This window comes from Gallinula chloropus (assembly GCF_964237585.1).
Source record: "Gallinula chloropus genome assembly, chromosome: 3".
NCBI lineage: Eukaryota > Metazoa > Chordata > Aves > Gruiformes > Rallidae > Gallinula > Gallinula chloropus.
Genome location: NC_140087.1, coordinates 44,719,325 through 44,936,250, shown reverse-complemented (window position 1 = coordinate 44,936,250; position 216,926 = coordinate 44,719,325). Strand labels below are relative to the sequence as shown.

Below are 216,926 nucleotides of genomic sequence, written 5' to 3'. Positions count from 1 at the left end.
GAATGCTTTGTCCTACCTCAGACTGAGCCCTCAGGTGATCAGGCACTGCATGCTTTTAATTTTACCAGCTAGGGATATTTTTAAAAATGTTCGAAGAACAAACGTGTCGGAATATTGAGTGTGACACAGAATGTCACGAATGCTTAAAGTTGCAGGTCCTTCAGCCAAAGGAGGAAGATGCGAGGGGAAGGAGCGTGTTTTGGCAGATCCAGGGTGAGAACGTCCCTGCATAAACAAAAGGCTCGGGACTGGGCATCCTATTAGGGGAGGAAAAAGGGGGTGGTGGGGGGGATGGGGATGGGGAATGAGAAGAATAAGAAAGGAGGTTAGATCTGCCCACCAGGTTGGGAGGCTGGAGGCTGGCAGGGAGGAGCGGAGCCGCAGGCGAGCGGAGCGTGTGGGGCGGTGAGGGGAGGCGGGCGGGGAGGCAGCGGGCGGGCAGGCTGGTGGGAGCTGTTTGGCCACCGGAGCCAATCGAAAGCTGGGGCTTGAGCCTCTCCTCGGGCAGTGGCTGCGCGGAGCCAGTGCCGAGCTCCCCTCCGCCGCCGGGACCGGCAAAGCCGCCTCGCTCTCTCCACGCACCGCGCTCCCCGACTTGAGCGCCTATGGGCATCTGCGACCAGCGAGGGCTTCGCACCACCGCCACCGGCAGCAGCGGCAGCAGCGGGCGACGGCCGCCACCCCTCTTCCTCACCCCTTGGGATCTATAGCTGGCGGGACGGAGCGCGCCGCAGACCCTTCCCCGCCTCCGTGCAGGTATGGGGCGGCCGGGCGGCGCCGGGCGTCCTGTTCCGGCACCGCTGCTCCCGCGGCCGGCTTGCTCCCTTCTTCCTCCTCTTCCTTCTCCTCCTCCTCCTCCCCTGCCCTCTTACACTTCTCGCCCCTTCGCGGGCAGCGGTGCGGCGCAGCGCGCAGGGCCGGCGGGCGCAGCGGCGGTGACAGCGTGGGGCCGCCCCGCAGCGCCTCCGCCCGCCCGCAGCCCCACCGGCCGCCCCGCCGCTCCGCGCTCCTCCCGGGCCCCCGCCCTGCCCGTCCCCGCGCGGGGATCCCCGGCGGCGGCCGGACGTCTCCGCGGGGAGCGCCGCGCCCGGCGCCCTGCCGCCCGCCCGTGGGTCGTTTCCAGGGGCAAATAGCTGCGATAGCGAGAGCCGGCTCCCAGCGGCGGCTGGGTCTCGGGGCTCTGCTCTGAGCGCCCTCGGAAGGTACCTGGAAGGCCAGATCCCTTTGGGCTGGAGGTGTCGCGCGTCGCGTCTCCACGCTCCCTCCCAAGGGGAAAAAAAACATCACAACACCCCCACCCCCCCCCCAAAAAAAAAAACCCGGGGGGAAAATTAATCTCGCGCTTGAAACCTGTGCCCCTTTGTACCTTTCTTTCTTTGCTTTGGGTTAATGATGGTTTGTGATTATGAAACCCCATGAGGGATCGGCTCCAAGAGTGAACAGCGTTACTTTAAGTCATGAGTTGGAAATACAGATAGATATGTATACATACACTGGGGTTCCCCCCCTAGCCTCCCCCCCCCCCCACCCCTTGCGATGAGGATTATAATAATACAAACCCATGTCTGTCTCACAAGGAACTCCTGCTTGACTTTCAGCTAAAGCTAAGGAAATATTTGCACTTTCACGGGTCTTGCAGAATTGGAGTCACAGGTCTTATAAAAAATTGCAGTGGCATTTGGCTGAACAACTCTTATTTTTAGCACGCTATTGTGAAAGTGGTTATATAACTTTTGGTGGACTTTTGAGGACAAAATTAACAGCTCATAACAAGTGAAACTGCTTTTTTGTTTCCCCCCCCCAAAAGAGGAGAAATAAAAGGAATGAAAACCCAACAAGTAGAGTCAGGTGAACTTCAGCCTGACAAACGACTGTGGCAGAGGTTCCTTAAGGAAAAGCCCCAGGTTAAGAATCCCACAGTGTTCCCAAGAATCGCGCAGCAGCAGGTGCAAGACCAAGCAATGTCTGCGCAGTGCTCTAATTAGCAAGCTGGTTATCAGGCCACTTCAAGGCTGTTTCTTGCTAAACCAAGGAGAAGTCAACATCACATCAGAGTCTTGTCTTCCCACCGGTGCCAATACAATACAGATACTGTGTTGTTCCCTTAGGGGATTAGTTTGTTGCTTGAACTCCAAGTACGCACGCCTGAAATATTTGCTTAGACTGCCTGATGCATTTTTACACAGATGCTTCGCTTGCTACACTCGGCACATAGTTCTCAGGCTGGCCTTTCCTCATCTCTTCCCAAAAGTTAAGGAGGAATAAGAATGTTCTAAGATTTTACAGAGCAGCGCTGAGAAAACTAAGTAAGGGAGAGCAATCTGCTTATTACTGAGAGTGAGACATGAGGGTTCTCTCTCAGTATTCAGGCAAGAATCTATCTCCGTGTTGCATGGTCCTCACAAATCGCCATTATCTGAGACATGCAGCCAAGTCCTAAATTACTAATGTTTGTGTGTGTTTACTGGGAAGCTGAAGAGCACGGACAGGTTTGTTAAATCTCTGTTGCAGGATGAATGAGAAACCTAGCAGGTAGAATTTTGTCTTCTCACACCTCTTGGAGCCTGCTTGTGCAGAGCTCTTGTGCACGGGGAGAGATGTGTCTGGTAGCAGCGAGGTTTGCTCACCCTTCCATTGCAGCATGATAAATAGATGAAAGAAGTGTTGGTGAAAAGCATCATTAAGACCTCTGAAAAGGATGTCACAAAAATAAATACCATTCACCCTAGACTTTCAGCAGATTGGTTTAGCTGCTTTTTGTCTTCCAAATACACTGTTCTGTCATGAAATACGACTTTCGGTGTGAAATGGAACAAGGAGATGTCTGTTTCTCTCAGGCATATTGTCTCTCAAACATGATGTCTCTCAAAAACTCAGATGTTTGTTTCTCTCCATAGTATTGGGTGAGGCTAAAAAAATAACACCTGAATGCCAGCTGAACTGTATGAATAAATCCTGTCCTTTGGAAAATGCTTGGTTTCAGTCACCGTTTGCCAGCGCTTATTGGAATTTACTGGTTTCTGATGTCTCAGTTAGGATTATTTCAGTGAGCAGTGCAAGTCACTGTGCAGATTCACTGACATGCAAAGAGCCTCTTCAGGAGCTGGCCAGTAAGGGCTTTCACTTCAGTCTCACAGATGCTCCTGGGTGTGGTCGTGCATTTCTATTAGTGTTGTGGTTCTTGTCTAGGAGTGTACTTTTGACGTCAGTCTTCCAGTTGTTCCCACTTACTGTCCATCTCCATCTACCTCATGGTGGGCCAGCTGGATAGGAATCTAAATGCGGTGTGCTTGAGTCATTGCTGGAAATTCAGTCCGCAGGACCAGACCAGACGTAGCCTGAACTAAAACCCTATAAAACACATCTAAGCCTTGATAGAAAGTCCCCCGTGTTTAGCTGTTGTGCTCTGTGTGTCGGTTCCCGTTGGGCTTCGCTCCCTGCTGACCCAGGCCTGGGCTGTTTGCAGCAGGCGGTGTGCCCCCCAAACTGCCTTTCCCAGGGCTGCAGACCCGTCCCTGATTCTCGCGCTGTTGCCTGCACGTGTGTTACCTGGAAGCTCCTGGCTCTCCCCGAGAGCACAGCTCTGCAGCCAGCTGTGGCTGCCCTCCTGGTGCATACACACCCGGAGCTCTCCTCAATGCTACAAGAAGACAGCTAAGTTTTTGTTTGGTTTATTTTTTTTAGTCTGGCGTGTGAGTGTGGACTACTTTGGGAGTGGGATCTGTGGATAAAGGGCTTTCTGCTTGCCTGGTGAATGTTAACACAGCAGTAGTGTCTAGGGAAGGGCACTTGGTGCTCCTTCACGGTTGGTTGCCTATCACTTGCTGTACCTGTGCTTAAAGGTTCCCGAGGCTGTGTTTATGTTCCTCATTGCATTTGGGACTGACCTCAAGCTTTAAAGCTGCCATTTAGAAATGCTGTGCGTATTTTCGTTGCTGCAGCGTCTTGGCTGACTACATATCCCATAATGCACCAGCTTTGGAGAAGGTGCTGGCTGTGGTGGCAGTTCCTGGATCCTGGCACTTGATGAGAAGCATCCTTTGGTCCTGGAGTCTGGTTGCTCCAGGCAGGTGGGAATGTGTGATGCCCAGGAAGATGTTTAAAAATGTCCCCCTAAAGCTTCTAACTAAAAAATGCAAATATATTTTTTGTCTGCAGTTTTCACTCTAAATCTGAAAACTTTTCAGTTCTCTCTTTTGGTGACTTGGCTGGCTTTCTCCACTTTCCTGTTTTCTTTTAATTATTTTAAAACTATTTTGTTAATTATAAACCATTATCCTTTGTATGAAATAATTTCTGATGATAAAATATATTACTGGAGCAATTAGGGATCAGATCCTTCTCAGTAACAGAAGATGGCTGTCATTGCAGCAAAAATTAGGTTTCTTATTGACACTTCAGTTTTACAGACATTTCCACAGGGAACATGATGGAAGTTGTGGGGTTGTGTGTGTATAGCATGTACTTTATGAAGCTCCTTCTTGTTCTGAATCACTGTGACTGGTCCAAGACTGCTTTTAGGTCGCAGAAAATCAGCACAATACGAACTGAAAACCAAGAAAGCTTTTCTTTCTCAGGTGACTGTATTTCTAGTGCTAGAGGTTGTCTACTCCAAACCTTCTTCCAATGTAAAGCTGCTCTATAGGATGAAGTGTACATTTTAACGTGAGTTGCATAGATGATAGATGTGTCACTTGACACTATACTGTTTCTTGTCCTCAGTGCCTTAAGTCTTTGATTACCAGTTTTGGGAGAAGACTTTTGAAGCCTGTTTCAGAAAGGGAAATAGACCATAAGAATCTGTCTTTCTCCAGGATGTTAAAAAACAGGGCAGTCTATCTTTAATGGCCTGTGTGATGCAATCACGGCAACTTCATCTGTAAAACCTGCCTTTGTCAAGAAGTCATCTCACATCATCTACTTTTCTTTTTTTCTTGGGCGCAACCATGTATCTCTGTGAGGTTTCGTATATTTTTTCCCGGGGTTACTGTCTACAAAGTATCTGTAAGAGTTCTAGTGGCATATTTTAGATTAGTCATAAAATTAAGGGGGATTTGCTGAGATCAGTTTTCCATAGGGGCTACACTGCCATACAGAATTAGTTATACTGCAAATGTATGCTTTATATATAGAAAAAGACATACTTCTGTCTTTAGTACAAGCTTCTTTATAGAAAGAATAAAGCTAAATTTATCTCTGATTCCATACAGTTTTCAAATCATTGTTTGGAAGTGAGTAAGAAAGCATTATTTGTAATGAAACTAGGAGGAAATTAAAATGGTGATACATTCAAATACAAAAAGTCTCATAAAAATTTCATTTATGCCCATTTTTTTTCTTAAGGAAGTGGTAGAAATAAAGTACATGGGGAAAGGAAAACACATTATTTACCCTCCAAATTTAATTTTGGAACCATTTTTTATTGAGTGTGATGGGCAGTGCACAAATAACAACATCAGACTCTGGATTTAACAGCAATAAATCTTAAAAATGTCCTGAATTTTTAACTTCTCTTAAAACTTGGAAGCAGCATTTGTGCAACTCCTGCGGGCCGGGTTGTTGACCTTGTCTTGTACAAACACTTGCTAGAATTGGAATACTGTTGAGCTGGTGCTGCAAGTGAACTAGCCGCCCTTCTTCACTTGCATGCCGGTTTGTTGTGGATTCCAGCCATGTCTGGTCTATCCTTTTACTCTGCTTAAGTGCTATTATGATAATGCTCAACAGCCTGATTCTACAGTAGTGCTAACAAAAAAACCTCAAACAAACAGCGCTGTAAAGATTCTTCATGACCATTTCTGGCATGAAAACAGCAGGGTTTTTTTTCCTGGTGCAAATCTCAGACCTAATCTCATTTCCACTGAGGCCAAAACACTAGTTTGGCTTAGAGATGTGCAGGATCCTGCCCATAAATCTGGCCAGTCTCCATACAGATAACATCTAGAAAGTTGTCGTTTAAAAATATGCGGGAGAGCTTGGGATAGGGGTGTAAATAGTGGGTCAGAGCTTCTATCCAAAATGAAAACATCCCAGCTCTCAGATGTCAGGCATCCTTGCTCTAGGCATGCTTTTTTGTAATGATCCATCTATCACTTGTCAGTTCCTGCTCTGTCAATGTAATTTGGAGCTCAGTGTCCCTTGCAAGGGACAAGAAGAGGTGGACATGCAGAGAAGATGGTGAATATGTGAACACGTTGGATGACTTAATGGGTATGTCCAGTAAAGTCTCCCAATAAAGACAGAGATGGCTATCGCTTGTATTTCAATGTAATTTGTTCTCTGGCTGACACCTTTCAGATTACTACACGGAATGGCTTTATACTAAGCATGTTTGTTGACTTTGGTCTATATTCGTCGTTAATTAAGCCTATGGAAACTTTGCCTGAAACTTCAGTGAGAACAGATTTTGCCCAGATATTCTTAAGAGGGAACTTCTAAGCTGAAACACATTATGAGTACCTTGGATTCTGTGTAGCTAGGGGAAGATTGTTGATCCGTCTCTTTAATTTCTTACTGAAGCTGATCCCTAAGTAAAGTCATAGCCCAGAACTTGTGACTTCTTAAGGCTATCTGAAGCTGAAGCTTCAAATGTCACATAAACTGATTATCTGAAAAATTCATAGTTTTATGCAAAAATCACCTAAAATATGTGAAAATAGCACCATTGTGTGCTATTTTTGTTATATATAATTGCCTTTTTTCTGTGGGAACCCTGAAGCAAATGAGGCAAACACACATAGCTGGAAACGGAGCCAGTTTCTGCCATCCAAAACAGTCTTACCTTCAGATTCTCCAGGTCAATGTTAGTCAACAGATCAATCTAGATTTTCTTTTTATCTCTTTTTTTTTTTTTTTAACTGTAAGACAAGTCCTACCTTTGCATACCATAAATTCCTCCCAAATGAAGTGAAGCTTTAAATATAAATTGCACCATAAAAATCCCTTTGGTTTGGGTTTAGGGCTTTTTTAAGTTGTCTGCACTTGATGTTCTTTCTTCTTGAAGGAACACCAAAAAAGCTCCTTCACAGGCTACAGTTTACGATTATCTGAATTCTATATCCAAAATGCCAGTTGCTTTATCCTCCAACTCAGGTAGACTGCCTCCAACTAGAAATTGCTGTTCTTCTCTTTATAAAAATATCTGGGTTTTGGGTTGGAGTTTTTTTCAGTTTAAAATCTAATATTTTATAAAACTTGTTTCTTTGGAAACAAGTTTATTGTGCTATTCCAAGTTGAGCCTAGTCCTTTTCTGGACATCTCTAAGGTTTCTTTAAAAGAAGGATATGATATTACAGGAAGAATGTTCCTCTTGTTTGCCAGAGCACTGTACTATGTTTACTATAATAGGATTAAAGGAAATTTGAAAGTCAACGCTAGCTCAGTGGGAAACTGATAAACACACGTTGTACTTGCAGGAATACTCTGCCCAGTAGTATTAGGAAATTTATCACTATTTATTTAGCAGTTCAGACTTTATCCGACAAACAGATTTGTTGTCCATTTAAAACTATGCCAGACGTTGAAAGACTTAACAATATGGTTGTGATTTGCTGAACCTGAGCTATTATCCTGGCATAGCCATCTCATGTGGCTTAAGGTTGGGACTCTCGTACCATAGACTCTCAAAATAAGGAGTCTGTAGCTTATGGATCCTGTTGCTTTCCAAAGTCTGTGGTTTGATTCCTGGCACTTCTGGTTAGGTCAGCTATTATAGCCACAGTCATAAACAGTGATTTTCAGAATCTGAGCAAGCTAGACAAGGGTGTAGTTCCTTGGAAAATTTATTCTGGAAGAGGCAAGCCCAACAATATCTCTGGATCCATATCTGGTATTGGCAGCCTCTACTGTTGAGGAGCAATAGCAGTCCTGTCTCGTATTTACTAATGTTTGTTTATTTGTGCCTTGGCCAATGTTTCAACTAGAGAGTGAAAGAAAAGGCCACAGGAAAGACTTTCCATTCCTAAATACATGTTAAGAGGTCATTTTTACGAGGACACATATGCTGCTTGCACATCTGTAAATCAGAAAAAAAGTAATTTTGCTACAAAATGCATACAATACTTTTTTTTTTTTTTAATATCAAGAGGAGAGGGGAAAGCATAATCACAGTGCAATACATAAGCTACTATCACCAATGTTTCGTCACCTTCAAAATGGCAGGTATCTTGTAAAAGTGGGAAGATACTCATTGTGTACTTCTGAACACCAGAAAGGGCTGGTGGACTATTCCCATCACGTGCTGGGAATTAGTAGGAACTGCAGGATGGAGTCATGGTTGTGGAAGCTACTGCTGCATATGGTAATACAATTATTTGATAACAAGGCAGTTAGATAAATTAGTTTATTTCTAAGCTGCTGTCAGCTTTGAAATATCTTAGAAAAATGCCTAAAAGGCAAGGATCAATTTTTTGTATTAAATTTATGGATTTTTATGTTATCCATGAAATCACCCCAAAATACCCATTACCCACATATACCATCCTGTTCAATATCGGGTTTGAATATGAGCTGCTAGTCTTTTTTGAGGTACTCAAATGTGAAGAAATCTTTTTCATCCTGTTCAACACACTTGTACTGAGGAGGAATAATCTCAGTTCTCCTGCGTTCCTCCCACACACACAATAATCTTTAAAGGTCTGTGGAATCAGTTGAAATGACCTTCCCAAGCCAGCCAAGTTATGCTTTCATTCTGGGCATGCCTCTCTCTTGTAGCCATGGCCCTGGTACAGTCCTGTGAGCTGTGGAGTCTCTGAGACTGCCAACAACAATGAGGATTCTTGCTTTGGTTTTAGCTGGTTCATTCAGACGGTAGAACTGCAAATGCATAGGTGAGAAGTCCATACCAAGGTTTTTCCTGTCTCAAGGGAGACTGCTGTGCATCTAATTGCTGGCAGGCCAAGCTTCAGGTCATGGGGAGGCTGAGTTCTTCTGGGCAACTTCACCTGCAAATTGAAGAAATCTCCCTCTTACTTTATCATTAATTAAAGCAAAATGTTGCCTATTTGAACTCTTCTGCTTAGCTTCATCCACGTAGATAGGCTACAAGGAGAGTGCTTGCAGTTTGCTCCATTATATACAAATTGTAACTCAAGGCTGCGGCAAGTTGCCAGTTCATCTCCCCACTTGGACGCCAGCTTCATTTACTCATATAAATAACTGTATAGCAGTCAAACGTGATTGACTTAAGCTGTTACTTTTTCTGAGTGTGTAAAGTACAGGGAGCTTGAGGTGCTCATGCAGTGCTGCTTGGGGTTTTTTTCTTTTTCCCCCACGCTGAAATTTTAAGTGTTTTTATTGACAGGATTGAAAGATATTTTTCAGTGTATTTATCATGGTTTTACTTTTGTCTTTGCTGTTTACAGGACAACACAAAATAATTCATAAATAGATCAGTTGGGTTTTTTATGGTCATATTAGAATGTGAATGGTTGGATTTGTAGCAGCTTATTTTCTCAATAAAAGTGAACTGTAATTTAAGAGATTTTTGTTATGAAGTGCCCCAAATGAAATTTCTTTTCTTCCAGAATATATTTATTTTCCCTTTAAAATGCTAACCGGCTTATTTTACTTTGATTATGGCTGATACCTTAATTGGGGCATCAAATACACTATAGTATTCAACTCCTAGATGCATGGTACCAGCTTCTAACATAGATAGCAGTTAGTCACATAGCAACGCTGGTGTAGTTTCTTGGCTAAGTATCATGCTTCAGGCTTGCTTTTAAATAAGTACTGTCTTCTTTTTTAATGTAAACCTTTCCTAAAGCTTCTGTGATGGCCTTTTGCTTTCATGGATGGATTTCTTACTTGTGCTGAAAGGCTCATCCTGCCTTTGGCTCTGCTCCAGGCCACTAGGTTGTATCTTAATTCTGTTACAGACTTCCTTTGTGCCATCCTACATGTCTGACGTGGTACGCTCAACATCTGTGGGAAACTGTGCTGTAAACATTGACGTAAGTATCCAAAACACTGTATGTCCTCTAGCTGAGGACAGCTGAGGACTGTCTTCGTAGGTACAGAATCCATGCGTGGTGTCTTGAAAAACTCTGCTAGTACTGGGTGGCCTTTGTAGGCTACATGACATTGGAAGATCTTCCACACTTTGCAGCTGAGGCTATGGTTGCTATTTAAAGCACAGCCCAAAGACCAGCATTCCCAAATTTTCTGAACAATGACACAGTCTAAAAAGTGCGGTGGGACACTTGCACAGGTTGCCCAGAGAAGCTCTATGTGTCCCATCACTGGCAGTGTTCAAGGACAGGTTGGATGGGGCTTTGAGCAACCTGATCTTTTGAGAGATGCCCCTCCTTAAGGCAGCGGAGTTGAACTGGACAATCTGTAAAAGTCTGTTTCAGTCCAACCCATTCTGTGATTCTATGATTGTATAACACTGTCCTGGAACAGAACATTGTGGGTCATTACAAGTTACAAAAAACTGTCATTCAACACTTTTTTTTTATATTATTATTAAAGGCTAAAATACATGTATTTTAACTGCTCATTACAGTGTGATATACGTGATATGTCTCTAAGCAGATATGAACAGCGTGTAAAAGAGGTAGCCATGACCTTATGTGTAGATGCAAAAAAATAAAATCTGATGTTTTGCTGTACTGCAAAGCCTACAAGGATGTGAATTGTAATGCAGATTTGCACACTTCGGATTAAACAAACTCCTGCACAGAGGAACAGAACAGTGTACTACTTCAAGACAATGCAAAATTGCTCCTGTACTTTTAAAATAAAGGCACTGTTAGCCATGCCTCCTTTATAATGGGAATTTCTGCCCATTGTTTATCGCTCTGCTATCTTCAATATTTAACATTTCTAACCTGGGACATCCAAAGTTTTTGTTTATGATTTACACAAGGTCACCCATAGCTGTAAATTTTGTTTTTACTGCAGTAAGACAAAGAGGCAACAAGAGTTAATTGCCCTTGCACTTTTCTCTTTTGAAGCTGCATATCAGAACGCAAGTACTGTAAAGTAGGGAGGAGAGGTTTGCTTCTGAAGAACTGAATTATTACATCCACGGATTGTTCTGGAATATTTCAGTTATATTTTTTACTCTGTATGATTTTGGGGATAGTTCTGAGTTAACATCAGATTTAAATGGTAACTTTTAAAATAGCTATATAAATATTGGGGTTTTAAAATAAAACTCGTCTAATTTAATTCTGGAACTATTCCATCAGTTTTTCTGGATTGCATATGTTGTAAAAGTCAGAATTAATTTCAAATTTGAATGAAACTAGCCTAGCTGCTTTGAGATCTGGAGTTACCCTATCAAAGATATGTCCACTAAAGAGTTGACATTAACACTTCTGAACTTCATTCTTTAAGAGTCACCTTATTTATAGCAAGATAAATGCACTTTCAGCTCTAATTGCACAGAGTGGCAAAAACATTCTTTGGATAGCCTAAGTAATCTAGAATATATCTTATCTGGGAAACCTCAGACGATATTTGTTCAAGAAGTTAGGAAAATTTAAGGGATGTATACTTACAACCTGGATTTCAGAATATACAACTGCTGCTTGCACATTTTAGGAGGGCTCTTAATTCCTTTTAATTAAGTAGAATGTTTTAAACGTCATAAGCTGTGTTTTCACAGCGTTCATAGGATATGCCAAGCTAGAAATATATACCTGAGAACATGAAAAGTATATTCAAGAAAGAAAACCAAACAGATGAATGCTTTTATGTGACAAAAAAAAAAAAGAATACAAATAGTGACAGAAGCTTTTCAGTGATCTGTTAGATTTAACTACAAGTTCAATTCCAAACTGTTTATAGCTTTTGAATGAGGGTGGGGGGCGTTGGTTTTTAAGAAGTATTTTGTTGGGTTTTATTTAACCACCTTTAGGATTATTTATTTTTTTAATTCATTATAAACTGCTCATTTTAATTATTTTTAAATGGAAATTTAGCTTACTTCCTAAGAAATACTTACAAAATGCATCTTTAATGTAAGATAACTACCTGTAAGCTAACAATCTCTTAGGATATAATCCTTTCCTAAGAGTTTATATGCACAAACTCCTGTTGTTAAGGCTTTTTGTCAAGAATTCAAATGGTATCTATTCCTTCGTAGGCTTCTTTGGCTAGCATATGTGAGGGAATTCAGATCTAAGTGCTGGTAGATTTTATGTTGTGTAACCTTTGCAAGTATTCATTGCATGTTAACTCTTGACAGATAAAATTACATATTCACTATTGACTTATCTTCGAGGGATGATTTACTTTGTCACTGTTTAGTCATCTTCATGCAACGTTGAGACAGCAGTCTCTCACCAAATCATCTTGTGGCATGCAACTCTTTCCCTGATGGAAAACTGTAGTTAGAACTCTGCAGAAGGAACGTGCAGGGGAAAAGGGGGGAAAGACAAATGGTGGCGTGTTTTTGAATCTGCGTTTTTATGACAGCAGTCACTGGTGACTGTGAAGAGAAGGGTTGTATATGTTCAGCTCTTCCTTGCCTCTGTTTATTGGGCTGCTCTGCAGGATGTGCTGGGGGTGTGGAGAGAGAGAGGTTAAGCATTTAGCCATTTTTTTCTTTTACTGTTTTTGCTGATAGGATTATGTTATTTTACTCCACAAAAAAAAAAAAAAAAAAAAGAAGAAGAAAAAGAGCCACTGTGACATTGCTACTATGCCTGGGTCACCTTCTCATATCAGCTTACCCTTTACTTAAAATATGCCTGTTAGCCCAACCTTGCATATATATATGTGTGTGTATATATATATGTGCACATAAACACACACACACACATGTGTGTGTGTGTATGTATGTATTTATATATATGACTTACAAGGAAACCTTGACACACACATAAGTGCATGAAAGGAGCCTTTTGCTTTTATTCTGGATGTTTTGGCATGGCCTCTGAGTAACTTAGGAAGAATCTAAATGTATCTGGCCCCTCTAGCACTGTTTAGATATGTGGAGGGTAAAAGTAGCCTTTGCCTTCTTTCCTTCCACCTATTTTCACTATGCAGAAGACTGGCCTCTAATGAAGGTCAAACGAATGCTACAGACAACAATGCTTAGAGTGCTAGTTTGGAAACATGTTTCATGTTGGGCAATTGCCTTAAATCTGTATCTTGGAGGGCTTAGACTGTCCTTTGCTCAGCATTAGAAAGACTAAGAATTTTGCAGGGTTCTGCCTCAGTATTTGAAGCTCATTTAACCTGTCAGAGTCTGGACTTGATAAGACTTGCAGAGAAGCAGGAGAGTGATAGCTAAGGTAACCTGTTTTGTGGTAACCTGCCTAGGTGCCTAGATGGCTTCCAAACGCATTGAAGTGCTCTGTGAATGGAGCTGCAGTGTTATGGAAGCGCAAGCCCTGATTTTCCGAAGGAGCTGCTTTTGAATGTGGAACTGAGCAACCTAAGCAATTCTCTAGAGGCATCACCATAAGCACCATTGAAGAACATAAAAATGAGGTGACAAGCATCTGGAATTTCCATAGGTGAGGCAGAGACACGATTTCCTTGTGCTGTCAATAGGGAGAGTGAGGATTTGGTTTAGGGTGTAGACACATCAGTGTGCCGAGACTGGGAACTATTAAGCTTCAGGTAATACTGAAGAAATGGGTTTTTCCAAAACCCTGCCTCTCCTGAGTGGAGGCTTCCACCATGTGCTGAGGAAAAAAGCTGGAAGAAAGATTGAGAAATGCTGCAGAATGCTTCTTAATGCTCCTGGGGAGGATCGCTCTGAGGGCTGAATGCATAGGTTAAATTACACTCTGGAACTAAAGGTGATAAAATCCTCAGAGCTATAAGAAGATGTAATTAGATCCAAAGTACAGCTAGACACATTTTACCCCCCTCCCTTTCACTGTCAAACCCTTACATAGGGAATGGCCCCTGGTGCCAGTAACCAGAATGTCACAGTTCAGAGCCTGTGAGCCTTATCAGAGGCCACTGGTATTTCCCTGATACTTCTGAGGATCGCTGAACACCATTTTACTTCAAGAAGAAAAAGTCCTGCATACCGATCAATTTTACAAGTCCAAAGTTCAGTTGGGAGCTGTGCACAGAAAGCAACACAGATACTGAATTCTTCATTGATACTGTATTAGCATTGCATGAGGAGAGATTAGGATCAGCCCTTCTTTGCTTAAGTGATTTGTCTGGTGCAGCCAACTGGCAGAAGCCAGGAAACTGTACCAAACAAGACGCTTGTGTTATGAAGCCTACAATTAATGTGCGCATTGTGGGAAAGGGAGCATCAGCTTCAGAAAAATAGTCACTTGTCACCATTGCTGAAACTGAAGTTAATGACTTCAGGAGGTCTGGAATCTCTGGAGCAAACCTTAATCAGATCTTAATTTGGTACCACCCAAGAGTGTAAACCTACGGGATAAGGTAGGATTCTAATTACACTTTCAAACTTTGGTTTAGAATAAACGTCGGTCACACATTGAAAAAGTCCTTTTTTTCTTTACATTTTTCCGTTCACAAAAGTTGAATTACAGCTCTTTTTCCTTCTTTCCTCACTTCACTATTTTACCCACAATGGTCTTCCATTAAGTTTCCATTAAGTTCTTCCTAGATCCCAAAACCTAAGGCTGTGGAAAAAAAAGAAAGAGTAGGAGCAGTTTGACATGAAGTGTTGATAGTTAAATATCGTAGGCTCAAACTTCTTAGAAAGGATGTAATGGGAGACTTGAACCAGTCTTGAATGTCCCGTGTGAGCCTGCCCTGCAGCTCTGCTCAATCACAAAGCCAAGGCGCTGACACAAGCAGAAAGGCTGGGCTTAGCACTGGTCCAGACTTTTGCTGCTTGTGCATCTTTAAAAAGAGGGAAATTTTTCAACCTTATTGGTTGATATGTTTTTAGCCGTAGTTTGTAGAACCTGTTCAGATCCAGGCACTCTTGCATATCCAGACTCCTAGATTAGGACTAAGTAGGCTAGGTTCACTTAATCTAGCTACACTAGGCAGAAAACAAATGTTTGTGGTTTTTCTTTGCCCTTTTTCTTCCCCCCCTTAATAGCCAGATGACGTTCCATTAAGTAAATTTAAAATAGAATTTAAAATACGGAAAATAACTAAACCAAACACATGATACAAAGAAGAAATTGAAAATAATTTGTATTGAAATTACAAGATATTCTAAGAATGTAAATGTTATCCTGTTGTTTTAAATTACTTACTGGTAAATATCTTTGATGTGGTTTGGTTTTGTTTTGTTTGCTTTTTCATGTCACAATAATCTGTCTGTAAGCATTTGGTGATTACCTGATTACCTCAAACTGACTGAGTATTTTTAATGGCAGTACTTTTTTTGTCTACCTGAACTGTGGGAAGTACCAGTGAGTCTATCTGAAGGCAGATTCTCGCCTTGTCTAAATGACTGTATTTTAAACCTCAAGGACTCTGTCTTGATGTTCCAATGGAGCAAATTATTTGCAAATTATTTTCTCCATTGAAATAAAAATTTATTTCTTTTTTCTTGAGTCTAATGAAGTTGGTATTTGTCAGATAAACCCTCGGAAATAATTTTAAATATTTGCGGAGAATCCTTCCTCTGTACTTTTTCTCATTGGTAGAAAACAGTGAAGTATTGCCTACCGCATGAAGCTTTGCAGCTTCTTCTCATCCTCTGCTGTACTAACCTGTTTCAGGAGTCTGTCTAGTGTTAAACATCCCTTTTATTTCAATCCTATTGTAATTCCTTGGCAGAGTGATGAACTTTTCATTAGAATCTGAGCATGCGTGTGATCATTGATAGTTGGTTTGCATGGGGCCATAACGCAGCTCTGGTTTAAAAAAACATAACAGAGCAAGTGGCTTCTCTCAGAACAGCAGTACTATGAGGAATAGTATAATAATTACCAGATAACAGTAAATGGATAATAATAAGAGTAAATAACATTAAACAAATAACCAATCTTGATGATGCAAGTTGCTTGTAGGTGAATGACTCTTTCCTGGCCTTTAGGAAACCACACCATGCAATATCACCCCACCTCTTTAACATAACCAGAAATACTAGAGAACATCTAGGAAGAGGAGCAGTTCCTCACTGTTCCCCTACCTAGAAAAATGTTGAGGAGATGCCTTTGGTAAGCTACTTTTAGGGAATTAGCAACAATAAGTAAATCAGATTTCTGAATTTACCTCAGTAGGATAGAGGTAAGGGTAGAAAAGGCAGAGGAGAAACTGGCATTTGATCTGGCGTGTGTTCAGTTTCTGTTTGAGGGCAATTTCATTTGTTTATTTGCTTGTTGAGTTTTGTGGGAAAGAAAAGGTTGGACAGTGGTTGCATATGCACAAGGTATTTGCTGTGCTTGTAGGGCAAATACCACAGCTTTACAATGACAGCTATTGACAAACTGTTCCACACCTGTTAATTACAGGTGTTATGAATAGAGAGGAAGTTGGGTGTCTGCTGTGATGGGGACAATACAGATGTTTTGGCCTGTGCAAATCTCTATAGTTTCTCTCAGATCTTCAAGGATGTGGTTATTTCTGGTCTTGTTCTGCTGTCCCTGAGGCCTGTGGATGAGAAGCCACTTGGCTTCACTGTTGAGTTGCTGATTGTTGCCTTTGATTGATCCAGCACAGCAGCACTGTTGCCCTGCTTCCTGTTTAACATGTCTAGTGCTCTGTCTCTGAAGAGACTAGTAACAATATTGGTGTGCTATTGTCTATCAGTAATGCTAATTAAGAAGTTTTGACTTCTCTGGCTTGAAATAGGTCCTCAAAGATGGTTTAAGACTGTACCCTTATGTGGAAAATGGTATATGTTTGTGTTTTATGTATATTTACATATGTTTTAGGAAAGTAACTTATTTTCTACAGATTTATAAGTGACATTAATCTTCTTCAACAAATAAAGTAGGAATGTTTCCTCTAAACAACTTAGATTTTTGGAAAACCCAAGGTATTCTGCAGAATATCTTGAGTCTTGACCCCTTTTGCCAACAAAGGAGCATGAAACAAATGCTACATATTCTGCCTACAGCAAAAGAAATCAAACTGAGTTTGTAATTCTGAAAGAATCTGTATTATAAACCTGGTAATTTCACAATTAGCAGGTTGTGATGTGTTAAACATAAAGCTGGCTTTGATAGTGGTTTAGTGACACCTCCCACCCCAAAGTTAATGTACCTTAAGCTGTACTGCAGAAAGAATGATGGTGGCTTTCTATGATAGCTAGTGTGATAGCTAGAAAGATTACAAGAGAGATGACAGAATGCTAAGCAAAAAATTATTATTAAAAATATGGTTCTTTAGAGCACAATACTTGTTCTATATCATATACATTTATTTACTTAAAAGGGAGTTAAAGAGATTTAGACGAGTCATCTGGCTCATCTCCTGCTTGTTGCAATCCATTTAATCTAACAATTGCTGGCAGATGTCATGATTATTTTTTCTCTCCTTTTGTGTCACTTTCTCCTTAATAGTCCTGATGATGAGTCTGAAAACTTGGGCAAATCAATTCCAATGCTTCAGTATCTTTATTATGGTGCTTGTTCATAGAAGTGGTGTCTGCAATCTTATTTGCTGACAACATTGTGTTTGCATCCATGAAGGGATTGTTTCACTTTTTTGTGATATCCTTTCATGCTTTTGAAAGCTATTGACATAATTTCTCTGGTCTTTGCTGCTTTGTGCTAAAGATCCCTGATTTCTGCAGTCTTGCCACATGAAGTTACAGTTTCTGTGCATATAAATATTCTTGTTCTAATTCTCGGCATCCCCTCCAGAAATCTTTGTGATTTCCTGAAGTATGGTGCTCAGAACTGGCACATAACCTACTACTTTCCTTTCTGTCTTTGGGCAGCCATGTTTTTTCAAGTTCAAAAACAGAACCTTAATTTACCCCCAAAGTCCTCAGCGTACCGTCAAGAAAATGTGTCAGGCACAGATCTGATGGGTTTGGAGTTTTGAGATTTGCATACAAATTAGGCTAGCTTCTGCTTTTGGATTTTCTTTTTTTTTTATGAGGAGTCTCCTGTGGGACACGTTGGGACAGACAGGCTACTGTGAAGACAACTGTGAGAGACATTAGTGCAGGTAGGAACAATGTACAATTTGGTGGGGTTGTATGTGTATGGAAGCTGACATAACAAAAAGCTGCAGCGGGCTGTCAGTGAAGCACAGAGCCTAAGGCATCCTTCCAGATGATTAAGTATTACTTGAGGCAGTTGATTAAAGATAAGAGCTATACATTTGAGATGTCACACAGCTTTCCCTGTTTAAATGACATCTGATCCAAACCACAAACTTAGCCAACCTTGATACAATTTCCATCTCAATTTTAATTACAAGTGGGTAAGGTGTGTTCCCTGATGCTTTTGACTTGCTGGTGTGTAGAGTATGTTGCTGTGTTCTTCTAATGTCTAGTAACTCCAACAAGTTTTGGGACCTGAATACAGGAAGACAATTAAGCGCTTGCTTGACTTCTACAGTGTGAGTTTAAAGCTGTCCGCTCTTAATCAGAGTCCTAATTGCTAAAATGGTGTAAGCTTATGCCTACATGAGAGTTTAGTCCTCTTGGTTGAACATATTAAGTATATTTATACATACATGCAACTGTAGTTAACTGGACAACGTTAGCCCATGTAGTACTCAAAATCACCTGGGCTTTTGGAGAATGAAGTAACAATGGAGAAGGAGTGAAGGAGAAGGCATCATTGCCTCTGCCATCATGTAGATTATTCCTATGCAGTATAGCCAGTGGTTGTATTTGATCACTGAAAACCCCCAAACCGTGGTGGAAGAAACCTTTGAAATTACAAGGCTAGATACTCAAAAGTCAGACAGTAGGATGCAGCAGTTAGATTACATTTTCATGCTTGTTTTTCCAACTTGAATATTGAGGTTTGTGCTACAGTTGCAGAGCAACATTTCCAATACATGATTTAAAAAATCCTCTTTTTATGTACCCTATATCCATTGAGGACTTGAGATAACTACCTCTTTTGGAAATCTAATCACAAATAATGTTTAAGACACTTGCAAAAATTGGTGCCTGTTTGAATATCCTTCATCTTCCACCTTTCTCCCAGCAGCCATTGTGGAGGAGTATGTATGTCCCATAGGGTCTACCTCTGATGGGCCAGCCTCTGCCAACATCTTGTAGAGATGTTTTTAGGGCATCTGAAATGGTACTATTCAACACATTCTGTTATTATTATTTTACTTCCTCTCCCTGCTGTGGTAGAGGCCGTAGTCCTAACATCAAGGCACTTAGAGATAAGGACCATGCATCTCCCATAGGAAACAAAAGCATGCAGTTCCATCAGTCAACACCACTTTGATCAGCCACACCCTTCCAGTTACATTAGCCTCCTCCACCCCGAAACAGGTAAGTTGGGTGACAATATTCCCAGGCCTAGGTTGGAAGGAGTACCAGGGTGGGGCTTGGTGGCTGGGTGAAGGCAGCCTGCCTGTAGGCTGACTCTGGCAGGGCAGAGCAGCCCAGCGCTGGCACAGGGGCTCCAGCCACGCCACGAATCCTGCAGGCAGCTGGAACAAAAAACATCAGCTGGAAGCATTCTGACTGCATGGTTGTTAGCAATGGCACAGGGTGTTGTGCATATGGCATGTGTGTGTCAGTGTGAGTATGCATTCTTGTGTGTTTGGTGAAGGAAAGGGGAGGACCAGTGGGGACCAGGAGCAGGGGGACCGTGGCTCAAACTGCAACTTGGACTGCGTGATGGCATGAGATGATTTAAGCTTTATCTCAGACAGGTATGGGTTGCAATGAGAAATACATCCAGCTGACACTAATTGCTGTTTTGGTTACTTCTCAGAGTCAGATATAGGGTTTTCTCTGTGCCATTACTTTACCCGAAAGTGGAAGTACACTAGTCTAGAGTGAGTATATATAACTGGAATATATATTTGAACCTGCACCTCACATTATTCTTATCAGAACATAAAATAAGAGCAAAGGCATAAGTTTTAATTCTTCAGTCTGTGATTATTCCCATTTAGATTCAAAAACCTAAAAGAAATTGCCTTCTTAATGTCTTGGGAAGCATGATAAAATTCAGGGAGCTTAAATCAGGACCTCACCCTCCACATCACAAAGCCTAATCACAGAAAAATAGTTTTAGGTATGGTATTATAATTCCCTGTGGGTCCAGGAATTTTGTGTATAGTCTCTATCCAATAACCCGGGTTTAACAGAAAGCACAGGCAAGTCCTCTGTGCTTTCCACTCTCCCACTACACTTTTCTGCAGTTTTTAGGTTGGGGTTTTTCTGTGGGTTTTTTTTTTGTTTTGTTTTGTTTTTCCCAGTGTGGGGAATGTGAATAGAATTATTTCCAGTTCATGTGGGTACTGAAACTCTGAGCTTATGTTCATGAGTGGGAAAGATCTTGTTGCTGGGGTGGATATGAGAAAGATATGTAATGTGCCCCACTGGTTAAACTTTGGATGACTGGTAGTGGTTAATGCTGCTCATTTTCCCCTCAGTGATGTTGTTTGGGTGCACACAAACCACACTTGCCAAAACAGGACAATTGGGGAGCTGCTGAGTGGCTCCCATGCTTTGCCCAGCTTCTGTGTGAAGGGCAGCAGACTGCTTTGCCACCTACCCAGTCATACATCCAAGTGCCCCACTGAGGCTCCGGTGTACAAACATGTAAACAATGCTGCAGTCCAAAATGACCCTGGAGGCTTTGTAGGTGTGGGAACAGGAGCCTTGTGGATTGCTGAGGTTGATGTAAGTGTCATGTATGTCCCTGTCACCTATTTCTAAAGTGTCTCTAGATCTCGTCTCTGGTTTCTGTTAGATGTTTTGCCATGGATTTGGCAGGCAGCTTTAAACAAATAATATTTTTTCAAGGGGAGGTGGAGAACAATCACAGAGAGGACCTTGTTAAAGCCGTGGTATCTAGATGAGCTCTTTATGTCTTCTGTACAGTTGTGCTGTAAATCCACTCAGTGTCTTGCCTTCTTCGGCCTGTTTCTATTTATTCAAACGTGCCTCTCTTGCTTCCTTTGCTGTTCAAGTCTGCAGTGCCATTGGATATTCTGCTTAAACCATACAGTTCAGTGATTTAATTCTCACTCTTTTTTTTTCCTAGATAAGCTTAAGAGTCCTCCCCTTCAGCCTTATAAAAAATATGTAGATATGAAATCGCGCACTTGCTCTGATGTAGTCTTTTATGTCGTTCATACTGTAAAACAAGAGTTTGATTTTGCAGGCAGGAAGGAAGAAAAAAAAAACAAAAATGTGCCTTGTAGTTTTAATAGGCAGAGGTTTGCCAAATGGCAATTAGCATTCTTCAGTCTTTGAGCTGATTAGGAGCTTCTTGGGATCCTCTAAGAAAAATGTTCTTTTTGCCAAGTTAGCAGAGTTTCAGACAGGTGAGCTACATTTAGCTTTGTCTTTGAGGGGTGCATTTTTGGTAGTTTTTTTCCTAATTGATGCTGTATTTCTCTTTCTTTGATGCTCTGACATTACTCATATTCTTCTGCAGCCCAGGTCACTGGTCTGATCTGTATGGAGCTTCTCCACAATTTTGTGCTGGAGAAAAATTATGGAAGCTGAAATAATCACTCAAAGCAAAAGCTGTTGTTCCGAAACTAAGTAAGGGAATGGAGGAAGATAGTCTTGTTTTGCTAAGCCAAATTCTTTACTGAGCCTCCTTTCAAAATACAGGCCAAAAAAAAAAAACCCACGGGGCTGTGGTTATCCTTGACCCATTGAGGAATATCATGCTATGCAAGTTGTGGTAGCTGGCCCCAAGGGTTCAGAGTTGAAACCTTTTTTTGTTGTTTTTTTTTTTTTGCCTCTTCACACAGTGGGAATTAAACTTTTCAGGTGATAGAAACTTTTTTCCAGAGTTGCTTTTTCTCAGGAACAGAGATCATGATCTTTAGACTGGAAACACCTGAAGGTCCCAGTTCAGTTTGTGAGTAGTTTTTAGGGGGTTCCCATTACTGAGACAAAAAGATGTTTCATTTCACTCTTTGAAGTGGCTCCTTGGCTTTTGAGGGTTTAATAAATTTACATTGAAAGTATCTTAAAAATAATTTCTTAATAAATAATAACTTTATCTCCTTCAAAAAGAAGAATTTAGAATCTAATAGTTCAGCTGATCTGAAGTGAAAGCAAAGCCAATGGTCAGATTTTTTTTCCCTCCAATTTGAAGATGAGGCTTTCAGTATATCTAGTTCTCATAGTGTCAGAAGATGCCTCCCTGACCTTTCTGAGAACAGCATTCCAAAGGAGCCAAAGAGAAGAATCTTTAGATTTACTTACTGTCTACTTCTACAGAGCTTGAAAGTGTGAGTAATGGAAAAATATTTAAGCCTTAGCAGTGGTGACACAGTATGAATGGCTTATGGCCAAACACTGTAAAAAAAACAAGGTCACATTAAGTTAATAAAGAGCCTCTAGGTGCTGTTTATCTTCTGCTTGTGTTTATGGAGAGAGTCCCCAGTTACTATCAGCCAAAAATAATGCCTGAGCCACTAAGTCCCAAAGTTGGAATCCTTCCTCTCTGTGATGCTGAAAAATGATAAATGCAATTGAGGCTGCAAAGCTAGAAATGATCCAAAATTGCCTACAGAAGGGGTGTTCTGGCACTTTACAGTGAGTCTGTGAGCAGAAGAGGTTGGTGGTTGCCTTTGTACGCTTTCTCTCTTCTTCCGCCATAGGGGAAGACCTTTCCTGCCATTACTAAGAAACATGTAGACTCATTCCATTCCACAGTGCACCTATGTGATTCCCTGACACTTTTCTATCTGGTATAGTATCTTCCCACCTGATTCAGAAGGCTGAACTTTCAAATTCAAGTCAGCTCATCAATTTATCAGGCATCACTCCGTTTCCCAAGTCTTGTAGTTGACGGACAGCTCAGCTTTGAGACTCCGTTCAGCTCCACAGTTTCAATCAGTGTCAAAACTGCCAAATTCAGGTCTTGCCTTCCAAGTAGTGAGGAGGTGCTACTTTAACACTTTGCCTCTGATTTACTCGTCCAGTGGCACACTACTGAGTCTCCTTTCGGTCTGTGAAGGGAATCTGAAGGAACCAGCTTGCGCGTGTTTCTAATTACATGTTTGTTCAGCCCTCTGAGGATGTCAGGAGCTGTGAACAGTAAATGCCAAGTGATTGCCAGGAAGAAAGCTGCTGACTGCAGTGCATCGTAGACAGAAGAACCCTCCTCTGCAACTGCCACTGCCATGCCATGTGCATACCGACAATATCTGATTTTGATTATAGTCTCTCCTCTGATGATAGTGCTGTCTCGGGTTCTCCTGGAGACAAAGTCTTGGTCAAGTGAAAACATAAGCAATGGTGTAGTCAAGGACAAAGTCAGTCTCCCCCAGATTCCAGTCTATTGACTCTTCTTTCTTCCTCATTTGGAGGGAACTGAAAGGCTAACAATCCTCCTTTAAATGAGCATAACTTGCTGTATTATGTTAGTCTAGACAAAGGAAATCAAATTAATTAGCAGAAAGACTGCAAATGTGCTGTGTAGGAGGACCTGTCATTAAAGTACCTCATCCAGGCTCCTGTGGCTTGGTGTGTATTCAATATGATAGCTCTGGTCTTCCTCTCAGCAGAAGAGAAATAAAATAATACTAGGCTTCAATTAGAGACAGAACTATAATTCAGTCATGGGCAAGGAGAGGGGGAGGTGAGTAGGAAGACGGCTGCTCTGCAAAGCCTAAGTCATAAAACATAAAATCCCAGTTTATGCATGGCAACAGATCCTTCTATGATTGAATTACAGCCCTAATATTCAATAATGGGCCAAGTCTGTAAACCAGAATACAGACAGAACAAATATTTACATTCTTTGGGCAATGACGAAGGGAGAATCACTGAGCAGAGCATGAATCAAAGCCACAAGAACATAGATGTGGCACAGCCACGTGTTGCCATCAGTGTGAAGTGGGAGGGATGGAGTAAGTTTCCAGTACTTGGATGTGAAATTTCCTGTATTACAGGTCATCCCGCAGCATTTCGCTGAAGATTCATCTTCTGGTTAGGTGACACACACTGCCAATAAAAGTGAGGAAACCGGCTTGTCCATTCATTCTGGGTTCCATACGTTTTCCAGTGTATCTAGAAAGTGATAGTGAAATGTTTAGGTATTTAGCAATGTTTATGCTGACATTGCATATCTAATTACAATTTTATTTGTATTCCTGACTTTATAGCACCTCATAAGTTCTGTGCTTTTGACAGTTGTTGAGCATCAGCTGCTGTGACTTCTTTTGGTCCAGCTGACAGCTATGACAGTCATAAACACTACTGTCAATTTGGAAATATCAATGCACATGTAGAGAAATAAATGAAAATTCCTTTTGTTGTCTTACAAAATAACTTGAAAATCGGGGTCAGAATATTTTTAAACTGAAGGGCTTGCAGCAAGGCATCAATCGATGCATGCACTAGGGGAGCCAAGAAGCCATGTAACGCTGACGGTTTTGAACTCTTGTCATCTTTGTTTAAAGTCTTGCAAATGCACATGCACAGAGCATGGGAGGGTTGTGCTGCTCAGCCCTTGCAGGGTCCAATTGCGTTTCTATCGCGTACCTGGATTTTCTCATATGGGATCCTGAATGAACAGGCTTCCTTTCACAGCAAAGGCTGCAACCCAGTTAAACATTTGAAACAAAAAAAGCAATTACATGGGGATTCTGATGGACCATTAGTTAAGCCACGAAAACTAAGCAGTAGCCTGGTGTTCTTAGGGGAAAGATGAAAACATCTTGTAACTCTCAGTAAGTTTGTGAACAAAAGGGGATACAAAATATTAAAGGATCAACTCAAGGGTTGATCAGCTGTGCATGGAGTGCAGAAGTGACTGCTTACTCCCTGGCTTCTGTCTACACCTAGTTTAGGTGTTTCTTAGCTGTTGGGTCAGTTTACACCCTGAGCAGAGCATGTATTAAAAACTCAGAGGTGACCCACTGTTGTTCAAGGTGACTTGTATTGCACATGAACATTAAAGCTCATGAACTCTGATTTTCTATGGGTGATCCGTGTGCCAGTCTACCATAGGAAGTCTTCTTTACTACTCACCCCTCCTGTGGTGCCAAACAGTAATATTGTTGACAAGCGCCTCCTTCCCTGGAATGTTTTTCATGCCTTTCTGTATAGCCTAGGAGTGGACACACGCAGTGTAGTGCAACAGGAGTTCCAAAGCTGCTGTGCTGTTCAACTGGTTTGAAATTTGGTTGGTGGATTAAAAAATGTAATTGTGAGGAACTGTCAGATGTGTAATTGCATGTTGAGTATTAACCAAAGAAAAGAGGAAAAGGGATGAGAGGATTCTCCTAGGAAGGAGAAAAATGCTTTCCTGCAAAACTCATCATTCTGGTATGGAGCTTAGTTACATGTCACATAGATCTCGTTGGGTCTGAGAGGCTGAATTGACTTAATACTTATTTTATATGCTCATTAGCACAGGGCTTCTGTGGTCTATCCTCAGAACTACTGCAAGGTTCAGTCAGGAGGACTGATGCTTTTCCAGGCAAATTTAAGCAGAGAGAAACATAAATGGAAAACTCTTGAAGCAATAAATCTGTGCCATTTTTAGGACAGCTTTACGAAAATACAACCATAATGGTTCTAGCAAGTGGCATATTGGAAAACAGTGGGAAACATACCTGAAATGTTGTGTGCATGGGAATTTATATGCTATCTAATGAGAGGCTATCCTGTAGGATATTGGGATAAGAGCAACTCTTACATGAACTGTCTGTGTTTCAGCTCTATAAAGAGGATATTGGCTTAAAAAAAAATCATTATATAAATATGGGACCATAAATAGCATTTTAGATATCTTAAACAGGAACATGACTCTCTTTAACAGAATCATAATGTAGCAACTGAGGATTGTGTCTTGAATAGATAGCCTGAATGAATACACATATCTGAATCTACCAGAAAATCTGGGAAATTTAAGTGTTACATCTCTGTTGATTAATCTACTGTTTCACATACGTGATTATATGCCATCTATTGATTTTTAGAAGGTATTGCATTTTTCTGACCATTAAGAGGCACAGACAAATTCTTTTGAGCACTTTTATGATGCTTTAATGTACAGGTCAGTTTTTTCTAGAACAGATCTCATCCAAATGCTCTCTTCTGGGAATGGTGCAAGTACACATATACTGAAGGCCAGTGGTCTTCTTTATGATTGTGAAGTAGAGCCATGTGCTCTGAAAGTACTGCATCATTTGAAGCTAGAAAGCAATAAAGCTCCTAAATCAATTTCTGTTCTATCAAAACTTGGATAAACTGTTGGAAATTTTCATGCCAAGACATTCTCATATACAAAAAATACAATGTTTTTTAAAGAAAAGCTTGCCTAAGGGTAACAAATCTGGATTGATCAGCAAAAAGAAGAACATTGGTGCCATGCAGTGTGATTGAAAGACATTGGAAATGCTCCATTCTCAGTTAATTTCTGGCCTCCAGTAACTCACTTCCCCTCTGTGCTCAGTTCTGGTCCTACCATATGTTGCTCACCAAGTTAGTCTACAAACATTTTGAAGTTGTGTCGCTTAGTCAGGCACTGATCTTGGATGAAATTTCTATGTTCTGTTGTAATGCAAACAACAAAAATATAATGGAGACTACTCATTGCAAAACAGTCTTTTGTCATATTGATTCTCCAGTGAGGAAGCAATGAAATGAGCTATTGTATTTAAATGCTGAACTTTCCCCATTCTTGTGTTGACTATCTTCCTTTCCAACAGGAGGAGGGATGGTCAGAAATGAAGACATTTGCTCAAGCCACCGCTTCCCTTCTGATTTAGTTTTTCGTTTCCCAAGGGCAGAAGTCTGCTGTTTTCTCCTGAATGAGACTCTGCCAAATGGGAGTGTACCAGCAGCCTTCTGCACAGAAGAATAAAGTTAAATCTAGGCTATTATTACTTGCTGGACAAAATGCTCATGTGCAGACAGAACTGACTTGCCTGTGTGGGACTCTTTATTTCATACTGAAAAGCTGAGCAACACGGAGAAGTATCTTTTCAACCTGGTTCATTCTTGCAAAGAGACATTTTTTAGATTCATAGGAGAACAATCTTTCTGCCCTTTCCAAAAAGCTATCCTCCTTGTATCCAAGGAGCTTTCTCTTATTTATTCTTTCCACCCCTTGACAGTAGCATTCCCCCAAAACCAGGTTGGGAGAAAGAAAATCAACTTCATGGACAGCAAGCAGAAATCTGGTTTTGTTTTGTGGGTTTTCCCTCCTCCCACTCCCCTTTTTTTTTCCCCAGTGTTGCATGTGCTGCCAGTACTGATGACTACCCAGACACTTCTGAGTAGGACATCTCACTCTGCTTGGGACAGTTCACATGTGCTCACCAGGCAGACATTTGTCTGTGGTTTGCTCCAAAACCACAAGTTCCTGAAGCTGAAATTGCAATAAAATTTAGGAGTTTTAATCATAACAATGTTCCAGAAAGCCTTTGTCCAGTTACCTGTTAATATTCAATCTGAGCTCTGTGTATTCATATTCCCCTAAAAATGGCATTGCCACCTTACCAGAGCTGCTATAAGATGACTTTTACATTCCTTGCATGTTTTCTTCCTCCTTTTTATTTTACTTTTCCCTGTGTCAAACTGATACATGCTGACACAGCTGTGAAATCAAATCTTTGCTACTGATGAGTCTAGGACATTATGAGGTTGATAGTGTCATGCTTCACTATATTGCCTGGCTAATATTTAGCCTTAAAAAAACCTCCAAACAAACCAAAACCCAACTTGGAGCTGAGTTTCCTTCACTATTTTCTTCTAGTTGGGTGACTGCTGTAGTAATTGCATTTGTTATGTGTGTATGTGTCTTTTGGGAATCACTGTTATTTATCATGGATATAAGTGCTAGTGAATATATCTCAAAGAAAAGTACTAGGGCTGGCTTCGCCAATATTTTTTTTCTCCTTCCTTCTCTCCAGTCTTCAGGAACCCTAGTTCATACCTTGGATATAATAGGTAAAAGCTGATATCTCAGCTAATGAAATCTTCAGTGACTTTCCTCACAAACTCCTTGTTCTGGCATTGAAAAATGAGAAACAGGTCTCAATTCCTCCACTACTAATACTACCTAAAAATATATATATATATATAAATAAAAAAGAAGTACAAGTTTAGTGCTACGTGAGATAAGAAGGGTTCAGGCTGTAGAGAGCCTAATACCATAGATCAGTAATACAATATTTAAATCAATATACTTCCTGGCAGGATGTCAGTGCAAAGAGCAGCATTAGAGTAATGTGAATTCTTAACTCTGATGAAGTGAGCAGCTGCATTCAAACCTGTTTCAGATGCGCTTGTCTGAAGTTCTGGAAAGGAGGAATGGTTAAATGGTTATAAACATGAATTTCTGGAGGCAGTGAAGTAGGTATGAAAGAGGACAAAATCTGAAGGAAAAACCCAACATTCAAGCTGGATAATTGGAGTATGAAAGGTGAGTTTACCTTCATGTACTCCTCATAATTGCTCCTGTCTTAAAACCAGCATATATGACACATTACACATTGAAGAATGTTACAAGGGTAATTGCTTGAGTCCCAGATTCCTCTTATATTCTTGTGCATGGACCAGGAATTCTTCTAAACTCCTACCTTCTTCAGGGAAAATTAAAGATAACATTCTCATTTGTAAAAAATACATAGTGAGAGTTGGAATTAATATGAAGCAGCATCCTCTGAGTTGCTTTCAACTGGCTTTTTCTTTACATAGACTGTCCTCACCAGTGTCTTTGTTCTGCATGCTTTGGTTTTGTCAGTGATGTACTTTATTTTCCAGTGTGTTAAGTTCAATGTCTTCAGGAACTCTCGTGACAAGGAGAACTTCTAAGTTTTGGCATTATAGGGGAAATAATTTCCTCTCCTGCGGGACATGGGCAGGCATTGGTGAAACCCAACCCCATCTTCCCCTTTCAAGAACAGAACAACAGCTTGGACAGGACAGTTCCTGATGTGTCCAGTCTTCAGGCAGACCTTTCCTGTTTGCTTCATAGCTTCATGGTGCTCCCTGTGGGCTTGCTTGGGCCACTGTCGGGGAGAAGTGTTGGCACAAGGGAGAGGGAAGGGTGGATCTTCTTGGTGGGAGGGAGAGGGAAGGATGGAAAGGAGGGAGGATCTCCATCCAAGCCAGCCAGCAAGGGTACAAGGAGTATACTAAGGCTGAAAGAAATGTTTTATCCTTCCACCACCTACTGCTAGGACTGTGTTGCAATGAAATAGCTTTCTCTCAAATCAGTGTAGAAGGTTCTTAGAGGGCAAGAATGGAAAAACTTCTGCTTGTAATAGCATTAATTATTGTTTTTTTAAGCAATTATTCTCTTTGGTGTTGCGTGCAGTGTTTTTAAAAAGTGATGGTTAGTGCTCCTAGTACATGGTATCTCTTTCTTACTGCTAAAAGGTAGAGATTTTATATCTGAATATCTGAATAACACATCCTAGCTGCAGAACTAGATTTTCTGAGTGTTTTTTTTTTAAGTTTAGTGTGCCACCCCCGACTACCTCACACGCCTCCCCCCCCCCCCCCCCCCCCCGCCCCCGTTTTGTTGTTGTGGCTGGCCTCAGTCTTGGCAATTTAATAACGAAAATCTATTAATGATGGAATGATGAGGCCCATGGCTCTGCAAAAAGAAAGATACAGTTCAGTGTTCAGTTATTGCTGCCGTTGTTGAGACACAGGAGCAATAGTTTCCAAAGGATACTTAAAAGGGAGAAGTTAGCACCAAATGCCTCCTTTGCACAAAGATGCCTGATTTGTATAGTCTTTATGCAAACATTGTACCATTAGAATCATGCCTAAGCATTAATAAATTAAATAAATAACATTTTTGGCTTCCTGGTAGAGAATCTGATATTTCCTGGCTTCCCACATCTGTTGCTAAAGCCAAGTTTTAGTTCTTTGAAAAGTTATTGCCTGGCTTGTCTTCAAGGAACACTTCTTGTGTCCCATCTTGAATGCTGAGAACTGACCATGTACACCGTGTTCTTACATTAATATACATATGGCTGGTTTATACAGATTCTTTTTTGACTAGGTCTAATACAAAAGTAAGTGAGGATTAGAAAAAAATTTGGGAACAGGGATTCCCACAGTCAGCTGAATAGCTGATCCCAAAGTAGAGCTCATGTGTCTCTGAAGTTTGCAGGATGGAAAATAGAAAGGAGTCAGATGTGAATGTGTACATATAGTGCCATAAAACTGTACCTGAATTAATCTAGCCTATAATTCCTGCCTTTTCCTGGTAGTTGAAGAGGAACCATTTTCCAAGGCAAACGAATGAAAAAATTTCAAAAAGTAAAGTATCTCTGAATTTATTTACCATCTTTCCAGTCATTGGCTCTTGTGGTATAGGATAGGTTTACAGTACTAAGTCTTCTTCTACATGCATTTACAGGTTGAATCCATCCTGTGGCTAAGCTAAACAGGTAGGGTCTAAAGTTCCATGGTGAGACAGGATTTGCAGATAATTTTTTTTAAACTGTTTGTTGGCTATGGCTTTTTGTTTCTGCACCCCCACCCCCCTCCACCCCCCGGGCGTGAAGAGGAGATGATTGTGTCATACCTGTATCAGGGAGTTGGATGCTTCCAGGAATGTTGATAATGCCGAGCATGCTTTGTAGGCTTTGTGTGCTAAACCAAACAAATGGATCTAACACCTGCTGATGTCCTGAGCAGCTATCATAAAATACTCGGCGATCTTTCAATTACATCACCCTCTCTTCATCTCCACCTGCAACCCTGAAGTAGGCTGATCATCAGAACAGGAATTTTCCTAGTCAGAAACTGCATCCCGAGCTGAGACACCAGCCATGCCTTTCAAAACCAGAGGAAATGGTGGAACAGTCACTTGGCACAGATGAGCACTGCCGTTACATCTTGCCTTGTCCTTCAGACCATAGTTGGGGGACTTCTTCAGAATGATGCGCTGGAATTCTGAGGTCAAATCCAATACTCCAATTCTCAGAGAAGTGCCCTAACCACAAAACTATAGGCTATTTTGGGGGTTACACTACTGCCTGTCCTGCTCCGGAGCTGGATTGCTTTCAAGAATGTGTGAGTTATAGGGCCAGAAGGTCGGTATGCAAGAGGGAGCCTGCCTTGGTAGATATTTTATGTTACATGGTAATTGGATACAAAGAAGAAATAAAGCTAAGGGCAGACACAGTGATCCTGGGTCTTCCCCTCCTAGCTGAGTGCTCTGACCTCTCCGGATTACAGAGCTGGATCTCCCTGGCCAAGGACTTTTTACACTCCTGGGTACCCTGATAGCCCAGCTCCTGTGTGATGTGTTTGATGAGTTTACGAACTCATACTTAATGCTGATTTCCTTATCTCAGAGAGATAAAAGCTTAGCATGTGCAATGTAAATGCAGCTAGGCCTTGTTTGGTGTCTAGCCTAAGGTTAAGTTATTTTCTGCACCAGCTCACGCACTGGAAAAAAAAAGGGGTGGGAGGAACTGGAAGCAGCTGGCAAGAACTCTTGAAGAAGCTGAAAGCTGTCACATGGGAACTTCCACCAGCTCTTCTCAGGGAGCCCCAGCACAGTGGGAGTGGTGGGCCCAGGCTGGCATTTGTGCAAGTTGTAGAGGCGTTGGTCTCTGGAGGCAGTTCTCGCTTGCTCTGTCTCAGCCACATGCTGTTCACTTCTGCGACATCTAAGTAGGACAGAACTGCCCTGTTCTTGCCAGGAGCCAGATTCTTCTCCAGTACGTTTTTGTGTTTCTTCTCGCCCCGCTCTGTCTGCAGACAGACGGCATTCACTGTCTTGCTTTGCATTCAGACTGCGCTTACCAAAATATTCCGTTTCTCTGAGAATACTGAGGTTTCTCTTCTCTTTGTATGTGAGCACTGAAAAATATATGTAGCCCTTGGCATGGTGCTAGCACCAGGTGACCTTGTTTGCCCCCTCTCTTGCTTGAATAGGGGGCTTGTGTGCCAGGGCTTAGAAAGGGGTGATTTGCAGGCTAGTAAGGGGCAACCCTGTGATTAGAAATTCCACGATCTGATAGAGCGCACATTCGACCTGCTAGTGTAAAATATATTACCATTCTATTATGTAAACCTTTAAAGGTTTAGCTTTTATAAAGATTCATGACAGAAGTAGGTGGTGTGTTCATACCTGTCTGTAGAAGTACTTGCTGACATGTACTGCAGCATTTGGTTTATAACCTTACAATAGTGGCCTTGATTAATAATGCTTTATTAGTTGTAAACAGAGACTTACTGAATAAATCCTATTTACTCTGTTGAATGGCTCTCCGTGCCTGCATAAAACTATTTCAGTAATTAGAAAGCTACTATAAGATTTCTCTATATTGTAGGCTTTGAGTTGTTAGTTCTCTGTCAGCTTTCCTGAATTCCTACTTACGATTTGTACTTCGCCCCACGCTTGACACGAAAGGAAACGTTTTCAACTCACATTTTGTGATGAGAAAGGGTGGGTGTGGTAAGGCAGTGTTTCACAAAGGAAAAAGGAAGGAGCAGGGGAAAGAGCACATCTCTCCTTTTGATATGCCTCTGGACTTGTCCTCTTCCCTGCCAGGATCAGAGAAGTGAGACTGGAGAGGTGATATCCCTGCTGAAAAGGACCAAACTCCCTTCCTGAAGGATAGTAGAGTTACCACAATTGCTTTGTGGGCCTGTGTTTCAAGAGAATAGTAGAAGAGCACTCCTAAGGAGTGTTGACATAAGGTGTCTTGAGGACTCACCTCTCTCTTTTTCTAGAGGCTGCAGGCCTGTAACGCCCGGGTAATTTTTTTTCTCCCCTCCCCTTTGTATATAAAACAGAAAGCGATGGGGATCAGTTGTTTTATCTACTACTGAAATTCAGCCATGAGTGCAGAATAACATGAGAACAGTTTGAAAGGAAGCATGGAACACTATATTCAACTGAAACTAATTACCTGATTAGGTTTTGGCCTGGCTGTGTGGGTTGACATCCAATGGTCTTGGCGACAATACCTGTGAGCAAAGCCAAGTCTAGTCTTGCTTCATTTAAAGACTCTGGACAAAACTTCTGGACTTGTGTGCTGAATGCTAAGCAGTGTGAAAATAGGCCACTGATTTAAAGTACCCATGGCTACAGTGGGTGTCAGTGGGCAGCTGGCATGGTTGCAGATGAATGAGCTTATTTGGGTTTTAGAAATTCTCCTTTCCATTTAAAGGTGATTCTGTTTCAAACACACAGTCTGATGAAATTTAACCCTGTATCAGAAGATCCTCTTTTCGCAGCTATAGTATTAGCACTTTCCTTCAGCACTTCAAACTTCTCCCCTTGGAAATTTAGTCAAAAAGTCTGACACTGAGATAATGTAAACTCACTTAAGGGGATGGTATCTCACCTAGTTGGTTACAATAGTTCTTTCTTCTTATTTCCATAGGAGTTAAATACACTAGATCTGCTTTGTTAGGTGAGAAGCATTTGTCACTGTTGTTGTTTTCTCTTGCACCTTTGCTGCAAACACTTTCTTGATCTGTCGGTTCTGTTGTTTGGTAAATGACATGTTTTCCTGTTAGGACTGCAACATCTCAAGTGTCTGTAATGTCAGACATATCTATATTTACCTGTGTGGTGGCATTTTGCTGTCTTCCAACGCTCCAAAGGAAAAAAAGTTAATTTGGAAGCATTTGAAGAATTACTGAGAAGAGAGGGATGGGTCTTTCTGTTCTGTGCTATTACAAAAATACGGTCCATTAAGAACAAAGGTGAGCCCTTTTAGAAAGACTTGAAGTGTCCTTGCCTCCAAACAGGAAGCTTCTGTGCCACACTCACTTCTGGCACTGACTCAGATATCCTGGAAGCCCATTGAGATGCATTATTAAAGTGAATTGGACAAGTGGTTGATGAAAATCCAAGAGCTGGTAAGGGATGCTCTACAGAACAAGAAATCCTGATAGACAACCATAGGAAAAAAATGCTTTTGCCAACTGGCTGTCTATTTCAACTTAGCAACTGGCTTATGCTCTACCCTATTCCTTAAGATCTAAAATAAATATTGAATTCTCTCCTGTTTACAAACCTTCTTAAACCATTTGCCTAAGAGGCGTTTTGCAGTAATGAAGTCCTCAAAGTTGTGTTAAAGCATTTCCTCTTAATGCAAGAATAAATCCATCAAGTTTTCGGCCTCCCACAAAGACAACAAATGCAAGACTGTAAGTGCCATAAAAGCCCCAAGAAGCTTCAGAATCAATTTAAAATAATGAAAATCCATTTTTGGACACCTCTCTCTACTTCTGTGTGGAACAAGGCTGGGCAGGGAGTCGGGGGGGGGAGGCTGGAAAGGCAGACGCACGTTCAACTTGTGTAACCTGGTGTTCCCTTTCCCAGGTCCCCTGCCATCCCCAAATCAGCTGTCACAGCGCTGGCAGGTGCCTCCCGAGCCTTTGCTCGCCAGGAGTTTGCCCAGCTTTTTGGCCCAGGCTTGCACAGAGGAGGAGGAAGTCTTTCTGGCTGAAGCTTCTGTAAAACCACAGCTTCAGCAATCAAAGCAGCAGTGTCCCCACGGGGGCAAAGCGAGTAGTCGGAGAGCTTGGCGGGGCGGTGGGGAGCAATGTGACTTTCTGCAGGGCCCGGCCTCTTCGTGACAAGTAATCATCCTAGAGTAGAGCTAATTCCTTAAAGTGGTGGGATTACAGAGGTGGTGAGATCCCCACCTCTAAAAGCATGCGTAAAGTTCAACTCTGCTACAATTCAGTGCCTTGCAGATGTGTCTCTCCTAACAGCTACTTGTGTTGCCGTTGCAGGATGATTTGGAAATTTGCCTTGTCCCTTGTTCTGATGGCGGCGCTGGTTCGGGTAACAGACACCAGGAAAAACCGTCCCGCGGGCGCCATTCCCTCCCCGTACAAAGACAGCAGCAGCAACCACTCGGAGCGGAGGCAGCAGCTGAACAAGGAGGTGCTGGCCTCCAGCCAGGAGGCCCTGGTGGTCACCGAAAGGAAGTACCTCAAGAGCGACTGGTGCAAGACGCAGCCCCTGCGGCAGACTGTTAGTGAGGAGGGCTGCATAAGCCGCACCATCATCAACCGCTTTTGCTATGGGCAGTGCAACTCCTTCTACATACCGCGGCATGTGAAGAAGGAGGAGGAGTCCTTCCAGTCCTGTGCTTTCTGCAAGCCGCACAAGGTCACCTCTTCCACCGTGCAGCTGGAGTGCCCTGAGCTGGACCCACCTTTCCGACTCAAGAAAATTCAGAAGGTCAAGCAGTGCCGGTGCATGTCTGTGAACCTTAACTCAGGCAAACTGTGAGAGCAGGCGTGCAGCTACTGCTTGGTGTTGCCCCCATCAGATTTACTGCCGCCTCTCCCGCTGAGAAGACTCTCTGTTTCGTTGCTTTGTTTCTCCTTTCCCTTTTTTTTTTTCCCTTTTTGCATTTTGTTTTCTTTCAGGAGGCATCTCTCCAGCAAGGAAAGGCTCCTTGTCGCTTGCCTACTGGATTAAAGCGTTTTAATGGGCTGTGTTAGGCACTTCACCATAAGATTTCATTATATTTCCAATATCATCTGGCGGTTGAATCTTCTGAAGTGGAGCAGGTGCCCAGAAGTTGGGATTGATCATCTAAGTGGCCAGTTGGCTGAATCCAACATTAAATGTTTCCACTGTGTGGAGTAAAGCCCTCTGCCCTACACTCCAATCCCCTCCACGAGACGAGAACGCCTTCCCCGTGCTTTGGTCTGGAGCTTGTGGCTTCCACTTGGAAGTGCTGGGGTGCTGCCCAGGACTGGGGGATGCAGATGAGGGAGAGCAACGTGCGAAAAGCAAGTGAGACTCTCTGAATGAGGCTCATCTTAAGACAACTTTAATTGTGCAATGACAGATCGTTCCAGGCTTGTTGTCTGAACGGCAGATAAGAAGTGAGGGGGAGAGGGTGAGGCACTGGGTCGGCCACTGTGACCACAGAGCAGACTGGGGGTGGGTTCTGATGCTGTTGTGGTTAGAGAACATCGAACACGTGGTCTCTGCAGCAGTGTTTATTTTGTAACCTAGCTATAGTAAACAGCTGTTTAAAGTATTATAGACCTAGCCATGTATATTTTTCTTGTGGCAGAATATACCAGAGATTAAAATGTGTTGAGTAAGAGAGTCGGTTGCTAAGTCAGCTGCCTGGCTTTAAATGGACATGGTTTAACTAGGCTCTCAGTAGGTTTTTGTGTGCTAGATACGTGCGTGTTTCCTACTCCAAAAAGGACAACATCCATTTATGACCTTATATTTATGCCTGCTCAGACCGGGGAAGGTGGGAGGGTGGTGGGAGAGGAGCTGAGAACACTGAAGGGAACGATGTTTCACTTAAAAAGTATAAAAGCACTGTGGCACAAAGGGCAAGATTTGGTCATTGCTGGACTGAGTACAAAAGCTGCATCAGTGTCATCAGGTTTTGGGAGTGGTTTCTCTCCCATGATTGGAAACCACGTTAATGTGTAAGTGTTAAAGGACAAACCCATCAGTCAGTGCCGCTGGAATGGGTCACAGCTGTAGGAGCAGGGAGAGAGTAAGTTGTAATTGCTGCAGTGCTGGTGGTCCACTCAAGTTTTTGAGTCCTACATAATCAGTGTTAGTGAACACTTGCAGTTCATTTTAAATCGTACTATGTTGTTACTCAGTTGATGGAGTTTAGCGTGCCCTGTGTATCCCGTTTGTTCCAGTTCTGATCTGTATTAGTCCCAGCTGCATTCAAACTCTACGTCTCAAAACAAACCGGCCCCTTCCCCCAAACCAAAGCCCGTGCGTGCTCCATCGTCTGAAGCTTACAAATTAAAAATGACACGCCGACTCCCTGATGCATGTCTCACAGTTCAGCATCTGCAGCTAGTGAAGCCGGCTTGCTGTGGGAGCCCTTTCCTGCCAGCCTCTTCACACGCGGCCCCTTCAAGGGGTTAATGCGTTTCACACTCTCGCTGCGGCCAGGGGTTCAGTGCCACAGGTCTCTATTATGTGAGACAGGGCGGCCGCCCTAAGAGGCTTTCGAGACTGAGCTCCGCCAGAGCCCACCAAGCGGTTTACGGGGATAGGCACGGGCAGGATGAGGTTGGTCAGGTCTGTTAGTCCTGTTACGTGGAGGGCCGTGGCTTTGCTGCTGTGATCTTTCTATGTGTCAGGAGCGCCCGTGGAGGCTCCTCACACAGGGATTGCTTAAGAGGCAGTCACTGCCACGCTGCCAGCATCATGCCAGCCGCCGGATGGCCAACATTCAGTCCAGGCTCGAGGGTGTTGCTGGGGGAGGGGTGGGGGGGACGACAGAGGCAGCAGCTAATAACCTACTAAGACTCCAGGGATCTCAGCCTCCACTAGAAAGAAATGAACTGGGAGTCAGGCGTTGCGGACTAGGGGGAGAAGAGCACCCTAGTAACTGCGGTTAAGAAAGATGTGCAAGAATCTTTACCTTTAAGCTATGCCCCACCTGGGTTTTTCACCAGTTTGCAATATGAATATGCTGCAGCTTAAAGCTCCTTCTCGGAGCTGTGTTTATGTAAAAACTGAGTTGAGCTTGTAATGGTTAAAACTGTATTTAATTCTTGTTTTATAAATGAAAACAAAAATGAAGAAATGCTTTAAGTATAATGTAATTATTTTATAGGTCTACTATTAAATTATAGATTAAATAATAAAGCTACTCTAGGGTTATATGGCATCCAGGTGTACAGGCTCTGCTTCAACACCTTGTGTCCAACTGCTCTCTAATGGGTATATCCTCCGCCTTCCTTTTGATCCTACCATATTCAGCTTGGAAAAACTTAACTACTTCTTCCCTTGCCCCTTATTCCCCACCCTCTCCCCCCACCAAAAGTACCTGAAAGGCACGAGGGGGAAAATATAAATTGCACTAACCCTCAATTCTCAAGTAGATGCTGCATGCACAAATTCAGTTTTTCTGGTTAGCTGACAAGGAGACAACCAAAGCTCCACCACTGGCTGAACTGCTGGCATCATTTGTGGTAAGAGAAGCAGCTATTACCCTAACCTAAGTGGTTTTGCTTAAAATATACCTAGTTCCTTATGTAACGGGCATCAAACTACTCGCAGGGAAAAAAGGAAAAAAAAAATCTTAAAATATAGGTGAGCTTTAGTGGTTGCTATCAGCTCTTGATTGAATAAACTGTATGTCTCACCAAAGGTAGGGAAGTATTTGGTTGATTTTCTTTTTTCTTTTTTCCTTTTTTTTTCTCTTTCCATCCCCAGGAAAAGAGAGTTGCAAAATAATCTTGAGGGAAAACCTCAGTGAGGAAAGGGAGTTCTCACATTGAGTCTTGGTTGACAAGTTAAGCATGAGCCAGCAGTGTGCTCTCATGGCCAAGACGGCCACTGGCATCCTGGGGTGCATTAAGAAGAACACAGCCAGCAAGTCAAGAGGAATTATCCTCCCCCTCTACTCTACCCTGGTGAGGCCACACCTGGAGTCTTGTGTCTAGTTCTGGGCTCCCCAGTTGAAGAATGACAGGGAATGCAGGTGGCCAGTGACAGGACAAGGGGCAACAGGTACAAACTGGAACACAGAAGGTCCATCTCAATATGAGGAAAAACTTCTGCCCTGTGAGGGTGACAGACCACTGGGACAGGCTGCCCAGAGAGTCTGAGAGTCTTCTTCTCTGGAGACATTCAAAACCCACCTGGAAACAACCCTGTACCACCTGTTATAAATGATCCTGCTTTATCAAGGGGTTGGACAGAATGATCTCCAGAGGTCCCTTCCAACCCCTATCATTCTGTAATTCTGTGAATGAGCGTCCATGTGACCAAAAGAGATGCCTTTCATGGGTCTTGAGAGAACCAGTAGTCCCTAGACCATAAGTAGCAAGTGAGGGACTTGCAAGTGCCCCTGTCAGTCACCTGAAAAGGAGCTCAGGCAGCCACCTCCTCCAACAATCCTCTCTCATGACCACCTGCCTTTCAGCCACTCTCCTGCTTTGCAGGTAGCCCAGCACCCACCTGAACCTCTGCTGTTCGTGGCACAACCTAGACACCAGCAATCCCAGCCTCCTGCTGACCAACGACTGAAGCACTGTACAGGAGGTATATTCTGTCATCCTAAAATCTCCCTGTTGCAGAAGCAATCCAAGGGCAAGGCAAGTCTCTTGGGTAGATGAAAACAGCTTCAGGTCAGTGTGGTGGTTTAGCCCTGGCTGGAGGCCAGACGCCCACCAAAGTCAGTCTATTAATCCCCTTTGTTGGACAGAGGAGAAAATATATATTAAGAGGCTCAGGAGACAAAATAAGGACAGGGAGAGATCATTCTGTCAGCAATGACATGGGCAAAACAGACTCAATACAAAGTGAAGAAGAGAGAAACTACCTAATTTATTACACTACACTACAAAGAACAGTAAAACTGGAGCCAGGAGCGTGACCAGATCTTAAAACAAACACAACCAGATCTTAAAACACTTTCCCCCCACCACTCCCTTCTTAGCAGACTTTAATAAGAATTTTGCTCCCTTCTTCCTCCTACTCACAGTATAGGGGGGCAGGGACTAGCGAAAATGGGGTTCTTAGTAGCACCTTCCCCCCACCCCTCCCTTCTTAGCAGACTTTGCTCTAGTCATGATTTCACTCCCTTCTTCCCCCCGATCGCAGCACAGGGGGGCAGGGACTGGGAGATGGGGGCTTCAGTCAGTCCCTTGCAAGTTGGTTCCCTTCTTGGCCAGGGCAGAGGGGGGGACATTCATTCCACACCCTCCCCCTGCTGCACCATGGGGTCTCACCCACAGGAGATAGTCCTCCACGAACGTCTCCAACATGAATCCTTCCCCACAGAGCTTTATCTCTTTATCATAATGTCTTTCAGTCCCAGTCCTCCACAGGATTCTAAGCCTCCCCCAAGCAAACCTGTTCCGACACAAATATTTCTCTCTCATCTCTGTATCTCTGATTCTCCTCATGGCTGCAAGTGCTGTCAGGGGCTCGTTCCAATGTAGAGTCACGGCGTCTTCTCTATGCCTCCACCTGCTCCATCCAGTGTGGAGCCCCTCCATGGGCTGCAGGTGGGGCCTCGGCCTTTCCCATGGGTTTCTCCACGGGCTGTAGGGGCATCTTTCTCTCTGGCACCTGGGCCGCCTCCTCCCCTGCCCTGTTCCAGCCTTGGTGTCTGCACAGCTCGTTACATCTTCTCGCTCCCTTCTCCGGTTGTTTTCTCCTATATGTGTTTCTCAGAGGCGCTATGACTACCTCTAGCCGCAACTTTGGCCTTGAATTGCCCGATGTTTACACTCTTGGGGGCCGGCAGAGCATTCCAGCAGCCATTTTCTGCAGCCCCTGGTCTCTCTCTCAGCACCCAGCTACACAACACTACGACAGACCCAGTAGTAGAGTGTGGTTGTGGGACAGAGGAAGGAGGGACATGGTAAGTGTTTAGCCCTAGCACCATGGAACTGCCATGGTGGCAGGGCCCAGGTCGGGGGGAGGGGGAGTATAAAATGGAGACCCTTGGTTTCTAAGAGCTTAAATCTGAGCTCCTGCTAAGAATAAATGAGAAAACAAAGCTGACTCAACAGGGACACTTCATCTTCAGAAAGAAACCACCTTTTTATGGCAATAGCCTTACCATTGGATGCCTTTATAAGTAGGTTGAACGAATGTCAGGTACAGGTGGATCTGTCAGAAGCAAAAGAATAGCCGGGAAAACCTGTTCTGTAATGTGAATCCTGTTTGATAGGTGGGTGGCAGACCCCATTGGTGTGATCATGTTATCATCAGAAAAACCCAGCACCATCAGTTTCTGTCCATCGCAGCTTAACACTGGTGTAACTTAAGGAATTAGTATAATGGCCTTGGGACAAACCTGGCTTTGTTCATTAACCTGGAGCGTGCAACAAAATAATTGTAATGTAGTGATGTGTATTGCAATTATTTAATTGAGCGCCTCCCAATGAAATTAATAACTGCTTTCAACTCTTTAGGGCGATCACTGAAAAATTGGGCAAAAAACCAAGGTCTGTCTGTGTAAGATATCACTAATTCCATTCCCACTGCCACTGTTGGTTAATAGTTAACCAAGTTTTGGAAGTGATTTAGGATGATGAAAGGTTCTACAAGAAAAGCCAACCACTAATGTGTCACGATACGTGACAAAGTACCATGCTTCCAAAAGGCTTTTATTTGCAAGCAAGACATGAATCTTCTTAGCTCCTCACTAAAAACTAGACAGTTACTCTCAGTAAGTCACATCTGCTGCTCAGGTATGAAGGTCCTTATTTAACAGCTGCATTTAAGAAACAGCGATATTATATGTGGTGGTGGTGGTGATCAGCAAAGGCTCAGGACCTTGCTGTGAGATCTCTTTACTGCTTAATGTTGCAGTAAATGGGGGAAGAGGGAACAACGGGGTGTCAACCTCTTCAAAACACGCCCAGAACAAGCAAACTCAAAGAACATCAGTCCAGAATTCTGTCAAAAACCTGAACATGACACAAAAAAAGGGCAGCATTGAAACTGACAGTGGGAATTCACTCTGGGAGTGCTGTGGGACAACTTCAATGCTGCACATGGTGGGCTACTTTACTTTGTATGGAAGTTTGAAAACAGGCTGCAGAGAAGCTATGTAAGGCAGGGACACATTCAACCAAATAGCGTGGGCCTGAGTAAAACCAAAGAAGAGAACCTGCGTAGCAGCTTGCACCTTGACATCGTAACATGGTACCACAGCTGCAGTCAGCCTTTGAGACAATCCTTCAGAGAGAGAGAAATCTGCAAATAACATCGGGCATCCACGCTGCAGATCCAGCAAGAACTGTAGTATGTTTGTATGTGACAGGCCTGCCAGGTAGCTGGACAACACTTTAATGATGTGATGCGTATATTTATATATATATATATATGTGTGTATGTACACATTATAATATGCAGATAATACACTTTAGTGCCTGTTACACAGGCAGTGTTAGCAGGAACAGGTCGCAGACCTGCACCTAGCACACTACTGGAAGATGCACGAGCCAGGAAGTGAGTGACCCAGAGCCGTGCTGGGTCAGGGGCTCGGAAGCGCCTTGCTACCACCACCTGGGGAAAAGGTAATATGCCCACACAGCTAGGAATTACTGTCCCTCTGCTTGCCCAAAAGGCTGGGAGAGAGAAGCCCCATTTCCACTGATCCCTTCGCAAAGGGGAGCCGGGATCACAGGAGCCTGAAGGGGATGTGGGTGCTTAGGGATCAAACGCTTCCTAGCAAACCGCAGCGGAGCTTGACAGTGAAGAGAGAGCAGGCAGTTATTTCATTATTATTCCTTTTATTTTCATATAAATTAACATTCTAAAAAAATTGAAATAGAAACACTAAATACAGTATTGCACATAGTGATCTTTGTTAGATGATCTATTATTTCATTTAGTATAGTAATATACATACTGTAGGTACTGAAGGGAACAGGAAGGCTACAAATGAAAACATGCTACTGTATCCTTGCACTTAGGAGCAAAGTTAAGAGGAAAAGACTATTGTTTACATAAATACAAACATGGGTTTGAATCAGTGCCATTAAAATAGCTTTATTTTTTAAAGTTTTTTCCCACTAGTTAGCTGTAACAGCAAATAATCTCTTCTTTTAACTTCCCCAAATAGTAATGTTACTCCCATCAACACAAAATTTTAGAACTCCATTCTTGGTAATTTATATCCCTGCCAGAAATTATTACGAGCACAGATTTTCACATAGGTTTGTCAGTAGCAGGAGACACGCTTTTCACATAGTGAAAAAAACCCCATCTTTTCTAGTGCTTGGTATATGTGAAGAATAACAGATTCCTGAGGTCATATTTCGCACTCCCTTTGATGACACCCTGCAGGGTATATTAGCCTCTGGACAGCTAGGAACGGCTCTTGATCTGCTAGATTAGATGGGGAATACACCCAACCCAGCAGGTTAGAGCTCATTTGCCTTAGCCCAGCGTCCTTCAGGCTCCAAAGCTGTGAGCGCACGCGTCCAATGCACTTGCACGTGTTGCCTGCTTGCAGGAGAAGCGCGCTTTGAAAGAGAAACGCTATCAATCAGGCCGATTGGTCTAGGGCTCTAAGTCAGACTGGAGGAAGGGGTTGTTATTGGTTGAGCAGATCAAAACTGATACAGTAGGTTCTGGATTGCGAATAAGAATTAAGCATGTGGTCTAAAATGGAAGCCCTAAGTTGTAGATTTCAATCATTAATCTCCTAGTCACGGACACAGAGACTGGAGGAAAAGTCTGCAGTTCTGGTAAGTGTGGAATTGATGTCAATTAGTTGGTGGTCTATGTTCTGTCACTAGAATTTGCTACCGTTTCCCTAAATGTCAGTCCCCATGTGCATCTTTTAATGGCTCTCTAAAGGAGTTTTAAATTAACTGTAAAGCTAATTCCAAAAGGGAAGTCACGTACATGCGGCCAATAGCCTTCTGGACTTGAGTGATCAGCAGTTAAAACTATACTATACCTTCTAAACTTCATGTAAAAGTATTAGCTGCTTTATATATTAACAAACTATAACAGCCAAATCTCTCTCATACTCTCTATCATACTTCTGTGCTTTTCTGTATTTTCCTGCTTTTCACATATTCTTTTTTTTTTCCTTTTTCATTTTATTTTAAATGCTGGATTTCTGACCCCCGTACCACCTGGCATTCACTGTCTGGCAAAAGATGAAGTAAAAGTATGCTGCCTTATCGATTTTAAAGATAGTTACAGTAAACATCTTGTTCCACAAATATTTAGTCATGGAGGGCAACTAAACAAGTTGGGAAAGCATTGGTTATACTGTATAAACAGCACTTAACGATTCAAAATACAAACTACAAATGCCAACATGAAACGGATACGAACGATTCACTAGGAGTAACATTTCTTTCCCTAATCTAAGCGCAGTGCCATGAAGTATTTGTGTTAGACAGATGTTGCCAGTAGGGATGGAAATGTTTCACTGTATGTCTCAAGTAGCGCTCTGATGAAATTCAACTCAATGCAATTTTCAGCATGTTCAGGCCGGATGCAGATGCCGCGTTTGACGCGTGCTGACTTGGCCTATTAGCAACACACTGCACACTTTATGAGGTACCGGCTTCGAGTGGCAAGGGAGATACAGAGTACAGGGAAGGTGTTTCAAGTCCATACCTAGTCTATTGCTGGGCACTCCACTGAAGTGATTACATTCGTGAATGAATGCACACTAAAACATCAGTTGGTGGAAAACTCTTGAGAACAAAAAGCAAATTCAGAAAGGTCAAGAAAGCAAATGATCAGGATGATGTAAGTTTACTTCCCCCTCGCTCCCCACCCACAGGCATGTTGAGTTTTGGTAACCAGGTAACAATGGCTTTGACTTTTCTTCTCTCATATTTTCATACTTATCTTTGCTTTCTGAAAAATAAAAAAATGAAAAGGTAGAAAATTGAGTATACATGAAACCATGCTACACAAATATGAAAAGCACAGAAATACTTAGGGCTAACGTTCAATTACACTTACTACAGAGCTGACTTCACAAATAAATTTCCTTCGAAGCTAGAAAGCTAGAAATTAAGTAGAGTGCAGCTATACACTGCCTGTGAAATATTTTTGTTTACTTTCCCTTTCCCCGCTATTATATTTGCAGTCACACCGTACGTCCCAGCTTCAGTGCAAATGATACAGGAATAATGAAACCTATAATTATATTTTTTTTTAAAAAAATACATTCTTTCAGTGTCTTCACATGCAGCACAATATAGGTGAGAGAAAAATCCAAATCAATGTTAGTTTTGGGTTGTTTTTTCCTCCAATAACTTCTTGATTTGGTTTCAAATGAAATTGATGAAATAAAATCTAATTTATCATTCTTAACCTTAGCTGTTACTTCATTTACTTTTCCTGTGGCAGTAACCACAGTCAACTGTCTCTAAACATTCCAAGTAAGAAACAATAAATACAATTTTACATCTTCCCGTGTCAGACTGTTACTTAGAATACAGTAAATAACCACCTGCTTCATTTCAAGGATGTGTCACAGTAATGTAGCTGTGATGACACAGCACAGAAGAATTAAAGCATGCCTGGCAGGGATGGACAGGAACATGGACATGTGAAAAAATAATCTTCTGTTATTATATTTTACAAATATAATTGATGGCAGTTGCTACAGGTACAATTTTAATGTGAGGTGCCAGATTAGTTTTTCACTAGAGGCATATTAATTTCCTGTAAAATCAGTTGTGCTCCTAGCAGTGCTTAGGCAATCACAGTGGAAAAGTTTCACTGGATCACTGAAGTTACTTTTCTACTATCATCAGAGTTATTTATCTGTATCCAGAAGAACAGTCAGAACACAGGATGGTCTTTTTCTAGGGTTGCTATTCCAAAGAACTACGGATCGATTGAACAGAAGCCGTTAGCATTTCATACAGGGATCCAACTTGAGAAATGGTTCCTATCACATTTCTTATATTTTCTAACTTTGTAAAATTGAGTGAACACAGACTGAATAAGCCTGAAGACTGGAAATTGCCTTTCTTCCCTCTAGGTGCATCCCACACCAAGACTGGGATGCAGACAGATGGACAGGGCAGGGCAACAATACGCTGCTCTTGCTTGGGCTTGTGCTATTTTATGAAGTAACTTTTGCAGGCAGCATTCAAGCTTGTTAACCTAACACCTTTTATGAAAATATGAAACATGAAAAGAGCAACAAAAATGTAAAAGAACAACACACCTACATAATGCAAAGACAAAAATGTAGAATGAGGAATGGGAACAATTTACTTACAATTCCAGAGTCATGTTTTGGTCTTATATTGTATAGTGACTTCCCCTTTTTCTGCCTGCAGACTTCCTCTGCTTCTTTAACTCTGAAGAAAGACATAAATTATAAATATTCCTCTAGACCAGAACAATTTCCAAACACAATGCAGTACATAACTTACAAATTTAGGCCTAAGGACACGAGTGGATAACTTTATTGCCCATATTTTCATTAGCATGCTCTGCAAAATAGCACTTGCACTCTGTGTCTGCTGCCATACCATCAGACTCTGTGACTTACAAGGACAGGGATAATCAATTCTCGTTACAAAAGCAATCTTATTGTAATTGAAAATTCAAATACACCAAGATTTAAAATACACTAGGTGACATTCTAGAGCATTCATACCAAACGCTGCTAATGAAAGCTTCACTTCTTTTTAGGTCTACTTAAAAATCATTCCCAACCTCAGTACTTCAAACAAAGGTTATTCCCTTTCACCTGATTTATTTGTATTTAAAATGGCAAAACAGTTTAACTGGAACTTCTAGTCTTCACTCCCTAGTTTAAAATGAAAATGGAAAATTACAGAATGATTATTTACAACTGAGGTGGTGCACATCACTAAACAAATCCACCTCTGTCCAAAACTGATGGCGAGCAGCAAGGCTTACACGACCACTGGAGATGAAACCACTTGGACGGCTTGCATATAAAAAGAGGAGGCAGTTCTAGAAGTGAGGAGCTTTTAGTGGTTCCTGACTTGGTAATTAGTACTAAATGAGGGCCTTGTGAAACATCACCAAATGCCACATTTTTGATGAGATAAATTCCTTTTTTAATTCCTTTTTGTCACGTAGATAGGGAAGAAACAGTGAAAGGCAGACGGCTGTACTCCAACATGGAGCCTGCCAGAACCCATCTGGTGGGTTCAATGGCACACTCTAAAATGTTTCTTTACCTCTTCTACTCATTTAGTAGATCAACCTTACACACACACGGTTATTGAAAAGATAATACAGATATAAGTTGAGCTCTCTGAGCTTCAAAGACTTACACAGCGCTTTTTATATGATGGCATGGAACGGTGTGAGACATGTAATTTATTTTTTTTTATGAGAGATGAGAATATTATTTATAAATAAGAAAGTAAAATATAAAAATGTAAATCCTATGTTGGCTTGCTCTTACCAACAACACAGACATTAGATGGTGCTTACTCTGGCTTTTCATCATTACCCAACAGCAAAAAAAAAGAAACAACAGTAAAATGATATTGAAGAAATGATATATCCTTGGCTAGTTCCTTGCGGTTCATCTCCAGACCACTTGCATGTCTGCTATTTCACTGAGGCTACACAGGGCAATGTGAGAATCAGACTTTGCGTTACTATTATTTTAAAATATTTTTGTGTGTGTGGTAGGGGCCAGGTTTTGAAAGTATGACTCCAGCTGGGTCTGCTAAGCACATTAAAAAAAGCCGCCTTCGCATTCATCTCTTCTTTATCCAACTTCCCCAGACACACCTCATTCGTTTCATAAGTTTCAAATTTAGACTTTCAAAAATTAATTTAAACGTCAGTTCTTTTCCAGCACTTTGAACATGCTGCTCTCTTCATGTGATGGCCTTATAGTTTTTTAATGTAGGAAGACCTTTACGTGCACAGGTGGGGAGAAAAATGGTTTTGAAACCTATTATTTTCAAGCTGTAACACTTTCTATCTTGCTGCAAATCAGATAGATTGCTGCAGCATAACATAGAACAAAAATGTCAAACAGCCAAGTATTTCACCTTTAGAACATATTTAAATACATTCAGTAAAAGTGGTAGCCAAAATACGGTGATAGCTTTAAATAGAATCTTACGGGAATGATACAGAATGCGGTAAAACCTGAAGACATTTTCTTTCTCTTAAACTACAACCTTTTCTTCTGCTTCATGTCTACTTGCATTTGAAGAAGGAAAAGTATCTGTGACATTGATCCTCCCGTGGTCTTTTCCCAACAGTCAGACACATTCCAGCCCATCAAAAGCCGCTCTTACAAAGTTGGATATAAAATAGCACGTCTATCATATAATTTCCTCTCCTTCAAACACAACTACAGCTGGCTCCCTTCACTGGTAGACATCATTTAAATAAGAAAATGAAATGCTACTTGGAAGTAAATTAGTATCAAATCCCAGGGACTGCACAAGTACAATTGAGGTTATCAAAATGACTGTTTTATAGCAGCAAAGTAATATATGCAGGTATTCAGGCTACTCATCATGCAAATGTCAGCATATGTAACATACAAAAATATTTACCAAACCAGTTCACACAGATCCAGATGTTATTCTCAGGAAATGTCAGGGAATCTTTAGTTCCAGTCTTTGTCCCATCTAAATATCTCCCTTCCCGGATAGATTACCCACTGCTTGCCTAACATACCAGGTCATAAGACAGCACAGCTCTCTGTGGGTCTCACATTCGTTCCAACCAAAATTCCTCATTCAGAACGGAACTGTTGATAGCGCAGTGAATGAGGCGTATTTTCTAAAAGGCAGGTCCCATTAAGCATCGCTGTCAGGGTAATTCTCTAAACGTTCTGCTTCTGTTAGAGGAATAGCTATTTGGATAGAGGCTTTCTCCTCTTGAAACAGCAAAACGCTAATCTCAGGGCCACTGTGAGAGGTAAGAAGTCAGAATTTCTGTGTCCCTTAGATTGCGCTTGAAAAAATGATCCACGACCTCCAGACTGACAAACCTTAAGCCTGTGCTACCCATTTTTCTAGGATTATGTAAGAGGTTCTGGTCTCACTGGTATGGTTACGGTCCTCAAGTTTTTGGGAGCTTTTGTGAAATTCCTTGGAGTTTGAGCCTATTTATTCATACCGACGGGAATGCAGAAGATGAGAAGCATTACTCCCTAATGCACTTAAGACAAAGCTGAGAGCTAGCAGCCGCTCAGTTCCAGTTCCAACCATATCACTGACTCACTGTGTGGGTTTGGGACAGCTCGCTGTCTCTTGGCCCCCATCCTGCTCTCTGCGCAGGAAGATTCAAATGGTTGGACAGAGCCTCACTGAAGGAAATATGACCTATACGTACTCTTCTTCGGCAAGAAACATCCTTAGAATTGTGAAGATAGCGCATCAAAGGCATTGGTGTGCTATCTCCATTGTTAGGAGGCTTAGTTTATGACCATGTTAAAACTGGAAGCACAGAGAACTGTATAAATCTACAGCTATATCTGAAGTCAGCAGACTGGTGAAATATAGAGATGGAGGCAATCATAAGCCTTCCACAGTGCTAAATCATAAACCAGTGGAACTGGTATCAATTTCTATCATGTCTGAGTGTATTTTCTGAAGACTGATCATTTCACTAAATTAGGACTTTTAAATATAAAATTAAAATAACATGATCCTTCCGGAAGAACAAAAGGATATGTTTTGATAAGAACATTAGTAACATTTAAAGTGCACGATCTAGAAAAGCAGATAAAAGGTTACCTTTGAAGTAAGGGCAAAAGTCTTAATTCATTTGGGAAATAACTGTTAATTGGCACTGGCAAATTTTTGTCAACTTCTTAGGTTTTCTCCACTAGTCCTGAATGATTCTTCATCTTCCCATCTATGAAATTTAAAATATCTGGGCAAAGACACCTTGCTTCTCTCAACTCATGCCTGGTTCTAGTCATACTTCTCAGAGCAAAAAATTCCTGCAAAGCTGCTTCTTTGCCAGGCTTTTCTTGCAGTAATTTGCACTGTCTTTAGTGAGGCCCTGATTGGTGTGGAGGTGCAAGACAATAACCTAACATCAAAAGTTGCATGACCTCGAGTGTTTATATCAGGAAGACCATGTTAACTAGTCAACTATGGTGAGTTGTTAGAGGTTCATAAAGAAATAAATGAATCTAATTCAATACTAGTAGGAGGGAAGAGGATATTTGGGGAAAACAACATAAGAGCTATGAATCTGTGATCCTCCCAACAGCCACAAAAAGGGAAGCAATTGCAGACAATAACATATCTCCAGGCTGCAGGCCAAAGCGACACTGCTGCTTTGCTCATGCAGAGCACAAAAAGCTCGAAAGACCATGAAACAGTTAAAAAGACATTCTTAGGTAAGGAGTGCGGATTCAATTCTCGGGCTCTTTGTGGAGAGATAGGCTGCAACCAGGGAAGGCTCTGGAAAAAGAGTCTGAGGAAGGTGGGTGTTCCCCACTTCCTGAGAATGATGACCCCTTGGCCAAGGCAGGCACTTTTATAGATTGATTCATTGTTCTGAAGATCTGTTTTTACTTAATTATTTAGTTCTACACACCTAACACTTTCTGTTAGAGAGGTTGCTTGCTCCCTTTATAGAGCCATTGCATTTAGGTGCAACCAACAACACAGAAGCAGGATAGATGCTCAAGGCATGACATGAGAGTGGGTAAAATGGAGGTGACAAGGGACATGGTGTGCTCTTAAAGAAGCCAGGTGGAATAGATTGCACATGTGCTAAGTGTGATGGGAGTAATTTGCAAGTTTAAAGTATGTTAAGGTTCTTTGCTAGACTGATGCTCAAGCTACCTCAATTCGTCCTTTTCAACTGCTTCTCAAACTCGCTTTCTTTCAGTTAACTGACTGTGGTTCATTTGCTATCAACTCCTGTCCCATCTCATTTCAATTCTGGGTTAAAAGTCGGCATATCAGTTTGATAGGAAAGGTAACATCAACTACATCAACATTAGCAATTTTTGCCCGTCACTTCTTTTACCAAACAATTTCCTGACATTGTCTTAATGAGAACATAATCCTACAAAAGCTAGACTTCTCAGTCTGGTAATCTGAGAGTTGCTTATTCTTACTGTAGTAATCTAAAGAGCAGAAGTACTAACAGCAGTGGCCAAGGCAGATTCTATAAATATATAACAGGAGTGTTCATAACAAATTTGTACAAATATATCTCCTTAAATAGTCAACTCAGAGAAAGAATTGCTGGCAATATTTCAGAAGGGATATACTTCTAAAAAGCTCCATCAATAAGAAAACATGTAGGGAATGTACAATTGTGGGAAATCCATAGATCAGTTAAAAAACGTATCTACAAGTGAATGAGCAGTCACAAAATTCCAAGAATTAAGATCTCCAAATCTACAACTTAATAAGATTCAGAGAGTCTAATAACTGCCACCTGTAACAAAGGAAAGAATTTCTTATTTCCATCATAATAAAAACTCTCCTCCAGTCCTTTCACCTCCTTCTACCTCATATTTATTGTAAGACAAATATAAACAAACTATGACTAAGTTTAAAGACAGTCCCTGTGATGAATAAGCAAGTTACACTTTGGCACACACACAGGAAAAATAAACCAGACATCCCTACAAACCTAAAAGACAGAGTATCTTTATCTACCTTCTAGACCAAAAGCCAGCCTGGCCACAATCTTATCAAGGTTTAGAGACTTTCTGTCATCATTCAATCCACTGAGGCGGGGGGAGCCACTCTCCTGCCACTAAACATTAATAATTTTGTCTAAAGTATCTGTGGCAGACAGATTCATTTCCTACTGGCTCCATCTAGGCTTGGTAGCCTTACACTTCAGTAGTGAGCAGTACGACATGACAAATGTAGGCACAGTGAGAAGGCTGGAAGGTTATGTGCCTTAGATAGTAGAGCTGCTCACAAAAACTTCCATGATAAACCAAGGCAGACATTACTTTTACGGTTTGAGAGTACAATTCATAAAACCCAAACTATTTTTCTGCAGATATTCTGTATTTTTTTAGTATAAAATAAAGCAGAGACTGATATTCTTTAACTCTTTCTTCTCATATAAATTAAAAAGAGTGTTGCCAAAATATCTTATATAAATTCATCTGGGTTGTAGATAACTTATTTGTAATAATAATAGCACCTTTACAACTAAGAGGGACTTAAAAAAAATCCCTCAGCAAAAATATCAAGTGCCAGATGTCTTTAAGACTTCAAGGGCAGAAAAATTTAAAACCCTTTCTTTGAAAACTCTTCCAGAGCAATGTGTCTATATTTTATTCTTTGACCCAGTTACTAAAATACTGAAATGATTTTCTGCTAAGGAGTTTCTCTTCAGTGAAAAAACAGAAAGGAAAATTACAATTCCCAACATAAAAGTAGAGTAAAAAATGTAGAGCTTTTACTTTCACGCCAACAGGGTTGAGGTGATGACATAGATATGATTCAGTAACTGACTGCAAAGACTTTATACAGATAAGAAGCACATTGTAATGTACCTGGTCCCATCAAACTGACTGATGAAACCTAACCTCTGCCTACCAACAAAGAGATTATGTTTTAGGCTCTCTTGACGTCCCTGCCAGCTCCTTGCATGGTTACTTTAAGGACCATAGGCCCGACAATGGCTGGCTGAAAGATGCAGTGATTAATCATGCTTTGGTTCAGAGGACCAAGGACAAATAGATTAAAACATTTTAATCTGGCAGTTTAACACAGAGACTAACCTGTAGCAGGACCCTGAATAAGATCCTGCCTATCTCAACAGTGTAGAGTAGACTTTGGGGAATAAATTCTAGATTTTCTTCAGCATGCATCATGTCAAATGGGCCTAAAATAAGGCTTCAAGGCCAACTGAAATGAAAATGAGACCTTCCCATTTACACAGTCTTACTGTAATCCACAACCCACTTCAGAATGTGTGGAAAGAATTTCAATTCAGAAGTCTTCCATTTCACTCAGATCTGGTAATCATATTCTTAGTGAGCTAGGGATTCTGCTCTTATCTGTGCACAGATGTGGATAAATACAAAAAAGGTCATCATCTTGAAACATGTTTTTAAAAAAGGTATTTTTAACATTAAGGAAAAATAAATTTCACCTCGAAGATGTAATGATGTAACTGTTAAGGATGGCTATAATACTAATAAAATAAGAACATGCATATATCCACTTAAGATACCTTTCCTGACTTCTGTGATCAAACGCTTTTATTTGGTTGCTTGTCAAAGTGGCCAATATTTCAGTCTATACCTGACTTCCTTCAGGCAAGATGGAAGCCACTTTCCTACAGACTCTACACACGAAATCAAGATTGCTCTAAGAGAAGATAGTCATCACCTTCCATTATTTTTCTTGGAATTGAAGCCATGTTGCTCGCAAAGTTGGCTGCATTCTGGGCTATTTGGTTAGGAAATTCATCAGGAGATGATAAGGGAAGGGGACAAGACTGGAGGTGAGGTAAAACTGCTAGCATAATCAACAAGCAAACGAAAGGAAACCGGTGAGTGAATGGAAATGTGAAACTATGTTTTTGCTGTAAAGCAAAACAGATTTTAAGATTTTAAGCAGCAGATGGGGTAAAAGGAGGAAAAAAAGCAATGTGTAATAAAAGAACAAGAAATAACTTGATGAAGTCTAAGTGAAGAAGGACGCTGTCTTAAAGAGGATATGGAGAGATACCCTGGCCAGAGGAGCTGCTACATTGGGCACATTGGGGCCACTATGCTGGATAACTGGTAGGAGGTACAAGGTTGGCAAAGCTGAGAATTGAGTGATCAGAACAGATTTCTGGAAAGACAAGAATAAAAAAGTAGTAGTAGTCAGCTGGAGAGCCACAGAATTAGGGAACTCCTGTGCAGGAGAAGGGAAAATAAGAAGCCTCCAACTTCACTGCATTAGATGAAAATAATCATATCAAAAGGCGCCCATTCATACTTACCTAATGACTCAAAATAACTGCAGTCACAGTGAGGCTCTTCCCAAAAATGTGAAAAAAGCCCCTGATACTAGACTATTCCCTGTACTCGTGCCATAAAACATGCACACAGCCATGCATTTACACTTAACGAATGTTGTCATCATTATGCTAAATCCATGCACTAGTCTGGAAAACTCTCAGTTACCAATGAATCAGACATCATCAGTAGCTCAGGATCAGTCTGGGTTAGAGTAGATTTTAAGTCTTTGTGAGCATCTCAAACTTTTGGGTACTCATTTTAACAGGGAACGCTGCTCAATTGTAAAACATTACAATATTTTATTGCACCCCAAGTGTCAGTGCAATCACTTTGCCCAGGCATCAAAACATTTCACAAGTATAGAAAGCGCAGCACACCTTGTCAGTAATTCTGTTTAAAAATTTTAGTGGTGGAATTTTGCTATATGCAAATAACTATTGAGTATGTTGGTCCGGTTTTTATCATTCATTTATCATTTTTTTTTCCAAGAAGTGATGAACAGGAGAGGGTTAAAAACCCTGAAAGATTACTATAGGATTAGAATCATGGTATCCCATCTATACCTTAAATTTTTACACCCAATCTCATTTTACAGCCAGGAAAACAGGCTGCAAACTTCATTAGGAGATGATATTTGGTATCTATCTCCTTTTAAGCATGACATGCATACCAGGATGCAACATAATGTGCTGGCAATACCAACACTGTAAATAAAGGAAAGACTTGTGAAAAGCCCCTGTTGTTTATGTGGGGGTATTCTGGAAACTGGCCTCATACAAGTCACAAAAATTAGGGAAGATCACAGATTTGGAACTAGTTTTTACTATAGCCTTCACTTTGTTCAAGTTTGCTATTTGTATGCAGCAACTGACTTAGAGTTGCAAATGGAAGTATTTGTTCCTGCCTTACAAAACACAGTATTACTTAAAAATGTTAAAATATGGTATTTTATAGCAATTTCCACCAAAGATCCAGATTAAGAATCTTATCTCCAAATGTTTTTATTTTTCACAAAGTTTTCCCTCAAAAGCAATGCTAAAATGAAAGTTACTGCTCTCTTCTCCTAACCAAAAAAATGATGGCTTTCACTGAAAAAAAGGACTAATAGCTGAAAGTGCACAAGAAAGAAAAAAAAAAGTACTGAAATGTTGAGCAACCTCTCTCAGCTGGACAGCAAATTGCCTGTTTGTGAAGCACTGCCTCAAAGGACTGTCCATAGCTTCTGAATCTTTGGTGTGTTTGGGCGCCTTTTAAGTAGATTTTCCAGTGCCTGTAACAGTGTTTTCTGATCAGAAAGCTATTTTATTCAAGCTAAAATTTTGAAATACTCTCAAAAAATGAGGATCATTTTAATTACTCAATTGAAAGTCACGTAGGCTGCATTCTGTTTTGAAATGTCATTATGAGTCGTAAACCCAAGCATACCAGCATGCAACTCAGTTGAGTAGAGAGCAATAAAGACTTTGCAATTAAAGTTCCCAGGCCAGAAAGCGTATCTACCCATAACTGCTAATACAACACTTGGAGCTTTCAGTTGGCATTGCAACAAACAGTTGGCATGCCAAGCAAAACGTGACTCCGCTAAACATACTCCACCTTTTCATAATTTCCCTCTCATGTTGCCACTCCACACACATCTTTCTTCTCTTTCCTTCCATCCTCACGTTTCTTTGCAAGTGCATATTCCCATGTCCTCCGATTTCTCACTCTCAAGTCTGACTCACTGGTTCCTATTATAAGCGTTAACAAAATATCCCTTAAATTACTCTGAGAGGACATTGCTCGTGCTATGGGATTTAATGCCCTCCTCCGCAAGCAGAAGTGGCAGCTTACCAATATGCTCCTCACTGTGCAATGTACAGATATCCAATGCCAGACTTTAAATTGCTCAACAGCAAGTTTTAAATCATCCTGCCGAGGAGTCTGTAGGGAGACATACCAGTCTTTCTGCAGAGGGAGATCAATGAGCTGTGGAGACATGCTGGCCAGGAATCTCCCTTTCATCTAGATATACACAGTGTGACACACCAGGTGCCAGCTTAACTGCTATTCTTACGGGAATGGCCAACTCTTACATTTGAGAGACGACCGCATTTTTTATTTTTTTTTTTTATAGATTATTTTTAATGTGTCAAAGATTTATCATGGGAGTTCAAGGGTTGAATAAAGTCAGCCAAAGAAATTCTCAAGCTTTGTGTGATGCAAGATATCAGGGACTTACAGAATTTTACCATCATGTTGATCCTGCTTATGAACTCTCCTCTGCTGGCATCCCTGACACAGGCAGTCTCTGCGCAGCGACGCTCCTTTTCATAAAAGCAAGGGCCAGGCTGAGCTTTTAAGCAATATGCACCCTTATGTAGACTCTTAGAGGGCACCTACCTCTGTATTTTTCTCTCTTTCTCCCCTGCTATTCCTCCACTCTGCAGTCTAGAAATGCAACCTTCTTTCCCCTTTTTAGGTAAATCTTTGCAAGGTTGCGCAGGCCCTCTCTAAGAACAAGCAATCTGAAGAAACAGAAACATGTCCGGGGCTGGAGTGGACAAAGAAGCGTCAGTACCTCAATTGTAATCAGAGAATCTGAAGGTGTAACTGTGGCCCTACAAATATGTCTGCTTTGTTATCAGCCTGTTTCTAGTAAGATCTGAACTGGCATCTAATGATATTGGCATTAACCCTTGCCAGCAATGGAACTTTTTAACATAAAAGTTCTTAAAGGACTGACTGCTTTCTGTTACTGTAATGAGCCAGGGTGTATTTCATTTCTGTAAAGAAGAGGGGAAATTGTAGTCCTAAAGATGGATCATTGGTGTCCACACCAATATGAGATTTTATGATAAATAATTGCATTTTTAGCTACCAATGATTCACAAATTCCATATTTGATTGCCATACTCAGCAGTTGCTTAATTTTTTTTTTTTTTTTTACATTGTTCATATCTTTTCAAGACTTCCCTCTGTGGAGTTATATTAGGTGTTGCCTCATGAGCTCATTTATCTTTTCATTCCTAGAACATGTTATATTTTCCTGGTTTCTAGGAAAGTGGTAGGATCTGGTCAGCAGTTCTGTAGACCTTTGCTGGATATCAAGAAAAATCACAACACTTTTTGCCCTCACAGAAGTGCTAGACTGCAATAGTGCACTGCACTTAGCTGTACCTCACAAACATATAGAAACTGGTGTGTGTGTGGGGGGAAATGAATCATAGAATCACAGACTGGTTTGCATTGGAAGGGAGCTCAAAGATCATCTAGTTCCAATAGCCTTGCCATGAGCAGGGACACCCTCCATGAGACCAGGTTGCTCAGAGAGTAAAGAGTTAATATATTTTTGTCAGTTTGTATGACACACCTGCTCTCACTACAGGAGAAAAATGGCACTTGAAGACTGATATTATGATACCCTAAGGTTTTCCCAAGAAGGTGATACTTTTGCATAGCTGTGACTGTAGCTGTGCATTACCTGACAATGTGTATTCAGAGAGCAACAGAGTAGGCAGCACGTGAAATACATGTACGATAATGAGGAGGATGAACAGGAAGCTTGCAAGGTACAAAATCATATTATTTTTTTCAAACAATATTGAAAAAGTGTTAGGGAAAATAAGTCAGCTCTTCTTGGCTTTCTTGCTGCTCACATGTAAAGGGCAGGCTATACTGACAGACACCTTTCAAGAGTTTTCAAAGTACAAATGCAAAGCATAGACTACCAGTGACACATTACATAAACACTGCAAGAGCAATGATAACAACAACATTTAAAAGCTCAAAACGTGCCCTGATAAGTTTGGTTGTGGTTTTCTTTTTTTTTTTTTAAGTTTCTTAATCAGAAAGAATTAAATTACTTTGAAAATTTTCCCTTAAAAGGATACCTCTTTAGCATAGACATAGCATCAGAGATTTCAACCTTTACAAAATATTTTTGAGAACTTGATAAATTACCCAGATAACAATTTCTGTTGGAATGCTCCAGTTAGTGTTGACTGCAGTGGGACTAAAAAAACCTGTTCAAAAAACCTTTTGGCAGACCTATGCTTTCACTGTACTTTTCAGGTGCATTTTTCTTTTTATTGCTACTGTATTTAACAGTTTGTCATGCATAATTTTCTCTACAGCTGGAATTTTCCAGTTCTGTTTTATTTCAAGTGAGAAAACTGAGTGAAAGCAGTAGAAAACTTCAGAAAAATTAATTTGTTTTTAACTTTGCACCATTTTTCTTTTTTTTTTTCCCTTCTCATCTTCTTGTAAAGAAATATGAAGTCTGACACTTCAGTGTTTATCTTATGCATATAAATGCCTGGCAAACCAATATACATGTTAAAATGCTGAGTGAAAAGTGTTTAAAATAAGAACTGGCTGACTGCTTTCTTTGAAACATACACTTTTAATCTATCGGTAACAAAAAGTAGTACCACCTTAGGAAATACCATCTATGAAAAGCCTTTGGGTAAATTATTGTAAAACAGTGTGACTCATATTTGTGGAGACTAAATAAGGAACAGCCTCTATTAACAAGTAATTCCTTTCCCCATACAGTCCATATGGAAACTAGGATATAAAATATTCTAGAAACATTGCCCTCAGCATAAAAGTTTATGAAACTAAACATACAGTGAAGGGAGAAGAGGCAAAAAAACCCCACCCCAAACCAACCAAGGGGTGAGAAAGATGATCAAACTGAAAAAAGGAATTAAGTTACACATATTATAAATAATTATAATAATTCAAGTATGCTTCATGAGGCAGCAACCTGGTAAATAATTGAAAGGTAACAATTGCAATACTTGATTTTGCCACCAATGAATAAATACAGAATAGTACTTTGAAGATCAATGTTCTAACCTGCTCTTCAACTTTAGCACCAGAAACACTTTCAAGAACAACAACTAAAGAGGAAAATCTAGTTTCTTGAAATAGCAATGTTTATTTCAGTCGCAAAACAAGGATTTCAGACTCCTGTCACATATGGCTCTCTGGATCTAGACTGAGATTTTTGAAAACCATTATGCTGTCCATTTTTACACCTTTGGGCAACACACTTCCATCAGTATTTTTCTCCTTTGACCTTTCAATACCAAGACACCTTTATATCATAGCATCTCATCTTTCACTAAGACAAGTTGAAATGTAAAATCAAGAAAAAAGCCTAAAGGACAACTTCAGATATCAAATCAAACTATGATCAGAGCCAAAATATTTTCTGCATAAAATATTTGATAAGACAGTTATTTTTACCAAAAAAGAGTCATAATTTTGTGGAAAATTATTTGTCTTAGTTGGAAAATTGTTACCCTTACTACCAATTTGGGGAAAAAAAATAAAGTCCTAAAAGGCAATGAAGAGAGCTTGACTTTGCCAGACCTAGAATAGCACCATGCCGAAGTTGGTTCTGAGAGGCAAACAAAACCCAAGACATCAAAGCTTTTCAAAGTCTAAATCCTGTCTCAGCTGAACAAACAGAATCTATAAAGAGGAAAATTTAAACTTGATGGGACATGTCAAAATCAAAATTCAAAACAAAAATCTACCTATGATTTTCAGGACAGTTCACTTTCAGTCTTAATCTCAGTGACCTTGTGGACTGGAGTTATACAGCTCTGTCTGTGCCCCTGCAAAAGTCTCCTACATCCCATCAGCTCTCAGTCTAGGTTTGGATTTCTTTGCTGTTCTTCCTAGGACTCTCCCAGTTTCCTTTTCCACTGCAGGCCCCTTCTCACTATCCTTTCCCTTCCCTGTCACATCCTGTGCCTAGAGCCATTTTGTGGCTTGTATATGTTCAGTTCCTTCCTAGGCCAAATCCACACTTGCTCTAGAAGTGGCTGGCAGCCACTTTTTTGTCTCTGCTGCTTCAACACATCCTCTTAGCATACTCATACATTGAGCTGAGAAAGAATTAAATGATTGTATTGCAATCCCATTCTTTTCTTAAGCTTTAGATGTATAAGAAAAATAGGAGGAAGAGGTTTTGTGCTTATTCAGTTAATGTCTCCCAAAGAAAAATATTTTGCAGCGAGACCCCTCTGGAGAGTTTTTCTTTTTATTTTCTTTTTAGAAAAATAGCCTAGTATTTTGGAAAGGAAAGGATATTTTTCTCAAATTGTGTTCTCTAAAAAATACAAGACTAAATTAACCTGTATTAAAAGTTGGCAGCTAAATCCTGACTAACTGAAAGATAGTATTTAACCATCAACTCAATTCCAAAGAGATATACTTAATTACATAAAATTAAGTCAGACAGTCAGTAGAATGAAATAGATCCCCAGAGAACTGCGGTACTGTACTAACATTTGCACCACACTCTTGCAATAGGAACAGAATCCAGTTTTCCTAACCATGACACTGCTCCAGAATGTATTCACTTACATTAAATGTATATGGTATACATGACATTGAGCTTATAGATGCCTAGGGAAAGTTTTCAATGATGACTTAAGTCAATAATCTGGTGTGTGTGACAATTGCACAGGGTGAGTACTCTTGAAAGAGGCCTGTTGTTGTCGTTACCTAAATGTGGACTGATATCAATCAATTGGTGAATATAAAGCTTCAATCCTGCTAATGTTAAGGCTCATAAGTAGCTTCATTATCTCTATCCTTAGGTCACTCAAGGTGCTAACAGATGCAGAATTATATAACAGTGTTTGCAGTTTTCATGTTTGTGTTTAATTTGTCCTTATAGAGCATTTACTACTTTTTAAGCAACTGATTAATTCTTGGCATAATTTATATAAACAAAGGGTGACCACAATGCAATATCTGTATGTAGGTGAAAGCTAACTTCATAGCTCATGGACCAGACAGAACAAGTAATTATTCAAAACTACTGTCTTGTATCTTTCTGCCATATATATCACATGTTCTCATGTCCATGGTCTGTGATTTGCAAGATGGGTCAGTCTGACACTTTTCTCTGGTCAATTGACTTTTTTCTTCTGTCTTCCTGCTTCTCTTCCTTTTTCCCCAACTTCACTAGACAAATATTTACAGTATCTCATGTCTTGATGCCTTTATTCGTTATCACTAAATTTGCTAATAGGAAATCTTTAATCAACTTTCAGACCTGAAACAAGTCTCCTATTTCTTTGATTCACAATGGTATAGTAGTTACATGCTTTGCCAAAAATGTCATTCAGGTAATGAACCTGAAAAACTGATATTAATGATCCATTCAAAAATTACAAAAATTAGGAGAAAATAAAAAGCTGTTAAATAAATAAAAAGGACTGAGACATCTCAAAATGATGTTCAATAGGTTGTGTGCTAATGAAGTGAGGCTGACTGGTTTCTGTGCAATTGCTCCCAATAACATTCTCTGAGAAAAGCCCTTGAACAAACAAACAAATGTACCTTTCTTGAAGAATAAGTTTGTTTTCCTTCTTCCAGAAGTCTTTGAAGTCAGAACTGAATTCATGCCAAATACTGAAGAAAGAATGTGGGGACACCTCTTTCTCTCCCATTTTTGATTTCATACAGAAATAGGCTGCAGTTTCCAAAAAGCTGTCAAAGAAAGCAAAACCAGCAAATGTTTCAGTACCCAATGATGCAGATTTATTTCCTCCTCCTTGCCCCCCTCCCCCCCCCTCCGTTACTTAACACTTTCATGGTATTTCACTATTCTTGGTAGCAGAACCAAAAGAATACAAAACCATAACAGTTCTGAGCGCTCCGTATAGACATAGATACACAGTATATTTTGATTCTTCAGCAAACATGAGATCTGGAATTTATCACAGATTCTATTTTTGACCAAAGCATTTCCATTCCAAAAGCTAAAATGAACACACTGTCCAGAGCCTGCAAATCTAGACATCCGCACTTGCCTATGTATTGCTTTTCTGTTCTGTTTAAAACTATTTGCGAAACACAGAGTCAAAGCTTCTGAAGAACTGTAAACAACATTTTAAAAGTTCTGTTAGATCTATACTACAACACAATAGGGTAGATGGCTTAGGTTGAAACCTACACAGAAATGTCAAAACTCAAACCTTCTGAGTACAAAACAAGAAATAATGCAACAGAAAACTGAGCCAGGAGCAACTGTGCTAGAAAACAGGTGCTCACCATGACTCTACAAGAATGGTCCAACAACCCCTGTTGAGCACAGCTAAAAGCAAAGTAGCATATTAAACACAAAAGTTACACCTCACATAAGAACTTCCCTTGAAATTCAAAGGTCACATTCCCAACAGTGAGTGAGGACTGTGACTGCAAGTAAATGAAACAAATTTCTGTTTTTGAATTCTATTTTATTTCAAATTTTAAAATATGTAGGAATGCTATGGGAAACTACAGCACTACAGTAGAATTCTTTCAAAAATTAATTGCTTGATTAACTATTACTCTTTTTTTTTTTTTTTGGACTTATGTTTTGCAAATGCTGGAACTTTTAAGAATAATTTTCTCCTCTTAAGCTCAACACATAATCACAGAATGTTAGCAGTTAGAAGGGAGCTCAAAAGATCATCTGGTCCAGCCTCCTACAAGAGCAGAATCACCTAGATTAGGTCACAAAGGAACGCATCCAGGTGGGTTTTGAATGTCTCCAGAGAAAGCCTCTTTGGGCAGTGTTGTCCCAGTGCTCTGTCACCCTCACAGTGAAAAAATTTTTCCTTATGTTCACATGGAACCTCCTGTGCTCCAGCTTGTACCCATTGCCCTTTGTCCTATCATTGGACATTGCTGAGAAGAACCTGGCTCCATCCTCCTGACTCTCACCCTTTATGTATTTGTAGACATGAATGAGGTCACACCTCAGTCTCCTCCAGGCTAGAGAGACATAGCTCCCTCAGTTTCTCCTCATAAGGGAGATGTTCCACTCCTTTAATTATCTTAGTGGCCCTGTGCTGGAGTCCTTCAAGTAGTTCCCTGTCCTTCTTGAACTGAGGGGTCCAGACCTGGACACAATATTCCAGGTTTGGCCTCACCAGTGCAGAGCAGAGGAGAACATCTCAAATTACTAACCAGAACCCCTTCTAATGCACCCCAGGATGTCATAGTCCTTGGCCACCAGGGCACATTGCTGACTCATGGTCATCCTGTTGTCCACCAAGACCTCAGGTCCCTTTCCCCTATGCGGCTCTCCAACAGGTAGTTCCCAACCTGTACTGATACATGAGATTGTTGAGTCTTGCATCTGGGGGAGAACAGTTGCCCTTGTTGTATTTCATTAAATTTCTCCCTGTCCAACTCTCCAGACTGTCTAGGTCTCGCTGGATGGCAGCACAGCCCTCTGGTGTATCAGCCACTCCTCCCAGTTTTGTGTGGTCAGCAAACTTGTTCCTTCAGCCAGTTTGAAGCCTCTAGAGAACTGCTTATTTTATGAAAAAAAAGTCTGGAAAGCTGTCTCTTGAAATGTAATTGTAGATGCTTTGATGACTGATCTATTACTACTCATCGACTCCTATGATAATTTGCTATAAAACACACATCACAGTTTTAATCAATTAAGAGAAAAAATGAAATTCTAGTTAAATGGATGCAGCTGGCATTTTAGCCACAGAAGTTGTATCTTCATTCATGGATTACTGTAACTGCAGATTGGATACTTTCACAGTTGCTATAATTTAAATTATTTAATAGTGATCATTTACAAGGATTCAACCATTCAGAATGGTCAATCTCTGAAAGTGCCTGCAAAACTATTTGCCCTAATTCTCAAAACTCAATAGTCCATTTGTTTTCCCCAACATGAAAAATAAATATGACCATAAATTATCCTGTTTAGAAAATAACCCCCCTACAGCTTAAACATTTACCATCAGTTTACCACTTAAAATCTACACATTTTTTCTTTTAATTTGAAATTCAATTTTCTACCCACTGAAGAAAAAAAAACCTGCTGAGCAACAAAGATGCAGCAGAGAAAAATAAAAAAGACAAAACCATCCTCACTTTTTAACCCATGGCACTGATACTCAAATGCACCTAACGTGAGTGTATGCTCTCTCCTTTAGCCTATCACAGCTCTCTGTTCTCCAAGTCAGCTCTTGGTTAAAAAACAGAAAGTCTTTTTTTGTGGCTGGGTTTTACTGCATTTTTTCAAATGATTTATACATGAGTGATAATACTGATTAAAAAAAAAAGGAAGAAAAAAAGAAATTAAAAATCCATTTTATTTACCTATTTACTTTTTCCTTAGAGTTCTATAGTGGGAAAATATTTATTACCTATCCTGTGGTCACACAGGATCACTCAAAAAAAATCCTTGACATTTGACAGTCAGCTGCACTATATTTTAAACTTGTAACATTCTTTCATGTATATTCAACTTTTGCAAGACTGCAATCATATCAGGTAGATCTTTTGGTTTTCCTCCAAGCCCCTTCTCCCAGACATACAGCTCTGGAGCCAGCCAGTGCGAGTATCATATAAAAGGCTCATTTGATTTTTCAGATTAAGCAATGGCAAAATTTTTGAAAGAACATAAGGAATACCAGACGAGAGGATACGGAGGCATCAGCTGGGTCGATGGCTTATTTTTAAGGAAGCTCTGAATGAAGGCCAATAAATGATTTACAGAACATAGAAAGATCAGAAGTTCAAATAAGAAGCCTTGTTCTGAGATGTATCTTTAAACCATTCTGCAAATGACAATAATGTAAAGAGAATTTGACAGTGAATGGCCATCCTAAGTAATGCTTTTAAATTTGAAGTAACAAGCCATAATTACCTCACAGGAAAACTTTCCAAGAAACAGGAAGCCAAGACTAAAGGAAATTCATACTGTGCAGGAGAGTGTTCAAAAAACCCCTGTTAAAAGCACTAACAGTTACTGGAGATGCAACAGCTTCCATTACTCTTTAATGACTCCAACTTTCCTCTGAGAGCAGAAGAAGATAGCCAAAGTCTTTTTTCCTCTGGTGACTGAAAGTCTCCCCGAGGACCACTTGTATAACCAGCACAACCTTACATGTGGGTACAGATGTGTCTAACAGTTATAACTTCATTTCTAGGTTTATAGAGAGAAACAAAACAGTCAGCCAGGTTTCTTGCCTCCCTGGCAGTTACTTTAGGAGGTAAGGGAAATAAGCTGTATGTGAAATGTCAAACAGCAGCAACGTAGCAAGTTGTCACTATTATTGTGTCACGCCTTTCTAATGCCTGTTAACAATGGACATGACATCAGCTGCAAAGCAGTAAGACTTCAGGACACAAATCTCCATGAATCAAATATTTTTTTCTAAATAAGCAGATCAAACAGTCAAGACAGTTACTAAATTTTTTTTCAACCAGTTATTTAGCAGTTAAGTCTCTTAGAGTTCATTTAGAAGACATATGGAAACCTGCTTGCTATACATTTGATTCTGTCATTTTTTGTAGTATAGAACTAAGTGGCATAATTCACCCATGAAAGACAAACCAAATGAAATGAATCCAAATGTATCAAATAGTAAAACATGCACATCAATAAATCCTCTATGTTACCATGCTCTTTAAATATCTGATTAGGAAACATTTACATATGCCAAGCTAGACATATCTTACAGCTGACTCCAGGAGGGGACACACATTTTAAATACAAAGAGAAATTTGGACAGCATTGCCATAACCCCAAAACCAGATATCATCCCTTCAGGCCTCAGCCAGGCAGCAAATACCTTTTCTCTGGTGCTTTTCAGCGGGGCAGCCCATTCAAATTTTCCTGTTGATCCTTCAGTCAATTTTGAAACAAAACATCTGCAAATACCATTGATACTATTCCTGACTGTACATGCAGACACATCGACATTTTGATTCAAATAAGGGACAAGAATTCATAGTGCTTTTTTCCTACACCCAAATAATTTCTGCATTATACAACATTGGGAAACTCATCTGACCTCTCTAGATTTCATTTCACCTATCTGCAAAACAAAACGTTTATTACCAAACAGTACAATATGTAAAGCTTGTTTAGTGTCCATTTGTCAAGTGAAAAGGTTCTTAGTTTAATCGCACTCTTAACAAGTGTCTTAAAAGAATGTGCAATAGAGAAGAGATAGCGGTCATGGAAGAGAGAAGGACGGGCATGTGAGTTATTTTCAGGGACTAAAATATGTAAAGGAGGTCACTGGCTTTGCTTCAAAGAGGTTGACTTTTCAAGCATGATTAAAAATCAGGCAGTGACGTTCACACCACTACTTTACTCTGACATGGCAACAGCCAGATCATTTAAACAGATTTCAGGCTGGGTTTCACATCCTTCATGCTGGCCCTGAAGAACAATTAAATAACTTTAAATCTCTCAAAACGATGGAAGAGTTGCTCATCCCTGACAAGTAAGTAAGGAAATAAGATCAAGAAAGATGGTTAATTCCTCCTTTCATCTTCTAATTTCCTTGTTCTAGTGTTTGTGTAATTCAGAAAAACCACCGCAGACTGAGATGACTGAACTTACTCCTTACTCAAATATGGAAAGTTGATGAATGAATCACTGGACTTTTCTGTGTGCTCCCTTGTGTACAACTATGAGACTACGTAAATGAAATTTGTATTTGGAGAGAAGGAAGGAATGGATGCGCTAAAAGCCAAACCAAATTTAATCATATGAGACAGAAAAGAAGCTATTCACATTGCAAGTGGCTCACTGACAGCATTTCTAGCTAATAGATTTGATCCATCAGGAATATTTTAATAGCAGCTATGGATTATACAATTTTTTCTATTCTGTTCTGAAGCCAGTTAGCAAGCAGTTGCAAACAATGATTCAGATTCGGTTTTGCTGTGTGCAAAGCATTGGCCAGTTTATAAACACGCACGACATACAATTGCACACATACATGCATGTATGTGAATGTACACACTAAGTCGAGCAAAAAGAGGGGGAAAAGAGATTGAGTAACTGGCAACTGGTTTTGCTCAACCGTTAAAGAGGCCCCAACAGCAGAGACAAATCAACAATTCTAAGCAACGAACAGAAGGAGTTTCATCTCAGCATCATTCTCGCTTGGCCAAAAAAATAGCAAAATAAGTATAGGCACTTATATGCCCTAGCTGACCTTTCTGAGAAATGCTGAACCCACGTACAAACACAGTATGTGCCTGGTTTTCCCTTACAGCAAACTACATCACCTGCAAGAGTAAAGATTTGCTTCAAAGTAGATTTAAAGGCAGAAAAAAAAAGTATCTACAATTCTGCAAGAGAGATTCCGTACTGATAATGGATTTTATGTTTGGTTGAAGTCAAATCTGGATATTCTTGACTAATTGGATTTAGCTATATAAACTGCTAAGCAACATTTACATGCATTTGAGATTACGAACTTAAAGTCTGATAGTTTTGTGAAGCAATTTTGCTTCAGAAGCACTTCTGGGTCAGGCAGGAGCCGCTAATGTACCTCTTAGTTTGAGTAAAGTCACAAGTAAAATTTAGAACTAAGCTTAATGTACTAAGAGGTAGAACAGGAAGAAAAGACTGTATGTGCCTCTTGTTACTTTAGATCTGACGTGAGTTACATTTAAAGCCGAACTGAGTCGACAGGCATATAAGACTGTAAAGAGCGTTGATCCTGTACTGATTGCATAGGGAAGATGAGTACAGTATACAGGTAACAGTACTTGCCTCCAGGAAAAGCTAATCAATCATATGAACTGTCATATTCATCCTTGTTTTGTTTTATAAAAAGGAAAAGGTTTTGTATGTGTTCTCTTTGTGTTTTCAACATTGAAAGCATTAATGAGAGTTAGTCTTAAGACAGAATACCAAGCAGTTCAACAAGCCATACAGAATTACATTAAATGAAACAGAACCAGCATCCTGGCTATTGAGATAGCAAAAGGCTGTGAGAAAACGTAATATGTGCAGCATCCTAAGCAGCCTCTCATTTTCTACTGACATATTTTGTTGAAAGTCCTCTCTTTTCTATGACTTTACATCACTTCCTTCATTTTTTTTAAAGTATCATTGCCTCTCCTCAGTGCTGTCCTTTGTCCCGCATAAAATTAAAAATGAGAAACATAGGTACATTCAAAATATCTAGCACTCAAATGTTGGTAAGAAATTTCTTGGAGTCATTCCCAACCCTTTTTTGAAGGAAGAAAAGTATCTTTCTCGTATTAAAAAGAAAGTTAAGATAATATGCCAATTTAAGTCAGCTGTAAGAATCATTAATCTCTTCTTTCATTTGCCAATTTATATTGTGTAACTGTGGGTTTTGTAACATTGTTCCTTAGAAAACAAAGGTCTCCAGAGACTTCTTCCTTTCCTCTAAAAAAACCCCTGCCAAACATTTGCAATTTTTTGAATCCTAAAGTCATCTCCCTCTTCTCTAGTCTCTTGCCTCCCATAAATTCATATTAAACAAAAACGTGTTTTATTACTCCAACTACATAAAAATTAATAGCTTCAATAACAACATCTCTTTACCTTTGAGGTACCTTTTTTCCCCCCAGCAAACATCCAACAAAAGCATACAATATGAAGGACGGGATATTATTTTTTGACAGGCCAGTCTGCCTTGCTCATGAGAACTTTGATCCACATCAATATCAGAAATGCACAGCTTTAGTATTCATCAGAAATGATCAATATTATCAGTTATACACATTGATTAGTAACATAAATGCACGATTTACATATTCGGCTGTACACTGAAGGCAGCAGACCCTGTCACTGCATACACTGCAGCACAGACTGTTAAATTCAATAGGTATTAAGAAAATAACCTTGAACTTAGAACAAGCATTTTAGGAAAACTAAAATTCTTAGAGACTGATGAGCTCATGCAGTTAGCAGTTAATATTCTTCATGTATCAGATTGCCATTTTGACCTCAGTTCAAACTGTTATTCCAGGCCTTTACATTTACATCATTCAATGGGATGGTATTTTTTCAGTCCTTCAGGAACAAAGTCCCTCATTAACAGATGTTGCAAAGTAGCCAATCAACATGGACATAGCTAATGTAAATCATAATTTTGTTGGAAGGTGAACTTGAGCACTGAAATTTTCATAATCTTTTTATTTAAAAAGTTAACTTGATCAGGTCCAGGTTAAGATATATGGGTTGGACATGAAAAAATTTGCAAGATAACATCTTGTTGCTTATATCTCCTGGAAACATTAGGTTCTTAGGAATCACAGTTAGTGCTACATCTTAAAAGTAATCTTCAAGATTTCCCTCTCTAGTTTTGTTATTTATTTATTTATTATTTATTCATTTTTATTCCTATTTTTATTCTCATTCTTCTCCAAAACATTAGGCTACAACCTGGGTCCTCTATATGTTTGGGTCTTGTGCACTGTTATCCTTGCTAAACATTCACAGTAAAGAGGAGCAATGAATCTCAGTTTTACTGCTTCATGTATGGTCAAGGTTAGAGTTATCTAAGAAAATAAGTAATTTGCCTTAAACCTAGAGTGGATTATTTAGATAATCTGGGTAGAAACCACACAGATGCTTTATCAGATTTCATGTACATATAATATCAACCTACGCTCTAAGAATAAAATGCATCATAGATTAAATTTTATACAAATGCATTTACAAGAACACACTAAAAATAACAAGGGACATGAATCTACAGTTCTGATTGGAAGCCTTGTCACATGCTGTTTTCTGTGTTGGTGCTCAAATCACACTTGGGTTTTGGTTTCTATTCTTTGAAATAGAATAAAAATGCTTTTAAATACTTCAGTATTATTGAACCTCCTAGCATTTTAAATGTTTTGCAATGTATTTTCATCTTAACCCTTTGGGGTTGCTCTGAAAAACCTTCTTAATTCAATGTACAAGAGCTCTCTCCTTAATTTGCATGAACACAAGTTTCACAGATGTCACCAAAAAGCTGTCATAACTATGAATGGAAGAAATTTAGCCTCTGAAGAGGACAGAAATCTTAATGGGGACTTTCATATTCTTATGTGTCAATTACATCAAAATCCCATGAAAGTAAATTGAAAGACAAAGATTTAGAATGGCAGATTGAAGAGGTTATTTAAGATTGAAGTCATTTAAGATTGAGGTCATTTAAGATTGAACTCCTCAATTATCCCAATATATTCTCTTAATAGTAGCAACAGCATCTTTGTTTAGATGAGTAGAGAAAATCGGGTAGCATTTTCTATAAGGATCAAGATTAAATCAAAAGGTGTCAGACATTGGAATTTATTGAAACATTCTAATAACCATATCACTCTGGATATGCAAATCATCAATATTCACACATCCAAGCAATGCTAAATAAACCATACACCTTTGGCCAAAGAACACTCTCTCCTGTCTGGAGCTGTTCCCATCCCTTCCAAGGATTACATGAAGGCTTCATGGTGTTTCTGGTATGGGATGACTATTGCCCTAGTTGTTTCCTTATGGGTAGAGAAGGAACTTTTACCTCCTTCTCAGACTGATTAAGGTCAATCTTTCAGGCAGCAGCTGAGAAAAGAAGTGGGTGCAAGCTATCTTAAGAGAAGCATTCATTTAAGACATGACACAGAACGGATCTGGTTGTTTCTGCATCTAGGTTAAGGAAAACAATGAGACAGAAAGCCTGAGGAACAAACTGATGAAGGGTAAAAGTGCAACATCTTTTTTCCTAGTCACACTAAATATGAGTGAGGTTTCAACATTAGGCTGAAGCAAGCTCTACACTGTGGAGGGGCTGATGGTAGCCTTCCATCAACTGGAAATTATTACAGGAGGAGTGAGCTGTATTGTACAAGTTGTTACTAGATAGTTCCTAGATGAGTTAATGCAATTGTGACCAAATTAAACCACATCCCTGACGTTCTGCTCTTCTATTTGCTTATACATGACAACAGCAATATAATATAATAATCCTTAAAGTAAATCTTGAAGTATAGCAAGGAGAAAAGAGGCATGAATAACCACGCAGCTGCTGAAGTCACAGTCACTGCAAATGCAAACACAATATTGTGAAGGGCTTAGGAGACGATTTAACTAAACTGCTTATGTGACAATATGATAAAGATCTACTGAACATAATCAGAAGCTGATGTACAATGGAGAGGCACTGGAGTGACTCACATGTGCACACATTCACACAAGCATTTTATTTTGTGTAAGAGCTCAAGAGGAATTTTTGAGCGAAACTCAGTGAAATCACCTGCTGGGCATAAACTCAGAGGTGAAAGCAACATGACAAATGTCAAGATTTTAATTGCTGGGCTTTTTTCATTAATTTTATTATCTCCATGGTTCTTCTCTTAGGTTTTCATAGTTTTGTGTTTTTATTTAAATCCTGAATTTAAAGCTAGGGCATTAGTTTTGATAAGATCAGACACCAGCTATTTTAACTATTATTGCTATCAGGGTGTTAGCTGTATGGTCATCAGTGCTTCTCTTCACTGTGTAACTGTATTTGCACCTGAAACTAATATCCTTTGTCTTTTAATATTAGTTAGACCCCCTATATAAACTGTAGTATAAATTGCATAAAGATGAGTTTACTCTGCAGAAGATTAGATCTCTGAACTGTACCCCTACCAGTTAAACGTCATGTTACTGTTTGTTCGTAGTTACATTATGCATATTGTGCTTAAATCCTAATTAATTTAAACCTTTTTTTTTTTTTTAAATAAGCCAGAAGCCCAACATCTTTAAAAGAAAAGATAATGCTCCTGCCGACAAAAATTAATCATGCAAGTGGATAAGAACTTGCAGTCATTTGGCAAATATTTTCAGAAACGGACAAAGACCTCATCTTTCAGGGTAAGATCAATTATGGTATTTCAGAAGAGACTTTCTGACATAACTAAACTGCCGGCTAAGTTTCCATTACTGCATATTTACAGGCCCTGATATTTTGTCAGAGACAGGATACTAAACTAGAATGATCCAATCTGTTTAACAGTCTGTAAGCTGCTTCTATACACATTCCCTTTGCTCACCGAGTATTTACTTTTTGCTGATGCAACTAATGTATACCTCCAGTCTGAAATGTATTACCAGGAGCAATTCGTCTGCATGCTGGGAGCCACACAGCAAGAAGAGAGACCTAACATAAAGGAACCAAGAAAGGATGTATGGCCAAAGAGTAGTGAAAGATGGAGGCCAACAGCATATTCTTGCCTTTCAGTTAAAAGTATTATGCCGGGGCTTTTTTTTTAACTACATACCTGTCTCCATTGTGTGCTTTTCACCACTTTATTTCAATCATTAACTCAATTTTCACTTTAACTTTACAGTTCACTTTTGAAAACCATCCAAACTATTGTGTGAAGGGTAAGCAAGGTGGGAGGAACATTTACTGTTTTAAAGGATTACCAGACTTAGGTGATACATTTCTAGGTGTTGCTTTTCAGCAGTGCCATTGTACCATACTGTCTGCTATTTCTTTTAGTGTCATCAACTTGTCAGCTCATAAGCAGGTGTAATGCTTTGTTCCTTCCCATGTCTTATGTTCAGCAAATCCAATGGAAGTCTGCTAGTGTTGTGTCAGGAGTACTATTTTTTTCCCCCCAAAGAATTAAAGGTAAACATTTCTCTTCAAAATTAATGTCATTTGTTGCTACAGCAAAGAAAGCCACAACACATTGCTAAACGGATTATTAAAAGTCCTGAAAACAGAGGAGGTGCCTGGGAGGCTGCACTCAGGAAGCACTTAAAAGCTAAAAATCACTGGAATGTGCAAGTAATGGGAGCAAATTATAAAATAAACCAAATAAAACTATCTTGACATGGGAAGACGAGTGTTCCATACCCAGCCACGCACATCCTAAATTCCCCAGTTGATACTTATGTCAGAAGGCAGAAAGTCCTCTGTTTGACTTTTTATAAAATAAACATATATTCTCATAATGCCCTGAGATTTACTAAAGAACAATTAAATTCTCAGAGCAGCAATTCTGTCTATGCAGCCTCATTAGACATCACAGCAGGATGTTTCAGTTTCACCCCAAATCAAGCCACCATTATATGGGACTGCTTTGTCCTAGTGACCTATGTTATCACTTCAAGCAGGGTTATACTATGTGAAATATTAGAAATAAAAGGATCTGCAGTGTTCGTAAAAGATTATCAGCATAGGCTGCCTTGCCTCTTACATGAGCGCAGTATCAGTAAACAAACTGAGCCATTTTCAGTGCTACTGCACCGAATTCAGAAACTGATGCTTCATTGTTTGAGAGATAGCAAGAAGAATTCAAGATCATCTGACCATGCCTCAGGTCTAAAATAAACATCTCCAGTTCAATTTGTGAACGATTCCTGAGATGTTATTCCAAGAAGAGACAAATCATTGCAGGTAGAGGGGAAGACAAAGGGAAATAGCATCTTAACTATTGTAGTACAAGAGAGATCAGTGTTACAGTCTGGATTTATTTTCTTCTAAAAAAAAAAAAAAATTAAAAAAAAAATCACAAGATGGAAGCCTTCCAAGGAGATTAGAACACAATACTGGCTAAGGTACTATAAGAAATCAACAAAGCTACATGCTATCCCTTCATATCTGTTCAGCTGAATAGAGGTAGTGAGGCAGAGAATTAGGAGCTTTGACTTCACTGAATGCTGTTTCTGGTAATTTCAGTCAAGCTGTTTAGCTGCTCCTTCTTCAGGAATGAAGTGCCAGAGGAGGAGTAACTAGCTCATTTCTGATTGTAAACTTGCAAGATTATATTGCCACTTTTGCTATTGCCTTTTATTCTGGTGTGCTAAACAAGATATCAGCTATCATATCATTTTTTTACAGTAACTTTGATGCAATCCTGGTTCCCATTTGCTGTGGGTAACGTGATCAAACTCTATTTCCCCCTGAAATGGTATTAAGCTCACCTGGAAACAATAGTGTTTATTTTGTATCTCCCCACTTAAAGAAAACCATATCTTGGAAGACTAGAAATATTTATAACTAAGTAAAAGAAAGCACAGAAAACAGAACATATTTTGTGCTTGGTGGAAATGTGCTGTACTTCCCAATTTTAATTACAAATCAGTTTAAATGTAATTTACAGCCTTGTGAATTGAGCATATAGTTATGCTTTTGGGAATGAGGACATAATCTGAAATATTAAAATATTAATAATAGAAAAGCCAAATCATGGACTCTGAAAACATAGAAACATCTCTTTCTCTCCACCTCCTCTCCCTCGTCTTTTACTTCTTTGCCCTTCCCCCAAAACAGTGGTTTTCACTTTAACTTGTCAAGTGTTTCACAGTTTCTCAAGTATTTAGCAATGAGGATCTAATTGGAAAGTGCCAGGTTCTTTTTTATTACACTTTATCAATATTGTTAAGGGAATGATGTAATTGTTTGGGGTTTGGTGAAGACATTCCATGTCACTTCAGTGTTAATACCAGGCTGGAGCCTTCCTTGTCTGCCTGCATAAGCTAGATAAACACAGACCTGTGTGCTTTCTTCTCATCTCAGGATACTTACTCAGAGAGATCTTGGAACATATGCCTATTGCAAGCTAAACATTTCACTTTTCATTTTATCCATGTGCCAGAAATCCATTCCTTGGATAAACACTTTACATACTGACACTCTTAAAGTCACTAAACACGATAAATAAAGAGAGAATACATCATTTCAAAACCGATTAAACATTTTCTCACTTGTGACAAATGAACAGCTATACACTGTATGGAGTCCCTGGAGCAGACATTCCATTTTCTTTGTCTTTATTTTGTGTGGAAGATTAACTTTCCATTTCAGCTCATCTATTGCTGCATTTTTCCCAAATCATTCTTCATTTTAGAAGCATTTTTGTTGTTATTGCTGCAAGAGCTTTTCTTGTAAACTTTCATATTTTTATGGAGGTACCAGCTTTAGTATTTGTGCCCAAATTAAAATAAAATTAAAATTTAATAATAAATAAAATTAAAATAAAGTAAAAATTAAAATAAATTGTAGATTTTACTGAAAGCTAAAGAAATGCTATTGTGGAAAAGATCTGAACTTACACACAGGCTGAAATTACATACTTAGACCCACTTCAAAAAGGAAAACCCAAGCACATTAATCACATTAATTTTGCTCCATCTAATCCATCACTTTTCCTTGTACTACTTGCTTGTCTAGTCATCCTATGCATTGCCGTTCTACCTATGATTAACCAAATGTAACTAATCTTTTATTTAGCTTTTTAAGCTCTCATCTTTTTACCCACCCCCCAATCAGAAAAGATCCCAAGCATTTTATTTCTAAGCCAATTAACAATCTTAGTCAAATAAACACACATAACACTAAAACTATACCATGAACCTGTCTTCAATATTTTAAAAGGTACCACTAATCTGATGAAGAATTTAAGCAGAAAGGTGGAATGAAGAAAGGAAGAGAATTGCAACCTAGATAGTAGTAAAAAAAAAAAAATTAAAAATTGCCCTAACCTTCTCCTAGCTTAATTCCTCATGCGTTCTACAAAAGGTTTTGCAAGTGACGTTATCCTTGTGAGGCATTCACAGTAAAGAGGAACAGTAACGGTGAATTTTCTTCTTGGACAAACTACTGTGTATAAGGAGCTGCTTGCTGCACTCAACCATAGAGACAGAAAAAAGAATTAGGACAAGTTTGTAAGAGCAGACCAAGCTGAATGAGAATCCAGAGACCATTTTGGTTTCTTCCCCTATACTGGGGATGCTAGGTATAGCAATAGCAAGTGTTTGATGTGATGATTCCAGTAGAGTCAGGGAGGAAAAAAATAAGTAAGAATGCAGAGTGAAGTAGACAACAGAAGACAGTGAAAAGCCACAAGATTTCTGAACACATTGTAGGTCCTCCTATGTCCTTATGTCAGCTTTGGACATCTAGCCTAATCTATTTTCCACAGGAGAAGTTGTTTCCTTAAAAGAGCAGTCAGATATAGCAAAAACCCTCTTATTCTAACAGAAGTTTCTCCTTTCCAAGTTTTATTGTGAAGGGGATTTTTAAGGATAAGAATTATGTAACTCTGCAGTTAAACAAGCCTAAGAAACATCAGGAATGCCTTTCATACACATCAGCAAGAGGTATGACACTAAGCCAAAGCAATATATCCTTTGTTTCATTTTTTCCATCACGATCCCACATCACTGATGCGCCACCACCACTCAAGGACCTTGCTCGTAAGAAGGGAAGAGGAACATCCAGCCTTCCTTTTCCAGTACTTCTTTAGTACACACGGCCCAAAGGAGTAGACAAATTGTGGTGCTGCACCAGGAAAGTGGTCAGCTGCACTGGCATTGCAGGAGGTAGCCATCATGGCCAGAAAATGGCTAATGAACCATAGTAAGAACTAGAACTTTTTATAGTAGTATCTTTCACTGAAATGCTATTGAGAGATTTGCCAGGTCTGGAAATATATAATGAATAAATTCATTAGCCTATATTCAGTGGCAGTTGTAGTTAGTACACAAAGATGCTATTTTTAGTGAAAAGAAAACAAACACCAACTGTCAGTTTCACTCAATCTGGACTATAAATGGTGTGTGACATATTTTGGTGTTATGCTGGGACAGATAAAAATCTGTCCTATTTAAACAGTGCTTCTGGAGAACATTGCCAAAAAATCAGAAGAAACCACAAATTGTGCAATGCAGTGATGTTCCCAATTTTGAAAACTCTCTCAACTGCACACATCTCTAATGAAATTTAATGAGGTATTTTGCTTTTTGCCACAAAAAACTATTTGAAGATGTATTAAAATTTTGCAAAGGAAGTCACATTTAATTATACGTATCATTAGTATATTAAAAAAACAGATTTCCATTCTTTATTTTCAAACGGAGTTTTTATAAGCACAGGAAGTGGTACCTAATAAATAATAGTTGTTTGGGGGATGCTACATCCATCAAAATTGCTATAATTCTGGCGTGGTATGAGCAGCTTTCAGTCAAAATGGTATATCCTGAATTAATTTTTACATAAGGTACATGCTTATTTCTTTAAAGATATGCAGCGTGTCCATACACTTTCAACTTTTTTTTTTCCTACATGTCAAATTAAAATTGACCATAAAGAAGTATCACTTAGTTTTCTGAGTGCATTTCTTTCATTATTCAAAAGGATGATAATGCTGGCTACCAATATAACAATTTCTACCAAAAAATATTTTTCAAAGAAAGCTTTTACTGCATAATTCTTTCTTACCTTTTGTGTGTTTCTGTCAGTGACTTTTCTTCATTTTCTTGGTCTATTTTAGCTGTAAAAAGGCAATTAGAGAATCAGCCACAAGGTGAAATATAAACATGTTGTTTTATTATTTATTGTAAATATATCATGTGTAAAATCTATAGAAGCCACCTAAGGATATACTCATGTAAATCAACTCTGAAAGAAGGAAAATAAATCCCCAAAACACACAAAATTATATGAATGTTGATATCCCTTTTAAAAAAGCACCAACAAGGAAAGCCCACAAAAAACACCCCACCAAACAAAACAAACACAGCCAACAAAAAACCCCTCAAAGCAAGTTTTGAAAATTAAAAAAAAAAATCTTGCTGTAATAAAAACATGAAAGCAACTAAAAAACAGATCTTAAAGAATGATTCTGAAAACTTAAGAAATAGGGGAACTTGTCTGCCAAGAGGTGGAAAAGCTGAAGACCAGGAAGGATTCAGCCTTAGAGCTTTTCTAAAAGTTGTTTGAGAGTTACAAATAAAAGCTTTCTTCCCTCTCCCAGGACACACCATCTCTCTGTACGTACATCAGTTAACGAAGTACCAGAGCCATTGCGGGTCTGTAGTCAAACAGTGACTGGTTTTACATGAAGAAAATTATCATTTGGTGATTATGCAAAGAAAATTAGATATCTGAAACTGTCATCACACCTTGGTCAAAAAATGATCCGTTTTCTATGTATTCTCTCATGTTTTATTTTGTACCTATTTCACTTAACTCAGGTATTCTGTTACAGAAAACCTAGAAGAATATGTGCATTAGGCATCACCAAAGCACAAAGCAATAGTACAAACGGCTCTGTGCATGTGTTTCTAGGTGAGATAGATACTTACTACTACATACGTAGTTATTCAGGTAGCACAACTTAAAGCCCATTTAAGACCTGCCCACTTTAGCCAAAAGCTTTTTCATTTGGAATTTGATTCCCCTTTTCAGTCTGCTGGAGTACTGGTCTGCTAATTTGCAGGGAGAATCTTAACAATTCTCAAAAGTCAGTAGGTTTTGGCACATGAAGATGCTCTGAACTGTACTGGAAATAAGTGTCAATGGTACAGAATTCAGAGAAATCTAAAAAAATAACAATAACCACCTTTAAGCTACTTTTAATTTATCTTTCCCTACACAGTTCTACAAAAATAATTCATCAAAATTATTTTTCTACAGTGTAGACACAGCACCTTTGAAAAAGGAAATCTTCATTTTAAACTTGGCAAAAATGAGAAAGGCAATGGAATTATTAGGGATCAAGGGTAACCACTCTTTTTCTGTTACAATATTTCAATTAACAGCACTTTACATACAATAACACTAAAATAGATGCATGAAACTTGTAGCAAAGATACACAAATGGAGTTTCCCCATTATTTTACAATCAGAACAAGGATCAGAGCTATGTGTCATGCTGCAAATGTTTTTTATTAGTACTAATGTAGTCTACTGAATAGAGCAAGCAGTGCTTGGACATTTGCAGCAGTAAACACTGTATTTAGTAATTATTACTTGAAGACTCAAGCTCCATCATTGTTCTGCTGAAAGTGAAAAAAATCCCATAAAACCACAAAACTTGAGGGAGCGCTGGGTAAATGTTCTCAAGGAAATTCAAGAGCATGTGAAGCCTGCTTGATTACAGGTTTCAATACTGACTTGAAAGGCAGCCCAGATTCTTCAAAAGGTCTATGAGGGCTCACAACCCTTTTGAGTGAACCTGGGCCCAGTGTTGAGTGAATCTGGGCTGACTTACAGTTTTTCTTGAAAGCCTTGCCTTGCTTTGGATATGAAACCAGGTGAAACCTGGCAGCTTTGACAGAATATCATTAATTTATTATTTTATCTTCATACTTCAATTCTGAAATTCAAGGTATGACTTGTAAAACCATATGGTGCAAGAGACATGAAACCACACAAACTAGTATTTAATTCCTCATCAACACTTACCAAGTATCTGTGGATATAACTGCTAAAATAAATAATTCTATTATTATTTGGAGTCCTCTCAGTTACCGCTTAGAAATGGAAACTAGCATGTTCCAGCCCAGGACAGTCTTTTAGTAGATATATCACATTCATAGGATATAACTTTTTTATAATTTCCAGGATTGATGTAATATACTACCATCTGAGCTGCCTAGTAGTGTTCTTTTTCTTCCTTATTTCAACTGCTCTACACATGCTCACAATTATTTACCCACCAACAAATCATACTAGACTTATCAAAGTATGTCAGAATGTCCCCATTCTGGCGCAAGTTTTGTTTCTATTAAAAAGGAGTTACTATGGTCCAGAGAGGAAGGAAAGAACCCCACAACTTCAGGTATCTGTACTTTTATTCTTTTCATAGGGAAATGAAAAGAATCTTGAAAATCCGTGAATGATGCAGGTGTATGCAATAGGATTTTTAAAAAAAAGTATTAACTACCTGTGTGTAATGCAGTTACTATACCCACAGAGACAGATTTCATCCTGCATCAGTGTCTTGCAAAGGAGGACTTTTCTCTTAACCAGAATTCCCTTGTAGTCTGTTCCAAATACACGATGGGACTTCTAAACCTTTTGCATGTTACTAAAATGATATTATTGAAGTGTAAAGCTGACTTGCAATCCATTTACTTTCTCACTTTTCTAAACAAAATTAGTTAAAGAACAGCACAAAACCAATTCTTCTTCCACAAGATTACAGATGGCACCAGTGAAAGAGAAGAAAATATGGTACGTACACTCAGGGATCCGTCCCTGACCAAAGAAAATATTCACATGACTGATATTGCATGAGTATACAGTAAAGACCTGAAAGCTGTGGGCAATGGTTAGCCCATGGCTTGACATGCATCGATATTTAAACAGCAAGGAAAGAAAACCTCCTGTGATCAAAATCACAAAGGTCCTAACATCACTTAGATACAATGGAATAAACATCAGATGTTGAAGCAGCTGGAGATTGCTGCTGGCCATTAATATGATCACCTGATACCAGCATTTATTGGTATGTTGCTCTGTAGTAATTTCCCCATTGGTAAACTACTTTCAAATATTTTTTCCTGTTTAAGTAGAGGAGGAAAAAAAAATTCATTCATCACAAATTCAGTTGGTCTGTCTCAGAGTGCCTTAGACTTTATAATTACATTCAATTTAATGCACCTTTACTGTCACTTCTTCTGCCAAAACAGTTCATCACAAATGTAAAGAGAGTGCCTGGAAAGCACCAGCTGGGCATCCTTCTTTCTTGGAAGCCCATAGCAAGTAAGTCCTAAGCACCAGCTGAGAGGTGTCTCTCTTGAAAGAACAGACTTGGGAGCAAAGTGTATTTCTTTCTACAAAACAGATCTCCTCCAACAGGTGAAGTAAAAAGGCAATGATGACACGCTCCACAGTGAACCTACTATAGCAATGGCTGACATAGGAAAATCATTGACTTCCAGGGATACTGTGGCAGCTAAGCACATCTGACCACTCCATTCTGCCATTAAAATTTCTCTCTATCTCTATCCTCAAGAAGCAAGATTACTTCTGAAAGTCTTACTGATTTTCTTTTAAAACAGTCAAAGAAACCTTGTAGTCATCCAGTAGCCACATCTGCTTTCATAAATATTCAGAATCTGTCAGCTCACCATAGCAGCGACTGCTTGCAGGCTTTTCTGATAGACACAGGAGTTCCCACTCTTGGGCCAGTTATCATTTGCAAATGAAAATATTCCATATTTTACTGATTCATCATCTTTTCTCCATCCCGCTGCTAAGAGCAGTTTTCTTGTTCCTTGACACTAACTTACTAAACCACCTCCAAATACACTGTTCCAAATCTATTGAAGACTATATCATACCAGGAAATAATAGCTCCTATATTTCATATAGTGCAGCAATAAGTAGATGTAAAAGTTTTATATCTCTGCCTGCACACACTCAATATATTGTAGGGCTTTATAAGCAGCTCTCATAATCCTGAAGGCATATATATTCTGTAAAATCTGCTTAAAAGGATATAGTTTTAAAATAACCTCAGCTCATATTGAAAAACTTTGCGATATCAAAAAAAGAACATTTCAGAATGAAAGTGACTTCATGGAGCAAAGCTGCCTTATCTACTATTTACAGCATATAGTGAATTAGTTATCTTTTCACTTTTTCTTTTGAAAGTGTCTTTAATGCTTTCCTTTTGGATGATGTTCCACTGCTTGCCTGCTTTTTCCATCAAGATACCTTCACTTTATTTAAAGATGGCCTCCCTTTAGAGCAACCATTGTCCACTTCCTAAATACTTTATAAATTTGGCCAAAATTCAAGTACATTGCTTTCTTCCTATGTCATTCCTTACCAAGCATGGGGACTGTGCTATATCCAAGATTCTTCTATCACTTCTTTTAAAAATAGGGTATATGTATTTCTTCAAAACTTACTTACATCAGACGCTCTATTTTATTACTTTTTCTATTTGCTTAAATTTACTGATTGATGTTTTATAATTGGAGCATAAAGCTTGATTTCATGCAATTCAAGACGAGCTTTCCAACAAGGCTTCACAAAACAGTCTAATTAATCCACAGATTGTCAGCATTCCAGAATGATACATGCCATTGTGCTGTGTGCTTGCTCTTTCAATTCTTTTAGTCCTGCAAAGATTACATATAAAATCCTGCAAAGGCACATGTGTGGATAGCTGTTTATGAAAATCTGAAGCATCTCACAAAATCAAATGTGAGACATACACAGGCATTCTAGCAAATAAGGGTCTTGCAGAGTAGTGTAATTCATGTTCTTGCAAATAGTACTCTTTTCCTTCAAGAAACCTAGAAGATTAAATTAAATTGAGTTCAATGGTAAGAACATAAAACCCATTTCTTGACCACAAATTGTCCCCTCTGGCCTCAATGGCAAGTGACATTTTGGACCTATAATGCTAAAATCTCTGCAGGAAACAGACTACTCTGTGAACTAAGAACACTGCCAAGTATTTTCTTATTTTCAGTCCAATAAACTTTCTATATTAGTCTCCCCCAAATTTAACCATTATAACTTCTGCATTAAATCTGATTATTTTTTAGAAGTTATTTATATTAATACAACTGTTTTCTGTACAGACAGATATTGCATGTAACATCTGTTGTCTCTGTTGTTAGTTTCTGTAATTTCTTCCAGAGGATTTAAAAAACTTAAGAAATATTTCACCTAAGATTAACTGGGAGGTAAGAGACTTACAATAAGTCTTTAACAGAGATTATTCTGCCCCTGTACTATACACATATTATTGAAAAGCAGTGATATGTTTAGAAATCCATTTTACTAAAAAAAAAAACCCAAAAAAACACCCCAACCTATTTTTAACACTTTTAGAAACCCTTGTGACAGATTTACCAAGATCTTTGAAGAGGACATATTTTTTTCTACAGTGGTGCTGACTGAATAGTAGCTGGAACTCTGAAAATACACCAAGTAGCTCCTCTGACAGAGAAAACTCCAAAAAAACCTCAACCAAAACCAACAACACAAAACTAAAAACAAAATTGAGGGATAGGCTTTATAAAGTCTGTAACAAATACATGTGCTATACACTTTTTAAGTGTGTAACAAATGAAGCAATTGCTGAATATCAGGAGGTTCCTCTGTCACTCCTGACCCAGTTTGACCTGAGGTGTCTGACAGAGACCATGAATACACCTTCTGTAGATACCTCATGTGTGTGACTAGGATGGGAAGAAAGTGAAGGTAGAGAGAGAAAAATACTGGATGAGCAATCACCACAAGCAAGGGCATGTAGTTACACTGGTATTAGAATCTAAGGTTCAAGTTCACAAGTCCTCTGACAGAGCTCCTAAGAGAATTCCTTCGCTCTCCTTGATAGTACACATACTTTTAAACACCCCCAGAAAACACCAAAATACTACTCACAGCTATTTTATTTGGCAATTGGCATGCTATTCAACACTGTGTTTTGAAATACCTTGAAATACCAAAACAGAGTATCAAAGATCCCAGGATTAGTAGAAAGGTCTTGAGAAAAGCCTCTTTCTTCCCCTCTTCAGACTTCTGAATGTGTTTTGCCTCAATTTTTATGTTTTGTTGTTTTGTTCTCTTTGCACATTTTATTTATATAAGACTAATGTGATTGGGCACGAGATGCACCGAGGAGCAAGTAGCCATTTTACATGGAAACTACCAAAAAAAAAAAAAAAAGTGGGCTTTGGGGAAAATCATGTAAGTTAGATGATCATTAATTTTCAAATGATGACAGGATCTTGTACATAGTTAAAAAAAAAGGCATTAAAACTTAAGCTCAAAATTGAATATACAATACCAGGAATTTCAGGAGAAAAACGGACTCAAAGCAAGTAAGAGTGTCCTTTATGTGCAAAAGTACTAGTTAAGCATAGTCACAAAACAAGTTGACCTTTTGGTTCTGATTTAGAAATTATTCCAAGTAGACCTTGTAGGTCTACTCATTCAGAAACCCTCTCAGAGCTTTTGTTCCACCAGAAAGTTTTGTTGTTGCCTTTTGGTATGATCTTGACCCAGTGATTACTGTGTGTAGTCAGTGTCTGGCCCCAAACCCTGTTGCAATTTAAGCTATTTCTGCTGAACCAGTTTCAAAGGGATATGAGTAAGAAGATGCACGAAACTGCCATCCCTTCTGATCTCCTGATCTCTCTTAAGGGAATATCACATCTTCTCAGGTAATTGAATACAGGAATGCATCTGAGTAATCTCAGATGGAAGGCAACAAGAATCCTTTCATCTGCATGTCTATGTCCTAAATCTTTTTGGTTTTTTCCTCTCTTTTTATTTAAAGTGTTAACTAGTATTTGTTTATAATTAGCTATGAATGGGCTTTCCAGTATCTTTCAAGTGGAGCCAGTTTTAGTTTTGTGTTATGGTTTTTTGGGTTATTTTGACAGACACAATGCCTTTTCAATGAGTCATTAGAGTTACGTTGCTATAGTTTTGAGAGTTCCTATTTGCACTGAAAAATATCCAAGTACGTTTGGATAGTTCATTAGCAGGTATGTTCATGCTAAGAAAGCTTTGCAAGAGAAGAAAGCACAATTTCCTAGCAAGAGTCTTGCATCCTTCTGTATTTCCTATGATAAATTCATGAAAGGTTTCAAGCATGAATACCATTTTTCTAATGTTTTCACACATACATTAGAAAAAAAGTCACTTTAATACCTCTTTCAAACCCCAGTTTCTTGAAGAAAACTGTGGGTGGATCATCTAATATTCTGGACAATTTTCCTAATTATGCTGTTCCGTTTTTTTTCAACATCTATGATAAGTTAAACATATAAACATTTGTATTGATTCCAACCAAGTTCACAGTGATTCTACACACTCACACAACAGGATCTATGCAACTATGTGCTAGGTCCATAGATTATAACCAAGATCTGTGTAACAAAAGCTTAAACTCACAGTGAATACATGAGCCTTGAAAGTTGATATTTCTTGAAAGTTAAAAAAAAAACAACAAAAAAACCCCACTTAACAGAGTTAATAAAAGGAGACTGACTTTTCAAAGTAAGGACTATATTAATAGCAATGACAACAATACTTCAGCACATGTCTTATCTATCCCTTTTACTGCTGTGTTTCACAATGCAACGTTTCCATGTTTTGTTATTTGGGTCCTTTTTTAATCCATTTTAGGCAGCAGTCTGGTAAGAAAATAGATTATTTGCCACCCTTTCAAAGATGACATCTGCTGTCAGTGCAACAGAAGGCAAAGTGGGACACAGATCCAGCATTTATAAATAAAGATCACTCCATCATACTTACATGCATTCAGTGACTACTCACTATAATGTCGTCATATGTGACATTTAAAGAAGTAAATTATATTGTATGTCATGTGCAGCTTTGAGCTCCACACTCCATGTTCCCTGATAAAATCCTGCACCTCTGAAAGATCTCAGGTCAGAACTAGGCATTAAAATGATGTGCAGTTAGCTAGCATCCCTCGGACTAAATATATGGTATTACAGTAAAGATACTGCAAGAGATTTCAGGCCTGATTTAAAAGGAAGGCTGCTCAGCTGTGAGCCTGGACTCTGTGGTGCTGAAGAACATTTCAGGCTCCAGTGACATATGTTGGGGTTGATGACTTGTATCATGCTATTGTGACACTCACACATTGATTTTTTTCCCTAGTGATGCCTTAAATACGTTTTTTCACTCTAACACACCTGTGCTGTCTGCAATCATTGAATTGGTGCCTACAAAAATGATTAAATGAGGTCCTGTGCCAAAGGCACAAACAGCTGCCAGCCCTGGTCAAAAGGTTTAGCCTTAACTTTGAGGCAAGGTGAGGGTAATTCACTGAAGCCTCTTTAGTGCTGCAAATACAACACAATCTGAATTAGGATTATTGTGCAATAATGCACACCAATGGAGGTGCTGACATCTGAGGTAGGGACAAGTTTATACAATACTGACGTTAAACTATTTATTAGCATTAAGATGTCAGTGTGAGATTAAAAAAATACATTCAGCACTCAAAGAACAAGTTTTAAAAGCTCTTTCAATAATCCAACAAAAAGAATACTAACATAGAAATGTAAACATTCATGGAATTAATTTAAGTCCTGAATCTTTTGTTCTAGTGACTTTATATCGCTTTCCATATCACTCCAACATTTTCTTCTAAAATTAAAAAAAATATATCTTAGTAATAAACAGATTTTCATAACAGCATTTAAAGTCAATGTCTTCATATAAATCTACCAATATCCAATCCCTTAAATTTCTGTGTATTTTTTAAAAGAAGGAAACTCAAAACATTTATCAACTATATTCCTAATGTTTTAGATATTCCTATGTTTTAGTCATATTTTCTAAAGGTATTTTTAGAAAAATTGTGAAATAGTACTATGTTCTCCCATATATTAATCAAATTATAAAAGCAACATTTTTAAATAATGGAATCTGCAAAATCAATCATTCTGGGTAAGAAAATGCCAGAATTAAGATTACCCTAGCAGCATTCATTTCACAATCTCTACAGTACTTCTGGAGCCAGGAACTGAACCCAGTCATCCAAGATTCAGTCTGATGCTTTAGTCTCATTCACAATTCATCATTTGATGATGCACAGCCTTTTGCTGCTTGACCTAAAAGAACAAGTCACGGCCAGCTATCTGGTTGCAGCTACAGCGATAAATACAACACACTTTGTGATTTATACATCCATTTACTAAGGTTTTGGAAACTGGATTCTTGAATGCTCTTCCTGGCAAAAGAGGGAGATGGTTACAGACAGCTCACCCAAGAGGACAATTTTCGTATCTTTATTCTGCAAGATCGTGAAGACGTGGCTAGAATTTGGGTCCACAGAAGAGCAAAATGAAACCTGAGGATGGCATTCACTAACAAGAGCAGAACTGCAGAATTTTGCAAGACAAGACTAGAAGAAACCAAAGGCTGGATGGTTACCTCGTCTTCCCAAATTTACAAGCATACTGGAATTATTCCCAATGTTTCTAGATGAACTAGCTAAACTTCAGAAAATTTTGGTTTGACTTCTACAAACTATATATTCTAGTGCTTAAATGTCCTACATCATATGTTTTTTCTAAAGTCTAAAGCAAATAATATTGGTTTGACTTCTGAATATGACATCAGATGACTCGCTCAGATTTGAAGTCTGCCACATTTGCACAATTCATAGAATCTCAGTGGAAAAACTGGGATTGCAACACTTCACCTCTTTCCAGTTCTCAAACCAGACTTACTTTTCCAAGGGAAAGATGGTTGCTGCCTCCTATAAGTCTCCTGCCTTATCAGGCTGACAAGAATGCACAGCCTAGCTGGGGTCCTGACAGCTAACAACCCAAAAACTGCTTTTCACTACAAAGTTAACCACAGTTAAAACATGGGGACTGGGACTCATTCATGGTTCATGCACATATAATTCTTTCAGCATGAGCTAGCTATCCTATCAAGTAGTACAAGGTTAAAGGATTACTAAATGCTAATGAAATTCCTTTACAAATTGCATAATGATTAGCACCCTCACTATTTCCCTACCATCCTGCGAGACAGACATTTGATTCCTGGAAAAGACCATTGTTTTACTAAATTTCATGCTTATATTACTCAAATAATGGAAAACCCTTTAAAATTATTAGAAATCTGTAAGAAACTAAGCAATAGCTTTTAAAAGTCTTGTGTTTTCTGACAATTTTTCTCCAATCTCCTTTTCTGAAGCAGATATTTTTTTTCCCCTCTTTCTTTTCTATGGAGCTATGGAGAATTTTAGGAAAAAAGAGTAACATTTATGATAACAAAACCACCACATTATATGCTTTGTGATTGATGATTTTCAGCACGTGGACAGAAAACATGGGAGAGCAGAGAAGATTGCCTTGGGAGATTTTGAGCCACAAAGACCCACAGAAATCAAAAGAATAGGACAAAGCATGCTTGCAAATATCCACTAAACCACTGCAGAGAGGACAGTACAGGTCATTTGATCTTCTGTTAAATAGAATTATCATTTTAAGAATAACCCTAACCCTGAAGTCTATCAGACAGGTATCTATTCACTGACTTGCGTATTTTAGTGAATATGCTGATTATTTAGCCTACTGACTAGGCTGGCAAGGCAAAAAAAAGCGTTAATCATACATATAACAGTAGCATTTTCATCTAAAATGTTACTACTCCGAACCCGTTCTTGCCTCTTCCGCTTCCTTATTTTCCAAATTAAATAATATTTACAAGTAAGCTATTAATATACACCTTTTTTTTTTCTTTCCCTCTCTGGTGAATCTAATAACAGTGTTAACATTAAAAAATATTTTTTTATTAATAGATCAATAGTAACAATCAGCTCATCTAGTTACAGTAACTTAATTCAAGGTTATATAACTGTGCCAGACAGTAACTATTCTTATAAAGCAGTCCCTTTCTAGCCCCTTGCCAAGGATATTTAACTTGATGTCCAAGTTTTCTTGCCTATGGGAAAACCATTTTCCATTTTAGCTGCTAGCAAGTATAAAGTGAATATGCTGTAAATAACTAGCTATTTGAACTTTTGGGTCCCATTATGCACACAAGTTATCTACTCTGAAAAGGCATCATATAAACATGCCAAATTATTCAACCCTATGAAAAATGTTTTTCATCTGAATTATAAGTTAAAACTTTTTCTGACTTTAGAGAAACTGGAACTTGAAAAGATAAAAACTTAAAGCTTGATTTTTCTTTGCCCAGAGCATATGTTATATAAACACAAATCCCCAAAAGGTGCCAAGAATTGTCCCTCTGTTTTTCTAAATGATCATGTGTGCAGTCTAGCTGAAAAGACTCATCGATTATGTCTACATAAACAACAAAAGCCCTTAGAAAAAATATCTAGATCAAAAGCCTGTCAAACACTGAACAGGAAAGAGAAATCCTGCTTTAAACATGGCCTCTTTCAAGTCTGAATTCAATCCCATGAAGTAAAAACAAAGGATTTCATAATGAAAGGTATTTAAAATTACTTTATTTTTGGAACTTAACCAGGGATTCTTTTTTTCCTATATGTTAAACTTTGTCTTTCTTACTTTGGAATGGGATTCTGCAAAATATGCCTTACAGTTTTAAATAAATGTAGAAATTGTTTAGTCGCAGCCCACTGTGTTCACAATATGCGTTTCCAACTATTTTCATTAAAATGTGACACTGATATTTTTACTGACATTATGTTTTTCTTTTTGTTAACCACCCAACAATATACAGTTAATATGGGAACACAGCAAAGTTCAGAATGGATGGGATGCATTGCTGTTATTTTTTTTTCTCCCTTTTTCCTCACTCGCCTAAAATACAGACACAATCAAGAAAGAAAAATCATAAATCCTTGCAAAAACATATGTAATAACGGTCTGCAAGTCCTAGTCAGAAATCATAAAATAAGCTAAAGCAGAGAGTCAGATACTTCTAAAAGTATGGTTTCTAAAATAAATGAAAGAAATGTAACAGATAAACATCTGATGAAATATAATCCTCATGTTTGATTTCTTACTCAGTTATTAAGGTTAATATGCAAACATATGGCATGATTTACAGTATACCATTAGTGATTTCTTTCAGACCAACTTGTGATTTGATTGTCTCCTATTTATACATACAAATAATAGTACAATCCTAATGTAAAATGCTTTCTCTATGTTTAGTCATACCATTAATGTAACATTTATATTTCGTGTACATAATCAGAACCCAGTTTTAAAGCAGTTCATATCTACTATTGCTGTGGACAACATCCTGTCTGCCAGGTTTGGCTAATAGACATTTGTCTTAGAAAAGATGAGTTCACATTTGATGGCTCAAAATGGTGGGTTTGCTGAATTTATTCACTGTAATTGACAGCCTACAATATATGTACCTAACCCCTTATAATATTCAGATAGATTATCATCTTGGATGCTTTAACCAAGATGACATAAACATATATATCTGACTGGCCTCTCGAACATAACACACCTTCAGTTAGTAACGATTTCTATGTATAATAGCTCATTAATCCAGCTTTAGGCTAACAAATTACTAACAGCTCCACTGAATCAGCAGTAGAAAATGACCTTTCACATAATTTACCTGTTCAGTAGATAACAGGCCTGTCTTCTATTATAAAATGTAATACAAAAGCAGAAGGAGCAGCAAAGTGGTCAAGAAACAATACTACAGTGCTGTACTCATCAGGCCATTGTCACTCTGATGCACTGAATTCTACCTTGTATCAAAATGTGAACTGGTCAACACAGAACACTCGTCTGGTGTAGTATTTCAAGTGATGGTCTGATATATCACTAATCAAAAACTAAAGTTACCTCCTACCTGCTATAGTCTTGCAATAGAATGTCTAGCAAAGCCTTGAATGCAGAGACTATTCATTTTTAAAGTGTTTTCTTATTTAGAGCTCAGGATGGCAGCTCATCATGGATATTTCTAATATATTTTCTCTTGCAGTGTTTTCCACTAATCATATCCAAGTATTTCATATGGATTTGCCTTATATCTGGAAAACCTTTAGCTACTTTTTGCTATGCTTACTCCATGTTTTTGGCGCATATAAAAGAATTATCTCTTTGGAAAGAAGTTAATGAAACAGATCCAGCTTCAATAATTTTTCAAGGAACAAAGGTTGTAAAATTGTTTTCTACTGGAATGTTGAACTTATCAGATCATCACGCACTCAAGCCAATAGCATTTGTCTTTGCTGTCATGCAAAGAGAGTGAGTCACCTACAGTACAACAGAATCATTTTGCAAATCTTTTAGAACTGTGTGGCATCTGATTAAACTAATCCACATCTTTCTATGACGCCAAAATAAACAGTCCCTTTCCCACAATGTATAAACATTGTTCCCATAACTTTCCTTTGAAATGTCATGAAAAGGTTAAGTGACGTTTCATTATTTACCTTGACTAATGAATTGTTCCATGCTGTCTTTGAAAGGCTGGAGGTGCTCTTCTAGTGATAGCTGATAAACTTTTGCTGCTTCTGTCTCGCATACTGAAATTGAAGTAACAGATTAGTTTAGGGTGACGTATCATAGTATGGATCTGCATACTATAATAAAAGACACACAAATTAATGCATAGGCAGTGAAATTACTGGAATATGCAGCTCAAACACACTGCTTCAAGTACAAACACTATAATAACATATTGAGGAGCAGTTAAGCTCCCAGTTAAATCTTTATGATAAAAAAAATACAGATAACTTGTGACCAGCATGTTAATTTTTGTTTCTATTTATATAAAATAACAAAAGTAATCAATTGTTTTGAAGAAGACAAATTTAAGGGCTGAAATTACAAACTTAGATCATAGGCGACAGTGCTTGAATCAAAACCAAGTTTAGATGCAAAACCTGCACCACAGAGTAGGAAGAACCATAGTTCAGTGAGTAATAACAGATGAGGGCTTGATACCTGCTAAAACCACAGATGTAGCGAAGTGACTTGCATTGTTCAAAAGTCACAGTGCAAAGTTATTTAAGTGAAAGTATCTAAGAGCATATTTATCATGGTTTGAACTCTGTGAGAGACCTTGGAGAAGGACAGCTTGGTTCTTATCGCACTATAGACCAGAGCAGAGAAGCTGGAGTCTGAAGCATCCCTGAGACAGTTTATTTATTAGTTAGGTGGTACTGTCATGCTTCCACAAACTATCCAAGCTAATTTAGTTTGGGGTAACACAAGATTTGACACTACTACTTCAGAAGGTTAAGCTCTGATTTCTATCATAGGGTAAATTTCTTTACGCTGTGAGAAGTTCCCATCATACAGCGGAAATGAATCCTGCATGATTTGGCCTCAAATTTTCCAGTAAATGTGCACAAATTAAAGAAAAACAAAAAAGATAAAAAGAAGAGCATTTTTTTCAGGTTTATTCTCCAGAGTTTCTTTCAGCAAAAACAGGTTTACTACTGTGATAAGAATTGTAGCCTGCTTTTGAAAACCAAAACCAATAGATAGTAGTGTTTCATGTATCACTATTTTATACTCTAAAATGTGATTCTGTAATGTTTGAAAGAGTGTGGGTTGGGGGTGTGGGACAGGGGGAGTAGTCAGTTGTCATCTTGTTCTTACTTCAGCAAGCATGAATTCATGATCTGCAAATAATATAAGTCTCTAGTTTACAGCAAGAAATTAATTTCATACCTAAAAGAGCATACTAGAGCACTTAAAGATAACTTAAAGATCCAAAGGTTCATTAATTTTGGCAAATGCTGGCCAGCCAACCCACAGCACATCTGTACCTAGTCACCCAAGCCAGAGCACCAAGAAAGTAAATAGATGTCACATCACTCCTTGTATTCTGTAAGCTGTGTAAATTGATTAACCTTTACTATACTACTCACCTGATCTGCTATATCTGAGGAAAAATCTTTGGAGAATGTGGCTTTAGATCTCATAGATGTTGGTTAATCATCTCTTTTCATAGTTATGAATTTACCAAAGACAGTTGGAGATACTAGTTTTTAAAATGCACATATACAGAAAAGTACACTGACTCAAATAATTGGTATCTCCAGGCAACTGGAGTAGAGCTAGTGTGATAGCAAGAGGTGTTTGTTGGTTTGGTTTTTTTTAAATGTCTTTTTAAGCTTAGCATAAATAGAAATAAGTACCTGGCGACATTTAGGGTAAAAAATTACATTAATATGTTTAACTAACAACTTAGCTCTGCTTATGTCGCAATATTAAAAAAAAAAAAAAATCACCCTAACCCCCCCCCCCCCCCAAAATAAAAAAACTCCAAAAATATATTTATATGAACAACCACATAAAACATTGTCATACATCAAGTCAAATCAAGGGCTGGAAGGTTTTCCATTGGCAAGTGATGTCAGGTGGTATGGAAAACAGCCTGAGCTAACTCAGCTCACCTCTCCTGACTGCTTGGGGAGGGTAACTCTGGCCTGACTGGAACCCGGACTAAGAGAGATTAATGCTGTATATTAAATGTTTCTAAGGTTGGAGAAACTTTCAGAATGGAACAGAATCTGCTCCTTTGATAAATAGGTGTTCAGTGTTGGTCAACACACAGATTGTAAATACAAAATGATCTAAGTTTCCTGTCTGGTGCTCATGTGTTTGCTGTGTCTAAAGATTGTGAAAAAATATCAAGGTGTGTTGATAACCTCAGCAAAGAAAACTTTTAAATTGCATATAAAACAGTATGAAGAGAATCATGTTCCAAAAGTTTCAAATTATCTTGCAGATTCTTAAACAGATATTAATCTACACATCTGAAATAGGGGAGGGGTCCAAATGACCATGAATTTTCTTACAGCATATGACAGACAAAAATAACATAGAAGCTAAGTACTATTCTACAGAGGAACACCTTCTGACAGCCGTATAGAATGTCCATTCCTTTTCTCCTATTCAGAAATAAGTGGCAGACCTGAAAGGGGCTATAGAACCTACCACAATGTTTAATATCACCAAATTCCATGTATCTTTTTACAGAATGCAGACAGCATAGTTTTCACAGAACTACAATATTATACTCACTTGAACTAATGTCTGCAGCTCATGATGAACGCCTGATCTCTCAGCTGGTTTGAGAGAAGTAAAGATCTTATGAAGATATAGACCTACCAAAAATCTTAGCCTATGCCCACATCAATAGCCTGAAGCACTCCCTTTTCAAAGTCCCTAAAGAAATGAAGGGATAGAATATCCTCTATATTAAACTTGCTGTGGAAAAGAAAAATATGTAATATGGTCAGAATGAAACGTCTGTTTAACTATTCAGATACTGGAAAGTATTCCATGGTTCATTTGTTTGTGCATGCATCTGGGGTGGGGGGAACAGAGTGCAGTTAATGATAGCTTTGTTTCTCCAGTTTTTGGTGGAGTTCTTTTTTGTCTGGTTCCTCTGCCCTCCCCACTCCTGTTAAAAGACTAAAATCAGTGATGTTCCAAAGAATAACAGTCTCATTCCATTTCTGACACTATTTCTGAATTGCAAACAATATCCAAGTCACTGAAAAACCAAAAGAAAGCACTGGAAAAAAAAATCCTTTTCTTCTTGCTTTATAGAAAGTAAGATATCATATGTAGTATCTCATTTTTAAAAACAGGACAAATGGTGTCATTATTACCACACTAGTATCTGTATTATGATGCTTAAAACAAACTAGTTCACTGGATGCTTTCTTCATTAAAGAAATAGCAGGCCTGTAAGCTCTTCCTAAATCTCTCGTTTCTCCAGAGCACAAAGACAGAAATCAAGGTCTCACTGTACAACATTTTGGATATAGTACTCATTTGTCATGTTCTGTAACTTGTCACCACAGTATAAAACCACATCATTTGGATGAAGCATTGTTATTCCTCACTGTAACTGAAGAAATTCAAGCGTTGATCATAGGAAAGGAACACAAATACTAAAGACAGTCACCAGTACTGCTGCCCAAGTGATGGAATAAGATACTGAATAACTGTTTGTGTCAGAAGTGTGTTTAATAATGTCTGAGCAATGCAGATGTGAAACATGCGAAAAATAAAGTATTGAGAATACTAGGTCTTTTATATTTGATTTTTTTTGACTCAGCTTCATACTTTAATACATTCCTCTCCACGAAACAGCTATGTGAACATTCCAAATATCAAAAGGAACAGGTTGGAAAGGGGATCTGCTGTAAAAGTTTTGTCTTAGACAAAAAAAAATGCCTCTTTTGTGCTAACAGACTCAAAACTTACATTGTTATCCCAGTTCTTACAGGGTGAGTTGTCAAATCTTCGTACATGTGTATGCAACTAAAAAACTTTGAAAAAGCTGGTGTATTCCTAAAGTCAGATTGCTTTAAGCAGATTTTAATTTTTCTTGTAATGAAAGAATTGAAAAGTCTTTAAGACACCACAAATGAGTCATGCAAGCAGTCACAAAAGCCAAGCAGTACATAGAAACTTATCTCAAAACCTGGACTTGCCCAAGCAGGAATAAATAAAAAAAACCCTCAAATTTATTTACAGCAGAGTTTTTGGTCTCCCTGTAGTACTGAATACCTAGTTCTCATGCACTAATCTTATACTTTCCAAAGATCTCAAATCCTAAACAGCTGTTGGTGTGGGCAGACACCTCTTCTCCAACCCTCTAAATCAGTATTAGCATAAAAACAGTATCTCAAGCAATGGAAAAGGCCATCTAGTTCCCTCTCCTCTCTAACATCATATACCACAGACAACTGTATGTGACTTTCCATAGAAGTAATACAAATGGATTCCTGTAGGAGGATCTAAATTTTTGGGCAGTTCAAACTGGTAGCCTTTTGCTCATGCATACACAAATCTCTCAAATGCTCCAGATCTGGAAAATGATGGGAACAATCTGCATTCGAAATCAGATTAGTTTTTTAAAAATTGCAATTCCAGCTGAATCCACTATCTCAAGAATCTCATCTCATTCTCTATTTCCATGTTAAAATACAATTAATTGCCATTTTCCAAGATATTGTGTTAGCATGTCCACACTTTTTTATTTTTATTTTAGGTCAAAATACTAAAAAGGTATAAAGTTTCACAACGGCCAATATTGGTATCTATACAGAAAGGGAAATGAAGTACATTAACAATTTCAGTGAGTGACTCAACCTAAAAAGCACCCAGTCTCAATAAAAAAAAAAAAAAATAGTTGCTTTCCTTTTTTAAAAAGGAGAAAAAATGTCTTCAACATTCAGAATTTATTTTTAATGCATGTTTCCCAACTAGCTCTGTTAGATACTAAATTTTAGCCCTTGGAAGCACAATTCTCTTAGATGAAAAAAATAACTTTTTAACAAAAAGTGTGAGAAGATGTTCAGCTGCTCCTCAGGCTTGCTTTACTGTCTTTGGTCAGAATAATAATGGGCAGCATGATTTTTCTTTCAACACCCTCAAAATGTTAAAAACATCCTAAGAAAACAAAAAACTCATCAAAAAAACCCAACCCAAAACCAGTAAGAAAAGCAGAACCATGAATTATCTTGGATAAGTAATTAACAGGTCCATTAGGCTGTTCTGGTTAACCACTTCTGAAACCACATACTTATCTACAGAAGTCCTATATAATTTAAGTGGATTTTTCAAGACTGTTTAAGCTACTTGAGAGTACAAGCTGCAATGAGATTCTTAGCTCTTTGAGGAAGTATTGAAATGCTGTCTTTCATTTACAGAGGTTCTGAGTGCTCAGATTCACACAGGAGATGTGCCTGTCGCCTGCATGCCTGAAAAGTATATAACAGCATAAGCACTGCTTTCACAACTTCCTCAGCCCTTTCTGGTTTCCTTACAGCTGCAACCTGACTTTAAAAGAAAGCTTAGACTTTACCAAAAGGAAACAATACTGGCCTCATCAAAAGACAAACTCTGATGAACTCGGCCACAAGTACAGAAAGAGTTCTTAATTTTCTTCTATTTATTTTTTTGGAATTGTAAAGACTTAAGACTTAAGAACTGCTGAGTCTTCAAGGGCTTCCATAGACAGCTCCTTGTTTGGAGTTTTAAGGACAGTAAAATATGACTCACAGATTGACTGAAAGCCTGGCTTTAGTTTACATCTGGTTTAGGTTTAGGAGTCTGCATGCTGCATAGCTGCAGCAATTAACCCCTTCAGTGACAGCTGAACAAACAGCTAGAATTTGTGGATGCACAGCTGCTAATGAGTAGGCAAAAGTAAAGATTTAATTTGGTTAAAACAGTAGCTGTTTCTGTAAAGGTAGACTGTACAGATAACTTACAGGATTGACCAAATTGGCTAATGGTGCTAATACTATTTTCTTAATAATTACCTTGAAAGATTTGGCATTTTATTATAAAACACTAAAGGCATCTTTTCATTAGAATATGGATCTATGGATCATTTAAGAACTATGTCCAATTTGTAAAAAATCTTCACTCCCATTTATATCAAAACTATTGACAGAGAATAACAGAAGCACAGACACTTCAAAGTATCTTAGAAGAGAAGTGTTTTGATAAAGCAAGTATTTCAAACTCTACAAGAATACAATTTTTCCCCACTTCAGTTCTCTCTCCTCTAGCTCTCTGTCTTCTCTTGAAACAAGTTGGAATACCAGAGAAGAAGCACGTTAAAAAATATTAGGGGTTTTTGGTTTGTTTTTTTAAAAAACCTCTTAAGACGGATTTCATAAACTTTATGAACTTCATAAACTTTAGTCATCTAAAAGACAGATCGCGAGACTGGACTCAAGACCTTTCCTTAGCAATCAGTTTTAGGAGAAGACAATCAGTTCTGGGAGAGCGATCCCTTCCTTTTCTGTCATCTGTAGTGGGAATCTAAATGGCTTAGGCTGCTTAACTTTGTTAATTGAAGATGAAATTAATACCATTCCTGTTCTTTATCAAGAAATGACATTGAAACGTTATGTAAGTCTTAGCCCCATAATCATAACTCTAATGGAAACAGAGCATCTTGTCAATATGAAAAGATATGAGGATGTGTGTGAGAGGGAGGTGCAGTGACATGCAAAGAGAGGGGTGCATTTTTTAATTTTAGTTTGCAAAAGTTACCATTACCTATGAAAGAGCTAACAGCAAACGCAATCTTATTTTGCAATCTTATCCAGGCACCCCAGACAGCATTGGCTGTGAAGAGGAAAATTCCACCTCAAACTACAGCTTAACTGCATGCTCAGGGTTGGGGCCGCTTTCTAGGTGTTAAGGGAAACCATTACTGAGGCAAGAGGAATGATTTGTCAAAAGCCAAACTGTTACGAGATAACTAGGTGAGAAAGAAATCATAAGGAGTTGAAGCATAACATGCCTACTAGTACCCCATCTCAGTCGCACATCGACACCGCTGAAATTCAGCTTTTAAAAGTCTTTATATTGCACAATACGGTACTGCCAATGCTCTGATTTACACAGCAGATATTAAACCCCAAAGTACATACCAGCTCTACAACTAGCAGATCCAAGCCGAATAGGTAATTTTAGGTGACCATAAAAAGCAGAGAAAAAAGTAGGGAACATGTATTTTTCCAAGTTACTGTGAGCCTTTTCTTGGAACATAATTTCAAAAACACAAAGTGTTCTGCAAATGCTTAACACTTTATAAACATCCTCAGTCACATGTATTCCAAATCAGAGAGATGTACTGGGCCACACAGCCCAGCTTCTTATCAACCTAGACTTTCCATCGAGCTGTAAACATTCACAGTAGCAAAAGAAAGCATCACTACAAAAATTATATTCAATTATCATAATTATTGCTAGTAATCAGTTTTCAAAGATATTAGATATGACAAGATTGCAACATATAAACAAGTACTGACTTCAACTTGATTTTATAGCAGTCTGCTTTATATGGTATTATTCATCTCTTCAAAATTCTACGAGTCAGATTTATTTTCTGCCTGACATTGTTTCTAATTCCCTTTTAGCTGAGCCACAGTGAAAGTTTTGCAATACATGACAACTGATTAATTAGTTTTTGATTTGCAAGAATAAACTTACTATTGTAAAGCTAAAATGTTAATCTGTAGCCAGAGAACAGCTTCTAAACAGTTTTAACTTGCCATAAGTGCTTCATAAATACTGTAACTCTCACTGCCATTTTACTGTCCTAGTTCTTTCCTAAACTAAATACACGTCTTGAAGAATTTCTTGGGCCACAAATCCAACATTTTCCTAAACCATAATTGCACCTCCAGAGAGAGTGTCAGGGAATAGAGGATTAAAGCATTAATTAATTAAGTGCAGGTTTTCCACAACTTTCTGCCCTACCTCTAGCATTCTGAAGTGTCTTGAAAAATATACTGATAATAGTACATATACAACACAAGTCCTAATCAGTGAGAGTCACGCACTGCTCTTGTGACCCTGGATGCCCAATTTTCTTTACATGGTGAGTTGATTTAAGTCATGTGGCAAGTGCTAAAGTTTCTTCTGTGGAATGACACAGGAACAGAAGTCACTGCTTGGCATGACTGCATCAAGGAACGTTGCTGACAGCCAGGAGAGATCAAAAGCAGATCAAGTTGCTTAACAAACTATATGTCACTGAAGTCAAAAAGGCTAAATTGAGAATCCTGGAGAGCTGTGAAATCTGGGAGCAACAGATGGAGCCAAACTCACTTAGTTTGTTAGTAAAAGGATCTACCTGTTCTCTGGTCTTCTGTCTTAAGGAAAAATAAAAATCTAGTATGTAAACTTTATCCCTGGTGTCTATATATTATTTTAAAAAACAAACCAAAACCGAATCACTTCAAAGTTTGATATTACATGGTTAGTAGACCTTCCAATATAATCTTAGGGAAGAGGTTTCTTTTTTGTTTGCTTGAGATTTTTTTTTTTTTTTTTTTTTGGTGGGAGGTTTGGGTTTTTTTAATTGTAAATTTCTCTTTTACTAATCTTAGATCAGGCACACAGCATGCTTTCTGAAAGTCTTTTGGACTTGTATTTTTAATGTAAGCTCTTAGAAGATATTTTCATTTCTAACATTTACAAACTGTGAAGCATGCAGTTCATAAAAACTTTAAAATGGAGAAGAGCTTCCACAGTTACACGGGAAGAAAGTACACAAGTTTGAACAGCATGAATACTTCTTTTTAAGCAATCAGCGTAAGTCCTTTAATATAAACATAAGTCTAAGCTCAGAACTGTGAAAAAGCATGACAACGAAATTATTTTACAGAGCCATAAAGATTATTTATATCTGCATGTCTTTTTGAATGCTACTGACATATTTAGATGGATAAACACAGCATTGCTAGAATGAACTGCTGTTGTTATGGCTACAAAACATTATTAATTTAAAAAAAAAAAAAATAACCTTCCTCTACTTGGTATTTTTGTTGTTGCTTTTTAAGGGTCCCCATAATTTTATGAAAGGGTCCCCATAATTTTATGAAAGGGTCCCCATAATTTTATGAAAGGGTCCCCATAATTTTATGAAAGGGTCCTTCTGTGATAAAGTTTACCTTTGAATAATCATCATGGAAAGTTTCATAAGACAGAAGTAAAATATCTTTAGAAGCTTTCATTCCTGGTTGAACCAATAATGCCTTCCCCCATTGTACTAAGTGCGATCTCACTGGACATGGTATTTGAAACACCAACAGAATACCCATAAACTGGTGATACCACCTGCATCAATAATTACATGCAATTTTACTTTTTCAGGGATAAAGAACAAAGCAAACCCTCTGCACCTCCCCATAAATTTAAAATCCTCTCATGAAATCTTCTGTTTAATTACTGATAAAATAGGTACAAGATTACAGCCAGCATTTCAATGTAAAACTGGTCTTCATTCATGCACACCTTTTTCTATGGCTTTAAAACCATTGATAATTAGTATTTCCCAAGAATACTCATGCTCACTTATTCTCACTGACTTCAAGATGAGAGAATCACATTTATGACTCTGTCAGAATTTTATCAGCATTTTACAGCCTTCTTCCTGCTCAGGCATTTAAGAAGGCACTTGCTAGACCTAGTAACTCCAGATGCACATTAGATTCCAGATGCACATCAGGAAATCTGGTTGTGCACTTAAACTACATGCAGAGAAAACCAAGTTTGAAGTAATATTACCCATTCAGTTAAAACCTCTATTCTATTTTAAAAAGACTGGGATTAAAAGTGGGTATTCTGCCTCACTGAAAGCATTACAATGGATAAGCTATTGAAATACGTAGAATTTTTAGAGACTGCTCTTTCACAGTCATAATTTTTTTTGAACACAAATTATTTCCAATTTAGAGTAAGACCTCTCTTTGGAAAAAAGAGCCAATGCAAAGCATTTTGCATTACTCAGAGCTGATAAAGTCATGAATGAGACTGAAGACTGCTATTGAAAGCTTCATATCCAGGGGAGGATGCAGAAGCAGGGGGAGGGGGTCGCCCAAAAATTTGTAGCAAAGACAAGAAGGAAGATGGTGCCTGCAGTTATTCTTCAGTTTCATTAACTGTAGTACAGACTGACAACAGTGACTCCAGTCTAAGGGGTGAACTGGAAGCACAGAAAGAATTCGACTGCATTCTGATGGCAAAGCAAAGCATCTAATTTCTATTTTTACAGAACCCCTGCTTTGATCACTGCATAGTGTGGATTTATTCCATAAAAGATTTATGCCTATGTGCAAATTTCAACTTTGACTTAAAAATATTTAATCTTTTGTCTGCGTAAAAACATTTTTGGTAAACTTTGGAGGAATAACTGCCCCATCCCAGATAAACATGCACCTAAATTCAAACACCTTTTTTTCAGTTAAACCTAAGCAGCTTTATTCTCTATGTGAAAGCTTGGAGATAAATCCTCAGATAATCTGAAAGTTGTGAGAAGTATGGGAATAAATTTTCTGGGATTTTTATCCCCTATTTCGGTCAGGGCACCAAACGGATGGTGCTGCCACTTGATACTCGGTATCACATTGATTGACAACCTTGAATCAACTTTAAATATTACCTCTAGATGTTTAAAATACACTTTAAAACATCCAAACAGAAAGCTTTATAGGGGCAAGAAAGGAAAGTCAGGTATCATTTGACAACCATGCTCTGTTTTTGTTTTAATAAAGAACCTTTCATTCTAGGTTGCTCAGGTGGTTTACCAAACTGTTTCTTGGTCTCTGGATGCACAGTACTTAAAATCAGCAAGGCAACAGAAATATAAAGATCATTCCACTGCTTGATTTGACTCTTCCTCTCATAGATGTAGTGTAATGGTAGAAACTCTGTAGTCCAGAGACTTTTAGCAAAAATATTGAAGATCATGGATATTATCCATCATTCCTACAAAGTGTATTCTTGCTTAACTTCAACTTGGTATTTAGTTCCTAAAATTTATTAAATGATACATGTTCTTTATTAAACTTTAGCAAATACATCTTATTTTAAGCTTGCTGAATTCATTTAAAGATATCATTCCACGAGGATTAGAAACAAGTACTTCCTTTGCGTATTATTTTTAGTGAAGTCAGATTATTTCAACTGTCTTAACAACTTCAATATCGTCTAGATACTATTTGGACCTTGATTATCAAACTTTTTTTTGTCATGGACAGGTTCCAGCATTCTGCATTTTTTATGGTGAAAGGCTTGTTGAAATTAGTTTTAAAACACACAAACAAAAAACCCCAACAGAATCTTAAATTATCTTTGTTGCTTTGGTTTTGAAACAAGAGATTTAACTGAACTCATTTGAGGTTGCTTATTTAAATAGTATTTTCCAGGTTATCTATCAATAATGAATCATTGCTTAAATGGTCGTGAAAAAGAAAATTAAGGAAACAAAATATCAAGGAGTCAAAAATACAATACTATTTTTGTAATGTCATCTAATTTCTCAAAATTATACAAGCAATAACAGCAGGGATATGTTGCTAACATATAGTTAGCACTTAAACTAAGAGGTTCAGTACCTCGCAAATCTTTCTTTGTTTTTCGGAGATCTTTTTGAAAGTCTTCAAACTTCATTTGTGAAGCCTGGAAGAGATCTTGTGGGTCTGGAAGAGGAAAGATGCATTGTTCTTTTCCAGCATCCTGACAAAAACACAAGTGAACCGTTACATAGTGCTTGTTAGTTTTTTACATACTAAAACATATAGCTGAAAGTACAAATAATATTTGTGGACATTTCCTCATGTCATCCAGCAGAAGAGCAAATTTAGAAGAGCGAATCTAACAATGCTTTTTTTTTATTATTATTATTATTTAAAAGATGAAAATTCTCACTCACCTCATCAAAATTACGCAAATAGTATGAGACAATGTAAGATAGAAGACTTCTGCTGTTGTCCTGTATGGAAGAGAATAAATATTGCTGTTACTTAAATTCACTACAAAAAATATTATAAATGTAATGCAAGAAAATTAATTTCAGTGTCAAGTACATAAAATACTTTGCTTTTAGTCCTTTCACTAAAAAAAAAATCAAAAAATAACAAAAAAGCAAATGCAAAACCCCAAACCACCACAAAAACAAACCAGATACCACCCTGAAACTGAAACACTATTTAATAATTGAAGAAAATAATAGCGAGATCTGTAACAACATTCATTTAAGACAGTCATTTTTGCAGTTTACCTGATTGTAAACTGAACTGTTAGATTTTGTAATTGTTTCTGGGTTGATGTATGCAACCCATTTGGCAACATTAAAGTATTTTTTTATTAATCTATAACTGTAACCAAAGTAAAGTTAAAGGGAGGGGGGAGGGGACACGGACAGACACTTTCTCATTGTTTCTCCTCTGCAATTTCATTAACAAAACTTCAGCAGAAAATCTTGGATTTGAAGAGGATTTTTGACAGGATTGTATTTCAGATAGTTTCAGGAAACTATTTTGTAAGAACTTTTCCGACTGATCGGTAGCAAGTTAACTGAAGTTGTATCTTACAATTGCAAGGTTAATTAGATGTCATATTTTCAACAAATTACTTAAAGACTTGGGTCACCAAACCAAATTTAGTGTGCCTAACTATAATGAGGCAAGTTCTAAAACTGGTGATGTATCTAGAGTCAATCAGAAGATTGTGCTCAAATAAGCTGTCCTAAACACATTGTACTCAGGCTCCATTCACAACATCACTCCCCTGGCTTACCAAAAAATATAACAGAATGAAGTTCCTCCATCCCTTTAAAGGCAAATGGCTGACACGGTCTCCCCACTCAGAGTAAACAAGTGTCTGCTCACATTACCTAACCCAGCAGCTAAACCACATATGGTTAGCAAGTGACCAAGCAAGGAAACAAACTTCTTTTTTTCCCCACTTTCAGAATAACAGATCTTGACAATGACTCATTAGTCTGATGTAGGGGCCAATTTTAAATCTCAAGAATTATTGCTATAACCTTTCTTATACCACTGTCCCCATTCAAATGTGTCTTTTCATCATAGCTACTGAGACTCAAAGATAATTGTTTCCCTGTAAACAACCCCAGACTGAATAACCAAAACCAAAAAAGTGCTGGGAACACAGAAGCTGCAGCTTCGCACTGTGCAAGAAACAAGATTACTTATTTTCCTTAGTCAGATGACTATACCAGAGAAATCTTAAATCAACAAACACTTGCCATGATAATTCTTGGGCAGTTCTACGTTCAATTTGAAAAGCATACTCTCTGTAACCATACTGTATATATAAAGGATGAGTCTGGGGTTGTGCCAAATGCTCAGGATGCCTACTCACTCATTTTCAGGAGTGATTTGCTTTTTTTCCCCCTCACAAACATTTTAAATCATCATTGAATCACAGTAAACTTGTCTTTTACAACTGCTTCAGCTACTGTAACAAACCTTTCCAGTGTATGGATCATAGTATTTCTTCTGAATACTGAAAATTTAGAATTATGCAGTGTAAGAAAAATCAAACACATATCATATGAGGAACTAAGACAACACATTTTTATTTGTACAATAAGGAAAAGAGACGGTTCATTTTTATATTTCTACATAAATACATTCAACTGTAGAAGTGTGATCATCTAAGTATAGTAACAAAACAATTCCCTTTGATATGCCTTCATAACTTTCACACAATTTACTTAGAAACAAAGTAATTTTCTAAGAATTTAACATTACCAGGTCCACAGTAAGTCTAGAATCAACTTACACTGCTCTTGACATCTTTCAGTTTTGGCAGGATATCTAGTCCAAATCCATCAGCCTGTCCTCGCGTCCTGTTTCCACCATTCATGTAATTTCCAAAGGCAAGTACTAAACCCAGGACCTGCATAACTCCTGACCCATTTTTCAATGTCTATGAAACAGATAGAAACAATTCTCTGGTCAAACTTGTTCTAACAGCTAGTGTTAACAGTATTATTCACAATTTTATTGATACAGTGTTTAGAAACCATACTTACTCAAATATAGGAAATTAACAACCTTCTACTGCAACATGTAGAAATGAAATAATATTAGTATGTCATTTGTTGTGAATGGAGAATGTTTTCTCCAAAATGAACACTTAGAAAAAGATAATTGGCAATCTATACGGTATTATCGGAGACATCCCATTAAGAAAAAAAATATTGACTTCTTAACTGATGCTGATATGGTAAATACTTAATTTTGGAGAGAATTCATAGAGTCACAGAATCATAGAAGAGTTTGATTTGGAAAGGACCTTAGAGATCATCTTATTCCAATCTCCTGCCACAGGCAAGAATCCTGCAATAAGTTCAGAAAAACCCCACATAGAACAATTAAAACGCTTAATAATTGTTTTTAATCTATTAAATTGAAAAATAATTAAATATTTCAAATACTTTTCAGTTGTAAAAGCACGGATGAAACCTCCATTTTAAAGCTGTGTATTTGTTTTTCATAGGACCACAAAATTCCAGTGATCTCTTCTAGCTAGAAACAACACTGCTATCTCTAACTACTTTTGGATATTGGAGATATTACTGAGATGAATGTTTCCAAAATCCAAGCAAACAGAAGGTGGGCTGAACTGGCATTCATTTTGAAACCAGAGATATGGTCATTATGAAGAGGGAAGATTTTGCTTTAACAGAAGGAGAAGGTACACTATTTTCCAAATGTACACTTGATGGCAAAAACATGATATAGTTCAGTACCAAAAGCTAATCTTAAAATTCGCTTTGATGTTGAAGTACAATCATAAAACATTCTATTCTGCTATCCTTCAGATTTAACGAGTACTTAAAGTAAATAAAGAGAAAACTTTTGAAATCTGAGTACAACTTAACAAGATTAAATATCAGAAATTTAGCTCTAGCTTTTCACAGGGCTCAACCTACCTCACACAGTTTCTGTAGCAATTCAAGTTTGCGACGGATTGAACAAATGCTTTCTGAAAACGTGGACTGGAATAGGATGCAAAATACACGTTCTGAAAAGTTGGGAATTAGTGAGAGTTCATAGAGGAACCTGTAGAAATTATTACAGAAAATTATATGGGTCACAGTCAGTACAGCTTTGGGTTGTTTGGTTTTTTTTTTTATAACATCTCTAGATAAACAGTTTACTATAGCAGGGAAATTTTTCTGAAGCTAACAGAACTACTCTTTCATAAGTATGTTCTTACTGTTCCGGCTTATCCAAAGACTTGGCATTTTCTTTTTCCTTGGATGCCTTGCTATGTTTTTCTATCTTTTCTAGTTCATCTGATTGGGCTCTCTGGAATAAAAGAAGGAAAGCAATTTAAAGGCATTCATTAATAACCTAGACAAAAAAAAAACACAGAAAAAAATGCACTTTTAAAAAATCACATTCGTAGATTTCACTTTTCCTTCTAGCATCTGCTTATGATAAAACTATTTGATCCATAGAGTGATTTTACATATAAATACATCTGATGGAAACAAAACAACATCTTTCAAATAATATTATTGACTACTAATAATCTGTGAAAGATTTATTCATTCAATCATGCACTGAGACAATTTTCATCTCCACTCCCTTTTTTTTTTTTTGGCTGTTTATAAAGTCTTTGGATCAAAGAATTCTTTTCTTGAGTTGTACTTCTCTTTCCAAATCTGTTGGGTTACATTTTAATGCAATCTGATCTTTAAATATATATTTAAGTAATGTCTTTTTTTTAAACTAAATGAAAATAGGTTTGTATTGTTTACTACAATTTAAATTTTATTTGGTATTTGGAAAACACTGTGGAACAACAAAAAATAGTTAGTTTATAACGGAACTATCATACATACCATAATACATGAGAACTAATGCATAATACTTTGCAGTAAAATGTTTTTCATTTTTGTCTTAATAAGCCAAAACAATTACATGTAAACTGCCTAGTCTCTTGGAGAACCCTGTGGTACATTGTGTGGTCAAAAGAAACAGAGCTTCACTGCTTTCTGTGTTGCATGATATAGAGAAATTATTTTTTCCAGTTGCAGTAGTGGAAAATGGAATGGCATGGAAAGGAATAGAAATGGAATGGAAATTTCTGCTCCTGATGCTTCTTTTAACATCCATGGTGGTTTTCGAAATAGATTCATAACACGAATCTGTGCAAGAGTGAAAGCAAGAAGTAAATATATCTACCTTTATTCCTTTAAGAAAACACTACACACATTTTATTTTTAATTTACTCTACAACAGAACTTCAAGACAACAGTGGGAAATTAAAATCTAACTACTTAAAGACAAAACAAAACATAGGCTGCATCTGCATGCTTTCATATGATTAGCAGAAGAGGTATGGAGCTCTCTCAAATCACACTATGACAGCTCTATCAGCAATGTGAAACCAGAAAGTCAGGTTTGGACAGTTCTTTGAGGCTGTTGAACATCTAAAGTGAAAAGGGAGAATACACTGATGTGAAACAGGAAGATGAAGAGAATTAAGAGCCACTCAAAGCAAAAGGAGTTCAGAGTTTGTCTGATTACTTCAAGAAGTCTGCCAATGACTCTAAGGCCATGTGTCTTGAATACTACACATCCTAATATTTAGCCAGCATTTCTGTGGATCTTCTTGAAGGATAATCTTCTCTAATGTAGTCTGATCATCTTCTAACCCCCCAAATAATTTTTTTTCTTGACTCTAAGAAATTATTTTGGTGGAAATAACAGTGTTAATAGAATAGTTGGGGTTTGAAGGAACCTCTGGAGATCATCTAGTCTAGTCCACTGGCACTAAGCAGAGGAAGCTAGAGCAGGTTACTCAGAATTACCTCCAGCCAGGTTTTGAATGTCTCCAAGGATGGACATCTCATGACCTCTCTAGGCAACCTGTTCCAGTGTTTGGACACTCTTGCAGTAAAAAAAAAAAAAACAACCCCCCCCCCCCCCCAAAAAAAAAACCAAAAAAACCCCCCCAAAAAAAACCCACAACGAAAAAACCTGAAAAAACTTGTTTCTGTTTTTAAATGGAATTTCCAGTATATCAACATAAAGAGGCCCACTATCTCTTGTCCTCACACTGCCATCACTAAGTCTAGCTCTGTGTTCTCTACTTGCCCTCCCTGACCAGGTACATACTGATAAAATCACCCCAAGCTGTCTTCTTCTTCAGGCTGAATAACCCCAACACTCTCAGCCTCTCCCTGTATGGTACTTTCTCTACGTCTTTAACCATCCTTGTGGCCCTTCAATAGAGTCGCTCAAATATATTCATGTTTCTTGCACTGGGGAGACCAGAACTGGAAACAGCAGCCTAGATGTGGTCTCACCAGTGCTGAGAAGAAAAGAATCACTTTCATCAACTTCTTGATCCTTCTTTGATCTATCTCTGAATGCTATATCATGCCTTTCTCAGCTAACAAAGGCTAAGCTGAGACTAACTTATCAGGTTTAAATTTTAGTATACTGACAGTGGCCCAACCATAATACCCACTTTCTTGAATTCCCTACTCCATTTATCACTTCAATGTGATAAAAAAAAACCCTGGGATTTATCCTCCAAAAGGTACTTTTCTATGTTAAGTTTCTGTCCAGGCAGGTTTAGGACCCACAAATAGAATTACTATAGCAAATTTTCCTCTAGTTTCATTCTGAGGAGAAGGAAATTTTCAAGATCTTAAGATCAGACAATTATATCAATTTTTAATCTTAGACAACTCATCCAGATGTTGGGTGAGGTCTAGGAAAGATGCAACTAATTATGGAAGTTTCCACTTAAATATTGCAGGTGCTACTGTGGAGAAAGACTTGCTTTTGGTTTTGTGCTAGGGAGCAGGAGCAATGTGAGATTTCTTCACATCATCTAGAACACTATCGCCCAATGGAGAGTTAAAAGAAGAAGAAAGCTTTCTTTTCAAATCAGTAAAAACTCTAGGCAATGGATGAAATCTATAGAATTTTAGAAATTAGATGGATGTCAGGAGAGGTAGTGTTGTTCCAGTGATGATGATGTCAGAGCCACAGAGGTCTAGTAAAGGCAATAAAAAGCCTTTATAGGAAAATCTATTTTATTTATTCAATTTACACTAGTAAATTTTAAGTTAGTTTTTTAATAAAAATAAACTTTGAACTAACAGTTTTTAAATTAAATTCTATTATTTCTGAGCAATCTCTAAAATATGTTCTCTTTTGTCAAACTGAAATGAAATAATATGATTTTTTTCTATAATAAAGAGGAGAAAATATTTTAGCATAGAGAATAAAGCAAAATGGTTATTTGCAAATTCTTTAGAATGAATAGCAAGAGTATTCTCTCCTCTGGTGTTCTACACATACTGAAATATTAGAGTGCTTATCATAGCAATCTATTGTACAGGTGCATGTTCAAGCTGTTAATATTTCTCCATCAAGTCTCACAGGCAATGATTAGGTAGACTCACCATTAATATTTAAGCTATTCTAATATTTTAAATTATGAGAGAAAAAGAATACAGCTGGCAGGTATTATCAGAGAATATTTCTCAGAATTTTTGCCAGTTAATTTTACAGTTAATGTTTACCTACTTCTAATTTGCAGATGGAGAATTAAAAAAAAAAATTTATATTACCCTCCAACATTTGTGTTGAGAGAACACATTCAATAGACACTGGTCATAAAAGTAATTAATCAAATTGCGTTAGCACCTCTTTGAATGTCACTGCTATTTATTTCCTTGAATTTCAGCTGTTAAACAGCATCATAAATTGAACAGAATACTGTAATATACTAAAATTTTCTACTAATTGTAACTAACATCAGACAACATTAAACTGACAGACATTACTGAGTAAAGTGCACAGCTTTAGTTTAATGAGTGTAAATCTATGAACTTTGGGAAGACCAAATATATGGTAAGGACCATTTTTTCATTTCACAGCATAAATCTTACATTTCCCAGTTAGTTTCTCATTTTTGGGTTTTTTTCCTGGTAGCAAGGCCTTAGCTATGAGTTTAGAACAATTTAATTGTTTGTAATATGTTTTTAATTATGGGGTGATTTTTTCTTTGTCAACTTGATTTTCCGAGTTAATGTTACATATCTAAAAAGCATCAAGTAATTTGCCTAAAAATATGGTCAAAAGTAACTGAAACAACAAAGATATACAGATACTCAGTTAATTGCAACCATCATATTCCTTCAAAGCTGGATCATGTATCAGAAGTCAGGTACAACCTATACTCTTTACAGAAAAACGTTAGGGCATCACATTGTAACTGCCAGTTTTTTAAAAATAACACAAGAAATTATTGAGAAGGTTCTAATCTTAGTGACAGAGCAGAGGAATGAATTTCAGACTTGCAGATGGCATTTTGAGGTTTTTGAAAGCATTGACTTAAGTCTTTTAAAGATAGAGACAGGGCGGACAATTTATGAGAAGTCAAATTAAGGAAGTATAAATCTTTTTGTGATGTAAAGAGATTTGAAAAGGGAAAATCCATAGATCAAAGATGATTCATTGATACAACTTTTAATCCATTTTTATACACTTATTTTCACAATATATTGAAGACATCAGGAGGAGCAGGCTAATCTTGTATCAAACAGCAATATTTTAGCTGTAACTTGGCTAAGAGGCTATCTGCTTTCAAAGTAAAATCTAAGTACTCTTCATCACAACCTACCACATACAGCAAATTGACAGCTCCACAAAATTCTATCTATTTTCTTCAATTAAAGCTGCCACTAGAAAGAATTGCTATTAGAGGGTTTGTAGAAGTCCATTAAAGTAAGTTTTCCAACCTATTAAGACTCCCCTATTGGATTTGTCTAGATCTTAATGCATAACTCATTACCAACTCATATTTAAACAACGGTTTATAAAGCAAACTACACAACCACCTGTAAGAACTATGTGACTGTACCACACAGTGCTGCAGTAACAGAGTCCTTCCCACTTGATGCAATACTACTTAATAGTATTAAATAAATTACCACGGTCTTGTACTTCAGTGGGGTGTGGGTTTCTTCGTTTATAAAAAGTCACCAAGATGTATACAGTAAATTTGTGGTTTAACAAGACTTTAATTCCTCAGTAAACAGGAATTGAGCCCTCAGGACTGTGGCTTTTGAAATTAGGGTGTGTTTAGGTTTGGAGATTGCCCAAATTTCATTCACATTTAAGAAAGGAAAGCACCATGCCAGACATATGCAATCAGAAAAAAATGATTACATTCTGAGGGAAGACTGTAAAACAAATGCTCCCATATGTTTCATAGAGATCAAACAGAAAGGCTGAGAACTTCACAGTGGTATTTAAATATCCAGCAAAAAAATCCCAATCCAATAAATAAACCCTAAGAACTAAAAATTAAGTTAATGGCTACAAAGTAGCCAAATGAAGCAAAGTTATCCCCCACAACAGAAGATGAGGCTGAGAAACAAGGGAGGAGTCAAACATGCCAGGCTCTCCGGGGCTATTCACTGTTTACATTGTTTTTATTGAATAATATCATTATGCTTAATGAAGATATCAATGGAAACAAATGCAAGGTCTGATGCATTTTGATGAAAGTTAACTTAGAAAATAAAATGCAATTTAAAAAATGCCTCTTTCAAGACAGCTTTATCAAAAAGAGGATCCAGAATTACAATTCAGGTCCCCACACAAAGCTCTCATCGAATAAATGGTTTTGTTTGTTTTCTTTGTTTGTTGTTGTTGTTTGGGGTTTTCTTCTCTGTCTTGTACCCAAGCAAATAAGGTGATCAAGTTGGGATAATGGGTCTTCTATTCAAAGCAAAGAAAGAAATCATAGTCATTCCAACTTTTTGATTTTTGCCCAAGACTAAAATAACTTCCCTCAATTGGGACAATATTTCCTGGACATTTACTGTAATCAGTGAAGGTAAAGGTAAAAGGCTTTTGGTTATTTCAATGAACTGCAAATTTGTCAGTAATCCATTATCCCAGAGCTCTGAACTATTACTAGAAATTAATTTTCTTTAAATATTAAAAAAATATTACACAATATAAAAAAGAGGGTAGTATGCAAAAACTGGACATGAAGACTGTATCTATTCTGTACTTCCCACAAAACAATCTCTCCCAGTCACGGATATGTAACATCCAAAATTACTTCAAATGTTAGTGAATGTATGGAATGGGATATGTCTGTGCTATGTAAGGAAGCAGATTTAAAATAATGCAAAATAAAAAAACAGAGACCAAACCAGAAATGTTGTGGCATAAGGATGAGAAGTGTTTAAAGTAAAGATCTGAGGGCAGTTAGAATAGGTTTCCCATTTGACCATTATCTTCTTGAGCAGTGTTGAACGAGTTAATTCTTCTAGGATGACGTAAGAGTAGGTAGTGCTTCCTAGTTCTTGTCAGATTTTTGTTTTCTGTTTTGTAAAGTTTTGTATTTTTTCTACAAGGTGGACAAGAGCTTATCTCTTCAGGCCCCAAAGTGGATCATTTATGAGAAATTTCATAAATCTACAAATTGCTCTAAATTAGGCCATAAAAAGAGCCTAAAAGCCAAAAATCTGAAAGGTATAAGAGTAGTTCATGTGTTATCAAAATTATAATGTGAGGGAAATAAATCCAGTACAATAGCACACGTTTTAGAACATGCCTGAGTATATTCTGAATCCCTGATTTTGCATACCTAGTGGTCAAACACTCTCTGATGATTAGGTACCAGACATTTATGAATCCCCATGCAAGTTATACTGCTTTTTATTACATTAACTTTGAATAATCTTTTCCTTTCAAAGACTTAAAATTATTTTTGAGGAATCCCTGAAACAAATAAACAAATAAATAAAAATGATGATGATAATAACAAGTTCCATAAAGGCAATGACTACTATTATCTAAGCTTTTTTTTTTTTTTTTTATGGAACAGCATCGTTATAGTAGTGAAGTTACAAAGTAAAGCCAAAAATCTGGAGTGCCAAGTCTGATAGCTTTTGACCGAAAACTGCTCCACTAAAGAAGGAAAAGAGTAAATTCGATTTCTGTTTAGTCATTTAAAAGTTGATTATGTTACTTATATAAAAATTATGCGTTATATAAAACACACAGTGGCAAGTAACACAATTTAAATGCTTATTATTTTCATTGCTTTGAGCAAAATGAAGTCACTTCTAAATAAGAGACATTCTGCAAGCTTTTATTACTTCTATATTCTCATATTATTACTTATATATTCAGTAATATTCTGCAAGATGAATAATACTGATGCAAACCAAAGAGAGCTTCTCGTGGGCCTACAGTATTCCTAAATTATATGGACTTCCTCTGTTTACTCACATTCTCATACAGGGCTTGAAGGGTCTCTAGGTCAACCACAGAGTTGTCCAAGTTCACAACAGCTATAAAGATAGCAAAAGAAAAAAGAATTAGTTGTCAGGATGATAATCCAGCTGTGAAAGAAAGACTGAGCACAATACCCAGCGATAGTTTTTATGACCTACTGGCCATACAGCTTAAGGGTTTTAACTTTATTAAAGCGGTGAGTAGCGCTATTCCTAACACTGTGGGCAAGAAACCCAGCAGAGCCAGGTGTCAAGCATTAAAGAATTCATCTCCCTTCCCCCAAACACACAAACACGATCCCACGAGCACAACCATAGCCAGAGATCAGAGATAAGCTTTACATCAGACTTTCATGGTCCGACAGAAAGCATTATAAAAATTTGTAAATCTGCACCACAGCCACACACACACTCACACAACAAAGCTCATTTCTCTCACTGGTCGGCTGCAGTCTTAAACTGATTAATCCATAAGTCAGCCAGTTAACTTCAAGACACCTGACAAGGGTCAAGTCTTCTATGCACTAAGCCGACAGGTTTAGTACAGAGACAAAATACACCCTTCCTGTTCCCAACCAATTCTGGCGCCACACACACTGTATTTTTTTTCAGCATCAAAAAGCCGGTTCAACACAGCAGAGGATTTCAACCTACCTAACCTGGAGAAAAAAATAAAAATAAAATTAAAAAAAAATCATTAAGAGCAGCATACTTTTAGGAACAGAACCTTTCTATTAGGAACATTTTGTGAGGCATAGGAAAAATTTCTTCAAGCTAGTGAAATACTTTTCTCATTTAGTACAAAGAATTATTTTACAGATAGTACTTTTAGTCTTCCTCTCAGGTATTTTCTGTGAGCACACTGACCATTCACTTAAAAGCCAGATAAATCCAGTTTTCCTCATTCAGATTTTAAATCTTGAAAGAAATGTAACATGTTGTACTATAGTGTACATGATGGCAATGAAATGTTTTTATCAGAGTATCCCTGTCCTTTCCCCATTTTGCCTTCATTATTTGTACTCTTTTTTGTAACGGGCTCCGGGAGTGTGTGTGTGCGCTTGTACAATAAGTAGAATAATCTCCTGGGCAACATTAAACCAGAAATTGCAACATTGATCAGAGATAGAAACCCAGCACTAGGTTAACTTTATGTCCTATAAATCCATGTCCCTAACTGTCAGGGAGAAATTCTGTGTATACACCTACAGACTACAGATAATATAATTCAAGGTCATTTGTTTCCGATTGCTCTAAAGCATTTAGAGATACCACTCTGAGTCTGGGACTCATCATGATTCCTGTTTCCAGGCCTGAGACATAGTTTTAGTTACAGTATAAGAAAATTATAAACAAAGAAGTGTTGATCTTGATTAAACTAAGCAGGCTACACTGTAATCAGGGCATGAAGCTAAATTATAGGACTGAAACAAAAATAATTAGGAAATTATTTAATTTTCAGAAATAGATTAGGTTGGGTTTTTTTTTTTCCCCATTTTTTTCCTTAGCAGAAAGCAAGAGAATCTGAAAGATAAGGGTAATGTAACAGTTAACAGTTCAGGAAGCAACATGATTTCTGTTTTGGAGGAGGGGGCACATGCAAAAATCTGCTACTAATTATTTGGGATATTTTAAAACTCTTCTTTTTTTCCTCTGAGTATAATAATTGTTGCAACAGAGACTTAAAGATGTCCTCTCAACAAGGTACCACACTATATGTTGTATTTGATAATCCCTGTTGCTCAATAGGACCATCTGCACGCTTAAAAATATGCCAGATTTGCCTTGTAGAACAGGAGACTAAAATTAACATGCAAATAGAAAGTGGGTCCAGAATGGTTTGAGAGCTTTACTTTAAGAAAACACATGTCAGAGCCTATACACAAACAGCTTTATTAAAACCAGGATATATTATGAAACTCGGTTTGTATTACCCCTACATTTCATCATTCTTACGCTTACGCAATGTTTTCATATATGAACACACTCACAACCCTTCAACTATTTATTTTGAATTGTGGCTGTCTTCTCCCATCTCCCCCCCACCCCCCCGCCGCCTCCCCTTCCTTCCAGAGACTGTCTACTCCTGCACTAAGAAATATGACATAAGTTCCTGCTCTGACTTTTGCTCAATGTTAAGATCACCCACGGATTACTCAGGGAGCAATAGAACACTTTTGTTTGAATGCTTGCAGGAGATAAGAGAACGCCTGGCAAACACAATGGTGCCAGGTCTGTGTACTTTCAACAAAACAGGTATGCAGAAGAGTGTACATACTCCAGGGACCTGCTTAAAACAAATCAGTAGGAGACAAGGACTTGGAGAAATTAGATCCTAGTATATATGTTTCAAATCCCCCCCCCCCTCCCAACACAAATATTTCTATGCATTTCATCTCAAGATGTGTATGTTCATAAATGGCACACTAATGTCCAACTAGGACTTTTCAATGTTTGCTCAGGTTTGCTCCCCTCAGTCTAAGGAAACAGGAGATGAACAGCTGTTCCTTTGTGGTATTGTGGCACTGTCATGCAAAACATCATCTTTGGTAAAATAGATCACAACTGTTGCATATTTATTTCCATTATCTAGACAATTGGAACAGATAAAACTGGTGATGCTTCCTTATACAGCTAAGCTTAGTAGCTAAACACACCCCCTCCTTGCAACCAACATGACTACACAAATATCTAACCAAAGGATTCCACACAAGGTAGCAAAATAACTATGAGAAATCACCATTCCCTTGTCTCACCTACTATGACATGATCTTGCCAGCACATCACCCAGCCTGATACATTCATAAGACATCAGTGAACACTATCTGTTGCTTTTTGTTCTAATAGAAACATCTTTTAGTCACACCAGATTTAGGCATCTAGTTTTTGCCTTCAAAATGTCTTAGTTCTATTTTCTTGCATTCCTATTGCCAGTGCTGCCAAAACAAACAGCAAGCCAGAACCAGTTTCACACCCTAATACAGTAAAATTACTTGTTGTGTATGTGTATATATATAATTGTATGCACATTCACACACATATGATTAAAACAAATTTGAATCAAGTGTGCCCAGATACATACACAAATATGCCTTTTTTTTTTTTTTTTTTAAAGGGAAGCACTGGTCAACAGATGTTTACAGAAAATCGTCCCAGTAAAAAGAAAGGTTGAAGAGCAATCACAAAGGGTTGCTTAACACTATAAAGGAGAGAGGAAGTGAAAGAAATTGCTAAGGATTGGTAACCAAAATGAAGGCTTCAGGAATTTCTTCTCAGTCTTAAAACTTTCCTGATATTCTCATTTCCTTTGTCACAGTCCACATGGAAACTTAAACTTTGGGAGAGAAATTGTATTTTTTTCAATGCAATGCAGAATATAAAAATTTTAGAAGAATGGAATTGTCCATTTCATCCTGTATTTCTACAACACAAATCGAATCAAAAATTAAATTACACTATCTCTCAATAACAAAGCCAACTTAGATACTAGTTTCAAACTGGAAAGACAAAATATATGCAGAGACACAAAGGCTATTATTAGTAACATCTATTAATTTTTAAGTTTGGCTAGGCATGTTAGAAGATTCTTCACCTGAAAGGAGGATAATACTGCTGCTAAAAAAAGTGAGATTACTGTAAAGCACAATTATATTCAGAGGCATACTTGAACTCAGAACAGACAGACCCTTCATCCATACATATAAAAGCCAATTTGGAATACAGACACAATTAAAAAAAACGCAAAAAAATAAAACAATGAATAATCACCACCCACATGTTTTCAGGGAAACACAGTATGTATCCAAGCCACCAATGAGATCAAAGTTTTTACCAACAAATATAGTCCTGAAGAAGAAAAGCATGAGAAAACACTAGCAGGAAGTTGGAGAATGCAGAGCCTCAAAAAGACTACAAAAAGAAGTAGCTGTATTTTTTTTATTGTAAGAGAGATCACCGCTGTTTGTTATTTATGTATCTAAGAGCATGTGAACTGCCTGCTAACCACTAAACCGAAACTGATAGGCAATACAGACACAGCAAAACTACGCTTGCCTCAGGCTATGAATTTAAATCCACCATTAGTACCACTTAATAAAATGTTACAGACAACTTTTTACAGCTACCCAGTGCCTGGAAACTCTATTCTGTTTGCATGCCCAAAACTCTGGAATTTCCTTTTAAAACTAAAAGGCCAAAATTCAAGATTTCCCACTGAGTAGAATTCCGTGAAGAAGAAAAAGAATTATCAACCTGATCCTTTGGATCCAACTTTTATGTTCTAAACCACAATCTTGCTTATAGATGACTCTCAGAAGACATTCAGTCTAAATTTTGGTCTTATGTCTTCTCTTTTTTCAGGATAGGTTTCAAATCACACTCCATTTCTCTGGCTTTTCCTCAGTTTTTTTTGTCCTGGGCTCCACCTAAAAGTGTTGAGACTTCCTAAAAGAACTGCTCTGACCCCAAAACCTGTCTGAGCAATTTCCATATTCTGCTCAACTCATAGTAAGTTGCAGTTTAACTTCTCAGAAAGAAGCAGTAGCTGACAGAAAACCACCTCAAACTTGCAAAAGGAATTTTGAACCAATCCTGCTATGCTCAGGTCCATATCCCAGGGAGACAAAAAAACAAACAAACAAAAAAAAACCCAAACAAACAAACAAACAAAAATACCCTCTCAAACCACCCACCCAAGTTCTTCCTGCAGATATCCACCACAATTTACTTCTCCATGACTCAAAATACCAAGCAGTATCAATCACTCCAAGAGGACACTGGGTTTTTTTTTCGTTCTGCATGTATTTGCCTCTTCGGTTTCACATCTTCTCTTTTTCTTCAGAAGAGCACCAAAAGACTCTGCAAGACATCTCTTCTGTCACATGGCATCAACAGACAGTCACTGAAGTGACTTACAAAGACAGACTGATTCTTCACTGAGTGAAGGACTTCCAACTTGTACAGCAGATAATCACAGTACTCTTATTACATAGATCTGTGTGGAGCACAGATTTGGGGGTTTTACAGCTGTTCTGCCCACTATGTGACTCACATGGAAGATTAACCAATAGTGAGAGGTCATAGCTTCCATGGTATTTTTTCCTAACTTCCATCCCCAGATAACTCTGCTCCATGTTAAAAATTAAACCACCTATACTCCAGTAATATTAGTCTAAACTGAAAAGTGAAAGAAACAGAAAATGCATAAACCAGTCTTATAACAAAAAACAGACTCTCTTGTTATTAAGAAACTGTAGCTATATTATATGGAAACCATAAGCTGTGTGTAAATACTACATAATTTTGAGACAGAACTATAGCAGTAAAAGAAATTCAATCTTCTAAAATGTCTTTGGAAGAAAATGCAAGAACACCACACAGGCAAATACAAACAAACCTGTAAAAAAAGCACCTCAGTTCAGAAAATTTCATCAGGTGCCTTGGAATGACTGACAGCTGAACTGCTAAATTCAGAAGTATAGGGAAAAACACCTGCCTCAACATTCTCATCAACAAAAGATGGAAGAGATACTTAGAAGATCAGAGTGCAGTGTCTTCCTTTGCTGCTGTAAAAATTATGGTATGGTGAAATATCATGAACTTGCAAAGTAAACCCTGATTTAACTTTATATTTTTAAAATCAGCTGCAAAATTTGCAGTCTTTTATTGCAGTCTTTTGTTGGTTACATAGTAAACCCACAACTTAAACAGCCATCCATTGCTTTCTCCTTACCTACATAGGCATATTGGTATCATTCATTTAACAGGCCTACCGTACAAGGTCACATTTTTGTCTGATACTTCCAAGAACTTGACAACTACTGCTATTCTTTTGGGATTCTTCCTTCTCACAAATATTAGAAATGTGTAATGTAGAAAGTTAAATAACTGTTACTTTTACATAAATATTGAAAATACAGTGGAAAACCAAGCCTCTCTGTGCATATGGGAACTGCAGCAAAACACACAAGAATCGTGGCTGTATAATATTTAAAGATTCTAAGCAAATAAGTACAACAAAATAATTTTTAAACAGAATTAATTGGACTTGCATGGTTTGCAGAAAAGAACCCCAACCTGTTGATAACGGGTAGGTAGAGGATATCTGCACTGAGTTAGCATAAATGGAAACAATTCTGTATTATTACCTACCTGCTTGCCCTTAGTGCTTTTGTGATATGTTTATCTATTAGCAAATACTCTAACCTTCTCAGGATGAAAACTTCAAGTGCAGAAAGCACAATGGAGATTGTATCTTCAACACAAGCACACACACCACGGATCAGAGGCAAGAAACAGCACTTAGAACTACTTGCACACAGTTTTACCGTGCCAGTAATTCACCCTGATCTACAGCTTGTTTAAGAAGCCGGAACAGTACACAAAATTTCTGAGCCGAAGCCATGGATTAAGTTTAGCTGTTTTTTTGGATTGTTTTTAAAGGATTAAAAATTATTAAATCCTAGAATTATGCATACATTTTCCTGAAGGTAAGCAGCAGGACTTAATTAAGGATATACATTTGCAAAATTTTAAGTAACAGAAGTGGAAGACTTTATCAGAAAGAATGAATCTTGAATATTGCTTTTTCCTACTCATTCTTCTCTTATAAACATAACTCAATTTTCAGACATTTGTCCTTAGCATTTGTATTCACTATTGTTGTGTGCTTAACACATAGTGATACAATTGTATCAACAGAGTTTTTTACATACGTATAAATATATGTACACATATACAACAAAATATATAACTAGATTTTATATATATAGCTATGCACAGTTAATATAAACAGTTACATTACATACCTTTCAAACAATTGCCTACTATGTTAAGGACAGCAGTTACTGATTATGTGAAGTCTAGCTTCATACACCTATAGAGTTTGTTTATAAAAAGTGTGCAAGTTCAGTTCTTAGAGAACAAATATATTTTGTTTGACTCAGTATGTCGCCTTCTTGTCTAGGCAGGAAAAAAAATGGAGACCAATGCTGTAATCCTTTCAGAATAAAATGTTTAAATACAAACATGATTGCCATTGTAGACTGTTTAATTTAGAGAGATTGTATTTCAGTTCTGGTTTTGAGAGGTTTGCTGATTTGACTATAGAGAGGACTTCAATGCTTATCTTAATTGTTTAGATAAGATTTGTTTGAATTTGGCAGGTGAAAAAAACATGGGTGTGGGATATCGGAAGGTTGAGAAAAGACTGGCATTTTAACAGATTATGCTTATTTTAAACTATAGTGCATAGAAGAGCAAACAGTCTCAATGAACCTGCCAGTGGTTGGTCTTTGGGGAGTGAATTTGAAGTGCAAGATTGACTGGCAGGATTCAAGATTTCCAATAAACTGGAAAGGATTACCATGATAACTCCCCAAAAGCTACTTAGAATTTAGCATACTACAGAAATGCAATGACATAAGGCACATTTAAATAATTAAAAAATAATTGTGCCTTATGTTGCTGTTATCTATGCAAAATTTCTGTCCCCCTTAAATGTATTTTTAAAAGCGTTTCAAGAACAAGATTTTAATATTAAATTATTCATTGGCATCCAGATATATTTTACATAGAAGAAATTCTGCTACAGAAAATAAAGCTATAGTTATAAAAAAATCCAATGTTATAAGTTTTAACTTCAGTATCAGGTTGTACTAAATTTTTTCACTTCCTGGTTTAGGTAGCATAGAATGCCACAGGCATTCCGAATTGAGGTTCTCAAAAGGAAACTTGCCATACCTATCAATTATACCACTTCTGGTGGGGAGACAGCAAGAAAAGGATATCGGAGGAATACATATTTGGAATGTTTAAATGACAGTATGTACTTCTAGTGTGTTAGAAATTGCACAAACACATCAGCTGCAAGGCACATATGCAGTAGATCTGACATTGTGTATCAATCTGTCTGCAGAGAGATATGATTTATAGCTTTCTATTCATGAGTCAAGTGAAATAAAATTTGGGTTTCCCATGTGTGTTTGGCTTCTTTTAAACCCACATAAGTTCTAACACTTTTCAATCTTTATTTCCATGACATGTCCGTGAGTTCCACAGACTAATTGCAGTACCAGTGGTGCTGTACAGTCAAAGGATGTATACAAGTCAAAGGTAGCATCTCTTGCTTAGTACAGCTGGAAGAAGTTAGCAAGACTTGTTTGGAATACAAACGAAAACCATCAGTCTTCAAAATAATTGAGACTTTTAATTTTGCATGGATTTTTTTTTTTGGAATTCAAATTTACTGGCTTGTGGTTTAATTCCACCTTACCTATTTTCACAAGAGTAGCTCAAAGCAAACAAAGCCATGGCTAACTCTGAGTAGCCCAGTCCATAAGCAAAGAGGCAAGCTTTTTTATTCCATGCTTTCAAGAGCCCATTCCAAATGAGAAACAAAATGTAGGAGGAGGATGAAGAGATCGAGCTTTATTTGGAATCATCTAGTAGTTCACTGGCAAAGATGAAACCTAGGTTGTTTCTTTTCATTACCAACACCAAAAAGAAAGATATTAAAAATAATTTTTAATCCTCAGTGAAGTCCATGTGCCAATGCTAATGGGAGGGCTGTTCTTCCCTGAGCAGACTCAAAATCAACTAAAGAACATTCTTTGATATTGCAACCAATGACTAATGCAAGACTCCTTGTCTTTCAATGACTCAAAGTCAAAACAATCTTTGGACTAGAGATAGAGCTGATGGAGTATCGGACACCAACAAAGGAAATGGCATAAAAAACCTCAAGAACCTGTCTTTTTGCTGAACTGCTTCATCTATTTAGCTTGTACAGAATTTAGTTAAGAAGCAACCTGATTTCAGTTCTTACACATACCTACCTGCATGAGAAGACACCTGAAAGTAGATGACTGTAACGTAGCAGATCAAAAGTAGGAAAGAATGAAGGACGTCTGTAAGTCAGTTACAGACAAATTCACAGAAAGGATATTTTAAGTGTTAGAAGTGAGGTAAATTGACCTTTTGAACAAATTTTCATGGGATATATTGACTTCTCCGTCACCTAAAGTGAAATCCTAGACTCACCAAAGTCAATGGCAAAACTATCAGTGAGTTCAAAGAAAGCAAAAGGTTGAAGGGTCAGAATTTCCGCTGGAACTCAAGATCATTTATACTGCTAAAATGTTCGTATTTATACAGACGAATGGCTTGAGGCAGAAATTGGCAGGCCACATTACATGACTTACCTTATTTAGCAGCCGGACTAAATGCTCAGAATGCTCTAAAAATCTAGAATTGAGCCACATATTTGCCCTTTGCTAGGTCTCTATGAAGTTCTCTACTAGTCTCCTCTAACATCAACAAGCCTAAATCATTTTACACAGATTACATGGAACATTGCTACCCTTTTGATGATTTACAACAGAAAGTACTGGTAGACATGTGCAATCATTCACAAACAAGCTTTCCTTGCTACTGGTTCAAACTAGCCAGTTGTGTATGATGATACCAGTATCCACATAGAGCTCATTAGAAAACACTACATGGAAGCTTACAGGGATTCAGAAATTAAACAAAGCAAGTCCCCATTTATCAATAATTACTGTATAGTCACTTGCTGCATTCCTAAGTCAAAATACAATTAATTTTTTTTACTCAAGAATTACAAGATATTTGAGATGCTCCCTGTTAAATGCAGATTTCCCTTTTCCTCTCTTAGATGGAAGTATCTCACTGAGAAAATTACATACTCTCGATTAATTCTCCAAATAAAAATTTTAATTTTGGCAGAGTGGAGAGCAGTTTAGATGTCGCCTGGTATTCTACATGCCTACCCAGTCTGAAGTCTGGATAAACACCAGGGAATTCAAACTAATGCACGTTAAGGCTTTCGCCAAATATTCCAAAGTGACAATATTAAAGAGCTACAGATGCTAAGAAAATGAGGTAATGATCTTGTGATATTTAGTCCACGTTCTAAGTGTGGTGGGATTATGAAAATAATGCAAAAAGATTTTTGGCTAGGTAGATGACAGATGACACAGCTTTACTAATTCAAATCACAACATTGTGATAACTAAGGGCAGAGGGATGCATGTTTATAGTTTAAGGTCCATCTTTTTTCACGCTCCAAAGTGTTTCTCAAAAGCTGGTATTAATAACTCAGGGAAACACGGGCTGGGATTGCAACAAAACCAAATGCCTGGATATGTGGTAAACCATAACATACACATTCTGAGGAAAAAAAATATATTCAAGTATTATTTGGAATCACCCATGCATATTTATTTCAGTATCACAACTGGGCTTGGCCTACTGAGGACTTCAAGATTACAACAGGCACACCACATTGCTTCAGTTCAGCGGCACTGAGCTATAATTTGTATCCAAGTAGCTAAAGCAATCGCAGCTTCACTAAAAACAAACCCGCTGCAATGAAATAGAATCTAACACGTTGCTTGAGGATGTTTCCTGTGGAAATAACCTTGATGTTTTGATCTTTCATTTGACTAGGGATGATGACAGAACAAGGAGAAAAGTAAGAGAAACACGGGTACCTCAGAAAGCAATGTGTACAGGCACACCAACACAATGCCTCCAGCGTGGGAAACCATGGGTTCTCAGACTAAATGTTTTGCAAATTTTTCAAGAGATAAAGATTTTCTGACATCTAACCCTAATTTCCCCTGTGCTGTTTCTTACACTGCCTACGACAGATGATGGAAGGATACAGCAAGGAAATACCTCTCCCACCTTTGAATCATCCTCGCTCTACCTTACACTCCAAACTATTTTATAGGAGAGGATATTTACTGCATGGGAAGTATGACGAGAAGTAGCGCCTCAGTCAAAGCTGAAAAGCAGAGCGAAGCCACAACTAAGGTGAGGCACCTCGCCCGACACAGCCAGCGCGGTGGGGCGGGCAGCTGGCTCCGCTCTGCCGCCAGCCGGGCCGGCGTCTCCCGGGATGGGGGCGCGGAGCTCCCCGCTGGCGCCGCCGGCAGCGCGAACCTCTGTTGCCACCTGCTGCTGAAAACGGGGACCCGGGGCCGGCCGGGGACGCGGGCGGCTCGGGCTGGGAAAGCCCCGGGCCTGCCCGGGGGAGCGCCGGCCTCCAGCCGCACGGGGCGATGCGTCCGGCGCCGGAGCGAAGGCGGCCGCGGAGGCCTGTCTGGCGGGGAGGTGTGCGACAGAGCCCGGCGCAGGGCTGGCAGGGCTGCAGGAGAGGGAAGCGGTGTGGCGCGGAGGAAGGGAGCCCAGGCATAAACCGAGGGGGATGAGTCAGAGAAACGCTCCTGATAAGCAGAGCTGGCTGGAGAAAGTCCAGGCTGTTGTATATGATGTGTTTCCATAAAGTCCCCAGGCATCTAATGTTGGCAATGGTCAAATTTATATTCACTGATGGATTTAATGGCTGTCCCAAATGTACCAGGATGATAATCAGTGCGACACCAGTGATACAAGTTTGTATGTGGTGCCACAAACGGTTACTGCGGAAGAGCAGCAATGAGCACTGACAGAAGCACGAGTTGGTTAAGATAAAGCAATCAGTTGTAACAGATCTACCACATTCCCCTGTGAGGGACTTCGTGCCTAAATGAAGAAACACAGCTCATACTCTCAGCGCTCAATCATTCAACAAGCATCTTAATGACCGCTTCTAAATGGTAAAAGCCGTTAAGATAATATGGAACATAGAAAACAACAGCAGAAGGTTTAATCTGTTAAAAGTATTATTGAGACATCATGCAGAGTCTAAATTTTAGGATATTGCAAGTATTACTCCAAGCAACTAGGCAGAAACACCAAAATAGGAGAAGCGACACTTGATTCCTTCTGAAAAGAATGCAAAACAGCTTGAGACACTGTAACAGCCTTAAACGCAATCTATCCATAGGACAGGGAGGAAAAAAAACCCAAACCACTATAAAATTAGACTTTACAAAAAGGAATTACATGAAAACAAGAAGCCAATTAAAAGGATAAAAAAAACCTTGGAGGTCACAAGGAAGCTTACAGACACTACATTAGATGTCTGGAAAACAAAGAAGTCACCAACTAAAAATCCAAAAGCATCCTTTTTTTTTCCCTAGACACATCTCAAATATTCCTACTCAAAACCACATATAAGATTAAGCATGAGAGCACAGGGAACACCTGTAAATAAAAGATACTCTTCAAAGAGTAAAAATCAGCCTAAAAAACCAGAAAAACAAAAAGTCTCTTAAATTCCATGCAAACTGGACATGAACAAAAATGTCTAAACCCAAACTTTCCAACTGCATCAAGCTAGTAATAAAATTCCTTTCAAACACATCAGATGTATGAAGCCTGACAGGAAATAGTCGTGCATGCAGATAATCTGGCTATAAAAAGAGCACAAAAGGAAGAAAATCAGAAAAGGTTAAACAAAGTATTTGTGTTAGGATTCACAGCCATAGAAAAGGTCAAGGAGGTTCTCAGACAAGATCTATACTTCTGTAGTGATACATTTTGGGCAACGTCTCGAATTAAACAAGCTTCAGAAAATAGAAATGCAAGTTTTAAAGAGGATTCCCAAAATGGTGCTGGGAACTACAAACCCATCCTTCTGACTTCTGTGCCTGGAAAACATCCACATATTGTATGGAAGAGGAGCTTTTTTTAGGAACATACAGATAAAACAACGTAATGAGAAAAAAAGGTAGCACATCATTTTATACTAGACACTGGTAAACAACAAATTAAATAGCACTGCTTTAATGGAGACAAAAAGTGCACAGGTAAGCGGGAACAGACTGGATTTGCAAAACGCACCTCGCAATCCTTGCCTAAGGCTTCAGAAAAAAATCTGCTGTTGTGGGATAAAAGAAAAAGGTCTACTCTGATTAAAAAACCCAAAAAAACTCTTCAAAGAAACAGGAAATCAGTGATTACTCTTCAAAGTATGAAGTTGCTGAGGTGATAATGTTGGCATATAATCTAAGACAGCCACTTTAAAGCTGACAATGAACACATGGCAAAAGGATCTCTCAAATATTCAGTGTCAATACCTACAAAAGTAGATGGGGAAAAAATAAACCCAAACTGTAAAAACACCATGATGAATATAAAATTAGCAACTGCTGCCCCAAAAAAGACACTTGGATCTTTTTTTTTTTTTCATAGTTCTCTGGGAACACAATATCAATAATTATCAACATTTAAAGAGCAAAACAGAATGTCAGTAGCAATACAGAACAGTCATACAATCGTAGAACACTTTGGGTTAGAAAAGACCTCTGAAATGGAAGATGATGCGATACCATGCCACGGGCATATGGTGCGCCTAAGTCTTGAAGAACGAATCCTGAGCTGGTCATCTTATTTGCAAACAGACCAAAGAACTATTGAACATAGACTGGTGATAAGGAAAATCAGAAGAATAGGCGTGAATGAAAGTTGTCCCAAACTAACGTTTTCAATTTGAGAAAGAGGACTACTGCAAAAAGATATTGTAGAGATCAACAAAAATTACGTAATGAACAGTCAAGTGCCACACTTCTTTTTTTTCTCTGGTTATCCACACAGGAGATCAGGTACTAAAGTAGATAGATTGCTATTTGATCAAATATAGCATGCAGTTTTACAGTTTTAACTATTCCTCAAAAGAGGAATGATAAGAAAAATACAGTAAATAAAGTTACACTGAATGTAAAAAAAAAAAAAAAAAGAATTCACATTGCAAGTTTTACTAAATCCTCCTTTTAACTACCTTGTATTTAAATTAGATTCTAATGGCTACATACCTGTAAGTAGAGTTTTGCATGCGAAGTTTCTGCATGTGCAAACATATTTAATTCTCACACACATGAACAAATCACAAATGGATTGTTGTGGCAAGAAACCTTTTCTTCTGAACATTTTCACTTAATGAGAAAAATGTGTGACTTACCAGAAGTTCTCAATTTATATGCCTTTCTTAATTTTCTTAATGCTAAAATCTCTGTATTTCAGCAATTGATAGAAGTATGACTACTGGAAAAATTTTCACCTATGGAAAGGGGACCAGGTGCTCTTTTTCTCCCTCTCCATCAATTTTTTGCATGGTACAAAGGCTAACAGCATACATTTTATTGCTTTTATGCTTAAAACCATGTCATCTTTCCTCTTATGAATGACCACATCATATACAAATGAGAAATAACAGTGCTGCTTTTTTACTTTTGTGAGAACAGAACTGTCTTGAAACTTTTCTCTCAACGTTTCAAAGTTAATCAGACTTCCAAGAAAAAAAAATAAACTGTTTCAACTGAAACAACAGACAAACAATGCTGTTACAGTTTCTTACAAAACTTTTCTATTAAATTACATTCATATGTTCTTAAAAACAACAAAAATCTTTAATTATCCAAACTATCCAATGTGGCAGTAATTAGTCTCTGTTGATTCAAATATTGTGAAAAAACTCAATATGATTTTCCTCATTCAAAAAATGAGGAAAAGGAACTTTTAAAAGAATTATTTTATGTTATAGAAAACTGGTATAATTCTATATATTTTTTTCTATTGTAAATTCCAAAATTATTTGTCAGCTTCTTTCTTGGTGATATGAACTGTCCTTCATTATCTTGACAAGTTGCATGCATAGTTAAAGAAAATGATAATACAACTGAGGATGTATTTTTTTCCTTAACAACTGCTGCTTTTGCTTTATTGGCCTCTAGTCACTGGGAATTAAGCTTCAGAAAATCTTATGGGATAGAAAGCAGACTTGAGGCATTCCTTCAATGCTCAGGACTGGTTTACAGGTCCTTCACCCACAGCTCAGGGTTTTTTTGCCACATCCATTAGAAACCCCTCCTATCTCCAAGGTCTTTTGTTGTCCTTCCTCACTAGCTGCCTCTGGTAGGAGTGCCCAGACAGATGAGCCCCCCAGCATTGTTTTTAGCTGCTCTGTAGAGAACAGTGTGGGGAAACTTAGCAGCATCAAAGCAGCAGAAACTTCTGCAGCAATACATGTGTGGCACTCATAAAAGACAGACTAGAGTTAAATTAAAGTCACTTATTGTGTATTCCATTGTTTTCCTTACCAATAATTTCACAATAGGAGCTTGTAAAGTAATTATAAGTAAATAAAATGTGTAAGCTTACAATCTAACAGCAGGCATAACACAATGAATATGGTGGAATAAAGCTAAGAAGAAATAGAGGAATAAGAGTATTATGGCATGAGCTTTCAAGGTGGTGCTGGTTCACAGGACAGAAAAATGCTGAACCAACTAACCTCTCCGTGGTGGGATCTCATAAGCATCTAAACACACGTTAGAAAGTCTATCAGAGGGGAAGCTTAAGCCATAATATTTTAAGAGCTTTAGGTGTCTGAATGGACAATATAGGTTAGAGGAGGACAAAATGTTAAAAGAATTTAAATTGTTGATTAATAAGCCAGAAATGGCAGGTAAAGTTTCAGACTTTGCAATTAATCTGCACTGACTGCAGTCACTTTCTGGATCATTCACCTCAAAGTACTACAGATTTGCTACTTGACAGAAAAAAAAAATTATCTGTCTTCATACACCCAGGATTTTTTAATAACTTAAACGTACAACAATAACAATTTGGGGCAACTGGTTTACCTTTTAGTATAATAATGTTCAAAGAACTTGATCTGATTGTGTGCTAGTTTGTCCTCATAACTTGTTTAAATAGTAGAATGTCTACTGTTTAATACCCATTCTTGATAAATATTTTGGTATTCTGATTTTCAAATGATTATGCTTATACACAAATGTTGTTGTTAGGATAAATAATACTCAGATCACTGCTGGATCCATAAGACAAACTAATTATGAGTCTTATTTTCCAGTTGTTGAGTCATTCTTTTCTGATTGCTTTCCAATTGGAGCATCTCTTGAACCTATGACCACTGATACTCCATAATACTTCAATGCATGAAGAATTCCTGCACAGAATGTTTAAACAATGCTGTGTAAGTGACATTTTATCATCCTCCTCCACTGAAATTATTCAGTTAACCTTTGACAAAATCTCTCGTAGCTCATAATTTCTAAGTGTCAGTGTGAGCAGTGAAGTAGGAAAACAAAACCAAGCTTTCTCCATGCTCCTTTGCCCAAATAGCCACAAACTAAAGAATAAACATTTATTTTGCCCACTAACATTTAAAGTACATTCACTTCCTGCACATCTGTCTTGAATTCAGGGCAGAAGATATGTCTGTTGTTCAAAGCTGTTCTGTTAGCAAAGCAAGCTCTGCCAGAAATACAACTTTCAGTAAAATAATCTTAATTCCAGATTTAAAGGTTGACCTTTACCAACTGTCAGGTGAATCTGCCTGCTCTTTCCATAAGATTTTTCCTATTACATTCTTTTATATAACCACCTTTCATAGTATCCTGACCAACAATCAGTTGAGGGCTGTAATGAAGAGAGCCTTGGTCTTCTAAAGTTGTTGGGGTATTTTTAAATAGTTATTTTTATTTGGCCTTTCCCCTAGTTATCGAAGTGCAACGGCTCCATCAAATTCTATCAATTACCCAGGTCTCAGGAGGGAAGGGGGAAGAATGACATATTAAATCAGGATATGAGAAAGTTGGTCCAAAATTCAAAGACAGAAGCTGCAAACTACTTCCAACAGAGTCAGTCAGGGCAACCACCAGGCACTATGCAAAGCCTTACAGAAATACAGCTGGAGTACTGCAGCCATGCCAGCAGTAACACAGTGCCTGAAATGGTAAACTTTGCTAAGAGAAACTTACTGAATAGGAAAAGATCACAGACAGCTTCAAACGACTGAGAATTGCTGATGTTGTTTTTGCCAGACTTCTTCTTTCAACACTTACAAGGCATGCTCAGAGCAAGATGATTTTGGTGAACAAAAGATTAACTCCCATGTTGGAGCTAAATACTAGATATAAATCTGTGTAGTAAATGTACTCTTTATCTGCATGAAATATAAAATTTGCTTCTCTTCTGGCCAACACCTTCAGTTTATTTCTTTCCTTCTAATTTTACCCAGGCACTGAAGGGTTTTTTCCTCTTCTTACTGCACTTGCTAACAGCCATAAAAGCTTAAACACCGGAGATGATACACTGTATCTTTATAAGCAAGGGGATTAGGGAATGCACTGAAAGCCATGTTCTCTGCCACATAGTTACAATTTTCACCAGTTGTTACATGTCATTCCACAACAGACAATTAAAAGGTGAGATCCTAGCTAAGAGACATGGTCCCCAAAGGCAGACACAGGCTTAACATGCAATTATATGTTAACATAGAGGATGTTTCCTTAAAGAGCACTACATGCAGTTTGCTGGTATCTTGCTGGATCTCAAATTAAGCACATGCTGCACCTCTGAAATGTTGAGAAAAAAACCCCAGAAGACTATTTTTAAAACAAAAGTCTTTTCTCTAGGAAAAAAAATCTGAGCTGTAAAGGAGAAATATGTAAGTTGTCCTTGTTTGGCATTTCTCAAGCTTTGGCTGTATCATGCAGCCAAACGCAGCTATATTTCCAGTGGGAACATAATACTGGATAAAGGATATTTGTGGTATAGCAGAAATAAAAATCAAGCAAAATGCCTGGATAAAGTGTTTTGCATGGTTGATAGATGATTGTAAAAAATAGGCGTCAGTAAAACCTTGTGTGAAACCAGAGAAACCATGAGAAGATGACTCAGTTTTGTACTAACATAGAAAAATGGCACCACGACTAGAGACCAACATTTCTTGCAGTTCTAGCCTAGACTGCATAAAATAGCTGGGAGTTCTGTTAGCAATTAGAATACACTAAAAAAATCCCCATAACAAGAAAAACTTACCCTACTTTAAAGCACTACTAGAAAGACATACTGGAGTTCAGTACAAATGTGCTCTGCTTATTACAACTACTCCTTCCACACTGTAAGGATATTTTAAAAGCAGACAGAGTTTGGGAATGTGCCTTGCTAAATCTCTTTCAAAGTTGGGAGCAGACAAACGGAATCCTACAAACAGACACTTAACAAGGATGTCTCCATAATCAAAGCAAGCTATTTAGCATGTATGACAATATTCTGAGATCTTCCATTAAATGCCATCTGATCACACACGCAGGAAAAAGTAGCTAAGTCGCCAAGACTAGTTAACAAAATATCATAAATGATTCAGATGTTCAACTTTCCAAAACAATCTTTCATCAAGGATTTTTGTTGTAGACAATGTTCCACCATTGTTTTGCATCTTAAAGAGCAAACAAAAATACAGCAAAGAAAGCCCAACAAACCAAAAGAAATTTAACAAGGCATTAAATACATTTGCCCAAGTTTCAAGTTATTCATCTTAAACACAATATGAACTAAAACTTGAAATCCCAAATTTATTAGGTGAATTAATACCCAGCGCAACTGTTTTCTCTTCTATTCCTGTAATACTAAAGCTTGTCTAAACCATTAGAAAAATAAAACACAATAGCATGCAAACCAAGAAATGGACTGCATACCACACTGCATTGAAAGTTTCTCTTCCTTTTGGGTGCTTTTCTATGGCCAGAAAACAAAACAAAACAAAACAATTCTTCTAAAATTTGCATAAACACCGCATCCCACAGGTATTCTTTATATGTAATACAGGGAATATTTACAAGAAAACATATAAAGAAAGTTGCCTACTACCACAAATTGTCAGAAAGTCTGAGTGTTGGAAGTTTCAAATTTATGTAAAAACAGTCTGTGTTGTACAGAGTGAGATATGGGTAAATGTACATGTCACTGTACATTAAACTCAAGGCCACCACTAAAAAACTGGCCAGGGGACAAAGAACACTGATCATGGGTGGTTTGGGGTTTTTTTTTGCTGTAGATATGGTCATACATCTTATATTGTAATGCATAAATATGCAAGCATATCAGCTGCCTGATTTGCTAATGCAGGCAATCTAACATTATTTTAGGTTTTGATAGTACCTTCTTGTTGGTATATTCAAATTGCAGCAGATAAGGGGTTTATATATATTTTACTTTTATAGCTTTCTGGTGTAACAAGCAAGTAAAAATAGTGTATACATAAAGGTGAAGCTAAATACTTGGGCTTCGTATTTTAGAATTTCTGACTGACCTAACCAGGAAGCCTGTGCAAGAACTAAACACAGAGTGATGGATGCCAAACTTTTTTTTGGTGAGATTTTCCTTGTCCCCATCATGCAAATTTCTTTCCCGATCCTCACTTTTCCTCCATACTATTTTATATTCTTTAAAGCACCACAAAAAAAAAAAAAAAAAAAAAGCCCAAGAAAAAACCCACAAAATGCAAACATTTTGAATACCAGGATCTTCCAACCATTCCCCAAATTCCCCCATCAGATGAAAGTTCTCCCATGTTTGTTCAATCACTTCTGAACAGCAAGGGGATAACAGCACTACTAAATTCCCTTTTGCAAAGGCTTTTGGTTTTAGAAAACAGCTATTGAAAGCGGAATATACAAAATCCGTACACAGCTCTCAGATGATCATGTGTGCTTAATATTGTAATAGGATAAAGGTTAAGCATAATATTGTTTGACCCCTTCAACTACTGACATTCATGCCATGTTATTGTTAGTGTTGCATGTTAAGCAAGCAAATTTTCAATGAACTTGTGTTGGCTTTACCACAGACACAGATGTTAGGCGGACTCCTTTGTTCATAAGGTTCTCATTATTAACTGAAACCAAGTTGAATATTTGACTGAAGGAAAGGACCATATCATTGTTTTCAGATTTTGCTCTATGACTTAACTGAACTACATCTGCCAGCTTTGGAAATACCAAGTACTTCTTGGCGCCAGTACTGGCGCCTTGCTCTATGACTACCATCTTAAGTGCTTCAGCTTGAGGAAGTCTAGTAACCATCAAAACAGTTTAATAAAAACTTAAAACTGTGATTAAGAGTTACTCACTAGCTGACAGAACGCTCTGAAATTTGTTCTATTTATGAATAATTTTACAAAATAAGCAAATCATAGTAAACTGAATGCACGGCTGTAAATATGTAGCCTAGAAAGTTCACAAGATGTTTTTGTGATTTATGAAGTCTGTGTTATACTTGAAACCACATTTATTTAATAGATAGGCTGGCACTTCACAGGATAATTCAATCTGCTTCAAATCTGGTCAAAGCCTTTGGGAAACATAAGGGATGCTCTGAATATAAATGCAATTCCACTTTTCACCTTTTTGCACTACTGTCTCTTAGCATAAATGTGAAAAGTATTGCACTCCCCCAAAAGAACTCGCTTTATAAAAAAATGCTGTTGAAGATGAAAGAACTCCAGAGTTTGTGCTAACCCAAATATAGGAACTATTTTATATAGCAAATTAATTAAATGTTATAATTAATTTTTCTGGACATGTCCTGAAGCTATCCGAATTAAAATAAACATCACATCACACTTTCTTCCTCTGAAAGATCAGCATCAAAATGCTTATACTTTATATCACAGATAACTGACGCCAAAAGCTATAGATCGCAATTTCAGGTTTTTTTCTATACAGGACAAAATAATACGTTAGTAGAAGGGGGATAATAAACAAGCTATTTTCAGATAAAGAGAGTGTAAAAAAAGACATCTTATTAATTTATTTCACATACCAAAAGATAGAAATAATTACCATTTCTAGATTATTAATTTTGTAATCTGAGCTAGAATCAACAATACTTATTTCTCTTACCGTGCTGGATGTCCTTCATGTCCAAATGTAGGCTAGACATTAATATCCCAACAGCTTGAGATCTTTTGTTACTTAACAACTTGACAACCTGTGAAAAGAAATTCAACTATTAGTATTAATTTGCAGTAAAATGTCAAGATATTTTGCACAAATAAAATACTCAAAAATTAATACCTTGTAGTATATATACAGACATCTAAAAATGAATAATTTTATTGAAGTTTGCTTCCACTGCATAAATCCATCACAAGTTAAGTACCTATGTCACCTAGCTGAATCATAATCCTAAAAGAACCACTATAAAAGTTCCCCCAGACTTCCTACTTCATTAGGATGCACACTTTCAACTTCTCACTGATGTTACTAAGTGTATGAAACAGGCTGTCATATAAAAAAAATTCCAACTGTGTCTATCTTGGAATCGCTTTGGTTTCCAAAACCACACAATGATTTCCATCTTTGATGTAAGCTAAAACTGTGAGAATTTGTATTTTATTTGAATGTTTGACGTAGTAGACGCCAATATGAATTTTATTTAAAATGAAAAATAACCACGTACATATTGGGATTTTCTTTGATCACTTTTAGAGAAAAAGGTCTCAAAGCTTTTTTGTTTTTAAAATATACAAAAAATAAAAATCAAGCCATCAAAACCACTTGCTTGAGGGTGTCCAAATTAGCCAATAAAATACAATTTTGTACATATTTGCTTTGCAAGCATAAAAGCAAGAAGTAATTCACAGATTGTCTTCCACAAGGCTCTAAGCTGTTTGAATTCAACTTGCCGTAAATTTTATATCATTGGTATGAGAAGCAAGCAAAGCTAGGAAAGGACCCTTATCGGTAAAGGGACATGAATCTAGATGAAATACTTTTCAATGCAGGGCTACAGCCATTACATAGATGAAAGAGGTTAATATTTAATCTATTCAGGTGGGCGAGCTTTACACCATACTAAACACAATGAAGAAAACCTTTGCAAATCACTTGGGGGAAAGAAGAAAAGCCAGATAATTGGAACTGTAAGTTCAAGTTCTTTTTACTATTCAGTCAGGAAGCATATATGTATTTTTTTAAGTTACACAGTTCCTATCTTAGCACCAAGGTGCTGTATCACCTATGGCCCCACCAGCAAAATTATTTAGAAACTGATTCACAGAAATAAGATTATAAAAACTAGAATTAATTAGCCAGAGTAAAGAACGTCATGATCCGATTCATGTCTTGAAAAAACCATAAAAGTGCCCACAAGACATTTGCCCTGCAGCCAACTTCGATTCACTGTAGTTCTCAGACACAGGTTTCTATGTTGACATTTGAGGAGTAGCTGAAGAGAAATACTAAAAGCCAGAGACCGAGAACTCTGCCACTGGGACTGCTTGGAAAAGGAAAACTGAGAAACTCGTGGCACTTGCAGTATAATTTTTTCTGAGGATGTGGCTGGCCAGCCAATTAATTTCTTCTTTATTCCACCACCCCCCGCCCCAAAACCTTCATAACCATCCATTATGAAGGTGTTTCACTCTCCTCTCCTCTTGGATCCCTAACTAGTTACAGTGAAGTAAAAATACAGCATTCTACTAGTTAATTAAAACAGTAACTAATGTTAAAATTTCAGCTGGAAATTTTAACATTAGAAGCCAACTATGCCATAACTATTGTTCACAAGGTTGAAGACCTAAATTCAAGTCATAGGTATTGACATAATCTGTGAGAAATTAGCAATAAATTCTTATGCAATTCTATAATCCATGTAATAGATTATTAGAAATTTAAAATTAAAGTCAAATGGAGTGAAATAGGATATGATAGACAGGTTTTCTTGAAAGGGAAAAGTAATGTAGTTCAGAAAAATACAACTAGGATATCCCACACTATCCTTCTAATAAACTTTAATCACGCTAAATGTTTTTTGAATGCAACATAAATCTCATTTAAGCCTGGAACTGAGTTAAATCTGGCATAAATAATATGAAATTCTCTTATTGTAAAAAGAAGCTATTATCTATTTACTTTTTTGCAGCACGAAAGGTTTACAGAAACAAACCAATGTGTGGGTCAATTCTTTCCAACAACTGCGTTACAACATACAACTCTAACAACCAAACAAGCATCTTGCATTCTATCAGAAAAAGGAAGAAAACCAAAACAAAAAAACAACCAGATACAAAATTTTAAAAACCAAAAAACCCAGAAGCTCTTTAACTGGTATTCCAGTTAACTGGAAAACCATATTTCCAGAAAAGGCAGAGGAACACAAAGAAACAAAGTGATATGTTACATAACAACAATTCAAAAACTTCTCCTTAGAGTCATTCCCTCCAACAACACAGACAAGGCTGAATTCAGCATCGAAGATGCTGGGGGAGCTGTTGATCCCAGCCTTCACCATTGTTACTTTTGCTCAGGTCTGAAACATCTCTGAATAACAAAATGACTTTAAGCTTGCTGCTGTCATCAACGCACAGCTGGAGTCTCTTGTTGCCTTTATTTTGAAAAAGAGAACTATCCCAAAGCTGACCAAAAAAAAAAAAAGAAGTTAAATAAAAATTAACGCAAACCCAATCCAAAAATCCTGTAAGAAAATAATAGCAGTCACACAAAGTGGCAAGAGCTCATCTGGAATATGCACATACATTTCTTGTCACATTCTGGAAAACAAAGTAGAAATGGAACTGATGCTGGATACTACGTTGGCCAGGCATAAAACAAAAGAAACACAAAAGAAGAAAACAGGGTAAAACAAATATTCAGGTGTGAACCTAACTAGAACCAAGGGAGGGACCCCAACTGGACCCTTCCAGAGAAAACAGAGCTACAGTGTTCTCTCTTGGAAACTCAAAGAGAAAGTATGAGTTGGAGTCTGTTCTCAGGACTCTCCCACTTCTAATGGTGTCAGCACCCATATGCTACTTTATTTGCTTCAAAGTGTGAACACTCTGTTTCTACCACCCATCAGCAATCTAAAGCTCAGAGACCTACCAAGCTCAGATCTACAAATACCGCAAGGGGACCCAAACTAGAGGAAAAGAACCAAATAAATTAACTATGTCATTATGATGCAGACTAAAACATAATTTTCTTACGGGGCAACCTTCTAGGGCCAGACTTAATGGCCTAGTAAATCCCTCCACGCCCTGTGCTCTAAAAGAAATCTGGCCCAAAAGATAGCAGGAAAAAAGGAACTGCTTTTTCTGAAAGCGACTGGAAAGACAAGAAAATAATCTTTCACTGAGTGACACATTTTGTCAGTCATCAGATGGAGGAGGAGTGTGGGGGTTGAGGAAGCAGTGTCCCAATGAAGAAAAGGTTGGCTTTGCTGCTAAAACTCAGATTCACAAATTTTAGGGGTTGGAGATCATAGAGTCCAGACCCCTGCCAAAGCAGGTTCCCTAGGCCAGGTCACACAGGTAGGCATCCAGACAGGTCTTGAACATCTCCGGAGATGGAGACTCCACAACCCCCCCGGGCAGCCTATTCCAGTGCTCACTGTGAAAATTCTGCACCTCAATGACATCGAAAGAGTACTGAAGGGCACAACTGTCAGGTGAATAGGTGCAGAACCAGCAGCAGACAAAATATTTTCATGTAGTAGCCACCAGGCTTGTCTGGCTTTATTTAAAATGTAAGCTTTATGTCGACTTTTATACTAACCTTTATTACCCATTTCATTCCCATTTCAGTCAATTGCATGCATACTATAGTTTCCTCCAACAGAATGGCTGTAACAATACAACACTAATTCAGAAAGTATGAATATTAGCATAAGTGCCTAAAGCAATTCCCACATTTAAAAATAAAACAGTAAAATAAATCAGCTGCACAGTCTAGGCCTACAGGCTACAGACAAGTGACGCCATTTAAAGGCGGAACAACAAAAGGTTGATAAATCCAATCTCTACAAGATCTAAAGCCTCAGACACAATACACAGCTCCTTTTTAGGTTGGATTCTGGAACTCTGCTTTTAACAAATTAAAAAAAAATAAAATAAAAGGGAGCTAGAGATGTTATCTGCAGCCTGAAGTCTAGGACAAACTTTCTAATTGTTGAGTGGTCCTCATTGTTAAGCAGTAAACAAACTACGTGCCAAATTTGTTTCTGCTTAACACAAGCAAAAAACAGTCAAAGAGGTATTTAGTGTAAGGTAATGCAAGGTATGTGTTTGATGAGAACCCCAATACAAAAAAAAAAAAAGAAAGAAAGAAGATTCCCATTCCTCTGAATAATATTTAGTTAATGCATGAAATTTTGCAATGACTCTTGTTCTCTGCTTCTGATTTTGACTGCCAGCATTAAGCAAAATTATCCCAAAGCTCCCACTGATTAAGAAAAACTACTATACGTTAGTAAGAGTCACATGCAGGAAACTCTACTGTACAAAGGCCTGTTTGCAGAGAAGATGTAGAATCCTGGAAGTTTAAAACAAGATGTTATGAGGCAGGATAAGGGCAGTGATGCAGTCAATGTGCTGTGACAATAGATCTTTCCTGTGGGTTCAACTCTATTCCAAATGTAAAATCACAATCACAGAAATAGATCCATCATACCTTTCACATATATAGCCTGGATTTCTTATACATATCATAGAATGATGTTATGGTCTTATGAGTGGGGGGTTTTGTGTGGTGGTTTTGGGTTGGGTTTTTTTAAAGGCAAATCTAGAAGTGACATCTGGCTAGTGGTAGCAATTGGGCGGGTGGGGGAATAGGGACTACTTCAAGTAGCAAAGTCATCTTGGTAGAAGAGGAGATCAGACATTTATGTTTTATACCCACAAAAAAGAAACAAACCCCCAAAACCAACACCCAGTCCTGGATATCTAGGAGCATATCTTTGCCAACAGCACATAACTATTAAAGTGACCTCAACTTTTACCATAAAACATCAATCATAAAATGTAATTTTGATCATCTCTCCATCTACTACTCTAATTAAACCTAGAATCCCATCTGTAAACTGGTTACTTTACCAACTGAAGATTCTTGTAATCTAAGGCTTCAAAACTCTCTTTTTTCATGTATTTCTAGATGCAAGCTGCTGACGTGTTATGCATATTAGCTCACTCAAGCAGCCATGTCTACCAGTTTATAAATGCCATAACTTTATGTTTGAGGGTAAAGATTAAACATAATATTTACTTTTCATTAATTTTATCTATTATTCTACTGTGCTTTCATAAATAAAGCTTTTGACAACAGATGAGAAATAGTTCATGCCCTTTTATGCTGCTTTATCGCTAAAACAGTGGTGTTTAAAATGAATAATAAAACTATTCCTGCAGAAGTAACTTTTTACTAAGATTGCTGCCTCAGTTAATATTCCTCACTTCTAACATGAGATATAATTACACTTTTTAGATTCAGATATACAGTAGTAATTTGGATAAGCATTATATTCCTCAAGAGGTGACTGACCAACAGAGAAACACAATGAAGCCATAATCAGACACTACAGAGCTCCTCTGGTTAAGAGATGAACATAAACTTTTTTGCCCATACAGAGTCTGTAAGTAGCAACAGCATCTAAAACAGGCCAGTACAGCAGCACTTTTTTCAGTGCTAGTGTGGACACGTACAAAACAGAGAAACCTGCAGAGCTCTCAGGCTACAAGATGAGTTTGTAAAATTTTCAGATACCAAGCCCATATGTTTGTTTTTAAACTTGCAAATCTATGATCTGAAGAAAAGAAAGCAGGAAGGAAACAAGAAATGAGAAATGCATGCACCAACCTGGGAAGCCTGAACAGGTAGAAATATATATAGATGCAATCAGGTAAAGTTGTGTTTGCAAAAATGAGAACCTTGTAGACACAAGAAAAATAATATACCAAGAAAACATGCAATAAGCCATGTAAAGCAGAGAATGAGAGGTAAAAGCAGATCACATTCATACAGCATTGTAATGGTTTCAGACGGGACAGTTAATTTTCTTTCTACTAGTTGGTACAGTTCTGTGATCTGGCTTTTGGATGAGAATACTGTTGATAACACATTTTTAGTTGTTGCTTAGTAGTTGTAATGCTTACACTAAGGACATTTCAGCTTCTCACACCCTGCCAGGAGCACAAGCAGCTGGGAGAGCCCAGCAAGGACAGCTGGCCCAGACTGGCCAGACAGATTTTCCCTACCATGTAGCATCATGCCCTGGGTGTAACTGGGGAGGCTGCCAGAAGGTGGGCTTGCTGCTCAAAACCAGACTGGGTACAGGGTTGGTTTTTTTCACAGGTGGCAAACAATTCAATTTAAGCAAATGATATCACTATTTTTATTCTTCTGTTCATATTCTCTTCCTTTTTTATCATATTAAGCTCTCTATCTCAACCCATGAGGGTGGTTTTTTTCTCCATTCTCCTCCTCATCCCCTTGGGAGAAGGGGAGGTAAACAAGTGGTTGTGTGGTGCTTAGTTACTGGCTGGGGTTAAACCACAATTAGCATCTCATGAAAGAAATTACTCTCACAAGACAAAAAAGTGAGACTTATTTATTAATTTAAGTAACCTTTGTGACATTACTATTTGCTTGTATGAATAAAAATGATACATCAGTCAAGTCCTCTAAAATCCCCATCTGCGGGGGCAGCAGCACCCCAACTGTATCTATGGAGAGTACATAAAATCACAACTCACAGTTGCACCACTGACACAGGTAGTAAGTAGATCACTAAGTGGGGATACAGAAAGCCCCATAAGACAGTGCCTCCGCTGTAATAAACTCTCCTTCTCAGAAAATTATTTATCCTTTTATGTCATTCCTTGTTAATGAATAAACATGAATAATCTTTTATCTGTTAACTCAATATAGCATTTACCTTATTTACCAATTTATACTTATTTTATGTGGCATTTTATTTCTAGGGGTATTCTATTACCATAGCTCTTTATGTTTAACTTAAAAATTCAAAAATGCTGAAATCATTAACTTAACAGTTTTATCGATACATCTTGTTTGCATCTAAGGCTTTTGAAACAGAATGAAACTTTAGTAACCTATTATTTATATTCTGGGGTGGAAAGGGGAGATTAGAATCTTAATGTCAATAGATTAATAGTGGATTTTCCATATAAGAATATCTTTAACATTTTTATTTCGTTTACATGAGAGATTATAAACACATGGTCTGCTCTTGAAAAGTTCATTGCAATTGCATGTATACTATTTTCCAAAAATACAGTTAGAGGATTATCAGTAAGGCTTCTAAGATGACTGTTTAAAAGTTAGGAAAGCCATCTATGGCTTTCCATTTCCATCTATAGGAAAGTCAGCTCAGTCCTTCCATATATTTATCAAGATTTTCCTATTATATACCATTTTCCCACTGAACCATTCAGTGCACACTGGCCAATATTCCCCATAAGTAAATTTTTACTATTAGATTTACTGTCATTCTTGAGTAGGTGTCCTTAATCATGAGGCTATCCTTTTTCTTCCTGCTTAACTAATTACATGATTTTTAAGTCCTGCAACAACTGATAAAAGCATTTTTCACTCGTAACAGCCTCATCTCCTACGTACTCATGAACTGCACTCCTTCCACACAGTCCATGCTTGCTACCGAAAGGATTCTATGAAAATACTGTCCAGTCATATAAGCAAAACTAATACTGTAACTATGAGACACGGCTGAACAAGACACTCCAAGGGTGTTTTCAGTCTTTGCTTGGGTCAAACACTGTGGGTTTGATGAGATCCCCTATTTGCTGACAGAAACATCCAGGTCAAGAATAACCCAAGCTCGTAAGAGTTTTGGAGAGAAATTACTTTAGATGCAATAAGAGGTGACACAGAATCAGACCTATTATAGCCTATATTTCCTTTTCCACCTGTCAGATCTCCTTAGTTTTTCACTCTCTCCCCAGATTCATCTTAATCTTGCTTTTCCTCTTGGCTCCCGTTTTCCAACCCACTGGTATAAGGTTAGGGAAAAATTTTCAGCATTATACCTGAAGTGTCTCCTGAGCCACAGGACCCGAGATATAGCCAGTAGAGGGGCAAAATTTAAGAAACCCTTCGTACAACTAACAAGACATGCATATGATATGATTTTTCCATATTTCGAGTCTATGAAACTATGTGGACATGAGTAAAACCAGACTTAGGTTTTTTTTTCCTTAACATTGGCAAAATGAATGAGACACCCAGGGTGTGGGGTGGGGAGGAATGGGGATGACCCAACCCAACAAAACTTGCAGCCTAAAGAGCTAAATTTTGGCAAAGCTATAACAACGGGGACTTATAATGAAAGCCAGACCACTTTAATAGGTAGCAATGGCAGCCCCACCTATAATATAGCCCATAAAGGTCTTTCTTTGAAGATTTAGTAGGCATTCTCATTGAATGAGCCTGCACACATTTACAGCAGCTGAGAATTTGACATATACGTATTAACAGAGCAAAATAAATCACAGCTTTTACCGTAGTACCAAATGAGGGACGGTAAGAATAAAATCAGCTGCATTTACAAATATTAACACTTAATTTCTTCTCTTGTTTTAAAGTTCTGGAAGGGATTTTTAACATGGCCTTTATTCAGTGCTAGATGTAATAGTCACTTTTTTAAAGTATTCTTGATTTATACTGCAGTAAGTTATTTGCTGATGATCATTCCAAGGAAAAAACAATTAGAACCAATATTTGGGTAGGGTGAAATTCACCCAACTGTCAACTACAAAAAAAAAAAACCAAAACCCAAACCAACCCTAAAACAATCCACAAGAATATAGATAACTTTACCACTTAAAAACAGGTATTATTAGAAATAATTATGCATATCTATATACAGACACAAGCAAACATATGCATATACTCTTTGGTATATAGCATAAAGATCTCCGAGTGCAGAATGCACAATAGAACCAGACTCCAAAATAATTAATCTTTCACTCACTAAACCATCTCAAAACTATCAAGTTTTTCCTCATATTAACTAGAATTTCCCTCCCTCCCCTGCTATGTGGCCCCCTCTCTAAATATATTTTTATTTCAGCTGACAATAAAAACATCATTTTATTAAAATCAGATGTTTATATAAAGTATCAAATATTTTATGCATTTGAAAGTTATCTGGGCATTTTTTCCTGACTACTATTTCCAGTGAAGCTAGTATTTTACATCAAATCCATCTTAGCAATATATCTGCTCAGCGCACCCACACCAATGCAAGGAGGAAAACCAATTGCCAGACTAGAGGTGTTTCTGGAAAGCAGCAGAGTGAGCTTAGTGGGTCCTGGTTCTCTCTGTATAATGCTTCTCCGTAGCTCAACAGGTGACAGAACACATCTGCTTTGCATAACACGTCGCTGTAAAAATCACTACAGAAACACCATTTGTAAGATCTTTACAACACCCGTAACTATCATAGAAGCCATGTAAGTCAGTAACCACTTAAACAGCATTTGGTGCTTCCTATAAAAACATATTTGTGGAATTACAGCCATGCTTTCCTCAAATAACTGTTTCTTCTGCTAAACATGGATGGACTTCATTACCCAAGTGTTTACTGCTGTATAAATTGAAGAGAATTTAAAAAACGAAGGCCTGCATTCCAAACTGCTGAGAGGGTGTACGCAGAATACATTTGTGAAGCTGCTCTACTTCAGTTGTCTCATGGCACTACTAGGAAAAACCCAAACTGGATTTGCACGCATGAATGGTTAACTTGGACTTTTGCAACAGACAATAGCTCAAATTGTAGTTCTAATGAAAGCCTGCAATTATCTGTTTGGTTGATCTTTTTTCCCCAGCAGATACTGCAGTTTAATAAATCAGACGTCTCTGTTAGGCAATTCCTTTCAGAGAGCAGTACATTCATTTGGTCAACAGAGGAAGAGAAACATACAGGAGAGTCTCTTCTGACAATTTAGATGGTCCACAGGAATGCTCTTTCTGGATGATGGCACCTACTTAGAGCGCCTTAAATTTTGGTGTGGAAATTTCTGTCATAAACAACATGCTCTTTTTCAAAGGATTTAAGAACAACCAGTCATTTTCTTTTAGCTGTATCTACATTTACTTATTGACAATGCAACTAAATTTTTGTCATTGCAGGAAAATAAATACTCTTAGAATTAAAATCCACATCCAGTGTTTATTCATAAATGCTGTCTGCCTTTAACCACTGTTTATGTTACAGAATTAAACAGTTATCGTTCCTCTGTTTAGAGATTTGCATCACCAAACCTCATGAAATGTGAATGGACAAACAGTTCATAGGCACAGCATCAGGTAGACCTTTGCACTATTTTTTTTCTTTACTTAAAAAGCCATCACAGTGATTTAGTTAAGAACAGCCTTTTTCTAGAAGGAGGAAAGGCAACCAAAGGTCTTGGACTTTGGAGATTTAGTGCAGGACAGCAAGGTAGCAGCTATACTGTTTGTTACCTTTCCTCCCAGTTAGTACACTCAAGTGCAGCACACAAGTACACAAATAGCTGCCCTACCCTTCCCATCCATTCAGATAAGATTTTTCTCCAACACCTTTGGATAACCATCCTAACTTCACTACCAGTTCTGTTGCCTGCAGCAGATTGCCAGCAGAGTAAAGAATGCCTGCATGTTTATATTGCTTACCAAGGCGTGTCTGTGGGGCAAGAACTCCAGAACTGCTAAGTGGAGAGGTCATATACATGCATAAGATCTACTGCATAGAGATTTTGAGGGGTACTACTACTGTAAATCCAATGTGGAAAAAAATCTTGAATAGTCCTAACTTGTATGTTAAAAGACAATGGAAAAAACAGCCTAGTCTTGAATCAAGTACAAGAAAATCCAGACAAGATAAAACAAGAACTTTAACTGCTGTTTAGGATTCTACAGAAGAACATTCTCCTCTATAGCCCAAAAGTTTTATTGCAAGTTACTTATATCACCACGATTCTATTTTCATACCAGAAGATTACATCTCTATAGTCACATAAATGATCATATTTAAATCTCCTAACCTAGGGTTTAAACTTCTATATTTAAAATACGTTTTCTATTTTTATTCTATTGTACACCATTCCATTTCAAGAAACCAGTTTGATAAACATTCAATTTTCCCAACAGTGTTTGTCATTTATTGTATGCATATATATATAAACACAATACAAACTTATAACTGTTATGATTGGTATAACACTAGGCTTTAGATTCTTAAACTTAATTTTTCTCTGAAGTCATATTAACGCTTATGCAACTCATTATGTAATTTATAAAATTAATCAGAATAATTTATATACTACCCATTGCACATGTGCAATCAATTTCAAAGCATCATATATGCACATAATTAGTTTTAATTTTGCTAATTTTAAGTGGATAAATCTTATATTTTTTAAAAAAATACTTGAGAATTTATTAAAAAATAAATCTTCTAACACATCAGCTCTGAAACCCATCCTACACTCTCTCTTTTTCTTATATTTCTACATAAGTGTGTGTGTATATATACAATTAAAATTTCACACCCAGCAAAATTCATCTCAGCTGCATGCAAAAATCTGTTTTCATTAAAAAAAGCCAAGAAAAGATCTGAAATTAAATGAGTACTCACTTGTTTAGTCTTTGTTTTTGTAATGGTGTCCGAAATGGGTTTCTTCCTCTCTTTAACAGCTGTTTTAGAAAACAGTTCTTCAAACTCATGATAATCTATGGAAGGCTCTTCAATTTTTTCCCACACAAGTGAAGCACTAGAATCTCTAAAGTTAAGCAAAAGACCTATGTAGGGCAACGGCAAACTAAATAAGGTCATAAATGGAGGAATGAAGAAGATAAAATACAGCAGCAATTTAAAAATTGTTGCCTAACCTCTGCTAGTAGCGCTTGAATTAGATATAATGTTGATTCTCCCACATACTCCATTTGCTTCTTTGCTCACACTCAATAAAAAAAATGAGGCTCATTTATATTTACCCACTTTACATCCATATGAATATAAATACACTGTACATAGGCTATGAAACGTACAGACATGGACACAAAGAGAAGCAAAAATCTGCTATCTGCAGAGAAACAGTTATCTGCAGACCACCTGTGTGACAGTGGTGAGAACTTGAAAAGAAGAAACTCATAGTTTAATAAGAACAGAAGCATTTTACAAGCACTATGCAAAGACATAAAGATTAATGAGGAAGCTTCTTTTCATACAAACAAAGAAAAAGCCATCAACAGTACTATCAAAGTCATACCAGCATAAAGGCTATCAGAATAACTTTATGCTGCCATGCAAAGAGATTGCATGTTGAATCTGCCTGCTGAGTGTACAAGGTGCAGAAGAAAAAAAGGATTTCTAGGTTTACTGGAGAAAGGAAAGACAAGGATAAGAAGTATTCAGTATACATTCATCTAGAGGGAAGACTCCACCAAAACTTGGAAGCTGCTCCAAAGAGAGACCAAGGCTATCTTGAAAGTTGAGAGAAGCACAAATATGACATTTTAAAAACCATCTCACACTACACTTAATGGCCTACAGTCAGTCTGAATCTCTGATCAAGGTGAGGTATGTAACCCCAAAGGACAGCTGAAAACCCCGCCCTCAGAGTTTTTATTTGGAAATAAAGCTACTCAGTTTGTTCGCTTGAAAGAAAACAGGCACCCCATTTACATATTCAGCTACTAATAAAACCCTGTTTGCAGTGAGGTTCTCTCAAAGACTAGCTTAACAGCAAATAAAGACTTTTGCTCATAACTTACAACACTATCAGGACAGCCATAAAGTGAAAACGTCACTCTCTTCACAACTCCACAACTTACCTTTTACTGTGGAGCTGAATTCTTGTCCAGTAAAGAGGCTTCATTGGCCGTGAAGGCTCTATCACATGTTTCCTACTCCCTTTCTCCTGATTCATCCCCATTGCAAATAAACCAGATGGTAATGGTGGAGGAAGAAACCCATAGCCCTGTGGTACTGCTGTGTAGCTACTGCCCTGGGCTGGCACTGGAAGGGGTGGTGCTTCTCCAGGCAAAGGTGGTGGGGCTGGAGGTGGCATCCCCAAACCCGGCAAAGGAGGGGGTGGTGGAGGGACTACAGCACCAGGCAAAGGTGGTGGAGGAGGGACTACAGCACCAGGCAAAGGTGGTGGAGGAGGTGGAGGGGGGACACCTGCACCAGGCAGAGGTGGTGGAGGTGGTGGAGGGGGGACACCTGCACCAGGCAGAGGAGGTGGAGGTGGTGGAGGGGGGACACCTGCACCAGGCAGGGGAGGTGGAGGTGGTGGAGGGGGGACACCTGCACCAGGCAGGGGAGGTGGAGGTGGTGGAGGGGGGACACCTGCACCAGGCAGAGGTGGTGGAGGTGGTGGAGGGGGGACACCTGCACCAGGCAGGGGAGGTGGAGGTGGTGGAGGGGGAATACCTGCACCAGGCAGAGGTGGTGGAGGGGGAACACCTGCACCGGGCAGAGGCGGTGGAGGCAGGGTGCCCCCTACAGGCAGAGGTGGGGGTGGTGGTGGCAGTCCTGCCCCAGGCAGAGGAGGAGGTGGGGGAGGGATGCTAACTCCAGGTAAAGGTGGTGGTGGTGGGATTCCCCAACCGGGCAGAGGGGGTGCGACTCCTGCTCCAGGCAAAGGTGGTGGTAGAGGAGGTGGTGGTGGCACTCCAGCACATGGGAGAGGAGGGGCTGGAGGTGGCATTGGTATCTCCCCACTTGGCAGAGGTGGGGGAGGAGGCGGCTGGGGTGGCATCATCATGCCAGGCAAAGAGTGGTCAAGGTGTGGCACTGCTGAGCCAGCAGGAGGAGAGAGTCCTGAGCCAGGCAGGGGTGGGGGAGGTGGTACTCCAGCCATGGACATTGGAGTGGCAGGGGAAGGCCCATGTGCTCCAGACAGGGCAGTGGCCAGTTGGGTGGATGGCAGTGATTGGGGAAAGCTACATGTGGACTCTGGGGGCAAAGAAGGGTGATGTTCACTGCAAGTCACATCGACAGTACTAGGAGGCTGATGGGAAGCTGGCATTTCAGTCTCTCCTTCAAATGCAAGGGACAAATTAACTTTGGATCCTGGAAGAGGTGACTGCGGTGTACTCTGTATGGGTTGGCTTGCATCCAGTGGCACTGAGATTAGCTTCGGTGACAGAATTAAGGAGATTTCAGAACAAAATGTGGGCTGTAGTTCTAGAGCTGGCAATTTCTGAGTTGGCCCTTCACTTCTACCCCCTTCTAAGTGCGGTGGGGGGCGTGGCTGCAGCAGTGCACTGGCTGAAGGCATTGTGTGTGGTAAATATTCCTCCGTTGGTGATGTTTGTACAGATCTTGCTTGTGACACAGTCCTGGGTACGGTCTCCTCTTTGTTTGTTTGAAGAGTTACACTGATGACTTCACTGCAGACTGCAGGCGTGTGCTCATTTTCCTGCTCCCTCACGGCAATCTGGACCTCTGCAGCAGGGAACTGTTTCTCTAGTTCTGCAATTTTGGTCCTCAGATCCTCTATAGTTTGCTCAAGTTGTTGGATGACACTGGCACGCTCCTCAGATTTCACCTCAAAATCATCCTTTGAAAGAAAATAAATAATAAGCATAAAAAAGATAACATCCATTGCTATATAAAATATTAGATTTAGATCAATAAACTTGGTATTTCAGAGGTTCAGACAAGCCTTTCAAACCAGTGGTATCATTTTGGCTAACTATTTTACAGTGGAAGAAGGTAGCTTAGAAGAATGACTTACTTCAGTATGAAACTAGCTTCATCTGAACGAGCATGTTTTAGACTGCCATGGTATTTTGGCAGAAACAAGGAGCAGCCCCTGCCTTCCCTACATTCTCTGACCAAGAAAACAACCAACCACTGAGCACAAGTACTGCAAGCTTTTGTGCGCACACAGATATGCAGACATGGCGGTAGGAAGGGCACTGCATGGCTTTTATTCTGTTCACTGGAAATACGTTGTTTCTTCAAGAGGGATGCACCACGCAAAGCAGACTCAACATACTACTGACCGCTGGGTTTCAATATACACCTTAATGATACAATACAGATTAGGAATGCAGAACATAACAAACGTCCGCTTTTCAAAACCACCTAATCTCAGCAACGGAGTAATTGTGCTTTGCTTGGGAAGGAAAAGACAACAGACAAAACCAAGGGAGAACTTCTCTCCCACCCAAAATTGGAAACAGAGGCTGTCATGTAGTAGAGTGAGTAACGTTAGAAAAGCTTCCTGTCTGGAATGGTTATTCTGTATTTGACAGTTTCCACATTTTCTTTTATCTGTCTCTGAAGCTCCTGATCCTGCCTGCCATACACTGAGGGACCATAAGCCTAAAAGGGCACAGTAATTCCTATTTTTTAAAATAAATACCAGTAACAAACTGCACTAGAGTTAATAGGGATATCCATTTATCAAGTACCACCAAAAGCAGCAACCTAGTCCAAAACCAATCGTTTGTGCTTATTGAGGACAGTCAGACAGGAGATGAGACACATGACTTTACAGCACAAAATTTTTTAGTAAAGTGCTTACTATTTTCTATCTGCATGCCTTTACTTTTCAGTACTTTCTCTTTAAATTTGGAACTCTATTCAGCACTTCAAGCAAGTTTGTTATACAACAGGTTTCCCGAGTGGTTACAGCAAAACAAGTATTTAGTGCCTTTTTGTTCCCTTTCATAAAATCATAAGTGCTATGGATAAGACTGTAGGTTTACTTCATTGGAAATCTTTCAAATATTCAGATTTTACAGGTCTGAAAGAAGCCTACAAATAAACATACAATACCTGATATACTAATTGGCTTGATTTGTTTCAGGAAGATGATGTTTTTCATCTCATTCTTTAACACATGAAACATTTAAGTCATTTTTCTTTCTGGAAAATGAAGTTGCAACTTCCAGCTGGGGACTATTAATAAAATATATGTTCATTATTACTTTAAAAAAAAATTTCTGCACAGAATTGGTTTTCAAACATAAAATTTTGATTTTGTGTTTATCTTAGAACTTCCCAGCTGTCCTAAAGCAATCCCAGAGTAAAACAGTATCCACTACATCTATACCAAATACTGTTCCATTGCAAAGCACCTTCACAAAACTTACAATCTCCTGTATCCACTACATCTATACCAAATACTGTTCCATTGCGAAGCACCTTCACAAAACTTACAATCTCTTGCATTATTGCAACTTTCTGGAACAGCAGCTAAGTCTACCTACCAAACTTTGAAGAGAAATGTAAAACAGAGAAGGAAACATCAAAAAAGTATTTTAACGGACAGTGAAGGAATGAACACAGCAGACAAATTAACAAACAGCATTATAAAAAGGAAAAAAGGCTAAAAACACATTTACATCACAGACTGCTCATGGTGCTTCAATCCCTCAGTTTCTCTTAATAACTCAATCCTTTGTAGCAGCACAGTTTTGTTAAAGATCTTAATTATGAAGGAAAAAGAGAATATTCTGTTATCCCTTTGTTTTATCTGCTCTTATCCCCATACCAGTCACCTGAAAATATAATAAGGCCTATCTTCAAAAGGCAATATTATCAAAGCAAATGTGTTCCTGGGATGATTAAGGCCACACATCAGTTTTCAGTTATCTGAGAACAAATCCAGTTTTCCCCAAACTGTAATGCTCCTTTAACACTGTAAAAACACTCCACAAAGGTTATTATGACACAGATAGCTTCCTTGTTCTATCTGAATTGGAAAATTCATTCCTGCCACAAGCAAACTGACGCCAACATGATAAGAAACAATATTAAATCATTCTGCAGAGGTTTGCCTTAATGATGGCTGGTTTCAGAACAGTTTACTACTAAAAAATTCATTACTCAGGAAACTGGATACCATTTTTCACAAGAAAAAATAACTTGAACTCTGAAAAATCTACTTGAAGTACAAGACAAAAAAAACTAGAATTCACTATTTTACAAGAGATTTTACTCTGTAGGTCTTCTTCTTGGAAGAGAAGTATTTTTTAAATTTAAAAAAAATAAAGTGTGATCAAGTGAGTAGATTAAGCAATTCAGACAAGAAACAAAAACATATTGATGAAATAAAAGGAATGTTTTTACCCCATGCCCTAAGAAGCATTTTTTTTCTGTGCTTGAGACATGGTATTTCAAACAACCTGGTGATTTGCTGTTGTGTTGTAACCAAACAATCACCAATATATCCAGGTTTTTAAAGTGGCGGCTTATTATGAGTAAACAAGACTGCTGTAAATGCAGGTATTTATCCAGAGGAAATTGTGTACTCTAGATTTATTTGGGTTAAAATTGCAGTTCTGAGTTTCCCCTAGCAAGAAGTGTTAAGTCTTCCTCTAGATCTGAAAGGGCTGCATCAAACATAAGCCACAGCACATCTCCGCTATCCTCAACAAGGAAGGAAATCTAAAATATGTAAGTCCATTCAGGAATGAATATCAGTTTTCTCTGAATATGCAAATGAAGAATTTTTCATACATGTAAAAGATGATCAAAAGCTATTGATAAGAACCAGAAGACCAGATAAAAACCAAAACCAAACATAATGAAAAGAAGATTGATATTTAATCCAAAAGACAATTCCACAGCAGAAACCTACAGGGTTTAAAAGAGATATGAGGGAACTCTGTCTTGTCTAGAGTTCTTACCCAGGACCCAGGTACTGTGGAACAGTCTTCTTTCTGTAAAGAAAGAAAGAAAGAAAGGTGGAAGCTTAAGCCTTGCTTTATCCAGGTGACTTGAGTGTGAAAGATGTGAGCAGCAGAAAAAAAAATATAATCCAGAAGTGCATGGCTATAGAACAGTGCCCAGCATTTCTCAAACAGGTTGAACATGTTCCATGTGCAATGAGTTGAATACCCACTCTGGGACTGCTGGCCTGATTGTTTTTGTGTTGCAACGATAGGCTTGTGTGTGTACAGTAACCAACTGATCTGGGAATACTGGCTTTACTGGGTAAAGGCTGTACATTTGGATTTGCATGTGTACCAAAAGCCTGTACATTACATCCAATTCATTCCAATCTTGTCATGTTTTCCACATGTGCACCTCAGATGTCCAGCATAATGCTGATCTATAATAGATAGAACACGTCCAGAATCTTCAAATGCTTAACAGCTCAGATTGCAGCTACCTCTTCTCCTGAGGCTGATATCCTAGTTTCTCAGATGAGTGACTCAAACCTACAGACCCTTCTATAACTAAACTTCCAAGAAGAAAAAAACCCCACACATATGTGAAAGTTAGCCCTAGTTTATATGCATATACACGTATGTGTGTGTCTATATTATATATTTATCTCAACTTGCATTGGCTTACATGTTTTATGAACAGCCATAATGTCTTTTCCTTCTGAAAATAAACAGAATGGCAATTCTTAATGGTAATTTTAGAATATTTGAAAAATAAAAAGACATATCACTGTTCAGTTTTAGAAATGAATGCCCTATAGTATAACATGTCAACAAGTTGCATCAGCAGTTTGATAATTTTCAGCAATTTTTCAGCGTCATGAAATTTTCTCTCTGGATGAAGTTCACATTTAGATGATAGGATTATATTATTTATACTTATTTTTTAGGAAAATTTTAATCATTTTGTTTGTTTACATCAGAATTCTTAAATCAGTCTACGCTGCCTGCTGATTGCAAGCACAGAGAGGAAAGAGAAGCATACAGTTGAACAGGATTAAGACCCCTCAGGTCTTCCAGTAAGGCAACACCTGGTGGTACTAGCAGTGTCCAGTTACTCAGAAGGATAGTCTTTGCAACTGCTCTGTTAATAAATGCCTACCTTCTATGAAAAGCGACACATTTTTGAATGCGCGTGCACAAATGGTGCCACACTAAGAATTTCAGAGAAATGTGATCTCTACTCCAGTTTCTTTCTTTAGAACTGTCTCATTTTCAAAGCTACTTCTACAACTGCAGATCAACCTTAAGGACACACAACATTTTAACAGTAATTTTTAGTGCTATATATATTATCAAATGAGAATTACTGCTGAACACTTGATTTACATTTTTAAAAAAATAGCATCCATTTAATTAATTCTCACAATTCACTCAATCCTCAAAGCCAATTTAGTTTTACAGCAGTAGAAGTTGAGTCCAAAGTTGGCAAACTAGCCAATAGCATCAGGGAGGAGTGGTTAAGTAGTAGAATTCCTTACAGAATAGTATTAGATACTAGTTTCTTTCTCGGACTAAGAGATCAAATCTTTTTCAAGAAGCTTTTATTATACTGAAGGTGTATGTATGGGGACAAAAGACATGTTTTTTCACAACAGTACACACTTCTTCCTACAACCACAAGGAAACATGATGCACATCTCCCTACCGTAGCACTGAACAAGCAAGCCCTGAAATAGAAACAGTGTAACACACTGCAGTGCCTGAAGTGATAAGACTTTATTTGGTGGATGTGAGCTAATTTCCCACTCAGTGGCACACTGCCATAGATGGATTACATCAACCTGCACTGTGCTGGCACTGGGACTATGCAACTCTTCCTAAACCGAAGAGCTAGGACATGCCTAGCCAACCAAAAGGATTTGCCATAACTTGTCATGGGTACCAAAAAAAAACCAAACCCAAACAAACCCAAAACTAAATAATTACATGGATAAATCAATAAAGATTTCAATCTAAATAGTTAAAATAAACAAACTTAGGGCAAGTAGGGAGCACGGTCCTCTGAAGAAAGTTATATGTGTTACAAATACTAACTGGTGAAGCTGTAAGTCAGAAGAAATCAGTTTTATTCAGATTGAATTTCTTCAAGCTTCTGTTTCAGAGCAGTTTTAATTCCTTATCCTTAGGCTAAGTGCATTTCAGAGGCTAAGATCCCAGTTCTTTAAAGTTCTCATTTTAGTAAATAATGAAAACCAAAAAAACCCCACTCAAAACTAACCTGAGACACATCAACGATTGAAAGCGTTTTCTTTCTGTAAGAGTTTTAACTAAGATGAAATATAACTTTTGGTTATCCCCAAGTTTTGCTACAATAGGAACCTCAAAATAGTTTTTGTAGTCTACAGGCAAGAAAAGAGAAAATAATATCTCACAGAATGATTGATCACCCTAGGAGATACACAGCAGTCAAGTATAATTACTGTCATCTTACATAATATTGCTTTTAGCCTGCACAAATAGCATTTTTCAACCTGATTGCTCAGAAAGTTTTAGACCTGCTTTATTTAAAAAAAAAAAAAACAACACAACAAAAAGCCCACCTACTCCTCAAGTCTTGAAGATTTCTGTCCTAGCATATATAAAGTACCATTATTAAAGAGGCATGATTCAGTACAGCAGTAAACACTAAAAACTTCAGAAAAACCTTGCCCCTCCACATAACTTCATTTATCCCAGAAACTGGTTTAACTTATCATGCACTCAGTGTAAAACAAATTTATATATATGAGACTGGCATAGAAAGAAAAAAAAAGGTTCAACTTTATTAATTTTAATATAATCTTATTTTATCTATTTCTGGTGTCTCATTAGGTTTTCTGCTTTTTATCTCAAAGAGATTGCTAGAGTAGAATTAGCTGCACTCAGGTCTTTCAGCAGATGAAAAGAGAATTAAAACCTAGCCACCTACCCCAACAATCCAATAAGCAACAGGATTTCCCTAAAAGTTGGGACAAAACCCATTCTGGATTTATTTTCTGCTCAATATTTAGACTGTTTATTGAAATGACTATCATGTGATGAATCACTTCCTTCCTATCGCCTGCGTTTTTCCTAAAGTATTTTAGCTATGAGTCTAAAAGGTTTGGGTAGGTTTTTTTGGTAGTTGCCGAGGCAACCATCCATCTTCTCCTGTTAAAACTGAAAATAAAACCTTGCATACCTTGAACATTACTACATTGTCATGGAGCAATTGGCATTCAGCAACTGGAGCTGAACTTTCACACAAGAGCTTTTCTTGGTTTTCAATTCAATTTGAGATTGTCCATCAGCCTGGGTAGTAGCCACCACCTTATCCTACCACTACCTTATTCTATTACTATTTGTGTTGTTCATATACAGGAACTATACTAGCTATCACACTAGAAATATCATCAAGGATTGTATTGCCCCAAATGTGAACATTAGTAATCTAAATTTGAAGGACTCATAACTCTTTTGATCTCCAGTTCTGGAGATCAAAAGAGCTAATGATTTTCCATGTGAACTTTGCCACATCCTGATAGGCAGTTGTCCAGAGTATTGATACTTCTTCACAGTACTTGCCCTTTTTATCCAAGAGGCCAGAAAGGCCACAAAATGGGAGGTTCACATGTTGCTTTTGTTTCAGGCTTCCAGCAGGGTATAAGCAGCAAAAAATATCCACAGCAAGAATAAATCTTTGTAGAAAGGGATGAATAGTCATCACTACCCTGAAATATGAGCCTACTACTCACGACAGAAAAAGTTTGGAGAAATGAAACCAGAGCCTTCACAAATGTTTCCATGAACATGCTGAAGGCAGGGGGCTGGAGGTCAGTCAACCTCTCTAACTCTTTGAAGGCTATATTAAAAAAGAAAAGCTGTATCATTTGGGTGAGAGAACATTAAATAAAATTAATCAGAATCAAATCATCAGAGATAAGCTTTATGTTTTGAGTATCACAGACAGACAGAAAAGAAGAAATTTCTTCCTGCCCAAGCCCTATCCCATGCAATAATTCACCTCTTGAAAAAGGAGAAAGTGTCTTACATTATAGCCAAGGATTTTAAGTACTACCAAGTAATACTGCTTAAAATAAGTTTCTCTCTTTTCTCCTTCTTCTTCCACCAATGATGGAAGAAAGGAAAGCCTGCAAATCCTCTGTTAACTTCTATTGGAAGTTTGCAAGTGCAACATCCAGACATCATTATTGCCTGAACCTTGAGGTTGGTCCTGCTTTTCAAAGTTGTACATAAAATGAGAAAGAGATTGGTCTGATTTTGTCTAAGGGCAAAGCACAGTCAAAATGGAGAATGTAGAATGCCCATTGTGATTACAAGACGCAAAATTTATATTATGATGTGCCATATTCTCATAGATGTTTGAAGTAGAAGTTGTGAGCCAAATGAATCAGCTGAATTCCACCAGCAGTTTCTTGAGAATTTTAATCAATGCCTGTAAATCCACAGTAGTTGAATTATGAGTAATCCACAGGAAATATATGTGCTTTTAGAGCACATATTTTCATCTCCTGAGGCTGTTAATGAAACAACACATCCGAAATGTAGTAAGACTGACTAGGCTAAACAGGAAGTACATGGTAGCACTACCACATACTCATCATCAGAGACAAGCTAAGTCTCAAGAAAAATAAAGAGACATATAAGCTAGCCTTGCTTGAAGGAGGGTGCTGGTAGAGAAGGGATTAGACAGCATGACCTCCTAATGTCTATTCAGCTCTAAACTACGCTATGATTTCTATGGTATTTCAGAGCTATAATTGAAGTAGCATGACATGTATCAAACCAGAAAAACAGAATAAAGAGCTTTTCAAATTGCAACGAGCATATAAGTAAAACTTCATCCTGACACTGACATCAAGAACACGCATTAGAACAAAACAAATTTTAGTCTCCCCGTGGTCAGGAGGAAGAGTGCAAAAAATGTGCTATTGTGACTCCACTGAAAATTATACCAATGTATTGTTCCTTTTAAAGAAGCAAACATTGCCCTCAAGCAAAACAACGGAAGTCCATCCAAGTATTGTGAAGTCTGGATATAATACAAAATACTAACATTTGTTCTGAGAATTAGCTGCTTTTATTTTTCTACCACACAGGCATGAAACATTATACGCCTTTATTTATTTATATTTAAATATGAAGTCTATAATTTTTATTCTATGCATGTCATTTAACTGATAAAAACAATGTCCAATGGAATTTTACTTTTTTTTTTAATTCTCTCCCTCATCAGAACAAGATGGAAAATATCTGATATTATGTTTGAAGAAATTAATTTCATACCCAGCAGAAAATAGGCCTCCTTATTTAAACGATGGCAATTCAGCAATAATATGTTTAAATAATCACTGCAAGGACAGTCATCCAGAATTTTTGTAGACCAAATCAAGTGTGTCCCTTCACTAGTTTAAAAACAAAACAAACTTAGACTTGACAGAACTTTCTGAACATTTAATGTTTCGTGGTTTTTGTTATTATTTTTAGGACATGGCTTTATTATCATTGAGAGATGCTCCAATTACTAAAATTTGATCAGATTAACCATAGTAAGTCTATATACATTTAAGAGGCTAACTTGATTACTACCAGAAAGCCACCATTTTTTGACTAAATTAAAAAAACAAAACAAACCCATCTCACCGTAGGGTGTCTGAAGGACCCCCGGGAATGACTTAGAAGCCTTGCACAGTCCATTAAAAAATACGTAACTGCCATCTAGTGGCTGAGTAGGCCGACACCTTTATGGTGTCTTTCATGCTCTCCAACACAATTCTTCCCTCACTTCTAGTACTTGCGTTCTCAAGTTCAGCTACTAGTCACATAGGAAGAACAACAGACCAGAACCGACAATTTCTGCCTAAATGATATTGAGGTCTTAATGCAAAGAACCTCGCTTAATATTTTCAAAAATTTAATGCATTAATCTGCTACAGTTATAGATCAGGAAAAATCTAATAAATTAGCATTTATTAGACTTTCCAAAAATAAACGCGACAGAAAACTGAAAACTGCAGCAGATTTCAAGAGTAAAGTAAATTCTAATATTAAGAATCAAAAGATAGATTTCTATCAATAAAACTGGAACCTTCTGCAGAAAAATTATATTTTATTAACTTAAAAGACGGTATTCCTCATTTGCACTTACTACGTCCTAGAGTGAAGTTCGACAAATATTAGACTCCCCTCTCCCACCTTTGAAAAATGCTCTGCATTTCAGCAGATCCTATGACCCCAGCCATAAAGTCTTCTGCCAGATTTCAATCATCTTGTTTCACACAAAGTTTTTCTCCTTTCTGTGCTTTTTTGATAAAGCATAATTTACTCTCAAGTTTAAAAAGAAAACACTCTCGGCCTACATATGATTCCTGATGTTCACCTGCTTTAAGCTGAGATATCCCAGTTCTAAGACTGCAAGTTGGACTGTTGCAAGTTGGACCTACAGTTAGAACATAAGTTCCCGTGTACCACATCTTTTAAGTCTGGCTATTTTTTTTTTTTTTTGCAAGCTATAGAAAAAACAGATTTATACCTCTGAATTTTTCTAGCTTTTTGTTTTCTGAGATTGGGGTACACTGGCATAATATTACAGGAATTTTACATTGATACAGTTCTCCTTAAAACTGTGTATCCAATACTGCTTGTCAGGACAGAAAACATCAGTTAGCTATAGTATTTACTTTGAAAAATCCAGTAGGTTGAGCCTTCACTATCATTCAATTCATATATAAAACTTCAAAAAGTTTGCCCTTTTCATGCTTCTTTCATTCCTCAATGAGACAGCTGAATATATAGCAGATCCTTGTGAATACATCATATGTTTTTGTAGGTTATCTTTACCCAAATGAGTACTCTTGTTCCTCTGCTGGAATATAAGACTTTAGCAATCACACTTTTGTAGGAAAATAGTTGCATTAGAACTGTTCATTGCTTGCCCAAGCCTTCTCTTCCCCTTTACAAAGAGTAATTCAGCAAGCAGTGAATGGATGGAAAAGGAGTGATGTTTTCCCAGGATCACTGAGTCCTTCTAAATATCTCAAGAAAAAACATCTAAAATGAAGCAGTAGAAAAAAAAAAAGGTACAGCCACAGAATGATTTGGGAGCTCATAAAGAAGGAATTCCAAGTTTTCCTCCAATTTGTTGAACACGATTGTTGACGAGACTCTAATCTGATGAAAGCCTCTACCCTGACGAAAGCCACATAATGCCAAAATGAAAAATGTTTTTAAAAAATCTCACTTTTTTATTCTTTTTCTATGTATAGTAGTTATTTCACCATTTCAGAGAAATCTGCAATTTACCTTCTTTATCTTACCTTTACCTTTTGAGAGGAAAGCATGTTTATGAGAAAGTCCATCAGTGGTATTTTATAATAACAAAAAAGTCCATCAGTGGTATTTTATAATAACAAAAAAGTAAATCTCAATTCCACCAAATATTTACATTTTTAAATGGAGTGACTATGTATTTATCTTAAAGGATTTATCACCCTTTTTTCTTCTATTACTAAGTGTCAAAATTGGAACATTTAAAATATCACTAAGTTATTACCCTAAGGAGTTGTAATAATTTGTAATTAAAGAGGAAAAAAAAAAAAGTCCCTGCTGAAAGGCTGAGAGAGGGGTTACTAGGAAATTGCAGTAGTTTGGAATACTCTAGAGAGACACTCCAAAAATCATACTTCTAGTGTTTTCAAAGTGGAAAGCATATTCAATATGGCAAAACATTTCCTATAATTTAAGGTTTTAACACCAGAATTGTTTCCCTATGATGTTGTTGGAAAGTACACCAATAGATCATGAAGTAGAAATCTGTCTTGAGTGCCTGAGAACTGCCAAAATTGTCTGTTTGTTACTACCAGTTGAAGTACGTGGTGTTCCAAGAAGGCATGTAATTTTGGTTGTAGGTTTATTTGTTGGTTTAAATGGGGTGAACCAAACCAAAGCAAACAACTGAGCCAGAAATATTACAAGCATAAGAATTTTTTGATGGCAAGCGTACTGCTGTAAATATAGCTTAAATACTCAGTGTAAACTATCTCATAACAAAAGTTCTAAGAATTATAACAGTCTGGCAAAATCTCATCTCCTGGGGCAGGACTACAGAGATCAGGTATTGTCAATGGCATGAAAAAGAATTCATTACATCTGGATGCTAACCTTCAAACAAACATAACAAGGGCTTTCTTTTTAAATTGATGTGACATTTACAATAGACACTCATTGCAAACAATCAAAAAAAGATACTTAAAATATTTTTATAATAAGGCATATAAGAAAACAAAGAATTTAGGTGTCTTTCAAACAATTTGAGGGTTTTTTTAAATTCTGCAGTGTCCAAATACTAACCAAAGCCTAATTTTCATGTACTCGTTTTACAGTTATAAGATCTGTTTTTCTCCTCCCCTCCCCTGCTTTCTGCTAAGACTCTGTTTTTACCTCCCATGTAAACAAAATCAAGTAAACCTGAAAACTGAATTAAAATGTAGGAAAAATGGCAAGGGTACCACAAAAGGTCATGGCTGTGAAACAGAAAGAAAATTCGCTATTACACAAAAATATAAATCTAAACATCAGGTTTGAAGCTGGAGTTTCTAAATTAGGATATTCCATTCCTTTTTTATTCCTTCACTGAAGAAGTTAGGCCTAATAAAACTTTCTGTTTGGACAGGGAATACTAAGCAGACATTGTTGCTCCTCTTTGGCATTTCAAAACCAGGACTTGGAAGGGCTGCTAGGTTTTCCTATTTTTCCTCTGTTTATCAATTTCTGCACTAAAAGCTATCATACTCCCAGGCTGTCTTTTTTTTTTTTTTTTCCCCCATTTGTAATAATTAAAAATTAGCTATTTTGGACTCAAAAGAGCAGTCTTAAAAACTTCAGGAAATTATGCTGCAAAATACAGAGGTTTATGTTTAACATTGTAATGGGGAGGATATATATAAAAAAAGCCTCAACCAGTGGCTGGAAAGTGTAGAATCCAGGATCTGCGTGGTACTTGTGCTTTTAATTTAAAATTATTCTCTATCTTTTAGTTAACTGCTCATCATAAGTGAGATAATTTATTAGTATCATGTTGCATTTGCGTATGTACATCAGTATTGACCATCTTCAATTATTTTAGTATCATGCAGAAAATGTCTTTTCCTAGGAAAGGTTGAAGGAAGAAGTCTGCGAATAGACCTAGTTATCAGTTACAAATTTTATACTACCCTGTCTTTTGTCATTTATCAAGTCAAAAGATAAAAATCATCAACCAATGTTTGCTTTCTTCAGAGAGAAAAACTATAGCCAAGCTAGACAAAGAATAAAAGAGGCTAGATCTCAAATAAAAGTGTTTCATAGTTTTGCATCACTAAAAAAGTATAAGTAACACCAAGAATGTTCTGATTGCAGTAAAAAATTTACCTAAAAATATGATGAAAAAAGTTAGGGTGACCATCCTACATTCTAGATTTTTTTTTAAGATTCATATAGATAGATTTTGTTAGGTAGAATTAGCTCCACTGTTTGGGACACTACAGAAACAATTTGAATCCACGAAAACATTTTAGCTACATACAGTTCCTCGAACTAATTTCCACTCTTATTTTCAAAATAAACCAGAATGATGATGACGCATTGTAGTAAAAACTCTGCCAGTGAGGTGAATATGCATTCAAAATAGTTATTTTTGCTCTTCATTGACAAATAACAGTACAACAAGGAAGGAGTTCACATTATTGCCAGAAGAGATCAACACTGAGCAAGATAGATGGGGATTTGAGCAACACTTGCAAATGTAATTAAGTAATTGTGCAACACAATAGGCTAACTTTAAAAATAGCAACAAAAATCCCAACTTGAAGTAAATGTTCATTGTTCCAGCACTCCAGTGCTGATGGTTAAACTTCATTCTCATAAGTAAAAGAATTTTTAGGTAAAACATGTAAGGATTCATGAACCTATTTCCATCAAATACATTCCCAATAAGGTCATTTCCTGCAGTGAAGAAAATCCTGGAGAGAACAAATACACTCCTTATGTGCAATACCTTTCTAGAAGTATAGGAAAAAGTGCTTTTTCACAAAACCCCCTACAGTAGCATTGCTCCTGAAATCTAGTTGACTGAACTATAAAAATAGCATGAGACTAATATACTGTAGTTTAAAAACTTAAAGTATTGCAATGTAGCATAATTTTAATTAGTGGTCTCTGGTTTTTAAATATTCCTAATTACAGAGGTAGAAGAGTTAGGTAACTGAGTAGAAAAACTCCTTTAATGTTGTCTGGCAAGAGCAAAACTATAAAGGTAACATACCTACTCTCCCCACCCACGCTTACACAATACTTGATTGAACCTAGATTAAATTGTCAAGTCTAAGGATCAGTAGCATGCATTTCACTACCCATTCCTTATCTTCTCCAACAGCAAATCACCGATCATTTTCACAAGTACTGCTAATTGCAGTGATGATTGAACCATCTAGTCATTAACAGAAATAAAACCCCAAAACACAAACAACACACACACACATACACACACAAAAACACCACCACAACAAAACAACCCCACCACAATAGAAGAAACAAATATCAAGATCTTCTGGCCAGTCCTTGTTCCAGACCAAGATTTAAGCAAAACAGAAATTTGCCTTCCTTTTAATGACTTCCAGAACAGTTTTACAGTCTTATTCACTAGTAAAATAAGTCTGGTACCTGTGATCAGAGAGTTTTCACAGAAAATACGATACTCTTTTGAGGAAACAAAATCTGAAGTTACCCAACTCCACCAAACTGCACCACATTTAATGAAGAACACAACATGAATGATGACACATTAAAAAAAAAATTGAAAAGACTGTTTATGTTGAACACGTCCAGCCCAAAACAAGCCTCCACTGTCCCAGTACTACATTATCTCCTTTAGAGAAGTCTAGCTTGGCACCCTAAATCTGCTCAACTACTACCACGGCTATAAGCTTCAGTTGAGAAACAGAAAAGAGCCTCTGTAAATATTATTCCCATGAGCTTTTGTAGATTAGCTAATACAACCAAAAATCTATTACTATTGCTTGGTAATGCCATCAGACCTCCAGAAACAAGTGTTAATTTACTTGTAAGTGAAGCGAACAATAACATTTTACAAGAATCACCTTAGGCAGGAACCTTCAATCTCTATACCTAGATAACTTACATAAGTATTTTGTAATAAAACTATTAGGCTCAAAACCACATTTCTGTTGTTTATACCAAATACTGCAAAAATGACTGAAGTACTGCTTTTATGTTTGTTATACAAAATTATACGTAAGCACTTCTGTTAGCATCTTACCTGTACCCGCTGAACATCTTGTGTGCATTGTTTCTCTGTTTCTAGGACTGTAGATTTCAACTCTGAATTTGAAAAGAAGATACAGGTTTGAGAAATTCTACGTAAAGAAACCAACTTTGGTATTTTGAAATATACATCAAGAATTTAGTCAACAGGTAGAGTTAGAAAGAAAACAATCTTAAGTGGATAAATTGGAAAGTGGGACAGGTAAATCAACCAAACAGGTTATAGGCATAAATAAAGCCAGCTTGATTTGATCTCTATTTGCAGTGTAAGTATTATGACTCAACATTAAATGCTACCATCTTAAACTTGAAAGAAGTCCATTTTGAGTAGTTACTTATGGCTCTATTCTACAGATTCCACAGAAGGTCAGGGGAAGGTTCGCATGCTAGTTCTTCCATCCAATCTCATTAAGAAGTATTTCTGTCCTCAAGGTCTGTGGACTGTGTCTGTTCACAAGGTCAAAAGAAACCACAAACAGAATGATGACTGTTGACATCTATGTTGCCTTTTTCATATCCTCACCGTCCGTTCTCTGCCCTGCTGTCAAAACTTGAAATCTCCATGAAAATGGTGATACAGACCTCAACTCACATTTTAAAAGTACACTTGAATGCAATTGGCCTTACTATTACAAATACATTTTGAGAAAACTAAATTTCATCCTAGCTTTATTATTCACTACCTACAACATCTCAGCCTTACAAAGGGATGGTCTGGTGCAGTACACTTACTGTACAGTCAGAGCTTCCCAGAACTTTTATCTGCACATTTTACCTGGAAAATGGGCTTCCAAACATGAGACATAATCCCCCCTACTTCTGTACCAAGATTCCCTTGCTTATTTTAAAATCTGGCTAACAATTATTCTATCCAGTTCATACAAGTCTTTGAGACATCTGCTTTCATAAAAACATTTGAATTTAAACCAAACCTAAGGAAAAAAGAGATTACATCAAAACCTAGATCATGCTAATATTTATTTCAGTAAGAGGCATGTTCTGCATTGCTTCTATAGTTCTGTATTTTGAATAGCTGCTGGATAAAAGTAGTAAGATTTTTTTATGTAAATGACACAAATATGTAACAACCCAGTACATGGTCAGGACGCTCAAGTCTTTCGGTAAGACATTGCAGAGAATAACAAATACTTTTTAAAATTTATTTATGTAATATAGTCTTGTAGCTAAAGAACAGGGCTTCAGTTAAAAACTGTTTTCCATTCTGACCATTCTACAGAGTTCTTCTCTGAACATTAAAAAAACGTCTTTTTGCCTTAGTTTTCTTGCCTGATAGGAGAGAACTAGAAAAAAGAAAGAAAAAAAATCCAAGACCAAAAAACTCCAGCAGCCACACAGTGCAAAGATTGCTAACCAGCTTAGTAGCTACTGCTAATGATGCCTCTCTAACTGTCATAATTTTATATACAGGACAAGAATGGAAATAATTTTTTTATATCTGCCCAGAGAACATATGCGTTTGACATCCTTTCTATATCTTTTAGGCATCCTACAGTACAGCAGACAAATCTTTTGACCATTTGTAGGAAGAGCAGAGCAGTTGTGGTCCAGAAGCTCTGGATTCATAATTCCTAGACATTTGGTCTCACAGCTTTCTGATAATCTCAGCTGTTGGGAGGCAAAACATGTAAGGGGGATGCTTCATTGCCAGTGGCAGTTATGCAGCAAGGCTACCCTTTGAAAATTAACAGTCTGCAACCTTTTTTACTCTTTTAATTGTATACCGAAACAGCATTTCAAGACTCATCTGAAAACAATTATTCCCAGTCACAAAAAGCTGGATGAGGATAGGCTGTCATTAGCAGGAAATGAATCTCGCACTTTGACAAATATTCAGTATGGATTGATCCTGCTGCCTTGTTGCTGACTTTCAGATAAGTGCATTGACTGAAGAAAATTCAGGATGCTTCTAAAATTGAGCACTTTCTCCGAATTGTAACCAGAAGAACCCACCAAAATCAGTGAGTGGTTATTTTTTTGTAAAAGCTATTAATGTCCTTTCAAATGAAGAGTATTAGCATTTTGTCCTGGTGTCGATTGGAATTTTCTTACTAGAAGCCCCTGTAGCACAGTGTTTTGGATTTAAGATGAGAATATTTTCAATAACACATAATTTTAGTTGTTGCCAAGCAGTCAAGGACTTTTCAGCCTCTCATAGGTGCCCAAGAAACTGGGAGGGGACACAGCCATGACACCTGACCCAAGCTCATCACAGTGATCTCTCTATACCATAAGACATCATGCTCAGCAAATAACTGAAAGGCTGGCCAGGAGGCAGGGAAATGCAGGAACTAGCTGAATGTTGGCTCTGGGTGGTGAGCAAATGTGCTGTCCATCACTGCTTTTATTAATGCTTTTATCATTATTATTCTCTTCCTTTTCTGTCCTATTAAAGTGACTTTATCTCAACCCATGAAATCTACCTTTTTCCTTTTGATTCTCTCCCCAATCCCACTGGCAGGAGGGTGGCTGTGGGTGATATCAGGCAGTGAGTGAATGTCTGTGTGGTTGTTTTAGCTGTCTGCCAGGTTAAATCACAACACATTTCTAAACTGTGGAATTCTGAAATGCCTATTGTATAAATCACCTGTAAGAGAATTTTTTTCTTAACCCTTCCTCAATTGATTTGAAAGAACAGGAAAACGTCACTAGTATTTGGGCACTGGTCATCTTCCCAGGGCCTGTGTATGTGATTTTTAGATTTCTGTATGGTTGAGAGAAACTTTAAGATTAATTTGTTCTTTACTCACACCAGGTTTTATTCTTTGCTAATATTCTAGTACTAGATAACACATGTACACACACAACTTAGAAAGTAATATTTCCTGTTACACAAATTCGCACAGACAACCTTCCATACTCAGAAGCTCTTAAGAAAGAGGAAGAGGTTAGTCCTATATATTTTTCAATATATAACAATTTGACAGAATTGTCTGACTTATTTTTACCTCAGACAGGTCTTATTTTAAAATGAGTTCTAAATGCCAGTTGAGTTTAGGGCAATACAAGCACCCAATTTTAAGGTACTTTTGCCACAATTCAGCAAATATTTTGTTTGCAGCAAACAGGGTTATATGTTGATTGAGAAAAACTAAAAACAAACAAACAAAAAACCAATCCCAAATGCCATCACAATTAAAAATAAGAAGCTATCAAGGAAAGTGCCAGATGAGAAAAGAAACTTCCCCCTTAACCAAACCAAACATTACTCTCTTTTTTCTCATCATTTTTCATAAAACAAAGGAAATAAATGTCTGGACAAGCTTTGGTTTGTTAAAGAGACTAACTTCTATTTCAGGGTGTAAACCCACACAGAAGTTTATTGTGTTGGGATGGTTTGATTTTGCAGGAGATGTTGTATAACCTTTGAGTCTCCGCGCAGGTGGTTAGGACAGTCACATGGGAGACAGGATGTCTGGGCTCTAGTCCCTGCATACTTGCATACTTGCCTTTTCCTATATGTTAAGTGGAATAGTGTCATCAGTAAAGGATTAAAATAACTGAATTTCAAATGCCCTGTTATGTGTAGGAAGTGACAGAAACTAGTGGCATATACACTGATTTTACTGGCAATATTGACTAATTTTGTAAAAAAACCTGTCTGAAATCATAACTGGAAAAAAAATTGGCATAAGTATCTGCTCAATGGAACCAAAATTCATATTAGGTACTTCTAAACTTTAGGTTTTTAAATAAATAGCCAACCTAAGAAAAAAAAAAGCCAAACAATGAACCTGGCCAAAACTCCTCAACCCTGACAAGTCTAATAGCTGCTTCCTCACACCCCACACCACTCCAAATAACTCAGCAAAACTATTCGTTACCTTCTATACCAAAAAAGTTATTAACTACTTTCCTAACTTAGGAACAGGTTACCTAAGACTTTGCAGTATTTCCTTTTGCCTTACTTCAAACTCAAAGGCATAGTATTGTCTTTATGCTTACATACATACAATAAAAATACTGTACATATAAACATTTCCTGCTACATTTCTCTCCGTATCAATACTTTTGTCCAAAATGGCCATTTTTGTTTATAAACCATTGTCTCCAGTGTTTCTAGTGCCTCTCTTTAATCCATATAGCAATAACTATAGGTAATGCAAAACACTGCTGCTCTGCACACAGTAATTAAAAACCTTTAAAACATACTTGATCCTCCACCTTTAAAAGGCATGTATACATAATTTAATTAAATATCTTCACTCACCTCCATGTTCTTCCACGTGGCAAGCATGTGAATAATCAAAAAGCTACATTATTTATCTACCTAAATTATATTCAGAGCAATTATAACTTTTCGTTTTTCCTCCATGCCCTACACAGCAACTTCACAACAAATTTTTAATAATATTTTAAAGCAGCAGAACCTCAAATAAAGTTCAAGAGCTATTTAAGTTCCATTTAGAAATAACCACAATCAAAATTTTTTATTTCACTTCTAGCTCTATTTTTTTTAATATTTTTGCAGTTTTTTACAGGACAGTGGCTGAGATAAGGAACAGACAAGTACTGTGAACATTATGTCCATTTAATAGGTATAATATTAAATGGAACACCAGAGGATAGAACAAACCATGTACAAAATGAACATATTTAAAAGTTATTATTATTATTATCCTCCTGTGGGAAAAAATCTTCAAAATCTTGGAGATCTAGTAAAGATCTCCACATTTCAAAATAAATTATGTAACTAATGTTCTTCTAGATTTCAGAGCAGCAAAACTGCTGTTAACTTGCACCCCCATCTGCAGGGCTAAAACCTCAAACTGAAATAAAACATTCATCCTTTTATTTTTCTAGTGCAGGGTATGTTCATAAATACTCCAATCATGCATCCATTAGCTAAGCCTCCAAGTTGAGAAATGTAACCTGTCCTTTCAGAGTATGTGGCAATGAATTCTTCTAGTACATATGACAGCATTTTCTTTGAATATAGCATAAAATAGTAGATCATTAGTCAAAAACTGCACTAGCTTAAATGTCTGGTACCGCAGCATTCCATGCTCTGAATTGCATCAGTGAGATGGATCCAGAAATGTTTGCTTGACCACTAATAGAGCTGCCTTGGTATAAGCCACAGCATAAACACAGTAATATAAGCAATACTGCATTTTTGTTGGCATCGCTTGTCAACACTGGAGTAAGTGATATCAGTAAAAGTTACGTGTTGCCATGATAAATGGAATCCATGCAAGGAATACTTTGCTGGTGTTCCAGAGGAAATGGTAGCAAAGTCCCAAAGAGAGACAAATCTGAAATATCTCCACCCACAGCCTACAAGCAATACAAAGAGATTTGTTGAAATGACAACTTAATTCTTCAAATCTGAGCAATGAAAAAAAAAGGAGGAGTGGTAGGAAATGGAAAATCTGAGAATACTCAGTCGCTCTCCATGGAGGTCATGGGGATGAACGCAGCCTGAAAGTGTTGAGAGTTGTTGAATACTAATGCATGCAAAGCTAAGCCTCCAAGAACCAGTGGTATTTGCCTATCAACACTACTAACAGAAAAGAAGTTGGAAATTATCTTCTAAATTTCTTTGTCAGCTACAAGAGGGGTTTTGTATTAATTCTCATGTTACACAAAGCTTTTAATGAGCGTGCAGAAGACTTCAGAAATTTGGCTGGTAGACTAACCTCACAAATTTTAAGATAAACTGACTTTGTATACAAGGCGTTGATTTATTTTTCAGATACATTTTTCCTCCATCAGCAGGAGACTGCTGCATACACAGAGGAATACCTTACACCCAATAACTTTCAGCATACCACCAGCAGTAGTACATTCGGATTTTTTTATATTTTTAAAAAGAAAAAGTACCCATATTTCCTGGATATTAAGGTATATGAATTGGTAAAAAACAGAGGTCACAGCACCTGATAAAATCCATTAGTCAGCAGATCCCAGGTGCACCTCTTCATTGTTAAAAAAAGCACTCATTTTTTGAGTATTTTTTATTAGATTCATACTAGTTGATATTATTTCTGGTGCTAATCCAAGATCTTCAAAATCAGGTATTTTTCAGAAGTTAAGATATTAAACTTGTATCTAGGATCATAAAAGACAGTGTCTTCCCAACATGCCATACATATATCTTGTCTGCGTCCAAGAACTATACCTTCTTCCGTAGTTTTGAGTCTTTGTTCTTCATCTGGAGGTTTGGGTGGGGGCCATGCAGATGGAATTCTCCTTGGAAAACTGCCTTCAATATAATCTGATGAATGTGTGGGTTGGCTAACTGCAGCCCAAGTATAAAGCTGGTCTTGCTGTGGTTATTAAAAAAAAAAAAAAAGGTTGAGAAGTTCATATAGAAAGACAAACTGAAAATATCAAAGCCTTTGTTTCCAACACAAATAGCTCAATATCCACACCCCTATATCAAGGCAGACTTGGTTTTATGCTCTTCATCTCCTGACAAGGATTTAACATAAATTTGTATTAAAATAATTTAATGATTCAGTTTTGGAATTACCTCTGTATAACAATAGCACATATAATATTTTAGTTAGCTACAGCAGAGTAAGAAGCTAGAATACAATTCAACATTTTTTGAGCATGAGGAACACTGCCCTTCATTGCTTGTAGACATAACAAGTTCTGTCCATCATGACTGTATGTCTTTATATACAGCTAGTTCATAGGTTGGAGAAAAATATTTCAGTTCACACTCTATATAATCTCTTTTTTTATACCAAATTCACAAACAAGGAAAAGAAGCAGGATTATTTCAGCCTAAATTAAACTGAGATATTTATTCTTTGCATCCCTGTTTTTGTCATTTACATTCCTATATTCAGAAAGGGAACTAAAAAGGTGGGTTTGCATTTAGAATAAAACATGAAAAAAAACCAAAACCCAAAACCAACAGCTAAAAGTATTCTCAATCCTCTGGGCTCAAATCAGATTATAGCCTTATTACTCAATAGCCAAATTTGATTCACTTATTAAAACTAGGAGACATCCAGACTGGCTGATGAAAACTAGGGAAAACTTAAAGCCAACAGAAAGATTTTAGTAACTCACAGTATATATACATCAACAAGCACACCTTGTGATTAAATCTTTATACTACTCTGCAGAGATCAATCACTGCAACTGCATGAGTATCCTAGTTAAGCAATCTGGAAATATGCAAATATTGTGGTACAACACTGGGGCAAAAAAAAATCAAGTCACAGGATGAAAATAGTCATATCACGCATACCTTCTTACAAAGTTCATTCATGGTATTGCTCGAGTAAAACATTGGTAATATATAATTCTTCTGCTGCGTATATAATTTTTACATTAACACTGTTTTTTTCCAATTCTACACATTTACTAAACACTGAAGAGACATGCAGGGGGAAGAACAAAATAAACATAACACTTTTTGGGGGGATAATCACTATCCCATGTGATTAAGCTGCTTCTTGCCTAAAAGTTTTTGGTAAGAGTGTTAATATTCTTTTGGGAGTAACTTACTTATAACACACAAATGCTGGTTATAAACTTAAGTTTTGGTTCACATAAGGTGCCTCAGTCAGGATCAAAGGAAGCTCATTAGATCTTTCCAGCATGAAAAACATGGCAAAAATCCAGCCTTATACAAAGACCTTAGATAAAGGTAAAAGTAAATGGATAAAAAGCTTAAGACAAAATCACATGAGGTTCTTTATACAGCTCTAAACCCTACAGTCTTTGAAAAGCCTGTCCTTTTCCTATCACTATGCTACTGCATTTGAACACTGAAACAGGCTTGATTAATGCAGTTCTTTGAGTTGCTTAGTACTTTTCCTTTGTTTAATTCCAACTTTTCGGAGGATTTGTGTTTTGGGTTTCTGCCTAATTTCCAGAATTGTGGCAATAAAAAGGAGATGCAGAGCCATACCAACACATACTGTATAAAAAGAAAAGGTTCTAGATCTTGCTGTTTGTCTTGTGTCTGCACCATCCACATCTTAAAAACACAAAGAAGAAGATTCTACAGTGTCATTTAGAGGATGAAAACTTTTTTTTTGCCACTCTACCACCTTACACACTCCAGGGAACTCAAGGAAGAACAAACATTACAGAGGGTTACTTAGGTAAGCACAGTCAGCTTTCAATGGGATTACTTGTAGGGTTATATAGGGCAATAAAACAGAAGACAACAGACTGTAGACAATATTAGCATAATGTGAGGAAGACAAACAGTTAAATTGTTCCTGGACATGATATTTCACCATGCCAGTTCTTGAAAGGTAAAATACAATCATAAAACATCAAATTTTTAAAGTATGATTAGTCTATATGAATTAAGATGTATAAAAAAAATAAAAATCACAGTACATATCATAATTACGGTGCAGATGGGATACATTAGGATGGTTAATAAAATACAAAGTATCTATATTCATGCTGATAGAATTTACAGCATATAAACTGAAAACTGTTATAAATTAGGACTTCACAGAACTCCATAACCAACTCTTAACCCAACATGGGAGATTTCTTTGTGAGTGTGAGAGACAGTATTTTTTTTGTTTGTGTTGTTTTTGTTTTGGGATACTTTTCATTCACAATTCAACATAGAGAAGGATGATGGAAGAGACTCATAATGTGACAGAAATTTACAGAGGTAAGTGTAAACTTGCAAAAATACCTTGTCAGGACTAGCACAGCAACCAAAATTTATCGGTGTTCAACATATGTACAAGGTATTTAACAACAGCTACATTCAGATTACCTGCATATTTATAAACAATTTTAAATACGAGCAACCTGTATGACAGAAACATAGTCTGAAGGGCTGGATCTTGAATTGATAGCCCATAAATGACACTTACAATGGGAAAAGATTAACCCTGTGTCTACTTTCATGCCCTTCAGAAGACATGAATCATTTGAATGTCCTAATTCCCAATCACTCAGGATACTGTCCAAAAATCTAATCTCGTACCCTGTGCCTTTTGCTCATCAGTTAATACATTAACCTATTTCATTTCTCCTTTTATAAATCTGATTAAGCCATAAATTTGCATGATTATTAAAACATTTAAGGAGCACATGATGTTGAAGTAATACTCAAAGCAAAAAACCCCAAATAAACCAAATTAAAAAAAACCAAAAAACAACAAAAACAGATATGATTTAATCATTAATGATTGTACCAGAAGCATCCACAAACCTGCATTTCCACAACCAACTTTTTATCCTTTAAACTCTTTGTTTACAAGGTAATTTTCACTAGTTATCATTGTAAATACAGCCAGTGAATAATACTCTTACCGTGATCGAGCCTTGAATACATCTGGAATTTCCACTTCATCTTGCCCAGACTCCACTGCTTAGTGTTTAAAGCACTTCTTTTGGGAAAAAAATTTATCCTTGTAATGAATAACCCCAGTTTTATTTTTTCAGACTCATTTCTAGAAGGACAATGAAAGCTTAAAGCTGAGTCCAGTGCTCTAAAGATGTCAAGAAGAGTTCTCATTTCCACACATCCTTACACAGCACTTTCCACTGGTTCTTAAAACTGCAGAGCATTCGCACATGGGCGAGGCAAACTGCCTGCAGGATCGGATGGTACCTAATCAATAGATACTTTACCACTTAGAGATGTTAGTGCTTATAATAGAGTCACAGAGAGTCAGGTCTGTAGTTTAACTCACTCTCTTCCCAGTCAGCTATCACTAGGCAGAGATAAAGGATTTTTGTAACAAATTTTCATTGTTGGGTACCATAGTGTTACAATTCAGGTCCATAATATATTAAATATTCATTACATTCCTTCACTGCTTAAGCTAAAGCTGCCCTTTCCTGCTAATCTTTAAAAACAGAAGCCTGTGAGCTACTCAAAGTCAGTCTAGCAAATGACATACAGAAAGAGGCTGGTGGACCCAGAACTAGGACAATGAGCTAGATCTGCAGCCAGCATCAAAAGGCATACTGGAGGTCACACATTTTTCACACAGGGAGAGCAGGTTTGTTCCCTGGGCCACAGACTGAATTTGAGATCAGTATATCCCCCACTGTTGGAACGTAACGTGCAACCTTGAACCTGTTTTTAGCAGCTGTATTGCCCCCGAAGATATGCAGGTAACATGAAGTGTTCAATGCCACCAAAGTTTTTAAACCACCTTTTATCTGCTTCCAGTTCAAAGGACTAAGACTGTGAGAAAGAGGTACAAGAAGAGGAGTTGAAACAGCAATAAACGTGCACACATATATCCAAACTGTTTGCAAAAGCATAAATTTGCCATATAGGAATCAAGAGGGGGGGAAAAAAAACCCCAACCAGAAGTATTTTGACAATTCTCAAGTAAAAAAAAGGCAGTCAGATCATGCAAGGTGAGATGGGAAAGGCAAGGCAGTAAAGAGGCACACTGCTACCAGGAGCAACCCCTGCTCTTCAGTTCAGCACAGCAGTAGATGGGGAGGGCATTAGTAGTACCCCTAAGCTTTTTTGTACTAGATTGAATTGGTGCTAATTTCCTTGATGGCTCCTGTGCTAAACCATGAAGGAATCAGGGTCTATCTTCACAGGGCATTTCATTTCCAATTGTCAACTTCAGCAGTTTTCACTTGAAGCCCAAACATTTGGAGTTATCCTGAAGAGGGGAGGATAGAAGGGTAGGCAGATGCACAGAAAGGTATAAATGGGCCTGGAATAAACCACAAAGTGGTAGTTAGGAGAAGGTTTCTGTTCATCAAATCAGTCTGGGTGTGGACAGCCTTTCAATGGGAAGAGCTGAAAGAGTGGGAAGAGGAAAAACCAAATTATTTTAAGATAGAACTAGATAAACTCAGAGAAATAACTGGTTTATGGTACTTGGGATAAGCAGGGGCTAGATTCCATGACTCAGAAGGTGTTTTTCTGGCTTGCAGCTCCAAAGAGCTTGTTCCATATTTGCATACAACTGCTTGTCCTGTTTCATGTGCATGAAAGGATTTTTTCTGTTCCATCCAGGAAGTTTGATAATTATAACCTGTAAAATGAAAGAAATATAGCTGCATGTTCCCACTGCCTATAAATAGTTAACTGGACAAGCAAGGTTTTAGTTTGAGAAATTAGAGCTGGACTACCTCAAAATGCTCTTATCAGCAGGAGACTGCTTTATTTTAAGCAGCTATTAAAATAAAGAAATCAATACTATCAAGAATGGGGAAAGTGGTTCACTTTTAGAGGAGAGTTTCAGTAACAAAGCTCACATAGCAGTGATTAAACATGGCCCTCAGCTTGTACTACCTTTGGCTATACTAGTGAGCTGAAAAACAGCAAATCAATCATAATACTGTGAAGTATGGCTGAATGACTTTTTTCTGAAAACTGATGTGTCTCAACAGTTCGTTTAAAAATACTCCATGTCAAAAAAACCCCCAAAACATTTCTTTCCCATGGAATTAAAAAGTTTTCTTGATCTCATCAAACTTTCCTCAGGATTCAACATTACACCCTGAGGATCTGAGAGACCAGCAGAGCTAATAGCCCTATAAGTTAGAGCACTCATGGGGAAAGGAAATCAGAAAGCTAAATTTCATATTTCCACATCCATTCTCATTCAGTTCCAGATTTACTGTCTTGGTCTTCCCAGTCTCCAGTAATTTCTACATTTAACATAGCTGGAGGGCTTGAACTGCTGAGTTTACAGCAAACTTTCCCTGGAAGAGGGAACAGTGGTTAGTGTTTTATGAAACAGCATAGCCTCAAGATCTAGCCTTTACACATCTGACTTAAACTGCCACTTGGAAGACCACTTCCCAAGACCACCAGGTTAATCAGCTCTTATTTAGACCACTCAATGCGGTGTCCTTTTTCATTCACACTCTCTAGAAATTCTAAGCTAAGGCTAGAAGCTTCTCCATCAGGAGTTCTTTTCACTCACACTGATGCAGTTCTGCAGTTGTGAATTTGAATTTTCCAAAGAAATCTCTTTTATTAGAAAATTCCTTTCACCTCTATTCTATATAAAAGGTGATTAATAATAATAATGTAAAAACTTCCTTTTGATTAGACATGCAATATATGCAAACTCAACTCTCACTGTATTCTCAATTCCGAGCAAGAAAAAAGACATTGTGTTATGTCATTCTTAAGAAAGTGAACAGAAAGTCATAAAATATAAAGATCCCTTGAGGTGATAGGGTGACTTCACACTATGCACAATGATTTTGAAAATTTTAAACAGGTGGTATAAACCTAACATCTAGGATGTACTTCCTGAGGCAGTTCTTCAGAATAACAAGCACGTAAACAAAGTTGTCTGTAAACAGAAGCAGGAAAACCTAGCAACCTCAGTTAACAGTACGTACAATAGCATCACCACAAGTAACTAGCAAGGAGAAAGAAAAAAGAAAAAGAAAAGACCAGAAGTTTGCATGGCTAGAGGTAACAACTATAAAATAAATTTGCAATTAAATTTTTTTGAATTTTTTTTTTTTTTTTTTTTTTAAAGAAGAGGAAGCAAGGAAAAGACAAAACAGCAATACTTCAGCCCAGCGATCATCTAACTGTTTCCATTTTACTACTCAGGAACATTCAGTATTTCTTACCACAACAGACAAAGTGTCACAAAGTGTGATTTAGCAATGGAAAAGGAAGAAGAGACATGAGTGCTTTGATTTAGCCAAACTCAACTGTCATGGCAACCTATATGACAAACAAAGATTAAGACAGCAATTAGCAAACTGTTTTCTCTGCTTTATTCCACAGTTTTAACTTGTTAACTTTTAAAGCCATATTCATTACTGATCTCAAATATACTGCTGAGACAAATTTCATAAAATGGGACTACCTACATGCAGTCATACACGTAATTCCTGAGCACTGAAAGCATGCTTGAAGAAATGCTGCGGTGTTGCCAGTTTTGTGCTGTAGTTTGGAAGAGAAGCGCTCCTAGCTGAAGCCAGTTCTTGGGAAAACTGCCCCTTGGAAACTGCTCCCTGATATTTTGACGCTCTGACTTCTAGAAACGAGTTTGTCCACAATGCGTTTAGCTACTAATTTTCAAGCTGGCATAAGCAGGGCAAATAAGTTAAAACTAAGTAGCATCTTAATGTAACCAGCTCCTCTTACAACTGACCTGCAAAGTCGCACCATCTGCTACTGCTCAGCAGAAAGCAAGCAGTCTCTTTATTACCTGCAAAAGTATTTGCATCACCATAGGTGGCCAGGAGATAAGCCAGCCATTTTTATAGCATTTCCCATTTATGCTGTCTGGCGCTCTGCTTCCTCGTGGAAGGGTTATTTCAGGAACAGATGACAACCTAGTCAGGCATCATAACTACAAATCACAAAAGGGGCAGTCCCTATTTTAAACTGCCAAATGTGCCTATGTACAAAATCACATCATAACACAGTAAATAAAGATGCCAATTTAGCTCTTTCATTGTAATCCATATTGAAATAATTAATAAATCAAGGTGGCATTAACAGCAGTACACAGTACGATACTCAAAAAAGCACTGAAAGATGTAAATAGGAGTTAGCCCAACCAAAATTACACTAGAAATAAAAATAGATGAAAGTTTAGTGTGCCTTTCAGTTACATATGGAAGAAGATATTGCTGGTTAGTGCCACATGATAAAAGTAGTTCTCAGACCCTTTTGTGTGAAACAGAAATTAAGATTTGCTCTGTTTTCTTCTCAAAACCACTTGCAAATTAAAAGCAGAAAATTTCTATCACAAAACTATTTATTTTTTCATTGAGAATTTAAATCTTTCACACATAATGTTCAGAAACAACATCCAAAGCTACTTTGAAAACTTGTCAGAAAAAAAACCAAACCACAAACCAGTAGAAGTTCGGTATGAAAGGAAAAAGATTCCCATAGCTGAAGACTGTACAGTGTGAACTGGAAATTTTTGAATTGGAAGTCATTATTAGGGACTAGATATCTGCAATGTGAGGTAATTGCGTTTACTTGATAAAACACAAACACCAAATAGCCTGGATTTCTTAATAGCTCACTGAAACTGAGTAGTGGCTTGTATGGATATGAAAATGTCAGCTTCTTTTATCAGTGTATGAACAGTTACATTCTAATGCACATGAGTATAATTTATACACATTGCAGATGACTGTCCAGAGGTAACTACCTTGTAGCTTCTGCGATACATCAACAGTGGAGCTAAGCAGGAGATGAGATCTCTCTGTTGAAAACCGGGATCCTCCAACAGGTGGCTGCAAAACTTGCCTGTGGGTACACCCTTGCCAAAGATGCACTGTTAGTCACCTGAGTCTTGTGTTGATTTTACTCCAACAGGAAAATATAATGAGGTAATACACTGAAAAGCTTAGGACTACCCCCGCACTAGAAGAATAGGATTATTTAATAACATGACAGTAATTTGTGACTGAAAGTGTTTTTCATTAAGCATTACTTTCTCACATATCATTCAGTTAGAGGCTATTTTATTTCATTTTTAACTTTAGAAGTACTCATAAATCACAACTCATACAAAGGGAAAATTTTAAATGGTAAACAGGCAACAGTTATTGAAAAGAAAAGCAATTATATGGAGCACATTTTTTAAATAGGCTTTTACTAATCTGTACGTCATACATTTACTTTCTTGGCCTTTTTATTAAAAACACTCCTCTTTTCTTTTATAAAATGCTAGAAGAAGGTAGTCTGACAAATAAGAAGTCATGACATCCATGAGGCAATAATTAGCAGCCTCTCCAGAAGACAGGAAACTTGCAAAAAGAGGCATCATATTTCCTGACAGCGAATCTGTAGACTACATCTACTCTACTGTTTAAGATACTTTTAACCTTATAAGAGTAGGTAGGGAGAGTGAAATCAGTGAAAGCTTCCACTGCTTCTCAACAGCAAACATCTTAAACACAGCCCTGTCTAATTCTGTTACTTTTAAAGCTTCAAATTTTTCAGACTAAGCTTTTATTCTGAGCATCTGCCACAATTATGTTTTGAAATAAACAATTGATAAAACCGGCCAACACAGAACATGAAAGTTTTCTCATATGTTCTTAAAACAGCTTTAAAGTTCCTACACTTCGGGCTATGACTTCGAATCTGACAAAAGGTCAGAGATACTTCAGGAACATGGCATTTCCAATCATCATTAAAATCTATCCAAAATCTGACCAAGTTATAAGCCTCTGGAAATTAGACATCGCCCTCAAAATATATTTCATGAGAGTGGATAGTTCTCTGAAGACTTATGCTTATTTTAGGTAGCTGTTGGTCTTTCATGCTTTCCATATACTAACAAAGGAGTAAACAACACATCCACAAAGTGTAACCTACACCAAAAATACAAACACCAAGAATTTCAACCAGCTTCTAGGAGCCATTCTAATACTAGCCCAAGAAACTAAGAGCTGTGAAAGTTGCCTTTACTCTTAAAGCATTGCCTAATTGCAGTCTGTGGAAGAGAAAGAAATAGGCTCCAATGAGAAAACGAAAAGAGGTTTTGTGCAATAATTCAGCAGGGTGAGGCAGAAGCTCACACTAAAACCTGGAGTATCTTGGAAGAAAGAGAAAAAAAAAACCACCAACAGATCTCTCATGTGGTATTGAGAGAGCAAGAAACAAGGCTTGAATACACAGTTATAAGAGAGGGAAAAACAAAGGCGGCCGTCGGGCACGAGTAATAAAGAAGACGAGATTATAATCAGAGTGTACCGTTGCAAACATTTCAAGACAGAAGAGAGTTCAGCTTTAGCCATGTTAAATTAAATTCACTGGAAGACATCCAGGAAAGGAGATCAGAGTGAGAGAGTAGGACTTTTAAATAATCTGTTTATATTCATCTCAAGCCATGAGCAATAGATCATGGAGCGAACAAAACTTACTGAATTATTTTCATAAGCTGTAAGCCAACATCTTCAAAAAACAAAGTATGTGGGACCACACTTAAGCAAAAGGGGAATAATGGATTTTATTTAACATTAAAAAATATTAAGTTAATGTACAGAAATACATGGGATCAGTCAAAAGAGGAGCAAAGGTTGTCAATTCTAAAAAAACCCAAACAAAAAAACCCCAACCTCCTAAAGAAAACACACACTAAAGGAGTGACCCAAGAGACTGTACAAGAACTACACCAAGACAAAAGTCAAGGCAGACAAATGAGTAACAAAGGCACAAGCAAGCACTAGGGCTGGACGTAACAGGATGGAAGGATGACAAGTTGGTGGACAAACCTGGCTGGCACCAGGACAAGGTTACAGAAGCTTCGTTGATGGCGGTTTCAGCTGAGTGAAAAAGACACCAGCCAAACTGGAGGCAATCCAGGGTGGAAGTGGAGGCATGTCTGATGAACTCAGAGATGAAGGAAGAATATGAGACTGGCTGTGCTCCCAATTTTGGAGTAAGGGCAAAGATATATCTCCTAATTCTAGATGGGTAAAATTTATGTATTACTTAATGGTCTAATTCTTCTGTCTTTGAAATTAACAGCCCTGTTCTAATGGGGAAAAAAAGAAAAAAGGAAAAAAAAAAGAAAAACTAAAGAAGAAACAAAAGCAAAGTACAGACATGGAGAGAGATGAAAAAGGTGACAAATCACTGATTTTTCATGTCCTTTAAGTAGCATACAGCATTACTCTAAGTTTTCTCACAGCAACTATTCCTTTTTTCATTTTTTTACATAAATATCAGCATTTATTTTCTGTAAGATATTTTATTTCCTCACTCCAAGAAGAAAAAAAATCATCTAAGAGAAACCAAATTTTGAAGTTTTCAGCAACTAAAGTTTATACTGCAGGTTCTTAATATTGTCACACTTTTGGGCATGGAATGAACAAACATGTATACATTCCAGTACTGTGGTCACCAGGGCTGAAATAGGTTTACTCTCAAACTTAACAACACTGGTCTCACCTTTGTGCCACGTAAAATTCAGTTCTTGAGATCACAGAACCATTGAATATATGGAATTGAATCCCAGTGTTCAAGACTGGGATGCTCCTTTAAAGTAGGGAGCACTACTAATTGCATACACAGACACAGGGCTTTATACCACTTCTGATATTTTAAAGAAGCATGATATATTTAGGGAGCTTATACAGGAAAACATTAACAGAGGATTTGTGGTGTACTGACACTCTGATTCAAATTACGATCTCTCCTAATCTTAAATTTCTGACTGACACACTGTTCACGTGGCACTAGGCTAAGCTACTGTTTTCAAAAAGTTCATCCTGTTAGATAGGTCAATGAAAGATAACTAGAGTAATTCTCTTAGTCAAAGCATGGTACACCTGTTAACAAAAAGCCTCTTCTGCTTCTTTCCAAACTTTTAATTTGATAAAATCTGTTTAAGAGGGGAAACTTGAAAAAAAAAAAAGAAAAATGTATTCAGTGCTCTGAAGGACAAATTAACTGAATATATGGTAAAATCAGGAAAACTGAAAGCATTGTCACACTGCTTTAAGTAACCAGGAAAATAAAAAACACTTATTTTCCAGTAACTTTATTGAGCATATTTAATCACAAACACTTTCAGATGGAGTGTGATTTTAAGTTGCCTGAATAATCTTAGTTTAATAGACACACTCCATTTTTAATTAATTTTAAAAAAAGTTTAAATTTTATTTAAAAAACCACAACAATATAGAAGTTGAATCTTTTCAGAGAGTCCATGGATGATTTTGTAGATAAGCAAGGTTATCTAGGAGAGCTTGTTTGGTTTGTGTATTCATCAAACAAATTTATTCTACCCATTTTCCCTTCAGCAATTCTGTTAAACTATTCTTCAGAAAATATGACAAAGTTTAAAAAGAGACTTGTGTTCTCTCATATCCATGTCAATCATCCATTCCTAACCAAGTTTCAGATTAATGTGTAGAATAGGGATTATTTTAACTATACTGGTAAGGTATTAAGTAGATTAGTTAATATTTGTACATTATTTTGAAGTTAATTGGTGAAGAGGGAAAACCCTCATTATCTTCAGTCACAAACTAGTACAAAGAAATGTTAAAGATAAATTTTAAGAGCATGGATCTTGAAAAGAAGTTCAATTTAAAACTTTATGGGTTGTACAGTATTATACAACAGAATGACATGTTAAAGTTGAATTCGCTATCCAAGAGAAAGTAGAAGTATTTTATATGACACCTACATTACAATTTTGTAACTGTAAGCAACCACCACCAACAGCAATCTGGCCAGATAGCCTGAAGCCAAAAATAACACTGTAGCTGGAGTGCCAACAAGTTTGCACTAACCCCTGAACTATTCTGTATCAAAAGCCTTTTCAGAAGGAAAAAGATTTTCTAGCATAGGCATCCAATTTGAATTCTGTTTCTATTGTTACTTTCACTCATATTTTTGACAGAGCAGCTATTGGATTGAAGTGTTGATAGTCCTGTAGAGCACCTTTATTCAAAGAAAAAGGCCATGAAAACAACAGATAAAGAATAGTGAGTTAAAGTGTTAAGAAACCAAGTAATGGAAGAATCTTTTAAATCTTACACTTACCTGGATACAAAAGCATACACATCTGAGCTCAGAAAAATTGCTGACCACTCTCATTTTTATTAGAAGAACTAACAGAATTCTCTTGGGACTGACAAATCATTGATAAAACATGTCCCACTTGGCAAAAAAAGACAAAAGATAACTTTTTTTCAGTACTTACATCAAAGGTAGGTGTGCTTTGCTGGGCAGTCTGATTACATGGTTCTCTGAAGCAGTCAGTGAATGGAAGCAAAAGACCCATTGCAATAATGCGAGAACATAGTTTTTCTGCTTCTTCTTGTGGTGCATTTTCCTGCTGGCTGAAGAGCTTTTCCAGCAGCGTTCGTCCTGCCAATATGATGATACAGATCAATAAGAATTTACAGCTATCTACAGGACACAAAGATGGCCAGACCCTTTTCAGTGCTCTGTGGAGACAAGACAAGGGGCAATGGCTGCAAGTTGGAGCACAGGAAGTTCCACAACAACATGTGGAAGAACTTTTACACAGTGAGGGTGACAGAGCACTGGAACAGGCTGTCCAGGGAGGTGGTGGAGTCTCCATCTCTGGAGATATTCAACGCACATCTAGACGTCTATCTGTGCAATATGAGCTAGGGAGCTGCTTTGGCAGGGGGGTTGGACCTGATGATCTCCCAAGGTCCCTTCCAACCCCTATGATTCTATGATTAAGGTGTTGCAATGTGCAGTGAAAATCTCAACTGTTAGGGGTAAAAGAAATTAGAAAAGAATTCTTGGGGAATACATTGGATAATAAGCCTTTAAAGTATTTCTATGTAATAATTTGAAATTATCTACAGTCTGGTTAATTAGGATGTTCAAGAAATATACATTGTGTTGGCTGCACTGCAGAGTAGGAACAAAAACCATGAGATGCTATTGTAGTATTAATTTCTTACTTATTTATATTGTACAATTTTCCTGATGGAAAAACAGAGATATTACCAAAGAAATGAAGTAAGTTTTTCCGAGGGTGTCAAAGTTATAGAATCAAGTCTCCCAAATCTTGGAATAAGCCTTTGCTTTTTAATCAAAATCATCACATTCTTTAAAAAAATGTGTTCCAGTTCTTTGGAGAAATTTTCAATAAAAGAGAAATAACAAAAAACCCAACCCACCAAACCCCAAACTGATAGCTATTCTGTTTAAAATTCTATTTAATACAGCTCCAGAGCAGCAGAGTGCTCCAAGCTGAAATGCAGTGCCACAAGAAACAATACAGAAAAGTAAAACTTATTGAAGAGTGAGAAGCCAGGAAGCCAGATTTCACGATCAAAGCATTTTCTTTGTTATCTCACCAGAGAATGAAAGGAGGGCATGTGTTACATAAAGTACATTATAGGAGACAATGCAAGAGGTTTGGAAGACATTTGTGCTGTGTGCAGTTAGCCAGAAAGAGACAGAAAAATTAGTCATATACACAGGCTGTAGTAAAATCTACATAATAAGAATATTAAATTGCTTGATTAAGCTCTAAAATGTCAAAAGATGCCAAAGTTCAGATTTACAGGATATAAATAAAGAGATGAAAAAAATCTATGGAAATAGAAAAGGCAATTGAGAAATAAAGTTAATTTCATGTTTTTGTCCAAACTAGCTGTGAATACAGTTTGTACCTAAATCAGTTTCTATAGTCTTTCTTTTTCCACCCACTCACAGGAAGTCAAAGGTATTTTCCAGAGAAAAATATACCGCATTAAGACAGCATTATAGCATCATTTAAAGTACTATTATTAATAACAACACTACTGTTTCTAACATAAAAATTCATTATTTCTGTTATAATGTTGTTTTTATTAAAAATGTAAAATTTCCCAGGCTGTCTGATTTTGCTTTTAAACATCTGGATGCAATTTAAAATGGATATTGTAAGTGACATTTAGCCCAAATTTTCTGTATTATTTTAGCTTTATGTGGCAACACAGCCTAAAATAAACAATACATTAAAATGCTAGAAGTTGTTTCTAAGATTTTCCTCTCCACATATAAAGTTCTGGTATTTCTGATTTATTAGTCCGAGTTTGCTAGCCTTTTATTAAACATAATACAGAGCAGTCAAGGGGATAAACTGGAGGATAAGCTTGTTTTGTTGCATCTGCTGATTAGTTTGCCTCTGTTCCTTGGTTTTACCACCTACAAATTGATGATGACGTACTTACTTATTCAATATATCTCTCTACTTAGAGGGATATTCAATATATCCCTATATTTATACAGTTTGGTTCTTAACTCTTCAAAGTCATTAATTAATTGAAGATGGGCTTTCTTACTGCAATTTTTAACAATTTCCCCACAGTTGGAGCAATGCAACAGTAGGAAACCATGGAAGCAAAGTGCACACACAGAGCTGTGTGCCAACAGATATTTTTGTAATTTGATTTAATACATTTTCTTTGGGGTTGCAGCTGCCAATGCTTAGTGGTGCTGTAAGGGACCGCTAACATCCTACCCCCCAGCTATTGCCCTCTTACTGCAAGAAATGGATTCCCCCCGGTATAAATACTGAGGTTAAGGATATAAACCAGCTTTAGGATGAAAAAAAACAAACCCACAAACATAAAAAAAAAGTACAAGACTGACATCACGCTGGTATCAGAGCACCAACAGGTAGCATTTTTGGGGCAAAGCACATAAAGTGATAATATGATATCACTGAGTAAAGTGCAACAACATGGCAAGTTGTCGAGTTAAACAAGAGACTGCAAGCGATGAGGATGAATGGGGAAGTCAGTGGTTTACACTTATCTAAAATAAGCAGAAGAAAAAATAATTTTAAAATACACTAGAGGAAGAGCACTCCCCAAATGCACTCAAAAAAGGACTATGCAAAAATCCCACACATTTCTTGATGTTATAATAAATACTCAGGTTACATTTGAATGTCAGACAATATATATTTGGTTTTTTGTCTGGATGTTTCAATACGTAACAAATCTTGTCATGCTTAGGGAGTCTTTTGGACATTTGGAAGGAGAATAGCCCCCTCCTCTTTTTTACTTTAACCTAATTAAAAGGAATAATATCTGTAAATGACAAAACAGGAAATGAGGCTGTTTTGTTTTCTTGTTAATCCACCCATTCATTTGCTAATTTTGTAGCGCTTCTTAACAGTCTTGCTTAAAATGAAATACTTTGTTCAGAATCTTCGTTGCCATTCAGTTGCAGTTTAATTTTTATACTGGTTATGAACTATTGTTGTTTAGTGACTATTGACTATTGCCTAAACATACTTAAGCATTCAGACAATATAGAATAAGTATCTATATCGTAAAAGTAATTAATGAACTTATTTTCTCTGTATTACTTATGTCATTTTGCCCATGTGAACCTGAAGCAGACTCTCCAGTATATTAGTAGTCTTGGAATAAACAGGGCTGCAAAGATTATTTGATTACATTAGCTAGTATTTTAATTTAAGAGAATCAGCCACTTAACTCTAACTTTAGTACCATTAAGCTGTCCTTTACATCAAATATACATTGAATCAAAGGCAGGTTCTCAACACAGACGTAATAAAGTTCAGATAAAGCTGTACTCTAACACAGCTTCTGTGCTCCTTACAATTGCTATGGAGAGCTGAGGATAGACACAGAAATTTCAATTACAGAAATACATTTTGCTAATTCAGTAAATACATTTTACCAAATGCAAGTTGGAAAAAGTTCATTTTTCAATGCATGCAGAAATAGCTTCACTGTGAACAACTATAAAAAAAAATTCTTTGTATCAACAATAAATGGGTTAGACGTTTAAAGCACTATATTTAATATATTTAGAACAGACTGTTAGACCACTGAAGTTTTGGACCTAGCCAGTGAGGGCTTATAATTGAACTGAAAGGTCATTACAAGTGTCAAAACTACCATCAAATACAAAAAAGTCAGCCAAATTTATAAAAAGGACAATATGCATTTTTCTTAAAGGGGAACCAGGAAGAGGTAAACCCTACACCAAAAAAAGTGTGTCAGTACTTGAGAATGTTATTCGTTTCCCTGAGGCAACACCACACAGACCTGACTGATGGCCTCACTGTAGCTATTTTACATGGGAGAACAACATTTGAAAGGCAAGGTTTACCAAGAAGTAGTTCCTCCCTTGTTAAGGACATCATCTATTTCTCTTTCACCTATTGTCAGGTAAATGCCAGTTGTCACTCCAAGAGAAGCATTTCAGCTCCGAAGTCCTCAGCAGTCCAGGGAGGTTGGTGCCAAATCCACCCCCACTGCCCTCTGACACTGCCTGCGCCTGCACTGATGTCAAAACAAGAGATGTTTGTGAAGCAGCCGTTGATTCAGGGCAAGATGAAGGTTATAATTTTGTTTAGATATAACAAAATACTTCTTTAACACTAGGCATTTAACTACTTTGGAACCAGAAATGGTTTGCCACCACCCTATCTGCCCTACACACATACTTGGAATGAATTCCGATTACAATGACTTTATGTCTAGATGCATGAAATGGACTGTAAAATGTTAATCCCAGAATCTATTCATTGAACAGCAACACCAAAACCACAGCCATACTTAATGCATAGGCTAAATTTCGATCAACCTCAACTGCAATATTTTGAGCTAATATTTTTCATCTTTGGTTTATAATTAAAATGCAGCAACAACAGCCTTTTTTTTCCTTAGACACCATTAATCACCTCATATTCCTAATGTTTATATGATGTAATACATTCAAATGGTGAAGATGGTTGCAAGTAACCTGGGATAATTAATTATTAAATATTGCATAATTATTAAATTATCAGGTGATTTCTGTTACAGGGAATTAATGCAACAATAAAGCGATTTCTCTTGGTTGTCTTTACACACCATGAAAATAATAAAGAACAGTGATCTCAGATCTCTTTTTTACCCTAAAAGTTTAAGTTCCCACTTTTTCTATTTTTAACAGCCTTTCTTCTCAGAAATGTGATGTCATGTTCTTGAAGCCCATTCTTACCCTTCCACTAAGTATCAGTTTGGTGAGGGATGTGAGGCATATCAAGCTTTGAACTAGAGGAGAACTGCTGCTAAGCTTCAGCTTTAGATCAAATCAGTATTCTGAGGATCTTGCCAAAACCCTTCAGCAAATAAGATGACTATGAACTCCTAAGTTACTTTTTTAGGAGCTTAGAATGACTTCTTTAATGCCATAGTGGTATTAAAAGATTTTTTTTTCTTTTCTTACAAAGGATTACAAATATCATGGGAACACGGTATTAAGTTTGGATGTATCAGGTACTCTGTCCTTCTACAGATATTTTATGATACTTTTTCTGACATGGCTCAGACTAGGTCTCTGGCTCTGCTTCCAAATTCCATGTTCTCCACCTTCGTGGCACCTGCCACTTCCTCCGGTTTTGATGAAGATGAAGCACCTTGTCAACTCATCACCTCCTGTATGACATTATAGGTCTTCAAGTCATCTCTGTGACCAAGACTTGAGCAAAACTCTCCCTTTTTGAAAAGTGCACATATTCATATTCTTAGTGTTCATTTTCAATTTTAGATGCACTGCAACCATATTTTCTTAATTGCAAGGTAGAGGGAGAAAAGAAGTCTACTCCCATCCAAAGTAATTTTACAAACATTATTTCATGTAATAAAACACTGTAAAATATTAGCTATTAGATAATATGCACATAATCATTTCATATAATCAGTGGCCTAACACAGCGACAGATTCTCCCTTGGCCCGTAGAGGTGTCTGTGTCTATGTATTATGCCTCCTTCCATGTGGCAGCAAGTGCTACAGACCTTGGCCAGCAGTACTGATAATCTGAACTGGTTTAGCTATCATGATGTGGACTATGAGTCACTTCAGATGGGAGAGGTTGCCTATTTTAAAAGAAAGCCTATTTTAGATGATATTTGGTCTTTCAATTACAATAACCTTATATTTTACTGCAATGTTTTTTCTCCTGAAGCAGACACTAAACACAAGGATCTATGCTCTTCCAAAATGCAGATTTAACTTACGCCTGATTGCCTATGGAATTATTGTATGTTGAAGGTATGTTCTGGTACTGTCCACAGAGAAATACAAGCAAGTCTCAACCAGTATATGCACATTTTATCTTTTCCTGTGCAACCAGGACCAACCATTCAAAGAACTACTTGGTGAGGAATAAAATACTTAAGAACTAGGAAAGCCATAAGCATGTTGTTGTGGGCATCGGATTTACCTAATTATCAAAGGAAGGGAGAGGTACAAATGGAAAGGAGGAACATAAGAAAACTACAGCATCATTGTCATACTGAAGAAACACACACATTCGCTGAGGCACTGCACTATGGAAGAGCTTGTAAGGTTTCCCTGAGGATTGTGCTGCTATAAGCGTACATTTATCTTTAGAGACGTGTCTCTCATCCTTATGCTGCATTTGCAAAAGCCCAGGAATTCAGCTGCCAGTGAGCACAGCTTGAAACTAATGGTCAAAATGAGTTATACTCCAAAATACTCCACTTCTGCCAGTCTCCCATGACTGCATCTTCTAACAACCAGAGCACTATACCACACTTACTGCCACTAGTACAGCAGCTGCATCAGCACATCTCAACCAATACAGGCGAGACACTGCCTTTCCATTTTATTTTTATAATGCAGACTTAGAAGCTTCAGTTATAACTATATATATATAGTTCTGAACACCCTATCCAGTCACATCAAGGCTTAACTTGACTCATGCAAATACTGATTACTGAAATCTGAAATCAGCTTGCCTTCTTTTCCCTGTTTACTTTTTTTTTTCCAGTTCAGTAAGATCAGAAATGCTCACACAGCAAAGAGATTTCATGAGCTTTGAAACAAAAAAGCAACATAGGCCTTGCTCTATTTTTGGGAGATAGTACAGGAAAAAAAAGAGGAAAAGGAAGAAGACATTGACAAAATGGTGAAATTTCCATTTAGAATATGTTTTCAAATAGCTTTACAAGCTATCAAAAGGCAATTGCAGTCTTATGGGTTTACATTCACAAAGGATTGCAACTACAAATGTTATTTTATAAATTAAAAAAAAAGAGAAAAGAAAATAGGCAAAAGGAAAAACTGATTTCTACAACATTCAAAAGTTAGGAAATATAGTACTTCAGATATCTGCTGCCCCATATACATCTAAATTTTTTTCTGTCTCCTTTTCTCTATATACCACTATCAAGGTCACAGCTAAGTCAGGCCTAAATCATCTGACTAAGCAGCTGACCTGCACAGCCCCAGAATGACAGAAGAGGACAAAAATGTCCAAGAGACAAAAATACTTAAGAGATTTCCGTATCTGTAGATAAATAGTAATTGGGAATACATGTAATTTCTAAATACTTTGCGATACAAGTTTTACTCATTCATCATATACCCAAAACTGCACAGTAAAAGTTTGCTGAATCATTTCCTAAGGGCAAATCAATCCCGCATCATTTTTCACCTCTCCACTGTTTAATGTACTTTCTTAGCTTCAAATATACTGTCCTGGTTTTGGTCAGGATGGAGTTAATTTCATTTGTAACAGCGGATGAATGCTGTGTTTGAGAGTAAAATGGGAGTAGTGCTGATAACACCCTGATGTTTCTAGTTGCTGTCAGACAGTCAAGGACTTTCTCAGCTCTTCATGAGAAAGGAGAGGCGAAGCCAGGACAGGTGACCCAACTGACCAAAGAGAGTATTCCATGACAGTTACGTCCTGCCCAGGATATCGGGGGGCGGATGGGAGGAAGGCCTGGGGCGGCTCTGGGACGCGCGGTTCTTGGGGGACGGTCGGGTTCTGGGACGGCTCTGGGTGGCACGGCCTGAGTTGTGTGGTTCGGTGAGAAACTGCATTGTGTATCAACAGCTTCATATATTTTGCTTTGAAGTCCTGTTAGTATTGTTACATTGTATCTTTCTGTTATCTTAGTAAACTATCCTTATCCCAACCCACGGGCCTCTTAATTTCTTGATTTTGGGGTTATTTGCCCCTTTCTCTTCCTTTTTCCCTTCCCTTACTTCTCACCCCCCTTCCCTCTTCCCTTTAACCTGCTCTTTTCCTTAAAGGAGCAGGCAGCTGCGTGGATCTTGGCCCTCAGCCGGGGTGAAACCACGACATATACAAAGCACAGAGAGACTAATACTTCACATATAAAGTTAATATTTCAAGGATCAAAAGGGTTACATTTCTTTAATATTTTCCTTTCATTTTATAATCTTTCCATATTTCAAGTTTTTCAGCTAACCTGTGCCATTCAGCCTTGATAAAGTGTGCAACATGTGACTGCTGAGAAAGATGAGGTTTTCAAGTGTGGTTATGGAACATGAGGAATGAAACAGAACTAGAGAATTCTAGCTATCATGCCTTCTCTTCAAATAACACAAAGTGCTGCATAAATGCGTATTAAATATACATTTGCACTAAAAAAGTAACAAATTAATTTAGTCTCTTGCTTGCCTAAAGACAGACCTGGGAGATTACACCCAATATTCCAGGATTAGAGGCTTCATTTATTCTTTTTCATTGGAGATTTTTTAATCCTCTTCTGTTTTAGATTGGGAAACTGTTCAAGAGCTTTCATCCTGAGAGGTTGCTTTGACTGGGGGTTTTTTGGTTTGTTTAGGGTTTTTTTTTAAGGGATTGAATTCTCATTGACAGATACTTTCCTAAAACCACGTGACACACAGGCTGACAGCCTAGTTACATAAAATATGGAAAACCCACCAAGCAACAGGCATGTACACACAATGTAGTTTCATAACAATAAAAACCCCAAAACCCATCTAATCATTCCACTATGGAAAAATACGAACAAAGTCTGATGTAGGTCTAGGCAACTTATACCTTAAAAATTAAAAAAATCCCAACTTGTCAAGGGTTAACTATACAAATTGCTATAATTGTGTCCTAAAAATATTTCCTTTTGTTATTAACAGTGTAATAGCTAATGTCTCCATTCACTGCTTGTATACAAACATATGTTTCTAAGGGTAAAAATACTGAGAGGTAATATATTGACTTCTTTATATGTATATATTTATTTCTTTAATTATATGCATTGTATACTATCATATTCGTTTATTCTCTCTTTATAAATATATGTTTTTTAATAATGTTTGAAATAGTAACATATAAGACAAAGTTAGGGATGTGTGGAAACATCAGAAAGGACTGTCCTTTCTTCTCTCATGTTCTCTCTCCACATTTCCTGGCCCTGTTCACACGGATAGCATGATCCAAACCCACATATCATCTCAAATTAAGAAGTCAAAAGTAGAAAATCTGTCTAAATGAGAAAACTAAGAAAAAGGCATATATCAACACTATTTCCTCCCCCCCTCCAGTTTTCTATGCCTGCCCACAGAGAGTTCCATATAATTTCAGTCAGATATATATTTATTAAATTCCTATTAAGGACATATTGATTGATTGATTGATTACATTTAAAGATTCTTCCAACAACCAGAATAAAACTATTACTTATTAATTTTACATCAGTCAGTCCTGTACCTAATTAAGCATGGCAAACACCATGCATTACTTTTGTTAAGCTATCTTAAACTCTTGGCATCTCACTCTTCCTCCTTTCACACTGTCTCATCTCTTAGTACCTTCTTTCATGGTTAAAATATTTCTGTGAAAATTCTTGACCAGCTCTAAGATCCACAATACATCAACCTCTTTGCAACTCAAGTAATCTTCTTTTCACTTATTTTAGCCCCACAATTATCACTCAATCTTTTAAACAGATTCTGGATTGTGCAAAACAATTCAAGTTTGAATAACTGCATCACTGAAATTTCAACTCACTCAGCTGTAACAAGCAACACCTTAAGCAGCTACAGAAAGAGAAGCACGTACTGTTAACATCTTCAAGTGTTTGAGACATCCCAAAAAACCCAGGGAACATACATATGCATGCTCCTTTTAGGAAGCAAGAGCACAAGCTGCCACTGGAAAGAGAATCCTGCTGCTGTCCCCAGAGCCACCACAGTGCATGCAGGAAACATGGCACCTTATGCAAATGTCCCTGAAATTCTTCTAGGAATGCCCTGATGGAAAAAGTAGAGGTCTAGCAAAATTTGAATGTAGAATTCTCAAAAAAAAAAAAAACCCAAAAACATATACAAGGAAAGATCCCAGATCTAATGAAGCAAAACGCCATGCCAGAAACTGTGTTGCAAAAAAACAGCTTTCAAAAAACCTCATCTTAGGCTTTATCCAGAGTGTCCCTTGATCAAACACTGTATTTTAGAACAGCTTGCTCCACAAGTGCTGGCTATGAAATAAAGCAACATCACCAATTTCATCATATTCCCCAATGGTCTGTTAAAAGTTTACTTAACCATAGGCCATATTTGCACAAATCATGCTGGAAAGAGCTGAAGCAGTCAAATCGAAATCTAATTAATGCAAACCTTTGTCCTGACAAATGAGCTGCTGATGTCAGCCCAGTTCCTAATTTTGAAATTTGTGTTATAATACCAGAAGATAAAAGCTTACCAAAAATTTTACTTGGTAATGAGCACGACCATTGCAAACACCATGGTTGGGACAAAGCTCAGGTCCCAGTTCTGTTCTTCTATTAACTAAGCAATATTCTTCCAGAGTCTGACCAAGCCCACCTAGCCCAACATGAGGTATAAGTATGTACAAAACAAAGCTGTTCCTCTCTGGTGGCAGTGAAGTAACATGACAGAATCCCTTATCCAAATCACTAGTAATTTTCTTCTTTCACTAAATTATTTACTGTTTTGCCATTTTTGTACAGAAACACAGATGAATTCCCTCCAACCACTCGTGTTGTTTTGAAAGCAACTGTGCATAAAGTTATCAATGTAGTCTTACTGATCTGTGCTAAAACCATGCTGCACTTTGTTCTATTTTTCTTTAGCCTTTTATCATATACCTGATAGTTGTATCTTTTAATTTCCTCCTTCAAGATTCATTCCAAAGCCTTGCTTGTTGCCAAATTAAAAATAAAAACGATTAAACTGGCCTTGATCAATTGCAATAACATTAAAGTAAACCTTCTAAAAAAGCAGGTGTAACTGCTATCAGCAGAGCTTTAAAGGTATTAAAAATCTTTGTGATGGCCTGTGACAGTGCTTTCTGAATTCTTGCAGATTAGCAAGTCTCTGAAGCTCTCTGCCTCCTCAACATTAAGCTCCTTGAAATTTTGCTTTCACAGTGACTAAGATTTTACACCTTTCCCCCACACTGATTTTTCTGATATATGACATATGTATCACAGGATAAACTGAGACTGAGTATTAAGCTCTGCTTTTATCCCTACCTTTCACTATATGTGTCACATATATATCTTATATGTTACTAAATCTGTTTTAGAAGCTCTAGTTTTTAAATACTGAACAATTCCCCAACTATGATACAGTAATGATACACAGCACAAAATACCTTTCTAAACATATAAACAAGTGCACCCTCCAAAAACATTATGTGGCACGTACCCTTTCAACTTCATTCCTCTTCAGATACTAATGCAGCATTACTGCAGGTTACAGAGGTATACTGCTAAAGCTTCGTGACTTCCAGCCATTTATGATAAAGGAGAACCTGTATGTATCTGTCTACTGAATCTTTTAGGCACCATATGCATCTTTGGCTACTCTCACATTGTGTTTTCCAGGTGCTTACGTTCCTCTCAGCAAGTATTTAATTCTGCCCATCTTTGCCCTATTTTAGCTTCTGTGGTGATTTGCGATGTGAAAGCAGTATTCTGTGCCAGGTTCTCACAGACTGCTGGAAAGCCACAATTCTTTCTGTCTGGCTCTTTAAAGTAAGAAGTTCCTCTGATGTCTTTTTGGGCAGCTATTACTAACAACATCTTTTGTCAGTCCAAACTGATACACATTGTTCTTTACAGCCCAATTTTGTAAAACGTCTTTATTCCCAATGGTTCTATGTTTCTTTTGACATTTAATGCAGTCTGGCCCATCTCTACTTCAGAAGTAAATCCAAGTATTTGCTCAAGCAGCCATAGGTCACAAAAGACAACTGAACTGAACTAGCAAGCCTCTGAAGTGGGACACAACAAATTTCTGTCAACCTACTCATTAGAACCCCAGCATGCCTTGGCTTACTTTCCTCTCTGGGACCTGTACACCCAAGGTCTGACAATCTCCTCCAACTTTAATAACTGCTGACTTTTAAAAAATTATCAAAATGTACAAAGGCTTTTCTTTGCATACATAAACCAAAACTGGTACAATGTATAAAGTGGAAAAGCAGAAAATTACACCACCATTCCAGAAATGAAAACCCTATACATTTGTGCTGATACATTGTTGATACTTCATCTGTATAAAAACTCAGCACATCTCCCTTCTTGTAACCAGACTTTCAAGTTCTTTCATAGATGTAATCAAATATTTCCCACAACTATTTCTCAGCATACTGTATTGTCTTGAGTCTTTGCATGACAAAATAGTGCACACCCTCTATTATGAAGGCAATGTTTTGCTTTTTGCCTTTTTTTTTTTAATCAAAACCACCTTTTCTTCCATGACTCTTAGCAGATGTTAATGTAGTTAATTATAGTGTTACTGCAGCACTGATTTCTTTTGTAAAGTTCTATTTTCCTTATCAATGTAAGGAAGAGGAAAGGATATGAGTTATTTTTCTCTTGTACAAGCTATTTATTGTCCATCATCAAGGGACATTGGAGCCAGACCACAACATCAAATAAACTCTAGAATGAGAGCTGCCTCCTGTAACTTGTTCCATGGTAAAGTTACCTATGCTTCCTCCTGATTCAAATACACACCAGATTCAGAGCTCTGGCACTCCTGATAAATTCCATACAGATCCCAAGACCAAAGAATTCATACTTTTACTTACAAGTAAGAATGTCTCAACAATAAATTTCATCTGTGATTAGGCTTTCCTGACACTGCTTAACTGCCTATGTCAAGACACCAAAAATTAAATTGTCAATCACTTTTGTACTTTTGTATTTATATATTTCTATTTAATTTTACGTATATTAGGATTTACTTTTGCAGCTGTGATGTTGTTTACAGACACATACATACAATCTGATAACCACTGCTTCTTACTGTTGCAAAACTGCTGACTTAAACGTTCCATCTTCTATGCATCTACAGATGAAAGACGTCATGTTCTGTATTTATCTGAGAATAAATCAAGGTTTTTCCATAGGAAAACATAACCCACTTCCTATTCATGGTAAGAAAGCCTAGCTACTTCCATCAATGTAAAGGACACAAATTCTGCACGGCAACAATACGAAAAGAAAATGAGGAATAACCATTTTTCACTCAAGATAGTCTGTATTATCTCATTGTCCCTGACTTCCTTTATGTGAATGCAGGAAGCTGCTGCTTCTGCTTAGAGAAAATAATAGAGTGACACAGCTCCGGATCCCACTTTGCTGTAGCACTTTTCTGAAGCACATCATGAAATGCAACTGGCCTTGTATTATCAAGGCAAGAATGAGGACATAATGTAAAGTCCTCACATCCTTCCACCTTCTTCCTTTCACAGCTTCTCACTTGTTCTGTCCTGTTCCCCTTGTATCAACTCACCTCATCCTCCCAAAAAGATAAATTGCGTGCCTAACAGATAAGTTTCTAGAAACTGTTGTATTCCACTTAGCCACTATGGAACGATGCTTTTAAATGTACCTAAAAATAGTCAAAGCCACAGTCACAGAAACACCTACACGTAAACACTTCATCACCATTCCTTATGTAAGTTCAAATGTTGGCAGAAGTATTTTATAAGGAATACACGTGGCCATATCCTGAGCTTGGTTAAACTGCAGCACAAACAAAATATCTTGGGTAACTAGTTTTTTTGCATTTTCTATCACCATGATTCACATTGGAGCTTGATCCCCTTACACAGGGAGCCTAAATATTCATAAATATTCTTTTCAATTCCAAGTTTATTTTCCTTTAGATACCACAGCACAGCAAAAAAGTCAGGCCTATTCCAAGAAATAGAGGAGGTGGTGGATTTTTTTTTGCAAAGAGGCCTATGCACAGTTTTTCTCAGAAAAAAAAAAAGGACAAGTTACACCCCCAAGCTATTAAATAATTTATAAATATTTTAAATAATAATGAAGCATAATTAGATCCAGGAAATATATTCAAATTTAAATTTCACATAACCATTCCCATTGGAATAATCCACTGCTCTTTTCACAGAAATGAAATCACTGAAGCACACAATGGCCTTTAATGACCAGCACTAGCCAGATCCCGTATGTGATGACTATTATACTCATACAGTGTCTCAGATAGAAGAAGAGCTACATGGAGCTCCAAATATAAACTGTCCCTTTTCCTTTCCCCCACTGCACCCCAAGAGACACCAACAGGCAAGCAAGAAGAAATATTTCTACTCCTGATACAAGCTGGGTTGCCAGTCAGACCTCAGAGTGGGGTTGCTGCTCAGAGAGAAGTTGCCAGACAGATGCAGTCACTCAACCCTATGACCAAAACCTGCTACTCCCAGTGAAGTTCTAGATAAAGATCAAAGCATTAATCATAAGACCCCATCAAAATAACCCCGTGGCAGCACTGCATTCCAGTGACACTACTCATATTGCTCCGATTCCCATGTTGCAGGGCTGGCATGTAACATTAAAGCAACTCAGCAGCACCCAGCAGGCTTTCAGTAACATACTGCAGCCCATTTTCAAGTGCATGTTACTGCAGTTGGAGTCCAGTATTGCACCTCACACCCCCTATTTTTTTTTCCCCCTTTCTCCAATTCTTCCTTTCTTCTCTCCAGGCTTGGCTTTTCTAGGCAAGAAGAGGATCTTTCCCTTCAGATGCTTACGAGCAACACATAGTATAGCACATGATCCTGTATCACATGAAGGGCTGTTATTGGGCTACTACCTTAGAGGAGTCTGCACTGCCTTGCCATCTGATAAAAGAAACATTTGTATTACTGCTAGCAAACATCATCAGTGAAACAGTAAACCATAAGCAGCCTTCAATAACAGCCCCGTGGTAATAGTCTCCTCCAGATGCCAAAAGATACAAATGCATATTGTGTGCATCATCACGAGTCACAAGGAAAAAAAAACCTTGAAAAAGTATCTAAAAAGATCTGCTCTATGCCTCAGAAAAATTTCCCTCCTGCTTTTTAAAGTTTTCACATGCTCGCCTATACTAAGACCTTTGTATATGCCTGCAGACACTGCACTAGAACTGCAAGTGGGTGCAGATGACATTAATACAGTGTAGAAGTGAGATAAAGTGGCCTTTGTAAGAAGCACAGTGGTACTCTGGAAATCTGAAAGCAGCCGTGAGCACACAAGCATAGGACTGACTTCAGGTTTTGTTTCATGGTAACCAGGATTTTTTGTTTGTCTCCTGTTTACAGCTAGACCAGAACAAATAGAAATCTCTTAAGATTAAATTTAAAGATAAATTATCTGTTTGCAAGAGATTCATGCAGCAAGCATGTGAACAACCAGCCAACAGAGATTAGAAAGGGCATGGGTTTGTCTGGGTTGAGTTTAATTACCATCTGGGGCAGCTGATGGGACTCTTACACACATTTTATGTAACAGACACCCTTACTAGCTCCTCTGCAATCACGGCACCTCAAATTAATGCTTTATTAAATCAAACTATTAGCTCTTCTGTTTCAGTTATGTTAATGTTCGGAAACATCAATTCCATTTTCGATCAGATACTCTCCTAATGTTAGTGCAAACCATTCATTGCCATGTACCAAAGCAGGAGCCAACCCTATTCATACAGGTTCAGCTCTTGTCCTGAGACCACAACATAAAAGCCATTGCTCTGCTGTGCATCAGGTAATCAAGAACTTGTAATTACTGTCACTGCAATTTCAGATACAGCTGTCCTCGTCGTAAAGGAAATAGATCCAACATTTGAATTACAAAACACCCATAAATTTGTCCACACCACATTCACAGTCAATGCATCAAATTTAAAATACCATACTTCAGGTATTTCTTACATAAAACAAAATTAAAACATGCAAAGCCTCTACCATTCCAGTTGTTGGCTTCCAGCTACATTTTACATTAAAACAACCTTAGCGGAGTTCGTATGGATCATTGTGAAAACCAAATGGCACACAGCCAAACCACCACACAGTGTAAAAGTAGGCCAGTCATCTACATAGAACCTGCTGTCATTAAAATCAATGATTACAGCATTGGGGAATATTTTACTTGATTCTAGTTAGAAAAGCAGAACAACGCTGCAGTCACTGCACAGCAAGATGCTATTTAATGCTCTAGGCAAGAAGCTGTTTTTTTGCTCTCTTAAAGATAGAAATCTGCCACTATAAAGCCTGACAGTAATCCCTGAATTGGTGCATCTCATACATGCAATTAAAATACAACATTTTTCAAATGCAGTATTAAAATTGCAAGGAAATTATTTCTGTAATTGTTGCTGTGCAGACTGGTTTAAATAGATTTTTTTCCTGTTCTAACATCAATATAAGTGGGAATACTAAAGTTTATTTTCCCCTTTTCATGTACACCAGTTGCTAGTTTTATATTCTTGATAATTTTCAGCTTGTAAAATATATATGTAAAAACAACAGTTAATCTCTTTTTGATCATTCTTCTTATCATGTCACTTCCAATTCCCTCATTTCTGGCTTTTCTGCATGAACTGAAAGCTATAATTGTCCTCTGCCTATAAAGACAGCTGGTATGTACATGCAAATGAGGGTCACCATAATTTCCATAAGACAGAACTACTGTTGCACTGGACATTGGTCCCTTCACAATAAGTCTAAAGTGTTGGTGGGAAAACACAATAAAATAAGAATTATTAAGAAGTAAATCAAAACTTGGAAGTCTGTTTCCTTGAAAACAGGTCTCTCAAAAGTAATATCGTATTCTTCAAGTTTTGCACATTAAATTTATTTCCATCACAGCACCACCACAAAGAAGAAAGTCTAATTACTGATGATGTTATTTAAAGCTTTGCTCTCTGAGTGTTTATAAGCTGTCAAGTGTTGCTAGAAAAAAAAAAAAAAAGTAGTTTCTATATGCTGCAAGTCTGAAAGAAGTGATCACACCTTCAATTGTAAAACTTTAGGTAGGGGTGTCTGAAATTAAGAATGCAGGTGAAAAATTTAAACCCCAAAAAAAGTTTTCACACACTCCAGAGGGCCTTAGTCTCTTACACAGGGGGGTGGCTTTGTGTTGAAAACTTTAGAATTCTCTTTTCAAGACTGAAATTGGGGATTTCTGTTCAAGACTACTGAGGAAGGAAAGTATTCTTCTGAAATGAATCTGGAAAATAATGCTTTTCCTGAATATTTCAAACCCCTGGAGGCAGCCGCAGTGCAAAAAAAGCCACTCAATTTTAATTTTTGTTTCCAGAGAGGTTCGTTCACCAGGATTACTGTGATTTCAAGCAGGGTAGAACACACACAAAGCAAGCAACTATGAATGCAGACAATTATATGTTATATAATTTTTTAAACCTATGGCATAAACCAAGACAGCTTTTTGATGCAAAACTGTTGTTGATGGCTTCACTATTTTTTTTACGTGTGATTTTTTTAGTCATGTCATTGCTGCCTTCCTAAGTCATATGCTTTTATGAAAAATAAAATGCTAAAAATTTCACTACATTTTTTGCAAATATGTGGTTACTGTCCTCATGAATCTAGAATAAGGTTCTATTCAAAAGAAACCTGATTATAGATTCAACTGTTTTAATTTTGTAACAGATGCCTCATAGGGCATGTTGGTTGGTTTCTTAAGCAAAAAATAAATGGAATGCATTGCTGAGTTCCACTGTATACATCCCTCCTACAAGGCAGAGGCCTTCTCTGTTTGTGAATACATTAGCTTTATATAGAAACTTCAGATGGGAGGGGGGGGAAGGGGGGTGGACCTCTAAGAGAAGGAAAACAGAATCATCTATTCACATGATTTAATTTGTAAATGTATATTCCTGTGCCTTTGTGAGAGGATGTAAGCTGCCTAACAGGCAAGGTAGAAGAATGCTTTCCTGAGTGAGTCACCTTACGTAGCAAGAGCCAGCCGCAGCTACTAAGCTGTACTTCCCAGAGTTTCCCTTCTCTTCTCCATTTTATATTGCGTTTTCAAGTCATTAACATTTTCTTGCCTCATTCTTTCCCCTCTTCTGAAGGGGAAACTGATTCCTTTCTGTAGTGCTGCCTATCTGTGCTTGCACGGCTTTTTCCTTTCTGTACTAAGCAAATCCTCGTTGCTGCCTCAGTGCAACACCAGGTGCAGCTCTCAAATATTTACAGTACATCAGAACAACACCTAACATAAGAAAACCCCAAAGAGGATCACAGTTACAGAAAGCTTCCTGTCTGAAAGATCTATTTATGCAGAGAGCTGGTTTGCCTACAACAGTGCAGCTCTCAGCGTTTTCCAACAAGAATAATTTAAGGCACCCAGGCTTCTCCTACAGGATTTAGACAAAGGAGAAAAGCAGAAAGAAAAACTTCAAAGCGTTACGCACTTCCTTTGCTGGCAGTGCTGCCAGGCTGACACAGAATAGAGAGGCTGTGCTTGTTAATGAAATGTGACTGTGTTTGCAAGATCGGGCCTTAAAACCGCTCACAAAAGTAAAGACAACAGCACATGCAAAGGACTGAATGCAACTATTTTAAGCATATCTTCAAATACTCTCTCGGAAAAACACCTTAATACATGTGACTTACCTGAAAAGACATTGGGAAATGTCTCTGTAGAAGCCTGCACCCCTGAGGACTTTCTTGAATAAGTCAAAGGCACTCTTTCCGTTTGAAATTTCTCTCTAAACCCCCTGTGCTCCAAGAAGCCTGCAGAGCCCACCTTCTGTGTTATTTCGCATTTGTGACTAGATACCTCTTCTGTCCAGTCTGCTGATCGACTAAATAAACCTGCCAAACTCGCAGACCTCTGCTTCTTAATTGAGGCTTTTTCTTTTTTGTGAAAGGACTCCTGCCTCCTTGTAAAAAGCGGGCTCTGGGATGGGGAGGGAGAAGGTGAATGGTTGGGAGAACTCAGTTGCCTAGTCGTGGTTTTGATGTAACAAGGATTAATTAGATAGGGCTTAAAGCATCGGGAACCAAGCATCGGACTGCCTGCTGTACCCTCGGAGGACAAAATGCCATTTTTCATTTCCGTGGATAAACCATTCTGCAGGTCCCCTTGACTCGCTGACAGAGAGTGTTTTCCTTCCTGAGTCTCAGCAGCATGATCACGGCCTGCATCCGAAATGCCATCCTCTGCTACTGAGTCCTGCAAATCAACAGCCTGCACTTCGGCAATTTTAGTTTCAGCATCTGCTACTGAGGTTGAAAGATGCTGTGCAGAGCTGCGTGTGAGAGACCCGTTTTCTACTGCAGTTCTGTTTAAATCATCTTCTAGTTCACTGGCTACAGCATCCACTCCAGCAATGAGCTGTTCCTGTTCCTCAATCAATAGCTTACGTTCCTGCGTTTCAATTAAGCCGTTACCAGGAGAGCCTGTGCCATTTACCACTTCTTTCGGTTCACGTTCAGTTGCACAGGAGACGGGAATGTTTTCCGCAATTTCAGATATCGCTGGAAAAGCCCCCTCAGTGTCTGGGCTCCTCTCTTTGTCAGTGGTAGTTACTGAAAGAAACCGTTCAAAATCTAAGGGGGCCGCTTGCGAATTAGCCATGTATCGGCCCATTGTTTTGGTGACAAGGTCCTCAGTTCCAATGTTAATTGCCCCCTGCTGCTGCTGCTGCAGCCTAATAGCTTGCTGGATATCAGAAAGCAAATCCTCTTGTTCTGTGGCTGAATGGAAACTGTATATATCCGTATCAGAGCCAGAGCTGGTCCTTTGTCCATCCTGTGTCTCCACAGCAGCTGGTACACTTTCATTTCTGATTTCAAAATGTTCAACATCTGTGTCTGAGAGACCCCCTTCATCTGCAGAGATGCTTATATCTGGAGTTTTGGTAACAATTGAATGAGTACTGTCCAGCTCTGCTGCCTGCAAGGCCTGGCTTTCCAAAACATCCTCCCGTGAACTACTATTTCCATCTTTAGCCTTGGACAGATTTTTTCTGATCCTCAGATTTGAAAACACCGAAGCCCTCGAGTCCGATTTACCCTTCTTCTTACCGGATTCACTCCCCTTTGCATGCTTCCCCAGTCCCCTTCTGCTTCCCGATACCTTCTTTGTGCCATCTGTATCCTTGGGCCCAGAGGCATCCTCTCCTCCTTCATGCACATCACCTGTATTTTTCTTCAGCTTCCCATCTTGATTCCCCATGATTTTTCGCTGTGCAACACCTTCGGCAATCAGGCCATGCTCCCGGGTTTCATCCCTTTGGCCTGCCGGCGAGATCCCCTCTAGCGATCCAGGTTTGTTTTCAAGCGGTGGTGATGCAAGTGAAGCAAATGCTTGCTGTGCCTCTCTCCCATCTGCTAGAGCTGCCTTTTTGCATAATGTGCCGCTTGCACTGGGCTCCGCTGGGACATGCTCAGTACAGCACTGAGAGCTGCAGACAGCTCCTTCCAATGGCTGCTGCTGACGGAGCCGCCCGCTCTCTGAGCTTCTGCTGCTCTCTTGGTTCTTCAGGAAGGATTCTGTGAAAAGTATTTCCTTTATAAAAGTCACTTCTTTTTCCACGGTTTTTATTGCTTGCATTGCAAGATCAGCTTGTCATCAAATAGTTTACAGTTTCAGGACTTCAACATTGAAGTTCCTGGAAGGAAAAAGAAAAAAAAATAAATAGTTTAAGCAAGGTACTTCAACCACTCTGCCAATCTTCAAATGAATTAACTAATAACTTTGGAAAGAGAAATATTATTATTATTTAATAGTTTACAAGTTGCTTAAGCATATGCTGCTTTGACAGATTACACAGTACCTCTGGTGATTTACATTTGTTTACTTTTTAAAGGCCACCAGAACACCATACACAGTTTTAAAAGGGGAGTCACTCTGAAGTTAGATAGAAGAAAGATAACACACAAAAAGTTCTTTCCACAATTTTAAAGAGTAGCACTTAATGTTCAACGCATTATAGTAATTACACTATAAAAAAACCTCCCATCATTTGTATTCTGAGAAGGTAGATATACTATTATTCCCAGGAGAAACAACTCATCAATATTAAAACACACCACCATTGTTCTCCCCAGTAAGAACATCTGGCATGAAACAACACAAAACAAACAAGAAAAATAGCACTATTCAAATGCTACTAAGGAAAAAGGATACAGTAAAGCATTCCTCCATTTCACCCTATATATTTAATAATTGATTTAAACACTGTCACTTGTTAACTCTTTTGTAAACTTGTGCAACAGTTTTAATCAATTGCTGCTTCTCCTCCATTTTTGTTTGAGATGTATAAGCATCCATATTTCAGAAATATTTCTTGAACTTCCAGACAGGTAGTCCCTTACACCTTTGAAATTTAGATTGACAATAACTAGAATGGAAAGAAAAGGGCATAAGAACGCCAAATTGCCAAGTTGGATCAGTTCAGCAGTTCAGTTTCTTGGTTCAACACCAGCCAAGAAATAATTAGATAGGTTTATGTTTATGATTTATCATCTCTGAAATGCCCTATCTCTTATGGTCGGTTTCTGTGAAAGACTTTATGTATGTCTCATGCCTCTGAGCTTCTTTATCCCTTTCATTAGGGATTGCTCTAAACAGTGCATCATTCCAGGGAAATACAACGTATTGATTTATGCAACTCTTAGTTTTGATATTATTCTCTTCAGAGGTTTCATTTGCTTTTCTCTGCCTTAATACACATTAAAGAAGAAGGAGATAATTCAAACTTCCAAAAATGTGCAGGCATACACACACACACACAGGGGTTTTTTTTGCAGGGATACTAAATACCTTAACAAATTTATCCTGTAGTTCTTGTTAAACAACTGTGTTTAATTCAGTTTCTAATGAACAGCACTTGTCAGTAATACATGCAAGTAAATGATTTTGAACTATCTTTTTTTTTTTTTTTCCCCCCCCCCTTTCTTTTTCCTCTCAGGCTTCTTGGTCACTTACTGCTCTGATGTAAGTCCTGTCCCAAGGGGCTTGTGGCTCAGGCACCAGAAGCCTTCTTTCTATGAGAACTCAAATGTCTTCAGTGGATCAGATGACTTTGTATACTCAGTGACTTTTTTTAGTTTTCACTTACTTACGTGATTTTTCATTTTTAGCACTCAGCATCCATAAATATACTAGCAGGTTTTTCTATACTAGCTTTTGCATGAGCACATTAAGTGATTTTGCTTTTTGACTTCATTCCTGCTTTTGCTTTCCGTTACTCTACTTAGTTTCTAGTATGTTGCAGTAATTTACCTTTTACAGAGTTATTACAGATTTGCAAAAGGCTTTTGAAAGTTTTTGTGATTTCAGATACATGGTAAGAATTATTCGAGGCACTGTGTCAGTGATCCATAGTAGAAGAATATTACCTTGGTGGGTATTTTCACTGAGTACAACTGACAAGGCTCTAACTCTTAATTACAATTGGAGTACTTGTAGCTTCCAACCCCATTTAAAATCTCGTCTCCCACTAAAACCTGCCAGAAATTAACATAGTACAGAATTAATATAAAGTAATATAAAGAAGTAATATTAAGACCCTTTGATACACTCTGTGAGGGAAACGTAGAATTAGCAAGATGTTGTGAAACATTCCCTTTCCTTCTGTCTCTGTAAACCTGCATTACAAATTCAACACACTCCCATTACAACTAATGATAATTCACCAGCAGTAATTGCAGCAAAATTTGCAGTGCAAAATGAAGCCATCAACAAAGCTGGGATTATAAAACAGTCAAGTTAAAGACTGATCTTCACTTTTTAATTAGAAACTTACTATGGTTTAAATCATGTATCTGCACTATTTCCAAGAAGTCTTCATATAGCACATCCTGATGGGTAAATTCTTCAAAAGAGCACATAAACAAAAAGCCATAGGTAATACCCAAGTTTAAAATATAATGCACTCAAAAAATTTTTTTCCAATCTGCAGCTGTAATCCTAAAAACAAAAGAATTATCAAAAAAAGAAAAAAAAAGCTAAACCAGTTTCTAGATAGTGCTTCTGGATGTGGCATCCTAACCACCATGGGTTCTGAACAGGATTTTTATATAGGAAAGAGTATCACCAAAATGGACACACTTATGTAAACAGAGGTGTGCACACAAACCTCAAAGAATTTGCTCTGGTTATTTCACATAAGGCACAGAAAATATGTTTGGGTTGTTTTCAAGGAGGTTGGAGGCAGAACACAAATTACCCTAACATGGCAGTGATAGATACAACTCTCAGTGAGCATTTTCAGGAAAGTACACAAACTTAACATAAACCCACACATTAATAGTTGGGTTTTGTTTATTTTCAGGAGTCATTTAGCTCCTGAAGAAAAAACATATTACTAAAAGTTAGCAAGAAACGAGAAAATTTTGGCATCAGTACAAGCTATATTTTAAAAGCTAAGAACATATTAAATAGACTACACCAAAAAGGGACTTTCAACAGAAAGTAAAAGGGGAAAAGAAGGGGTTTTAGGTGTTCAAGAAACCTATTTTATTTTTAAGAGTAACTTTAATTCATTCTTAGCTTGTAAACAAAAAATTGTTACTAGTTCTTGAGCCTGCCTTGCTCATTTCACATTTGCCAGTGGTCAGTCAAAAAAACCAAGGAGCAAGATGGGTCCAAGACCTCCCCCTCACCTCTCACTCTCCTCCAAAGCCCAAAAGACACAAATAGCAACATACAGAGGACAACCAAAACTTACAGCTCCAGAGGCATTGTCCTTGCACACCCAGAGATTTCTGCATTAACACATTGCTGTTAGAAAAGCAAGCCCCTGCTATAAACTCATGATTACTTTTAAGAAGACAGTTACTATTTACTGCAGCCTCTGTGGAAAGATGACGAGATCACCCAACACTGCTTGCCTGCCCACCCTGCTGGGAGGGGAAGGGCTGCTGGTAGGAGGGATTGCCCACACCTGGGTGCTGGCCCGACCTCTTAGAGCACAGCCAAGCCAGAGCACTTCTCCCTGGGTGGGGCTAGTACCATAGTGGGAGCCTTCCTCCTGAATTCCTCCCAAAAAAGCTGAGTGCCCAGTTGACAACCTGGCATTTTGGGCCTGTCTTCTAGTAGACAGGGCTGGTATGTTACAAAGGACAAAGAATGAGGAAAAAGCTGAGGTTCTGAATGCTGCCTTTGCTTCAGTCTTTTCCAGCAAGACCAGTTGTTCCCTGAGTACCCAGCGCCCTGATCCAGAAGACAGGGATGGGGAGCATAAGGGAGCCTCTATAATCCAAGAGGAAATGGCAAGTGAGCTGTTTCATTCATCACCTAGATGTATGCAAGACTATGGGGCCAGATGAGATCCACCTGAGGGTACTTGAGGGAGTTGACAGAAGTGCTTACCAGGACACTTTCCATCATCTATGAGCAGTCCTGGCTGACTGGGGAAGTCCCAGCTGGCTGGAGATTAGCAAATGTGACCCATCCTCATGAATGACCAGAAGAAAGACCCAAGGAACTATAGGCCTGTCAGTCTGACCTTAGTACCTAGGAAGAGTATGGAGAAAATTATCCTGAGTGTCATTATGAGGCGTGTGCAGGAAAAACAAGTGAACAGGCCCAGTCAGCACAAGTTCCTGAAAGGCTGGTCCTGCTTTACCAACCTGATCTTCTAGGATAAGATGACCCAGTTAAATGATGAGGGTAAAGCTGTAAATGTTGGCTATCTGGATTTTAGCAAAGCGTTTGATATTGTTTCCCACAGTATTTTATTAGAGAAACTGGCTGGTCTTGGCTTGGCTGGGCAGACTCTTCGCTGGCTAAAAACCTATCTGGATGGCCAGGCCCAGATTGTGGAGATGAATGGAATCAAATGCAGTTGGTGGCTAGTCAGCAGTGGTATTCCCCAGGGCTTTGTGCTGGGCTCAGTTCTCCTTAATATCTTTATTAATGACCTGGATGAGGGGATGAAGTACACCCTCAGGAAGTTTGCAGATGACACTGAGTTAGGAGGGAGTGTTGACCTGCTTGAAGGTAGGAAGAACCTGCAGAGGAATCTGGACAGGCTGGATCAGTCAGCCAAGGCCAATGGCACGAGGTTCAACAAAGAACAATGTGGTGAGTAGGACTAGAGGAGTAATTGTTCCCCTGTACTTGGTGCTGGTGAGGCCCCACCTTGAGTACTACATTCAATTTTGGGCCCCTCACTACAGAAAAGACATTTCGGTGCTGGATCATATCTAGAGAAAGGCGATGAGGCTGGTGATGGGGCTGGGGAACAAATTTCACGAGCAGACTCACTGCCTCACCTTGGTATGGAGGAGGTCTGAGAGTGGGGTGGCAGCAGTGTGTGGGCCACAGCATCGTACTGCAGGGCCTAGTGCCATTGCAACAATCTAGGTGCTGGGCTTTGTGCCCCCTGCAGCACCATGGCTCCTTTGGCCTCACTTTGCATTGTCCCTGAGGGGACAGAGCTGCTGCTTGGAGAAGGAGAGTAGGAACAGCTCAGGGGATCATCACCTCTGCCATAGACAGAGATTTATATTTTAATTAGTGCAGAGATTTATTTTTTAATTAGTGGCTCAATGTGCACAGGTTTGGGTTGAAGATAAAGGCACATAAATATAATTGAAGTGCTCTGGTGTCCCAATACTGATTCGGATATGGTAATCCAGGCAGTATGAAGAAAGGTTTGTTCAAGCAGACGAGAACATTCCCAGCCATCTATATGTAACTAAAGCTTTAATTTCTGTACGCAAGCAGAGGGCTCATTCTTGTTCAGTTCAGTGCTGGAGCCAGGTCCTTGTTCCTGCTGTCCTGTGGCAGCAGGAAGCCTTCCCTGGCTGCCATGCTGAGCAGGCTGGAAAAGTTATCTCCCCAGAAGGCACCAATGGCTATTAAATACTCCCATATACTGCCAAAGCTCTGCTCTGAGCAGTTGAAAATTGTTTCCTGCCCCCACTTCCTATAGGGAGAATTGGGTTTTACGACTCAGCTAGGTCTAGCAGACTCACTTCCCCTCTCCGACGGGGCCAAGTCAGGAGATCAGAAAATGTAACATGCATACAGAGACCATACAGGCTAGGGCTGAAGTATGTCTTGATGTTGCCTCATTTAGTTTCTAGTAAATATGAGATTCTGCTGTCTAATTTCTAGCTTGTGAGAACTAGCATTTAAAATAAACCTATCTGAAGAAGCAAGGTCTCTGGGCTAGCAATGCAATGTTTGCAAATTACTATGCTGCAGAATACCCACTGATTAGCAGCCAAAATCTTTGTGCAGCATTTAACCTCCTGGATTTCTCACTTAAATGCAATAATACATTCAGGCATTAGGAAACAGAGCTTTTTTTGTTTAAAAATATGATCAGCTCAACATAGCAAAACCCATACACATTCCAACAACTCATTTTATTGTTTTCCTCTAACATTTCCATATTCTTACTGCTGCTTTGTTGTAAAATACACTTTTCTGTTTAAAAGCTATACAGAACCTTTCATGGTTACTTATATAGGAGGGGTTGGCTGAACAGCTGCACGCAAAACCCTGCCAGCATTCCAGAGATGTATGCATTACAGGTCAGGGTCAGGTCACAGAATCAGTCTCAGAAAATCCAGACCTCTGCAGATCCTGCGGCCGGGGACTCTTGTATTTGGAGCACAAGATGCTATGCTAGTATTGTAACCAAACCTCAACAGTAGGAAAGTGTGAAGGTCTCTTTTATTCCCTATTGCACACACACAAAAATGAGGTATCTTGTGGTAAAGCTCCTGCTTTTGCACAAAACTAATTTCAGAGAAATTTTATTTCAAATGCAGGTGGGTGTCTGTTGTTTGGTAACATATACTAAACAAATTCCATTCAATAGTGTAGGCTACATCATGAAAAAAATTAGTAAAATATCTGCTGACCACGCTATCAAAGAAGCATAGATAAGACAGTTCCTACCACTTAAATCACTGTAAAGTACAGGCAAACATCAGAGTCTAAGTTATGAATTTTATTTTCTAAGGGAGTGAAGTTTATGCAATAAGGGTGTTTCTACAGACCTCATAATAGCTTTTTAACACAGTAGGAAAAGTCAGCCAAGATTTTAAGGTGATGATTATTAAGCTCTTTCATAATTTACACACATACAGAATAAGTACTTGGGTAGAGGGGGGAAAGATGAGTGTAACTGTGTCAGTCAGTCAAACAGGATTCACATAGTTTAGGAATACCCACCCAAGCACGAATTTCATGGGGAAAAATGAGAGCAGAAGAGATTTATTGTACTAGAGGATAGAGAAAGGAACAAAGAATACAAATCCGTAGGAAACTGGGCCTCCTCATTTTCATTCCTTAGAGAAGAACATATTCTGTTAAATCAAGCAGAAAATTGTGTATTGTCTTTTTGGTTTTCTTGGACAACTCACAGAGTACTTAATGACAGGGTTGAAAAATGTGGACTTTGATCGTATCAGTGGATCTTCTTGCCTGCAGAGAGCCCAAAATGTCACAAAACAATGGCAGATTTTTGAGCCTAGTAGTTTTCTGTAGGATACAGGAGATTAATTTAGGGATGTAATTTTATCTTTTTTTAACTGCAACAAGTATCTACTTATCTGAAGGAAAAGTTGTAAAAGAGTTTTTTTCTGTTTATCTCTGTTTTCAAAGAGTCAAATGACATTTGGTTGGGGTTTTTTTTAAATATATGGAGACAAAAAAAAAGAATTTTTTTACCCTCTTCTTTTAGACATTTGTACATGTTCTATTGCAGAAAACCACACACAGGAATACATAGAGTTTTGGTTAAATAAAAAACCCCAAATATTGATCAGCTTTCAGTTCTTTTTAAAACAGCAAGCAACCTCCTATCAATTGCCATAAATATGTTCCCCCTAGAGAGAACAACCCTAGGGCAAGCTCACTTTGTAAACCACCTGGGGAAGTTTGCAAAATGGAATGGTTTTGAAGATAAGGCAATATTTATTTTGCACAAATTTGTTGCAGTGTCTCAAATGCATTTAGTTATTAGAATGTACTTTTGATAGTATTTCCATAATCAAAGTTGGGATTAAACAAATCCAACTTGATAAAATTGGGAAGAACAGCTCTTTCCTATCCTTTGGTTTACTTCAGTATAAAACATTAGCAAGGTGAACACTACTTATACTAATGAACAAATGTGAATGACCCCATCTGCTTGGGAGTTCATAGGATGCAGGCTTTTGCAGCCAAAGTGAGTTAAGTGTATTGAAACTCAGACTATAAACCAGCATCCAATGCAGTGAAAGATAAGCACTAAGCAGCCAAAAATGTAAAGAGCTCTGTGAAAACCAAAGAAAGGCTGAAGTAATACGCATCACATTTATTAGTGTCTTGTGGGTTTGCTTCCTCTTACTGTGATCCTCTGCTCTTGTCACATGATTGGCAACAATCATCTATACAGGGGTTAACAACTGCTGCCTTTATCTCCACAGTATGGCCCAAGCTGAAATTGCTATAGCAATTACAAAAATTCAAGCTCATGCTTTAAGTAGAAGTGGAGGGAGGCTATTGCAGCAAACTCTCTGACTAGATACAGCCTCTAGCATATACACTGCTAAGAGCTGCCAATGCACAGGGAATAGTGCCCTCCCCTTGAGCAGATGGTTGGTTGAGTTTTAACCCCTCTTTGATAAAATCCCTGCCTTGTCTTTATATATGTGGCCTTAGCTGGGCCAGTACTTTTTTTTAAGAACTTTATATATTTTCACAATAGGGGAAAGTGAGACCAGGAAAGTGAATTTATGAAACCAAATCCAAGGTCTTGAGATCTATTGTTTCTGGATTTCTTAGGCAGAAAAAGCTAGCTGTAGAACTCTTCAATGCACCTAAGTTTAATTTCCTGATCTGAACAATTTCTACAGAATATTAGTTCTTTCCATTTAGTTCCCATATAAAGGGCATCAGCAGTTTTATGAATACCCCTCAAAGTATCCCAAATTTGGGTGTTGCTTTTGGTGCAGTTAAATTTATTTGTATGCAAGTATTTTGTCATTTGCTTGTTAACTCTGCAGCGTAGTAAAGAAGCTGTCTTGGGGAACAGCAATAGTTAATTACGCACAGCATCACAGAACTTCAGCTGGGCTACAGATCCACCTAAACACAGAACTTCCTAATGTGCACACAGTCCTGGCAGCCTGACTGGGCTGCACTAGCTCAGGTAGGACTCATCTGCACTAAGGTAGCTGCAGCTATGTAAAGTGGGCTCAGTTCATAATTTATGTTTTAAGTCCTTGGCTAGGTCTTAGCATGAGGCACCCAAAGCTTAATTAGAATCCCTACTGGTTTTGTAGTTAAAATTGCTTTCTTTTTGTCAGCGGAATTGTTATCATAATAAGCCAAGTTCTTGTGCTGATTGTCTTTATAAAGCAAATACATTGCAGATGAACAGCTGGCAATCTATTTGACTAGAGTAAGACAAAAGAATCATGGTGCTGCTGAATAACCCAGATGCCCAAATAAAGGTCAGGAAATTCAATTAGGATGATGATCTTTTTGTATCAAAAGGATTATGCCTGGCATAGAAGCCATCGTTGAACTACAGCCTCTGCAGGGCTAAAAACATAGGGCAATTAGTATGAACCAGTTAGGGAATGGGAAGTCCTTCCCACGAACAACAGCAAGTTAAAATTTTGTTAGATCAGTGTTTCTGCTCACTATACCAGTTCCCAGTCTCTCACATTCTGTTGCCTTTTTTCCTTGACTTCAACATCTTCATCAGGCTAAGTATCTAATATCAACTGTCCTGCTGAATTTCTTGTCCTGAGAAACTCTCCTTTGACTTCATCATCACTGTATCCAAGATCTTTTTCTGTGCTCTTTCACCTCGTTGCATGATTTCTCCAAGGCCATCCACAGACTCAGTGTCTCAGCATGGTGGGTGACCTGCCTCTAGCTAAAAAATGGCATCTCTTCTCCTGTAATTGTATATCTTCATTCATTTCTTGGTTTGAAATTACTAGACCTACTTTAGACCTACATTAGCGTGACAGTTTCTAATGTACCTTTCTTTGCAGTGCTATTTCTTCCTTCTGCTAACCACTGCCATTCTTTCCTAAATGTGTTAAGTGTTCTGTCCTTAAGTGGTGTATCATCACATTACTCTCTTTTTATCTTCTAATCCAAGATCTTCACTGCAGCTAGATTCCCATCTGTGGCTATGATGCAAGGAGTTACTTCCATCTCTCAAAAGATAACCAGTAATGAGTAGATTAAACATTGCTTGCTTTTACCCAGTACCATGGGTAAGGATATTATCATTGCTCATACTTTTCCTTCCATATCCTGGCTTTCAGTTAACATTATTAAACATTAATGCTCATGTCTCTCAAATACTGTCAAGACATGAACAACTAAAGGATATTCTGTATTCATCATCTGTTTTACCTGTAATTCTTATACAATTTCCTTTAGATTTTATGCAGCAGATTCTTTCCACCTTTGTGAGAACCCTGAGTTGGGTTCTAGTCTTCTTCTGTATCACAATCCAAACAGAGCTGTTCAGAAACAGAAAGTAAAAATTCAATATTTACCTCACTATCTTTCTATAGACGGTTTCCATTGGTAAAACACGTAGAAAAGAGATTAAAAACAATTAATTTCAATGGCTGCAAGCTTCAAATCTGAGAAGGAGCCCAAACAGTATAAAGAGTTGTGATTCAGACAATGCTTGCATCACATTTCAATGTCTTAATTTCTCCTAAAACATTTTCGTTTAAAATGTCACAGCCTAGATCGCTTTAGAAAATTAGTTATGGAACCTGAAGTAATACCAAAGCATTGATTTATGCAACAGTTGGCAAGAAAACTTTCCAGAAAATGTTTTATTATACAGTCCTCACCCTTGCCAATGTCATCTTATTAAGAGCTTAAAACTATTTTGAAAATAGAGTCCTTCCTAACATCCAAACCGGTCAGCCTCACTCATCAAATGACATGAGATATATCATTCTTATTTCACTTATGTTCAGGGAAGATGTTCAAGTAACTAAAGTTGAAATGCTCATCAGCAGTCCTAAATTTCACTTGTGAAAATTGCCAATATAGCAGTTCATCTTTTTGTATCTGTGTTAGGTAAGAAGGAAGACTAATGCTCTAAGAAGGGTTCTTTTTTTTTTAAATAAAGTACTCAGCACTGAAAAAAACCCACCACCTGGGGCCAAAAGATTATTCAATTAACAAAGTTCTGATGGTCTTTTCTGAGCCAGCTTAGTCTTACCTGTGGTGTCATTAGAGGAAGTGTTTTCTTTACAAAAGGTTAGGCTACTTTAGTATAGCCTAAAGAAAGCAAAAAAATCAGCCACGAAGAGACTTAGAACTTTTAAACAGGATATTCCCATTGTCAACTGACAATCCATTTATTTGCCTGTGTGCCACAAATATTACCAATATCCACAGATACTGAAATGTTTCAGGACATATCATCTTTAAGAATAAAAAAAAAAAAGGAATTTGTACTGATGGTGCCTCTGGTTCAACATTGTGCCTCTAGCAGTGGTCAGGATGGATAGTGTTTCAGGAGACACCGTAAAGGTAAGCAATGGTAAGCAATTTTATTCTTCAAGTCTATCATCCAGGGTACTGTATCTCCTTAGACAAAGGGGTTTATTTGTCTATTGATTTATTTGTCTGTTGATTATTTGGCTATTTATTGAGCTTTATAACTCCAAAAAAATCTCATGTTGTAATTCAGGATGTCCTTGCTGTCATGTTAGCTGCATTTTTCCACACAGGAACACATCAGTCAAAGCTGCATCCAGTTGTACTGAGCACTAAGCAAAACGCTACAAGCATACTGTTCCCATCCCAGAAAGCTTACGGTCTAAGTAGACTCACATGGATGACCTCATTAACTCAATTACATTTGTTCACTTCCCCCTGCCTTTCACTGCTTTTGTTTTTGCACCACAGTGCAGCAAAGAGGCATTTGATGGACAAATATCAGTAGCCTTCCAGAAGTGATGAACTCAAGAACAATTCTTGATGTGGAAAGGACAGGCATCCCAGCTTAGTAAAATTAAGTAATCATTTCATGTGTACAGCACCCAGTGAATAAGGGTAAAGATGAGAAAGGAAAAAGTATTAAATCTGTCAGCACTTGAAAGCAAAGGACAATAAGCCACAGCAAGGCTCGGGACAGTACAGAGCATGCGTGTTACTGACACGGGATGAATGTGACATGAAAAGCTCAATCAAATGTCCTGTTACAGGGAAGTCAAGGAAAGTAAAGGAAACTTTCAAGATGACAGATGGGAGATCTATTTTTTCTGATATACATGAAAAGGGAGCATTGCCTTAAACTTTATGTTTCTTGGGTGGGTCAACTCAGGGCCTAGACATTAACCTCCTGCGTTCATTTCATCCAAATACACCCGGTCCTCAAGCGCTGAAGGATCTCAGAACACCTTTTTTGCTTTATAGATAACAAGACACTGGACATTTCCTGCCCTGCTGTAGGAGCCCATAATTGTTTGTGTTGACATCCTAAGCTTTAGTTTGAGCCCTTAGTGTTATCACTGCTGCTTTTGAGACAAAAGCAAGTCTTTGTCACAGGATCCATACTGACATTACATCCTCATCTAGATCAGGATCTCACTATGCACTCCGTAAGCATAGCAGAAGACAAGGTTCAGGGTTTTGGTGAGTTTGATTGGTGGTTTTATTTTTTAATTAATTTTTATTTTTCTGGTGTATAGGAAAATTAAGATGAAGCAGCAATGAGAAATACTAGAAAGCACACACTTTCATCTTGACATTTGAATATCTTACATCAGCCTAACAAAAAAGGAGGAAAAATTTTGACATTTTGTCAAATATGCAAGCCACTTCATCCTGCTATTTTCTGTTCCACTGCATTTACTGGTATTCACTCCCATTATGGGGTATTCATAATGTTATTGGGTTTTTTTCCAGCATCATGGCAATATCTTACTAGACGCCAATATGCTACTTCTATCCCCTCTAACTCAATCCAAAATACCTCAAGTGCCATTACAGAGTTCTAAGCAGTCTAGTATTTCTGTGTGAAATTTTGCAGTGTTGGCAGCCTGACATTTTTCCCTCTCATGTGAAAGTCCAGCTGTGTCCCAGAGAGAAAGTCAGCTGGCTTTGCACTAAACCAAGGTTCTCAAGGTTGTCCATAAAGGCAGGAATAAGTCAATTGGAAATAGTTTTGAATAAACATCTTGTTAGTAGTATGAAGCATTTAAGATTTTTCTGAAAATAGAAATAAAATGTTCATGTATATAATATAAAAAAATAGAAATATTTTCGATTCAACTTCTATAGTCCTCAGCAAAGTTACAGTTCCTTCAACTGGCATCAGCCCAAATAATTTATTAATAAAAGGCTGCTTTTGTTGCCAACTAAAGCCCTAACTGCATGGAAGATTTCAGAGAGACCTTAAAGTGAAACCCACACCAAAGTCATCTTTATTTATAAATATACATGTATCTTGACACAGCAGTCTTACTCCTTCATTTAGGGTCTGCTCCAGCTGTGTCCCAGAACCTGTGATACTCCAGTCAGCGTACCTTGAAGTTTATAGATCCTACCTGCTGATTTCTGAGGAAGGCATACAGAGAAACGACAGAAATACCTTGTTCATGACCTAGAAAAATATTCCTTCCTCAAATATTAACACGTAGTATAGCTGATGTTTCAAAGAGAAATAGAATGTCAAGTTACTTAAAAATTCCTTTAATTACAGCATCTGCTGTGAGGTTTTCATACTCTTTGTTGATTATGTTTCATTCCACAGTCTCTTCTGGCTCTGTTATGAAAATAAGCGCAGAGAAGAGAGCCTTGAAACATTTATAGTGAGTATATGTAAAGGCAGCTTAGAGAACGTAACTTCAAACTCTCCATTAAAAAGGCAGTCTATGTGTAAACTGCTGTGCTACAGAGTAGATCATTGAAGAAATAAAGTTCGGATTGAAAAGATAATAAAGACCCAGGCTGCCACAAGGAGCAGAGAAGCCTCCAGATCAGAGTGCAATGATTAAATTATTGGACAGAAATTCATTCAATACGATGAGTTTTCTTATGTTGCCTTATCAAAGGCAACGTGGCATTACAAAGGACTAATTTTCTGAACACATAAATATTTATTGACTTAAGATGGAAGAAAGAAATCTCTTATTTTCCTGCAAAAAAAAAAAAAAAAAATGTTTGGTCCAGGTCAAGGGGTGTAGATATGCAAGTTATCTGAAAAAAAAAATTGTATGTAGTCAGGATGATAAACTTTGAAAACTCCTGGGTTTTGGGTGGGATTTTTTGAGCTGTTGTCATCTGATGACTAAGGTTGAGATACATTTAAGAGATTATGTAAATACTGAGAATTTCAAAAACTGAAATTGTTTACAAGAATATTTCTGAGCTATCTAAAATAGGTTCTCACCACTTAAATGTCTAGAACATCTCTTTTTTTCTTAATAGAACTGTTTAGATAAACAACTACATGACAGCAGACTCAACCTCACTTTTCTGTGCTAAAGCAACGTCTTGGGAAAAGCTCAAATACGTGATGCTTCTGAATTCTGCATTTTTGAGTACAACTGCTTTTTACAAGTACACAAATGTAAGTGGACTATGTGGTTATTAGTTCTCAACAGCCTGTGGCTTGTACGTGTATCTCAGACTGTTTCTGCTGCTAGAAGAAATATCCATAGAAACTGGGTTTATATTGTTACCTCATCTATCATCCCAAACCAGATAAAACATGTCTGATTTACTGAGCCACCTACTTGGTTATTTTTAAACACTAAGGGTATAGCTTCTTGTCTTCCGTTAAGATTACCTACCCGACATCTCTAGACATCTTGTAACTCTGTATCAGTTAACAGTGATAAGGATCCACCTTAGGGAAATCAGTTACAAATCATGCAAAATTGAACATGAGCTTCTGTAACACCTCATTATCTGCTATTTATTTATTTAATGCACTCATCATGTTTTTCTTGGAGGATTTGTGTTTATAACAAAATCCACAGCCAGCATAGATAGGGTGAGTACAAATTGTTTGACGCTACACAGAGGCTATTTTGGAAATGTGATTTAAACCTCCTCTGTCACATTAATTGAGCACCTATTTTTCTTAGTTTACCCCTACTACATCCCCTCTTCAGGGCATGCAGGAAAGAAAAAAGTTACTTGATGAAAAAAGAGGGAAAAAAACCCCAACCCAATCTGTACATTCAAGCAGGTAGCCTGGGTCCCTTATACTTTAGTTGAGTGTTATGTGGCCAACCTGGTGACCCTACCCCACAGTACATAGGAACACAAGCATTGTGCAGAAGCAGCAAACCTCCTGTGACTGTGGTGGAGGCGTGGTACTCTATTTCTCTGTCCGGTTCCTCTCACCTATATAAGCAAACACTGTAAACAGGCAAAGAAAGGAAAGGAAACTCAGTACAAAGGACTAAAGCTGTCTCATTCTGTAAGTCCTGCTTGCTTTGAGAGATCTTCCCATAGCATTAGGGCTCAAAGCCACCGCAGAGGAGAGGGAGAGGGGAGCTATGCCACCACAAAAGTTTTCCACATACCTAGAAGCATGAAGATAGTATTGGTTAACAGTAAGTGAAGGCAGCTGGAAGATGAGGAGAAGGAGCTGATTATGGTTCCTTTTTTTTTTCTTTCAATAAAGTAGTACCTTATCAATATATAATCCTAACTACCTGCCATAGGCCACCCAGTGCTGGGTCTTATAAAAAAAGAACTAAAACCCACCCCCAACCAAACCCAAAACACCAAACCCTCATTCCTAAATGATAAAAGTTTAGAGCACTCATGTAAACCTATAAGAAAAATCAGCTTTTTCACAACAGCAACAAAAGATATTTTCTCTTCTGGACTAGGAGCTTCACAGGCAGTTAGGAATTCAGTTATGCATTTTCTGCTCTGCTTTTACATCTCTGAAAGCATGACATATGTCAGTGTGTTATGCCAGAAATATATTTAGCTACACTAACACCTTTGAAGTTAAAACACAAGTGTATGTCTGTAGCTTCTCCTAGTCCAGACATATCTCTGACTGGCACACTTCTCTGTCTTTGATGCCACTCATGCAACACACCAAGTAAGTCTCATTCGCATGTAGGTAGAGTTCAAGTCATCTTTTTCATTCTTCACTGCTATAAGTGTCCTCTCCCCTTATGCACAGCTGGTTACCGTGTGGCATACCTTCTACTTCTAAGGTGGGAAATGTCTATATAACATAAGGCCCTTCTGAACCACTCCCTGGGCTGGCTATAAAATAAAACCCCAACAAATTCATCTTATTTCCTGTGAGATAATTCCAATATAATCCCAGGAGAGTTCCAGATACTGCCAGCAACGTGTGAGCCAGTTAGCCTTATGCCCAGCCAGAATCCTTATTTAGCAGCTCATTGTGTTTTTCCTCAGCTCTCAGACCATTTCTAAAACTTCTTTAATAAAAGTAGTAATAATAAAAATAATATAAAGCAACCTTACCTTATTTCCTGCCAAAATATATTCTGATGTGGGTTCAGCAACTTCTACGTGCGTTCAGTAGTAACATTTCCACACAGACTATACTTATACGAGAGTCAGAGTGTCTGGCTTTTTTGCTCTGGGCACCATTTCCAGTCACATGAACTGGGAACAGCTTGATTCAGATGTTAACAGCCACTGACATTTGCAGGAATGTTGTTTAGAAAAAAAATGAAAATCACAAACGCCTTGAGAAATTTCACTGCTGAAAAGGCTTATTGCAAAATTATTGAAAATACAGTACGTGTGTTACTTGTGAGGAACAGTAGCATAAGTGTTTGTGGTAACATGATACATAGCTATATAGTACATTAAGGAGCAAACCAGATTGAAACAAGTTCTGTCCTGTCTTTCATGTCTTTACAAGTTGGCTGAAGTAGGACCTGCGTGCAAATCAGGGAAGAATCTGACTTTTTGAATTTTAAAGGGATATCAGAGTTTGAGAAATTTAATGGGATGAAGTCCACCTCTGTATGACAAAAGGGATGGATTATAGTGAACCTGTGATTGGCACCTAGGCTTTGAGTAAACTCCGTTCCCT

At 37.9% G+C, this 216,926-nt stretch overlaps 2 protein-coding genes across 2 annotated transcripts; one reads left to right on the top strand and one right to left on the bottom strand.

Moving 5' to 3' along the window:
• Positions 1-632: 632 nt before the first annotated feature.
• On the top strand, positions 633-35,222 carry GREM2 (gremlin 2, DAN family BMP antagonist; the record flags this gene model as incomplete). The annotated part of the gene is made up of 2 exons (XM_084262029.1): positions 633-756; positions 34,718-35,222. The coding sequence occupies exon 2, from the start codon at positions 34,719-34,721 to the stop codon at positions 35,220-35,222; it is 504 nt and encodes a 167-aa protein (XP_084118155.1). The 5' UTR covers positions 633-756; position 34,718.
• Positions 35,223-44,261: 9,039 nt separating this feature from the next.
• FMN2 (formin 2) lies at positions 44,262-200,488 on the bottom strand (the record flags this gene model as incomplete). Its single annotated transcript, XM_084261664.1, has 19 exons — positions 44,262-44,288; positions 45,670-45,751; positions 60,700-60,849; positions 76,359-76,410; positions 89,785-89,877; positions 101,248-101,368; positions 101,565-101,624; positions 103,442-103,588; positions 104,598-104,727; positions 104,885-104,976; positions 111,949-112,010; positions 132,572-132,659; positions 144,102-144,246; positions 145,301-147,033; positions 150,116-150,148; positions 161,454-161,515; positions 167,598-167,745; positions 180,055-180,221; positions 198,544-200,488. The coding sequence occupies 19 exons, from the start codon at positions 200,486-200,488 to the stop codon at positions 44,262-44,264; spliced, it is 5,337 nt and encodes a 1,778-aa protein (XP_084117790.1).
• Positions 200,489-216,926: the final 16,438 nt, after the last annotated feature.